Source organism: Hippoglossus stenolepis, chromosome 5 (assembly GCF_022539355.2).
Source record: "Hippoglossus stenolepis isolate QCI-W04-F060 chromosome 5, HSTE1.2, whole genome shotgun sequence".
NCBI lineage: Eukaryota > Metazoa > Chordata > Actinopteri > Pleuronectiformes > Pleuronectidae > Hippoglossus > Hippoglossus stenolepis.
In genome coordinates this window covers 25,255,302-25,540,579 of record NC_061487.1, presented here as the reverse complement: position 1 = coordinate 25,540,579, position 285,278 = coordinate 25,255,302, and the positions used below count along the sequence as shown (strand labels likewise).

Genomic DNA, 285,278 nt, shown 5'->3' with positions numbered 1-285,278 from the left:
TCTGCGTCTTTACCTCCACGTGCTTCCCAGGCTGGACGATGCCACACGGGGTGAGACAGCGAAACAAGCTGCCACCTGCGTCCTCACACTTCCAATTGTATGAGTAAAGTTTGTCGGTTGGGTTCAACAGCGCAAAAGACCTGCAGAATAAAAAAACAACAAGAACACCCAATGAAAGTAATGAAAGTGTTGGATGGAGATGAAAAGCTTTCCACTGCCTCTCTCTGTCGGTTACCGTGTTGATGGCACAGAGAGGCCGACGGCGTTGAACTCTAGGATCCTGATGTCGGGGTCCAGAGAGTCCCTGAACTCAGGGTTGCGGTGGTTCCCAGTGACGTAGTCCGAGTCCTCAAGGTCAAAGTGGCAGTGGGGCTGTAGACTGCGGCCGCACACTGGGATACAGGGAGCCTGATCCTCCTCCTGCAGGTTGGGAATACTGAAAGAAATGTACACATAAACATGTCCATGTAATTATGTTTTGATAAAATATCCTCTTTAAGTCATATTTAAGGGGATATGTTTGTGTATTTGTTGCCTATGTTGTATTTTTCACCTGTAAACACATGAATTTTCTTTCTTGATTTAGGTTGAAATTAACATAAAGCAGAAACTACAATCCTGTAAGTGTCAGACTGACAACAAAGTGTAAGAAGCCTTGTTAGTCGTTACTGCATCATCTCGACAGTGTATTCACCTGCAGAGCAGCCTGCCCTGAAACTGGTCGACCTCCAGAGGTGAGAAGCAAACGCTGAAGTTCTGCGTGGAGCCAGGACCTATGAACCCGATGCTGGGCTCCACACTGAAGGGAGGCAGCTCAGGGCTCTCCTTCAGAAGAGACGTCTCACTGGACACAGCGCTGTGGGGACGGGCTTCAGCCGACGCTGCTGCTGACGACACAATCGCACATTTAACTATTTCAGCATTTATTCAGTTTCATCTCCTGTTTTTAAAGCATTCAAATGTAAATGGTTAAAAGTCACTAAATGCTATGATCAAGGTTAAATCAAGGGTTTGACTTCATGATGTTGTTGTTATACCTTCTTGGTCGTTGCCCGTGTTGCTGATCAGATCCATGACAACCTGCCAGGAGTATTCCAGTTTGACATCACCCTGATTCTCCAACTGCAGCCTACACACACACACACACACACACACACACACACACACACACACACACACACACACACACACACACACACACACACACACACACACACACACACACACACACACACACATTGAAGAGGTGTCCACTGTTGTAGATTATCAGAACGGTATTGATGGATTGATACAACCATCTATTCCCGGTCCCCTTTGAGCCCATTTCATCATTTTGATTATTTCAGTTACATGTTGTTTAATGAAGCATACACTGCACACGATGCCTCACTTACTGGTGGCGTCTGCTTTGGTAGAGCATGGTGTCCTCGAAGTGGATGCTGGTGTCGTTGCAGGTGAACATCACATAGTCACAAACTGCGCTGAGCAGCAAATCCAACTCCCACTGCGAGCCCTCCACCACGGAGCAGCAGGGCTCAGGTTCTGTGTTCGTCACCTGCATAGATGGACATTATGGACATCGACGGTCAGCTATAATTGTGAACTGGTAACTCTGTCGTTAACATCACTGTGAACATGTGTACCTGATTCTTCCCAGGTTGCTCTGATTGTGTAGCAGCCTCCTCTTTTGAGCCACTCAGCCACTGGCCTGTCCTCTGTCGGTCGTCCCAGTCGGCCACCTGGTCCACTGGCTGCTCGAACTCCACCTGGCAAACCTTACATCTGATTAGCTTGCTTTTCAGGGTCACTGGCTGGTGGGAGCTAAAGGTGGCGGTCACCTCTTTAGAACAACCAGCATGAAGGTGTCCCACCTGTAACAAGCAGGTTGTTTGTTTGAAATCACAAATGGCGAAATAACATCCAAGAAAACAATAAAAGAGAGAGGACATAGTTTCTTCTATAATAGATAGTATGCGGTGCAGGGGCACAGCCACAGCGGTGCTTATTGTGTCATCGTCTTACTTTGGCTATAAGCTATGTGGAGTAACAAATAGCAACTACTTCATTTTAAATTGTTTGGCATTCATTTATTATATTTAATGAATAATGTAACTGTTAATGATGTTCAGTATATGTACCCTGCATGCCAGCAGAGACAAAATAAGCTGAGGTTTGCGTGTCTGAAGAGACCTGTATGCTTGTCATGTGACCGTGCACAATGAAAACGATATCTACTCAGTTTATGCTGAATTCTGTCTGCCTGCAGATGATGTTAAAAAATGTAATAGATGTTTTAGCCGGGCCATTGACGCAGGCAGGATGCTACATGTCTGACTGAAATCTCCAGGTCAATGTGATCAAGTGTTTCATCCATTTACACATTCATAAAGGATTCTATCCGACAGCGTATTCTCTATCACACACCACATTATTCAGGGGCTTAGAGCTCTTTTTCTCTACAGATACACCGTCTTTCCTCCAGTGCCGTACCTGTGGGGTAAAGACGACCTGAGGTCCAGTAGGAGGCCACTCAAACCTCACCGCCTGGCTGCTGCTGTGGTTCCTCATGGTGAAACTCTCTTGGTAGTGACAGTCTACATGGCAGTCACCAAAATTCAGTTTCTCATAACTATCTGTGAGGGAGAAATAATGCAGGATGAGAATCAAGATGTTACTAAATCACTACACGGGGAGTGAACTCAACACTTGTCTGTTTGTCTCTGCTCTCCCGCCCTCCTGTCTTCTCTCACCTCTCTCATCGTCCTGGTCCATTTCCTGTGATGACCAGTTGATGTTGTCGAGAGAGACGATTTGCTCGTAAGTCTCTCCGGTCACTTGTATAATGGTATTGCTGCACTGGTTGTCCTCCACCTGCAGTGTCAACTTGGCCTTGACACTCAAGGGCTCATCAGAGCAAAAACCGACCATTATCTCCACCTGTTCATTAACATTCAGCTTGAGAGCGGCTCTGTGCACCAGGTGATTCTCTGTGGGAGAATGACAAGAGGATGGGAGTGTTACTAACCATCTCTCTCCATGTAAATCAACAACTCTTGATCTGAAGTCTTGTGATTTCTCTTTGCCTGTAGACAGAGTTGTACCTGAGTCCGTGCAGCCCTCCAGCTGTGTGAAGTGGATGGAGCTGCAGGTGTTGCCTGGAGCAGCGTTGAAGCTGAACACACCATGTTTATCCAGCATGTCAACCTGAACCTACACGACAAAGACACACAAAACTTGGTTTACAAAGCTATCCTGTCAAATATATTATATTCATGTGAGTATTGTAAACGTAATGTTGCTAAAATTGCGTTTTTTGATGACCCAGATCAAAAATCTTATAGTTGTGTCTCACCTGAGCTGCAACAGTTCCATCATTCAGCAGCACCAGGGGCAGAGTGTTTCTTCTCCCGACTAATTCCCGTCTGAACTCTAACACTGGGCTTCCTTCGCTGGTCCTCAGAGCTGGACGCAGCACACACACACTGGGCAGATTGCCCTCCCCCACCAGGTCAAACTCCAGCACCTTGGTCTTGAATGTGGGTGTCGTTCTGGATCCAGCAGAGGAGAGAAGAAGTGCAAAGTGGTCAGCAAAGACAAAAGAAGAGGTTGTAGGGAATAGGAGACCAAGGTAGACGACACAGTCATGCACTCATACCTGCTGGTTCCCTCCACTGTGGCCTCGAACGCAGCACTGTACAGCTGCATTGACTGTGGCGTGAAGGTGACCACAGCGAATGCGTGCGACTGGCTGGGGATGTTCAGTGTTGTAGCAGGCAAATCGAAAGCCTCCACCTGACGGGACGACTGTGAGGAAACCCAGGTTCATTTTTACTAACTGTACCACAATCATTGATAATATTGATGCATGTGTAAAAGACATGTACACGTTCACAAAGCTTCACACGCCTTACCTTGCCACCACCATATTTGATGGACAGGCTGAGCACGCAGGGCACCTTGCTGCTGTTGGTGAGCTTGAAGCGAGCCTGAACAGTTCCCCTGACCAGGACTTTGTTGAAGATGAACTTGTTCTCATCCAGGACGTAAATCCCTTTAGCCTCGTTAAACTGCTCGGAGGAGAGCTGTCTGCTGTTGGGACACAGGTGATGCTCTTCAAAGATGGAGGCCATGTCTAACGCTATGTCTGGGAGACAAAAAACGTCAAATTATTTAAAGTAAAATCCCTTTGTGAAGAAAAAGTGTAGAAGGACATGATTCCCACTTTATTTCGGTGATGAAGACATTGCACATGTTTACATAGTCAGTGATTGTAGAAGAATCTATGCGTGTAACAGGTTTGGATCTGAGCCCTTTGGAAACAAGCCACAACCGTGTTAAACAATCAGATGAGACAGAATCAGATCAGCGGCTCCTACCGGGCTTGCAGACTTTAGCCAGCAGTCTGTATGGAATGCCCTCAGGCTGGTCTGAGGGGTCACGGTCACTGACGTCAATGAGCAAACCCTGGTTCCAGTTGCCCAGCTGGTCAGCTGCACAATCCACCGACACCACCTGGTGAGACTCTGGCTGCAGGATCCCTACGCAGGGAGACACCGAGAAGACCCCCAACGTGAGGCGATTCTGGAGGGGACGCATGAGGGCGTCAGAGGAAGGGAGGAAAGATGCATCAGACAAATGAGGAGAGGTTGTGGAAACACTCAAAACAATTATTTACTGAATTTACTTGATACAGTCATGTCAACAATTAACTAAGTTGTGTTAATTTGATATAATTTAATATTACTGTTAAGATGGCAATGAGTGACTTATGTGCAACCACCATAACTGTATTAGGCAATTCCAAAATGATCTGGTCAACTTGGATTCAGTTAATAAGTCAGTGTCAAACTAAGAGTTACTACATTTATCATTGCCACTGTAGAAATATTCCATTATACTGACTGTAACTTTATTGTTATTATTATTAGTTGGCAGCAATGAAGTGAGAAACAATACAAACAACCACAGACTTGACTTTCATCTGTTTTCACAGAGGTTATTTCTTCACTAAAAAAAACCCCTGCTTAAATTAGAACGGCTGACAGTAACTAAAGAGACTAACTTTATTTAATTTGTTTCCCATGTTTCTGTTCAGCCACCGAGTTCCACACTCAAAAGTCACAAACTGTCTCTCACCTGCACAGATGTCATGTCTTTCTGGGAGGACTCGTTTCTCACTTTGGGCCTCCCTGTAACGTTCTCCTTCTTCTCTGGGACCCTGAGGAAGAAGAGCAGGACACAAAACACAGTCTGGTTTGAACATCTTCATGGAAACTGGTTTTTAAATGATTGGACAAGGACATGGACGGTTTCATCACGAGTGAGACTTGAGTGGAATTTGTCAGTTTGGGGGTATTTTCATGCACAGTGAGGGAGAGACAGAAAACTGGGTGCGAGAGTAGGACTGGAATGACACACAGTTATAGGCCCTAATCAGTTGTTGGCCCTCACATTCTTAAACACATTTTGACAAGTTACCGTCCCATTCTGAGTGTTAGCCCTTGTGTGTCTGTGTATACTGTACATGTGTGTGTTCTCCTACCCCGGCCTCCCTGTTAGAGAAGAGACTGCGCCCGAACGGCAGATGCTGTAACGGGTATCAAAGATTCCGTTGTTCTCGATAGTAAAGCTCAGGGTTTTCTTGCAGCCGTAGGCCAGTGGACCGAAGTTGATGTCGCACACGGGTGTGATCTTGTACCTGAAGAAGAACAAAAGTAAATTCATCGCAATTTGTGCGAAGGCTGTGAATCAAATGAGGAATCTCGCAGATTGCTGATGTGAAATGGTGCAAAATGATAATTCATCAGAAAATGCTTTAAAGGGGTACAACACGATTTGAAATCAGAATCTATTGTGATATCATTTCTTAATTACTAAAACATATTATATTTAACATGACAGAATGAATCAAGCATTAACCTGGAGAAGACAGACTGGAATGAAACCTTGATGGTCAAGAATGCTATGGTTTCGCCTCCATTCCCACTGGTGGGTTCAATCAACTGCAGAAAAGAAGTCGGTTAGTCTCGTCTCTCAATCACATCATTCAGTTTCATCAGTGTTTCAACTTAATATGATGAAGATAATCCAGTCAAAGTTCACTTCAAGACAAAACTTTAAATCTCGAAAAATCTAAACGCGTCTGCTTCTGGGATGAAAACATTTTGGTCTAACTGGTGAAGTATGTTGTGCTGTCGCGACTTAGCTTCTGCCTTTTATGAACAAATAGGGAGGAATCGGACAAATCAAAAGTCCAATCAAAAAGATATGATCCCAAAAACGTGCTAATAAGGTTAGAAAATCATTTTCCATTCCACTTTGACTTCAGTTGAGCCCACAGCTTTGTGACGGGTAAGCCCGGTGTACGGCTCAGACCTGGCAAGACAGGATAGGTTGATCTCTGAGTTGGAGTTCACTTTTGGGTTTGAGGAGGATCTGAACTGCTGTGGCCTTCTCGTGGGGCATCAGACTGCCACACTGGGGGGACGCGGTGAAAATGGAGTCTAGGGCTGGCTGGTTCGGTTCCGTCTGCTGAAACATGAACCTAGAACAAAACAGTCACAAAGTTCACCTCATGTGGAACTGAACCACAAGGCATCACCTTGACATGTGGTTTTCACTCACCTGTAAGAGATCTCATATTTTCCTTGGTTTTTCATCTTAAGAGGGAGTTTATTCTCTTCAAAGGCTCGAACGATTCCATAGTCTAGACATCCATCTTTCACAGAAACAGGAGAATACAGTGTATGATTAATTTCCGTTACTATGACATCAGGGCTGCAGCTTGGTCGGTCAGTGTTGAACGCCGTCACCTTCCAACAGGACCACGAGGAGTAAAATGTACGTGTGCGCTGTGACAGTTTCTACCTGGTGAGATGTCCAGAGCTACATCATAGGCTTCAGCTGTGATCAGTATGTTTTCAGTGTGTAAGATGCCGACAACCTTCTCAACGTCCGACACCTGAAACAAAACACACAAGCTGTAAGCTACCGTATGTACGTACACACTGTGACATACATACGCTCAATGGATTTCCATGAAACTTGGTGGGAGGATGGGCAAGAGGCCAAGAAATAACAAATTTGACCTTGGATCTAGAACTTTTTTTTAACATCGTGACATAGGGCCTTTTGGGACAATTTCTCCAATATTCCAGGAAATAATTCATGGATCTTGATTAAAAGATCAATCATCGATTTTAAGTGATATTTTCACTTTGCATTCCTGAACTGTCGACCTCACCTCCAAACGCAAGGTCTTCTTGATGTGCAGTGGCTTCTTGGCCCTGAAGTGTAAGCTCAGGGGGAAAGAGGAGTTGGCTGAGATGATGCCCTGATCCTGTGGCACACTGAACTCATCCCCCAACTCCTCCACACCCTGCAGTCTCCAGGATACAGGCAGACATGTCTTATTACGTAGTGTCACGTTACGGCTGATTCGCCTGGAGGGAGGGACGGGAGAGGGGAGGTTAATCAGAGAAACACAAGAGGGACAGACAGTTTAATTTAAACGAGAATTTGAAAGTAATCACTGCTATCACAGTAATGGGCATACACTTTATCATGCCGCTTCTTACTCTGTAGGGCTTTGTGAAAATCACCTATCAAGTCATTGATGAAAAACACTCTTTTTTTCAATTTGCCTTTCCTGAATTAGTTTTACAAATGTCGGTACCTGTGCAGCAGAACTCTGTCAAAGTGCATATGTCTGCTCTCCAGCTCCAGCTCTGGTCGGACGCCGCGACACGAGAAGTTGATGATGAAAGGCTCTGGATTGTCCTTCATACAGCAGATGACGCTGTCATTCATCTGTGCCACCTTCGTCGGGTAGGCCCACACTGTCAACTCCTAACAGGTCAGCAGAATATTCACGTGTATTAGTGTTTTTACAGTCATCAGTATTCAGTCGATGGGCGATGGTAGACGGTGCCACGGTACCTGCGTCTGGTCTGGTTGGAGAGTCATGGTTGGAGGGTCCAGCAGAAACGTACTGGCATGTTTGTCTTGTTGGAACTGGAACTCGACCTCAACCTCCAGACCTGAGTTGTTATGAATCACCAACTTCTCCGTGTTCTCTGGGTACCTGTTTTCCTTGTATCTACACACACAAATGCCGAAACTGTAAATACGAAAGCAAAGAACCATACAAGCACACAAGGCCTTTGTTTGGCATCGCTCTGTCTCTCACCTGTCTCTAGTCTTGCTACAAAGCAGTGGCCCAAACTCAAAATATCCAGGTTTGACAACATAGCTCTTCTGGACGCCTTCTTCCATTTGTGGCACCTTATTACTGAGAGCAAACAGAGTCCTGGGGGAAACCACATATGATCATTTTAAGTCCTCCGTTTGTGCAGTCAAAGTTATGTCAGTGTTTGTCATTAAGTCTGGTTAGAGTGTGTCGACTGACGTGTAGTCTGTGCAGATGGAGGGAAACATGCCAATTCCTCTGCAGGGGAGCTGGTAGTGTCTCTGGGATCCCAGGAGCTCAAAGTTAAAGGTCTGCTCAAACCTCCCCAGGGACTCGGAGTAGAACCAGATCTTCAGAAGCACTTCCCCGTTGGCTGGTACGACCCAGCGAAACGTTGTCAGGCTGCAACACAAAGACGCAATTACTAACAATAAGCAAAAGCTAAAACCCAATGTGTCGCGGTGATGTGTGTGTTTCCTTACCTCTGACTGCGTTTCAGCTCTAAGATTTCTTGGTGATGGTCTGGTTCACTGCCCTCAGCCGTTGTGGTATTGAGCGTAGGCGAGCGGGTCGGTGGTTTTTTCTTGGTTGTAGTTCGGCTCTTGCTCCTCTGACTCTCTCTGCTTTTTTTATCCTTCTCCTTTGGTACTGCGATCTCCTTACCGCTGCCCTTGCGGCGAATTTTAGATACAGCTGCCTCTTCCTTTATTGGGCACAAACACACAAATACACAATTTTGACTTAAAAATCATGTTCAAATCTGTTTGTACTGTTGATTTTTTAATTGATATAATTCTTTGCTTGATTCCGTGTATGACATTGTCTTTACCTTTATAGAATCCTCCTCTGACTCTCTGGTCTCTTCACCATGTTTGTCCGGCATTGAAGGAAGCAGGAAGGTGAAATGCTCACAGGTGAGTGGACCGTTTGTTTGCTCCCTGTTTTCGGGGAAAGGAACAACCGAGAAGGTGACGGGAGGCGAGATGGGTGGGCCGCTGGGTCCCACCCCCATATTATCCAACACCTGAGGACACCAAAGGAGAGAAGGACACCGTTTAGGGAATGATGATACATTTACAAAAAAAGTCCAAGAGATAAAAATAAATGTTAAACCGACCTCATCCAGTGGAGGCAGGCTGCTGCCTCTGAGCAGCTCTGTGGCACTGGGATGGTCTTTCTCCGTTACGTTGAGCACAATGTGAGGGATGATGACCGGATGAGGCAACTTGTCTCCTTCCTTGTCTGCTTCTGCCGTCGTAGGCAGCGGAGACATCGTCTTGCTGCCGGCTTTCTTGCTCCTTTTGCCAAAAGGACTCTGTGGACACAGCGCGATGATCAATGAGGAATCCTGTACTAGCATTTTCCTCCCTATTAATTCTAGTTGAGTACAATTAATAGAAGTAGTACAATTTACACAGTTTGGTATGTAGGGACCGAGAAATAATTTGTGGCAGTTGTTTACCTCCAGATTCATGAGGTCACTGTGACCTTTAACCTTTGTCCACTGAAATCTAATCAGTTCATCTTTGAGTCCAAGTGACAACTGATCAAACTTTGAAGAAATTCCCAGAGGCAGACTCGAGCTCTTGATTTTGTTCAAGGGCTCACTGTGACCTTGACCTTCAAATTCGAATCAGGATACATCACGTTCACAAGAACATGAGCTCACAGCGACATTGACCTTTGACAATCAGTTCCTCTTTACGTCCAAGCGAAGGTTTGTACCAAATCTGAAGAAATTCCCTCAAGGTGTTCCTGAGATGTTGAGTTCAAAAGACGTGTTTTGTGAGGTCACAGGGAGCTTGACCTTTGACCCCCCCACGTTCTGATAAGTTCATCCGTGAGTCCAGGTGAACATTTAAATTTCTAAAAGTTACTAATCCTTTTTTTTTGGGCAGCTACAGATTAACTGACGACAACCACACCATCAGTGAAAAGCAACTTTCTTGGTGTTTTTTTGGGAATCACTGGACTAACCTGTTTGTCAGCCGGCGGATCCTCTGGCACTGGTAGAGGTTCACGGATGAGCGAGACCAGCAACAAGCCCCGGGCCTGGTCCCAGTGCTTCAGGATGTGCTCCACCTGCACTCGACTCTGCTCATACGCAATGAACTGAGACTGCAGCTCAGACACCACAGACTGGAGAGGGCAGCAAAGGTGGATTGGAAACAACACAAAGACGGTTATAGAGTCCGAGTGTAGGTGTGGTGATTGTATCACTGTGTATTTTTTATGCAGATTTAACTTTATTACATGTGACTTTATACATCAAAAATAATATTTTAATAATATTATTATCAAACCCACCACTTCTCCCTCCAGCTCGTCCCCAGGCTGAAGCGTCTCTCCAGGTAATCCCTTGGCTTCTTCTGTCTTCTTGGGTGATTGGTCCCCCTCTTTGCCTTGATAGGCTGAGTTAGAAGAAGAGTTTTAGTATTTGTTCATGAGAGTGTGTATTCGTATCGTGTGTCCTATTTTCTACGCATGTTCTGCATTAACGTGTTTCTTACGGGATTCTTTAGAGGCATCCTGTGCAGCTGTCGACTGGAGAAGAAAAATACAAAGGTTAATAAATATCACTGTTTGGCAAAGAGCTTTAGTGTGTTTACACATGAGAGACATCCCAGAGTCATGAATGCACAGACCTCCTTTCCACCAGGTGGACCCTTCCTCCCTGACCCTTCTTTGATATCTCTGTCTCCACTCTTTTTGCTTTTCGTCACATCTTTTTCTTCTCTCAGCGTCTTCATCTCTGCAGTTTCCACAGTCTGAGATCCAAACACAAGTTCCATTGTACACTACGTAGAATAACATATAAAGAAGTCGTTTAATGTGCCACTGTCTTCAAACCTACCTCTTCTCTCTCCGTCTTATCCGTGGTTTGATCTGCGTGTAACTGTTTGTTTTCTTCCGTCTGCTTTTGTGACTCATCGGCCTCTTTGTTTTGAGAACCTGAAGCCAAGAGAAACATGTGTCATCATCAACTAAGTAATCAGATTACAGTCTATACACTATCATTTACTTTATATGATTCAAAGTTTTCTCTTGCCAGGGTGTGAAAAACTATTCGGTTTCTATTTTCACACAAAAAAAACAGAAATGTCTCTTGTACCTTCATTTAATTTATGTTGCTGCTCTTTTGTGTCCACTAGGGATTCTTTAGAGTTGTTGGAGGTGGGTAAGCTCCGTTTATTCGATGAATCCATGGACTGGAGAGGAAATGAAACAAATCAATTCCATGGTCACTGATTGTGAGACTGACTTATTGTGTATTTGTGTGTGGTTATTTACCTGCTTTCCTTCCAGCACGCTCTTCCTCCTCGAACTTTCTTTAGTATCTTTCTTTCCACCCTTTTTACCCTTCTTCTTCAACTCTTCTTCTCTCAGCCTGTGCAGCTCCTCCTGCTGCATCTTTTCTTCCTCCTCTTTCGCAATTTGCTCAAACTCCCTTAGAAACAGACACACACACACATAAGAACACACAATTATTTTAATGGTTGAAAATATTCAGAATTAAATCAAATAAAATACTGTATATGCTGGGATCATTTTAGGATTAGAATAAGCAGTTGTCTGTGCATCTTCCAGTACCTGAGTGTCTGCTGTTGGACTTTCTCTTTATGTTGCTGTCTAAGAAATTCTTTCTGCTCCTCTGGCAGAGCGTCATACTCCTCCTCATCCAGCTCCAGCAACCACTGCTCCTCCCTCTCCGCTGTCTCCTTCTGCAGAGCCTCTGAAGGAGCCACACAGACAGTTGCACATATGGTATCATAAACCTTCTTGAATAGAAATAAGACTCTGACTAACTTGTGTTCTGGTGCATGTTTTTTTTGTTACCTTCAGCTTCTCTCTGCGCTCTGTCCCGTGCCGTCCTGGCATCAAAGGAGTCAAACAAATTGACCACGTAGATGTGTTTGCTGTTTTTCAGGGCCTTGAGGACGACTGGCAGCGTGCTCGCCGCAGATTGACAGTACACAGAATTCAGGTCGTCGATCACGACCCCGCGGTGACAGTCTTTTGACTGTTATCACAGCAACACACACAGCAAGGACCAGACGAGAGAGGAAACATGAGACACAGTGAAATCCCTGTAAAGTTGTACTGATGGATTTCAAGTGCTTTAGAGTGGGTCTTAGCTGTACTACACAACATGTAAGGTCCCGTGACACAAGGCCCCTGTCGCTTTATTTTGTAGCTTTTTTCTGATGTGTAACACAACGTTCTACAACAATATAATGTATAAACTTCTGCTGCCGTCTTTCTGACGTGTCTTACCTGAAGTCTCTCCACCAGGATATCAACCAGTAGATGATCAGGTAAGAGACTCCTGAGTGTGGTCACATCTCCTCCCTGAAGTAACATTACACCAAAGGAAATGGTTAATTACATTTCATTTTATTTATAATATTAGAGTATATTCAATTTATATATGTAACAAATCAATAAAGTAATAAACTGTACCAGGCAAAGGGAATCGTATGGTTTTTCAGTCTCCTGAGGTTTCTTGCTGCCGTTTCCACTGCAGCCTTCCTCATTTGCTTTTGGAACAAGTTGCAGTGAAGCTGGAGCTGAGTCTTGACCCGGGTCTGAGTCTTCATGATGTTCTCCAGGTCCTGGTTCTTGGGTTCCATCTGTTATCTGAGCTGGAAGGTGGATACATTTATTTTTACCTTCTGCAAAAGAGCCACTCATCTAACTTCTAGTCTTCAGCAACTCCCGGAATTTCACAGTACATTATACGTACCAGCCTCTTTCCTAGCGTACTCGGCAGCAGCGCTGTCATGGACTTGTCTTGCCATCAAGCTAACAGGTGAAGTGCCATGAGTCAGCACATCTGTAACCACTGCATCAACACTGACACATGCAGCTCCATAGTGATGAGCCAGAGCAGCCGCTGTGTTGCTCCCACCTGGAAAAACAGGATATACAGACAACTTCAATATGCAGACTCATACATAATCCACTTAACTGACTACAGCAGTTCGTGTTTTTATTTTTCCCAATGGGAAGTGTGTTGTTTTCACCTGTCTGTGGAGCTCCATACACAATAATCGCAATGCCTCTGCAGTCGCGTGCAGCCAGACCCTCCGGTGACATGTCATCACACTTGTGGCGGGCGATCGCTCTGGAGACGGGGTTCATTTCTAGCTCTCCCACTTTCCCACCACTTGCCTCCGTGGGCATCTCTGAAATGATTGAATGCACAAAATACAAATAATTAAAGACACCTGCCTTCAGGTAGATCAGGTTAGATTAGATCATGCACTGATTGAATATGCAAGTATATGATTTCAATGCTTGTCGATGAATCTACCATCTTCTTTCAGCTGGGAGCAATGCTCCTTGTAGTAGTCGAGCAGTTCTCTGGGAAGACTTTCTCCAGGGACTCTGGGCGGCAGCAGCAATGTGTTGTTCTCTTCGTAACCTTGCATCAGACGCAGGATCTGAGTTGGATGACGTAAGAGAGGGCAGGAGAGGGGAGAGACGCACCAGGAGGGCAGAACACAGAAAGAGAGAGTGAGAGAAAAGTAAAAGGTTGATGATTATACGAGGGGCCACGTGAGGAGAAAAGAAAAAGCAAGTGGAGTGTTCGGTAAATAGTGCAGCTCATCTTTTGTTTGTCTCCAAGAGGGAATGAAAAAGTGAAAGGTAAAAATTGTGGCTCATGTTTGAGTTGCAACTGGAAAGTTATATTAAACAGACTTTTTAATTTTTGCCCCTTTTCCCCCACGGTTACCTTCTCTTCCTCCAGATACTGTGTGTCGAAGTCCAGAGAGTAGAACTCAATGGGAAACGAGCAGGGGTTTCTGACGATGACCTCAGACTCTACGTCAGTGGTCGCAGGCAGACAAGGTCCCAGCTCCAGCACCGACGGGCAGAACTCAAGTTGTGGCTCCTCAGCCTGACCCTGGGCTGCGATGAACACCGGCTCCGTGTTCTCAGCCACGCGGACCACTAGCTGCCGGTGGTACGCATGCTGCACAGACATATACAGAAGGTCATTGCCTTTATTTTGTAAAACTACATTGAACAGAATTCTAAAGCCAACCAGGCTGCTTACCCTTTCAGTAGGCCTGAACTTTATCTGGACGTTGACTCGTTTACCAGGGGCCAGCACGCCGGAGGAGGGAATCATCTCAAACACCGGCGGAGGTGGTCGCTGCGCCTGCCAGACTTTCTTACGCACATGAAGAGGCAGGAACTTGTCAACCTGAGTGACAGAAAGAACAGAAGAACGAAGGTGTCACTCTGATGATTTTATATTTGTATTAGAGCCGGATTTATCAGGTGACTGATAAGAAAAAGCCAAAATGAGCCTTAAAAAGATAGATATTATTTAACTTTTATTTTACTTTACAGAAAAACAGAAAAAAAACGTTTATGTTATAGTTACTTGTTACTATACCTTTGGAAAAGGCTTCACGTGCTCAGCCACGCTCCAGTCGCAGGGCACAGACTCAGGATTAACCAGCTGTATTGTCTTGATCTGAAAGTTGTGAAACATTAGATTCAGGAGGTTTTTAACCACGGCCCCAGTTCCCTCTCATGTCTGTTTGGTTACAGCAAATAGTTTTTTACTTCATTTGTTTCAGGATACGAAACATGGCCTTCTTGCTACTTCAGCATGAAATCATTCATTATAGTTTGACCACATTATTTATAACCACAACAAAGTTGCAGCTCTTCCTGTGTTTGAGCTTTGTAAGAAAAGTCCTTGAAAATAATTAACTTAACCTGCTTTTGCAGGGAACAAGCGCAAGATGTCACCACAGCAGGCGGCATACTGGTCTCTCAGTAATGATCCTCATTAGTGAGCCGTGAACACACTCAGTACGTTTGAGCTCTACACAGGATTTGTACTCTTTCTACTGCACATTGGTAACACAATGAAAAATAAATGTGCATGTGTGTAGCTATACAAATTTAGCACGTTTTATGATTCTCTGTTACCTGACACATGCCACACTGTAAAGTGTCGAACTGGAGTGAATCCGTGGAAACAGTAACTCCCGGCACGTTCACCACTGCACTCAGCCGCACCTGCACCATCGGACCTCCTGCAACCTGTAGAACCCCAAATAACCACCTTAAGAACACAGTCACAATGATACTGACTATAAATGGAGTCAGGGTTATTTAAAAATACATGCACATGTAGTGAACATGTTTGTGTAATGTTGTCGTGTGTACCTGGATCGGCATGACAACCCTGATGTGTCCCAGCTGCTGTTTGGCTCCTCGAGGATCAAATTTAACTGTGAAGGTCTGAGTCTCAGCACAGGGCAGATTCTTCACCCGTTCAAACTCAGCACTGAAACCTGAGGGAACAACAACACAATCATAACTCGTTTTTTATCTGTTACGCATTGTAATAAAATATAATAATAAAAGATGCAATGTGGAAGAGTCAGAAGAAAAATACAACTGTGACTATACACAAGTTAACATGAAAGGAGTAAGAGACAGAAAACTTAAATAGAACTCATTTTTAAACTAGTGCTCAGCAGAAATGCAACATCTTTAAATACCAGTCTCACATTCTGCATAATTGTGATACACTAATACTCAGATATCACGTTCAATAACAAACAGAGACAGAGAACTGAAAACGCTACGAGACATTCGGACGTGTCTTGTGTTACCTGTGTCAGCGAGCGGTTTGTGATTGGCCTGGAACGACACAGGCACTGATCCAGCGTTGGTGACATTCACAATGTGACTGAGGACTTTCCTGGGAATCACGTGACCAAAATCCAGAAGGTACTCTGGCAGCAGGAACCTGGGGGAGCGGAGAGAAGCAGGAGTGGGGAGATAAATCAGGTTATGTTAAGTTATGTTGGTGGAATGGGGGTCAGTGAAAAACCCATTAACTTTTGGAGCAGATCCATGGATTTATTTTACTTTCTTTAAAATGTTGGGGGTTTTCTCAAGAAAAACTGCAAAGATCTTTTCAAGCATAATGATCTGGATTAAATAAAAGTATTTTAGGGGGGGGGGGTGATCTTTATTCAGTTACTGGATAGCAGCCAACCTTTGTGTTTTAGAGTTTTATTTTAATATTTGCAGTAATGTTCAAGTTAGTTTTTTTTAAATTTGGAGATAAATAAACTATGGTGTTAAAATTTATTGTTTGTTCCTTTAAATGATGGATTTTGTTCTTGTATGTGTATTTAAAAAAATAAAAAAAAGTTTCAGTTTCTCTGTTGTAGCCTTGAACTTCAACCTGACAACTTTACTGAATATGTCACAATTGGCAGTTTACGTCTGTGGAGCAGCGGATCACACATTGTGCTGTGAGTCACTCCAGGACTTCCACCAATCCACAAGCACCACAGAGTAAAAACAATCCAGATATCTCTCATTAACCAAGACCCTTTGAAATCGATAACACAGTTTCACACTGTTCTCACCCAGTCCACCAAATGGCCCATCTGTTAAACCTGTGTGTGTGTGTGTGTGTGTGTGTGTGTGTGTGTGTGTGTGTGTGTGTGTGTGTGTGTGTGTGTGTGTGTGTGTGTGTGTGTGTGTGTGTGTGTGTGTCTGTTCCTACTTGCTAAGTTTGTGACACTTCCTAAAGGAGCTCTCCGAGCACCTGAGCTCCAGGAAGCTGGCAGTCGCGGCGACAGCGTTTCCTTTGACCAGTGCTCTCTCGACCTCCAGGTGAAGCAGCTCTTCATACTGGACAAGAGTGAAGGAGGGAGACAGAAGAAGGGAAACATCGAAGTTACATAAGCAATAAACAGTCTGACAAGCATTGTCATATATATTTTTAACATAATGTAGTAAATGATAACTGTAATTCAGTTTTCTTTAACAGTGTTGTTATATTCAAGTATGATATTCAGATTTATTTCGACAGCTGCAACAGATTCTGCTCCTTTATAGACCTGGGAGTTTTGGGTGAGTTAACACAGTCTTCACTTGTCATATTGAGTATAGTTACCTTTTGTTGACCTCTTTTATTGGCCTAGTTATTCAATTCTTGGTTTATATATAGTTTTGTATTTCTGTGGGTAAATAAAAACCTAGTTTCCTCATTGCCTCACTGCTTGTTCCCTCACACACTAACTGGACTGTACATCACCACAAATGAGTTTGAAAGCTTTATATTAGAGAATATGCTTAAAAATCTAAATTCGAGATTAAAAATAAAACTTCTTAACCTCTGTGGCCGATCCTTCACCATTTGCCGAGACCCCATTCGCCTCCACAGTTGTTCGGGCCTGTTGCACCACGTCCCTGTAGCACTCGTCTGCTGCAAGAGAATCAAAGTGTCACACCGCAGACTGTAGATAAAGATGGATGACATGACAGTTCCACTAAAAATGAAGCCAAATCATCTGTACGGCCCCCTTGTGGCTGGCTGCAGTAAAAGTCATAGACCCTGCATCCTCCATGTTTGTGAATGAGATATTGTCTAAGGAAAAAAGTCGTGTTTTAATTAGTTAATTAATGCGATGAAAACAAAGTCAAATGTCATGATTGACGGCTGAGACTGGAGACAAATCGTCAATATTTGTTTGCAAGGAAATTTGATCATTGGTTATGTCTGTCCATCATCTGCAACATTTTGGGTGAAACATGGATTAGCTGCAGCACTTTGGGGCTAAAATCTGTTGTCGAAGAACAGCTCTGTTCAGGAGCTGATTCTTTTTCCTTATGTGAATCGATAACCTATTACACTGTGTGGTCGGCGCCTTGTGTTTACATCTATTAGCTTGACGAAGTTTGTCCATTCCCGTGCTCAGACAAGAACTCCTGACATTGTTCACAGGGTTTAACATCACCTGACATGATAATTGCACTTGGGCAAACAGAAGAAACTAATATACAATTTATCTTTTTGTTGGCTGTTGCAGATACACTTTAAGACTCTGACTAAAAGAAGTATATTGCTGTAAAATCGAATCCCCTTGGCTTGTTGGGTGAGGATTCAGTCATATCTGTGTGTAGGAGTGTGTGTCTCTGCGTACACAGGTTTCGAGGTAAGTCCAGGCTGATCCTTGGGAACACTCCCTCTCCAGTCACGGTGATGTCCTGAGCTGGAAGGAACGCCACGTTCAGCTGGAGCCGCTTCTCAAAAACCTCCGGGGCGCCGGGGAGGTAGAGCACACGCAGGCGCTGCTCGGCGCCAGCATCGACGTGACCCTGACACACACACACAGACACACACACACACACACACACAGGTCAAATCCCTCCATGCATAATGATTGAACCCTCCATAACTGAAATTAAGATTATCTGAAATTACCAAGGCTGGGACGACCATGGGCTGACCAGGTCTGACTTTCTGCAGCTCTTCATTTTCTCCATTGTCTTTTGCATCTTGTTGTTGCTCCTCCTCTCCTGGGGCCTTCCGCGGTCCTGCTGTCTCCTCCTCCTGCTCCTCCTCCTTTTGTGGGTGTGTGATGTTGAATTCGAAGCCCACCTTGCCAGTATTCCGAAGGGTCACCTCAGCTTCCCCTACGTGATCAAAAAGCTGGAAGGAAAAGAGGGAGACTGAGATGTGACAGACTTTAAATTCAAAAGTAAACTTTGGGGGAAACTACTTCACGCAGTGTTTTCAGGTGGAGTGAATGGCTTGTAAAGGTGACACACTTATAGTTTAGGGTAACTGTCAAGTATGAAAACAACCAAAAGAAAAAACGCACAATACACGTAGAAGGTAAACTATAAGGATGCTAGAACGCAGTAGTACTCGAAGTTACAAGATGAGCTGACAAACAGGATGTACACACAAGGCTAAAGGGAGGGGAGACAGGTGTGACACATCAGGCTGCAGGTAATCCAGGAAGCAGGAAATAGACGAGACCACGAGACCAGAAGAGTTTCAAAATAAAACTAGAAATGAGACAAAAAAACACGAGGAATGACAAAAAGGTAACAACCCGACTCAAGGAGGACACAAATCCCAAAGTCAATAAACACCAACAGCTTCAGGACATCAGAGAACAAGAGAAGGAGAAAGCAAGAGCAAAAAGAAAGCTGGAGAGAATAGAGCTGAACCGACAGGAAGGTCAGAGAAATCTTCTGCTGAATTGCTCATTTCAACCGAATAAAAAATCAATACGTCTTGTTTTGAATATCAATGATAAACTGGTGTGGATGGTCTGAATACATAAAGAGGGAAGTGCAGATCAAACTGTGGAAAAACTGCACAGTGACATTCAAAGTTAATGTGATTTGTCTCGTCAGTCTTTTTAGTGTGAAAACATTGAGGTTAAAAGTCTCAGCAGAGTTATTGTGTCTTTAAATGTGTATCTGCACGTCTCCTACAGTTTGTCGCTCAGCGTTCGATTTTCTGATAATAGAAAACAAAAAAGTGAAAGCAGGGAAGAGTGAGATTGTTTTCGTTGGTCAAAACAAAAAGGAAATTATCAGGAAACAATCGGCAGTGATGCTGCAAACGTGTCGTCATGCAAAGTCACAAACAAAACACTCTCCTCAGGCGTGTGAGTGTCAGTTTGAATATGGCAGTTTGCATCGTTCCCTGAGGTTTTGCACAAAAAAGAAATCTCATTAGTTTTGTTTGAGATATCATGTGTCACACATGGGTGAGCACACAGATGGCAAAGGAAGAAGGACAAGAAAAAAACAGGATAACAAGACGACGCAGAGGCAAATCAACACAAAAATAAGTATTTTAAAAAATAAAGTGTTTATAGAGTTTTTCCCTGACATGAGCAGCCTGAGACCTGAGAGGTGAACTCAGGCTAAAGGAGCCTGTGGACCTGAACCTGTGGATGGGACGTACCTGCACACCCAAGTTGACGTGGGTGAAGTCAAGGCTGTAGCTGATTACTGACGCTTCTCCTCTGAGTTTGATTTCATATGCCGGCCCCTCCTCCACGTGGCACAGGGCTGTCACCTCTCTGCTGATGTGTGTGTGGCCATAGAAAGACCATTCCACGAGCTGCTGGTCTCCAGGCTGCAGGCGACCGTGCACCGGCAAGACGTCAAAAACCTACGGAGACAACAAGAACAACATTAATAAAACATACACAGGATTGATTCTCTGTTTTTTTTATTTGTATATCTGTAACAACACCAGGGTCCTTGGACATCATATTGTATTCACTTCTTCTGTGAGTCCAACTGAACGTTTGTACCAAATTTGAAGAAATTCCTTGAAGGCGATATTGTGAAGAACTGTTTAATGTGAATGGATGCAGCATGAGCAGGATCAGCAGTGCAGCACACAGACAAGCCTGTTGTCTGACCCCTTCACCCACCAGACAAACTGGAAATCCTGAGATCTTCACATGTGCACAGTTGCCTACCTGTTCCACCAGCACAGGGCTGTGAGTCCTGTTCTGCTCATCCACACCAGTCCTGGGGTTCAGGGGAACTAAAGAGGGAGGAGGATGTGTTCCCCCATCTTCAGTCACATTCTCTTCTTCTGGCATCTCTCTAAGATAGTGAAAGAATGATGTTTTTACAATATTGTAAAAAGCAGTCCCCAAAATGTGAATTGTTCTGGCTTCATGAAAATGGGCAGATGAAAGCTTCAGAATGACGTATCTACACAGAAATCCTTGCAACCAAGTTATGCATTTATATTACAGTCTATTGTATATCCAATATATCATCAACACACACAGTATTATAATACCCAAGTGCCGAAGGAACTCTTTTACCCCACAGAACTCCGACTCTCATTTTCTCTGTCTGTTCTACTCTCGCCCTCCCTATGGGATCAGATTGGGTGTATCCATCAAGTTAATTAAACAGAGTGTTCTATAATTAAGAGGAATTTTAATAGGCAAGTAGCAGGAAACAGGTCAGGATAGATTGCAGCGAAGTGCTGAATAAACATGGAAGAGAATGAAAGAGATTTAGTGAGTGAAGCCATCTCAAAGCTGGACTGGTCAAGTTCTATATCAAATCACTGAATGCTGGCTACGCTTTGCTGCTAGTGTGTGTGTGTGTGTGTGTGTGTGTGTGTGTGTGTGTGTGTGTGCATACATATGAAGCAACATTCAAGTGCGTACACACAGTCGTCGGCCCAAGAATACTTCACTTTTGGTGTGTCAGCATGAGTGAATGGTGGTGACGCAGCCAGCAGGGGGCACTGTTGTATGGTCAAATCTGTGATGAATGTTATTATAAGGGATGAACTGGTCTGGCCTCTGGAATCATAAATTAGTAGGTGTTGCAGTGGGAGATGTGAGGGTGAATAAATTCTGTGGGTCAACGTCTTCCTTTGGGGGTTCGGAGTTTGTCCAAGCCCATGAAAAACATTTGGCCCCATGCGGGAAAAAAGGAGGCTTTTAAAAATGTGGGTCCTCTTAAGAAATTGTTTAAAACCCACTGGTGCGGACAGAGGAACAGATGGTGAGACAGCAGATGATGACTCTGTAAGAGCTCAGCGCAAAAACAGAAATAGCGTACACTGACATTCTCATCTCTCTCTCTCTCTCTCTCTCTCTCTCTCTCTCTCTCTCTCTCTCTCTCTCTCTCTCTCTCTCTCTCTCTCTCTCTCTCTGTCTTATCTGTTCTTTCCTTCGTGTGACTGTGGCTGTGTTTTCCAACGTTCAGCCCCAGTAAAACTCATCAAAGCCCACTGAGCCACAAACATCTCACTTGCAGCAGATTGTCAGGAAAAAAAGGAACAATGGGAAGCAAGGATGAGAGTTGATGATGATGTCTTCTTCTCCTCTCATTAGGACAGGAAGACAGGAAAGAGTTTGCTCTATTAAAATATCCCTCTGCTAAAAAGGCAGTGGTGTAATTACTGATAGGGATGTAATTAGCTTAACATGGCAAGATAGTGCAGGTTCTGTGAGCAAGAAAGAGAGACTTAAGAGAGGGAGAGTGTGCACAGTGAGGTCTCCATTTAATTAGCCAGATGGCCTGTGAGACAGATTGTTAGGAAAGGTCACAACGTAAGAGGAGAGGAGAGGAGAGAAGGATTAGTCAGAGAGCAGAAGAAGCAGGGGAGACGAGGGAGGAAAATAAAAAAATAAAGATAAATAGGTGATGTAAAATCCTGAGATTAAGAGAGGGAGAGGTGCAGAGCGGAAGAATGCCGATAGATGAAAGAGAGCGGGAGGAGGAAAAGGCGATGGAGGGCGATAAATCTTGTAGAGCTGTAGCAGGTAGTTGGTTCAAGGCCACGGACAAGCAGACTACTATAGTATTCACGGTCCGTTTCAAGGGCGGGGGGAGTCGAAGCAAAGGCTGCAGAGAGGCATACTGTAACGTTTGTAGAGAACACAATCAGGAGATTTGTCTTCCCCGGGCTTTCGATTCAGAGAGTTTAATGTGTAGCTACGGAACTAACTTCTCCCAAAAGACAGTTTAATATTAGTTGGGGATTCATTCTGCTCCTGTCTCTAAATCTTGTGTTTGTTCTGCTGTTTAACTAAAGAAGCCTTAATGTTTTACAGTGCATGCAAGTAATAAAAGAATCTAAATGTTCCATGGATAAAATGATTGTAAACAAAATCACATCACCTCAGGGAGAAACCTTAAAAGAAATACACATTTGTCCAGTTTTCTTATGCTACTTTGCTATTTAAACCTTATATTCACCAGTTCAAGTGAAAACTGGTACAATTCTGAACAAATTCCTGAAAGGCAGATGTAAGATATCATGTTCAAGAGGCCAAGAAACTCAATAAGTGAATCCACCCTGAGCTTGAACATTTGACCATAGAGAACATTTGTGCAAAATTAGAAAAGATTCTCTCTAAAGGAGTTCTTCAGACACATTCGTGGAAAAAACAAAGCTTTGTGTTCATGTGGCAAAGAAGAAATTCCTTTGAGGCGCTCTCGAGACACCGTGTTCACAAGAGACAGATGGACGGACACCCTGAAAACATAATGCCTGCAGCCACTAGCGGAGGCATGAAATGAATCTGTCCTGGTACATCACTTCTCCTGTGTGTTTAAGGCTGTTTAATGACCCAGATTTCACCTATTGCGCCAAATTTCGGTCAAATTAAATACCAAGTATTCCCTCTACTTGCCAGGTCATAACCAGCAGTATATACACGCTACTTTTAAGTCACTGTCTGTATTATCCTTTGATATCACTTTGATGTTTACCTCAATCTATTTTCATATTCCTTAGCCTCCCTATAGTGTGTTGACCCCGAGGAGGCTTTCTGACCCAGGAGCAGCTACGCACATCCACGGTGAAGATGTCATCTTTGCTAATCTAATATTGTATGTTATACGGCATGCAGCTATACACCACTTACTACTGTTGATAATGAATCAAATGAAAAAAGTACTTTTTCAGTCTACACACCTGAGGGTGCAGTGATTCTGGTTCTCCAGGAAGGCCCAGCGGTAGGACACAGGCAGCTTGGAGCAGTTGGTGATTGTGATTCTTCTTTGAGTCTCTGAGTGGTTGAGCACGCAGCCAAAGTCCACTGTGGTGGAGGAGAAGTGCAGGTTGGGGAAGTGGACTTCAGCGTGCAGCTCCACCAGGTCCTGCTGTGGGTGTCCCTCGTACTGCACCTCAAGGAACTGGGGGAAATGGGGAATTTGTGGAGTTTTTGAAGAATAGAAATAAAAAAATTTAACCCAGGTTGGGAACTACTGCCACATGCAATATGTCATTATGCTCTCAGGAGAATATAATAAGGCAGCAGATGAAAAAGCAAAGCATTACATGGATAATTTTTACAAGATGCATCACTGTTACCTCCTCCACGACTCGTGACACCCGATCTTGACAGCAATCTGGATGGAAGGACACCCACAGGTCAGCCTGTTTCCCGTCACCTAAGACCATGGACTGGACAAAGGCATGACACCAGTTAAAACCAGTGGGTTAACGAATCAACTGGATTTAAGACCAGTGTTCACACAATGCGGGTGTGGACTTGCTCGCTCGATTAAAAGAATCATTAAATCATGATTTTATCTGATGACTTCCAAGGGAAGAGTTCACGACCCTTTTAAAATCCCCCCCACTATTTAATTAGACGTTTAATGTAATCCTGCCACGGGACCTGGTCTTATCAAAATACCCTGCTCCTCTTTAGCTTCGTTCTGAGATCTGCCACAGGCTTTTTAATGTGAATTCCAATTGTGGATTCCAATAAAACTTTCATGCCTCAGATATCACATGACTTTAAAAGCAAGGGCATTTGAATGAGGTAGAAAATGAATATAACGTCGTGAAAGGAAAGAGAAGGAGATGGAGTTAAAAATAAAAATATACACAAGATCACTGCACCTAAATAAGCTGCTTCAATGTGCAATCTTTCTTTCTCTTTTTAAAGAAATGTATATTTACTCAATTACTTAGCTACAATAAAATAAATATAACTTTACATTAACATTAGCGAATTTTATAAAGTGCTTACTTACTATTTTTAAAGTAATCTGTTACAATCCCTCTGAAACTGATTGGTGGGTCTTTAAACATGTGATCTACACTGAGCAGCCAAATCTGGAGCTTTGTTCCTCAAACACAGAGAAGAGCAGTGTGTGTACCTTAGTGGAAGCTGAGCTATGTGCTCCGGGGGCGTCACACAGAGAGAATGGAGCCACAAGAGAGAGCTTCATGGACAGATTCAGAGACGACACGTTCTTCAAGACCAGTTTCTCATACAGGGGCCTTAGGTCGTTTCCTGGAACCTGTGAGACATAAACACACATTGCTTCTGTGTTTAATCCAGTTATATAAAGACACGACCCTACAGCACCTACACTTACCAGTCATTCGATTTCATATTAATTAAAAAGTGATCCTTGGACTCACCTTCTCGATGTAGAAGTTCAGCTGCTTGGAGGAGAAGCCGAGCACCGGAGCAACAAAGCGACAGGTGACATCTACAGACATGAGCAGCTCGTAAGAACCCTGCTGACCCACGATGGCTTTGCACAGCAGACGCTCCTGTACAACCTTGAAAGACATTAACACACGTGCTGTACATCCACTGCAACAACTTGAGTTTATTCAATTGAGCCTGCAAACTGCACACTGTGTTACCTTGTTTGAGTCTGAGGATCCCGTCAGCACCATATCAGCCGAGCAGCCTGGGAAAAGCTCCACCCGAGAAGGCATGAGGCTGAACACTGGCTTGTCTCTGTGACAGGAGAGTAGAGATCCACGCTTCTGGACATCCTTCTTCTTGGGGTCCGAGATGGGGGGCAGGACGGGTCGACCAGACAAGTTGTTCCACCTGCGGGTTTTCGTCTGGGGCGGGTTGCCATCAGTCCCCCAGTACATCCGGTGAACCCGTTGGCCTTGGTTGGTCAGCTTGAAGTGGTACTGGCATGGCTCATGGCTAATACAGAGGACACCAAGGACATGAAGCAAGTTGTGAGGTAAACACTTTCAATTCTAAATCATTACATCATTGATATTAAAGGAACACCATGTAACTTTTACTGAGCAACAGCGCCCTCTGCAGCCTGTTGGGCAGAATGTGGGCCATGTCTGAAAACATTCTCCATATTCACAGTCACTCAACCATCAAACTTATTTTGAAGCTGCTTTTTTAAGGTATAAAAGTTGCATAGTGTTGCTTTAAGTCATAATTAGACTCATGGTTGAAACCTCTTTTACCTGAAGCGTGTCCCTAAGTCAAGGATTGGGGCAAAAGGCCTGTCACTGACAATTGTGGTGCCGGTGCCTGTGGCAGACAGAGGGACCTTGAGCGTTTGACCGTGCTGGATGGACACTTCCATTCTGTCCTGGAACTCGATTGTGTCCCTCAGGTGTGCAACTACGCAAAGCTCCAGCTGGCTGTTAGGTGGTACTTCACCTTCGCTGGGCTCCACACGCCAGAAGGACTTCCCACGGCTCTGAGGAAACAAAAACAAAGAGGTGTTGCGACTATGGGATGTCTGCCGATGGGTGGATCTGCAGAATGGAGACATGGGCGTAGTAACACCTACAGCAGCCCCACTTCCAAGGCTGAAATGTGATGCATGAAAAGATCTCCCTTGTGGGGGCACTCTCCTCTAACTGTTCTCCACAGGCCACTGAGACCTATGCTACAGATGGAACCGGAAAGACAGATGTGTATATCATGTAGCTGCATAATCGCATCAACCTCTCAGTGCGGCACAAGCTCGTAGAGATAAGAGCAGAGCAGTGGCTCCCTGCCTGACTTACATAAGACTGAATATCTCCTTACTGTGATAATGATAATGGAAAGTATGATATATGTGCTGTAGTAAAGTACAAAAGCAGTAATACATGAACAGTTTAAAAATAATTGTTTCCCATCTACATTCTGACATAAGCATTAAAAGGGACTGCGGCAGGACAAGCTCCATATTCCCCAGCTCGGTGGACTGTTCGATTGCATTTATTTGAATAAAATCCAGTGTAATGAACAAACAGATTTAAATCTAATGTTCCTCTCCAGTCTTTCCGCAGAGCAGATGGCCTTTCACTGTGCTCGCTGTACTGTATCTGACCAATCGAGATCACAATCAATGTTCTGCACAGCATCTCTGTTGATGGATGGCGAGAACATAAACATTTAATTGGGATTTGGAGAATAAGCTTCCTACAGATGCAATGAAGCCGAGGCACTTTCACTGCCTGTAGGACAACACAATAGATTGCTGGTCAGCGGGCGAATATGTCGTCACTCAAACACTGCAATGGGCATTTGTGTTGTCGTACTGAAACTAATACTGGACGAGGGAAGTAGAAAGATTTTGATCCACATCTGTGTTGGAGGAAAGTCCAAGGAAACAAAGTATTTGTGTTAAAAAGCCTCAAACAAACAGGCAGAACGTGACCAGCAGTTGACTTTGAGAGTCACGGATCACTTTCTCAGCGTTTATGATCGGCTGGAGGAGGCAGTGGAAGCCAACCTGGGGTGGGTCGATACCAGGGTCAACCGTGCTAAAGGGGTGGGTAGAGTCTGAAGAGCCGTAAGAGCAGGAGGTCGACTCCCTGGAGAGCGGCGCAGGACGACTGGAATCTCAATAATCACATCAGATCGGCAGCATCCCACAGCTTTATTACAATCGATCGCTTTCGTGTGCAGCAAAAGTCAAGACGGGTTCTGGGCTTTGCTCTACAACTATCAACGAAACATCACACTGCATAAATCCTGCATTGATGCTGCAGCCAATGTGTCTGTCAAATATTATACAGCACGACTCGTTCAATATATTGTTATGTGAACAACACTCAGGCTCGTGTTTCTGGTTGATGGCAAAAACAGACAAAAATGATGTCTGAATTTCAAACGCATCCCTTTTTCATGGAAGTGCAGAAAACAGCTTCCACGTCATGTATGTATGTTCTGTTATAAATTCTATTTCTAACACTCTATCTCTCTTCATATCTGACAACTGACAATAACACTAAAGAGTCTGATTATGTGTTAGGTGAAGGGTTTTCTACTCAAACTGCAAACTGTGGTGCTGGAATATTGTCAAGATATTTGTGATGAGATAATTAATAAAAGCCTCATTCTGGGGATGGAGTCAAAGTTTTTCACAGAGATAACGAGGAAGTGTGGAAACCTTTCCGCAGCCCCCCTGCGATCTTCTGTCATCAAGTCTATTTGTGTGGCTCCCTGCCAGCCTATTGAGCTCGATGTAATGTAATTCCAGGAGAATCTGCATCGATTGATGCTTCAAAGTGCAGAGGAGAAACTCCCTCTCAACGCTGCCGCAGAGGAGAGGACAGGGTCACACCACTGCAGTTACACCAGGGCTGCCTGTGTATGTGTGTGTTTGTGTGAGTTTCTGTGCGCGCACGGTCATGTCTATGGCGGCGTAGGAAGTATTGAGGCATTGGTTGCAGTCACAAGTTTGTTCCCGATGGATATCAGGCATCGCTGATAAGGCGGTGAGGGAAGGGCTTTCAGGAGGCAAAGGGAAACACTCAATATGATGAATTGTAGATATCACGTTGCCGCAGAGTTTAGAGTTTCGTTTACACTGAGTCAGCATGATAAGTTAAAAACAGGTGGAACTCAGCTATTCAATCTTGCAACACGTTATAAGACTGTAACACTGTAAACAAGACAGTGTCAGGAGAAGTGAACGAGAGGAAAACGTGGAGCTGTGGTTGACATTGTGCTGTAAATATCAAACAACTATTTTGTGCATTAAATGTCCAAAACACCCGAAACTGCAGGACAGTTAAGAGTAAGAATTATTTGATTACTTTGCCAGATCCTGATCGTCTCTTACATTTATGTCAGTGCTAATTGATCAAATGTCGCCGTCTGACCGGTTTATAAGGAAAATCCTTTATGCTCCGGGGATAGAGCTGGAATTGATCAGGCAACTAATTATTTCAAGAGCTAACAAGGCATTGAACCCATTAACTGATTAATTACATATCCAGTTCCACTGAAAATGAATTAGTCACAGGAGCAGGGGAAGACAGACATAACGTTTATAAGAGAAATCCAGCTGGTGAATGGAAACACAAATCACCAGTAAAAGTAGGTAATGCTGCTCTTAGTTCATCACCATATGCTTTTAGACTCTGTAACACTCTGCTCCTCGATCTGAGGGCTGGGAAAGTTGCTTCTTTCATCTTCATTTCAGTAAAAAATGCTTTTTAGTGTGCGCCTGCCTGATGCTTCTCATTCAGTGTGTGAGGTGTGAGGTGAGTCGCTGTTGGCAGAAGTTTGTACCATGCGAGCCGTGAAGTTGGCTGGAGTAGGGGACTGGTTCGACAGGTGGAGGGTCCTGGTGACGTCCGTCAGAACTGGGATTTTGCCAAAGTCCAGCTGTGGGTTCTGAACATGAACAACTGGACCCTGTCCAATACTCGACAAGACCACCTCCTAGGGTAGAACACAACAGAGGCAGGTTAATAGAGTTTGATAGTGCTGCTGGTATTCATAAGTGAACACACTATTCAACCTTAGACTGAATATGAAGATGGACGATATGACAGCTACAGTGAAGCTGGCTGCAGTACAGATCAACTCTGCCTACTCCCTGTTAGCAGACGGGACATGGATCAAAATAAATATTCAGTATTTTTTCTCAAACATGGTTTCTGTCATCTTAGGTCGTTCTTCTGTAAGTGTTCATGTTAAGTTTGTTGTAATTATGAAAGATGAAACATCCAGATTGACAGCTGTGACAGCTCAATACTGCAGCTCCACACTATGATCACTACTGCAAAGACTCTGGCTCCAATTGATGCCAAAAGCACAAGATGGCAGCGTCCATATGTGGGATATCTTAACTTCACAGGAGGAAGTGGAAGTGCACCGATATAACCCGGGAGCACACACATAGAGACACACAGACGCACACACACACACACACACACACACACACTGACCAGGGGTGGATGAGCACTGCCATACACAGCTATAAGTAGACTGTGCTGCAGCCTTCCAACAGCCTTAGTCAGCAGGAACACGGGAACCGTCTCTGAGGTGTGAGGGAAAATCACTCCTCTGGGTCGAGAACTGCCAAAAAGCTGTGATGGATTCTCCTCATATTCCTGATAGAAGAAAATTCACAGGTAGAAATTAAGATCTATTGTTGTGCATACAGATTAAAAACTCTCCACTGGGGCCATAAATCAAATTAGACAGAAATACACCACCAAGTTGTGCTCTATGTATTTTATCTCAAATATGTTTTTAATTAGATTTATTTTTAAGAGGATTAGGTCTTAATTCGGTAATAAATACTAAAGAGATGACATCAATTTTAAAAATAAGATTGACGTATTAATAAACCATCGTGTTTGGTTTGTTTAGCTTTCCCTTCGATTACCAGTTCTTATGCTAAGCTAACGCGCTAGTGGCTGTAGTTTAGTTGTAAAAGACAGAAGAGTGATATCCATCTTTTCATCTGACTCTTGAGTTTCCCAAAATGTTGGACTTTTTATAAAATAAACATTATATTCAAACATACAATATGTAACTTTGGCCACTAGGGGTCTCTCGATCAAACCGATAACAAAAGAGCCAGTGTGATGATGCCAGAAAGCAGGTGGATTAATTGAGGGAGACATTTTGGATCAGTACACAGAAGTATATAACTCTGGTCTAGTTTTAATGAGGAACTGTAACGTATATTTAAAAAATGTTTAGATCAGGCGTTAAAGATCAGCATTTTTTATGTTGCAGCACTGAAATGCTGGAAATGAGCCACTGTATTAAATATGAATGACCTTGACGGATCTTGTTCTATTAATCTCCTCCTGTAAACACCACGTTATTACAACAGCGTCAGTGACCTCACCTGGTCGAGCAGCCCGTAGCAGACAGGCAGAGTGCTGGGGTTGCTGAGCCGCACTTGCTGTTCATAGGAGTAATTGAGGAAACATCTCTGAAAGTCCAACACCGGGGTCTCCAGCACAATCTCAGGCACAACACATCTATCATCGGGGAGAGAGAGACGGAGGAGGCGGCCGACAGAGGGGAGAAGAAAGGGCTTTATTTATGAATCACAACAGTAATTGCCCGGCGTCGTGCCAAAACGACAGACTATTAATTAGAACTGTTTCATAAATTTACAATGACGGTGATTGCCGTGAGGAAGTGAGATTACCGCCCCGTTCTGAGAGATGGTGCAGGTGACATTCAAATGTATTATCATGCAAATTAGGCTCTGAATATTTAACACAGACTTGGCTGATTTGTCGACACCTGTGAGCAGGTTCAATGGACTTTCATTCACAGCTTGTCAAAGCATCAGCGGCAGCACAACAGAGGTGACTGCCAGGGAAAACTTACTGTAGTTTCAAAGAAAGGCTGATAAGAGAGTTTGTAAGAATCAAGATAAAGCTCTGCTGCCTTATGGCACCTTGTGACACAACTGTAATGTCAGAACACATTTTCATATTTATCATTTGGGAGGAGATGATATGCGATCTAACGAGGACAGAGGGAGGGTGGTTCATTTTTATTCATTCATTTTTTCAGTAGATCAAGATCAAGCCGTTTTATGGCACTTCAGGAAAAAAAATCTGTGTTTATGATCTAAATGTGCAACTAACTTCAACGGGTGTGTGATTGTACATTAAATCATTTGTGCATTTGCACTTCAGACCTGGCATTGATGGGCAGAGTCATGATCTCCTCCCCGACACCTTCGACATCCACCACCAGCGCCAGCCTGTAGCTCCCGGCCGTGTTGGAGCACAGCGTCACCTGCAAATATAACACACACACACACACACACACACACACACACACACACACACACACACACACACACACACACACACACACACACACACACACACACACACACACACACACACACACTGTAAACACTGTAATCAAAAGCAGGTTTGTTGTTAAAGGTTAAGATAAACTGGAAATGACTTTAAATGTACTGAAAAATTGCATGTGTGTGTATTGTGTGCGATTGTTTTTTCAATCACATAAAATGCATGATCTCTCTTTCTCGGAATGACATGACTCGGCACAATCTTCCCCTCAAGTACCCAACAAAGAAGTTGTGTTACACATTGACAGCTATGGCGGCACAGGGGTTGGGTCGGGTACGTTTTAACCGCTGTGTAGTTTATCAAATTAACACAGAGAACAATGTATATACATTTATTTGGCTTATTCCTAAATTTTTTAACCTACCTTTATGGTCACATCGGACAAGGCACGGACAGAGCCGACAGCAGGGTTGACGGTGAACTCCACAGGCCGTGCATGAATGTCTCTGGCAGCGCTGCTTCGCCAATTGTTTCTGGACATCTCAGATACCTGTTGGGAACCATTAACACTCGGCGATCCCAGCCCATCTCCAAGGACACGGAGGGCAAAGGTCATCGGCACCAGAGAGGTATTGAAGAGGGTGCAAACCGCTGTAAGTGGGAAGCCTGCAGAGAGAGAAAGAGACGGGGTGAAAAACAGTAAATATGAGGAAACTAAATAAAGATTGCAATGGTAGGAAGAAAGTAATAAAAGGAGTATGAGGTGGAAAAAACTTCTTTCTGCATGTTGTGAAGAGTATAGTTTATCTCATAAAGCAAATTAATGAACACAGGGAAAAAGTTGTTACCCACCGAAGGCCACGTCTCCAAAATTGAGCTCTGAGACATTGAAGTGGAATGTGGGACCAACGACGCAGCCCCTGGAAGTGAGGACATAGACGTGCACATGAGAAACACCGACAGAGAGTTGAAGGATTCTTAAAGAGCATCGTGCATTTGGTGGAAAGTGACATTTCTATTAGTAACCCTGCCACAAAATGAGTTTAAATACACTTGTTTAGATAATTCAGAAAGTTCCTTTACAATCTGAGATACAACACTGGCTAACTTCACCTGAAGGTCAAGGTAAGTGGTTTGGGCTGCCCTGTGACAGCCAGCAGCAAGTCCTCAGAGAAGGTTCCCAGGATGCGACTGTGGAAGGTGACCTCCACAATCTGGCAGCCCCCAGAGGGAATGACACCTTCCTCGGGACTGAAGGAGAAACAGCGGCCCAAAGTGGTGTCGGGACACGACAGCTGGAAGGGGGCATCAATCAGCCCCTTGTTGGACACCAGTACCTGGACAAAAACAAGGATCGTTCAACTCTGGGATCGTGTTTATCTTGTTCGAGTCCCGCTCTAATCAAGTAAATACAATGTATGTGTAACATTTATTTTTAGTGCTAACCACTTTACCATGCAACTGTCGCGTTGCCTTAACTTTCTCACCTCAAAACTGTTTTTGCTGCTGATGAAAACATTTTTCATATCCAACAGGTTGTAGTTGAGGTGGAGTTTCGGTCCCATGCCCTCAGCCTGGATTATGAGAGGTAACCGAGATTCACGACCTGAGAGTAGATAAAGGACGGACATAGGAAATATGAATTATCAAGTCAGAGGCAGAGGAACAGAAAGACGGTGCGAGAGGAAAAGGAAACACGGAGGTGAGAAGTGTAATAACAAAATACACAGGCTGCAGGTTGCTTTTATGTTTTCGGTTAAAAGATTGGCCAAATACAAAAATGTCTAAACTCTTTGGTAAACATTTGATTTGCTGCTACGTCCGTCCACTTCTTTCACTGTAGACTCAGCCATGGGAGCTCTGTCCTTTTGTTTTGCTAATAAAGCTTTTTGCAAAGTGAGGAGTCAGGGTAGAGTCATCTAAAGTCCAGCTGCCATCGCCGTGGACTGATCAGGTCATCCCCCCCCACCTCAGAGAACATGGAAATTCATGTAAATCTGGCCTCCGGCTCAGAAGACACACGTGAAGGCCACATGCAAATTTGCCAACAACCTTTTTTCTACCACTGGGATGAGGTGAACATACTGGCGCCTGGTGACTGGATTGACTCATATGAAAATTAGATCAAGTAACAAAGAGTCCTCCAGGTCGGGGGGGGTTAATCTGTGGTGATTCAACTAAGTAGTTTGATTGTGGATATCATACACCAGAGGAGAGGAGACACCCCGAGAGGAGCAGTTGTCCTCTGACAGTAACTCAACAGACATGGTTTGCTACCCAGACGTGTCTGTCTGCACCGAGGCTCAACTCACTGAGGGACGGAGGATCCTTTATGAGGGAGACAAAGCTATAGATTCACAGTAAGGGGTGTACGGTCCTCTTGAAGCTGTTAAAACAATCAATTCACAGGTGCTGAGGAACAAACCAAAGAAAGTGGTTTTCCTCTGGTTCTCAGAGGGATTTGGTTTAAACAAAATAAAGAGAACTGTGGGGCCGACATACACAATTCGGAGCTTAGTCATAATTCAATCTGAAATCAGCCAAGATAAACCCAGATTACTCTTCACTGGAGCAGTGCCCTGTGATGACAGAATCAGTGGACAGCTTGCTGACATGCTAACATGGGGAGCTCATGAGTATATTTGTATTTATTAGGGGGAATATTCACGTTAAACCACCGTGCTGCTAGTGCGGCTACAGGCTAAGCAGTGATAACTGTTAGTGTATTGAAATGATGAACCCAACACTGTGCTTGTGTATTGTATTTGGACGCATGTTCCAGGTAGACACTGACCTGTGACATCACAGTATATGGTCTGTTGGTAGAGCTTGGACTCCTCCGGCTTGAAGACGATGTTGAACTGTGCAGTGACGTTGGGCCATATTTCACCTTCCTGAGCCACGTGGAGGTAAAAGGAAACAATGGTTATTTTACTGAAAGGATATAAAAAGCAGAAAAATGCACGTTTTCACGTAGAGAAAATCATTGGTTGATGCTGACAACCTGATTCAACTGCAAATAATGTCAGAGTAGGAAACAATGTGGAAGTTGATTGGTGCTTTCAGTCGGGCTGAACTCTAAACAAGCACTAACTGCATCTAAGACTTCCCAATAAGTGTGTGTGTGTGTGTGTGTGTGTGTGTGTGTGTGTGTGTGTGTGTGTGTGTGTGTGTGTGTGTGTGTGTGTGTGTGTGTGTGTGTGTGTGTACGGATGTGTGTGCATAGTACGTGTTTCCATTTCTCTCAAATGCCCTCTTGAAGTTTGTTTTGTGACTGGCCTGCAGACTGTTTACTCTCTCCTCCCCCCCTCCTTTTACTGTCCTGAGAGGGCAGGAGAATGAAATGTTTTTCATTCTCCTCCCCTTCCCTCTGTCCAGGGAACCTGGCTGAGCTGAGCCGAGGAGACACTGGCAGAAAAGGGAGGGGGCAGTGTCAGAACAGGTCAGACTACCTGAAGGTCCCTCGGTAGGAAGGGGGCTGGTCTGTGACCCTCCTGTCACTGTAGGAGTCAGACTGAATTTAAATACTGACAACAGTGACGTGTCCTAACTGTGTGTGGCAGAGCTAATTCTGATCTTCTCATCGTTTTAGGGGGAATCCACAGCAGATTCTCAGAGACCATTTACATATTTGCAGGCAGCAAGAGGGAGAGGCTATCGAGAGACAAGAAGAGGGGTCACATGAACACACACCATTGGATCCACGGTAATGCAGCTGTGTGACAGGGCCAGGAGGTGCTCCTTTGCATCCTGGCTCCTACATTCCTGCACAGCTCTGGCCAGCAGGGGGTGGATGGCCGTAGGGTCAGACTCACACTGAAGAAGCAACCGCTCCTTTTCCTCCTCCTCCTTCTGCTGGAGCACTGAGCTCTCCCTGGAGAGTGGGGGGGAGAGGGGATGGTGAAAGACAAAGCAAAGAGAGGAACAAGAAGGGTCAGAGAGAAAATGAAGCAGGTAAAGAACAAAGTGTTGCCGACAGAAAAGGAAGTGATGGACACCTGAGCTATTTCTGGCAACACATGCTCTGGTACAAAGGAGAATCAGCTCTGCAGCTAATTCTACTTTCTACATGAATGCAGCGAGAGACAGAGGTGTGGCTTACACAGATCACACTTTGAAATAAAATCCATTCAAAAGCACAGCTCGGTACTGGCTGTGTCCCATTACCTCAATAAGCACAGGTCCTCCTCTTCCTGGCTGGGCCACACTGACCAGCAGTAGCGAATGGGGATGTCACTGGTGTTGGTGAGAGACACGTTGTTTACGTTGGCCATGGAGATGTAAGTGTTGGTCAACACGATAGAGTCTGGATTTAGATTCAAGTTCATCTCCTCACAAGCTCCGTACAGGCTGATGCACACGTCCTCACCTGAGAAGAAGAAACACGTCAAACCACAGAGAATACAGGTGGATTGTAGAATTGATTTTAAGATATTATTTATTCTCTTGTCTGTTTAATCTGATGACGATTTTTAGTGCCATTGGATTTTTACACTTAATCAAGTCAATTACCAGACGAGGAAAACTACAAACTTTTGCAAAAACCTGATCTCTGAAGGAGAAAACCATGTTCACACAGCTTGATCGTTCACTGGGCCTTTCAAGAGCACAACCAATCATTTGAATAAACAATTTCCCTCTTGAGGCCGACACATGTAAGCCCATTAAACTGATGCCACATACTGAATTATCATTGGTGAAAATGTTGCAAAAGCATAAATAAGTCTCTTGCTAGTTTTCTGTTTTTGCTTATTTACGAAGTAACCTAATGGAATGGAGTTCGTGACCTGTGGTTGCGTGGAGGGGCATTTACACACTGATGCACACTATTGCACAAACAGGTTTAAACTGGGAGCAACAAAATCCAAACCACTGAGGAGCCCCTGCAGTCTCAGGCCTGATGCGAGCAGTGAATAGAGCAGACAGCCACAGTGGAGGACGAGGACACACCGCAGAGGTGAATGGTTTGAATCATAATGTAGCAGATTTAAGGGAAATAGGATTTCCCAGCACAACACATTACAAAATATGGATCTCTGGAGTAAAGTCTGGAAACCACAAGCCGCCAGAGAAAAAGTCCTTAATGGTTAGTAAGACATCTAATGAGTCTCTGTGGTAGCAGCACCGGGCCACCATCACAGTGTGCACACTTCCAACAGAGGGAGAAAGAGCAACAATAACAAGCAACAAAAATAAGATGCAAAACTAAGTTTTGTATGAAGCCACCAAGAACAAAGTTGTATGTAAATTCAGTGAGTGTTTGTTTACATTCAAATCAGGACGGGGGATTTAGCTCCTGGAAAAAAACTCTCCTTATCCTGAGATAATTTATATTTGTATACCTGCCGAGGTTTCTCCTTTCAAATCAGTCGGTCCAACCTGACTCACACAGGGAGCCCACTGGGTACAATACCAGGGAATGTCTGAATTCTGAACACTTGGCTCTGAGCTCCACAGGGTTCTCTGTCGCCCTGTTTTTGTCATTCATAATTAATTTGTCTTGTGCATTTTAAAAACACAGATACCTTGGTCAATAAAATTACTACAAATGAAAACTGGGATCAAAGTGACGTGGAGGGTTTTGTCATCTGAAAGCAGTTCTGGCTTTTTCTCATTTTCTGTGTGATTGTTGTGCTTTTCAATGTTTGTCTTTAGCCAGAAGCACCGTGGAGAGTTGCCATTGATTACTTCTTACTTACAACTTTATTCTCACATGTCCTCACTTTGATCTGAACACAATGAGCACCGGACTCACCGGGACTGAGAGACAACTGCTCTGAAATCCTGCTCTTTGCCAAGTAACAGAAACTGGACTCAGGTTTGACGGAGAATAAATAATAGCTGTGGACTGAAATGACACTAGTGTATTTCCACTGATGTAAAAACTAAGAGTGATGAAATAAACAAGGACACGATGCAAAGTTGCCAAAATAAAACCACACCCATACATCCAGGTGTACTGCTGCAGGTCAGCAGGTTCAGGCCTGCGTCTGCAGAATGAAACTGGGAAACAGATGCCACCAGCTACTGGGCAGTAAACACCCTTTAACAGCTACTGGTAAAGTTGCTTGGATTCATAAACTCTTCACAAGCTAAAAGTTGGTGTTTTACAGCCACAATGAATGTTATGTATATGTTAGCAATATATAAATAATGTAATCATACATTATTTGACTTTAGCTGAAGTTTTACAACTTAAAACACAAGTTTTTGGTTTTGTTTTATTTTCAGATGATTTACCCCTAACCCTAACCCATTACATTTTTTATATAATTTTCTACGCTGCCTAAGACATTACATTGACTTATATAGATTTCCTGAAGACTTACTCTAACTTTAACCATACTTACCTAAAACTAACCCTAAACCTACATTTTACCATTATCCTCTCTAACTCTAACATTAACCTAAACCTAACCCTTCATTTTAACCTAACCTTAAAACATGTCTTCACCTTAATATTTAATGATTTCCAATATGGAGACTTGCTTTAAGTCCCCATAATGTTACTGTGTAAACAGATTTGGTTCCCCACAACATAAGTAAAACACACACACACGGAGTGCAGCCAAAGATCTCCACCCTTGTTGATTGGTTACTATGATGACAACAAATTACACTTTATGTATCTTACTCAACATGCAACAATGATAATGACAGAAATTATGACAGTTAGTCAGAGTTAAACCCGAATGACTGACTCCAAACTGTAGAGCTGCACAAACACAACAACAGACAAGTCGAGACACCTATCAAATCAATTCAGCTCCATTTCCATCTTCAACCTCAGTTTATTTAAAGTGCACATCTGAGAGTCTGCACAAGTCTACAACAATAGGATAAGAGATTATGTAAATTATTAACGTATTTAAAGTAGAATCACTTCAATGACAACCCGCTCAGTGAAATTAGGACGGGTCAGGGCAAAGGGAAATAAGTAGGTTTCAAACCCAGACTTGAAAATCTCAATAGAGCCCACTTCCTGAATTTGCATAGCGTAGAGTCAAGAGAAGTGAAGCTCAGTAAGCAGAGGTGCTACCTTCTGAAGACTTTAATAAATCTGTGAAGTGTTAAGTCACCAGACTCAAGAGAATGTACAGTAAAGGGTGAAATTAATTAAATTGAGTAATAACACTGGAGATGTGGGACGGATCATTTAAAGCCCTGTAAGTCGGAGGCAGGAATTTGAAATCAAGCCTGAGTCTGCGTCCATTTTTATTTACAGTCTACGGTCATGGGAGGCAAAAGAACAGATGTCCATTGTGAATAAAAACATGGACAAAAATGTAAGTGTGTGAATTAGATAAAATGGGGTTTATATTGTTCATATTAAAGAGATGAACGTGTGTAGTTTTGTGACAAACTTGATATTTGGCTCATACTTAAAATGGTGTCATGGATTATTCTTGACTGTATGCCTCAGATATTTGTGTTACATATTAATCCATCAGGAATTTGTGTTTGCATGTATTTGACTGGTCAATGCAGTGTTTTTTTTTGGATAACGTTACTAAAGTTGAGTCTGGTTCAACTCTTTCAAAGAACGACCCTGTGTTGTGTTGCTACAACATGATCTAACAGGTATTTAATCTGTTTAGCAATGTTAATGTTGTGTTGTGTTGTTTTGTTTTGAAGATCTAAAATGTACAAGTACTGACGATCGTTGCAGCAGGAATTGAACACGACTTCCTCTGTTTACGCAAAAGTTCCTCTAAAGTTTAAATGAAAGTTTAAATGAAATTGACTTCAGCTAATCATTAATTATTTGCAAACCACCTTGAGCTGTGTGATATTTATTTGTTTTCTTCATTCCTTAATGAGGAGAGTTCAGCTGAGATCCTCATTTAAGTTTTCACTTTGTGATCAGAAACAATTGATAGGGCACTGAGATACCTTCTTTCTGAGTTGTATGAAAGCCTCAGTCGTGTTAGAACTGTCCCAGTGTGACTTATTTAGCTTTTAGATGCATCTACACTGACCAGCCTTCGTGGTGGAGGGGGGGGGTGGATGAAACCTGACCATGACAAATGTAGCCTGGTAAGATCTAAACACTCACTTTGCTTGCCCTCAAGAAAAAACACATTAGAATTCAAGGAGTGCTCATGTTAGCTTCCAACAGGCCAATTATCACTGAGATTTCCATCATGTACCAAGAGGCAGGAGGGGGGAACAAAACGCATGGTGAAGTTCCACAGGAGAGCCAGTCCTTTGCTTTCACTCTGTGGGAAAGAGAGACGATGGGGCCGTGAGATCTCGAGGAGAATAAAAAGAGAAGAGGAGAGAAAGGAGAACATAGCAGACAGAGGATGAGTGAAAGAAGGAAATGAGGGAGAGGAAAGAGACGGATTGGGTAATACAGAAAGAAAAGCAATTATCTCGCAGGTTCTGAGAGCGATGACAGCAGTTGACAGGCAGGGAGAGCTGCAGCTTATTGCCAAGCTTTCATCCTGGCGGTCCACCAACCCGTCTTCCCCCCTGCTCGCTTCCTCTTCCCATTATTTCTCTATCGCACAAGGAGAACTTTGCAACCCCCTCCAGCTACCTGTGATCGCAGCACAAACAAAGGCTCTGCAGTGTGCGTGTGGACAAACATGCTCGTTCTTACATTTGAGAATGTGTGTTTGTTTATGAGCTGCTCGCTGTGTGTGTGTGTGTGTGTGTGTGTGTGTGTGTGTGTGTGTGTGTGTGTGTGTGTGTGTGTGTGTGTGTGTGTGTGTGTGTGTGTGTGCGTGTGTTGCTTTCTCTAAAAGGCTGCTGTGCTGAAGTCCCCTCGGTGCGACAGCCCTGTCAAAGCAGATGCCTCAGCACTTCCTAAGAGCTGCCCGTCTTTTCATTTAAATCAGCGGAGTGAGAGAGGGGAAGGGTGTTGGTGGGGGGGGGTGTGTGTGCTACTGGAGCAGCACTGTCTTCACTCACTTTTAAGACTGATCAAGGATTGTCTAACACGCCAATGAAGGAAGGCTGGTGAGCTGAGCAGCCTCTATATGTAAAGCATCCGTGGCGTTTAGGAAAATAAAGACGTCGCCTGTACGAGTGTAAGAAGTGCGTTGTACTGCACATGCAAATTGCCACAACACACGTGTTCACACACACAAGCTGTGTCGGCTCATGCTGAGGTGGAGCCTCCACAGAGTAAGGCTTCTGCACCAGGCTTCTGACCTGAAACATACATGAGAGAGAGGGAGCCAGGGAAAGGTGCTAAATTAAAAATGATAGTCTCCTGATGGGCTGTAAGTGGTGTTCTGGACGCGGGCTCGCCCTCCCATTATAAAACCTTAATGCTGCAGCTGATCTGCTGATTTACGTAGATTTACGTAAGGTCACACACGCAGGCAAAAAACAAAAGCACTGGAGAGCTACAGTAAGTTTCACCCCCAAAACAATCCACATTAAAGAGCTCCACATGAATCTTTCATCACGTCTCTCTCCCTCTGCTCTGGGGAACGGCATCACAATAATTAAAAGATAAACTCAAATGGATAAATAAGAAGTCAGGACAGTTCGGCTTTCATCCACCATTATCATAAACTGGCTGGTTTTGCACAAGGTGACTTTGTCGTGGTGGAATTTAAGGACTAATGATAACTGATAACAGATAAAAAAAAACTGTGGTATCAGCACGATGCTGAATTTTCTCTCTCACACTCGCACATATGGTGAAAATGGAGCTGGTGCACTGTGATCAGCCCAGGAGATGCAAAGCTAACAAGTCTTTTTCTCCTCTGCGTCACATACAGCTGTTTTACTGTATTTGTTAAATATCCGGGGATTTTTCCACGACTTTAAGGCAGCTGTGCATCTGAAATCATCTTAAGAGGAGACTTTGATGTGGGCAGCTTGGATCTCTTCACTTTATCAACCTAGCCACTGCTGTTTGCTGTTGCTATTTTCAGCTGGCAGGGTTAAGCTGCAAGAACATATGAAATGAGAAATGTCTTCGTTCCCATCATAACAGCGTGCGGTATAGAACTGGCTCGGGTTTGCCAAGATGCCGTAAGCTGGTGTTCTGATGAAACTGCATTGAAACACTTTAAAATTAAATGTTTTCAACCCATAAGGAGAATTAAAAACCACTATTTTACGATGTCATTCTCTAACTGTGTGTGTAGGGTGTGAGCTTTTAGTCAAAGCCCCAGTTTGTGCAGTTTTTGCTGAACAGGATAAAAAGCCACGCACTGATGTTTTCAAGCAACTTTCTCCTTTTTACCTCTAATTGATCCCAGTGTGTGTGTTCAGGGAAAGTCAAAAGCTTTGCCTTCTTGCCTTTGATGTTAAGGAGTCTGGCTAATTGTGAAGGCAACCGAGGCTACGACTGACCACCGGGTGCAAACTTTCAGCTTCAGTGCGGTGAAAGAGAGGGTCGAGTCCCTCCACAAAGAATACGACTAACAAGGTTACGACAAATGAGCAGATCTGCTACAAGAAGTGACTTAGAAAGTTATTAAAATGAGAATTCACTAAGCAATACATGAAATTAATTATTATGGATAAATAAATAGATAAAGGATAAATGATAGAGTTGGGAAGATGTTTCTGAAATACACTTTTATCTTATCTGTTGAAATTCTCTTCACATCTCATTAGCCATCAATAGATAAATTTGTCTGAATTTCTTTCCAAAAAGCCAGTGACCCTTGTAGGACTGTGATAAACACAACCAATTATTTCATTCTGTTTGAATTCGTTAGCGTACTGCCCGCGCTCTCACTGCGCATGGCAGCAGGCTTCACAACCCGAGGAGACATAAACCACTGAAGCAGAGCTGATAGTCAGAAGTTAGCGAGCGGGTCAGACATAAGTTGGCTTCTAGCAGTGGTCAGGTTGTGCACGTACATGTGTGGTTCGTTCTGCCGGCTCTTGCTAGCTTTTCAAGGAAAAAATTATTAATATTCATACATTCATATTTAACCTGATGAAAGAGATTGAGAAATCTGTATCACAATATCACAATATCTACAGAAAACTCACAGTGGTGTACAAGCACTGGTAATCGTGTGTTTTTCTGTAGGCTTTGAGTAGCAGCGAGGCAATAAGAGATGGTGTATCTTTGTTGATGCATAGGGGAGGGAGGAGAGAGGAGGGAGGAGAGGAGAGGAGAGGAGAGGAGAGGAGAGGAGAGGAGAGGAGAGGAGAGGAGAGGAGAGGAGACGAGAGGAGAGGAGAGGAGAGGAGAGCTAACAGGCCCTTAGAGAAAGCTGAACTGAGCTATAGATACTATACAACCCGGTCGTCATGGGCTCAATCCCCACCACGCTCACAGCCCTGCTCCCTGAGGACGTTATAGATCCTCCTTTCATTACCATTACTTATTTCACCTTTGACTTCACGCTCCCGTCCAAACACACACACACGAGCCCGAAAGTAGCCTGTTAGTATCGGTTCATCTACTAAAGGTCAAAGGTTATTCCAGTTCAAAACAGTCTGTATTTAAACCTGCACACACACACAGGGTATTCGATTTAAATTAGGCAGCAAAAAAGACGACAATTAGAGAGGAGACAATGAGCAGTTAATTGGATCAGCTCAGGGAATCTAGCTGTGCCGGGCTGCTACAGGTATATACCTATGTGGATAGGAAACATTAAAAAATCCAAATATGCAACAATGACCGTGTGTGTACGTGTGTGTGTGTGCGTGTGCACGCGTCCCTTATCTCATTATGGTCTTTACCTCAGTGATAATTACAAACACATTCATACTTTTAGTTCCACACTATTCGACACTGCTGATTATGCAGATTATACAAACTGCTTTGATCGAATCTCTGCTTCGTGTGTGTGTGTGTGTGTGTGTGTGTGTGTGTGTGTGTGTGTGTGTGTGTGTGTGTGTGTGCGTGCGTGTGTGTGTGTGTGCGTGTGTGTGAGCGTGTGTGAGCGTGTGTGTGTGTGCCAACCCATCACCCCATAACCGATACAGTACAATGTATTTTGTTGTTGAGACACTTATTTCATAGTTTCAAGTCTCACTGTTTGGGTTTATATTTGTGTGTGTGTGTGTGTGTGTGTGTGTGTGTGTGTGTGTGTGTGTGTGTGTGTGTGTGTGTGTGTGTGTGTGTGTGAGTATCAAGTGTTCAGTAACCATATTAAGTGGAGTGGGGGGTGGAGCTTGACCGGGAGCTTGAGGATGCTACACGCCCACCTACAGGTTTCCATAGGAAAATGTGTACTGACGTTATAATATATATGTGTGTTATAAAAAATAAAGTAAGGTTAGAATATGGAATAATGAGAATTTGATGAACCCAAATTAAATCAGTTTCTGTGATGGTGTTTCACAAAAAGAGCAAGACTGAAAAAGCCCATTTTGATGGATGAGTAAATCTAAAAACTCACAACCTCCCATCCATGGAGGAGGTCGGAGTATTCTTACATTTAATGTTTCTGGATTCGAGGAAAGAATAACACAGCGGAGGAGAAACGCACTGTGACAAGGTCATTTGTAAGATAAAATATGTATAAGCTGATACGTCAGAAATGAATATTTTACAACTTTTAAATTTTTTACTCATACTCCTACTCTAGGAAATCAAGAAATGATGTCATCGTACAGTCGACAGAGGCTGCAGCTCCTTTTGAAGTTATTTGTGGCACAGTGTTTGTAGTTTTGTTTGTTTTCAGACGCCTGGGTTTTCTCTCACCAGTGTGGTAGTGCAGGTGCAGGTCCTGGCTGTGGTCTCCTGTGGTCACTGGGTGGAAATTCACCGTCACCTGCATGCTCTCGCCTATATCAAGAGTCCCAGAGGAGGGCGTCACCGAGAAAGGCCTGGAGTAAAATACAATGGTTTCACAGTGAGGAATGAAAACAGGCTCAGGGTTTTATATATTGAACATTCAGTTTATTATTATATATACTGTAGTAGAATGAACAACAAAAAAAGAAACCAAAATGTTTAATAAACCTTTTACTCATAATCAGTAGTAGTAGTAGTAGTAGTAGTAGTATTACTTTAAATGATACTTAAATATTAACCTAATTCAGATTGCAGTTACAGTTATAGCGTTCTTGAGGGTTAGCTAATAACGGCTTTATAGATTTAAACAGATGGTAAAATATCAAATCGCTCAAACACATCAGACATAAAGTGGGTGTGTTTCGACTCTAACCTTTGTGTGTGCAGCTTGAACTTAGCCATGCGGTTTCCTATGTTGCGGACTAGCTGAGTCCTCTCTGTGGAGGCTTTCACGGGACAGAGCGGTAGATGGAGCTCATCTCGGAAGTCAAGGATGGCCCGTGGCCCGATGGCACGGACTGGCACCTCGAACCGCTCCCTCTCGGTCACGAAAACCAGCCTGTGGTGGTAGTCCTGAACAGAAAAACAACGAACATACAGAGCAAACCTTTGTTTGATGTACTTTCTTTTAATTCAACATGGCTGCATACCACTTAGCAAAGCAGCCACAAACCTGTCGTTATGCTCTACTGCTATGCTAACAGACTGACATGTCCCTGAATCACAGCATCGTGTGTTGACCACGATGAAACAGCCATGACACACATAAGTGATTATGTTACCTTTTAACATTTGCTACATTTCATGTTGACCTTTGCTTCTCAGTTTTCACTTTCACCCAAAGTATCAGGACAAGAGACGACAAAAGGATGTGCCGGTGTAACTCGATGCCTGACTCTTGACCTTGTCAATCTGAACTTGCTGTTAAAAGAGATTTGTGCTTGAAATATCAATGCAAGATAATTGCATCCATTTAATTCATATCACATTCTTACCCACACCCTCTCCTCTGCTTCGCCGCAGGTCTGATTACAGCTTCATTCACTCATCTGATCTAAATTCCATATCAACATGTTACCATGATACTTTATTGTGCTCCCCCTGTCCTCCTGTGAATGATAACTCTGTAAAGCAGTCCACCCCCTCTCTGCTGTACCTTGTTCTCCTGCGGGGTGAAGCATACAGTGAAAGTCGTAGACATTCCTGGTGCAACCTTGCTAACTGAATCCTTTGAGCCGCCCACATGGAAATACTCTGAGATCTCCAGCTCCAGCTTCACTTGTCGAGAAACCTTGAAAGAAAATGACACACAGCGACAAATATAGACACACACACACACGTGATGATTTATTCATCATTACTTGATTGTGTCTAGTTCAAATTGCAGCGATAGATCTCCTCCAATCCCCCATAACTTTTTCCAATCATTCTGAAGTCTTTAAACACAACTCACACCCGGTGACACACACACAAAAACAAAAACACACACACACGTAAACCCCTTTTTCTGCTGCTAAGGTCAAAGCTGTTCAAAAAGTTGGACTGTTGGCGGTTGTTCCAATTCACAGCCCCTCTTGATTGCAGCATCGGCTCTGCAGCCATGTTGTTTGTGTGTATTTATTCATCACAGACCTTGTCCATGTTGAAGAGGATTAGCGGCAGCTTGTAGGTCTGTGCAGGAGAGAAGTTCTGGAAGCACAGCTCGGATGGGCAGGGCTGGAAAAGTGCCTGGTCTACGTCCACCAAGGACAACTGAAAACACACACACACACACACACACACACACACACACGCTATAAATAATGCAGATCGAAATGTGGCTTTCCTTAGAAATATTTAGTAAAATGTCAGAGTCACAGACAATTAAGGGACTCCAAATAGTTTGGGGGTGTGAGCCAAGAACTCTTTGGAGCCTCAAAATAACAAATGTAACACTGCCAACGTTGCACCTGAACAAACGAGCCCCTGATCTGATGGGTGCGAGCGCACGAGCCTTTAAACAACATATGTGCTGGACGGGAAAACTGCGTTGGTCTGAAACTTCAACCCGATTGATTCCATTGACTGACACTGTATGATATGTCTAATGAAATGCCTCTCAAAGTTAACCTGAATTCTTTTCTTCTATCTTCTAACATTGTATAGAATGTGCTTCCAGGATCCTGCTGGTCATTGCTCCTTCTTACCTCCTACAGTGGAGGTCAGTCCCATTACATTTGCATATTTAATAAACATTGAGAGAATGTGAACAGAGGGAGTTGCAAAATGTGTCCTAGTTATGATGAAGGGGGCATTATTCGTTTCATAGGCATTTCCCAAACTTTTAATAGCATGTTCCCCCCCCCCGAGCCCTCCATTAAATTCTGACTTAAAGGGTATAGAGAATCCAGTCACATTGGCTGCCCTCTGCCCATCAATTAGTGCTTGCTGACTAAGGGTGGGGGGGCAGCTTAGGTACAGTGTGAATGACCTCAGCAGACGGTACATGCTCTGTATGCAGAGGATTACTGATCAAATTATGAGAAGTTTGAACATTTAGTCTTTTTCTGTTCACATCCACCTTTCCAAAAAGTGTCATTGAGTTATTTTTATTTAAATACATGTATATTTATATCTCAAGAGTACGTATTTTTCTATACTTTATTATATAATGTCTGCAAGTCCTTTGTAGTGAGAGGACAGCTTGTCGAAACCAAATGTGGCTTTGATTACTTCATTTGTTTGAGACGCAAATGTCATATAGGAGTCTCCAGGGTTTTATTATCATTAGGATGAAAGTCTGAAGCTGAAGCTTGTCTGTAGACAGCTATTGTAATAGCAATTGCATGTCTAGCTTTTATCCAGCACATGCTTTAACTTCATATAACAGCCTGTCTGACTGGTTACATCATCACAGTCATCAGTTCCTACTGTAATCTTTCACCATCACTGAGCCATCCTCAGTCCTTTTTTCTGGCGGGTCTCTCCTAAATATTTTGTTTCATTTTTGTGCATCGTGTGGGACCCCAACATTAGCACGCAGTTACTTTGTGATGTGTCGTCTTGCTCATGTCGAGCAGCTCCAGGATCCGGGGCGGGTGCATCTCCTTGGTGTTTGCCAGGCGCTCCTCGGTGGACTGTAACATTTCCTGGGAGTAAACAGATGGAGTCACCTGCAAACACACAGCAGCACAGTTTATTAAGCTATCTGGACTGGATAGACTGTTTCCTGTCTCCTGAGCACCCCCCCCCCCACCACCATCCGCAGCATGATGTCTTAGTATCCTCTCCCCACAATTCTCTGGCACCTCTTTATCAGTGCACCAGAGGCAGAGAAACATCTGACTCCACTCAGTCTATTTCAAGGTCGGGTCAGAGACGGATTTTAGCTTAAAATATAAATCAATAATGTAGCAGAGGAGGTTATTGTATATGCAATATTCAATAGCTGCCAGTAAGGTGTGTATTCATAATACACTCTGTTCTATTATTCAGTCCACTAAAATAATTCTCTCTGAAAAGCAAGTTGTAAACTAGGGCTGCCCGAGGACTTGCAAACTTGGGACCTGATGCAAAGTTAAATAGTAAGTGTTGAAAGAGAAATATGTACAATACTAACCAGCTGTAAGCTAGCTAGCTTCTTTTCTGGCTAGCTAACCATAGCTAGATCAACAAAATAAAACTGGATATTTAACAGTATGTACTTAATAGACTGATTGATATGCATTTGAAAATATGCTTTTGATTTTCTTTATCCAGAGTGTTTGGCTAGTCGCAGTCATTTCAGACTTACGGCTGACATGGTGATAAAGATGCTGGATGAAGAACAGGATGAGGAAATTGAGAATGGAATTCTTAATTCTGAGTCTGAAATCTCTGATGCTGAGAACCTACTAACTATGTTCTACAGGATCAAGCCTATCCTGTTGTTAATGATCTTCCCTATCATTAAAGGTTCCTTTGATAACATAGAAGATACAATCAAAGGAGCCTTCTTCTTCTGAGCAATCTGGGGCTGATTGGACAATTTCCAGTGAAGTTACTTTTGACATATATGGAGCTGTTAAGGCCGTTATAATGTATCCTTCTTTTTTGGTGAATCATCAAACTCTGACGCCACCCCACGGCCAGACCGTGTGACGTACACTAAAACTTTAAATTAGTATTAATCTCCATGGGGTTGAGATGATGATCACCGAAATCAAAGTTGATCTCATGAAAGCTCTAGGAGGAGTTCGTTCAAATACAAAATGGTCAAAAATGGCCACCTAATTAAAAATGGCCGACTTCCTGTTTGGCCTAGCATAACGATCGAAGAGAGTTTTTTGTTCGTTATGAAAAGACACATGTCCCTACCTATTTTTTACATGTCAGTGAATCGCACTTTAGGTGGCGCTATTCAGCTATTTTGCCATGCCCATTCCTTACAACCATATGAATGTCTTTGGGGGGGGCACTAACTGACAAAAACTCACAGTTTCAATATGACTTCATCATCAATTTCTTGAGGCCCTTCTGACAAAGTTTGACATGGTTTTGGTCAATGAACAAGGAGGAATTAATTCAAATGTAAGATGTGCAAAAAACAAGACACGTCCTTTTGCCACCAGGGGGCGCTGTGGTTTTAAGTCATGATTTCTGTGCAGATGTGATCATGCAGAGACTCTTGTCATACATGTCCAGTTTGCAATAGGTTGGCCCATGTATCCTTGAGACTTTTTGGTTCGGCTGGTCATGATACATGTGTGTACTGATTTTCGTGAAGATCTGTGAAAGCAAACTCAGGGGCTGCGTTCTAGGTGGCGCTGTTCAGCCAATCACAGTCGGTGCTGGGGCCCTAATACAAAGTGTATCCCACTCCTGTTCCCTCCTCAGATACAAGCAGCCGAGGAGCAGAGGCATGAAGTTTGCTGAGCAGGAGACACTGCAACAAAGCACTGCAGTCACATATTGATTTTTAGTCCCTGTAAGAATCCAAGGTCATTATTAGGACAATCTGTCATTTCAAGCAGCTTTTTAAAAAAAAATGTGACCAAGTCTAAAACATATATTCCCCGGAAATTGCTCCTTGGTCTCTAATTCTTGAGATAAGCCCGGTTTTAATATCTCATATATTTCTAGATATGTGTGAAGTTACATGAGTTCACGGAGAAAAGAGGGAAGAACAAGATGATACTGTCCTCACCCTTCTTGACTTGTCCTCCGTCAGGACAAGTTTGTGGCTGTAAGGCAGAGACTCTCTGCTCTTTGACAGCTTTGTCTGCGTGGTCATCTGAATGGCTGCCATCTAGAGAGCAAATCATCTGCAAGAGGAGAGGAGAGGAGAGGAGAGGAGAGGAGAAGAGAGGAGAGGGGGAGAGGAGAGGAGAGAGGAGAGGAGAGGAGAGGAGAGGAGAGGAGAGGAGAGGAGAAGATGGGAAAAGATGTTTATCTAACAAACATTAACAGTTAACAGCCTCTTCACCAAATCCTTTCATCCTGACTTCAATCTGCGCACTTTCAGAACGACTTGTTACCGTTACTTCTTCCTGAAATCATTTCCCCCTCCTTCAGTTTCCCTGCTGACTCGCTGTGTGTTATAAGTTTTAACACGTTTCCTTCTGCCTGTGGGAGCTCGTCACTTCGTCTCCTGACGGCGGACACCACGTGTTAACTCGTTGAACCATTAGAAACCAAAGATCAAAGTCTTACCAGCAGAGAACAGGAGTTAAAACTCGCTCCTCTTCAGCCACAGGCGCTCAGCTCCACTGCGTTGTGGTCTGTTGCTGTGGCAACGCACTCAGCCCACCGCGCAGTAAGCTGTTCCCTGATTGGTCCAAACAGTGAATGGCTGGTACCTGCAATTTTTTTTACTATTTATTTGATTATTCAACATTTTATTAGTTTATACAGTAGTATAATCGACGCGTTTGGCATATTTTATACACAGCTTTTACTTTTAGATTAATTGCATTTTATAGGAAAGATTTTTTAACATGTGATTTGTAACTCTGGTGCTGCTGTGTTGTTTTAACTCCTTTTATTCCTTTTATCTTCCTTTTAGTGCAACTGTATTTTATGTGGTGACTTCCAAGGGACAGATTTGGACTCTGCTGCCTATGACAGTCGGTGTTTAGTTTAAAAAGGTGTAGAGGTAATGATGTCTGATCTGTTATTATTATTTTAATTATTACGATCATTATTGATGCTGTCGATGATACTAATACTAGATCTTATAAATTGAATGTGAATCTGCAAAAATATAGTAAAATGTTCAGTGAAGTAAAACTTGGATGCAGAAATAAATGGACATAACTGTTTTAAATTGTACTCTTGTTTCCAAACCAGGTTTAAATAAACAAATACTAATAAATCATAAGAGAGAAAGTCAGTCGCACACATTCTGACGATCTGCTACTGAAACATCAACATGATCCACAGACACAGATTAAGAAATAATGTCTCTACTTGCTCACATTTCAAACAAGTCTCACGTGTGTGTGTGTGTGTGTGTGTGTGTGTGTGTGTGTGTGTGTGTGTGTGTGTGTGTGTGTGTCCAGCAGGTTGTGATTATAAGGTCATTAAAAGTGCAAGTGGGTCTACAGAACTGGATTTGAAAGCCCAGTCAGCGTGAAAGCAGGAAGGAATGTTTTAACTTCAATCTATGACTTTTATTACATGTATTAATACATGTACTGATAAGTTACAGTGGTTAATCATCCTTTTTATTTCCCCCTAGTTTTCCCATGAGGCCCCACTCTCAGAATTTGTTTTTGTTCGATATTGTCAGTGACTGAAACGTTTTGTCCCATTGCCGAGTATAAACGAGTTTTCATTTCACTATCTCATTTAAAACATTTATTAGAACAGGTAAAATAAAGTCCCATGCTGCTTTTATACAAGTGGTAGGAAGGAGTTTGTAACAATACAAAGATGTAATATCATATAATAATAAGACAGGGAGCAAAAATCGTTTTAAACCTTTTTATTGACAGTAGAATAAGTCAAAGTGAAACTGACTCAGTCCTTAAAATATCCACTATGTGTTAGTTTTTTATTGTGGAAGTTAAACTGTGTTAAAACCAAATTCCAAGAGAAGAAAGTGAACACCTGATCTCCAGAGATAATAACTCAACCCAATAACTCAAAGAATTAGATAATAAAATAATAAAATCTTTAGAATATCATCTTATTGCAATTCATCCTGTTGTTAGACTATAAAGAGTTTAACATATTCTACAGACGAACGTATTGGTTGATAATTTTCTTTCTGTGGTTACAACCTGTAATTGCAGCTTTCAATGGGCCCGTACTCGTTTCTTTTCTTTTGTTCACTTTCATTCTCTCCATCCAACCCATGTGTCAGCATTTTGAATTGTTGCACAGCCTGTGTGCGTGCGTGAGTGTGTGAGAGAGAGAGAGAGAGAGACAGAGAGGAGAACCAGTTGGCATTATCTGTTTGCATTGAAGTGTTTTATAATGTTTATGTGACGTGTACAGTCATGTTGTCCTTTATTCTCTAATGTTGTGCAGAAGTTTCAGAGTTAATCTTGTCCTTCCTTCGTCTGTCTCTGTGTGTGTGTGTGTGTGTGTGTGTGTGTGTGTGTGTGTGTGTGTGTGTGTGTGTGTGTGCGTGTTTTTGTCCGTGCACGCCTCAGCGAGCAGCTCATTCTGCTGGAAAACTGGATTTAGTCTCCTCCTCTGTCCGGTGCGCGCTGACGTCAGTGTGCAGCGTGACCTCGGCAGTCTCCATCCTCCGTCACCTTCTCGGCAGAAGATCCCGTCAAGCAGCGACACGAACCCGGCTCTGATCCACGCACGGTCCCGCTCATCGTCTGGAGGCTATGGAGGCTCCGTCCTGCTCAAGCGGCAGGTGAGACCCGCAGGACCAGAACAGACCAGACACTGACACTGACACTGACAGAGTGCACGTTGTTCTATCTGATGAGAGGCGACGCTTTGTTACGAGGCTTTATTCTAAGGATTATTCTCGATTAGTCTTTATTCTCTGACGTCGTCGGGTGGGATTCACAGTTCTTCGCATTTCACGCACGTTGAATTCCTTCCTTTAACGAGAATGTCAGTCAACAGGTCGTTCCTGTGTTTCTGCTTCAGCTTAGCAACAGCTCGGGCTGCTCAGAAACGCGCGTGTGTGTGTGTGTGTTTTGTTTTTTTTTGTTCCCCCGGGACGTGCTGTCATGTGTATACCAAACTGAGAGGATCTGATCCGGGAGGAGGGAGGAGGGGAGGCCGGGTCCTGCCCCGCTCCTCGCTCCGGCTCCTGAATACCAAGTCCCGGCAGCACCGCGGACAGCTCCAGGCCTCAGAGAGCCGGGGGAAGGAGGGGATCACTTCCTGTTACATAACGACGCAGCCTGCGGAGTGTGTGACCTGCATCAGTATTAGTCCTATTGTTACTGTGGGGGGGAAATAGCGAAGCAGAATTCAACCAAATCAAGATTCTTTATTGTTGCACGGAGATAAAAATTAAACACAATATTAGAGATTGAACACAAAAAGATAAACGATGAGCACTAGCTTAAACTTAAAAATACATACAAATATAATTATCATATAGCTGTAAGTTTGTCTGTTCTCATTCTAACATCCACCTGCCTGGGACTGCAGACTCTGGTACATGTATCTCAACTATCGTGCTCATATGAATTAGTGTTAGTCGCTTATGCATAAATAAAAAGTAAAGTAAAGTGAAATATATATATATATATACATGTACATACTGTATGTATGTGGAGTCGTGAAGTGGCAGCCGGCTCTTAAGGTGAACATTATTGCAACAGGTCATAAATTGCATTGTGCTGTTGAGTGTGTGAAGATAAATAAAGTTTAAAAAACTCCAAATGCCAAGATATGATAAGTAGATGCTTGTAACAGATCAGTTTCCATCTGGTTTTCTTATTTGATTCAAGCTAAGAAAATACAATGGACATATTTCATGATGTAGGAATGTTTGTTTTGGTATGTTTTTAACTTCACACATGAGTTTATTTGTGCATAACTATAAAACTAAAATAACACTAGGTTGGGCGCTTACCTGCACCAGCGCCCATCAGCCCGAGTTGAGCCACATTTTACACAAAATCTTCCTACAAACAAACAAACAAACCAACAGAGAGGTTGGACCTGGGCCTGGCTGTTTCATCATTAGCTCTTTGATGCAAGGTTCCGATCACTCCTGTCTTGTGCTTCGGTGAATAGTGAGCAGTGACTGTATGTAAAGACAGAACAAGTATGAATATTCAGGAGGCAGATGATACAAAGAACGTTCACACACACTTCACCTAAAGATATTTGCTTGTAACTGCCTGATTCTCTCTCAAATAGCCTATTCTCTGTATACTGTTTTCAAATGAACCAGTCGGGGTAGTTACATAACTGTCTAACTACTTGACCAACCACACGATGTTCTGAATATTCTACACAAATGTTGGATTATACTGACTTTGAATGTTGGGTTTCTCCCATGTCATTAACAGGTTATAATAACTTTCAAGCTTTTTATGATAAAATCTCTACTCAAAGTTACATTCACTAATTTTATTGCACATTCCAGCAACAACTACAATGACAGAGCACAGTCTCCTTAAATCAAATCAAGCTGCACCAAGGTTCACAGAACCCAAAGATATCAGTTCACTTAATGTACCTCATGTTTTCATTAAGAAAATGAATCCTCAATCCGTCCACCTGATCCCAATCTGCACCAAGTGTGAATGGGTTCTTTCCTCATCCAAGTGGAAAGTCTGTGTGTGTGTGTGTGTGTGTGTGTGTGTGTTTGTGTGTAGCGCTGCCATGATCCCCTGTAGTAATTCTTCAGGTTGAAGAACAATGTCTGTAACTGACAGACTGGTAATGACAACCACCGTCTGTACTGCAGAATGAAATGAGCCTTTCGGATTTTATACAAAACAGAAATGCGCCTCCTGTTTATCACCTCTCTTGTTCCCTCCTGTCTGTTTGTGTGTTGCTTTGTATGTTTGTTAATCAACAAGATTACACAAACAACTACTGGACAGATAAACACAATAGTTGGTGGAGGAATGAGGTACCGGTCACAAAAGAACCCATTCAATGTTTGTGTGGATCACATTTTCCTTGATTTACCAGGAAATAATTCATGGAGCTTGATGAAAACAAACTATATGATATCTATAAGTGTGTGGAATTGATGCAACTTGGTTGCTGTTGGGTCTTGGTGGAGGTGTGTGCTTAACTGAGTGTCATTATAGTTTGTGTTTAATGAATCATTGTCATTCATGCAGTTTGTTGGCTGGAATATTATGCACAATTATGTCATTTTGACTCCACCCGGTCCGAAGGTAAAAACATACAAAACAAACATTCCTACTGTAATGAAATATTTACCTTGTATTTGATCTTGAGTTAAATAAGCAAACAAATGGAAAAACCCTCAGCGGATCTGTTATATTAGTAACTCATCATATCTTGTTCGGAGAGGAACTCCATTTGTCATCAGGATATTCCAGTAAAACCAGTTATGTATAAACTGTCAACTCATCTCCAGTGCAAAAACCAAACTCACTTTTCCTGTTGGCAGAAGCTCAACTATTTCCCAGTTGTTAAAACAACAGCTGAACCTGTGTGTTCTCTGCCCGTCAGTCTACTCTTCTTATTATTATCTGTTGTGAATGTAAATCTTCTTTATATTGCTGTTGATACTCATGTTGTTTTTCTTTTTTATAACTTCTACATACTTTATATTTATATAAATTCTAAACCGTCCTCTGCTGATGAACTCGCCCCAAACAAATATATAATGGAGACTTTCTGTCCCACACACATTGAATTCACACTGTGAAGTTTTCTGGGTAAAGACAAAGACGTCATCAGAGCTATAGTCTTGTAACATTTTGCTCTTTTCAGATATAGTTATGAGGAGTACAAAGAGACAGCGGACTGGCTGAGGGACCACACAGAGCAGCGTCCGAAAGTGGCCATCATCTGTGGCTCCGGCCTGGGCGGCTTGGCTGACCTGCTGCAAAACAAGACCGTCCTCAGTTATGAGGAAATCCCTAATTTCCCCACCAGCACCGGTAGGTCGTCTCTGTCCGTTGCATTTCATGAAAAAGGCGAATGATCAGTGTTTTGACAGAGCTTGCACCAGCTCATACTGTCGGTGTAATCTTGCAGTACCAGGTCATGCCGGGCAGCTGGTGTTCGGGAGTCTGCAGGGCCGCGAGTGCGTCTGTATGCAGGGGCGCTTCCACTTCTACGAGGGCTACAACATGCAAACGGTGAGCTGCAGCATGTAAAGTATAAAGTGTTCGACATCGCTGAGTACACCTCTGTGCTTTTAAACTGAAATGGTAAATGCCTTCCACCTGTGTCATCCGTCAAAAGAGAAAAAGCAATTTAGAGACTCCCTTTAACCCAACACCAATCTGCAGGGTTTTGGATTGTGTGGAGATCCCAGAGAAAACCCACACAAGCACAGGAAAAACATGCAAACTTATATAATTAAAACTAAACAAAGGTCAAGGAGACAATACAGGTTTACCTGTGATCACATCCACAGTGAGTATACTTTTAATTAGGTTTGTGAAATAACCTTCGAAACATGCAGCTTCTTCAACTTTTGCCAGGAAAGTGTTGAGGATGTACCTGAGCAGGAAACCAGCTTGTGAGGTTTATCAATCATCCACATGAGCTGCAGAACATTTACACAAGCTTTCATTTAGAAACAGATGAGTAAGTGTCTCTGGTTTGGTCCAAGGACTTTCTGTGGAAAGTGTCAGTGACTGATCAGAAGGAAGGTGCATGAAGTCAACTTCAGAGATGACACTGACTTTTGCTGATTAGCAATTGGCAAAAAACAAAACAAACAAAAGTACAAGACAAGTTGCTATTTTGATTTTGACGTCATGGAGTTGAACAGAATAAGTGAAATTCAGGGATGAAGTTAAGGAAACCGAGGGATGAATCTAACTGATCTGTACAAGTGAGTCAAGTCGGCAGCTTTACTCAAAAAGTGCTTGATGGATTGTAAATACATTATTTTTAGATGCCGGCCTTTGTTATTCATCACGTTGCCTTGTGAGCGTCTTTCTCCCTGAATTTCTGTCCCCAGCCAACGTCCCGCTGCGTTTCCAAACCTTGCTGATGTGGCTGATATTGTATCCAGGATAAGTGAAGTGCAGCTGGAAGTTTAAACTCTGACTTTGTCAATCACTTTGGGAAAAGTATTCACAGCGTCTGTGGGCGGAGGCCTAATCTTTAAACTGTGGAGGTGAACACAAACTCACTTGATTATTCTTGTCACAGCAGGAGCCTCTTTGCGAGACTCAATTGATTTTGTGCCTCATTACTTTTAGGAGCTTTCAGTTCCAGACTGGCTGTAGATACAGTTTTGGTAAATGCAACAAATTGTTGTTTAAATTCAACATTCTTCAAATCATTAGATAAAACTTTTCAGAGTAAACTTCTCCAAGAGACACATTAATCCTCAGGTTTGTCATTTTATCACATCAGGTTGTATAAAATGTGTCTTCCACTGTTCTTTGACCAGAGCTTGACAGACAGTGGTGTGTTGCACAACTCTGGCTAACAATTTACAAAGTGTGTTGAATGATCATGTGACAGTGAGGAAACCTCTCGGTGCGTCAGGATGGCCGACGGCCTTTGGTCCATGGAGACACGGCCTCCTGGTTTAATCACCAGCTACGATGTGCCACCTCCACTTAGATAATCCCTATAATTCCACTGAATCATAAAATACAGTTTTATACAAACAGTAATACGGAAGGACAGAAGCATTATGACTCTCTGGTTTCCAGTTAAGACTTTGGACACATGATATATTAAATATTTCCAGTTGAAACATCAACATAAACTAAGATGATCCCAAAGTGTCTCGACTCTGAAGTTGAAACAGACTTTGTCTTGTGTTATGATCAATGAGGTCTTTTGGAAAACGAAAACAAAATCAAACCCTGAACAGAGAAGTGACAAATAATGTTGGAGACAAATAATCTTTAAGGAGTAAAAATCATCTTTTTACAGGTGAAGTGCAAAATGTGTGGTCATGCTTTTTGGCAAATGTTAGTAACGTGTGAATCAATGTTTATATTTCACATAAAAAAATGTATTTCTTGATTCAAGTTGTATATATTTGGTTGTATTTATGTTTTCTTTTTATATCTTTATGTTTAAGCTGTAAACTATCAAGCCTCACTTACATTTGTTTGTCATAACGACATCTTAGGAATCACTGACAAATTGTTTTTTAATATATATAAAGTACATTAGAATTGTTTTACTGCCGAACATTGATATCACCATCGGCTCCCAAAGATCCATATCAATGGAACTCTAATTTAAATCAAACTATCCCACGTTTCAAAATGACGCCACTGACCTTCTCAAGAAAACTGGGTACTTGAAAACATTTCTGCTCCAACAAGCTAAAGACTTTTATACAGACGTGAAGTAGGAAAAAAAACTATTTTCAAATGTGACTGCGGTGTCAAGTAGTAACGTTCATTTACCAGCCATTTATAAAGGTTTGCATAGAAACACTTCAGACGTGTAAGAAACCTGCAGTCATCAAAATCCTGGAGTTTACTGACATCACCGCACGCAGACGCTGTCGCCTTTTGAAATCCTGATTTCTCCTGTGATACGTTTTATCAAGACGGTAAAAGAAGAACATTGTTTTTTCTCTGCAGGTGACGTTCCCAGTGCGAGTCTTCCACCTGCTGGGTGTGGAAACCCTGATTGTGACGAATGCGTGCGGTGGACTCAACACCGACTACAACGTGGGAGACATCATGCTCATCAAGGACCACATCAACATGCCGGGCTTTGCAGGCCAGAACCCGCTCTGTGGCCCCAATGATGAGAGGTGCAGCACAGACACAGAGGCAGGAACATGAGAGTGAAAGCTACACATTCCTGTATCATATTCCTTTCTGTCTTGTGACTCCAGGTTTGGAAATCGTTTCCCTTGCATGTCGGACGCATATGACCGAGACTTGATGGCTCTGGCCAAGCAAACAGCAGCGGAGCAGGGCTGCGACAGCTTCCTGCAGGAGGGAGTTTACTGCATGGTGGCTGGACCGTCATATGAGACCATTGCAGAGTGCAAAGCTCTGCGGCTGCTGGGGGCTGACACTGTGGGTTAGTACAGCTCCCTGCTGCTCACACAGAGGGATACTGATATGTTGTGGGAAAGCCTCTTAATGGTGCATCTGCAGAAGGAGACGAGCTGTGCAAACAAACATGAATATATTATTCAGATGAGAGCAGATAATGCATTCTGGAGGATTTGAGCATGTGGTTTTTATCTGCAGTATCGCCCTCTGAGATAGAAACTGAAAGTAGCCAAACCAGCATGACTCGACACGATGTGGATGTGCTACAAGTGTAAATCAATAGAGTTGCATGCTTTAAGAACACAGAGGTGTAGTCTAAGGACATTCAGGCTCATCCTCTATAGGGTCCATTTGAAGGTGCAGCTTTAATTCATGTTGCACAGGTGGCACCTTACGTGACACGACTGATGATGAGCTAAAGGTAAGGAGAGTCAAGTTAAATTGGCGAGAGAAAGTCTGAATGAAAGTATGAATACAGATATTTGTGTTACAGCTTACCGCCCATGATCTCAGTCTTATTCAGGTTCAGGCTGTTTACACGGAACTGAGAATCTATGAATAAAACAGAGACGACATCACTTTTCTGCAGATTAAACAGACAGAACAAACCCGGCAGAAACATGTGAAATGATGCAGCTGTCAGTCTCTCTCATGTTGTGGCTGTGGACGATGGAGAGAAATACATTTTTTAAAGAATAATCATTATAATACGTCAAGTTTAATGTTTAATGGAAGTGCAATAATAATAAATCACAGTTTTTTAAAGAGGTTTTAATATTTATCTCTTCTCCTCCAGGTATGAGCACAGCCCCCGAGGTGGTGGTGGCTCGTCATTGCGGCCTGCGTGTCCTGGGTCTGTCCCTCGTCACCAACATGGCGGTGACAGATTACGACAGCCATGAGAAGGCAAACCACAAGGAGGTGCTGGAGACCACCCGGTACCGAGCCAAGGACCTGGAGCGGCTCGTCAGCCACCTCATCACCAAGATCTAGGACTGTTGGTTCTTAACAAAAAGTGATTGGTGATAGGGGTAAATATAGCTTTCAATGTAAGATTTAAATGTGTGAAGATGGGGAGATGTGCACGTTGGGATGAATAGGTTGATATTTAATCATGGGACTGAGAGGTTAGTCGTGATGAAGGAGCCAGTTAGCCACTGTTCAAAATGTCTAAATAAAACGTAAAGATTGCTTTTATTTGTTTGGTCCAGTCGGTAAAAAATGTGGAAATCATCAGTAATTCAGACCATTTGAACACTTAAATAGTGAGTAAAGCCGACAAAGGGTGTTTCACTGACAGACCACAGCGAGCCTTGATTTTGCCTGTGGTTGCCATGGTGAGAAGCGCGCTCTGCCGCACCTTTAACCACACCTGACAATTACCCCGCATGTCTGCTGCACCTTCAATGATAAACGGTGCATCGTGTGACTCGTGTTGAAACCATATATATAGCCGAGGAAGAGCATAGGGCTTAGGAAGAGCTGTGGAGAGGGAGAAGGTCCGATAGGCTTGGGGGAGTCAGGGGATGGAGGGCGCCACGTATCCTTATTATACTGGGAGCCAGTTGACTGATGGTTGCATTTCCGCCATCGTATTTTTTTGAAACCAGAAGTAACCATATTTGGAGGAGCAGGGGGCGGAGCCTGACTGAGCGCTCGATGTCACTGCATGACGCTGTCAATCACATGGTATCCACACCCCAATGCGTAAGGTGCTTTATCATCTATTTGACTCTAAATGGACCAGTTACTTGAAATCAGTTACTTGAAATAAATGTCTGCTGTCGTTATGAATCAAGTGAGAAGTAGATTTCCCATAGATTTCTATAGAAACTGACTTTTTTTGCTACCAGTGGAGTCGCCCTCTGCTGGTCACCCGAGAGAATACAGGCTTCAAGCAGTTATGCATTGGCTTCACTTTTTTGGGCGAGTACAGAATGTTTTTCTTTTAGTTCAAGAATAAGATCATCGGGACTGACTGGCTCTTACTTTCTATTATTCTGCGAACACTTGTTATTAATGCTGCGTGACAAATACCTATTTTAGCTAAAAATCTAATTAGTTTTATTTACATTTTTCTATTGTATTTTTGGAGTATGGAAGGAAATACAAGTTTTAATCTAAATCAAGCCCTGTATCAATAATCTGATGATATATTTAGAAATCTAATCAATCACTAAATATATATATATATATATATACAAATATACATAGCCTATATAATCTGAAAGGTTTTTGGATCTGTTTTCTTTGCACAACAAAAGTCCATTACAGTGTAATATCAGGGAACCGGCCAGAGAACCTGCAGTTTTCAATCTTCTCTGTGCGGATCTGGAAGCTCCTGCCAGGTTCTCTTGACCGTCTCATTCATTAGAGCTGGAAAGGCCCGAGAAGCCCCAGATCAGCAATCCACCTCTTAGACCATTTGTATCAGGCTTCACATCCAGATGCTAATGGCAGCCTTGAAGGGGAATTCCACTCTGAATGAGTGTGTTGTTCACACACAGGGAATTCATTCGAACATACAGGATTGTTAAAGAAGTTTTGAAGATGTAATCAAAACTTGTTTTTTACAACCATTCTTTCTGTTTCCCTGTGTGCAGATAACAGCAGATGTTACATCTTGTTTCCTCGTTAGTCGTCCGTTGTCTGTGTCTCTATATTTAATCAGATTTACTGTATCCAGGTTAGAATCGAATGTTCCTGCAAGATGACTCATCGTCAGTTCATTCACATGCTGTCGAATAAAAAACTTTCAGGTGACATCTGGACTCTGTTGTTTTCTGGCATGGATTCACACACACACACACACACACACACACACACACACACACACACACACACACACACACACACACACACACACACACACACACACACACACAAACACTCACACACACACACACACACACACACACACACACACACACGCGCACGCACACACGCACACACTCACACACACTTGTCTCTCTATTGTTGGGGACTGTGGCTGACGGGGTAGAGCGGTCGTCCTTTAATCAGAAGGTTTAAATCACAGTCTTCCCCATCCCAAGTGCCCTTGGGCAAGATACTGAACCCTAAGATTGCCCCTCAGAGAAAGTCCTGCACATAGATGCACTGTATGAATGTGTGTGTGAATGGGTGAATGGCAAATAAAACTATAAAGTTCTTTGACTGGTCATCAAGACGAGGAAAGCTCATATAAATTCAGACCATTAATTATTTTTGAAGGCTATTCCCCATAATATCACTGAATAAACAGATTTGGGTCCCACACACACACACACACACACACACACACACACACACACACACACACACACACACACACACACACACACACACACACACACACAGAGAGAGAGACACACACCTCATCAACACATCCACTCTCTCTCTCAATCCTTCACCAAAACAAGCATCAAACAGATGAAGACGCAGTGACATTGAGACGAAGTGGAAATGACTGTTCCGTGCTCCGCTCCCCTTCTGTTACATAATTGATCTACATACAGCGTGTCGAGGTGCAGCCCGCTGTGGAACTGAAATATTAATACAAATGAAGCAGGCGGCCTGACGACACAAACACAGCATCCGTACTGTCTGGATCCTATTTACACACATTTACGCCTCAGCTTCACAACAAAAAGTGAGGCGTCTGCACAGATCTGCACGAGGGATGCAAGTGGAAGGATCTCTGCTTTGAAGGGAGGGAAGTGGACGGCAGGACGAGCAGATGAAGACAGACCGTAGCAGTGACTAAAGGGAATAGGAGAGGAGAATGAAGTGTGTTTGACTCGGCAGCTCCCCCGCAGGCTGGCGACAGGCCTCGTCTGTAATGCAATGTTGATCTATCTATTGTCGCCGTGCCAACCGAGCCCAGCTCCCGCTATTGATTATTACAGGGTGAAAAGAGGAGCTGAGGAAATAGTTCTGCTGAGTTCACACTCTTAGAAAAACTGTCACAAGCCATCACACACTCTCTGTGTCTCACACACACACACACACACACACACACACACACACACACACACACACACACACACACACACACACACACACACACACACACACACACACACACACACACAGCTGTTCCTGTGCACCGTCATGTACCGGAGCTCCTATGAGACGGCACTGCTCCTGTTAGTGAATGTGACTTTTACAAGCGTGAGACAAAAAGTGGTTGTGAGGGAACGTCTCTGCTGACTTTCACACGCTGCCTTGGCTGCCAGCAGCGTGTCAGTACTGTACCAGCGAGCTGCAAGGTGGATGTGGAAAATTGCGGTTGCACCTCAGAGGAGATGTGACGGGTCAGGGTTTAACTCTGCATCCAAAAGCACCATACTTGTTCCATCTGGATGATGTTAATGATTGTGTTTGCCTGCACCATCACAGCCTCAGATGAGGTAGACTTGACCTTTAGCACTGAAAGGACGAGATGTTAACATCCAGCACACGTGTCATTTAGTCTTGATGTGATGACAGAACGTTACTGTAACATCTCCAGTGCTGAAAGTGAAATGTAACGTACATGAAGAACATGTATTCAATACATTTTCCTCTCAACAAGCTCATTTTTTAAAGGCTCAGTACTTTACAATGCAGAGGAACCAGAGGACGACACTCAGAGCTGGGAGGTGATCGGCCAGGACGTCTGCAACGTTCAAGAATTCACCTCCTTGCACCTTTACTGTTGCTCACCGTGATACGAGTTTGCCATATGATCGTATTAAACCTTTTACATGTAGGTGTGACAGTGGTGCAGTGGTTAGCACCGTTGCCTCACAACAAATAGGTTCATGGTTTCCAACCTGCTGACTAACCAGGGCGTTGTGTGGTGTTTGCACGTCAATCAATCACATTTTATTTGTATATCCATAGTCACAAATTACAATTTGTCTAATCGGGCTTAACAAGGTGCAACATCCTCTGTTCGTTACCCTCAACACGAGTAAAACTACTACTAATTATAATTATTAATAACTTTGTTAGCAGCTGATTGCACCGGCTCCAAAACAAATCAATGCAGGTTGGAGGTTTTTAAATATGAAATCAAAAAGATGATCAAGCTGTTTTCACACTGCTGTACTGTCGCATTGTGTGAAATCTTCTTAACCTATTTTTCACATGTAATTTAATCTCGGATGTCCCGACAACATCTTGACAGCAGGAAAAGCACGGACGTAATTTAACGACATTAATTAATAACCATTTAGTTCATCCTGACCCGGGACCCTGGGTTTGTGCTTGCTTGCACACTGGCACGATTTACTGGACAAGCAAATGGAACAGAGCCATTCTTAATGCTGTTAATTACAACTGTGCTCCAAATGCCATGACAAATCAAAATGCCTGCTCAAGGGTCTGTGGAAATCAGCCTCTCCAGGACTTGTGAAAACCTCCTCAGACCCACACAGGTCAACTGAAAAGGGTCAGTGATATGTGATATGTGTCTTTTTGCTAATTCCATCCAGCAGCAGGAAAATGCTTCCAGGGAAACTTGCCCTCGTGCTCATTACAGCCTTATTACTTCATCCTCAACATTATCACCTCTTGCAGTAAATGAGTAGAAGAAATACACATGACTAGTTTATTTTCATGCTCATTCTCCTAATAGGATCTGTGGCTTCGGCTGCCTCTCTATGGCCATTATGAAAAAGTTTCTCCCTCTTTTTTTTTCTCCAGAATTTACATTTATTATGTGGGCTAATCACTGCTGGCTGCAGGCAGCGTGGGGAAGATGATTAGCCTGTGAGTTCTAATTAAGTCTGTGAAGCCTCACACACTGTAGACGGGCTCCGGGAGCTGCACGCTTAGATACACACACAGATGTAAGGGGAAGGAACGCACACACAAACACACACACACACACACACACACACACACACACACACACACACACATACAAACACACTATATACAGGGATGCATAATATGGAGAAGCATGCATCTTGCACTGGATCATACTTGGTACCTATGTTGATGCAGCATTGAAACAGTCTTCATGCTTACACACTTCCCCCCTACCCTAACCTTACCCATCACAACTCATTGCCTAACCGAGAATCTAATTCCAATCCTAAATCTAATTCTAATGTTTAAACCAAGTCCTAACCCTCAAACAGCCCATGGAAAAAGTGAGGACCGGCCAAAGTGTCCTCTGCTCTCTCACACGCACACACATGCACACACACACACACACAGACATGCATTGTATGAAGCATCTTGCAACTGGCATCATACAACTGACATGCATTTAGTGTAATGATGATGATGCATCAAGGCTACACACAGGCACACACATACAGGCACGCATGTCTGCACGTGCACATACAGCGATGCTCACTGCAGTGCAAGAGACGTCACATCACACAACTACATCCACACATGCTCTCTCTCTCTCTCTCTCTCTCTCTCTCTCTCTCTCTCTCTCTGACATCTCACACACACACACACACACACACACACACACACACACACACACACACACACACACACACACACACACACACACACACACACACACACACACAGCAGGACAGGGACGCTGACTCGGATAGATGGACTCTCTCTGGGGCAGTGCGCCCCCTCTGGCGGTGCAGGGTCGGTGCAGCTCGTGTGCGGGGTTAAAAGCGGCGGGCGGTGCGCCGGGGCTCCAGTGTGGGTGCGTTCGAATCAGGAGACACAGAAAAGTTATCAGCGGGATTGTGAACCTGCAGCAGCAGCAGCATCCGTCCTCAGCATCATGGCCAACAAAGCACAGCAGCCTCCTCACCTGCATCTGGCTGAGCTCACCGCGTCTCAGTTCCTGGACATCTGGAAACACTTCGACGCTGACGGTAGGACTTGTGTCTCTCTCTCTCTCTAAAGTTCATCCGCACTCAGAAACCATGAGATATGAAGAAGGTCAGTTATCAATGCAGCTGATAGATGGAGGGATGAGGAGGAGAATAATATCACAGCAAAAGTATGAATTTGACATATTGAAGTCACAATTTTGTCAATTTGAAAACAAGAATATATTTTTCTGGGAGTCTATAAAGTAAATTTGTAGTTTTAAAAGACCCTAGGTGCCTGACAGGGATATTTAAGTTAATTAAATTAAATATAGGGACTATTTTGTGTGTAACCTATGAAAATATTATTCTACTTGATTGATGAAAAAAATCCAAATAGGCACAATATCTTGGATATATTATTATTGATATTATTGAAATCATTTTTAATTTGTTAAATAGCCCACAAAAGCAGATGTATCATTACATTTTTTCTATTAAGTGATTAAAACATATAATACAGTGACATTTCATAGTATTAAAATCAGCCCTAAATGCTGTATAAACTGCATATGAATTTCTAATTGCAGCTTTGTTCCATATTAAAGCTAATGAGCACACAAAGAGGAGCCTGACATTTTCATTTCGTCAATAGTGAAGGGCTTTGATTTGAACTCTCGGCTGAAGTGTTAGTTTGCAGCAGTTAATCTCTGTTTTCTGAGGGTTAAAATCACCTATAATCACTGACAGTGATCATCAGTGAGAGAGTGATTCTGCTCACAGGAGCATTGATATGTGTTTCCAGTCAAAGAGCTGCTCCGTCGCGTCTCGGCTGCAGATAGCTCACTGCTTTATGGATTTACTATGTCATTAAAATGTCATAAAATCCTCAGCGTGTATTACTTTCTCCCCCTTTTTTTCTATATGGTCTCAATCTTGATCATCTTCTTGTATTGATCCATGCACGTTCATTGTTCATTGTTCATTGTTCATGTTCAATCTTCACATCTCACTCTACAAATATCTGTGCGTGTCTGTGTCACAGTGACAGGACGACAAGCTCCTCTTTTAAATCACAAATTCATCAGGCACGCTGCTGGCATGAAAGTCTCATGGAGGATTATAGACACTTCTGTGGACAATGGACAATTTGAAAAGAGGAAATCATCTTGTTTTATTTCCAGCATCTCGTTGTCCTTTGTTAAAATGTCAAATTGGTCACGATTGGCTCATGTTACAGCATCAGAGGACAAGCCCTGGTCCCTTCGGTGAGCCACTTAATTAGGAGATAAGATCAAACTGACACTGTTAACCAGCTCCCTGGTTTATTAGTTATCAGCTGCAGCCGGGCTAATTAAAATATCCATTAGTCATCAGCAGAAAAGTGAGTGAGTATGTGGGACATACTGGTCGTTATTAAACATCCTCAGTCCTGCTCGCTCACTCAACTTTCTCCAGATGTCGTACGAGGTGGATGTGTCGCAGTCATCTGTTTCAAACAGACACACACACACACACACACACACACACACACTTGGGAATTCATTGTTAACGGGAGCTGTTTTTGATGCACACATGCAGAAACACTCCTCAGGGAAATCAAGGTGGAATGAGGAGGTGGTAGGTGTGCAGAGGCTTCAGAGCCAAACAGATAAGTTGTCATTTCTGTTTTGAAACAATTTTCTCTTGGCCAGAGTGTGTGTGTGTGTGGACATCAGGGCGGTTCCAACCAGGTTTTCAAGCCCAAACCCGTGGAGGTGTTTTACATATCGTGCTTTGCAAATCAAATACAACCGCACTGTGCATCCACTGATTTGGCTGGAGTGTGTGATTCCTGCGCTCATTATACTGGGAGTGTCTCGTGGCTCGGGCAGCAGGAGTGGAGAACTAATTTGTTTGCTCAGAATGAGTAAACATCTCTGAGTTGCAGATAAAAATACACAAGAGGCGATGCACCCACACATGATGAAACCACATATTCCCCAGGATCAAATCTCATCTGGATTGCATCTCTCTCTCTCTCTCTCTCTCTCTCTCTCTCTCTCTCTCTCTCTCTCTCTCGCAGCTCCTCCACTCTCATCCTCCTCTGCCGTCACCGTCAAACCTTTTCAATTCAGTCACTTCAAAGCTGCAGAAGGAAACAACTGCAGCTCCATTCGCTAATTATAGAACAGTTGCTGTCAATTATTTTTATTTACCTGCATACGTGGGAATTTTGATGATTAACACACAATCCTCACCTCGAATCGACCAAACTTTGATCCCAGCCCAAGACATTTGAATACACAGGGCTGCACTCTGCTTTGAAAGGCAAATGCACTTTATATAGGCTTTGAAATATGAGTTGGCACAGCTGCCCGGTTTGAGAGGATTTCCTATGTTGGATTTTTAGAATCACAACCAGAAGCGTCTTTCACTGAATCTCCTGAGACCGACGCAGTATCCCAGAGAGTGTGCCAAAAGTGGGTCTGTGAGGCTTTTACTTTGGCAGCGGGTGCAAGATTTAAGAGGCTGAAGTATATGCAGGCAAGTTGAAATGAGCCATCTCATTAAGACGTATATCCATCCATCCATTATCTACTCAACTTATCCTTTTTGTTAAGCGTCGCTGGGGACTGCAGTCCGTATAAAAGTAGTTTAAAGTGAATGATTTAAATGTGAGTTGAGGTCTGCAGCCACTGGCAGTGATTTCCTACATTTGCACACTGATAGAACATCATTGATTCGCTGTAGATGATCAGCCACTGGATTGTGGACACTTTGGGGAAACAAGGACACACTAATCAGGCTGCAGCACAAACCTTCAGCATGAAGCTTTGATAGACAGAACTCATGCTGCATGTGAATAAACACAGATGCTCCCTCATGCACAAATCTACCGGCTGCACAGTCGCTGCATGTATTGAATGAACGACAGCGCTCCGGCCCTCTAATCTGTTCATAAATCTATTTTTATTGTCAGTTTATCTCATTCGCCGTGTAGTTAATCCCATTTTATTCTGTTTAATTATCAAGCAGGTCTTTACTCTCCGGAGAGCGAAATGTCAATAAAGCCCACAGGAGGGAGGGAGGCTCGATAGCAGCGAGGCATTGTGTCCCACTTACTGAAACAGCACAGCTCGTACTCATGAGTTTTGATCATATCACTGAGGAGCGTGCACGCATTCCAACACACACACACACATGTGAAAATTTCCATGGTTAGAACAAAGCCGCTGAGATGCTGCTCGGATAGAGAGAGGGACTCAGAGATGAGGCTGAGGCAGAGAGTTAGAGGGAGCGGAGAGGAAGTGGATGGTATTATAATCTTTGTTAGTGTTTAATGAGGCCGCTCTGCCTTCCAGGGTTTTATTGAAGCAGCGAGTTACATCGTTTGGAGCCATCTGTCCGGCCGCTCAAAACGCTTGTTGATAGAATATTGGCACCGGTTCACAGACTACCTGGGCGAAGCCGGCGCAGCTCATTCGTCCTCTGAATAGCTTCTGTCAGGGCGCCCGAACACCAGGAATAAAGATAAAATGAGACGAGGAGAAAAACTGCTATGTCGTCCCCAGGATGAATTTGTCATCACAGAATCCCAAAAAACTAAAATATGATGGACATGCATGCACCTAATGTGACAGGATGGTTGATAGCACACAGTGAAACAAGATAAGAGGAAGCTTAAGTTCTTCAAAAAATATAGTCACTCTCATACTTTATATAATCGTTAAAAACTTCATCTGAAAATCTACTTTTTATTTTAGGCCTCACACTTTTGTTTCTCCCAGACACTGTCATCCATATTGATTAGTCCCATTTGCCAAACTCCCCTCTGACTGTGTTATTGATCTCCTTGGAATAAAAGAAGCTGCTTGTGGATCATCACCTTCAGAATCCTAAAGAAGCAATTTTCCATATATAGCTTCTCCTCGTGTGCAACCCTGTGAACGCAGCGAGTCTTTGAGGAGTGATCAGTTTGCATCGTGTTAGTCAACAGTCTATAGAAGAAACAGAGTTACTGGTAATAGACTCATGTTTGAATCGATAACGGCAAAACCGCGATGTGTTTGACACTGCGACCACATCTGACTTAATGGGGGGTTTTCTGCGTGTCTGCAATACTGAGTAAAGCCCTTCGTGTTGGATGCTAGGATCAACATGGCATTACCTGTCTGTCTGTCTCCCAGGTAATGGCTACATCGAGGGGAAGGAGCTGGAAAACTTCTTCAGGGAGCTGGAGATGGCCCGGAGAGGAGCGGGGGTGGTAAGTCCAGGGACTATAACTTCACACACACACACACACACACACACACACACACACACACACACACACACACACTGACCAGTCGGGCTTCACTTGTATTGGCTGCAAATCTTTTTTTTCCAGGACCCTTCAAACCCCACATTCAGAGAAAAGATGAAGGAGTTCATGCAGAAGTTTGATAAGAACAAAGATGGACGGATTGAGATGTCAGAGGTGAGGATCTGGAGCTTTGTGTGTTATTATGCTTTAATCTTTTTTATATTTAAAGGTTCAGTGTGTAGAATTTAGTGACATCTAGTGGTGAAGTGTCATTTTGCAGCTGAACACCCCTCACCTCACCCTCCCCTTCCAAACATGAAAGAGAACCTGTGGTAGCTTCAGTTGTCACAAAAACTCAAAATATGTCTAGTTTGTCCAGTCTGGGCTACTGTAAAAAAAATGGCGGCCTCCGTAGAGAGGACCTGCTCCTGATGTGAATATAAAGTATTTAAATATAAACGGCTCATTCTAGTGTGAAGAAAACAACAATTCGTACAATTTAGATGAAACAAACATCACTAGGATTACCTCATATTCACTTTCTGCCTTTTACCTAAATCCTACACACTGAACCTTTTAAAAGAATAGTTTTTGCATGTATGCTTCCTTCCTTGCAGAGTTAGATGAGAGGATTAATTTCACTCTCTTCCATGGCCAGCAGCCAGAAGCATAAAGACTATAAATAAAGAAAACCACGATGCTCTTCCAAAATTGACAGTCACTTTGCAGCTGGCAGTAATATGATAAGATGTATATTACTCATATACATTTTCCAAACTTCAATCTGTGCAATTGCCTTGGGCCATTGCCATGCTCTAAAGGTTCTCTTTATGTGTAATTACTGTATGTTGTTAAATTCACTAAAATGTGGCTCAGACCCAAAAAACACACTTGAAGAAAATAGCTTTGTGTTTTCTGCTGGTGAGAAAAAGTTATAAAAAGAAAACTGTGAGATGATTCACAAAGCCAGAGGACTACAGCTCAAGTGAGAGGATTCAGAAACCCGATCAATACTCAGATCGGCGGGTATAAAAGCCGTCTTTATTATCGTCCCTGCAGAGCGTCAGTTCGGGATATTGCTTTCCCCTCGATTTTACCATTTTCAGAGTGAGATGTGAAAGAGATGCGAAGAGGAGGGCTTTTCTGCAATATCAATAATCCACCGCCAGCCGGGAAAATCTGCAAATGAGTTTTAGCTTCAATTATTGTCGTGAAGATCCAATATAAAGCATCCGAAAACATCGTTTTTTAAAAGAATTCCAATTTAGGCATAGCCCTGCCACTGAGGTTACGTCTCTCTATTATTAATGTCGGAGGTGCCCATTTGAAGCTTTGCAGACAAAAAGCTCCCCGGCCTCCATTTCTTCTGTCCCAGCTTTTCAACTCCACCATCTTGTGCTCTCACCACTTCCATTTCCCTGTCACTTGTCTCTTCAGCTGGCCCAGATTCTCCCCACTGAAGAGAACTTCTTGCTGTGCTTCAGAGAGTTTGTCAGCTCCAGTGCTGAATTCATGGTGGTAAGTGTGTTTCTGAGTGAGCGTGGACGGACCGGTATGTTTCTTCTAATGCAACAAACTCTGTTATTTGATCCGTTCTTAGCGATACTTTTCGACTTCTTGCACAAAAGCCTCTTGTTCGCTGTGAAACGTAGCAAGGACAGGTTGGCTTTAACGAGCTGTTGGTTAACGAGTCAGGAGTCAGTCGAGCATGCGAGGCCTCGACAGCTTGCATGTTCTCGTTTCTACCTACCAGCGAATTTCACGGATTAGTTCCCTGTCTGTGGTTGAAGGTCTGATTCTAATTAGTGAAATTAAGTGGAGAAAACCACACACTACTCAGTGCCTCCATTGCACAAGGTTGCCTGTGTCTGCTGTTGAGACGTAGCAGAAGGATTTGAAATCGAGCAACAACACCTGCTCCATCATGAACTGGAGAAGTGGCTGAGCAGAAGTCAACGCTCATGTTCGACAGGAAAAGGAAAGTTGAGGTTTAAATCCCTTCGGTAAATAACCCTCCTGATGTGTTTGCTGGTCTAGTTATAGTTATCGGTTGTTATGCAGAGAAGCTGACATTCAAAATCTCAACACACATTAAGCACTAAAGGAGATTTTTGTTCTCGTTGTCAGGTTCATAGTTTTACATTGTGTTATTAAAGGGTTATACGCTGTGATGTTAAAAACTGCCCTCAGACTGTCCATCGCTGCAGCTCCTCTTTTCAGCCTCTGTCCCAAACACTTGGTTTCAGCTCCTGTCTCTTTAAGACCCCTCTCTTGATAAAGCCCAGTCTTTTCTGATTGGCCAGCTGGCCCATTCCTTCGTGATTGGTCAACCACTACCACTTGGGGGCGTGTCAGACTAGCTGCTAGCCTTGCATTATGCAAATGTAGAGCATCATGATGTCAAGAACTGTACTGACAAGACATTTCAGGAGCTTCTGTGTTTTTAACTTTTACATCAACAAAAAAACTATATACAGTAAATGTGGTTACTTTGAGCTAGTAAATGTACTTTATATAATATTCATGTTTTACATCCATAAAGAATTAAAGAAAAGGCCTAATGAATATTTCCATGAGCCCCATTTGTTTATGTGTCATAATCGGTAGAATAACAATAGTTCAACACACAATTTCACACACTTTCTGTTTAGCAGAAGTAGAAACCTAATGAAGAGTTGAAGGGAAAACTAACCCAGTACAAATATTTTCTATACTAACATGTTGAAACATTTGAATGATAACATCTGTGTCAAAGTCAAATATTTAAACAAGACAGTGGCACTGAGATGGATTTTTATTGGACATATACTAAAACTGATATAAGGGAGTAAATAAAGAGAATATAAAGAGAAACATTGGCATATTTTACACATGTAAAACACATCATATCTATATCAATGTTTTCATATTGGTGCGGATCAGCAAACATAAATGCTCAAGGGCTCATATTGGTTGATTTTTATGGTTTCAACCGATAAATCACTGACTGTATTAATTCACCAAACAGAAAATAACAATGACCAATTCAGTCTCTTATGTAACAACAGAGTTGTTTGTTTAAGAAACGGTTTTATATGAAAACTTCCAGAGAAGCATAAACAAGTTCAGAGCTGCTCTGAATTATGAATAATGAATGAACGTCGGAGTAACAAAAAGCCCTTTGCAGAGCTGAAAGGGACCAGGAACGGGAAAATCATTTATTCCACAAAACCCCTTCAGAAGATAAGACAATGGCAGATTTCGTGTTAGATCTGCTGCAGTGAAAGGACGGAGTCAATTAGAAACCAATTACATGTGGGGAAGAGGCTGTCCTTGTCTCCTGTGTCAAATTGAGAGGGAATAATGAAACGAGAGAAGGAGGATGAAGGAAAAAGAAGGTGTGGAAAGAGAGAAGGATGCAAAGGGCAAACGGGGGAACGCGGCGAACACAGAGGACGTAAATGAAATGTCGATGGGAAGAAGAGAGCCGGAGTTTGAGAACATAAAACAAGAGGTGGGGGATTAATCAGTCTTTGCCGAAGGGTGCGGGGCGGAGGAGGTGGGCAGAGAGGGTTTTAAAGGGTTAGAATGAGGAAGCAGAACCTTCTATTTTCAGAGTCATATATAATGGATAACCACTGTACCACTGTAGCGCCTCTCTGCAGAGCCCAGAGGAGGAGCGGAGGAGAAGGGGGGAAGGCCATCCATCTTTGATAAGGAGCCCTTCTTTGGACAGGGACAGCTGCTAGATTAAAACATTCATTAAAATGACTTTCTCTCCCTCCCTCATTTCTCTCTCTGTCTCTCGCTGCCCTCTGCTCTGTATGTGGGGGCGGGACGGGATTGTATCGAAAACTGTGTGATTACAGCCGCGGTCCACGCTTCTGTGGTCGTCCCCCCCTCTGGAACGAGAGAAGAATCAAACTCTTAGCGCGGTTAAAGAGCGATGGAGGAAAGGGTGTTTGTGCATCAGAGAAAATTCAGTCCAGTGTTTGTTGATTTCTTTCAGGCGTGGCGGCGATATGACACAGATCGCAGTGGCTATATCGAAGCAAATGAATTGAAGGTACGTTATAAACATAAGTCATACATCACTTTAGAATGTGTTTGTAAAAATCTAATTCAAACTATTTACTCATCTGTTTTTTAAAGTCGTCATATACTTATGTTTATTTTGTTTTGTCTTTTTTCTTTCTTTCCCCCCCATGCACATTCACAGAGCACCTTCCCAAAACCCTAATCAAATAGTTACGCAGCCGCTGAGGCGGAGACTTAAACCGTATCACATGTTTTTTCCTATAATCCGTTACAGTTTATTTACATGTAATCAAAACTGTAAGTCTTGTTTTCCTTAAGTTGTAAATGCACTCGTGTGCATTTGTGCCGAGTCACCGACTAGATGTTTTGTGGTTTAGCACTAATAAAAAGAAAAGAACGAGTTACGCTGAGTCACTTCCTTACCGTGATATTAGTTCTGAATCTGTTTATATATTTAAAGGAAAACTTCAAGACTCTGGAAAATACTCGTGTTCACTTTCTAGCCAAATATCAGCGGAGAAGATTGATACCACTCCAATGCTTGTATGCAAAAAATTATCTGGATTCATGCAATTAGCTTTATTCAACCTCATCGTTAGACAAGAGAAGCAACCGAACATCTACTTACTCCGGGCTCAACCAATCACGAGTCGGTCTCAGCTGTCAATCATGGCGTTTCACCCTTTATTGATTGCATCAAATAACAAATTAAAACCAAACTTACCATAAAAATGAACAAACGTCAGTGTGATAAGAACGACCTAAAAATGACATAAACCATCCTTGAGAAAAATGTATTCAACGTGTGCTTTGACTTGAGTTTGGACTCTGTCCCGTCCACTAACATGGAGGAATCAGGGTTTATGACCTATTCTGCAGCAGGGGGCGATCAAGACAGTTTAGCTTCACTTTTGGGGCGCCGTCATGTCGTCCACATGTCTCCAATTCGTACATGTGAGTGTTTCGTCAGTGCTCAGACGTGGCAGTGGCGTCAACGTCCATAGCAAAGAAACCGAATAAGCGTTTTTTCCAGGAGTTTTGATTCTTTAAATGCGACTGCAACAAAAATATTTACGTTCTTATCTGACTTCAAAGATTCTTTAAGTAAGGATGAGAAACTGACTGAATCCAAGCTGCAGGATTTTCCCTGTCAGGGCCATCAAGTGACATCTGAGCTAAAAACGTCCAGTGTTGCCCTGAGAGGTTTCAGTGCGTCGCCGTGTTTTCTATGTGAGCGTGAGGGCGTGTTTAGAACCAGACTGCAGCTTTGACAGACGACAGTTAAGTGACTGCACCAACAGGAAATTCCCCAATGACCAATTCTGTTCAGGTGAGGATTCCGAGGCAAAAAGCTCCACAGTTCGCACAAATATTATTCACTTCAGCACCTCCTGGAAACGTTGTGTCAAATCACATAAAGGAAAAAGCTCCACACGGGAGTCGAGCGTTAATGGGGTCAGTGATTCTGCGTGTACGGATTAGGCTGCTCCGGTTGTTATGGGATCGCATCTCTTCCAGCTGACCAGGTGCAGATGAGCTACTCAGGTGTGGCTTTTAAAAAAGCTTTGGGAAAATGCAGATGGCAGACGTGTTTCTGACCAGACGACTGTGAGCAGACGTGGAAAATATGTAATAATACTGTAATAAAAGAGTATTATATAATATTTGAGTATTTTCACTTTATACTGCCTTACATTTACTCTATCTAATGACTGCAGTTAGTTTTTACATTCAAAACACAAAATAACTCATAAAATACCAATTCACTCATTTTCTTTTTTCCTTTTCTTATCTTTTGTCCTTGTTCTTTCGCTTTTTTACTTTCATCTGTCATTCATTATTTTAAACTTTCTAAATATTTAGAAGATACTAAACTGTGCTCTTATTTACTATCGTTATTTGTACTTTACTTCGAACTTAAAAAAACTTGTAACTTTACAGTATTTTATGTTTACGAGAGATTTTGCTGTGTATTGAAAGATGATATCAGAGAATCACTATATGTTACTAATGTGAATAACTGAGATCTGATGGTGCCATTGAATCTACAGCTTTGTATTTTATCTTGTAACGTTAATTAAAGCTCTTTCATAGTTTTTGTGTTTTTTGCGTTTGCCACATTTCTGCATGTTCTTGCTCATGTCTGTTTCTTTCTCCGTCCTCAGGGCTTCCTGTCAGACCTGCTGCAGAAGGCGAACAGACACTACGATGACCAGAAGCTGCAGGAGTACACACAGACCATAGTAAGACCCACACTCACACGTGGACTCGTACATACTCAGGAGAAGCCCACATTGCGCATAGATTTTAGTGTATTTTAGTGTCTTCCTCGCACCAGATTGTAACAAACTAGAACAGGTTGTATATTGTATTTCTTCTGCAGCTCAGAAAAGGGTTTCAATACGGTAACGTCAGGATAAAAGACCCAAATAAGATGCTTACTATGCATCTGTATCTCTCAAAGTAATTAAAAGTACAATAAATAACCAAATTGCTATTCACCTTGTGGCCCATTTGTTCCCCTTTGCACCCCAAATGCACTTTTATTCGTTTTTGCAGTTTTGCGTAGTTTGCTAGCAAAGGAATGAGCAAAGCAAACAATAAGAATTTTCCAAAAGCAGGAGCAGCAAGGTCAGACTCTGGTACTTCGGTAAGTTCGCCTCCAGAGGGTAGGAGGACTACTTGCTTTTGGAACAGCAGCTTTCCTGCTGACATCAGCAGTTTCAGCTCTGGTGATTCATCATGTATTCAGCTTCAACTTCTCAGATGAAATATCAGAAAAAAACAACATATATTACAATTCTGAGACCAAATTTCCCCTTCAACGAATTCCATCATATATAAAAACCCAACAGAACCAATACTGAATTGCTGATGAGATTACATTTCGAGGATGACGTTTAGGCCTATGTGTGGTTTTCTTCCTTGAGTAAAATGTACCATCTTGGTGGAAGGACTCCTATACACACTGTGAGCCATAAGTAGGTTTAATGAGAGGTGTACATATCTGGCCTGGAGGATCTTAGAGGCTTCTCCGTGCCGGTGGCAGCAGCGCTGTGCGTCTGAGTGGTCATGAACCGCTGTGTCCTGCAGGTCGTGTGTTTACAGCCCAGATGTGCTCACATCTGCCTCTTCCTGGAAGCCCCAGAGCTGACCTGATTTACCCAAGCAACATACCCACTGCTTCTTCACAGATGTGTTTCATGTCCAGTATGAAGGAAACACAATGATCAGAGGAATAAAGACACTTTTTTGATATCGCCAATTGTCCTAATTAAATGGACACTAATTCTGAAATGAATACCTCAGTTTAATTGCTTTGGCTTTTACAAGAAGCACAATATTTTATTCGACTTATACACTAAACGTTTATCCCGTTAACCACTAATAAAATGTTCATAAAACATGTCATTAAATTCTTATTTCTTCTTCCTTTTTTAAATGAAACTCTCACCTAAAACTTTTAGACCTCTGTTCTGTAAAGGTTCACCATCATTCATCGGCTGAAATGTCTGATGCAAGTTTTATAGACAGAACCTTAACTGGTCCTCTGTTTAAAAAAGTGCGGATGAATTATGGATGTCCATTCTATTTCCCAGTCGCTGACATTCATGGGACCACATCTGCCTTCGTCTTGACAGAATATACCTGTAAAAAAAACACAAAAAAACCCAGATGCTTTCAGTTTCTCTCGTCTGTCTGTTCCTATCTCTGTTCTGCTCCCACTTTGTAGCTCAGGATGTTTGATCTGAATGGAGATGGGAAGCTGGGCCTGTCAGAGATGGCCAGGTAATTTCACTGGCTTCTGCTCACTGTATAAATGTTGAAACACATCGCCTGCAGAAGGATTTGAATAATTTAACAGCTATTGTGTCCGCTAATGAAGTCCTTCTCTCCCGCAGGCTTCTTCCTGTTCAGGAGAATTTCTTACTCAAATTCCAGGTAGGGAACGAGCAGAAAATAGCTTGTTTGCATTGATAATTAATGTGACTGGTGACATTACGTGTACAATTAATGTGCTGCAGCCTCCAGTCTAAATATTAATGATTAACTTCAATTTAGTTTTATTGTGACCGAGCCCGATAATGAAAAGAAGATCTTGTTTTTACAGGGTGTCAAGTTGACCACTGAGCAGTTCAATGCCATCTTCACATTCTATGATAAGGTAGGTGACATTTTATTTAAGGTGATAATAACTAACAGATGCTTTCAATTTAAAAAACTACACTCTTGACAATTATGGCCAAAATATGCCTTTTTCTAATTGTTTAATTTCTATTCATTTTATCAGAGTTTTGAACATAATCTCACAAACCTCTCCCCTTGGTGTCTCACAAGCCCCCAGGGGGTCCTGACCACTAGTTTGAGAACCACTGGTGTATTGTAGGCTTGTCAGTTCTGTCTCTTACGTCTTAGGGTGCGGCTGTGGCCGAGGGGGTAGAGTGGTCGTCCCCTAACCAGAAGGTTCAATCCCATTCATCCCCATATGCATGTCCCTCATAGAAAACGTGCTGCCCATAGATGCCCTGTATGAATATGTGTGTAAATGGGTGAATGGCAATAAACTGTATAAAGAGCTTTGAGTGGTGATCAAGTCTAGAAAAGATCTTTATAAATACAGAAGTTTCTCCTGGTTTTCTCTCCGTTTCTATCCAAGTCCATTCATCAAACGATTTAACCCTAATATATATATATATACTAATATATGTTCTATTATATTGAACATATAAAATTCCGGCCACTGTCTCGGTCTCAGTCAGTATATGAGCCTTGGCATTGAAAGTCGGAGAGCGTGAAGTCAGAATAGAGCAATGCTTCACAGCAGTGGGGTGGGGGGGGCTTGCGTGAGCTCATGTCGTGGCTCGTTGGACTGAGGGCTTGCAGTCCCTCTTGCTCACTCGCGAGAGGACGGGGTTGAATATTCAATTATGGATGAGCCAGTGGTCCGGTCCATTCATGTAGACACTGTGAACAGCGCACCACCATTTGTGTGTGTAATTAGTTTCATCATTTTGTTATGAGCTCAGCCCTCGCAGCTGAAACGCAGGCAGCTGCCGTCACTGATGCTGAGACATCGTGCGCAGGCCGAACTGTGGCCGGTCAGCTGAACACTGACATGGCTCACAGTGCTTACTGTGCCACCGCCCCAAACTGTGCAAGGCCTTGAAAATGTCTGAAATGCAAGATGGCGTGCAACTTAGAGGGACTGGCCGATACCTGATGTCGCTGCGTTTTACCAAAACTCTGCGGAGTACGGGGTCTTTCATCCTTAAAGGGAAAATAAATAGATTTACACTTTATTCCCCAGATCTGGGACACTTCCGTCTAATCATCACAGAGCACCTACAGTGTTAAAAAATAAAGCTGGCAAGACACGAAGCTCTGAAGTCATCTTGAAACTGAGCCTAGATGAACAGAACATGGTTTTGTGCCACTTGCCAAAGGAGAATTTCCAACATTTTGTACTGAGACTGTCCAGAATGTGACACATAACTCATTAATTAGCGGAGTGGCTGCACTTTACAGCAAACCCTCTTTACAGAGTTGTGAATGGGAAGTCGTTTTTTAAATCATTATTCATGAATGGCCATTTGGCTGGTGCATTCATAACGGCAGCCATGAAATATTGAATGAAGTCAAGCAGCCGAGCAATGCACCAAAAACCAAGAAGCTCAGAATCCAAGCATAGCTGGTGCAGGCTGATGAGAAACTGTCTTCAGTCTTCTCACTGTCTCCAATGATCTTGTCTTTCTTTCCCGTCCTCACTGTGTGTTTCTGACTCTTTCAGGATGGGAACGGCTACATTGACGAGCTGGAGTTAGATGCTCTGCTACGAGACCTTTACCAGAAAAACAAGAAGGTGAGATGAGGGCTTTGGAAAAAGTTCACATGCATTTGTTCACTTTTTACACACAGTGAAATGTGAGAGCAAAAACTCAGATCGCACATTTTATTTATCCCAGCGAATGATTCAGGGTTATACATTTTTTTTTATTGTGTGTCTTAGTTTTGGTGCAACATCACAGGACGAGGAAGAAAAAGTTAGCAGGGATTAAAAATCTTAAACACAAACATTTCTGATCAGCAGATAATAAATCCCAATTAACTAAATCTTGAATTTCGAAAAAACATCCTGTTTAGTTTCATTTAGTTTTGAATTTGGTGGAACGGACATTAAATCATACAAACAATGTCAAGCATGACACAATAAGTTTAACTTATATTAAGAGTTCCTGTAAAATGAAGATGTTGTATATAAAATCAAAATCAGTTCCCATGAGACATACAGTAATTTAACTCCTGGTCTGGAAAGTGAAGCCAATACAGAATTGCGTGAAACCTGTATTCTCTCGAATGACCAGCAGAGGGCGACTCCACTTGTTGCAGCAAGAAGTCCGTTTTCTCGTCTATGAGAAAATTATTTTACTTTTACCTTGATTTATAACGTCAGTAAATATTTTCCTCAGGAGTTTATGTCTCAATCTCTAGTTTAAAGTCTTATTCAATACAGCTAATGTTCATTTTATAAATTATGGTCCCTTTAGAGTCAAATTGACCATAAAGCACCATGTGTATTGGGGCGTGACATCTAGTAATGACCAATGGGTGCAGGTTAATGTGTAGGTGGGCGTGGAGTCAGGCTCCACCCCCCACTACTCCAAATATGGTTACTTCTGGTTTCAAAAAACCAAGATGGACCTGAAAAAAAAGCTAAAACTTGAACTGTCAGCTCAACACAACCCTGATTTACTTCTTCTAAGAGATTTGTAGTTTGTCTGTATAGGCTCAAGTTATTTTTAGTTACATGTACCTGGATTAACATTGGTTTTTATTCAGATAAAGAATTAGTATTTCTTCCTGAGTAATCCGCTTTCCTGACTCCATGTTACCCCCCCGTGTTCAGGAGGTGGACCTGAAGAACCTGACGGGCTACAAGCAGAGCATCATGAACCTCTCTGATGGAGGGAAGCTGTACCGCGGCGAGCTGGAGATCGTCCTCTGCAGGGAGCCCATCCCGTGACTTTCTCCTCTCTTGTTGCATAACATCATTTTCTCTGCCTGCCCCGCCCTGCTCTCCTGAGACCACCCCTCCTCCACCTCCAGCTGCCTGGCAGTGTAAACCAGGTGCATGTGCCGGACACTCCCACATCTCCCCCATCATGTCCCCGCCAACCCGCCCTTAAGTTGCATCTTCAGAAAGAATGATAAGTGCACTGGCAGCACGCAACAGCTCTTCTCTCTTAAAACCCCCATTTTTCTGCAGCCTGATCCGCTCCCCCGACAATGACATCTCTGACAACCTCTAGCTTTTGGCCTTCTCGACTCTCCCGACCCTGTCCTCTACAGTTTCTGACCTCATCCCTGTCTCTGCCGCCCATGCTGTGCCTGACTTGCAACTCCTGACCAAAAGCCAAAACCCCTTATTCCACAGAAATTAACTTTTGAGATGACCGGTTGATAAACCCTGAACCTTGACCCAAGCTTCATTGACCCCTCCATCCCCTCGCTCTGTCAACTTTGCATTAGATATAAATATATATATATATATATATATATATATATATATATATATATAGTCTTACAAAACTGTAAGCAGACAGCTCTATTTGAATTTATAGTCTGTGATGGAACCGATATTGAATTTTCCACTTCTTATTGTCCCGATGTCCTCTTATTCCATTAAAACTCCTCTGTCCCATTGCCATGATATGATTTTTCATTTTCAATGATTGTTTTTGGCTGATACTGTCAATTGAAAATATTAATAAAATCTCTTAAAATAAAATAAATTTTGTTAATTTGATTCTGCAGACTTGATTCAGACTCGCGCAGTCAGCAACCATTCAGTGCTGTGTCATTCTCTCCAGTGTCACATCTCCTGATTACTTTCTGTTGCACTGACCTTCTGCACACAGGCTTGACTATTTAATCAAGGTCCCCCGGCTTTAAACTGCTCCCCTGCCTTCGAGGGAGCAGTTGGGAGGAAGCACCAGCGTAAAACTATAGCATAAAAAGGATTAACGAGGGATGCAGTGGAGAAAAAGAGCCACCTCATGTAGTAAATCTACAGTGAAGTAGAGAGACACAACCAGCAACTTCAATTTTTCGGTGTGTATTGAAATCAAGAAGATGATATGAATAATGTCCAATGAGCTTCATGACTTTATATGCATTGAGACGTCTTTGTCCCACGTGTGTAATGAAACCTCCGTGAGGCCGTGTTTTTCTTTCAGAGTGAATTACATGAAATCTAAGAAGCCGCATTTAAAGCACTTGCTGACATAGATGTAAAAGAAATTGTAGTCGGCTTTCCTGTCATTCATGAATCAACAGCATTTCAAGCTTAAAAAGTCTTAAAAGGTTAAAATCTGTTAAATAATGTAAAAATTGAATTTGAAAAGAGCTGATTTAATTTGCTCCAACTGTTATTACGGCGTCCCAGGAGCTTTAAATGTCAATAGAAACATGAGGACAAAGTCTATTACACAACGCCTGCAGTAAACTTAACTTTAACAATGATCCAAACTGACAACCCAAAAAACTTTGGGCTTTATTCCAGCAGGAAACCGGAAGTCTTTGTCTTTTCCAGCTGAATCCAGGCTGGGAGGTTTTTCCCTTCTCCTGAGCTGAGATGTTTCCTCTAAGACAGTAGGACAGGACATGATATTTCTAGTAAAACCCCAGTAATTGAGTTGACATGCTTTTAAAGCAATCTGAATTATACAGCAAGCGCACAAGCTCCCATCTCACTGTGGAGCGGGTGCAAACCCACATCAATTAATCAGAAGCATTTAAATCTTTATGTGTAATGCAGCTGCACGAGGAGAGTAGATATCACAGAGGCAGCAATATGTATTTAACAATATGAGTTGTATTTAACAATGTTGGTCAAAGTGAGACTGTTTGAAGAACGCAGTGAAACAAGTGAAAAATACAGATAAAATTAGGCTGAAATATTAAATGTGAACACGTAGAGAAGAGTTAGAGTTAATAAGCTGCACAGAAATACAAGATGTGTCCAGATTCAGGGGCTGCATCCTTCAGAGGACGCTGACGATGTGGGCTGAGGAGAACACGAATGCCAAACTGGTCCACAGAGGATGTTCCGCACAACTAGAAAGTTCCAATGCCTCCTCTTTTGCTTTTAACATGTACGTTCGATGCTCTCTTTGAAAAACAGTTCATCACCGAAGTGCAATGAATCCTGGGATAGGTTTCTCCCCCGAGAAGGATCCACCCGTCGGAGCCTTCGTCTCTCGGGGATAAAAGGACGCATAGGTCGTCAGCATTAGGAGGCGTGGTCTGCTATAACGTAAGCTGCGCCTCGAGGCCGCATCCTCGAAGGACCCGGTCTACGCAGCCGATGTTTAACTGTTGAAATTAGAAGCTCAGCCATCGCTCTCTCTCTCTCTTCAACAACATGAGATCTCTAATCACTGTTCGTTTAGGAAGTGGACCGATGACTCAGCCGCTTGCTGCACAGTTTCAAACAGGGGAGAGCACTTTGAAATAACGCATAATGAAGTGGGTGAATAATTTCTTACGACTCCACATCATTAAAAAAAAAGGAGCCGCTGATAGGTTTTGGAAAGGAGGCACATCTAATTAAACGTTTTGCTGAGGATGCAGTCGTTAACCAGATCGGACAAGTGTAGATACTTCAGCGCTCCTCGCTCTTTAACAACATTACGTCAGAAAAAAGTCTCCACGTGTTCTGTACGAGCAAAGAAAAAGTTAAACATACTTCCACAGATCCTTCAGAGAATTCTCACTTGCTGCAGTTTCCTCAACGAACCATCAGCAGTGGGTTTGAGCCCGCGTGGCCCTGCAGGAAGAGTCTGAATTAAAGGAAACGCAGACGGCAGGAATCATCGACAGTCCCTGAAAGCAGCTTTGCTCAGCACTGCCTGCTGCAACCATCTGGGAGACGAATTTACATTTAAAATCCGACTTCTCAAACAGATGCAGGCTGAACTTTGTCTTTTCGCTATATTTAGTTCGGCACAAAAGGGAGCGACAAACTAAAACTACACACTCCACTGAGGTTTACTGCACTTAAGATAAATGTGGTCCAGAATATTTGTATATTTTGTGTGAGATTATTCTTTCCTATGCTGCCAAAGGTTTATGTCCCATAGTGTGCGTTAGAGTTTTACCATATTATACAGTACATATAGGGACAAAATAAAACATATAATTATAAGAAGAAGAAGAAGAAGAAGATATTATGTTGCATTACACAATACGACTATTTTGACATGTGTTTCATACAATGAAATGGTTCATGTCAAGTCAATTCAGGTAAATATTATTTCTAAAGCATATTTCAATCAGGAGAGACTTCATTTGTACAATGATATAAATGTATGGCCATGCACAGTAAGACATGAAAGTGATAAGATATGAATGAGAGTCTGTTTAGACCCCTATGATGTCATCAAGGTTGAAAAGTGGCTTGAGAGAGAGAAGCAACAAAATGATTGGCTGATTGAGATCATGGAAACCTCTGATTGGATTACTTAGAGTAAAAGAGAACTGTGAATGAACGAGACGTAGAAATTCTTCCTGAATGAACTAAACTTAATTTAACACAACTAGACATGTTATAATAAAAAACATGAAGAGATGTACATGATTGCCGCTCAGTCAGTGGATCCACCAGACTGAAATACTTCATATTGTATTTAATCTAAGGATTCAGTACACAGAGGATGCATCAGAGTGACTCTGACCTTTTCTCTAGCGCCACCATCAGGTTGATATTTGTGATCTTATTTAACTGAAATGTTGTAATAACTATTGGATGGGACAGCTTTTAATTTGGCTTCACCCATAGGATGAATTGAAAATAGGAGGCTACAGCATGTTAGCATTTGTCATTGTGAAGCAATTAGCATGCTGACGCTGACATTCTGCTCAGCACATTGTACTGTGTGTTAAGAGAGTGCTGAGTCATTCATTCGCAGGGGATTTGTTAGTGTTGATGAATGTCCTCCATCCAAACTCAACTGTAACAACAGATATGCACTTGAACATGAACTTGGAAAATTATCAACAAGGACATTTCAGTTTATTTTTATGTGACCAGACCGAAAACAAAGGTCATATTCAAGAAAAAGAAAAGGTGAATGACACTTATTACTGAGACTGATGTTTTATTCTTGATCTTAGTAATATTTAAATTGACAAACCTTTGTTGAATCAAACATATCACACAAATTCAAGAGTTCCTTTCCTCCTCCTCCTTCTCTCAGTCGCACGGTTTGCACAACATGACGCTTTCTGCTTCAGTGTTGGAGGGGAGGTCCTTTGGGATACGTTTTTTCTATTTTTGTCCAGATATCGTGTTTCTGTTCTGCATGCAAACAAAATCAACCTGATAAAAATTGGAGGCGGTTTTGGAACTACACACCCAACGGCTGCACAGGGGCGAGAGAGGGAGGAGAATATAACGGCCATGATTTATTCATCCATGAAAGGAACCCTGGTGTTTTATTTATGATTTTTTTTTAAATATAGCTCATGTGAATTAAATAAGTGATTGAAAATGGATGTTCCAACCTAGATTCATGTGTGTGCCACACACCTGGGCACATGCACACATACAGGCGTGTGCACAAACACAGCTCTTTGTTAAATACATGCACATCTTCACATACAGACACTTTCAAGGTTTTTTTCCTACTTTCATTGTATTTCGTGTACGTGTGCAAATACATTTTGATGGTTGTGATGTTATTGTTTGATTCCGAATGTTGTCTTAATGCTGTTAAAGTTAACCTGGGTCCGTGCATGAAGTTCATCTGCAGTTCATGTTGAAAAATGCCTCATTTCATTGTTTTTCATGCAGAGATGCAAATTAATGTTTATGGTTGTGATGTTATTGTCATTAAATGAAGACCCACAATGCAATTCAGCGCAACACAGACACAACTTGACCATGAAACAAAAACCATGAGGCTCAAAATTATCCAAATAGCAAATTATTCCTTAAAAAAAAAAAATCTTAATTAAAATCCTTCCTCATGTCAGGGCTGCAAAATCAATTAAACCAAACAAGGCCTGTGTTTAATATTGACTTTTACTTATCTTTTCATAAAGCACAGTGGCCCATAGTAATATTATTAAGCCTGCTTGGGCCCTCATGTCTTCAGCTCTGAAATAGATGGAGAAATAAATACAGTTTTTCCGCAGCAGCGAAGTTGCTAGTGATCTTTATCAGGCTTTACTCTTTCCCAGAGTCCCAGAGGCACGCTAGTGTTTATTTCTTACCACTACGCCAATATAGGATTATTCAGGAAGAACATATGAAAGAGAATCCTTGAGGGATACGGCTAAAGGAAGTACTATAAAATGATCAATACTTCCATTTTTAGGTGCAGAAAACCCTCCCGCAGTGACTCAAGCTGTCTGTCGTCTTTGTTGTGTGAGTGTGTAATATTTAATAAGTCATAGCTTCATTCTGCGGATTTTACTTGACCTCGGTTATCGCTCAAGCAGAAAGAAACACACTCAAGAGGAAAGGATGGACAGCTGCCTGGAAAATATATAGTAGATTAAATTACTCAGTAAATTATGAAATTTCACAGGGATTCCCGATATTCTTTAATCTAGAGGAGTAATAAAGAGAACACAAATGTTCGGCTGTACCGATGTCCGAGGGTCTACACCAGTACGTTCACTACACTCTGCCGTCTTTCCTCTCACGTTTCACTCTGCAATGAAGTTCAGGAGCGTTTCAAGGGATTTTAGGGGCCCAGGCAAAGGGGATCTTGGGGAGCCTATGTTGAACCAAACCCCCAATCTGTTATACTATTATTTTATTATCAAAATTATATAGAAAGTACACAAAAATAAATGATTTAGACAGTTTAAGTGAAAAAAAGAATGCAGCTTTAGGCAGAAAGTTAGTCTTCTGTAAAGACTCATAGAATCCAGAGGTTCTCGTGCGTCTCTCAACCTGGGGGCAATTTCCTCCTTTCCCCACCATGAGGGATCTGAAACCCTAACTAACCTTTCACTCACTTTATTTTATATCATATCACATCTACTGAGTTGGCAGTCGGCATGAGTAAGATGCAGGATCATGGCAAATAATAAGCTTCATCTATCCACCTACAAACGCACTGGGGAGTCCTGAGAGAGTCCAGGACAGAAAAGGTTACAGAGGGAGAGCACTGGGCCTCAGGTGCTTCCACCTTCATTCATCTGTCCTCCAGATACCGAACCCACATTGCTAAACAGTTTTGGCTCAGATTTGGCCGACATACCGCGTAGAACTATGGCACCTTGGGTGGTCCGCTCCTGTTTGCCAGATCTGGGCCACAAGTAAGCCATAGCAATACCGCATATTCACCATTTACCTACAGGGAGGCCAGAAGTGCCACAACGTTGCCTGAAGTGGCCCACGACCAAAGGATATCTGGTTTTGACCCAAACATAAGGATGAGCTGCTTGGAAACAGAAAACACAGGCCAAGGGATCGTCAAAGAAACGTACGTCACTAAAGCCTCAGTACAGGAAGAAAACGTTGAAATATTTTGAGCAACATTTGATCATCATTCACAAAAAGCTACAAAAAGTACTACAAGTGTTAAAAGAAGTCCAATGAAAAGGAACTATAGTCTTTATTATTTATGAGTGATTTTGTTAAATAGGTAAATGTTAAACTAAAAACTCTCAGACCACTTAGATCCTACTGGTGCGAAGGAGAGGGACGAGTAGATCAGAAGTTGTGAAAGAGCACCTGCACACTTTGGAACTTGCAATTAGAAATTTACATCACATAATACATTTCTGATTGACAGCGTGCGGGAGCTCTTTCACAAATAGGTAAATGTTAAAAGTAGCAGCAGAAATGTAAAAATAGAAACATCATCTCCTGCGCTGTGATTACTGGGCAGACCAACTGCAATCTACAGTGTGCAATTAACTGATTGTTGAATTCTGTGTTGAGACAATACCTCGTCTCTGCCTCTGCTCAGGGACGCCAGTGAACACCCCCCAGCTCCAGCAGCACAGCTCTGCACCACATATTGTACCACCACCAACTCATCATTGGCACCGTGAGCTGTGTGCCAAAGTCATATGTCTGTAAATGGAGGAAGAGAAGCCAAATTCCAAATGAAGTGACCCCAGAGGAGACCGTGATATCTGCTGCTCCCAAGCACCAGGAGCTTTAAGAGAGTCTGGACTCAGGAGGCTGCCAGAGGAACCATCTGTGTGCTGTGACTGCATAAGCTCCGTCGGCTGTGCTGTCAGCTTTATCTCGGCACCTACATCTTAGCCTCGGTATTTGCAAACTAACTCAATGCGAAAACAAACAATGGAGGCCAGTGTATTCACGAAAGCCAGATTGTTTAATCATAAATATTGAATGGATGAGGAAAACCAATCTCTTTTAATAATGTCAACATTTGCCTCTTGGATCGTGCCTCTTTTATTTTTTCAAGTCTCCTAATAAAAGGTGAAAATAAACACTTTATGCAAACCAGGAGAAAATATCTGCTTCTGATTTTACTTTTATAAGAAGCACTGTTGTGTTAAAGCAAACACTCAAGATTCAATAACTATTATCTATACAACAGCAAGGGAAGGTATTCGGGTGCAATATATATATACAGCTGTATTTATCTTGTCTTATCAACAACTCAAAGTACTTTACAATACAAGCCACATTCACACAGAACCATAAGATTGTTTCTCCTATCACACACCATTCATCACAGCCGCGTGGTTCAGTAGCAAGTTCACGTTGGGATACAGACTGCAGGAGCCAGGCATTAAACCACCAACCCTCAGTGGACGACCCTCTCTCACCCCTGAGCCACATGTTAAGGATGTTACTTGTGTTACAATCAATGTGATAAAGTTTCTAAACCGAAGGTCATAAGAAAAACATTTAAAAATAATAAATGGTTTAGGTGGTAATTTACCATCTTGCATATTTTTGTGTAGTGGATTAATAATTTATGTAAATACATTTTTGTAAAGATTCTTTTCATAATGTTGCTTTATTATTGAGATCAGTTCACAATCATAGGAAATGGCCTGTATGACATAGCAAATAACAAAGCAAAATTATGGGAATTATCAGTGAATTAAAATAAAAATTGAAATCAATGTATGGGGAGCAATTTTGCTGGGTTTTAAGCGATACTTTTGGAAACCCATTACCACTACTACTACTAATAATAATAATAATAATAATAATAATACTAGTACTAGTACTACTAGAAGAAGAAGAAGAAGAAGATGAAGATGGTTACACCTTAGCTGAAGAAGAAGAAGAAGAAGAAGAAGAAGAAGAAGAAGAAGAAACTGGGAAGTAGAAGTAGAGGTAGTAGTAGTAGAAATAGTAATAGTAATAGTAATAGTAATAGTATCCCTCTGTTCCCTCTGTTGAACCGTCTCCGTCGTGTCGAGGCCCTGGCCCGGTTCGGTGAAGCGGGACAATGCTCCCCTCTGCCGGAGGAGTCGCGCCAGACACGCGGGTCTATCCAGGGCCAGGTCACGGTTAATATCTGGGAGAAGAGAGGATCCGCCACATCGGCTCCAGCACTTAGTCAGAGCCCGAGTCAGCGATGAGCGGGGCCACGAGGTTCAGGCAGTGCGGCTCGGTGCTGGTGACCGGAGCCAGCCGCGGCATCGGCCTGCAGATGGTCGAGAGCCTGGCCGGAGGAGGCTTCTCCCCGGGGAAGATTATAGCCACGACCCGAAACCCCGGTGGCGCCCAGGTAAACACCCTCCAAGCTAACTGATTATCCCCGGATCTACACGCCGTGTGTGGGGCTGTGACACCGGGTCAAACGCGGGTCTGCACCGGGCTGAGGGTGCATCAGGTACCGGGATGAAGTCACAGCAACCACCTGATATTATTCCCTGTAAATGAAAGAAACAGGATTTGTTCTTGATCCACAGAAACTTCAGGATCTGGCTCTGAAACATCCCAACATCCACATCACCACTCTGGGTAAGAGAGAGAGAGCTATGGCTGGGGTGTGATGTGTCCATGAGTTCAGTGAAAAGACCCAAATACATAAACTGTGTTATTATGACAAGTAATACACACACACACACACACACACACACAGAGACATATAAAACTACAATAAATGTGTGTTTGTATGTAGAAATATAACAAAAGGACCTGAAACAAACCAACACAACATAGATGTGAATGAATGTCCTTTCTCTAACGTTAATATAACTCGTGGGATTATTTAGATGAAATCAGCTAAATATGAAGGATAATGAAGATTATTCATATTTTCATTTTAACAACCAGTCAGACAGAGCTTAAATATGATGGTTGCACAACTGTTCCTAGTCTCTTACTCTCTCTCCTCTTTTCCACCCCCCTCTCCTGTGGGAAAGGTCTTGACCTTATTATGTTATGATTTGGTGCATAAAATTGAACTGAATTGACCTTTTATTCCAGTTTATTTATTTTTTGCCATATATTTTGAGTGCAATACAAATAAAGTTATAATATAGAAATAGTACATGCGTTTCAAGCGACATAAACCATTACTTGTTTGAAGTATTAATGAATTTTCCACATGATATTTTCCACTTCTCTTAATATTTCGTCCTTGTTTTTGCTAATGTGCAGCGTTGATGTCTCTCTTTCCAGATGTGCTGAGCCAGGAGAGCATAGATAAATGTGCAGAGGAGGTGAGCCGGCTGGTGCAAGACCAGGGTCTGAACTGCCTGATCAACAATGCAGGGATTAATGTGGTGGCCGACTTTCACTCTGTTACTGCCGACAAGATGATAGAAAACTTCCACACCAACGCTGTGGCTCCTCTAATGATCACCAAGGTAATGTTTATTATTAGGCTTTGTGCCCCAGCACAAAACGGGTGGAGCTGTGGATCAGCTGTATAGTGACAAAGGTTGTTTGGAAGGTTTCAGATAAAAACAAATAAAAAGAAGGATGACTTTTTTTCTGCGCAGTCACCGGCAGGAGGCAAACTCAAATAACAAGATGACCTTGATGTACAGAAGACACAAAAACCCCTCGGCTCAGGACGGACTGCATTTCATAAATATTAATTTAAAGTCTAGTTTCCGTCGGCCTCAGAGCACAGGGGCAAACAACAGAGCGACACCCTGAGCTGGTAGAAACGCTGGCTCTGATCAAAAAGCCTGCTGACACTCAGTTTGTTCCAATGGAAGGACAGTGTCTGTAAATACAAGGCCGCACTGCAGCACAGAACTCTGACTCAAACAACTGAGCACAAGTGGAGGTCAGTGAACAATCACGTGGAACAGAAACCTGCCAATACAAACATGTTCATATATTTCAACACATTCACATTGGGTGATTGAACTGTTTTGACAAATCAGTTTGAAGACGTCACCTTGAGTCATGCAACATTTTGACGGACAGTCGGGACTATATGGTTGTTTGGGGGTTGAAGCAGTTATCAACTTTAGGGAGTAAAGCATTTCAAATACTAACTTATTTGTAGAAATATATATTTTAAAAACCAAATAGACAAATTGTCAAGGATTCCTGAGATGATGTTATCAAATCCTTATGGCAAAACATTTTACTGAGACTTTCCAGTTCAACCATCAAATTTAATTCATATACAAACAAATACATAGAACACAGATATATTATATAAATACACATCTTTTCTGCATTGTTTATTTTGTAAAATATTTTTTCTTTGAAAGGCTAATATCGACCAATTTTTCAGTTATTATATTTGAATTGGTCGGGTGCTACTTTTTTAAATATTCAATTTAATATTAATATTATTGTTAATGTCTTAACATCTCTTCACCATACTGATATTGTATATTTTCAGCTCGGTGATATAATATAGTGTTAGAACATGATGAATTTTGGATTAAATTGTATTTGTATCAAGGTTATTGATCATATCATTGATAAGATGCTGCATCTGCTGAAAGACGATCAATAATAATCAATAAAAGTTAAATCTGCAAGTCATTGCAACCTTTAAGGCTTCATTGTAAAACTAACGTGGCCTGAAATAGTTTGTGTGGAGAGTTCAGCCCTTCTCTCTGAAAGTATATAATTCTGCCTCCAGAGGGCGACACTGACCGTCTGTTTCCACACAGTGTAATGCATCTGACTCCGGCAGTGAACGCTCCAGTCGGTGTCTCCTAATAACTTTATATTTATACATGTGTTGTGTTTCATTTTTTAAATAAAATATGTCACATATCTATTGTCTCCTCCCTCTGATCCCAGGCCTTCCTCCCTCTGCTAAAAGCAGCTGCGTCCAGAGGAGGAGCAGGCGGCTCGGGGAGCATGAGCATCCAGAGGGCAGCAGTCATCAATATGTCCTCTGTGCTGGGATCTGTGGAGTGCAACTGGGGGGAGAGTGCAAACATCAAATGGTTCCCCTACAGGACCTCCAAGGTGTTGTGTCACAATTTTTCGAAAAACGTGTGTTTAATTGGTTAAATATAGGGTTTTGCATGTAAACTAGGTTAACCCTGGTTTGATGTGGAGAGAAAGGCATCTCTGACTGTTACAGACGACTGGTTATCGTAAAACGGACTTTCAAAGATGAGTTCAGCATTATGCTTCATGGTAGTGTGATGTGTTTGCCTCCTCAGAGTGCCCTGAACATGGTGAGTCGCTGTATGGCTGCAGACCTGGAGCCGGATGGGATTCTCTGTATGGCCATACACCCAGGCTGGGTCCGCACTGACATGGGGGGGTCCCAGGTAAGAGCCAGTCAGACAGTCACAGTCTTTCTGAACACAAACTGGGTTTAAATCATATCATCCTCTGTAATAGAAATAGTCTGTCACTGCCTGCATTGATGTTTTTCCTACTGTGATGTCATTTTTTGGAGATCTGTAAAATCTGTAAAACTTTATTAACCATAATAAATATGAATCCCTAGACTGTGATGTAAATAGAAATTATACAATAGTTATTCAATCAACTTTTGCTTAAATGAACAAAAATGGCATGTTGATCCAAACAATTTCTAAATATAGTAACATGAACAGAATGTTTCTTAACCCTCCTTAAGTTATTTGAACTATGTACATTTCTCAATTAGTGAGAATTAAAATCATCATCATGTTCCAGCTGTTACAACATAATTTGAAGTAAAAATTGTCTTTAACATTCCAAATATTCCAGAGCTTTCTCACAGTCAGTGTCCTGGGTGATGTACGTGTTTACACACACATTGTTTTCCTGTGTATTCCTGTGTTCCCAGGCTCCATTGAGTCCAGAGGAGAGCACCTCCTCCATGTTGTCTGTGATTGGAGGCCTGAGTGAAGAGCATCATGGGTCGTTTCTGAGCTTTACTGGGGAGGTGCTGCCCTGGTAAACCCGCACATCACCAGTAATGAGTATGGTGATTATTAGCACTATTAACTTTTGGCTGATAAGTTAGTTAAGATCATCTTCAACTATGCAAAGATAAATCTGTTACCGGCTCAGAGTTTTTCTTTCATCCAGCTCCATCTGCTGGAGGAAATCTTTCATGGTTCATTATATGAGAGGGTTAGTGTCCATTAGGCCTGTGACGATTCTCGAACCAATACAGACCAATACAATGTCCAGTAATAAATTGTTATATCCCTTGATGTGAAAACTGGATGAAAGCGTCAGCTAAATGAAATGTAATGTAATGTAAAAACTGCTACAAAATTAACATGCTTAATAAAAGTTTGTAGCTCTAAATAAACTCTTGTTGTCATGTGCTCTTATTTTATTGTAAGTATTTTTATTAACTAGTCCATGACTTGTTTCCTTGGAAATCAGTGAAAATGTCAAAAACCTTCTTGGTCCATGTCGCGTCCTTCCAAGTTTCATGGAGTTTGTATAGTTTTGCACAATCCTGAGTAGTAACAAAAGAACCAGTAAACAAACGAGGAGACGGGAGCAAATATACTGTCTGAGGTTTTGAAAAACAAAGCTGAACATTAGAAATTTCATAACATAATTCAAGGTGATTGTTTAAATCTTTCAATTTCTCCTTGGTCAAAATCTAAAAAACAACATTTACTAGCATTTTAGAAGAATCTTTAAACACATTTACTTGATCTGGACATTTACTGTTTTAAATTCTGTATATTTTATGTGGATCTTTATTATAATTTTCTTATTCTTACAGTCTTAGTTTTTTTTTTTTAATCACGTGAAGCCCTTTGTGTTTTAAAAATGTGAAATACAAAACAAATCTGATTATTCTTCTTTGTCTAAAAGGGGAAACTAAGCAGTTTCTTTTCAAAATGTTTCACTTCCTTATTCTCGGAGTGGAAAGTTGAGTTCACGTCATAACTTTGTCTTTCAGCAAGGTGCATTGTCATGATGTGATCCGGTGAAGGCAGCTCCTCAGGTACATTTCCTCCGTCTCATTGTGACACAAGTCAGTAAAACAATATGTGACGAGTCTGAAAGATAAAGATGACAATGACGAGCTTTTAGCACAAATGACCTTTAGAGTCGTGATCCCGTCTTAGTGACGCTGAAGCAGCCGCAGGTGGAAGATAACTGAGTGTGTGTTAATATCGCTTTACAACACCTGCTGCTTTGGTTATAGTGAGATGAGAGAGCAGAGCTGCCATTCAACAGGCAACTTGGAAAATACGTTTGTAGCAGAGAAACAACACAATTATAGCAATACTGTAACTTTTACTGAGCAACAGCGCCCCCTGCAGCCGCACATGGTGGCATTCAGTTGGCTCAGCGATTAACTGGTTTTCATGTAAAGAAAAAACAAAGTCTATCAATGTTTTGAGTGGAGTCGACTGAGCCAGAGCTAGTTCCACTGGTTTCAGTCCCATCGGACTGAAACCTAACTGGAACGCTTTTGATATTACCATGATCCTCTCCTTCCTGAACCAGAGCTGCTCAGCTGTAACCAATCCACCAAATTCTGTTTAGAATTCTTCATATTTTATTGGTTTCCCTGCCGAATATTGGAGATAAACTCTGGTTTTAATAACTTCTAAGTCTTTTTTTAATTGATTGATCATAATTCAGCTTACCCTTTATCTTGCTGCTGGACTTGCTTTGGACTCACCAAAGTTACATAGAACACACATTCAGGGAGTGAAGGAGGAAACATTCTCCAACCTTCCAAATCTATTTACCTTCAAATTAATTTGGAAGCTGCTGCTTTAAGGTAAAACAGTTGCATAGTGTTGCTTTCAGGCTGGATTCAGTGCAGGCTAAGCAGTGCCTGTAGCAATGGTAACTATGGTTTATCATACACACCCATTAGTCCAATAATGTGAAATGAGTTTAGGATAAATGGAGAAAAGTCTTACAGAGGAGGAGAGCCGGGGACCAGGTCATGTGAATATTCAAATCTAATCAAACCAGTTTGTCCAGAATGGTGTGCAGGAAGTCTTGTGCTGGGAGAGTGTGTGTAGAGAGGAGAGAGGGAACAGTTAGACATGTTTCTCTTGCTGAATAGTTCCATAGTGCTTGTTAGAGATTAAGTGCACGCAGCATGGATTCATAGCACAGGAAAATATGTGCGTGCCTGAAGAGGAAGATTGCTGATTGCTTTTATTATGCACCTCAGGTAAATGTTCATCTGTTTTCTTAATGCCATCATGTGTTCGTTCCTGATTCAAGCAGAAACAGAGGACCTGCACACTAATGAAAAATGTCTCAGTTTACCAGCTTTATCTTTAAATGAGTTTGAGCTCCTTCACGCTTTAGTTTTAGCTACTTCAGATTTCTTCTCATGTGCTCGATCATATCTGTGTGAAGTGTGAGCAATAATTTGACTCGACAGGTTCTGATAGGAGATATAAATGACTTTACCAGGATTGAAGGTGGAAAACATTCTCCATATTCACACCTCATTCAACCACAACTCACTTTAATGAAGCTGTTGTTTCAGGTAATGTTGCATGGTGTTGCTAAAGTGCTGGCTAACAGCTGATATTAGTCCTGATGGGACGGCCTTTACAGGTTGTATGATGGTCTCGCCCAGAAGAATTCCAATGTAAGGCAGAGGTTGAACTGCTCACTAATTCAAATACTGTCACTCCTACTCACCTTGATTTCTTGTAGTGAATAATTATTGGTTACTACTAGTCATCATCCGTTGGTTTTACTTTTAGCCAACAAGCAGAAATCATGCAATGCCGTTGCTGTTGTCTGATCTTTGTCGTCCACTGGGTTGCCATCAGAAGGTCCATACTCCTCACCTGTGTTCCTGAATTGCAGATGTGTGTATTGACCATGGAAGCAGAGAGTCCGCCACTCTGATGGACCATCCAGCCGTCGGCAGCTTCGTTGCTGCAGAGCTGTAGATGCTGGGTTTTGACACGGCCAAGTACCTCATCCTGGGCGTCTCAAGTGGACTTACTCCTGCTGGCCCCAGCATCCTGGCTCTGGCAGACCTTCAGATGCTGCACCAACACACACACTACATACACTCAGCAAGACACGGGTGAGGAGAAATACAGAACCAGACTGAACAGCACAGGTTGATGAAGCCTATAGTGTCTGACCAGTTAATAATGAACATGTCTGATTTTCACTCTAGTGAACAGTGATGTGCTGGATTCAGATGAAAAGTCAACAACAGCAGGGAAGTTCTCCGGAGCTCCAAGTATGAAGGTGAGCGAAGGAGATGGAGATCAAATCTAAACTTGGTTGTGCTGAGTCCATACAGCGTGGCCCAAAAGGAGGTGTGGGTAAATGAAAAGGGTCAGAACAGTCAAGCAGCAGATTCAGGAAATTATTTTCACGTTCTTTAACATTGTGAGATAATGCATTTTTTGCCATATTCACTGACTTCCAATAACTCATTGATTTTGATGGGAAAAGAGGGTATATATATATATATATATATATATATATAACATATTACACATAAGAAGGTTTGTAATTCATTGTGGATCCAAATGAAATTCTCAATCTTGGGAATTTAAATGTGGTTTCATAAAGGGACTGGATTTCATAAAGTTTCCACCAATCAAAAGAACCAAAGGGTTTTTGTTATATTCTCAGATATTTGCAGACTGTCTTTTAACTTCAACTTTCTTTCTTTCTTTCTTTCAACATTCAAACTTTTTTTGTTTTATAAGTTTTGGCTCCCAGGTTTTGGGTATGTTCGTTTTCATTAGTTTGCTGCCTACAAATTTGAAGTGTCCCCACAATGCTCTGTAAAGTTTATGTTTTTATTAAGAAACAGACGTGATGTCGTGGTTAATTGTGTTTTGATTGTAAAATGTTGCATTATATTGTTTGGTGTTCTTGTTAGAGCCTGACCAAGGTTTTTTGACAATGAAAATTATGATTTAATCATTTAGTAGGCAATATGAAATTTCCAATATAGATATAATAGTCAATATATACAATCATAATATAGTAAGAAATAAAAACTATATTATAGAATATTAAAAATATAATATGAATATCATTTAAAAAATACTAAAATGTCATTTCTAAACCCATATGACAAGGAAATGTAATTAAGCCTTGACATTTTACAGTTGAACCATAAACTTTATTATAAATAACTATAGATCAAAAGAAAACACAAATAAACCCAAATATATAGAATTTAAATTCAGAGAATAAGGACATTTCTTATGTAAAAAGTTTCTGCATTGTTCATTCTGTAAAATCGGCGCTCTGTGTAGATGCCTCAAGTAGGAAACCGTGTTTATGTGCATAGAGATTAATGAGCAGACTTGTTCAAACACAGGAGAGATGTGACTTGTGAAGTCAGATTACAGCTGGAGGCTTGCAGTGGATAATAACACCAATGATGATGCATGTGTGCGCTCTATCCAGAGATGGAGGACGCCAGCACTGAGGTTCAAAGGCAGAGTCGTTGTTTGGCCCCAGGCCCTCGGATCCAGCGAGGCCGGGAGGGAGACGTGGCGAGCAGCCTAACGTTAAACAGGTAATGACATTTCCAGATAATCCTGATGTGATGTGTCGATTCTCCTCTAATCTGAAGCCCTCACTTACCAATTGAGGATGAAGCCGGTCGTTAAATGGTTTAGTGCATCCTAAATAGTATTTCAACCTATTTCCTCTCACTGTGTTTGAAGGGACTTTTTGCAGGTTTGCAGAGTCACGCTTGCTTTAAGTTGGGCTTCATATCTAATCAGACAACAATGATCTTCTAGAAAACTTGAATATTTGGAAGGTAAATTTCATGGCAATCCACCAACAACTTCAAGTATAAATATATCTTTATTATCCTGTGCAGCCAGCAGTGATCACATATGTGGTCGTAAATCACTTTGCAACAATAAATACATCAACAATACATCACAGTGACATTTAAACAGCAGGGATAAATGTTTATATCTGCATCTTTGGCTGAAGCCAGCAGCCGATCGAAGCAACAACACTCATAATAATAATAGTAATATTTTACCTAAACACACTGCCAACCTCATGGTGGCGCTAGAAGACTAGGGAATCTTTTCTACACATTCCTTATAGAAACATGCAGATATCCATTCAGCAAAATACTGATAAACAGGTCACTTCTTGCCCTCGTCTGCATCCCATCTATCATTCACCATTAGGATTCATCCTCTGGAAACTAGAAATGTCAGGACAAAGTTTCATGCAAATCAATCCAATATTTGTCTGGGAACTATTCAGAATTTGTGTTTGAGAACCTCCCTTTAATCCATTTCTATTAAGATTAACAAAGATGAATCCCTGAGGAAACAGTAGATGTTAAACGGTATCAACACAAGGTTCTGGATGTATATTCCCTAACACAAGTTCTTTAAAAATTGCGTGGATGGATCTCACGGGTTCTCCCTGTACTACGAATTCAGTCAGCTGTCCCTGGCTCCGTGGTCACCATCCTGCAGGTGGAGGGGCTTCAGGAGCTCAGCCAGACCTGCTGCCTCCAGCCATTTGTTAAACTACGACTCATGTGGGCAGGATCAGAGGGAGTGGACGTGGAGGTGGTTATCACATACCGCAGTGACATTATTATCAACTACCAGGCATATATAGCTTCCCTTCTTTTTCTGCAGTTTTTTAAACTAATAAATGACTGATTTTTGCATTGAATCTCAGAACATAGGGATCGAATGCCACAGTATTTGATACTGGGCTCAAGAATCTTCTTTTTTTTAACCATGTTAATTGTTCAAAAATGTGTCAGATTGTCTTTCAGTCCTCGGCGGCTCTGTACCAAATAAAGCTTATGGTTACTGTTGTGCTCCTCTTAGGGTGGAGGGACGTCTCCTGCTCTGTGGACAGTGCTGCAAGAGTGGCAGACTCGCATTGTGAAAGACAGCTGTAACCCTTTATATGGAGATCAGTTCAGCTGCATTCTGCAACAGGATAAAGACGCACTTCATCACGTCAGCCTCAGGATGGAGGTCCTGCAGTAAACCCCTCTCACTCTCAGTAACTCTAAAATCCTATTCTATCATAGACGTAAAGATGTACTATTTACTTTATACCTGCACTGACAATACATTTTTTAATTTAAAATGAATAAAACTATCAGCAGATGACACCGCCAACATATTGCAACGCCACAGGATTTTAAGCTTGCCACTACAGTCGATTGCAGAATTGACAGGTAGTCATGTGAGGAAAGGAATGCGTTTTCAATGTGTCCGTGTATCCGTGTTTCAGGTGCGGGACTTTGATAAATTCAGACACACGCTTTGGCTGGGAGGGGTGAGGGTTCCTCCTCGGCTTCAACGCCTCTGACCTCCGGAGCTGCACGAGGATCTGCAGCTACCCCAGAAGGTACAGCAGCTTACGTTCTGTGACACTGCACAAACACAATTGTTTATAGCTGTCATGGGTAAGTTGTTTCACCTTTCAGTCGAAGAAATGCTATTCTTACACTTCCCAATTTTAATGAGTAACGAGACAATGTTAAACAAAATAAAGTCATTTCCAAAACTTAGAATGAGGATGTGTTGTATATACAATTTCCCTCATTAGAGGATTATCGTTGTTTAACTCAACGAACTAACTTAATTTAACTGCAACACTAAAAGTCAAAATTTGTATCATGGGGGAAAGGAAAGAAGGGAAAGGGCAAATCCTTAACTGAAGCTGAAACCAGAGAATGGTTTGAATTCCAACTACAAAGAGGCAGAATCTGTCTTTTTAATCACATACAAGGTTTATGAAGTGTTTATCCTCTCACTCTGGACAGGATCGTGTCGGAGAGGTGCTGCTGTCACTGAAGTTTCTTCCCACTTCAGAGGCTTGAGGTTGGTCTCAAAGGTCAGGAACAGTCCCCATTGAGATATGCTCTAGATGCTGTAAATAATGAAACTCTTGACAACAGGAAACCATGAGGAACCATACCACCACATTACAAAGTAACGATAGAGTTATTGATTTGCTGTTCTTGTGTTGTACAGCCGTGGTACGTCAGACTGTGTGTCCAGTGTAATCATTAGTAAGCTCAGGTCGCAGAAGACTCGTGGTGGCTCCGTGCCGGTGAACGTCTCAACGAGGTGCTCAGGTGTTCTCGCTTCTGTCTTGTGCTCTCTGTGGAGCGTGTAAAATCATAATCTCTGTGTATGAGACTCACACGATAAGGAAATCACCCAAACATCTGATAGACAGTTGACTGTGGGGAAGTTGAGAGGAGCACGGAAGATTCAGCACTGGAACTGGATGATGCGCCAGTCCGTCTGCCTGCAGCAAAAGGGCACGCCCGCTGATCTGAGCTGCAGTTCAAAACCTACTTCTAAAATCTCCTACTTCGTTTGTGTTTAAAGCTGTTGTCTTTCTGCGCTCAGTTGCTGAGAGATGGGCAGCCAACTGAAGGACAAACACGGACTTTACTCTAGACTCCAAAGTGATTTGAATGTTGTTCCTTCCTGTTTCCAACTGCAAAGATATCACCACTCAGTTGAAACTTCAGGTTTCACAATCTTACTCATTCACTTACATCATTTCTTCTCTCTTCTCTATTTCAACCCATTTTACTGAAAAGGCTCTAATTATCTGACTTTTTCAAATTCTTTCATCAAGATTACATGAGTGTTGTAATTTACTGTACTGATCAGTGAATAAGTGTTGTTTGTGTTGTTGTGGTCATTTATCTTTGCTGTGTTGTACTATTGTTTACCTGCTCTTACTGTAAGATCATTAAATCTTTATATTCCAGTTTTAACACAATATAATATAAATCTTTATGCTTATAGTCAACAATTTATATTATATTATTTATTGTCTGATTTTACATGATGTTGTATTATTCTGTTTGTCTTGGGTTTTCTTCATTTGTCCTTGGTGAAGCATTTTGTAATGGTTACATTTTAAATGACCGATATAAATAAAGTTATTATTAATACGATTTTTATTATTTAATCAGTATGAATATACGCACCCATTATGGACTGCTATTTAAATCAGGTTCAGTTTTCAACTGTGCAATATTAATTCTGTCTGTACTATACGATGGTTCATGTGCAATCCATTCACCGTACATATTCTCACACTGTACATATATTATCTTGTTTTTACACTGTATATAAAATATTCCATTCATATGTTTCTATATTTTTTATATTTCCTTACACTTAAGTTTTTCATTTGACTTATTACTTACTTTGTCAAAGCAGAAAACCTGAGGACAAACACAAACAGACCTGTGAGTTACCAATAACCTAAATTAGGACTAGAGTTTGTACTTTCATTATTTTCAATATTAAAATTAATCAGATTAATTGTATTAATTACAAACACTGAAAACAAAAAATGAAACAAAACAAGTTTAGTTTTATGAGATAAATTCCATCGGGAATTCCATGATCCATAAACTTCTGTGTTGATCAACAGCAATTATTGGATTGTTCTTATAATGTGTCTTTAACAGTGGCTGCCACAAATAGATGGAGATGTAGTCAAGGGAAGTAAAAGCTCTATTAGGTTCGTGTAAACACTAGAGGGCGCTATAGGACTAATGCAAGGTTGTGTTCTCTGGGTCGAGCTGCATCACAATTTGAGCTCAAGGAGCCAACTGACCAAACAACGCCCAGACTTTGGTGTAGTATCGTAAGCCAAACGCATATTTGATATATTTTTATTAATGTCAGTAGGTTTTCCTCATACTTTTGAATAATTTCTAACTATGACTAAGCTTAGTGCCGCATAAATGCAGTTATCCATTATTTAGATTTAATAGTTAGTTAGCTTAGCCAGGGTTCAGCTGCTTTAGTCATCCAGCAGCTAGCTAGCTAGCAGATCCTGCTTAACATTGAAGGGCAATTGTTATTTTAACAAAGCCTGTCGATGTTTAAATATATCATGGAGACAGTTGTTTTGCTGGAGGCGCAGCTGGGATTTCAGCTCATCTTGGGGTGAGGGCGATCTAGACACTGCTGATTTTACATTGGAAACTATGGTGTGGCTGTTTTCAATCGCAAGGCCTGATGCTGCTGGTGTTCAATTTCATCATAATCATCATCCACCATCTTCCTCACCTCATCCAGAAAAGGTTTGACATCTTACTATATTTTAAACCGTTTTGTAATATGTGATCAAATAACATTATTGGTATTATGAATGAATTATGAGCTTTTATTCTCATAAATACAGATATGGTTGGGATTTGTTAATCTTGGTGGAATAGGACGCAGACATCAAGATTTTGCATTGGAAACCATGGTGTTGTTTTCTCTAAAGTAAGGTCCGATGCTGCTGGTGTTTGATTTCATCATAATCATCATACATACACACATCGCGGCCATGTAATATATCATGGAGACAGTTGTTTTAAGGAGGCGTTAGCTGGGATTTGTCATCTTGGGGTGGAAACGACGAGACACTGCTGATTTTGCATTGAAACTATGGTGTGGCTGTTTTTTAACGCCGCAACCGATGCTGCCAGGTTAATTTCATCATAATCATCATCCACCATCTTCCTCACCTCATCCAGAAAAGGTTTGACATCTTAATATATTCTAAACTGTTTTGTAATGTGATCAAATAACATTATTGGTATTATGAATGAATTATGAACTCTTCAAAAAAATGTTTACCTCATCCAGAAAAGGCTTGACAGACAAGATAAGGTATCTAAATATTTTCAATACAGTGATGTTATATGTGATTAAATAAACTTTTGGATTATTAAAGATAAGTTATTCATATGTACAGCATAGTTAGCCAGGTTGCCACGGGTAACAGAATCCGTAGCTACCGTGAGTTCAAACAGTTTCACTGCTAGCGAGGTAAAACCTGATAACACTGCGACATGCAGGCAAAAAGCTGACTCTGGAAATTATTGGTGAGTAAATCTTGCTCATATGCATCTAAATAACTACAGCTTATTATGCCCATATTTTTTAAGTATTGGACAGTGAAAGAGGGACATTAAACGGGCTAAAAGAGCAGGGGAATGACTGAATGATAAAGGTAAAGAAAAACTACCTGAAAAACTTTATCTTATCTGATGGAGATGGTAAAACCCAGGAAGAGACTTTAAAAGAGGGGACGGACAAATTGTTTCTCAGAAGAAACAGGCAGATGAAAATAAAATTAGAGACATCAATTTCAGAGCAATAAATACGATTTATTTTAACAGCATATTTCACCTCATATTATATGATTTGAAACAGGCGATCAGGCACAGATGAGCTTATTCAGCTGCTCACCCTAAACACACCAACAAAAACAAAAAGCATTGACTGTGTTCATTTCAGCACCTTAACTTTGCAGTGATTTTCAAGCCACAATAATTTTCAATTTGTATTTGTTTACTATACAGAATTGTATATTTACCTTTCCAGAGTCACGGGTCTTGGCTCTCATCTGTTGACCTGACCTGCAATGTCAGCACGCCTCGCCTCCTCCAGCTCATGCTGACCTTCCTGCACTTGGACAGGTGGACATTGGCCTGCTCCTGGAAGACAGTACAGGGCAAATGGTTAAATGACCAGCAGATATATCAGCTGCACATGTAGATATGATGTCGTTATTGAGTTGTCATTGTTTAAAAATTAATGTTTTGCCCCTTTACCGCTTCCCCTCAGCATCTTCTTTGTACGCCTTCACCTTGAGCTGCAACTTGTCAACCAGATTCTGCAGCCTGGAAACGTTTTTCTTGTCCTCCTCAGTCTGCAGTTGAAAATACATAGATTTGCATGTTTTAGCGTTATATTATTACATTTGCTTGATTTGCACAATACACATTAAATGTCAGCGACTTACCTGGTAGGTGAGCTCCTTCTACTTCTCCTCTCGCATTTATGTGGACACCCTTAACACAGCATCTGCTCCACGCTCCCTGCTCAGCTGGCCAATCTCTGACTCAAGCTCAGTGACCTTTGAAAAAAGACAAATGCATGCACAGTTTAAGTTAAAGTGTTTTGATGTTTTTTTTTAAAACTTTGCTTTATATGCGCATAATCTAACATGATTCTCTTACCCTAGACTCCAGTTTCTGGAGCTGCTTCTGCTGCTCCTTCATGGCCAGGTTCTCAGCCTCATCCAGGCGGTGCTGCAGGTCCTTAACAGCAACCTCCAGGTTCTTCATCCTCTCCAGGTGAGAGCTATATCCTGCTCCTTCTTTCTCAGCTCCTCAGCCACTATCAGCCTGGAAATACAATATTTGGTTTAGAAATGTCAAAAACGGTAAGTAGAAAGTATTGATAATAAGTAAAAACTTAAGCGCACATCATGATGGCTTTCTTAGCCTTATCTCATTCCTTGCTTCTGAACAGTGTCATCAATCTCACCTGACCTGAACCAGGTCGCCTTCAAGCTTCTTTCTTGGTGTTCAGTTTGTAATTTAAAAGGATGAAAAAATTAATTGACTTGAGTAATCAACATTTCATGTTGTTTAACGTTTCATTGCCTATATAATGAAGCATTGTATATTTCCGTTCACCTGAGAGTGCAGAAGTCCAACACGCCACTGGCATCCACCAGCTCCTGTTCAGCGATTTCATACCTCTCTCTCTGTTCTGTTCCAGAGCAGCTCTGCCTCCTCACCAGCTACCACTCAGACCGTTCCTGCCATCCACCATACAAGCTTGTTCTTAAGGTCCTCCCTGGGCTCTAACAGCACTCATCAAGGTGCAGTTGAGCATCCTAGTGAAATGATAGCAGGAAAATATACGAATGAAACTCAAATGTACTGTGGTGCACTCACCATACTGTGGCTTGTACAACAGCAGTATGTCTGATAATACCTTCAGCTGTGACTGCACATTCTCAGCTGCTTCTGGGACTCGGTGTATCTACATTGGCACATCTAGCCAGAATCTCCATCTCATTCAGGTCTCCTCCATCTTCTTCTGATTCTCAGGGCATCGCTCCTGCTCCTGACCTCAGAATCCAGAGTGCCTACAGAGTCAGTCACTCCTCTGGCTGTTTCTCTCGGATCTGCTCCATCTCCTCATCTTTTCTGCCAGCTTCAAAGTCCACCTCACCCTTGATCTGGGAGCTCCAGCTGAACACGCAGGATCTTGTGACTCCTTCATGTTCCAGAGTTCCCTGATGACATCATAGAGTAAGATTTGTGTCTCATCAGGGCTTAGCCTTAATATATTGCATTGTCCTAGATTTGTAAAATTTTCACCACAGAAAATCTCCTGATAAAACAAACATACCTCAGCCTCCTCAAGAGCTGTCTGGATCTCAGGATTTCTGTCTCCACTCTGCTTCTGGACTTCTCCAGCTCATGGATGCTCTTTGCCAGTCTCACTAATCTGTTCAGTCAGATCAGAGATCTCCTGCAGAAAGAAAATATATTATATCGTCAAGCTCGAAATGTAAATTATGAACACTAACACAAAAATGCTGAATGTAATCAAAGACAATCAGGTAGGAACTAAAACACAAAAAATATTAATACATTATTCCCGTTGTCAGTGGGAACTCACGTTGCAGGTTCTTGCTTTCGCCGCCTCATGGCTCCCAGCTGATCCAGAGATTCCTCATAAGAGTTCTTCATCTTGAACAGCTCATGTCGTGAGAGGAACAGCCTTCAGAGATCCCCTGCTTCCCACTGACCTCTCCTCATACTTCTGCTTCCAGTCTGCCACCTAAATAACACAATTTATTGTCTAGATAGATATTCAGCCATACAAAGACAAGTAAAAAAACAGTTGTATGAATTGGCCACCTTGTCGAAGTTCCTCTGTTTTCTGTCCAGGTTAGCAGCTGCCTATTGGCCTCTCCACACTAATCATGGTGTCCTCCACCTCACTTGCAGCCTCTGTTTGGTTTTCTCCAGAGAAGCACACTTGGAGTTCACAGCCCTCAATCTGCCTCAGCCTCCCAAAGACGCTGGGAGCTAGCTTTTCCTTTGAAACATTTGAAACTTTCTCTCAATAAAAATTTCAATATCTTGTAACCTTACAGATATTCTTACATATATCAAATTAAATAAAGACACTAAAGTGATGTTGCACATTAAATGTACAAAATATATGCAAAGAGAAAATCTGGTAATTTAATTGTTTGAATGTTACTCACTTGGACTCCTCAAGCTCCTCAGTGCGCTGAATAGCATCAGTTTCATACTTGCTTCTCCACTGAGTCACCTCACTGTTGGCCTTGGATATCTACACGCTGCAGCTCAGCCTTGGCCTCCTGCTCTCTTCCTCAAACTGTTCCCTCAGCAGGTCACAGCCACATGGCTGATTGCAGTCCATGGGCAAGAGCATTCTTGGCCTAGGATAAGAAATATGATTGAATGTGTAGAATATTTGGGTCTTATTCACCCAGGCAAGGGACACACTGAGAGTTTTCTTCACTTTAACCTCCTTCAATCTGTTCTTCAGCTCTTCAATCTGTTGTGTGTAGGGCCTGTTTGCCTCTGGTCAGCTGGGAGACAAGAGCCTCTTTTCTTCTTCAATTTGACGGCCGAACTCACCCTTGTGTGAAATTAAGATCAGACATTAGTTTTTCAGTTTCTGTTTGATCTGTCTAACTGAAGATCACTGTCATTTGCATACCATTTTCTGTCAGGAGACGGGCTTTCTGTCCACCCAAGTCATTCGCTTGACGAACATTTTCATCATTCTGGTCTTCAGTTCACTAAATTGTCCTCAAGAGCATGCACATCTTTTCAAGATTTCCCTTGAGAAAAAAGGAACAGAAAAGAAACATTTTATTTTTAACACAATTATGCCATTTTTTTTTTTTTATGTATAAAAATGCATTTAATACTCTACTATTTCATTTATTTTGTACCTTTGCTTGGCAACAGCCTCCATGTTGCGAGAGCCACCATTTTGTATTCACTTTTCCTTTTCAAGTTTCTGCTTGACACGCTGAGGTTGTCGATCTGCTCTCCCAGCTCAGCAACGCTGTCAGCCTGCTTCTGCGAAGAGCCGAAGCAGTGGCTTCATGCTGCAGAGTGACTCCTCAAGGTCACGACGGAGCTTCTGAACTCAGCTTCCCGCTTCTTGCTCATCTCAATCTGAGCAGCTGGCACCCCAGCCTCCTCTAGCCTCTCACTGATCTCCCTCAAGTTCCTGGAGAGGTCAGCCCTGCTTCTCAACCTTGGCACCCAGCAGCACGCTCAGCCTCAATCTCCTCCCTCCAGTTCCTCACGGGCCTGTTTCAAGTATATGTTTTATTGCTTAATAAACATTCAATGGTAATACAAAACCTGAAAGCTTGCTTTTCGTGTTGTATTTAAAGCAATATGTTGATTACCTGAAGCTCCTTTATCTTCCAGCTGAGATCCTACAGGATCGCTCATCCTCAATCTTGCTAAGGATGGCCGATTTCAAAGTCTTCCGTGAGACGGACAAAGTTCATAGTAAGAGTTCATTCCATATTGAACATGACTAGAAACATGATGCAATTTGTAAATAGGGAGGGAAACAAAGTTTGACATTTTTCCCTTTCTCAGACTGCTGCTTGGTCAGCTCTCAAGATCCATGACGGATTCCTGGGCCAGTTTCAGATCTCCTCGAGCTTCCTTCTTGGCTCTCTCGTCCATACGCAGTTTCTTCTCTTGTTCCAGAGAACCCTCAAGCTGAAATACTGAGACATTGAGATTGTGAATATTATGCTAAAGAATCTTGTTTTGTCAACCTAAGGACGTAAACTTACATCATCGACTTGGTTGCTCAAGCTTTGTCTTGGCCTTGACAGGAGCAAGACTTCTGTCTTCCTCAGCCTGCAGGTCATCAAGAGTCTGTTGGATGAGCCTCCTGAAGGGCTTTCTCCTAACAGTTTAGCAATGCTTCCATCTTGAGAGGCCATCTCCTCTGTCAGTTCTTAACTATTTTTAAAGGTAAAATGTTATTAAACACATAGTAACCATGAATTTACTTGATATGCTACATTTTTAATTCTATAAAACTTTGTTCTCAGTGGCATGTTTCTCCTTCTCCACCTTGGCCAATGTAAGCTCCAATCGTCAATATCCTTCTTGAGCTCAGAACATTCATCTTCCAGCTTTCTTCTTAGCAGTAAGCTCAGCATTGATTTCCTCTTCATCCTCAAGTCTTCAGCCGTTTCTTTTGAGTTTGGTCTCCATCTGAATCTTGCTCTTGATAAGTCCTCACATCTTTCTCAGCATCTGACAGATTATCTCCTTCCTGTGTCATTGCATGAACACATCAAGTAAGTTATGCCCATCATTATTTCACCTACAAACCTGAACATTTGCAGGTACTGCCTGCGATTTACTTACGGATGTGACTTGGAGCTGCAGATCGTTTCTTCTTTGCAGAAGAGACACCATCTTCTCCTCTAGATCCTTCTTCTTGGCCACACAGGGCAGCTGTCAGTTGTCATCTTATCATAGTTTTCCTTCATCTGAGACAGTTCTTCAGTTTCAGCACTCTTCAGCAGAGGCTTGATCTTGTAGTAAACTCATCCATGGCCAGTGTTTGATATTCATGAATGAGCGCACGTTGTACTGGGATGGTAGATGGCTTCCCTGTGAAGGAGAAATTGTTGTCGAGAATTTTTGCTGATTTTTCACCCCATGTCTTTGTGTGTCCAGAATTTATTGTTTCTCTGCCACACCCTCTGGCCATTCACAAACCTCTTTCTCATGAGGTAAGCACGGCAGAGAGCCTGAGTCATTGTGACCAGAGATGGCTTTTCATCTCTCATCTCTCAAGGGTACCCAGCAGACCAGCCTTGAAGAACACCTGAATAAACAGAAAATATAAATGAACTAGAGACTTCACCAGCTAAAGACTGGGCACAAAAGATGCTTCATAAATGTACACATAAGATACATGCTTTGAAACTATACCATTGATGAGTAATTTCTCCAGGTACATGGTCTAATTTTACACCAAATTACTTCAAACATTTAATAAACTTTGAGGTACAATGCTGATTATCAGACAAACAAACAAAATGAATAAGAAAAATCAACTTCATTTGTAATTTTACCAACAATAAAAAAAGGAAACATGGTGCTTACCTTTGTGTGTCCAAATCTGTACTGGTCATGATCAATATCAATCGATCCGAGCAGCTTTTCAGCTTCCTCTTGTTGTCAATGAACTGGCCTCTCAGGAATGACACTGGCATTCCTAACAATTTTTGTACCTTTTAATACAAAAGTTATTTTGACTCTGTAAGTATTTTTCTAGTTTTGATAACATTTTTAAATGTCAAAATATATCCATTGGTACTTCTGCTTGAAGTCACCATATTGGATTCCTGCTGGGGAAACCTTTCTGCAGATTCTGATACCCTCCAGCACACCGGCTACACCCTCAGCTGGTGGATGACCAGGAAGTTCTCCATCAGTCCCCATTTTATAAGAGATTTCAAAATTACTTTTGTGAATAGTTATACTCCTCATTGAACCAGCACTGAACTGAAACCATACTTACAAAAAAATAAGCCATTCCCAAAGAGTTAAAATCTTACCTGGAACCTTTGTCTCATTGGGAATCAGACAGCGCACAAAGTGAGGATGAGTGCTCCTGCTAGCTCATCAGCTTGCCCAAGTTTTCTGTAGATAAAAGAGTTGCTGGTTAGTTTGTATAACATAATGTGATGTTATTTGGTTTACAATGCAAGTTACTCCTAAACTGTGAAGACACAGTCTGCATAGAGCCACCCTTCTTGCCTCCTTCTTTCCTATCTCTGCTGATCATTTCCCAAGTAGAATTATTTTTGTGAGAAACTGAATACATACAGAGACAAATTGCTACATTTAATAAAGAGCAATAAAACATTAAAATATGTTTTAATTGACCAGTTAATTGTAAAAGTCATACCTCAACAACAGGGGGATACAGGCCACAGCAGTTTCACCCTGAGGACTCTGGTACAGCTGCAGAACAGAGTCATTCAGGGTCCTTGTTCTTGTCCAGCCAGCCACCGAAGTATTGTAGTCCACTGTACCAGCATAGTGCACTAGGAGAAGTGGGCTTCAGCCTTGCCTTTTGCAGGTTTTGGGCTTCTCAAATGCCTCTGTTTTTTTGAAGTAAGATGCCAGATCATAGAGTTTGCCCTTGAAGGATGTGTCTGTAGCTCAGGGAACATGCACTCCTCTTCAAGGATGGAGAAGATTCATGGGCCAGATGAAAGCGCAGAGAGATAAAGTATCATGAAGTGACTGTGTTTTTAGAGAATTACATACAATAGAATCACTAAATCGATGTTTACCCTTTTCAATCAGCTCAATGCAGGCGGCCAAGTCTTATACCAAGTCAATGAACTCCCTAGATAATACCTCCCTTCTTGTACTCCTCTTTGCTCCAGGACTAACATGGTGTGTTGAAGAACTGTTGCAGTTTCTCATTGGTGAGGTTGAGGACAGTTGCCCAAGGTGTTGAACTGTGAGGGGGACAAATAATCAGCCTGATTGCTCATAGACAACAGGAAAGGCTTGTCACATTTTTTAATAATGATGTATGGGGTATGATTACATCAAAGATTTTGTTTGCAATATCCAGGACACCAATATAGTAGTTCCTCTGCTGCTTAGTGTCCAACATCTGGTTGATACGGATGACCATCCACAAGAACATCATCCTCTCATAGATGGACTTGGACAGGGCAGTCACTGAGTTACTCACCTGAAGAAGAATGAAAACATTTTTTTTTCTGCACTCTTCTCTATAGTTGTTTTGTAAAATGCTGTGCTACTGTATACCCTATATAGGTATAAAACTTGATTTTTGTGATTAATAGTCAATACAAAACATAACACACCCAGTACATCTCATAATCTCCTGTTTTCCTATGCAATTGTATGATCCCAGACAATACATTCATTTCAAACTCCTCCTTCACCCATAAATCCTCCACGCCCTAGCCCCACTATATTTAACGCCTCTCCTCCACCCATACACCTCGCCTCAGAAGGCTGCGGTCCTCGAACTCCGGATTGCTCTCCATCCCAACACTAAACTGCAGATTCTTGCAGACAGAGCTATCTGTGTCGCAGCTATCCTGTTTTGTACAAATTACTTATTTCTTTTTATATATATATGTGTGTGTCATTATAAGAAAAAAAAATTCACCTAGATATTAGAAATGTATACTTTTTATGTTTATTTGAGGTACATGTCTGTCCCTTGGTGACAAACTCATCTTACCTTCACTCTGGGATAGCACAGAGCCTTCAGCATGTCAGCGGAGTTCAGACTCCAACAGGTAAGCAAACCTTGTCACATCTGAAATGGTTTCATTATTTATTATGTAGTATTGTATATATGTGTGTTCATGACAGAACAAAACCATGTGATTGAGAACTTCTGTTGTTCACTGATATGATATCAACAGTCACCTTCTGTGCCATCGGTTCAGCCTGCTCCTCACGCTGCTTCTGCTTGAACTTCATGTTACCGTGTGGATCACAGCACCAGTAAACTTGTAGATGCCTATCTTCTCCTCAGCAGAGTGGCCTAGATATCAATAGCATTCTGTGTTCAGAAGATTTCTTTTTACAAAGTATCTCCACTTTGGAAAATATCTAAGATCACTTTTTAGACATCACAATAATATCAGGATGTATGCAGTAATGTTAAATATTAAAACTCGATCACTCACACCAGTGGCTTGCATAGCTCAATCTTTGTCATCAATGTTGGCCACAAGATCCGACCCATGCTGATCAAGGTCGAGGGTTGCCGTGATGAGTGACGCTTCTGAAGATTAAAAACGTAATGAAGATTAAATATAATTTTTCAACAAAAAACAATCAGCATATGTTTAAAATCATGCAATCTGTTTACCAACTAGCTCCGGCTTGTGGTTTGTCATCATCTGGTAGAAGATGTGGTAGCCTCTCTCAGCAGGAAGCTGGTATGTCACTCTTGACTTCTCCAGCAGATCTACAAATGTTGATCATCAGTCACAACCTGGTCAGTCCTGAATTTCGTCATCTACATTTGGTTATGATGATTTTACTACATGTTCCCAATGTCAGCACTGGCCAGTTTGCCAGTTGTGTCAAATGGATTCTGATGAATTTACCCTCGTTTAGAAGATAGAAATTGTTGTGACCTCCCCATTACAACCAAATGTCTAACAAGAAATTTGTCTTGTAAAAATAACCCCATACTTACAAAGCGAGAAGAGTTGTCATTCCTCACAGTTTTGGCACTGGTGAGGGCCTCCAGCAGGGGATCACGTACAATCTGATCCTCCAGTGACCCCTATGATCCAAGCTTCAAATAAAATCAGAAAATAACCTTCTTTCTATACATACTTACTTTACTTGACTCACGGTGTCATCATAACATACCTGATATTTTTTACTTCCTTCTTTCTTGGTCTGCCCTCCTGCTACTGCGATTGTGGCAGTACTGATGACACGCTGTTCACAGTCTTCTTCCAGCACCAGATTCTCCACTGGGTATGAACACAGACTTATAAGAATTTGCTCAACATATTTGACTCTCAAAAAAGTCAACAGATATGAACTTGCCGTGGATCAAGACAGACTGGTTCTCCTATCTGTGAACATACAAACCAAATGAATTAAACACATTTTTCAGAAACATCATTCTGTATACTCACAAATTTTACAACAAGGACATACCAGTGAGCATGTTCTGATAAGCGTTGTCAGAGACGGAGAAGATGTGGGGTGGAGCTTCCATACGCTTTCTTGCTCTCTATAGGCATTTCATAACTTAATCGTACACCGGGAGCCATTTGTAAGGGTTAACAGTGGCACAGAACAACCCAGAGAGAGTCTGAGAATATAGAGATAAACAGTTAACTCCATGTTTAATTTTTTGATTTCAACATAACTTACTGCACTTAAAGAAAAGTCTTACATAGATCATCCATGCTGCATAACGCTCTTGAGGCTATACAGGACAGAGGCTTCATTGAGATGGGTCATCATGGCCATGTCCTCAATTTTGTCGACGGGGAGGGTCTATTGAGAGACGCTATCTTCTTTAACTGTCCTCTCCTGCAACAGGACATTGGTTACAATTAGCAACTGAGAACACATACTTTATTTTCAGCTGAGTCTTACTTATGATACAAACCTCCTGAGTGTCCAGGACTTTGAGGGTGACTTGCCACCATCTCTTGATGATTGTTCCTTCAAGTACAGCCTTTGACACTGAAATACAGCAGGCGGCCTTGGCATCAAAAGGTGCGCTTTGAGCCTCAATTTTCCCTCTCTGGCTTACGCAGGGTAATGGCAGCCTTGCCATGAATGGCCATCTCCGTCTGCATTTCATGGTGACAGGTTTACTTCTGTGAGGCAATAACAAATAAGAGTAATGTTATTTATCTGTGTGAAACCTAATATCTTCAGCTGATGTAACTGAACTGAATAAAAACTGTATTGAACTGCTTAATTAACTATCATATTTAATCGATGTCTGTCCATCACCACAAGTGACTTGACCTGTGTTTAGTTAATACTGATCTGAATAACTATAACCTGTACAACCGTATGAACAAAAACTGGAAAACTTGAAGAAATCTTTGCATGAAATAAGGTAAAAGTTCATTAAAAAACGTTGCCTTTACTCGACCCTTCCTTTCAAAATCGGTTTTATTCCACAATCCTGTTGAAATCATAGAACATATTTTCAGTTAATGATGATAGTGTTAAAACTACATTTGTTAAACAACCACTGCTGATTAGTTAGTATTTTAAAGACATTGTCCATAAATATTTAAATGCTGTCAAACTGACAGAAGATATGTCTACCTCAAGCTGGAGTCTTCGGGGGTCTGCTACCACACTGGTGTGTCCTGTTGGACGCTTTATATTTGAACTGGCTTGCTATACAGCTGAAGTTATATGGGACTTGTGCCAAATAGGGTGTGGATAAGAGCTCAGGATATATTGAAAACAGTCCTAAAACAGTTCTTGTGCATACATACCAGCCCATGACCCCAATTTCTTTATTTGTTTATTTAACATTTTTAGAAAATTTAACAATTTTGAAATCTTCTCTTGTCAATCCAAGGATTTTCTTTTTAGCACAACACATAAGAAATACATAGGGGCATAGGTGCACAAGATGCAGTGGTATCTTTAATCATATGAGTTACAGTTGTATCACATATTTTATTTATAGAAAGTATCCTGTTCCCTCTGATCATGTCCCAGTGGCTGCCTTGGATGTTATTACCACTGAGTCAACAGTGAATGTCACAGCCTGTAAGATCTGTTTTCCATTTACCCTCTTACGCACAAATGAAGGAGCAGATATTCTTTCATTTCAATCAATACAGCTTTCTTCACAGGCTCTCATTTCAATCAGGTTTACAAGCGTGACAACCTTGAGCTATGGGCTTCATGTCTATTTTCTGCCTTTTTACGAGTTCCAGGTTCCAGCAGTCCTGAGTGTTACCCTTTTGGTTGGAAGGAAGCCAAGTATTAATAAATGTCGATATCGTAGTTTGATCCTAATGTGTAATTGGTATATTTAAAAGCATAACTACAATGGCTGGTGTGTGATGTGTCCATGAGTTCAGTGAAAAGACCCAAACACATAAACTGTGTTATTATGACAAGTAACACACACACACACACACACACACACGTCCTTATTAGACCTTGCATTGGCTCTAATCCCCAAAGGAGAAAGAAGACTAGACCTCATGGGGCGAGTGGGGAAATACTTATTTTATGTGTGTACCACATCATATAAAACTACAATAAATGTGTGTTTGTATGTAGAAATATAACAAAAGGACCTGAAATAAACCAACACAACATAAAAGAACACAGACATTAGACAGAGGAAGATTGGAAAAAAGTGTTATGGACAGACAAATCAAAGTTTGAGGTGTTTGGATCACACAGAAGAACATTTGTGAGACGCAGAACAGGTGAAAAGATGCTGGAAGAGTGCCTGACGCCATCTGTCAAGCATGGTGGAGGTAATGTGATGGTCTGGGGCTGCTTTGGTGCTGGTAAAGTGGGAGATTTGTACAAGGTAAAAGGGATTTTAAATAAGGAAGGCTATCACTCCATTTTGCAACGCCATGCCATACCCTGTGGACAGCGCTTGATTGGAGCCAATTTCCTCCTACAACAGGACAATGATCCAAAGCCCACCTCCAAATTATGCAAGAACTATTTAGGGAAGAAGCAGGCAGCTGGTATGCTGTCTGTAATGGAGTGGCCAGCGCAGTCACCAGATCTCAACCCCATTGGGCTGTTGTGGGAGCAGCTTGACTGTATGGTACGCAAGAAGGTGCTTCAGGAAGCGTGGGGTGAAATTTCTACAGATTACCTCAACACATTAACAGCTAGAATGCCAAAGGTCTGCAATGCTGTAATTGCTGCAAATGGAGCATTCTTTGACGAAAGCAAAGTTTTAAGAACAAAATTAATATTTCAAATAAAAATCATTATTTCTAACCTTGTCAATGTCTTGACTATATTTTCTATTCATTTTGCAACTCATTTGATAAATAAAAGTGTGAGTTTTCATGGAAAACACGAAATTGTCTGGGTGATCCCAAACTTTTGAACGGTAGTGTACATTTCTCAATTAGTGAGAATTAAAATCATCATCATGTTCCAGCTGTTACAACATAATTTGAAGTAAAAATTGTCTTTAACATTCCAAATATTCCAGAGCTTTCTCACAGTCAGTGTCCTGGGTGATGTACGTGTTTACACACACATTGTTTTCCTGTGTATTCCTGTGTTCCCAGGCTCCATTGAGTCCAGAGGAGAGCACCTCCTCCATGTTGTCTGTGATTGGAGGCCTGAGTGAAGAGCATCATGGGTCGTTTCTGAACTTTACTGGAGAGGTGCTGCCCTGGTAAACCCGCACATCACCAGTAATGAGTATGGTGATTATTAGCACTATTAACTTTTGGCTGATAAGTTAGTTAAGATCATCTTCAACTATGCAAAGATAAATCTGTTACCGGCTCAGAGTTTTTCTTTCATCCAGCTCCATCTGCTGGAGGAAATCTTTCATGGTTCATTATATGAGAGGGTTACGCCGGGTTCACACAGGACGCGGAAGCGCAGCGCCACGGCGCGCCGCGCCAAGGAAAGCCAGGCGCCTCCTTTCCGCCCCCCTGTTACTCAATTGTGCCGATCACATAGGCTGCGACATAAATTATCAAATATGCATTCCCATACTTTGTATTCCCCTTCTGTTGTCCTGGAGTTTTAATTTTCCCAATTTTCACAATCACATAATTAAATGTCCCCCTCTGCCCATCCACTACAGTCATATAAATAGAAAGAGAGAGGGGGTGGGGTGGGGGTGGCTATAGGGTTGTAGGGTTGCGTAGTCACTTGTGACCACCTCATTTACCCCGACACTCGACATTGCACGAGCAAACAGCGGAGAAATTCTTGAAGATGGATGACATAAAGTTGATAATTGAAGTGGAGAAGTATGATCCTCAGAACATGTTGTATAAAGACAACAAAGATAAGTGTTGGGATGCTGTTGCAGCTAATGTTGGAGCCACAGTAGAGCATGCTGTTTTACTACTGGGTCAATGGGTCTCCTAAGTGCAGTGCGTTAGGGATCGCAGGATGACTGGCGCGGAGAAATGCGCGTCCTGTGTGAACCCAGCGTAACGCCGGGTTCACACAGGACGCGTGATCCTGCGATCCCTAACGCACTGCACTTAGGAGACCCGTTGACCCAGTAGTAAAACAGCATATACTTACTTGTGGCTCCAACATTAACTGAAATGGCGTCCCAACACTTATCTTTTTTGGCGTTGTCTTTATACAACATGTTCTGAGGATCATACAACTCCCTGTACTTCTCCACTTCAATTATCAACTTTATGTCATCCATCTTCAAGAATTTCTCCGCTGTTTGCTCCGTGCAATGTCGGGTGTCGGGGGTAAATGAGGTAGTCACAAGTGACTACGCAACCCTATAGCCACCCCCACCCCACCCCCTCTCTCTGTCTCTCTCTCTGTCTCTCTCTTTCTATCTATATGACTGTAGTGGATGGGCAGAGGGGGACATTTAATTATGTGATTGTGAACATTGGGAAAAATAAAACTCCAGGACAACAGAAGTGGAATACAAAGTATGGGAATGCATATTTGATAATTTATGTCATACAAAATATGTCATTTATATCGTTTAAAATCATTTTTCAGTGTGTTTCCTGGCGCGATACGCTCACGGCAAGCGGAAAAAATAGACTCGGCGCCGAAACCATCGGTGCAGGGCGCGAGGCACCCTTGGCGCTGCGCGGCGCATCGCAGCCTATGTGAACGGCACAATTGAGTAACAGGGGGGCGGAAAGGAGGCGCCTGGCTTTCCTTGGTGCGGCGCGCCGTGGCGCTGCGCTTCCGCGCCCTGTGTGAACCCGGCGTTAGTGTCCATTAGGCCTGTGACGATTCTCGAACCAATACAGACCAATACAATGTCCAGTAATAAATTGTTATGCCTCCTTGATGTGAAAACTGGATGAAAGCGTCAGCTAAATGAAATGTAATGTAATGTAATGTAAAAACTGCCACAAAATTAGCATGTAATAAAAGTTTGTAGCTCTAAATAAACTCTTGTTGTCATGTGCTCTTCTTTTATTGTAAATTATTTTTATTAACTAGTCCATGACTTGTTTCCTTGGAAATCAGTGAAAATGTCAAAACCTTCTGTAGTCCATGTAAGCATTATTAAATTTGTGGAGTTGTATAGTTTTGCACAATCCTGAGTAGTAACAAAACAACCAGTAAACAAACGAGGAGACGGGAGCAAATATACTGTCTGAGGTTTTGAAAAACAAAGCTGAACATTAGACATTTCATAAAATAATTCAAGGTGATTGTTTAAATCTTTCAATTTCTCCTTGGTCAAAATCTAAAAAACAACATTTACTAGCATTTTAGAAGCATAAACACATTTACTAAATTACTTTATTAAACACATTTACTTGATCTGGACATTTACTGTTTTAAATTCTGTATATTTTATGTGGATCTTTATTATAATTTTCTTATTCTTACAGTCTTAGTTTTTTTTTTTTTTTAATCATGTGAAGCCCTTTGTGTTTTAAAAATGTGAAATACAAAAAAAATCTAATTATTCTTCTTTGTCTAAAAGGGGAAACTAGCAGCTTCTTTTTCAAAATGTTTCACTTCCCTTGTTCTCAAGGTGATGGAGTTCACGTCATAACTTTGTCTTTCAATAAGGTGCATTGTCATGATGTGATCCGGTGAAGGCAGCTCCTCAGGTACATTTCCTCCTTCTCATTTGTGACACAAGTCAGTAAAACAATATGTGGCAGGTCTGAAGATAAAGATGACAATGTGGCGAGCTTTTAGCACAAAATGACAGCTGAAGTGGGAGTCACAGTCTTAGCAGCCTTCCAAAGCCATGGTGAAGATAACTGGTGTGTGTTAAATATATAAGCTTCCTAACCACCTGCTGCTTTGGTTATAGTGAGATGAGAGAGCAGAGCTGCCATTCAACAGGCAACTTGGAAAATACTGAATTTATCAAACCTCAATGCAAAGAACCTAGTGTCAAACTTACTGGATTGTACCACAGAAACAACACAATTATAGCAATACTGTAACTTGTACTGAGCAACAGCGCCCCCTGCAGCCGCACATGGTGGCATTCAGTTGGCTGAGCGATTAACTGGTTTTCATGTAAAGAAAAAACAAAGTCTATCAATGTTTTGAGTGGAGCTCTGACTGAGTCGTCCCACTGGACTGAAACCCCACTGGACTGAAACCCAACTGGCTGGATATTACCCATGATCCTCTCCTTCCTGAACCAATAGAGCTGCTGCTGTAACCAATCCACCAAATTCTGTTTAGAATTCTTCATATTTCATTGGTTTCCTGCTGAATATTGGAGATAAACTCTGGTTTTTAATAACTTCTAAGTCTTTTTAACTGATTGACTGTTCAGCTTTACCCTTTATCTTGCTGCTGGACTTGCTTTGGACTCACCAAAGTTACATAGAACACACATTCAGGGAGTGAAGGAGGAAACATTCTCCAACCTTCCAAATCTATTTACCTTCAAATTAATTTGGAAGCTGCTGCTTTAAGGTAAAACAGTTGCATAGTGTTGCTTTCAGGCTGGATTCAGTGCAGGAAGCAGCAGTGCCTGTGGTAATGGTGAATTCATGGCTTATCATACACACCCATTAGTCCAATAATGTGAAATGAGTTTAGGATAAATGGAGAAAAGTCTTACAGAGGAGGAGAGCCGGGGACCAGGTCATGTGAATATTCAAATCTAATCAAACCAGTTTGTCCAGAATGGTGTGCAGGAAGTCTTGTGCTGGGAGAGTGTGTGTAGAGAGGAGAGAGGGAACAGTTAGACATGTTTCTCTTGCTGAATAGTTCCATAGTGCTTGTTAGAGATTAAGTGCACGCAGCATGGATTCATAGCACAGGAAAATATGTGCGTGCCTGAAGAGGAAGATTGCTGATTGCTTTTATTATGCACCTCAGGTAAATGTTCATCTGTTTTCTTAATGCCATCATGTGTTCGTTCCTGATTCAAGCAGAAACAGAGGACCTGCACACTAATGAAAAATGTCTCAGTTTACCAGCTTTATCTTTAAATGAGTTTTGAGCTCCTTCACGTTTCTTTAGTTTTAGCTACTTCTCTGTAGATTTCCCTTCGCGGTGTCGATCATATCTTGTGTGAAGTGTGAGCACAATTTGACTCGACAGGTTCTGATAGGAGATATAAATGACTTTACCAGGGATTGAAGGTGGAAACATTCTCCATATTCACACTCATTCAACCGTCAAACTCACTTTAATGAAGCTGCTGTTTCAGGGTAATGTTGCATGGTGTTGCTGTAAGTGTCATTAACAGTTGATATTAGTCCTGATGGGACGGTCTTTACAGGTTGTATGATGGTCCTTGCCCAGGGTTAGAATTCCAATGTAAGGCAGAGGTTGAACTGCTCACTAATTCAAATACTGTCACTCCTACTCACTCCTACTTCTCGTAGTGAACAATTATTGGTTACTACCAGTCATCATCCATTGGTTTTACTTTAGCCAACAAGCAGAAATCATGTAATGCTGCTATTGCTGTTGTCTGATCTTTGTCGCTCCACTGTTGCCATCAGAAGGTCCATACTCCCTCACCTGTGTTCCTGAATTGCAGATGTGTGTATTGACCACATGGAAGCAGAGAGTCCCGCTCACTCTGATGGACCATCCAGCTCCTGTCGAGCAGCTTTCGGCTGCTGCAGAGCTGCAGATGCCGTTCTCAGACACGGTCAAGTACCTCATCCTGGGCGTCTCCGTGACTCTACTCCTGCTGGCCCTGGGCATCCTGGCCTGGCAGACCTTCAGATGCTGCACCAACACACACACCACATACACCCAGCAAGACACGGGTGAGTGGGGATAGGGTCACAGAACCAGACTGAACAGCACAGGTTGATGAAGCCTATAGTGTCTGACCAGTTAATAATGAACATGTCTGATTTTCACTCTAGTGAACAGTGATGTGCTGGATTCAGATGAAAAGTCAACAACAGCAGGGAAGTACTCCGGAGCTCCAAGTATGAAGGTGAGCGAAGGAGATGGAGATCAAATCTAAACTTGGTTGTGCTGAGTCCATACAGCGTGGCCCAAAAGGAGGTGTGGGTAAATGAAAAGGGTCAGAACAGTCTTTTTTGCCATATTCACTGACTTCCAATAACTCATTGATTTTGATGGGAAAAGAGGGTATATATATATATATATATATATATATATATATATATATATATATATATATATATATATATATATATATAACATATTACACATAAGAAGGTTTGTAATTTATTGTGGATCCAAATGAAATTCTCAATCTTGGGAATTTAAATGTGGTTTCATAAAGGGACTGGATTTCATAAAGTTTCCACCGATCAAAAGAACCAAAGGGTTTTTGTTATATTCTCAGATATTTGCAGACTGTCTTTTAACTTCAACTTTCTTTCTTTCAACATTCAAACTTTTTTTGTTTTATAAGTTTTGGCTCCCAGGTTTTGGGTATGTTCGTTTTCATTAGTTTGCTGCCTACAAATTTGAAGTGTCCCCACAATGCTCTGTAAAGTTTATGTTTTTATTAAGAAACAGACGTGATGTTGGGCCATGGTTTTTTGTGAAACCACACTTCGGCCTACATGTGCCATCAAAGCCTGAAGCCGCATGTTCCCCCAGGACTCAGTCTCCCAGGGGCCATCAAAAACCAGAGCAAGGAACTCAGTCTCCCAGAGGGCATCAACTTCACACAGAGGTGTGAAAACCCCCCCAGGGACACAGGTTTCCAACTCCCATTGGTCACTCTGGACCCCATGACCTGTGAGGTCACCGGGCCAATATAAAGCCTGTTCTCCCCCTACGATCCTCTCTTTCTACAATCCTCTCTTTCTACACTCCCTCAACGGAGAGAAGGCTGTCGAGCCTCTTCTCCAGCTCACATCTTCTCTTCCATCCAGCTCTTCGAGAGGGAGCACAAGGGTGCAGCTTCAGCTCCCATCCCTCACCCGGGAAACCTCCTCTCCTCCAAGCTCTGCAACGTCCCTGCAGCGATCGTCTCCTGGGAAAACTTCAGCCAACAACTGAGCTACGCAGCTCAGCAGAACCAGCAGACGACACAAAACCGAACTGCACAGCAACTTCCTTTTCCCCTTTTCCTACGGACGGAGTAACACAACTGGGCTTAATAATTATACTAGGCTAAGCAAGACTGTTTATTCGATTCTGTATGATGTTTATAGAAGTTTTGATTTGTGTTGTGATAAGCCCGTGGTTACAAGTTGTTGAGAAAGTTAATACTAGTTATGCTCTTCAGTCCTTCCTTGCATACATCTAGCAACCTTCTCTAATTGCTTTTACCTGAATACCACGCATATCTTCACCTCATTATCTCTACAGGTCGTAAACATTCAATAGGGGGAGGGTGTTATCTCTTTGGCCAGCCACCATTTTGAAAGCACGCTGACTCACACAGACACACATACCTATCTTTGTTTAGCAATTAGACCGTTAGTAATTTGTGTTTTATACTTTATTATATTCATAATAAATGTTTTCTTTCACAAATGTTTTTCATTAATGTTGCATAAGTGAATTTTGCCAACCTCTACACTGTCAAGAACTCCATATCCTTCAACAGCTAACTATCTATATAGTAATTTTGGTTATAGTTATTAATTTGGTATTAATCAGAGTTCCAAATTTGTAGTTATTACTTTTATGAGACTTATTCAATAAATTGGCTATCTTTTCCCTTCCTTTGAAGGGTGGTGCCCTGAGGTAACTTTAATCAATTAAAGTTATTATTTAATATTAATATTAATAATAAAATATTAATATTTAATATTTTATTTTGATAACCAAATTTATTGAATGCCGAAAGGCACACCATTTTATGGTATCACGTTTGATGCATCATGGCACAACAGTGATGTTGTGGTTAATTGTGTTTTGATTGTAAAATGTTGCATTATATTGTTTGGTGTTCTTGTTAGAGCTTGACCAAGGTTTTTTGACAATGAAAATGATGATTTAATCATTTAGTAGGCAATATGAAATTTCCAATATAGATATATTAGTCAATATATACAATCATAATATAGTAAGAAATAAAAACTATATTATAGAATATTAAAAATATAATATGAATATCATTTTAAAAATACTAAAATGTCATTTCTAAACCCATATGACAAGGAAATGAAATTAAGCCTTGACATTTTACAGTTAAACCATGAACTTTATTATAAGTAACTATAGATCAAAAGAAAACACAAATACACCCAAATATATAGAATTTAAATTCAGAGAATAAGGATATTTCTTATGTAAAAAGTTTCTGCATTGTTCATTCTGTAAAATCGGCGCTCTGTGTAGATGCCTCAAGTAGGAAACCGTGTTTATGTGCATAGAGATTAATGAGCAGACTTGTTCAAACACAGGAGAGATGTGACTTGTGAAGTCAGATTACAGCTGGAGGCGCTGCAGTGGATAATAACACCAATGATGATGTGCATGTGTGCGCCCTATCCAGATGGAGGACGTCAGCACTGAGGTTCAAAGGCAGAGTCGTTGTTTGCCTCAGGCCTCCGGATCCAGCGAGGCGGAGGGAGACGAGGGCGAGCAGCTCAACGTTAAACAGGTAACAGACATTTCCGTATAATCCTGATGTGATGTGTCGATTCTCCTCTTAATCTGAAGCCTCATACACTTATCTTAAGTTTACCAATTGAGGATGAAGCCGGTCGTTAAATGGTTTGTGTGTATCCTAAATAGTATTTCAACCTATTTCCTCCTCACTGTGTTTGAAGGGACTCTTTTATAGTTTGTAGAGTCAAGCTGTTTAAATTGGGCTCTATAATTCCAATCAGACAACAATGATCTTCTAGAAAACTTGAATATTTGAAGCAAATTTCATGGCAATCCACCAAATAACTTCAAGTATAAATATGTCTTTTATTATCCTGTGCAGCCAGCAGTGATCACATATGGTCAAATCACTTTTGTAACAATAAATACATCAACAATACATCACAGTGAGAAATTTAAAACAGCAGGGATAAATATTTACATCTGCATCTTGGCTGAAGCTACAGCCGGATGGAAGCAACAAACACTCATTACAAATTGTGGCTAGATTCGTCAAGGACTAATAATAATAATAGTAATATTTTACTCTTAAACATTAATGTCAACCTCATGGTGGCGCTAGAAGATTCAGGGGAATCTTTTCTACACATTCCTTATAGAAACATGCAGATATCCATTCAGCAAAATACTGATAAACAGGTCACTTCTTGCCCTCGTCTGCATCCCATCTATCATTCACCATTAGGATTCATCCTCTGGAAACTAGAAATGTCAGGACAAAGTTTCATGCAAATCAATCCAATATTTGTCTGGGAACTATTCAGAATTTGTGTTTAAGGGCATCAATCCATTTTATTAAGATTAGCAGATGAATCTGAGAGCAGTAGATGTTCATGGTATCAACACAAGGTTCTGGATGTATATTCCCTAACACGAGTTCTTGCACCAGGTGGATGGATCTCTACGGTTCTCCCTGTACTACGACCAGCCGCTGTCCCGTCTGGTGGTCACCGTCCTGCAGGTGGAGGGGCTTCAGGAGCTCAGCCAGACCTGCTGCCTCCAGCCATTTGTTAAACTACGACTCATGTGGGCAGGATCAGAGGGAGTGGACGTGGAGGTGGTTATCACATACCGCAGTGACATTATTATCAACTACCAGGCATATATAGCTTTTTTCCCCCTTCTTTTCGTGCTTTTTTAAACCAATAAAATGACTGGATTTTTGCATTGAATCTCAGAAACATAGATCGAATGCCACAGTATTTGATACTGGGCTCAAGAATCTTCTTTTTTTTAACCATGTTAATTGTTCAAAAATGTGTCAGATTGTCTTTCAGTCCTCGGCGGCTCTGTACCAAATAAAGCTTATGGTTACTGTTGTGCTCCTCTTAGGGTGGAGGGACGTCTCCTGCTCTGTGGACAGTGCTGCAGAAGTATGAACCGCATTGTAGAAAACAGCTGTAACCACTATATGGAGATCAGTTCAGTTGCATTCTGCAACAGGATAAAGACGCACTTCATCACGTCAGCCTCAGGATGGAGGTCCTGCAGTAAACCCCTCTCACTCTCAGTAACTCTAAAATCCTATTCTATCATAGACGTAAAGATGTACTATTTACTTTATACCTGCACTGACAATACATTTTTTAATTTAAAATGAATAAAACTACTCGCAGATGACATCTTCGCTGTCACATTGCAACGTCACAGGGATTTTAAGCTCTAAGCACTACAGTCGTATTGCAGAATTGACAGTGTAGTCATGTGAGGAAAGGGAATGTGTTTTCTTACTGTGTCCGTCATGTATCCGTGTGTTTCTCAGGTGTGGGACTTTGATAAATTCTCTAGACACACGTTGTTGGGAGGGGTGAGGGTTCCTCTCGGGAAGCTCAACGTCTCTTACCCTCTGGAGCTGCACGAGGATCTGCAGCTACCCCAGAAGGTACAGCAGCCATGTTCTGTGACACTGCACAAACACAATCGTTTATAATGTCATGGGTAAGTTGTTCTCACCTTTCAGTCGAGAAGAAAGGCTATTCTTACACTTTAATGAGTAACGTAGACAATGTTAAACAAAATAAAGTCATTTCCAAAACTTAGAATGAGGATGTGTTGTATATACAATTTCCCTCATTAGAGGATTATCGTTGTTTAACTCAACGAACTAACTTAATTTAACTGCAACACTAAAAGTCAAAATTTGTATCATGGGGGAAAGGAAAGAAGGGAAAGGGCAAATCCTTAACTGAAGCTGAAACCAGAGAATGGTTTGAATTCCAACTACAAAGAGGCAGAATCTGTCTTTTTAATCACATACAAGGTTTATGAAGTGTTTATCCTCTCACTCTGGACAGGATCGTGTCGGAGAGGTGCTGCTGTCACTGAAGTTTCTTCCCACTTCTCAGAGGCTTGAGGTTGGTCTGCTAAAGGTCAGAACAGTCCCCACTGAGATATGCTCAGATGCCGGTAAATAACAAACCTCTTGACAAATAGAAAACCATGAGAAACCATACACACACACACACACAGTGTAACGTATAGAGTTATTGATTTGCTGTTCTTGTGTTGTACAGCCGTGTACGTCAGGATCAGTGTCCAGTGTAATCATTGCAAGCTCAGGTCGCAGAAGACCTCGGTGGTGGCCCGGTGCCGGGTGAACGTCTTCAACGAGGTGCTCATGTTCTCGCTGCCCGAGTTTCCTGTGGAGCGGTGTAAAATCATAATCTCTGTGTATGAGACTCAGACGACATGGAAATCACCCAAACATCTGATAGGACAGTTGACTGTGGGGAAGGAGAGGAGTACGGAAGACGAGCACTGGAACTGGATGATGCGCTCAGTCCGTCTACCTGTAGCAAAGTGGCACGGCCTGCTGATCTGAGCTGCAGTTCAAAACCCACTTCTAAAATCTCCCCGCCTGCTTGTGTTTAAAGCTGTTGTTCTTCTGCGTTCAGCTGTTGAGAGATGGGCAGCTGTTAAACTGAAGGACAAACACGGACTCCTTTACTCTAGACTCCAAAGTGATTTAACAAAGAGTTCTTCCTGTTTCAATCAGGAAAGAGGAGTCACTACTCAGCTGAAACTTCAGGTTTCACAATCTACTCATTCACTTACATCGCTTCTTTCTTTCTTTTTATTTTCAAATCACATTTTATTGAAAAGGCTCTAATTATCTGACTTTTTCACTCCTTTCATCAAGATTACTTGAGTGTTGTACTTACTGTACTCGATCAGTGAATAAGTGTTGTTTGTGTTGTTGTAATATTTATCTTTAAGCTGTGTTGTACTATTGTAACTGCTCTACTGTAAGATCATTAAATCTTTATATTCCAGCTCAACACAATATAATATAAATCTTTATGCTTATAGTCAACAATTTATATTATATTATTTATTGTCTGATTTTACGTGATGTTGTATTATTCTGTTTGTCTTGGGTTTTCTTCATTTGTCCTTGGTGAAGCATTTTGTAATGGTTACATTTTAAATGACCGATATAAATAAAGTTATTATTAATACGATTTTTATTATTTAATCAGTATGAATACACGCACCCATTATGGACTGCTATTTAAATCAGGTTCAGTTTTCAACTGTTCAATATTAATTCTGTCTGTACTATACGATGGTTCATGTGCAATCCATTCACCGTACATATTCTCACACTGTACATATATTATCTTGTTTTTACACTGTATATAAAATATTCCATTCATATGTTTCTATATTTTTTATATTTCCTTACACTTAAGTTTTTCATTTGACTTATTACTTACTTTGTCAAAGCAGAAAACCTGAGGACAAACACAAACAGACCTGTGAGTTACCAATAACCTAAATTAGGACTAGAGTTTGTACTTTCATTATTTTCAATATTAAAATTAATCATTAGAATTAATTGTATTAATTACAAACACTGAAAACAAAAAATGAAACAAAACAAGTTTAGTTTTGCGAGATAAATTCCATCGGAATTCCATGATCCATAAACTTCTGTGTTGATCAACAGCAATTATTGGATTGTTCTTATAATGTTTTAATAGTGGCGTCACAAATAGATGGAGATGTAGCTTCGATGTGGAAGTAAAAGCTTCATATTAGGTTCGTGTGTAAACACTAGAGGGCGCTATATAGGACCACGTGCTGTTGTGTTTCCTGTCGAGCTGCATCACAATTTGAGCTCGAAGGAGCCAACTGACCAACAACGCTCCAGACTTTGGTGTAGTATCGTAAGCTAAACGTGCTATTTGATATATTTTTATTAATGTCAGTAGGCTTCATACTTTGAATAATTTCTAACTATGACTAAGCTTAGTGCCGTATAAATGCAGTTATCCATTATTTAGATTTAAGCTAGTTAGCTAGCTAGCTAGGTTCAGCTGCTTCTTTAGCCATCCAGCAGCTAGCTAGCTAGCAGATCCTGCTTAACATTGAAGGGTAAATTGTTAGTTTTAACAAAGCCTGTCGATGTTTAAATATATCATGGAGACAGTTGTTTTAAGGAGGCGTTAGTTGGGATTTGCTCATCTTGGGGGTGGAAAAGGACGAGACACTGCTGATTTTACATTGGAAACTATGGTGTGGCTGTTTTCAACGTGCGTCTGATGCTGCTGGTGTTCAATTTCATCATAATCATCATCCACCATCTTCCTCACCTCATCCAGAAAAGGTTTGACATCTTACTATACTTTAAACCGTTTTGTAATATGTGATCAAATAACATTATTGGTATTATGAATGAATTATGAGCTTTTATTCTCATAAATACAGATGCGTTAGTTGGGATTTGTTAATCTTGGGGGTGGAATAGGACGAGACACTGCTGATTTTGCATTGGAAACTATGGTGTTGCTGTTTTCAACGTGCGTCCGATGCTGCTGGTGTTATGTTGTTTTTACCTCGTCCAGGAAAGGTCTGACCGACAAGGTGAGACATCTGAATATATTACAGTATCGTAATGTGTGATAAGTTAACCGTGGTACTACAAATTAATATTATTCTTGAAAATACTCGTTTAATTTTATATTTAACATGCGGTAGTTGGGATTTGCTAATCTTAGGGGATGGAATGGGACGAGACACTGCTGATTTTGCATTGGAAACTATGGTGTGGCTGTTTTCAACGTGCGTCCGATGCTGCTGGTGTTTAATTTCATCATAATCATCATCCACCATCTTCCTCACCTCATCCAGAAAAGGTTTGACATCTTAATATATTCTAAACTGTTTTGTAATATGTGATCAAATAACATTATTGGTATTATGAATAAATTATGAGCTTTTATTCTCATAAATACAAATGCGTTAGTTGAGATTTGTTAATCTAGGGGGATGTAATGGGACGAGACACTGCTGATTTTATATTGGAAACTATGGTGTGGCTGTTTTCAAAGTGCGTCCGATGCTGCTGGTGTTTGATTTCATCATAATCATCATATATATAATATATCATGCTATGTAATATATCATGGAGACAGTTGTTTTAAGGAGGCGTTAGTTGGGATTTGCTCATCTTGGGGGTGGAAAACGACGAGACACTGCTGATTTTGCATTGGAAACTATGGTGTGGCTGTTTTCAACGTGCGTCCGATGCTGCTGGTGTTTAATTTCATCATAATCATCATCCACCATCTTCCTCACCTCATCCAGAAAAGGTTTGACATCTTAATATATTCTAAACTGTTTTGTAATATGTGATCAAATAACATTATTGGTATTATGAATGAATTATGAACTCTTCAAAAAAATGTTTACCTCATCCAGAAAAGGCTTGACAGACAAGATAAGGTATCTAAATATTTTCAATACAGTGATGTTATATGTGATTAAATAAACTTTTGTATTATTAAAGATAAGTTATTCATATGTACAGCATAGTTAGCCAGGTTGCCACGGGTAACAGAATCCGTAGCTACCGTGAGTTCAAACAGTTTCACTGCTAGCGAGGTAAAACCTGATAACACTGCGACATGCAGGCAAAAGTTGACTTGGAAAATTATTGGTGAGTAAATCTTGCTCATATGCATCTAAATAACTACAGCTTATTATGCCCATATTTTTTAAGTATTGGACAGTGAAAGAGGGACATTAAACGGGCTAAAAGAGCAGGGGAATGACTGAATGATAAAGGTAAAGAAAAACTACCTGAAAAACTTTATCTTATCTGATGGAGATGGTAAAACCCAGGAAGAGACTTTAAAAGAGGGGACGGACAAATTGTTTCTCAGAAGAAACAGGCAGATGAAAATAAAATTAGAGACATCAATTTCAGAGCAATAAATACGATTTATTTTAACAGCATATTTCACCTCATATTATATGATTTGAAACAGGCGATCAGCCGATGAGCTTTATTCAGCTGCCTCTTTACCCTAAAACACACCAACAAACAAAAAGTATTGATCAGGTTCATTTCAAACACCTTTAACTTGCAGTGATTTTCTGCCACAATAATTTTCAATTTGTATTTGTTTACCATACAGAATTGTATATTTACCTTTCCAGAGTCACGGGTCTTGGCTCTCATCTTGTTGACCTGGGACTCTGCAATGTCAGCACGCTCCTCAGCCTCCTCCAGCTCATGCTGGACCTTCCTGCACTTGGACAGGTGGACATTGGCCTGCTCCTCCTGGAAGACAGTACAGGGCAAATGGTTAAATGACCAGCAGATATACTGCACATGAGATATGATGTCATATTGAGTTGTCATTGTTTAAAAATTAATGTTTTGCCCTTACCGCTTCCTCAGCATTCCTCTTGTACGCCTTCACCTTGAGCTGCAACTTGTCAACCAGATCCTGCAGCCTGGAAACGTTTTCTTAACCTTTGTCCTCCTCAGTCTGTAGTTGAAAATACATAGATTTGCATGTTTTAAGGGAAGTATATTATTACATTTTTGCTTGATTTGTACAATGCACAGCAAATGTCAAAGGGCCTGACTCTACCTGGTAGGTGGGCTCCTTCACTCTCCTCTGAAGCCCTTTGCGGACACCCTTAGCATCTGCTCCACGTCTCTGCTCAGCGTCAATCTCACAACTCAAGCCTCGCGCACCTTTTGAAAAAGACAAATGCATGCACAGTTTAAGTTAAAAGTGTTTTGATGTTTTAAAAAACTTTGTTCTATGTGTATAATTCTAACATGATTCTCTTACCTAGACTCCAGTTTCTGGAGCATGCTTCTTGCCACCCTTCTTGGCCAGGTTCTCAGCCTCATCCAGGCGGTGCTGCAGGTCATAACAGCAGCCTCCAGGTTCTTCATCCTCTCCAGGTGGGGAAGCTAGTATCCTGCTCCTTCTTTGGCTCATAGCCATCATCGCAGCCTGGAAAACACAATGTTTGGTTAGAAATGTCCAAAAAAGCAGTGAAAGTAGAAAGTATTGATAATAAGTAAAAACTTAAAGCGTACATCAGTGATGGCTTTCTTAGCCTATCCTCTGCATTCCTTGCTTCCTGAACAGTGTCATCAACTTCACTCTGGACCTGAACCAGGTCAGTTTCAAACTTCTTCTTGGTGTTCAGAAGGCTTGTGTTCAAGGATGAAAAAATTAATTGACTTGAGTAATCAACATTTCATGTTGTTTAACGTTTCATTGGTTTTATATATTGAAGTACTGTATTTGTTCACCTGAGGTGCAAGAAGTCCAACACGCTCACTGGCATCCTGCCAGCTCCTGTTCAGCACGACTTTGCGACCTCTCTCTGTCTGTTCCAGAGCAGCTCTAAGTTCCTCAATTTCAGCTACCATCAACAGACCGTTCCTGCGATCCACCATACAAACTTGTTCCTTAAGGTCCTCCTGGGCTCTAACAGCATCGTCAAGGTGCAGTTGAGCATCCTAGTGAAATGATAGCAGGAAAATATACAGATGAAACTCAAAATGTACTGTAGGTGCACTCACTATACTATAGTTGTACAACAACCAGTATATACAAACAATACCTTCAGCTGTAACCACATTCCTCAGCTGCTTCTGGGACTCAAGCCTGGCGGTGGCATAGCTCAGCTGAATCTCCATCTCATTCAGGTCTCCCTCCATCTTCTTCTTGATTCTCTCAGGGCATCGTTCCTGCTCTGACCTCAGAATCCAGAGTGCTCTGCATAGAGTCAGTCACCCTCTGGCTGTTTCTCTTGATCTGCTCCATCTCCTCATCTTTTCTGCCAGCTTCTGTCCACCTCACCCTTGATCTGGTTGAGCTCCAGCTGAACACGCAGGATCTTAGACTCTTCATGTTCAGAGTTCCCTGACATCATAGAGTAAGATTTGTGTCCTTACCATCAGGGCTTTTGGCCCAATATGCATTGTCCTAGATTTGTAAATTTTCACCTCAGAAAATCTCCCTGGATAAAACAAACATACCTCAGCCTCCTCAAGAGCTGTCTGGATCTCAGATTTCTCTGTCTCCACCTGCTTCTTGGACTTCTCCAGCTCATGGATGTCTTGCAGTCTCACCGATCTGTTCAGTCAGATCAGAGATCTCACCTCTGCAGAAAGAAACATATTATATCGTCAAATGTAAATGTAAATTATGAACACTAACACAAAATGTGTTGAATGTAATCAAGAAGACAATCAGGTAGGAACTAAAACACCATGAAATATTAATACACATTATTCCGTTATCAGGTGGAACTCACGTTGCAGGTTCTTGTTTTCACGCTTCATGGTCTCAGCTGATCCAGAGATTCCTCATAAGAGTTCTTCATCTTGAACAACTCAGTGCCGGGAAAACGAGCCTCCTTCAGAGATCCCTCAAGCTCTGACTGACCCTCCTCATACTTCTGCTTCAGTCTGCCAACTAAATAACACAATTTATTGTGTTCAGATAGATATTCAACTATACAAAGACAAGTAAAAAAACAGTTGTAGATTGGCCACCTTGTCGAAGTTCCCTCTGCTTCTTGTCCAGGTTAGCAGCCAGCCCATTAGCCCTCTCACATCAATCATGAGTCCTCCACCTCACTCTGCAGCCTCTATTGGGTTCTTTTCTCAGAGAAGCACACTTGGAGTTCACAGCCTCAATCTGCTCCTCAGCCTCCTGAAGACGCTGAGCCAGCTTTCCTTTGGAAACATTTGCAAATTTTCTCTCAATAAAAATTTCAATATCTTGTAACCTTTACAGATATTCTACATATCCAAATTAAATAAAGACACTAAAGTGATATATTTTACTTTAGCTAAATGTGTAAAATATATGCAAAGAGAGAAAATCTAGTAATTTAATTGTTTGAATGTTACTCTTGGACTCCTCAAATCTCCTCAGTGCGCGGAATAGCATCAGTTTCATGCCCAGCTACTCCCACTGGGCCACACTCACTGTTGGCCTTGGACATTTCACGCTGCAGCTCAGCCTTGGCCTCCTGCTCCTCCTCAAACTGTTTCCTCGGCAGGTCACAGTCATGGCGGGCTGATTGCAGTCCATGGGCAAGAGCATTCTTGGCCTAGGATAAATATGATTGAATGTATTAGAACATTTAAATCTTATTCAACAGACAGGGGACACTGAGAGTTTTCTTACCTTAACCTCCTCTTCAATCTGTCTCTTCAGCTCTTCAATCTGTTGTGTAGGCCTGTTTGCCTCTGGTCAGCTGGGAGACAGAGCCTCTTCTCTTCAATTTGACTGAACTCACCTTGTGAGAAAGAAAATTAAAGATCAAACATTAGTTTCTTTTCAGTTTCTGTTTGATCTGTCTTAAACTGAAGATCACTGTCAATTGCATACCATTTTCTGTCAGGGAGACGGGCTTTCTGTCCACCCAAGTCATTGCTTGTGAACATTTCCCTGTCATTCTTAGTCTTCAGTTCACTGGAGTGGTCCTCAAGTACGGCACATCTTTTCAAGATTTCCCTTGAGAAAAAGGAACAGAAAAACATTTTATTTTTAACACAATTTATGCCATTTTTTTTTTTTTTTTTTGTATGTATAAAAGTGCATTTAATATCTCTATTTCATTTATTTTGTACCTTTGCTTTAGCCGCACAGCCTCCATGTTGCTGGAGGGTCATCAATCTCCATTTTGTATTCACTCTTTTCCTTTTCAAGCTTCTGCTTGACAAGCTGGAGGTTGTCGATCTGCTCTCCCCAGCTCAGCAACGCTGTCAGCCTGCTTCTTGCGAAGGCGGAGCAGTGGCTTCATGCTGCAGGTGGACTCCTCAAGGTCACGGCAGACTTCTGGAACTCAGCTTCCCGCTTCTTGCTCATCTCATTACTTTCTTCACCTCTTTCTTCTTTACAGGCCTTGATGGCACCTCAGCCTCCTCTAGCCTCTCACCAGTCTCCTCAAGTTCCCTGGAAAGTCAGCCCTCTGCTTCTCAACCTTGCTTACAGGCAGCACGCTCCCAGCTCAATCTCCTCCTCCCAGTTCCTCAATGAGCCTGTTTCAAGTATATGTTTTATTGTTTAATAAACATTCAATGTGAAACACGAAACCTGAAAGCTTATTGTTGTATTTAAAAGCATCCATGTTGATTACCTGAAGCTGTGATCTTCTGAAGCTGAGATCCCATAGACTGCTCATCCTCAATCTTGCTAAGAGGTTGGCTGATTTCAAAGTCTTTCCTGTGAGGAAGCGACAAGTTCATAGTAAGAGTTCATTCTTACTATTGAACATGACTAGAAACATGATGGTAATTTGTAATAGGGAGGGAAACAAAGTTTGGATACTTTTTCCCTTTCTCCTCAGACTGCTGCTTGTCATTCTCAAGATCCATATTGATTCTGGGCCAGTTTCAGATCTCCCTCTCGAGCCCCTCTTGGCTCTCTCAAGTCCTCACGCAGTTTCTTCTCTTGTTCAGAGGGAACCCTCAAGCTGAACATTGAGACATTGAGATTGTAGATATTATGCTAAAGAATCTTGTTTTGTCAACCTAAGTGACTTTGTAAACTTATCATCGACTTGCTGCTCAAGCTTTGTCTTGGCCTTGGACAGAGTGTTGACTTTGTCTTCCTCAGCCTGCAGAGTCATCAAGTCTGTTGATGAGCCTCCTGAAGAGGCTTTCTTCTCCTTAGTCCGGCTTGTAATGCTCTCATCTTGAGAGGCCATCTCCTCTATCGGAGTTCTTAAACTATTTTTGAAGGTAGATATTATTAAAACACATAGTAACCATGAATTTACTTGATATATACACATTTTTAATTTACAAACCTTGTTCTCAGTGGCATGTTCTCCTTCTCCACCTTGGCCAATGTAAGCTCCAAATCGTCAATATCCTTCTTGAGCTCAGAACATTCATCTTACAACTTTCTCTTCTTAGTAAGCTCAGCATTGATTTCCTCTTCATCCTCAAGTCTCTCAGTTGTTTCTTTGAGTTTGGCCTCCATCTGAATCTTGCTCTTGATAAGTCCCTCATCTTTCCTCCAGCATCTGACAGATTATCTCCTTCCTGTGTCATTGTATGAACACATCAAGTATTAGCCCATCATTTATTTCACCTACAAAGCACTTGAACATTTTGCAGGTACCGTCTCGTTTACTTACGGATGTGACTTGGAGCTGCAGATCGTTCTTCTCTTGCAGAAGAGACACCATCTTCTCCTCTAGATCCTTCTTCTTGGCCAGGGCAGTAGCCAAGTCAGTTGTCATCTTATCATAGTTTTCCCCTTCTCTGAGACAGCTCTTCTCAGTTTACAGCACTCTTCAGCAGAGGCTTGATCTTGTAGTAAACCTTCATCCATGGCCAGTGTTTGACATTCATGAATGGCGCACGTTGTGCTGGATGGTGTAGATGCTTCCCTGTGAAGGGAGAATTGTTGTCATGAGAATTTTACTGATTTTCACCCCATGTCTTTGTGTCCAGAATTTATTGTTTTCAACATACCTCCTCTCCAAATCATCTTCACAAACTCCTTTCCTCATGAGGTAAGCACGGCAGAAGCCTGATCATGTGACCAGAGATGCAAACTTTTCATCTCTCATCTCCTCAAAAATTTACCCAGCAGACCAACCTTGAAGAACACCTGAATAAACAGAAAATATAAATGAACTTTCAGGTATCCTAAATTTATTAAAGACTCGCAAACCAAAGATAACTATAAATGTACACATAAGATACATGCTTTAGTATACCATTGTTGAGTAATTTCTCCAGGTATGGTCTAATTTTTACACCAAATTACTTCAAACATTTAATAAACTTTGAGGGTACAATGCTGATTATCAGACAAACAAACAAAATGAATAAGAAAAATCAACTTCATTTGTAATTTTACCAACAATAAAAAAAGGAAACATGGTGCTTACCTTTGTGTGTCCAAATCTGTACTGGTCATGATCAACATCAATCGATCCGAGCAGCTTTTCTGAAGCCTTCTTGTTGTCAATGAACTGGCCCTCAGGAATGACACTGGCATTCAATACCTTGTACCTTTAATACAAAAGTTATTTGACTCTGTAAGTATTTTTCTAGTTTTTGACAACATTTTTAAATGTCAAAAATATATCCATTGGTACCTCTGCTTGAAGTCACCATATTGGATTCTGCTGGGGAAACCTTTTCTGCAGATTCTGATACCCTCCAGCACACCGTTACACCTCAGCTGGTGGATGACCAGGAAGTTCTCCATCAGTCCTATTTTATAAGAGATTTCAAAATTACTTTTGTGAATAGTTATACTCCTCATTGAACCAGCACTGAACTGAAACCATACTTACAAAAATAAGCCATTCCCCAAAGGTTAAAATCTTACCTGGAACCTTTGTCTCATTGGGAATCAGACAGCGCACAAAGTGAGGATGAGTGCTCCTCCAAGTTGAGTCATCAAGCTTGCCCAAGTTTTCCTGTAGATACAAAAGAGTTAGTTAGTTAGTTTGTGTATAACATAATGTGTGATGTTATTTCTTGGTTTACAATGCCAAAGCTTACCCTAAACTGTGAAGACACAGTCTGCATAGAGCCACCCTTCTTCTTGCCTCCCTTCTTTCCTATCTCTGTTGATCATTTCAAGTAGAATTATTTTTGTGAGAAACTGAATACATACAGAGACAAATTGCTACATTTAATAAAGAGTAATAAAATATTAAAATATGTTTTAATTGACCAGTTAATTGTGTCATACCCTCAACAACAGGGGATACAGGCCAGCCAACCGTTTCCACTGAGGACTTCTGGTACAGCTGCAGAACAAGAGGAGAGTCATTCAATGGGTCCTTGTTCTTGTCCAGCCAGCCACCGATGTTGTAGTCCACTGTACCAGCATAGTGCACCAGGAGAAGTGGGCCTCAGCCTTCGCCTTTGCAGGTTTGGCTTCTCAAATGCTTTATTTTTGCCAAGATGCTGATCATAGAGCTTATTCTTGAAGGATGTCTGTAGCCCAACCAGGAACATGCACTCCTCTTCAAGGATGGAGAAGATGCCATGGGCTAAGATGAAAGTGCAGAGAGATAAAGTATATCATGAAGTGACTGGTGTTTTTTAGAAGATTACATACAATAGAATCACTAAATCGATGTTTACCCTTTCAATCAGCTCAATACCCAGGCGGCCAGAGTCATACCAAAGTCAATGAACTCCCAGATATTACCCTCCTTCTTGTACTCCTCTTGCTCCAGGACGAACATGGTGTGGTTGAAGAACTGTTGCAGTTTCTCATTGGTGGGGATTGATGCACAGTTGCTCCAGGTGTTGAACTGTGAGGGGACAAATAATCCAGCCTGATTGCTCATAGACAACAGGAAAGGCTTTGTCATATTTTAATAATGAGTTGCAGTGTATAGCGCTTACATCAAAGATTTCAAGCCCGGTATTATCCGGAACACCAATATAGTAGTTCCTCTGCTGTAGTGTCCAACATCTGGTTGATACGGATGACCATCCACAAGAACATCCTCTCATAGATGGACTTGGACAGGGCAGTCACTGAGTTACTCACCTGAAGAAGAATGAAAACATTTTTTTTTCTGCACTCTTCTCTATAGTTGTTTTGTAAAATGCTGTGCTACTGTATACCCTATATAGGTATAAAACTTGATTTTTGTGATTAATAGTCAATAAAAACATAACACACCCAGTACATCTCAATCTCTCCCTGTTTTCCGATGCACCAGGCGCATCCTGTGACAAATACATTCATTACAAACTCCTCCTTCTCACCCATAAATCCCTCCACGCCCTAGCCCCACTATATTTAACGCTCTCTCCTCCACCCATACACTCCGCTCAGAAGGCTGCGGTCCTCGAACTCCGGATTGCTCTCCATCCCCAACACTAAACTGCAGACTTTTTGCAGACAGAGCTATCTGTGTCGCAGCCCCCACTCTCTGGAACTCTCTCCCTGCCGAAATCCGCAACGTTACATCTCTGGACAGCTTAAAAAAACTACTCAAACACCCCCTGTTCACTAAGGCCTTTGGCCTCAGTTAATGCTCCACCGTGCCATTAGTGCTGTTTATTTCTATCCTGTTTTGTACAAATTACTTATTTCTTTTTATATATATATGTGTGTGTCATTATAAGAAAAAAAAAATTCACTAGGATATTAGAAATGTATACTTTATGTTTACCTGAGGTACAGTCTGTCCCTTGGTGACAAACTCATTTCCGACCTTCACTCTGGGATAGCACAGAGCCTTCAGCATGTCAGCGGAGTTCAGACCCAACAGGTAAGCAACCTTGTCAGCATCTGAAAATGGTTTCATTATTTATTATGTAGTATTGTATATATGTGTGTTCATGACAGAACAAAACCAGTGTGATTGAGAACTTCTGTTGTTCACTTTGATATGATATCAAATAGTCACCTTCTGTGCCATCGGGTTCAGCCTGCTCCTCACGCTGCTTCTGCTTGAACTTCATGTTACCGTGGTGGATCACAGCACCAGTAAACTTGTAGATGCCTATCTTCTCCTCAGCAGTGAAGCCCAGGATATCAATAGCATTCTGTGTTCAGAAGATTTATTTTTTACAAAGTATCTCCACTTTGGAAAATACATTCATAAGATCACTTTAGATATCATACACATCAGATGTATGCAGTATGTTAAATATTAAAACCTCGATCACTCACATCAGTGGCTTCCAGCTCAACTTTGTCATCAATGCTGGCCACAGTGATCTGACCCATGCTGATCAAGGGGAAGTCGTAGGGGTTGGTTGTGATGAGTGACGCCTCTGAAGATTAAAAACGTAATGAAGATTAAATACAATTTTTCAACAAAAAACAATCAGCATATGTTTAAAATCATGCAATCTGTTTACCAACTAGCTCCGGCTTGTGGTTTGTCATCATCTGGTAGAAGATGTGGTAGCCTCTCTCAGCAGGAAGCTGGTATGTCACTCTTGACTTCTCCAGCAGATCTACAAATGTTGATCATCAGTCACAACCTGGTCAGTCCTGAATTTCAGTCATCTACACTTGCTATGATGATTTTTACTTACATGTCTCAATGTCAGCACTGGCCAGTTTGCCAGTTGTGCGAAATGGATTCTGATGAATTTACCCTGTTTAGAAGATAGAAATTGTTATAATCCCCACATGACAATGTCTAACAAGAAATTTGTCTTGTAAAATAACCCCCATACTTACAAAGCCCGAGAAGAGTTGTCATTCCTCACAGTTTTGGCATTACCGTAGGCCTCCAGCAGGGGATTGGCTAATAATCGATCCTCCAGTGACCCCTATGATCCAAGGATTTCGAAATAAAATCAGAAAATAACCTTCTTTCTCGACATATACTCTACTTTACTTGGACCTCAATGGTGTCATCATAACATACCTGATATTTTTTACTTCCTTCTTCTTGTCTGCTCCTCCTGCCACTGCGGTGTGGCAAAGTACTGGATGACAACGTTTCGTGATCACAGTCTTTCAGCTTCAGATTCTCCACTGGGTATGAACACAGACTTATAAGAATTTGCTCCAACATATTTGACTCTCAAAAAAGTCAACAGATGTGAACTTACGTGATCAAGACAGACTGGTTCTCCCTATCTGTGAACATACAAACCAAATGAATTAAACACATTTCTTTCAGTGAAACATCATTCTGTATACTCACAAATTCTACAATAAGGACATACCAGTGAGCACATGTTCTGATAAGCGTTGTCAGAGACGGAGAAGATGTGGGGTGGAGCCTCCATACGCTTCTTATGCTCTATAGGCATTTACAACTTCAGAATCGTACACTGGGAGCCATTTTGTAAGGGTTAACAGTGGCACAGAGACAACAGAGTAGGTCTGAGAAAGTGAACATAGAGATAAACAGTTAACTCCATGTTTAATTTTTGATTTCCAATATAACTTATTGCACTTTAAAGAAAGTCTTACATAGATCATCCATGCTGCATAACGCTCTTTGAGGTTATACAGGACCAGAGGCTTCATTGAGATGGAGTCATCATGGCCATGTCCTCAATTTTGTCGTGCCAGGAGGGTTCGTGGAGGCGTCATCTTCTTTAACTGTCCTCTCCTGCAACAGGACATTGGTTACAATTACAACTGAGAACACATACTTTACTTTCAGTTGAGTCTTACTTTATGATACAAACCTCCTGAGTGTCCAGGACTTTGAGGGTGACTTTGCCACCATCTCTCTTGATGATTGTTCCCTTCAAGTACAGCTCTTTGACATCAGCCACATAGCAGGCGGCCTTGGCATCAAAAGGTGCGTTTTGAGCCTCAATTCTCTCCCTCTCTGGCTTACGCAGGTAAATGGCAGCCTTGCCATAAATGGCCATCTCCGCGTCCGTACTCATGGTGACAGTTTACTTCTGTGAGGCAATAACAAATAAGAGTAATGTTATTTATCTGTGTGAAACCTACTATCTTCAGCTGATGTAACTGAACTGAATAAAAAACTGCATTGAACTGCTTAATTAACCTATCTATATTTAATCGATGTCTGTCCATCACCACAAGTGACTTGACCTGTGTTTAGTTAATATTGATCTGAATAACTATAACCTGTACAACTGTATGAACAAAAACTGGAAAACTTGAAGAAATCTTTTGCATGAAATAAGTTAAAAGTTCATTAAAAAAACGGTTGCCTTTACCTGACCCTCTCTCTTTCAAAATCGGTTTTATTCCACAATCCTGTTGAAATCATAGAACATATTTTCAGTTAATGATGATAGTGTTAAAACTACATTTGTTAAACAACCACTGCTGATTAGTTAGTATTTTAAAGACATTGTCCATAAATATTTAAATGCTGTCAAACTGACAGAAGATATGTCTACCTCAAGCTGGAGTCTTCGGGGGTCTGCTACCACACTGGTGTGTCCTGTTGGACGCTTTATATTTGAACTGGCTTTGCTTACACAGCTGAAGTTATATATGGGACTTGTGCCAAATAGGGTGTGGATAAGAGTTTCAGTGGACATATATTGAAACAGTCCTAAAACAGTTCTTGTGCATACATACCAGCCCATGACCCCAATTTCTTTATTTGTTTATTTAACATTTTTAGAAAATTTAACAATTTTGAAATCTTCTCTTGTCAATCCAAGGATTTTCTTTTTAGCACAACACATAAGAAATACATAGGGGCATAGGTGCACAAGATGCAGTGGTATCTTTAATCATATGAGTTACAGTTGTATCACATATTTTATTTATAGAAAGTATCCTGTTCCCTCTGATCATGTCCCAGTGGCTGCCTTGGATGTTATTACCACTGAGTCAACAGTGAATGTCACAGCCTGTAAGATCTGTTTTCCATTTACCCTCTTACGCACAAATGAAGGAGCAGATATTCTTTAATTTCAATCAATACAGCTTTCTTCACAGGCTCTCATTTCAATCAGGTTTACAAGCGTGACAACCTTGAGCATCTTTATGGGCTTCATATCTATTTTCTGCCTTTTTACGAGTTCCAGGTTCCAGCAGTCCTTTTGGTTGGAAGGAAGCCAAGTATTATTAAATGTCGATATCGTAGTTTGATCCTAATGTGTAATTGCTATATTTAAAAGCATAACTACAATGTGGATGCTTGTCAAACATTGATGGGAAAAAAAATCCCATCAATGTTTTATTGGTATATTAATGACAGTAACCACAAGCGAAATGTCTGTTTCTGCATTTTTACAAGTTCAAGTTCTACCACTATAATAGTATATCAAATAAAAAGCTATAATCAACACACATTTGAGTAGCTCAAACTGCAGTAACTCAAGGTCACTTTTGGAATCTATATTTGCTGCAATGAATTGAAGTTGACAACAGCTGTTGCTGTTGCCCACAGGTGGTGGGTTTAGCATTCGGTAGTGCAGTGATACAGGTCAGACCAGGCTGTGATGCAGGATTATTCTCAGTAATTAGTAGAAGAAGACTTTTATTCTTTAATGGCAGCTTGAAATGAAACTACTATTTTAGATGATTTATGAACTTGAAGTTACAGCCAATTTTTATTCTGAAGAATGCAAAGTTTTGTGTTAAACAGGATTTTCTGAGTTTCAAGTTTTCTCATTCAAGTGTTAAAATTCCTTTCTCAGCAGGTATTAATCTTCCAGTTTATCATTTAAAACCATTAAAAGTTACCTACTTTTTCTGTCAAGTTTATAAAATTATATTGAGCAGGATAATTCCTTGGACAATCCAAATGAACTGTGTACTGACTTAAGGGTAAAACAATTTTTTTTATCCTTCATGCATTTAAACCATTTATTTTGAAGATGACCTACTGTAGAAGTATTTGGTTGGCATTAGATCAATTTTAAGGGCTTCATGTGTATTTTCTGCCTGTTTACAAGGTCAAGTTCCACCAGTCCAGAATGTTACTCCTTTGGTTGGAATTCAATTTAATTGGGAGTCCAATTAGAAGTAATTCATTATTAATCATTGTTATTATATTTTGATGGTATCTGTCATTTTCTTTGGACATATCGTCCTTTGTATTATTGTAATGATTCTATTCCAACAAGTCCAAAATATCTTCTCCTGATATGCCAAATAGAGCAGGAATGTAAAGTAATATTTTCAATGTATGATTCGAAAACTTAAACAGTAGAAGTTTGGGAATATAGTTTCCTTGAGCAGCTCAGTTTTGCCAAAAAAAGTATTTTGCTCGCTGCCAAGTTCACAGTTAAATGTATGTGCCCATGAAAGTACGTGAGTAAAACAGTATAGTAGATAATAATGCTACCCCACAGAAAAAGCATCATGAATTATTTGAAACTGTTTTTTTAGATCGGTCATGGCTAAATGCTCATACCATATAAAGACAGTAAAGATGAATTCACAGTATATTTTGACAGCTGTTGATTTCTTTCAGGGTTTATTCAAATCCCAATTGACACATTTGTTGCAGCATTTGTAAGATTCGGTAATATATAGACACAATTAAATAAATGCTAAATTGTTATTGATAGCCTAAACGTCAAAGGTTTAAGAAATGATAACATTGGATTCATATTTTTGGTCATTGGTGACTTCAAGACAGTACCCAGAAGGCAATTTATAGTGTATAAAGTGTAGAAGGTTGTCTAACTGTGTCACAAATCATCCATATCTCATTTGCTCTCACAACACACAATGACTTGTAAATAACACAGAGTAATTTAAGAAGAAGGTATTTTATTGTAGTATATTTCACATCATATTATATGACTGAAAACATCTCAATAGTCCTTTACTCAGCGACCTCCTTTCCCTGTAACAAAAGAAAAAGAAATACTGAGGTTACATATGTGCACAGAAACAACCTGCTTTGTGCAGATATAGAATTTTTGTCTGTTCTGGATTTTATGAATTACTGTGTTTACTCTAAAATTCAGCATAACCATAAATGTATAACCATAAATGTGTACCTTGCCAGAGCTTTGATCATGTTCCTTTCAAACACCTTTAACTTGCAATTTTAAAATTTGATTTGTTTACGACAAAGAATTGTATATTTACCTTTCCAGAGTCACGGGTCTTAGCTCTCAGCTTGTTGACCTGGGACTCTGCAATGTCAGCACGCTCCTCAGCCTCCTCCAGCTCATGCTGGACCTTCCTGCACTTGGACAGGTGGACATTGGCCTGCTCCTCCTGGATTACAATGCATAGTAAAATGTTCAAATGACCAGCAGATATACTGCACATGCAATATGATGTATCTCTCATCATTTTTAAATAAAGATTTTGCTTACCGCTTCCTCAGAATGTCTCTTGTACGCCTTCACCTTGAGCTGCAACTTGTCAACCAGATCCTGCAGCCTGGAAACGTTTTTCTTGTCCTCCTCAGTCTGTAGTTGAAAATACATAGATTATAGATTTAAATATAGATTGTTTACATGGCAAATGAGATTGATTTGTACACATTAAATGTAATAAAGTGACTATACCTGGTAGGTGAGCTCCTTCACTCTCCTCTCGTACTTGCGGACACCCTTAACAGCATCTACTCCACGTCTCTGCTCAGCCTCAATCTCTGACTCAAGCTCACGCACCTTCAGAAAAATGTTTAGAATACAAGTGTTTTGTATGTTTTCATACCCTTCATCATCCATATAACTATCTTTAATAATCTTACCCTAGACTCCAGTTTCTGGAGCTGCTTCTTGCCACCCTTCATGGCCAGGTTCTCAGCCTCATCCAGGCGGTGCTGCAGGTCCTTAACAGCAACCTCCAGGTTCTTTTTCATCCTCTCCAGGTGAGAGCTAGTATCCTGCTCCTTCTTCAGCTCCTCAGCCATCATTGCAGCCTGGAAAACACAATATTTGATTTAGAATGTCAAAAACGGGTAAGTAGAAAGTATTGATAATAAGTAAAAACTTAAGCGTACATCAGTGATGGCTTTCTTAGCCTTATCCTCTGCATTCCTTGCTTCCTGGAACAGTGTCATCAACTTCACTCTGACCTGGAACTAGGTCAGACTCAAGCTTCTTCTTGGTGTTCAGAAGGTTTGTGTTCTAAAGGATGAAAAAAATTAATTGATTTGAGTAATCAACATTTCATGTTGTTTAATTGGTTTTCATTGGTTTTATATATTGAAGTACTGTATATTTGTTCACCTGAGAGTGCAGAAGTCCAACACGCTCACTGGCACCACCAGCCTGTTCAGCGACTTTGCGAGACTTCTCTCTGTCTGTTCCAGAGCAGCTCTAAGTTCCTCAATTTCAGCCACCATCAGACCGCCTCCCCAAGCATCCACCATAGCAGCTTGTTCCTTGGGTTGTCCTCCTGGGCTCTAACAGCATCATCAAGGTGCAGTTGAGCATCCTAGTGAAATGATAGCAGGAAAATATATGAATGAAACTCAAAATGTACTGTAGGTGCACTCACTATACTGTAGTTTGTACAACAGCAGTATGTCTGACACCTTCAGCTGTGACTGCACATCTCTGCTAGCTGCTTCTGACTCAGAAGCCTGGCGATTGGCATGGCTCAGCTGAATCTCCATCTCATTCAGGTCTCCCTCCATCTTCTTCTTGATTCTCAGGGCATCGCTCCTGCTCCTGACCTCAGAATCCAGAGTGGTCTGTATAGAGCTAGTCACCCTCTGGCTGTTTCTCTGATCTGCTCCATCTCCTCATCCTTTTCTGCCAGCTTCCTGTCCACCTCACCCTTGATCTGGTTGAGCTCCAGCTGAACACGCAGGATCTGCACTCCTCATGTTCCAGAGTTCCTGATGACATCATAGAGTAAGATTTGTGTCCTTATCAATAGGGTTTTAGCCCAATATACTGCATTGTCCTAGATTTGTAAAATTTTCACCACAGAAAATCTCCCGATAAAATAAACATACCTCAGCCTCCCAAGAGCTGTCTGATCTCAGATTTCTCTGTCTCCACCTGCTTCTGGACTTCTCCAGCCTGCCATGGATGCCTTGCCAGTCTCACCAATCTGTTCAGTCAGATCAGAGATCTCCTCTGCAGAAAGAAACATATTATATATCGTCAAACCTTGAAATGTAAATTATGAACACTAACACAAAATGTGTTGAATGTAATCAAAGACAATCAGGTAGGAACTAAAACACAAAAATATTAATACATTATTCCCGTTGTCAGGTGGGAACTCACGTTGCAGGTTCTTGTTTTCACGCTTCATGGTCTCCAGCTGATCCAGAGATTCCTCATAAGAGTTCTTCATCTTGAACAGCTCAGTGCCGAGAGAACGAGCCTCCTTCAGAGATCCCTCAAGCTCTGACTGACCCTCCTCATACTTCTGCTTCCAGTCTGCCAACACCTAAATAACACAATTTATTGTGTTCAGACAGATATTCAGCAATACAAAGACAAGTAAAAACAGTTGTATGAATTCACAATTGTCGAAGTTCCTCTGCTTCTTGTCCAGGTTAGCAGCCAGCCCATTAGCCCTCTCCACATCAATCATGAGGTCTCACCTCACTGCAGCTCTGTTTGGTTTTCCAGAGAAGCACACTTGGAGTTCACAGTTCAACTGGTTCTCAGTCTTCCTGAAGACGCTGAGCCAGCTTTTTCCTTGAAACATTTGCAAATTTTCAATAAAAATTTCAATATCTTGTAACCTTGATAGATATTCTTACATATATCAAATTAAATAAAGATTGTATGACATGTTGCAAGAGCTAAATGTACAACATATATGCAAAGAGAAAATCTGGTAATTTAATTGTTTGAATGTTACTCACTTGGACTCCTCAAGCTCCTCAGTGCTTGGAATAGCATCAGTTTCATACTCTGCTTCTCCACTGAGCCACCTCACTGTTGGCCTTGGCACGCTGTAGCTCAGCCTTGGCCTCCGTTCTCCTCAAACTGTTCCCCAGCAGGTCACAGCCATGGCGGGCTGATTGCAGTCCATGGGCGATACTGCCTAGGGATAAGAAATATGATTGAATGTGTAGGAACTTTTAAATCCACTCCAACGAGGCAAGACAGTACTGAGAGTTTTCTTACCTTAACCTCCTCTTCAATCTGTCTCCTTCAGCTCTTCACCGTTGTGTGTAGGCCTGTTTGCCTCTGGGTCAGCTGGGAGACAATAGCCTCTTTTTTCTTCAATTTGACGGCTGAACTCACCTGTGAGAAAATTAAGATCAACATTAGTTTCCTTTTCAGTTTCTGTTTGATCTGTCTTAAACTGAAGATCACTGTCATTTGCATACCATTTTCTGTCAGGAGTCGGGCGCTTTCTGTCCACCCAAGTCATTCGCTTGACGAACATTTTCATCATTCTTGGTCTTCAGTTCACTAAATTGGTCCTCAAGAGTACGGCACATCTTTTTCAAGATTTCCTTGAGAAAAAAGGAACAGAAAAGTAAAACATTTTATTTTTAACACAATTATGCCATTTATTGTTTTTTTTTAATGTATGTGCATTTGAATACTTACTATTTCAGCTTTATTTTGTACCTTTGCTTTGGCAACAGCTCCATGTTGCTGGAGAGGTCATCAATCTACATTGTATCACTCTTTCCTTTTCAAGCTTCTTGCTTTGACACGCTTGGGAGGTTGCTCGATCTGATCTCCCAGCTCAGCAACGTTGTCAGCCTGCTTCTTGCGAAGAGCTTGAAGCAGGGTTTCATGCTGCAGAGTGGACTCCTCAAGGTCACGACGGAGCTTCTGGAACTCAGCTTCCCGCTTCTGCTCATCTCAATCTGGAGCAGCAGTGGCACCTCCAGCCTCCTCTAGCCTCTCACTGATCTCCTGCTCCTGAGGTCAGCCCTCTGCTTCTCAACCTTGGCACGAGCAGCACGCCCAGCCTCAATCTCCTCCTCCAGTTCCTCAATACGGGCCTGTTTCAAGTATAATGCTTTATTGTTTAATAAACATTCAATGTGAAACACAAAAACCTGGAAAGCTTGCTGTGTTGTATTTAAAGCAATAAGTTGATTACCTGAAGCTCCTTGATCTCTCTTCTGAAGCTGAGATCCCAGAGACTGCTCATCCTCAATCTGCTAAGGAGCTGGCTGATTTCAAAGTCTTTCCTGTGAGAGCGACAAAGTTCATAGTAAGAGTTCATTCATGCTATTGAACATGACTAGAAACATGATGGTAATTTGTAATAGGGAGGAAACAGTTTGATACTTTTCCTTTCTCATCAGGACTGCTGCTTGTCATTCTCAAGATCCATGACGGATTCCTGGGCCAGTTTCAGATCTCCCTCGAGCTTCCTCTTCTTGGCTTTCAAGGTCCATACGCAGTTTCTTCTCTTGTTCCAGAGAACCCTCAAGCTGAACATTGAGACATTGAGATTGTGAATATTATGCTAAAGAATCTTGTTTTGTCAACTTAAGTGACTTTGTAAACTTACATCATCGACTTGCTGCTCAAGCTTTGTCTTGGCCTTGGTCAGAGTGTTGACTTTGTCTTCCTCAGCCTGCAGGTCATCAAGAGTCTGTTGATGAGCCTCCTGAAGGCTTCTTTCCTTGGTCAGCTTAGTAATGCTCTCATCTTGAGAGGCCATCTCCCCTCTGTCAGGTTCTTAACTCCATGTTTGCAAGTAAAATGTTATTAAACACATAGTAATCATTAATTTAATTTTATATGCTGGGCTACATTTTCATATTTACAAACCTTGTTCTCAGTGGCATGTTTCTCCTTCTCCACCTTGGCCAAGGCAAGCTCCAATTGCTTAATATCCTTCTTGAGCTCAGAACATCTAATTTCCAGCTTTCTTCTAGTAAGCTCAGCATTGATTTCCTCTTCATCCTCAAGTCTCTCAGTTGTTTCTTTGAGTTTGGCCTCCATCTGAATTTTGCTCTTGATAAGTCCCCACATCTTTCCTCAGCATCTGACAGATTATCTCCCTTCCTGTGTTGCATGAACACATCATGTTAGCCCATCATTATTTCACCCCATAAACATGAACATTTGCAGGTACCGTCTGCGATTACTACGATGACTCTGAGCTGCAGATCTGCTCTTCCTCTGCAGAAGAGACACCACTTCTCCTCTCTAGATCCTTCTTTCTGGCTGTGCAGTAGCCAAGTCAGTTGTCATCTTATCATAGTTTTCTCTTCATCTGAGATAGCTCTTTCTCAGTTTCCCAGCACTCTTCTGTGCAGAGGCTTGATCTAGTAAACCTTCATCCATAACAGTGTTTGACATTCATGGAAAATGAGCTTACTGTACTGGATGGTGTAGATGGCTTCCCTGGGTGAAGGAGAAATTGTTGTCATGAGAGAACGTTGCTGATTTTTCACCTGCATGTCTTTTTGTGTCCAGAATTTATTGTTTGGTAACATGCCTCCCCCCGTCATCTTCACAAACCTTTCATGACGTAAGCACGGCAGAGAGCCTGAGTCATTGTGACCAGATTTGCAAGCTTTTCATCTCTCATCTCCCTCAAGGGTACCCAGCAGACCAGCCTGAAGAACACTCAATAAACAGAAAATATAAATGAATTTCAGTATCCTAATAAACAAAGACTTCATAAAGATGTTGCGTAATACATAAGACAGTATGCTAAAATATAATTAGGAAATCTCAAAGAATATGATCTATTTTGTTCATAAATTTCACCTAACATTTCAGAACGTTTTGAGGCACAATGCTGATTACGACAAACAAACAAAATGAATAAAGCGAACAAAAAAAGGAAACATGGTGCTTACCTTTGTGTGTCCAAATCTGTACTGGTCATGATCAACATCAATCGATCCAAGTAGCTTTCTGGAAGCCTTCTGTTGTCAATGAACTGGCCTTTGCATGACACTGCATCGAACATCTTGTACCTTGATAAAGAAGTATTAGGTTGCCTGTGTTATTTTTTTAGTTTGTAATAACATTTTTAAATAAAAATATATCCATTGGTACTTCTGCTTGAAGTCACTATATTGGATTCTGCTGGGGAAACCTTTTCTTGATTCTGATACCCTCCAGCACACCGTTACACCTCAGCTGGTGGATGACCAGGAAGTTCTCCATCAGTCCTATTTCATAAGAGATTTCATAATTACTTTTTGTGGTTGAATAGTTATACTCCTCATTGAACCAGCACTGAACTGAAACCATACCAAAAAAACATTCTCTGGGAAGAGAGTTCAAATCTTACCTGAACCTTGTCTCATTGGGAATCAGATGAGCTGACAAAGTGAGGATGAGTGCTCCCTGCTAGTCAGCTTGCCCAAGTTTTCCTGTAGATACAAAAGAGTTAAAGGTTAGTTCGTAGAACAGAATGTGATGTTATTTCTTGGTTTACAATGCCAAAGCTTACCCTAAACTAGAAGACACAGTCTGCATAGAGCCACCCTTCTTCTTGCCTCCCTTCTTTCCTATCTCTGTTGATCATTTCAAGTAGAATTATTTTTGTGAGAAACTGAATACATACAGAGACAAATTGCTACATTTAATAAAGAGTAATACAATATTAAAATATGTTTTAATTGACCAGTTAATTGTGTATCATACCCTCAACAACAGGGGGATACAGGCCAACCAGCAGTTTCACTGAGGACTTCTGGTACAGCTGCACAACAGAGTCATTCAGTGGGTCCTTGTTCTTGTCCAGCCAGCCACCGATATTGTAGTCCACTGTACCAGCATAGTGCACCAGGAGAAGTGGGCCTCAGCCTTGCTCCTTTGCAGGTTTTGGCTTCTCAAATGCTTTGTTTTTGCCAAGATGCTGATCATAGAGCTTATTCTTGAAGGATGTGTCTGGTAGCCTTAGGGGAACATGCACTTTCTCTTCAAGGATGGGAGAAGATGCCCATGGGCTAGATGATGCAGAGAGATAAAGTATATCATGAAGTGACTGGTGTTTTAGGAGAATTACATACAATAGAATCACTAAATCGATGTTTACCCTTTCAATCAGCTCAATGCAGGTGGCCAAGTCCATACCGAAGTCAATGAACTCTCATGATAATACCCTCCTTCTTGTACTCCTTTGCTCCAGGACGAACATGGTGTGGTTGAAGAACTGTTGCAGTTTCCTTCATTGGTGAAGTGCTGATGCACAGTTGCTCCAAGGTGTTGAAACTGTGAGGGGACAAATAATCAGCCTGATTACCATAGACAACAGGGAAAGGCTTTGTCATATTTTAATAATGAGTTGCAGTGTATGACGCTTACATCAAAGATTTCAAAGCCGGCAATATCCAGGACACCAATATAGTAGTTCCTCTGCTGCTTAGTGTCCAACATCTGGTTGATACGGATGACCATCCACAAGAACATCCTCTCATAGATGGACTTGGACAGGGCAGTCACTGAGTTACTCACCTGAAGAAGAATGAAAACATTTTTTTTTCTGCACTCTTCTCTATAGTTGTTTTGTAAAATGCTGTGCTACTGTATACCCTATATAGGTATAAAACTTGATTTTTGTGATTAATAGTCAATAAAAACATAACACACTCTAGTAATATCCAATCTCTCCCTGTTTTCCGATGCACCAGGCGCATCCTGTGACAAATACATTCATTACAAACTCCTCCTTCTCACCCATAAATCCCTCCACGCCCTAGCCCCACTATATTTAACGCTCTCTCCTCCACCCATACACTCCGCTCAGAAGGCTGCGGTCCTCGAACTCCGGATTGCTCTCCATCCCCAACACTAAACTGCAGACTTTTGCAGACAGAGCTATCTGTGTCGCAGCCCCCACTCTCTGGAACTCTCTCCCTGCCGAAATCCGCAACGTTACATCTCTGGACAGCTTAAAAAAACTACTCAAACACCCCCTGTTCACTAAGGCCTTTGGCCTCAGTTAATGCTCCACCGTGCCATTAGTGCTGTTTATTTCTATCCTGTTTTGTGCTAATTACTTTTTCTTTATATATATATATATAGATGTGTCATTATAAAAAAAATAGATATTCACTAGGATATTAGAAATGTATACTTTATGTTTACCTGAGGTACAGTCTGTCCCTTGGTGACAAACTCATTTCCGACCTTCACTCTGGGATAGCACAGAGCCTTCAGCATCTCAGCGGAGTTCAGACCCAACAGGTAAGCAACCTTGTCAGCATCTGAAAATGGTTTCATTATTTATTATGTAGTATTGTATATGTGTGTTCATGACAGAACAAACCAGTGTGATTGAGAACTTCTGTTGTTCACTTTGATATGATATCAAATAGTCACCTCTGTGCCATCGGGTTCAGCCTGCTCCTCACGCTGCTTCTGCTTGAACTTCATGTTACCGTGGTGGATCACAGCACCAGTAAACTTGTAGATGCCTATCTTCTCCTCAGCAGTGAAGCCCAGGATATCAATAGCATTCTGTGTTCAGAAGATTAATTTTTTACAAAGTATTTCCACTTTGGAAAATATATCATACACATCAGATGTATGCAATATGTTAAATATTAAAACCTCGATCACTCACATCAGTGGCTTCCAGCTCAACTTTGTCATCAATGCTGGCCACAGTGATCTGACCCATGCTGATCAAGGGGAAGTCGTAGGGGTTGGTTGTGATGAGTGACGCCTCTGAAGATTAAAAACGTAATGAAGATTAAATACAGATTTTCACAAAGAACAATCAGCATATGTTTAAAATCATGCAATCTGTTTACCAACTAGCTCCGGCTTGTGGTTTGTCATCATCTGGTAGAAGATGTGGTAGCCTCTCTCAGCAGGAAGCTGGTATGTCACTCTTGACTTCTCCAGCAGATTCTACAAATGTTGATCATCAGTCACAACCTGGTCAGTCTTGAATTTCAGTCATCTACAATTGCTATGAGGATTTTACTACATGTCTCAATGTCAGCACTGGCCATTGGGGTTTGCTGAAGTTGTGCCTAAATGGATTCTGATGAATTTACCCTGTTTAGAGATAGAAATTGTTGTAATCTCCCACATAACCAATGTCTAACAATACATTTGTCTTGTAAAAAATAACCCCATACTTACAAAGCGAGAAGAGTTGTCATTCCTCACAGTTTTGGCATTACCGTAGGCCCCAGCAGGGATTGCTGCAATAATTCGATCCTCCAGTGACCCCTAGTGATCCAAGTTTTGAAATAAAATTAGAAAATAACCTTCTTCTCGACATATACCTACTCTTACTTGACTCAATGGTGTCATCATAATATACCTTTGATATTTTACTTCCTTCTTCTTGTCTGCTCCTCCTGCCACTGCGATTGTGGCAAAGTACTGATGACACAAGCTTCGTTCACAGTCTCTTCCAGCACCAGATTCCTCCACTGTATGAACACAGACTTATAAGAATTTGCTCAACATATTTGACTCTCAAAAAAGTCAACAGGATATGAACTTACGTGATCAAGACAGACTGGTTCTCCTATCTGTGAACATACAAACCAAAATGAATTAAACACATTTCTTTCAGTGAAACATCATTCTGTATACTCAAATTCTACAATAAGGACATAACAGTGAGCATGTTCTGATAAGCGTTGTCAGAGACGGAGAAGATGTGGGTGGAGCCCATACGCTTCTGCTCCTATAGGTACATTTACAACTTCAGAACGTGACACTGGGAGCCATTTGTGGCAAGCACAGTGGCACAGAACAACCCAGAGTAGGTCTGAAAGTGAACATAGAGATAAACAGTTAATCCCTTGTTTAGTTTTTGATTTCAATATAACTTATTGCACTTTAAAGAAAGTCTTACGTAGATCATCCATGCTGCATAACGCTTTTGAGGAGGTTGTACAGGACAGAGGCTTCATTGCTGAGATGGGTCATCATGGCCATGTCCTCAATTTTGTCGTACTTGGGAGGGTTCATTGAGAATGCCATCTTCTTTTAACCTGCCTTCTCCTGGCAAACAGGACATTGGTTACAATTACAACTGAGAACACATACTTTACTTTCAGTTGAGTCTTACTTTATGATACAAACCTCCTGAGTGTCTAAGACTTTGACGGTGACTTTGGCACCATCTTTCTTGATGATTGTTCCTCTGCCACAGCTTTGACATCGGCCACATAGCAGGCGGCCTTGGCATCAAAAGGTGCGGTTTGAGCCTCAAGTCTCTCCCTCTCTGGCTTACGCAGGTAAATAGCAGCCTTGCCATAAATGGCCATTTCTGCGTCCGTACTCATGGTGGCGGCTTATGTCTGTGTAGAATGTCAAAAAACAAAAATCTTAAACTGATGCCTGACTCTTAATGTGATTTAACACTGACTAAGTGCATCCATACTCATTGAAGATTGTACTTTCATCATTACAAATGGCCTTGGCAGCCTCTCTGTTAGAGCTGCTACCTTAAGTTCATGTAACTGACCAAAAAACTGAGTTAAACTATTTAATTTACTTCAGGACCTGCAAGTGAACATAGGCAACTGGACTTGCTTGAGGTTCTTGAAGGGTTAGTTTCACCTCTCACCAACATTCTTATTAAGTTTAGAAATGAAGAAGCCTCTTGAATGAGAGGTGAAACTTCTTCAAACAACTCAAGCATGTCCAGTTGCCTATGGACACTTGTGTGCGACTTTTGAAGATACCATGACTGAGAGTCTTCACAGACACTTAATAACATATCTCTATTTGATTTTGTCCATTACAAGTGACATGACTTGAAGTAGTTGTGATTAGAGTCAAATTAATCCTAGTTTTGACAAAACTATACAGTTAAATTCAATGTTTCAGACAAAATGGACAACAATAAAAAAGTGGTTCATACCTGACCCTTTCTATGTCAAACGTCTTTTATATTTCACAATCCTGTGGAAATCATAAAACATATTTTTAGTCCTCTATGAAAGTTCATGAATGTTTATCTAAGATTTGTTGATATTGTTGTTTGACTAGTATCAAAGAAATTTCTCATATCTTTATAATATACAATAAATGCTCTAAAGCAGATTGACGATAAACCTACCTCAAGCAGGAGTCTTCAGGGGTCCTCTACCACACACTGCTAGGTTTGATTCCACTCCTTATATTGGTTTCATATTGCGAATGATGCCAAAGTTATAAGGGGGAGATTTCCAAATGTGGTGTTAATAACAGGTACAGCTGTAGTCCTAATTAATACATCTAATATTTTATATGTCAGGGAGGCCAATTCATCTTTTATGAGGCATCTACAGCTTGCCCATATCAGTGTTGCTGCCTTGGCCATGAGTTACATTGTATCAACATTAAAATGCCCTTCAGTACCATTTGTCAGTTGTCATACAGATATGCTTTGGTTTTAATATGCACATGGGCTTCATAGTGGCTTGTTTTTCAGTCATGCTTGACGCTACACTACAAATAATGAAACTTTCAATTAATCTCCAATGAACATTTTGATGTATTTGTGTTTTTTTCATCACTCCTCTTATACATCCTGGTTTACAACAGCTGTTGTTGTCCTCTGCGAATTAATACACAATGTTTTGTGCACAGGATCATCTACTTCACTCAAGCTTTTTATATTTGATTTGTTAAAGTGAAAAAAGGTTTGATTCAGAAGTCCATCATAGTCATTGTCATCAGCAGCTGTTCAAACATGTTGCACCCCGTACCAGACTATTTGTGTGTGACTTTAATTTAATTTGATTCCCTTTAAACGGGTTATGGACAAAATAATGTATTTTCCTTATTATAGTTGGATTTTAGTGGAATGTTTTTTTCAGACTCAACAAGTAATGACCTAAAAACACATATACCTTATAGTAACAACTTTTCAATTCATCTTTTAATGATTTATTATTTGGAAAATTTGTTGAAGTTGAAATAAATACTTATTTTTTGTCATTGTGGATTAAATATATTTAGATGCAAAAATATTGAATTAATTAAAAATAATATTTTCCTTATAAACATGCGATATATCAGTCCTCTATGTTTGGAATATTGTGGTCTGATGCATTAGACTAGATCATTTCATTTCACAAAACATGAGCTCAATAAGTCATCTACCACTCTCACAGACCTGGATTGGAATGCTTGCATCGAATGTGTTATGCTTACAAAGCAGAAGTTAAAAAGGGACACATGCCAAATATGGTAACGGCGACAGCTGATGGTTACATGAGTTTCACATTTGTTGCTGGTGCAGCCATCCTACGTCTCAGGTTCCCATCAGTAAAGGAAGATGTTGAGTTTGCAACCGTACTCAAAATAGTTTGTTAAGTTTTTGGTATTCTGACGACATTTAACAGTTTGGCTCTTTTGTTTATTTTTTCATTAAATAGTTATTTCAATAATGAATAAATGAGTTTGAATAGAATAATTCTAAATAAAAGTTATATGAAATAACTGTGGTTAACAAAATAAATAAAACAAATTTAAGATAGTATTAATATCAACAATAAATTTGAAACATCTTCACAATGAATAAATAATTAAAATTATATTTCTAGTACTTTTGATTAAGTGTAAAAGATATGTTTGTGATATTCACACTCATATGTCAAGCTATTAACACCTTAACTGACTCTGCAGACATAGCAGAGTTCATTTTTGGCTCATGCACATAAGTGGACAGTGAAGGTCACTTCACTGCACTGCTCTGCAGTTGCAAAACACTCGTCTATCATCCAATAAAGTCACATAAAGCTGTAATTTGGAATGTGAAGTCTTCTGTGACAAATTGTTCTATGTTATTGTTTTAAAGGCTGGTCAAGGCACTTTATAACAGCTGTTAAGAGCGGTTGAGGCAGTGTCATATATCATTAGCTCCTTTATCAGGAGAGACTGTTCAGATGATAGATCATGTTTGGCTTTATATGAAGGTTGTTATATTATATGAACTGACAAGTTTGCCTTCTGCCTATGTATTTCATATTAATACAACTTGATTGAATATATTGTTATTAGTTGTATTGTGATTTAGTCTTGCAGCTGAATGCTTTTCGATCAGAGCCAAATATGTTTCCAACGTGTGATTCTGAGATACTAGAGTTTGTTTTGTTGTTAACCCTAGTTTGTTTCCATAAACCTCTTCTGGCCATTCGGTGCTATGAAAAACATTTTGGCTACCCATAACACCTTCACCTCAAATGTTAAACATTGTTTTATAGTTTTTAGTTCCCGTTTAAAATTTGAATTTAACATTTCATAACAGTATTATCTAATTGTGTTATGAAACAATTGAATTGATGTTTCACTTACCAAAATAGTCTAGATCAATTAAGGATTGGAAAAAAATTTCATTTGTTTCCATTTCGACATTACAAACAATTCAAATCTCAAATGAGCTATTTTTTTTTAAGCAAAGACATGAAAGACAGCAAGTTTAGGAGAAACAGTTTATTCTTTATTGTGTCAGCATTTTATCATATTATATGATTCAACAAAGCAAAATCCTCAGTGTGCTTTACTCAGCGGCTTCTTTTCCCTGTAAAACAGATAAATGGTTGGTGTTAGGTAGAGTTTTAATGAATATAATACAAAATAAACATAATTTATAATCTAATCTATCTGCGATTATAAATTAACATATAAAGTAAAGGAATGATGACAGAATTTTTGTTCTTTTGTTACACCAGACCGACAGATATGTACCTTTCCAGAGTCACGGGTCTTGGCTCTCATCTTGTTGACCTGGGACTCTGCAATGTCAGCACGCTCCTCAGCCTCCTCCAGCTCATGCTGGACCTTCCTGCACTTGGACAGGTGGACATTGGCCTGCTCCTCCTGGAAGACAGTACAGGGCAAATGGTTAAATGACCAGCAGATATACTGCACATGAGATATGATGTCATATTGAGTTGTCATTGTTTAAAAATTAATGTTTTGCCCTTACCGCTTCCTCAGCATTCCTCTTGTACGCCTTCACCTTGAGCTGCAACTTGTCAACCAGATCCTGCAGCCTGGAAACGTTTTTCTTGTCCTCCTCAGTCTGTAGTTGAAAATACATAGATTTGCATGTTTTAAAGGGAAGTATATTATTACATTTGCTTGATTTGTACAATACACATTAAATGTCAAAGTGACTCTACCTGGTAGGTGAGCTCCTTCACTCTCCTTTCGTACTTGCGGACACCCTTAACAGCATCTGCTCCACGTCTCTGCTCAGCGTCAATCTCTGACTCAAGCTCGCACACCTTTTGAAAAAAAGACAAATGCATGCACAGTTTAAGTAAAAAGTGTTTTGATGTTTTTTTTTAAAACTTTGTTTATATGTGTATAATTCTAACATGATTCTCTTACCCTAGACTCCAGTTTCTGGAGCTGCTTCTTGCCACCCTTCATGGCCAGGTTCTCAGCCTCATCCAGGCGGTGCTGCAGGTCCTTAACAGCAACCTCCAGGTTCTTCTTCATCCTCTCCAGGTGAGAGCTAGTATCCTGCTCCTTCTTCAGCTCCTCAGCCATCATCGCAGCCTGGAAAACACAATATTTGGTTTAGAAATGTCAAAAAAAACGGTAAGTAGAAAGTATTGATAATAAGTAAAAACTTAAGCGTACATCAGTGATGGCTTTCTTAGCCTTATCCTCTGCATTCCTTGCTTCCTGAACAGTGTCATCAACTTCACTCTGGACCTGAACCAGGTCAGTTTCAAGCTTCTTCTTGGTGTTCAGAAGGCTTGTGTTCTAAAGGATGAAAAAATTAATTGACTTGAGTAATCAACATTTCATGTTGTTTAACGTTTCATTGGTTTTATATATTGAAGTACTGTATATTTGTTCACCTGAGAGTGCAGAAGTCCAACACGCTCACTGGCATCCACCAGCTCCTGTTCAGCGACTTTGCGACCTCTCTCTGTCTGTTCCAGAGCAGCTCTAAGTTCCTCAATTTCAGCCACCATCAGACCGTTCCTGCGATCCACCATACAAGCTTGTTCCTTAAGGTCCTCCTGGGCTCTAACAGCATCATCAAGGTGCAGTTGAGCATCCTAGTGAAATGATAGCAGGAAAATATACGAATGAAACTCAAAATGTACTGTAGGTGCACTCACTATACTGTAGTTTGTACAACAGCAGTATGTCTGACAATACCTTCAGCTGTGACTGCACATTCCTCAGCTGCTTCTGGGACTCAGAAGCCTGGCGATTGGCATGGCTCAGCTGAATCTCCATCTCATTCAGGTCTCCCTCCATCTTCTTCTTGATTCTCAGGGCATCGTTCCTGCTCCTGACCTCAGAATCCAGAGTGGTCTGCATAGAGTCAGTCACCCTCTGGCTGTTTCTCTTGATCTGCTCCATCTCCTCATCTTTTTCTGCCAGCTTCCTGTCCACCTCACCCTTGATCTGGTTGAGCTCCAGCTGAACACGCAGGATCTTAGACTCTTCGTGTTCCAGAGTTCCCTGATGACATCATAGAGTAAGATTTGCGTCCTTACCGTCAGGGCTTTTAGCCCAATATACTGCATTGTCCTAGATTTGTAATATTTTCTCCTCAGAAAATCTCCCTGGATAAAACAAACATACCTCAGCCTCCTCAAGAGCTGTCTGGATCTCAGATTTCTCTGTCTCCACCTGCTTCTTGGACTTCTCCAGCTCATGGATGCTCTTGCCAGTCTCACCAATCTGTTCAGTCAGATCAGAGATCTCCTCTGCAGAAAGAAACATATTATATATCGTCAAGCCTTGAAATGTAAATTATGAACACTAACACAAAATGTGTTGAATATAATCAAAGACAATCAGGTAGGAACTAAAACACAAAAATATTAAGGGGACATAGCATGCAATTCTTTGTTGCTCAAGTTAATGTGGTATTGGCATGTCTACCAACCCAAAACTCTGGAAAAACATGCGTTTGTTATAGTTCCTCTAAGTCAGAAACGTCATCGTCGAGCGCCTGGATTGTGAACAATAGAGTCTCCTGGTCTTGGCCCCCCCTCCCGTCGCCCCTTATTCGGTTTACGGAGCGGAGCAGCTCCACACAGCGCTGCCGGCGCATTCTCTGGTCAGCCCCGATTCACTCAGGCATTGGATCGTTGGGACCGGGAGGCCGCTGCTCGGGGCGACCGGCCCGTGAGCTGATTGGTCGCGCCACAGCAACAGTGTGGACTGCAGTGTTCACACGAGACATTCAAGGTACAACAAAGCGGAGCAGAACGCTGACTTATTGTACAGTCTATGGGGCTGACCAGCGGAATGCCGTCGTGAACAGCCAGCTGTGCCTGGTCTTCCACACTGCCAGCGTGGAAGACTTCAGTGTTCAGCTCTCTATGCGGGTACAGTAGTTCCGCGTTACAGTAGTTCGCGGTTACAGTAGTTACGCGGGTACACGGAGCGGGCTGCAGCGGCGCGCCGTCCAGGGCTGTCAGGCGAGCATTTTCTGGTCAGCCCTAGACTGTATAATCAGCTTCTCTTTTTGTACCGTTGATGTTTGAATGTCACCCCCTCCTTCTTTCTGTCTGTTTGTCTTGAGTGGATGGGCAGGACATTATATGTGATTGGAAAATTAAAACTCCAGGACAACAAGGGGAATACAAGTATGGATGTATTGATAATTTATATCATATAAAATATGTAATTTATATGTTAAAATCATGGGAGGAGGGCTGGCTCATTAGCATTTAAAGGAACAGGCAGTCAAACAGGTCGCTCGGAGGCTGTTTATACAGGAAGTGCTGTTTTATATGATCCTTGTGGTATTTGACCAAGTATGTACAGACATTTCATTAGACCCAGAACCATATCAACTGTGGTAAAATGGATTATGCCCTTTAATACATTATTCCCGTTGTCAGGTGGGAACTCACGTTGCAGGTTCTTGTTTTCACGCTTCATGGTCTCCAGGTGATCCAGAGATTCCTCGTAAGAGTTCTTCATCTTGAACAGCTCAGTGCCGAGAGAACGAGCCTCCTTCAGAGATCCCTCAAGCTCTGACTGACCCTCCTCATACTTCTGCTTCCAGTCTGCCAACACCTAAATAACACAATTTATTGTGTTCAGATAGATATTCAGCAATACAAAGACAAGTAAAAAAACAGTTGTATGAATTGGCCACCTTGTCGAAGTTCCTCTGCTTCTTGTCCAGGTTAGCAGCCAGCCCATTAGCCCTCTCCACATCAATCATGAGGTCCTCCACCTCACTCTGCAGCCTCTGTTTGGTTTTCTCCAGAGAAGCACACTTGGAGTTCACAGCCTCAATCTGCTCCTCAGCCTCCTGAAGACGCTGAGCCAGCTTTTTCCTTTGAAACATTTGCAAATTTTCTCTCAATAAAAATTTCAATATCTTGTAACCTTTTACAGATATTCTTACATATATCAAATTAAATAAAGACACTAAAGTGATGTTGCACAGCTAAATGTACAAAATATATGCAAAGAGAAAATCTGGTAATTTAATTGTTTGAATGTTACTCACTTGGACTCCTCAAGCTCCTCAGTGCGCTGAATAGCATCAGTTTCATACTTGCTTCTCCACTGAGCCACCTCACTGTTGGCCTTGGACATTCCACGCTGCAGCTCAGCCTTGGCCTCCTGCTCCTCCTCAAACTGTTCCCTCAGCAGGTCACAGTCATGGCGGGCTGATTGCAGTCCATGGGCAAGAGCATTCTTGGCCTAGGATAAGAAATATGATTGAATGTGTAGAACATTTAAATCTTATTCAACGAGGCAAGGACACACTGAGAGTTTTCTTACCTTAACCTCCTCTTCAATCTGTCTCTTCAGCTCTTCAATCTGTTGTGTGTAGGCCTGTTTGCCTCTGGTCAGCTGGGAGACAAGAGCCTCTTTCTCTTCAATTTGACGGCTGAACTCACCTTGTGAGAAAATTAAGATCAAACATTAGTTTCTTTTCAGTTTCTGTTTGATCTGTCTTAAACTGAAGATCACTGTCATTTGCATACCATTTTCTGTCAGGAGACGGGCTTTCTGTCCACCCAAGTCATTCGTTTGACGAACATTTTCATCATTCTTGGTCTTCAGTTCACTAAATTGGTCCTCAAGAGTACGGCACATCTTTTCAAGATTTCCCTTGAGAAAAAAGGAACAGAAAAGAAACATTTTATATTTAACACAATTATGCCATTTATTGTTTTTTTAATGTATAAAAAATGCATTTAATACTCTACTATTTCATTTATTTTGTACCTTTGCTTTGGCAACAGCCTCCATGTTGCTGGAGAGGTCATCAATCTCCATTTTGTATTCACTCTTTTCCTTTTCAAGCTTCTGCTTGACACGCTGGAGGTTGTCGATCTGCTCTCCCAGCTCAGCAACGCTGTCAGCCTGCTTCTTGCGAAGAGCGGAAGCAGTGGCTTCATGCTGCAGAGTGGACTCCTCAAGGTCACGACGGAGCTTCTGGAACTCAGCTTCCCGCTTCTTGCTCATCTCAATCTGAGCAGCAGTGGCACCTCCAGCCTCCTCTAGCCTCTCACTGATCTCCTCAAGTTCCCTGGAGAGGTCAGCCCTCTGCTTCTCAACCTTGGCACGAGCAGCACGCTCAGCCTCAATCTCCTCCTCCAGTTCCTCAATACGGGCCTGTTTCAAGTATACGTTTTATTGTTTAATAAACATTCAATGTGAAACACAAAAACCTGAAAGCTTGTTGTGTTGTATTTAAAGCAATATGTTGATTACCTGAAGCTCCTTGATCTTCTTCTGAAGCTGAGATCCCATAGACTGCTCATCCTCAATCTTGCTAAGGAGTTGGCTGATTTCAAAGTCTTTCCTGTGAGAGCGACAAAGTTCATAGTAAGAGTTCATTCATGCTATTGAACATGACTAGAAACATGATGGTTATTTTATAATAGGGAGGGAAACAAAGTTTGGATACTTTTTCCCTTTCTCATCAGACTGCTGCTTGTCATTCTCAAGATCCATGACGGATTCCTGGGCCAGTTTCAGATCTCCCTCGAGCTTCCTCTTGGCTCTCTCAAGGTCCATACGCAGTTTCTTCTCTTGTTCCAGAGAACCCTCAAGCTGAACATTGAGACATTGAGATTGTGAATATTATGCTAAAGAATCTTGTTTTGTCAACCTAAGTGAAAACTTTGTAAACTTACATCATCGACTTGCTGCTCAAGCTTTGTCTTGGCCTTGGACAGAGTGTTGACTTTGTCTTCCTCAGCCTGCAGGTCATCAAGAGTCTGTTGATGAGCCTCCTGAAGGGCTTTCTTCTCCTTGGTCAGCTTAGCAATGCTCTCATCTTGAGAGGCCATCTCCTCTGTCAGGTTCTTAACCTATTTTTGAAGGTAAAATGTTATTAAACACATAGTAACCATGAATTTACTTGATATGCTACACATTTTTTAATTTACAAACCTTGTTCTCAGTGGCATGTTTCTCCTTCTCCACCTTGGCCAATGTAAGCTCCAAATCGTCAATATCCTTCTTGAGCTCAGAACATTCATCTTCCAGCTTTCTCTTCTTAGCAGTAAGCTCAGCATTGATTTCCTCTTCATCCTCAAGTCTCTCAGTTGTTTCTTTGAGTTTGGCCTCCATCTGAATCTTGCTCTTGATAAGTCCCTCACATCTTTCCTCAGCATCTGACAGATTATCTCCTTCCTGTGTCATTGTATGAACACATCAAGTGTGAGCCCATCATTATTTCACCTACAAAACATGAACATTTGCAGGTACCGTCTGAGATTTACTTACGGATGCCACTTGGAGCTGCAGATCGTTCTTCTCTTGCAGAAGAGACACCATCTTCTCCTCTAGTTCCTTCTTCTTGGCCAGGGCAGTAGCCAAGTCAGTTGTCATCTTATCATAGTTTTCCTTCATCTGAGACAGCTCCTTCTCAGTTTCAGCACTCTTCAGCAGAGGCTTGATCTTGTAGTAAACCTTCATCCATGGCCAGTGTTTGACATTCATGAATGAGCGCACGTTGTACTGGATGGTGTAGATGGCTTCCCTGTGAAGGAGAAATTGTTGTCATGAGAATTTTTGCACATTTTTCACCCCATGTCTTTGTGTCCAGAATTTATTGTTTTCAACATACCTCCTCTCCGTCATCTTCACAAACTCCTTTCTCATGAGGTAAGCACGGCAGAGAGCCTGAGTCATTGTGACCAGAGCTGCAAGCTTGTCATCTCTCATCTCCTCAAGGGTACCCAGCAGACCAGCCTTGAAGAACACCTGAATAAACAGAAAATATAAATGAACTTTCAGGTATCCTAAATTGTTAAAGACTCGCAAGGCAAAGATGCTTCATAAATGTACACATAAGATACATGCTTTGAAACTATACCATTGATGAGTAATTTCTCCAGGTACATGGTCCAATTTTGTTCCAAATTACTTCAAACATTTAATAAACATTGAGGTACAATGCTGATTATCAGACAAACAAACAAAATGAATGAGAAAAATCAACTTCATTTGTAATTATACCAACAATAAAAAAAGGAAACATGGTGCTTACCTTTGTGTGTCCAAATCTGTACTGGTCATGATCAACATCAATCGATCCGAGCAGCTTTTCTGAAGCCTTCTTGTTGTCAATGAACTGGCCCTCAGGAATGACACTGGCATTCAATACCTTGTACCTTTGATAAAGAAGTTATTGGTCTCTGTAAGTATTTTTTGTAGTTTGTGACAACATTTTTAAACGTCAAAAATATATCCATTGGTACCTCTGCTTGAAGTCACCATATTGGAGTCTGCTAGGGAAACCTTTTCTGCAGATTCTGATACCCTCCAGCACACCGTTACACCTCAGCTGGTGGATGACCAGGAAGTTCTCCATCAGTCCTATTTTATAAGAGATTTCATAATTACTTTTGTGAATAGTTATACTCCTCATTGAACCAGCACTGAACTGAAACCATACTAACAAAAAAGTAAGCCATTCCCCAAAGAGTTAAAATCTTACCTGGAACCTTTGTCTCATTGGGAATCAGACAGCGCACAAAGTGAGGATGAGTGCTCCTCAAGTTAGTCATCAGCTTGCCCAAGTTTTCCTGTAGATACAAAAGAGTTAGTTAGTTAGTTTGTGTATAATGTAATGTGTGATGTTATTTCTTGGTTTACAATGCCAAAGCTTACCCTAAACTGTGAAGACACAGTCTGCATAGAGCCACCCTTCTTCTTGCCTCCCTTCTTTGTAGCCTCTGTTGATCATTTCAAGTAGAATTATTTTCGTGAGAAACTGAATACATACATACATTTAATAAAGAGTAATACAATATTAAAATATGTTTTAATTGACCAGTTAATTGTGTGTCATACCCTCAACAACAGGGGGATACAGGAGAGCCAGCAGTTTCACTGAGGACTTCTGGTACAGCTGCAGAACAGACTCATTCAGTGGGTCCTTGTTCTTGTCCAGCCAGCCACCGATATTGTAGTCCACTGTACCAGCATAGTGCACCAGGGAGAAGTGGGCCTCAGCCTTGCCCTTTGCAGGTTTTGGCTTCTCAAATGCTTTGTTTTTGCCAAGATGCTGATCATAGAGCTTATTCTTGAAGGATGTGTCTGTAGCCTTAGGGAACATGCACTCCTCTTCAAGGATGGAGAAGATGCCCATGGGCTAGATGAAAGTGCAGAGAGATAAAGTATATCATGAAGTGACTGGTGTTTTTTAGGAGAATTACATACAATAGAATCACTAAATCGATGTTTACCCTTTCAATCAGCTCAATGCAGGCGGCCAAGTCCATACCGAAGTCAATGAACTCCCAGATAATACCCTCCTTCTTGTACTCCTCTTGCTCCAGGACGAACATGGTGTGGTTGAAGAACTGTTGCAGTTTCTCATTGGTGAAGTTGATGCACAGTTGCTCCAAGGTGTTGAACTGTGAGGGGACAAATAATCAGCCTGATTGCTCATAGACAACAGGAAAGGCTTTGTCATATTTTAATAATGAGTTGCAGTGTATGACGCTTACATCAAAGATTTCAAAGCCGGCAATATCCAGGACACCAATATAGTAGTTCCTCTGCTGCTTAGTGTCCAACATCTGGTTGATACGGATGACCATCCACAAGAACATCCTCTCATAGATGGACTTGGACAGGGCAGTCACTGAGTTACTCGCCTAACAGAAAAGAAGATGATATTTGTTTTGACTGAAGCTGCATTGATTGTAAGTTTTTTGGACACTTCCCATAACAATCTTTAAATCATTAATATTACCTCACTATTTATCTGTCTTGGCAAATTAATTCGCAAGCGGTTGCCTGTTACATAAATTTTGGATATTTCCCTTCCCTTATTAACCTTTCACATTATTTATACTTATTTTATCCATAATTAATGCATCTTGAAATTCAGACCACCAATCAAATTAAAATAACGCCTATCTGTATCATGTTTAATGAGATAAATGAGATTAACTAAATTTGAGTTTGAATTAATTTCGTGAAAAAAAATGTATGCGATATTCATTCACTTAATAATACACAGCACATATGTGCATAATTGTTAAATGCATAATTACATCTTTTTTGAATAAGTCCAAATATAACAAATTTGAAAACACAATTATAAAAGTTAATTTCAAAATGCAACCCAATGAAACCAGTGTGACTCCTTTACCTGAGGTACAGTCTGTCCCTTGGTGACAAACTCATTTCCGACCTTCACTCTGGGATAGCACAGAGCCTTCAGCATGTCAGCGGAGTTCAGACCCAACAGGTAAGCAACCTTGTCAGCATCTGAAAATGGTTTCATTATTTATTATGTAGTATTGTATATATGTGTGTTCATGACAGAACAAAACCAGTGTGATTGAGAACTTCTGTTGTTCACTTTGATATGATATCAAATAGTCACCTTCTGTGCCATCGGGTTCAGCCTGCTCCTCACGCTGCTTCTGCTTGAACTTCATGTTACCGTGGTGGAGCACAGCACCAGTCATCTTGTAGATGCTCATCTTCTCCTCACCAGTGAAGCCCAGGATATCAATAGCATTCTGTGTTCAGAAGATTTCTTTTTTACAAAGTATCTCCACTTTGGAAAATACATTCATAAGATCACTTTAGATATCATACACATCAGATGTATGCAGTATGTTAAATATTAAAACCTCGATCACTCACATCAGTGGCTTCCAGCTCAACTTTGTCATCAATGCTGGCCACAGTGATCTGACCCATGCTGATCAAGGGGAAGTCGTAGGGGTTGGTTGTGATGAGTGACGCCTCTGAAAATCAAAAAAAGTTTAGTTGGAGTTTTTCACAGTATAACTCTTTTGTACATTTACAATTGTGCAGGTCTCAATCTGCTTACCAATCACCCCCGGCTTGTGGTTTGTCATCATCTGGTAGAAGATGTGGTAGCCTCTCTCAGCAGGAAGCTGGTATGTCACTCTTGACTTCTCCAGCAGATCTACAAATGTTGATCATCAGTCACAACCTGGTCAGTCCTGAATTTCAGTCATCTACACTTGCTATGATGATTTTTACTTACATGTCTCAATGTCAGCACTGGCCAGTTTGCCAGTTGTGCCGAAATGGATTCTGATGAATTTACCCTGTTTAGAAGATAGAAATTGTTGTAATCTCCCCACATAACCAATGTCTAACAATACATTTGTCTTGTAAAAATAACCCCATACTTACAAAGCGAGAAGAGTTGTCATTCCTCACAGTTTTGGCATTACCGTAGGCCTCCAGCAGGGGATTGGCTGCAATAATCTGATCCTCCAGTGACCCCTATGATCCAAGTTTCGAAATTAAATCAGAAAATAACCTTCTTTCTCGACATATACTCTACTTTACTTGGACTCAATGGTGTCATCATAACATACCTGATACTGTTTTACTTCCTTCTTCTTGTCTCCTCCTCCTGCCACTGCGATTGTGGCGAAGTACTGGATGACACGTTTCGTGTTCACAGTCTTTCCAGCACCAGATTCTCCACTGGGTATGAACACAGACTTATAAGAATTTGCTCAACATATTTGACTAAAAAAAAAAGTCAACAGATATGAACTTACGTGATCAAGACAGACTGGTTCTCCCTATCTGTGAACATAGAAACCAAATGAATTAAACACATTTCTTTCAGTGAAACATCATTCTGTATACTCACAAATTCTACAATAAGGACATACCAGTGAGCATGTTCTGATAAGCGTTGTCAGAGACGGAGAAGATGTGGGGTGGAGCCTCCATACGCTTCTTGCCTCTATAGGCACTTACAACTTCAGAATCGTACACTGGGAGCCATTTGTAAGGGTTAACAGTGGCACAGAACAACCCAGAGTAGGTCTGAAAGTGAACATAGAGATAAACAGTTAACTCCATGTTTAATTTTTTGATTTCAATATAACTTATTGCACTTTAAAGAAAGTCTTACATAGATCATCCATGCTGCATAACGCTCTTTGAGGTTATACAGGACAGAGGCTTCATTGAGATGGGTCATCATGGCCATGTCCTCAATTTTGTCGTACTTGGGAGGGTTCATTGGAGTGACGTCATCTTCTTTAACTGTCCTCTCCTGCAACAGGACATTGGTTACAATTACAACTGAGAACACATACTTTACTTTCAGTTGAGTCTTACTTTATGATACAAACCTCCTGAGTGCCCAGGACTTTGACGGTGACATTGCCACCATCTTTCTTCATGATTGTTCCCTTCAAGTACAGCTCTTTGGCATCGACCACATAGCAGGCGGTCTTGGCATCAAAAGGTGCGGTTTGAGCCTCAAGTCTCTCCCTCTCTGGCTTACGCAGGTAAATGGAAGCCTTGCCATAAATGGCCATCTCCGCGTCCGTACTCATGGTGGCGGCTTATGTCTGTGTAGAATGTCAAAAAACAAAAATCTTAAACTACACCATTGGCAAAGTGCATTGTTTATTTTTTTTACTGAACTGTTTACTTTTCTATTGCAAATAATGTATTTTCATAACTACAGATTGCCCTCGGCTTGGTACAGGTTTTTAAACTTGTTAACACTAACCATTACATTGGTTTTATCCAAACTGGATGAATAACATCTGGGGCCATTGACAAACTGACTAATACACACCTTCCCTGTACATATGTAAAAAAAGTCAATCAATCAATTGTAAAAATTCATACATACCTTCCCCTTTCCCTTTGAGAAAATAGTGCTATATTCCAGAATCCTGTCAAAAAGGTAGTATTTTAGAGCAGGACATGAAGAAAACTGAACAGTACAAAATACAATATAATCAAATATAATCAAATATTAACAAAGTTAAAAGGAAGAAACAGCCAAAAGCACAGTGTGCACTGGATAATAACTTAATACATCTTTGCACTTTTACATGACATATATTGTAAACTAATTTATAATATGAGGATTACATGTGAATGTTACAACACTCAATAGTAGATGTCTTCACCAGAGATAGGAGCTTCACCAGTCCACAAACTCCTAAGGTATCTGCAGGGCCCCTTATATACAGTCCCGTTTGCTTGCAAAGCAAAGGTCTAAGCTTGCCCCCCCTCCAAATACGGTTAGACTGACAGATGAGTCTTGAGACATTTGAATTATTTTGGGGTCACTAAATTTGGGAGAATCACTTTCTAATGTGACTTTTGAATTATTTTCAAACACTCAAACATATATACTGTATTCATACATTGATAGTAATGGATTAATGGTTTCATATAAATACCTTAACCTTAAGGTATGAACAGCTGTAAGATTTGTGTGTAATATAGCCCAATAAAATGTTCTGGGTTCACTAGGGATATTTTAAAAGTTATGTTGTTCACTTTGAAGTTTCAAAACATGACACATAAATATTTTTGCATTATTTGATACTGTGATGAAACCTTGGAAACCAATTAAGCTTTTAAATGGTTAATTATCATGTCCTTTGCTTTAAGGTTTGAGTTATGTGGTGAGTTTATAAGACGTTAGGAGAAATGCAAACATGTTGTTAAATTTAATAGCTGCTGTTCGTAAAGAAAAACACATGGTGGAGGGGGGTGACAGGTTTGTGGGTGTTGCTGTCTGATGAGCGGATGCAGCTGATGTTTCTCTGCTTGTACTTGTTTGATCATTTCTTGTTCTGTTGAGGTCGGGAACAGATTATTTCCTTTTCATAGATTAGAGGTAAAGTTTGGTTTGTACTTGTTTTGACATAATGCTGCATTTCATCGACAAAGTAAATGTCCAGTAAAAGCAGGGATTTTTAGAAAGCAATCAATGCTCCATTGAAGTTTAAACCAGTATTTTTCTCTAAGAAAAATCTTAATCATTTCCTCTGAATAGTATGAATACTATGAATTGAATTTTAATCAAATTGTTATTGGGATCTTTACTGTTCACATGAACCCAGTATGTATTATGTGACATTTGTCAGATTACTTGGGGTCCAGCACATGCTATGTTTCTTTGAGCTACATTTTTCAGGGGCCCTCTGTCATAATCCATCATGTAACTTGAGCAGTTGCAAAGTATGGGGTTTAATGAAGTTGTCTTGTCATGAAAGAGTAAGAGGGTGCTGGGCTTACTCTGAATTGGTTGAATGCAGTTTTAAGCAATATCTAAAGTTTAGTGAGGACAATGATTGTTTTCACTTGGGTGCCAACAAGTAAATGAATTAAATATATCTGTATTAATATTTAATTTTAATGAATTATTTGAAAACATGTAGGTAATAATCCAAACGCAAATAGATGAATACTTAGAAAATAAATGTCAGTTGCGAGGTTAATACTACAAGTTGTAGAGAGTCTGACACAATTAGTACAGGGATGCTAGGTCGAAAAGCATGTGTACTAAGATGTTTTACTAGCTGCTCTTCAGTCAGCCCAGAAAACCCAGTTGTCACTGAAAAAATCAGTGTCATCAGTCGATGACGGTTTTAAAATTGGGTAAGTTAGTTTTAGGATATTTTTTGTGATGTTCCACAAGGAAGACAAATCATAAGGATGGGTATCGCCTGTTTGTAAAAGTGTGTCTGGGATGAGTCAAAATCCATTTGAAACAATTGTTATTGTAATAAACATTACATCTCTTCGTTTAGGATCACCTAAGATTGAGCATGCTGCATCTATCCAAATACGCCTGTTCAATGTAATGAGATAGGTGTCAGGACACTAAGAATAAAGGTGGGAACTGGGAGGTCAGAGGTTAGGTGGTGTTGTGCCACTGTGTGAGGTGGGAGTTTTGAGGCACAAGGCAGTTGCTAAGGTTTTTGTAAAACAACAGGCACCAGCTCTTTTCTGGGTCATGGTCCCGTACTGGCACATGACAGACAACCAGTCTCCTTGCTCTCTCCCTCCTTCTCTGATAGATATTCCTGTTTTACAGTAAGAGCTGTTTATTTAAACCACACTAATTCAATTATTTAATACTTACAGCTCAATTATATGAATCCATGTCCAGAATGTACCTCACACACTTGTACAGGCTTCAGTAAGAATCATTGTCTGAGCCATGCAGGTTCATTGGTTTCCATGTACACACAATCAAGCGCTGAGCTCATCATTAGCGAAGGGGCCTTACCAAACGTTAATCTTGTTTGCACAAGTTATTATCAAGTTACTATAGCACAAGATATTTATTGAAGAAGATGTTTGTGTTTTATTGTTGCACCTGCATGTCACACAATGAAATCGTTGTTGCTCAGCTGGAAGGACTGTTTCAATCATAAAACTTGAGAAATTTCCTCTTAAAAGCTAAAAACGTGTTTATTAACTCACAATTAGTGCACAATGTATTTATCTTGTGCACACAAGACAATGAAGTTGTGCACACGAGATCTAGTTTTTACTAGATCGTTGTCTTTTGCGCACAAGATAAATAAATTGTGCACTAATTGTGAGTTATTAAAGACATGACGGCTCCGGCAGAACTAATGGCAGTTTTGTTTACGCAAAAGCGAAACCAAAAGTCCTCTGACTTGGTTTCGTTTCACAATAATAGACCGTGGCTGCAGAGAGATGCGGTGAACGACACCAGCTGTCGGTAAGTGTCGATTTTACGATAACTTAACTACTGTGAATTTAACCCAATAAACACAAATGCGTCGTTGTGTTCACCACGAAATGTGTTTGTGCGGATTTACGGTGTGAAGACTCCGCAGACTCCGTGTCCTTAAATGACCTCGGTTCGCTGAGGCTTTGGGGACACGATGGAGGAAATGCACAGGAAACATAAACGCCCTCTCTCTTTGAGTTTTAACATAAAAAACATTTATACCGAAGAAACGAGAAGTTTAATGATGATTACAGCGGTGAAATACAACATGTGCGCAACATATAATAAAAACTCAGGAAACATGCGTTCAAAACAAATGCACATGCACCTTATTCTATGTCAGAAATAAACTCTTTAAACACTGAGAATACACACACACATAATATGATTAAGTACACGATGATAAATATATACTGTGTGATAATATATTGTCATTTAGGCAGATTTAACGTATTATTATCTCCTATTTATATGTATGGATAATATAATGCGTAAAACTATCATTAGTGTAATATGAGTCTATTTCTTTATAATTACTCTTTCACTTTCACATTTTAATTCAATATTGTGGCTGAAAAAACACAACGTGATATCTAAGCCAATGGAAACATTTGGCAATTTGATGTCAATGAAAAAGGAGAAACGTTTTAACTGTTATTAATGAAAGCAAATATGTGCTGCAAGTCATTGAAGGAGGCAAATTATATGCGACTGAACATGAGGGTCTTCAAGAAGTAAATAACTCAGATTTAATAATTGTCGACGTCTACAGATGAATGATTCATACCCATGAATCCAGTGTGCAAACTGTGAAGTGTGTGTGTGTGTTTTATTGACTTATAGGGACTATATGAAGTCCAGGTAGATCTCCGGTCAGTTTAGACAGGTGTTTATTCTTCCACCCACTCAAGAAGATGTTGACTTTATATATTTGAATTAGATGTTAAAGTTCAATGTAATGGGTCCCTTTTAAGGAAGTGTTTTCTATCATGTTGAGTTAGTGTGAATGAATCAAGAAACGTCACAGTGATTTGATTAAATATTTTGTGTGTTTAATGCATGAGTTTAACTTTATTTGAACATTAAACTTATGCAATAAAGTTACGTGGAACTTAAATATGTAATTGAAATACATAAAGTCAGTATTTTAGGCAGAAAAACGTTTGAGGCGAATTGTGTGTCAATTTGTTTTGTGCTTGTGTCCATGTGTCCTTGTTTTGTGCCTCAGCTGATGGAGTCTGACCATGGATGAGAACCTTGACCCTGGCGATGAAAATGTAAACGTCGTCTTGGCTCAGGAATCCTCCGAACTGTTCCACATCCTCAGCAGTCAGTCGCCCGACATCATAAAGAAGTTGTGCCAAATGATGCCTGGTGGTGCGACGTGGAGCGTTGGTGCTCAGCTCGAAGCCCCCCCTCGCTCCTCTGCAGCAGGTATCAAAGATGCGTTGGACTATTTCAGCACGGCCAAGGCCGCGGATTGCCGCAACTTCCTCCAAATCATGTGCATCCTGTGTGAGAATATCCCCATGCGCCTGGAATCTAGGCTAATGTCAGCGGCTGGATATGCAAATAGTGAGTATGAAATGAAGATTCAAATGTTGAAAGGTTAGACTGTTGTGAGAGCATCAGTCTGTGTTAAGGTGGCCTTTACATGCAGGACTGTATCACACAGCCAATTCAGCTTTCAAAATAAAATGTAGTTTACCTGGTAGATGACACAAATTTAATACACTGTAATTAGATATAAGAAATTCCTGATTAGCATTCACCCATTAATTTTCCTTGTATGTTTGAAAAACAACAAATAATCTCTGAATGCTAATTGCAAAATATTTGTCTCTACTGTAACTGAGCCCCAGTACAATGAAGACAGTTTCTATTTAATTATTGTTTTAATATTTAAAATTCTTCTATGCTCTTTATTCGATAGCCAGTAAATGCTCAACAGCAGATGTAGTCAGACAGAAATGCTAAAGTGGAAAAGTGAAAGTGAAAAGGTAGCTGTCTTATAACTTTTTTTGTTCTTTCACTTTGGGAATCCCCAATATTTCCATTTTTTTTTTTTTTATTTATAGACAATTTAGAATCTGAAATTGAGAGTGTAAGAGTACAAAACATGTCAAACTCTTGCAGTGCTGTAGTCTTTTTGTATTTATTTTCTAGTATTGCTCTGTATTTTATGTACTGTGTGTCTTCTATGTGTTTTTTTGCACTATAGACGTTTGTGAAAATTCCAGCCCCAGTGTAACAAATGAGGAGTCGTCCTCGTCGCATTCAGAGCCGCAGCTTATCAAACGCCCACGGATCGGTAGAACATTCACACCGCACCTCAACCATGTTTCATTACAGCCACATTCACAAGCTAACCTGGCAAAATGTCACTGACTGATTTAAATCCATGGAATTTTAAAGAGGATTGAATATGGTGTAGAGGAACCAGCTGTGTTATCACTTTGTCAGAGTGGAAATTATAGTAATGTAATTAAAAATGTCAGCAGAGCACAATGAACACAACACTTACTAACGTTTGTTTGTGAATTGTCAAACTTGTGAAAAGATGTTTTCTTAAAATAAAGTCTGAGTGATGAGTTAGCAGAGTGAGAGACGGAGACACAGAATTGTGTCCTGAGCTGCCACCAACATCGGGACATAACCGTAAAACTGCAACCTGAGTTTGTTCAAATAGTAAAAACCGCAAGAGAAAGTTGCCTGTAAAAAAAGGCGTGTTAACTATGTTTCTTTTACTGGGTATTAAATTACTAGGGTTAACCAGATCTCTTGTTAAAATGCGTAACCAGAACCTGATGAAGTGTTTTGTTGGTGTTTAGAAGTTACTTCATTCCTCAAGCACACACGCCGACATTTCCAAATTAAACAATAACAATGAAGAATTCTTCTCAAAGAAATTGCCCTCTGCAAATAATGTGTATTTTTAATGTACTACAGACTACTGGGAGCAGTACATTGCTGCAGTGATGATTTTACTGCTGAGGAGGTGGGAGCGACTGAGTGAGGCCCTTGTGAAGGACGTCCAGCTGGAAAACGTGTGGGTCAACCTCAGGACGGCAACCAGAGGCAGGGACAGACCTGATCAAACCCCGGGACCGACAGACAGAGGGAGCAGAACACCAGGTCCGCACGACTTCCTCTCAAGTGTCTGATTCATTTATTTGATTATTATCTAGTTTGAATTAAATTTTCATTTAAAAATATAGCTACATGTATCTCATTGAACTGAATACAAAAATTAAGAGCGTGAATGAGAAAAAAGTAGTGGTGCACCGATGTATCGGCCATATATCGGTAGCGGCCGATATTTGCCTCGTTTACTGCTATCGGCGTATCGGTAATAAACTTGACTTTCACCGATAACATTGGCCGATGTTCATTGGTATGTTTTCTGCAGCCTGCCAATCTGGCATCCAGATTATGGTACACTGACGCGGGTTTACACCGGGCGCTGAAGCGCCGCGCAGCGCAGCGCCAAGAAAACCAGGCGCCTCCCATCCACCCCCTGTTAAACCTTTGTGCGGTTCACATGGGCTGCGATGCGCCGCGCCAGCGCCTTCACCGATGGTTTCGGCATGCGACGGCGTATCCGCCAGGAAACAGACTGAAAAATGATTTTAAACGATATAAATGACATATTTTATATGATATAAATGATCAAATATGCATCCCATACTTTGTATTCCCCTTCTGTTGTCCTGGAGTTTTAATTTTCCCAATTTTCCCAATCACATAATTAAATGTCCCCCTCTGCCCATCCACTACAGCCACACAAGCAGTCATATAGATAAAAAGAGAGAGAGGGCTAAAGGCTTGCTTGGAGAATGCGTCATTTACCCCCGACACCCGACATTGAACAGGTTACATACAACCACAAGCGGAGAATCGCGGGCTGACCGGCGCGGAGAAATGCGGGTCCGGTGTGCACATGCGCAACAGGTACTACATACAAACAGCAGAGACAATGTCGGCAGCGTCGGCTGTGTGGGATTTCTTCACTGTCTCAGAGATTTGCAAGACATGTTCAGCCGACATTTCAAGAGGGGGTAATACCACCAAGGATTTCAACACCACAAATCTGAAGGCTCATTTGAAAAGCAGACACATTCAAGTAATAAACAAATATCGGTATCGGCTATCGGCTAGATTGTTGTTTTAAATATCGGTATCGGCCAAGAATTTCCATATCGGTGCATCCCTAGAAAAAAGCATTTTCTATGTTAACTTTCCTAATCATTTATAATAAAATGTTGTTGTCCACTAACTAAACACATTTCCTTCACTGAACTCAGAGCCTGATGGAGATTTTGGGTCTTTGGAGTCCAGAGTGACACTGGAGACCTTCCTCCAGGGATGTGCAGGAAAAGTGACGGTCCTCGTTGGCCCGGCTGGATCAGGAAAGACTCTGCTGACGTCTTGTTTAGGTCGGCAGTGGGCACTCGGTCTTGTAAGTTAAAATACTTCCCCACTATTTAATAGAGTTATTTTTTGTAGATATTTGCATTATGACGGATAATCTGTGGTTTGGGGCTGGGGCAGATTAAATTATTATTGTTAAGAGGGAGAACAATTGATCGATCGATACTTAATTGTCAGATACGTGTGAAACATGTCATCAGCAGCAGCTCCATTCCCCAGAGGAGAGCATAGAGGCGAGAGCTTGTGCTGGGTGAAGAGTGGTGGGGTGTATTGACCAGCCGCCCCTTTGACAGTATTCTATCCTCTCGCTGACCTCCTGCCTTACCTGTGTTTCTGTCCTCTCTTTCATCATCCAGGGCCCAATCCCTTCATCCCGCCTGTTTGTCCTGTTAGAGTTTCGTCTGCTCAACCTCTTGTCCAGCCCTCTCTCCCTGTCTGAGCTGCTGTTCCAACACTACCTCCCTCCAAAAGGGGGCGACGAGGAAAAGGTATGGGTTCAGCCATACCAGAACAATACCTTCATAAATCAGGACTTTTCTGGCGTTAAATGCTAAATTTATTTTCATTTGGTAATTTTCCTTTATTTGACAGTTAGTGTAGAGAGACCGGAATATGGGGAGATAAGGGACTATGACATTGGACTAAGCACCTCCGGCTGAGAGCAAATAATATATGCTGATGAAACTGTTGTCATGAGAATCCATCACTTGTTAGAACAATGTCTTCTCTCTGGAGGACGTCTGTGAAGAGCTGCATCAGCAGATATCACTCAAAGCTTTGCTTTGTGAGGCATTTTTCTGCTTTACTAGTAAACCACACTGATTTAAACAACTGTTACTAATGAATAACAGACACTAACACTTGTCATTGAGGTGAGCTAATGCTTTTTTTCTAACCGTCTGCATATATTCTCTGTTTGGGCAGAGAGCCGTTGTGGATTACCTCCTTTCCAATCCAGAGCAAAGCTGTTGGGTGCTCGATGGCTACGATGAGTTTTACAGCAAACTCACCAGACACGAGGTGCCGGGAGAATGGTTGGACCCAGAAAGCCCTTTGCCTGTCGCCAACCTCATCTCAGCATTATTATATCGTCAGCTTCTCCCAGGATGCACTGTGCTGGTCACCTGTCGCGTACGTGATGTCATGGATTTGAACGACGTATCGGATAAATTGGGGCAGCTGATGGGATGGGACTGCCATCAGATCAAGGAGTATGTGGACAACTTCTTTGGAGTGAAAGGTAAAGAATGTTCATGCTTTTACATTGATGAAGTTATATTTGTTATTCTGTATAATTCATACAGAGACAGATTCATGTAGGTTAATTATACCTATTATTATAATATATAATTTAAACTGTCTGTCCTGTAGAGATGTGTTCTTGCAATCTCACATACACAGGCTTCCTCTTTATCACACACACACACTCACAGCTCTATTACTGGTTTTATTTCCGTCTCTCTCAACTGTGACTGCTCCACATCTCTTTATAATGAGAGTCTGTTGCAGCTGCTGTAAGTGGCATAATGTTTTCAGTTTGTCCGTCCGTCCCTTTCTTGTAAACACAATATCTCAGAAGCAAGTTGTTCCCTCGGACTCGAGGATGAACTGATTCGAATTTGATGGTTAAAAGTAAATTTACCTGGAACCTAATAAAACACATTTTTGGCCATTACTCAACAAAATTTCACACAAATGTCTAATAAGATAAAATTATGAAGTGATGACATTTAATGCAGTTTATTCAATACCTTCAAAATCTTAATTACGTTAATAGACTATTATTTTAAACTGCAAACAAACACTTTATAAATGGTGTCCGGTTACATAAGGTTTTTAAAAGTTAACCTCACACCTTGCAAACAATCAGAGAACAGATATTTCTGTGACCTCAGTATAATACAGTATATTCATGCATAATGACTAACAATTGTGTAAATAGTAGGCATCAACATTTTTAGGGGGGATGGCAAAACAGACAGTTTAAATTTAGTGTGGCTGACCTCAGCTTAAAATCAGACGGGACATGAGATACCCGAACAAAAAGAAGAGGAGGCTCAGGCAGATCTCTGTTTAAAATCTATCTTGAGTTTCTCTGAGTTGAAACTAATTTCTCGCTCATCTCCAAAGGTGACTCCACAGACAGAGTCCTTGGATTGCAGGCTGCAGACCTCCTCCTTTCCAGCCAACACCTCCTGTCCCTGTCATACCTCCCAGCCCTCTGCAACATCTGCTGCATCTGTCTGAAGCATCTGCTGCTGGAAGGTAAAGAGTCAGGAACAACAACAATACATTCCAGAGAAGAAGAGGGAGGAAACGAGACAAGAAGAAAAGGTACAGGACTGGAACCAAGAGGAAGAGGAGGAAGAGAAGACTTCGCCACCGATGGGACAGATGACAGAGACCAGCCACCCCCCACACAAGTCCTGATACCCGCCACTCTCACCCAGGTCTACCTCAATGTTCTGTGTGCATTTCTGAGCCGTGACCCTGATGAAAGAGGAAAAACTGTCAAAGCAAAGACCACGAAATCCTCAAAATCTCCACAGAGGTGCAGACCAAGTAGAGTATTTATACTGTTTCACACCAACAACATGTAACACATAATATTAATTTCCCCTTAGTCTTAAAACAAAAAGGGTAAAGAACAAAGTTGTAAAGAAGTATCACATTATCTTTGAGTTTAAATCCAGTTCTCACTTTCATATAATTACATGATTTATTAAAGTGCTGTAATAGGTTAAGTTGAATTTGTTTGCTGTGTCTTTGTGCAGAACTGTCCGTCGGCTATCCGCTCTGGGTCAGTATCGATCAGAGTTATGTGAGCTAAGTCGATTGGCCTGGAGAGGTTTAGAGGAGAGCAAGATCCTCTTCTTGAAAGAAGATGTTCCTCACAATGTTTTGGATTTTGCCATCAGGACCGGGCTCCTCTCACAGGTCAGACTCATAATCTTCATTCATTTTGTGCTTGTGCTGCAGAGTTTCCTGCGAAATGAGAGGCTGATCGTTCTTGTTGAAGGACGAACTGAAGTGTGTTTGGCTTATAGTGTACCGTGTTTGTTTTATGACTTGGTTTGTGTCAAAACAAGGAATTTCGAACACTTTGTTTTGTTTAACATTCAAAGAGTTTAATTACTCTACCATGGCCAAATAGTTTAGTAGCAATGTGGAATATCTGCATGAGGCTGTAGCATTAATATCGAAGCCTGTGGACACATCTTATAACACTTAAATACGCAAAAGATCTGTATTAACCCAAAGAACTTTACTTTCAGCCTGTGGCCAGTTCTACATTTACTTTAACGTGACTGATGAACAATAAAGACAAAGATTAGATCGTAACTTTCTTCAAGTCCATCTTCACAGAGCACACATCACAATAAATAACTGGGTGGTCGCTGTCTTCCTGGAAGGTGGAGCTCGGACTTGACAACGGGACGCCTGCCTACTGTTTCATTCATCTGACAATACAGGAATTTTTGGCTGCACTCAGGATCATGACCAGTAACGATGTCAGTGACAAGCAGCTCATGAAAAGGTGAGGAAATGAATTCAAGGAAGACAAATGGAGAAAGACCCTGTGAGTCTTCCTCCAAGGAGCTTTCAAGCCGTCCCTCTTGTAGTGAAGGTCTGGGCTCTATTTTAGTGACCAATGACCTGCACTGTGCCTGATGTGTGTTCAGTCAGTTACAACTCCGCCTCCCTCCATGTGAACGAAAGGGGAAAAAGATTCCCGGATCCACGCGTTTATTCAGATCCCATATTCCTCCAAAAACCTAATAAACAAACAAACAAACCACAATAAAAAGTCCTTTGGGAATTATTGGGAATACATGTAAATTTACACAATCAGTAAAACATTATTATATAATTTATGTCCATTTCCGTTCAAACAGACCTGGTTCAAACTGATTTTGAATTACATGTATGACTCATTTTTCCTTTCCCTCCCCTGAATGAGGTCTGTTTGCACTTGTGTTACATCTTTGTGCTGTTCGATCTTTGCTGGTCACAAAGCCTCAAATGGACAAGGAATTCAAATCAGGTCAGGTAATTAACACCGTGTCGCTGCGCTGCTTACATGAGCCTTTTCTCCGATAATAAAAATAGACCCTCGTAGCTTAAACTTGAAATATGACCCTATCAATAACAAGTGAATAGTAAAAAAAAACACAAAACCATTTCAAGAGTGTCTTAACCAAATTTCAAAATGGCAACTCAATCTGCGTGTGTGCTGTGACATTTTTGGACGATCAGGGCATTAACACCAGCAGAGGGGGTGTAATAGATTTTGACCATATAAAGTCACGCTGTATTCCAGGAATACATTTCACATGGAAGCAATGTAAGATGTGTAAGTTGAGTACACTGAGACGTGAATTACCCTTCTCCCTTAAAGGAGATCAGCAGGGGATTTCCTGTAGGGGAGGGGGGGCTTTGGAAGTATGGGAGGTTGTAGTGAAATTGAGATGTGAGTGTGATGCAGCACGAGGTATCCAGTGTCAACCAGTAAAAGCCGTCCTGTCGGCCTCCAGTATAAATACCAGTCTCCCTTCTTCTCTCTGTCTAATATTGCTTAGAATACTGTGGGGCTCCCTAGAAAGACTTTAGCGTGTGTTGTGTTCCAGAGACTGTTAGAACTAGGGATGCACCGATATGGAAATTCTTGGCCGATACCGATATTTAAAACAACAATCTAGCCGATAGCCGATGCCGATACCGATATTTGTTTATTACTTGAATAATATGAAAAACAGAAAAAGTGACAAGTGTAACTTTAGATGCCATGTTGAAATCCTTGGTGGTATTACCCCCTCTTGAAATGTCGGCTGAACATGTCTTGCAAATTGCTAAACGGCGATCTTTCTCTGAGACAGTGAAGAAATCCCACACAGCCGACGCTGCCGACATTGTCTCTGCTGTTTGTATGTAGTACCTGTTGCGCATGTGCACACCGGACCCGCATTTCTCCGCGCCGGTCAGCCCGCGATTCTCCGCTTGTTGTTGTATGTAACCCGTTCAATGTCGGGTGTCGGGGGTAAATGACGCATTCTCCAAGCAAGCCTTTAGCCCCCCCCCTCTCTCTTTTTATCTATATGACTGCTTGTGTGGCTGTAGTGGATGGGCAGAGGGGGACATTTAATTATGTGATTGGGAAAATTAAAACTCCAGGACAACAGAAGGGGAATACAAAGTATGGGATGCATATTTGATCATTTATATCCTTTAAAATCATTTTTCAGTCTGTTTCCTGGCGCGATACGCTCGCTCGCACTTCGAAACCATCGGTGAAGGGCACCACTAGTTAGAACCCTTCCCAAGTCACATGTTGAATTAAATGAATTAAAAATCTTAACGCTAAACACAAAATTCCCTCAGTCTAAACCACCAACTTTGACTCATTCACAATATCCAACAAAGCCCAAAACCCCTTATAATGTGTAAAAAGTGTCACTGGTTTGATTCTTTAGGCCAAACTCATCAACGCATCATGTGGATTATTTTCATATGGCTGGAGAAGCTAGAAACGGTCTTTTCCACAGTAATATCATGTAGGTGTAAACCTTAATCTTAAACTGATGAAAACATTGACTTTATGCCTCATTGCTCTCTCAGATTCAGTCTGAAAACTCGTTGGACGACCCGGTCAGAGCAGAGGACAGTCTTCACTGACTCTCTGCACCTATACGTGTGTGGCCTGGCTTCCCGACACTGCACTCAGGCCTTAGTTCAGTTAGCCAGGGCTTCTGATCCAGCAGGAGCACAAAGTTGGGTCCAAACACGACAAGCCCTTGTTCTGAAACTCCTGAAGAACCTGTGCCTCAGCAACACCCTGACTGGACCCAAGGTAGCATCATCATATTAGTGTTCTGGCAATTTCAGGCTACCCTTTCCTCTTTCTGCCCATTTTGACAGCGATCATTTCATTTGACATATTCCCAGATACTGGAGCTATGCCAGTGCGTCCAGGAGAGCCAGGAACACAAACTGGCCAAAGAGGTTGTGGGTACAAGATTCACTCTGGAGCTGCGCAACATCCAGCTGTTACCGAAGGATATTGATGCTCTGGCATTTGTAGTTAACTCAGTAGGTGATAGAGGTATTGGTCTGGACTTTGGATCGTGCTCAATGGAGCCGGAGTGTTTAGATGTCCTGCCAAGGTGTCAGTTCATTCACCACCTCAGGTAGGTGGGCCCTAACGACTGACTTTCTGAATCAAAATCAAATAGAATTTCTTTATGACTGTGTCTGTTATTTGAAATGAACTCAGGATCCCTTTCTATGATATTCATCATTGGTGGAGATATACGTGCGTCAGTCAGTCAGTCCTTTAAAGTGCAAGGGCAAAATACCAAGATGAGTGTACAGTTAAAATACTCAGTGGATGTGAGGGAGGGGAACTATTCTATTTTTATGTTCAAAGGTTTAGTGCAATTAAAGAAGCATTTGAAGTGGATGGTGTTAGGCTGTCAAGAATCTGAAAACCTGCGTTTAGACTTTGCTGAGGGAACACTTGCACAGAGGCTCGGGAAAGATCTGCTTCTTTGCCCCCGACATTCCACAGCTGATTTGCCACCTGTCCTGCAAACTGTCAAACTATCCGGTGCTGCTGTGACACTGAGGTCGGCCGAGCCTCCACACGACAAATAGACCGACAGCGAGACCAGAAAGACAGCAGCTGGGTCCTTTAAGTTATGTTTTATCAGACCAACTCCAAAGAGAATCAACACATAAAGCAATAAATGCAGGAGGCAGCTGAAGTGAAACTGGCCGGAGCACACACTACACTGCCAAAATACATAAACAGATTCTAAGTGTAAAATACACAAGACGGTGGTCACATTAAACAGCAACATGCAAAGCTATGTGCTGGACGTGGGACTCTGTCCACAGGAAGGCGATCGGTGAATAGGACACTATTAGCTCAGCAGCTGCCAGCTCTCAGGGTCTTTGTGCAAGTGGTCTCAGTGTCGGTGTCACGTGGGTCAGGGGTGAGACGTTACTGTCCTACTGAGTCCTGTGCAGGGCCCTGTCTTAACCAACAAGCACACAACACATGTATCTGGTGATATATCAGGTGATCTTCAACAGACAGTGTTGCTTACAAATCAACATATCATGCTTCCAGTCCCATGTGAAGACCTGTGTCATTCTGTGTCATGCGTGCTATTTTTAACTTCTTGTGCAACTTCAGTTTTCGCAGGCGCAAATATGGCGATAGGTTTGCAGAGAAGTTGTCGTCCATTCTGCCTGAATTCACAACCCTGAGGAAACTAGAGTAAGATCTGTTCCTGTTTTGTCGCAACCTTAGCTCAACTGTAAGGATTATTTACACACACACTAATATTTAGCTTTTCAATATCGTAATAGTATTCCATGATATAGGATATTTCTTTAAATTAATTCATTTTAATATTTACAGTCTGTCGTTTAAGTAGTTTAAATTCAGGGTAAATTGTGGTGTTTTAGAAGAACAAGTTACAGTGGAAGCAGACAATTTGCAGAGTATTAATTGTTATTAATTGCTCATTTCCCATATATGATAAATATTTAGGGGGATTACAACCAAGTAGATGAATAAAGTAAAGGCAGCCCCCGAACTCCTCCCACTTACCACACTGTTTTATTCCCAGCATGTCGTATTACTATTAATTGCTTCTTATGTTATTATTGGGTGTCTTTTAACATGTTACCTTTGTAATTAATTGTAGTCCTGAAATATTTTTAAATCTTGTTCAACCATGTGAAGTAGTTTAGTTAAAAGTTCTGTATGAATAAAACATTTTTCATCAGTTTATTAGTTTTATTATTAGTAGTAATTGACCGATATCTCGTCAAGGTTTTGTGGTTCCAGTCTGACTTCCACAGGAGCAGCTCGTTTGGCTTCTGCTCTGCAGAAGTGTCCAGACATCTCTGAAATCAAGTATATTTTCTATCTTTCATGTAAAACATTAATTTCACCACTAAAGTAAATAACAGATTTAAACACACACCATTGATACAAAGCTTTTGTTGTTTTTTGGTAAAAGTTTCAGTGACAACAACCTGAAAGACGAAGGGATCAAACACGTGGCTGACATCTTTACCAAACTACCAAAACTGGTGTCTGTCACGTAAGTCCCTACTTCTGATGAGCTACTTTTAACCACTATAATGCAGTATCTCAAAGATCGTTGTCTTTCAGGGCAGCTGTATTGTGTTGAGGTTAACGTGTGGATTTGTGCAACTTACAGGCTGAGTCGTAACAAAAGCTCCCTGAAAACTGTGGACTATCTCGTTGGGAAAATGTCTTCGTGTTTGAACATCCAGCAGGTTCACGCAGAGTATGACTACACACACACACACACACACACACACACACACACACACACACACACACAGCTACAGGTATCTTTATAAGTTTGTATGATGTATCACTGAGGCTGTAACTTACATCCTTTACCTATACAACGTTTTTTTTTGCCCTTTTGCAGTGCGAAGAAAGAAGTGAAAGTAACTTTCTCACAAACCTCAGATATGGAGGGGTGAGTTTTTATGGTCTGATAAAACTAATAAATCTATAAAACAAATGCTGACCTCACTGAAATTCGTCTTATGCATTTCCTTCATTCACTTACAGCCATAAAAAGACTGAAGCAACAGTCCGGTAAGATACAATAACACTCGTATCACATTTTGACTACTTTCCAAAACTTTGGTGTGGATCCAGTTTCCTTGGAGAACTTTACTCCCTCTTTGAACTTTGATTATGTTTGTTGGCAAAGTGCATGTACCCTTGACACCTCAGTACTACTGCTGTATTACTACTATTTTATTTGATCAAATTAAATGGTTTAGTTTCTGTGCAGATAGTTGATGACATTATTATTATTATCATTATTATTATTTATTTTTTTGTTTTTTCCAGCTTGTTGAACCAGAAATGGAACAAGCCTGAGATGCAGAAAGTTGCCAATTCATTGGCTTGTTGTCCTGCTCTGTCTGTCCTGGAGTAAGTAACTGTAAATACATCTTTCCAGATTTATGAAACCCTCGCTATCAATGATCCAACAGAATGAGACAAAGTAATGCATAAATAAATACAATAAAAGTAGCCAGTTAGCAATTTACAGTTTTATTTTTGATCTTCACAAATTAGTACGACACAGTTTCTTATCATATGTATTTTGAATTTTTACGAAAATCAAATGCCATTTAAATTCTGTGTTTGTGTCATAGTTTGTCTGGAGGCCAGTGGAATGTGGAAATTCTAAAGATACTGGCTAAGTGTTTGCCAAAGTTTAATGTCGCCAACGAGATCATGTAAGATATGATATGATACTGACATAAAGCTGCATATAGCGTTTGTTATGGTGTTTCTTATGCAATATAACACTTTGCTAAATTTGATTATACATCCAAAATGATCCCAAATGCTTTCAATACACTTACGTTCTTTGTGGTTGAGGAAAGGCAAATACACAAAACAGTGCTCAGCAGTTTGTTGATGATGGTTTGTTGTTTCTCAGTCTCAACGGCAGCTGCTCTTCGGTGGTGGACTTGGTGGTTCTGACTGCTCTGCTGTCTCACTGGCCTGCTGTGGTCGAGCTTCACATCAGGTACAAACACTCACCTCAAAGCATGAAGGTTGTGGTTTCTAAAGTACACAGAGTTCCCACAAGAGAACAACTTCACGATGTCATTCTGTTGCAACACTCGTGACTTCTGTGCAGAAGCAACCAGCACATTGTCTGTTTAAATTGCTGAAGGTGGAAACACAGAAACACAAATTAACCCTGATGTTTCTTCATTTTTAAGACTTCAGTCTGATCCAGATCCTGTTCCGGTGTCTATAGTTTTCTCTGGAGGGAGCAAAAAGCCTGCAAACACTAAAACACTCTGGTATGTATGAAGTTATTTTCATTTATTCTTTGAAATGCTAGAACATTATTACAGTATTTCCTGTCTTTTTGTTGCCTCTGTCAGCCTCAGCTGCTGTGGTCTGCTTCCCACGGATCTGACCAGAGTGTGGAGGAGTTTGGGGAAGTCCTGTGATCTCACTGAGCTGGAGTAAGACACATAAAAAAAGACATAGAAGTTCTCACACGGACACATGTGTGTGCAAATCTTAGACCTCAGATAGTCGATACCTCTCATGTTCTGTGGCAACATTAAACATTCCTCCATCAACACAGAAGGAACAGAACCACTAGAATTTACGTGGTAGACTTGTTGAAAACTGAAGACGTTGTGTACACATCTGTATTTGCTTTATTCTGCCTTGACGTTTATTTAGGGCTTGTATGAATTTAAATATATATCATGATGTGTATATCAGATTGTTCTTGACAAACCTGCATTCACACACACTTCACACTTCAAAACTCCACAACACAGGAAGCTCATCATTTCCCCATTGATTTTAAACCAGCATCACTGTTGTCATTCAGTTTACACTTCACTCAACTACCTCTTTTTCTTTATCTGTAAATTAGCTGTAATCAATGTGTCTCTACGGCCAATTTTATACATGTCTGTAAATTATAATGACAGAGTGTCTTTATATATTGAGTTTATACTTTCTGCATCACCAGGTTATTTTCGTGTTTCTCTTGTTTTGTTGTGTATTTCGTTCTTATCTCTCTCTTCTGACATTAACTCCCCATTTTGCATTTTTCAGTTTGTCCAGTAACTGTTTGGGAAACACAGGTCTGAGGAAGCTGCTGGATGTCCTGCCTCGTCTTAGCAACATCCAGGAAATCAAGTAAGGCTTGCGCACAAATATATAACAAGATTTCCAAACCAAAATGCTACAAACAATTATTGAAGATGAGTTGATCTAGTCTTCGTATGCTGGAGGAGGCTGGACTCTTATTTTCTCATCAAATAGATTCCAAGAAAATGTGCTAGATTTAACCCGGGGGCATTATTCAGTATAAATCTCTCATGTTGACATAAAACTGTCCTTTCACCTGGCTCATCGTGTTCGTGTGTGTTTTTCAGTGCCAGTAACAACAGCGTCAGCATGGAGGGTGTGGTGATGTTGGCTGATGCTTTGTGCTCCAGGAACAACTTAACAGAAATCCACATCAGGTACTTATTGTTTTACACTTCAGGTATTTAAAGTTTCTATTAGAGCAGCAGCAGAGTGAGCACCTGTCAACACCATTTAAACATATATGTCTGTTTATGAATAATAATAAATACAGATGTGCATATATTTGTACAGAGGTCAATGGTGTTATGGTGCAGAGTGATGTTGTCCTGTTGGTTTTACAGCGATGGGGGGAGGGAGCAGTTGATCCTGAAGTTCTGCTCTGACCAAAGGTAGAAAAGCTTCATTCATGAAAACCCACACAATTCTGAATATAGTTGTATTTGTGTGTTTATAGTCGGTTTCTGTGCTTGTCTTATTTTTCAGTGATGACGAACAGCAGCTCAAGATGTTCAGGTAAAGTCAGCTGATAAAGAGTTGGTGTAAAAAACACAAATTTAGCTAAGGTCATTATTTATCTAGGTATTCGTGGATTAGTCCATCAACATTAAATTAATTGGCAATCATTTTTTAATATAGAAAACCACAAAATTTGCTGGTATAGGCTCTCAGATGTAAGATTTGTTGAACTTCTTGGTCTGTGAAATTATTTTTTTATTAATAATAATGAATTATTTAATAATTTGTTTGAGCTTTTGTAAAATTAGTTGAACAAAAAGAAAACGTTTGAAGACACCTGTGGATTCCTGGATGCTGTTATGTGTGTTTCCCATTATGTCATATTTTATTGATCAATTCATTGATCATGAAAATAATCAGCAGATTAAATGATAATACAATTAATTGTTAATTGCAGCCCTATATTCTTCAGTAGTCATTACTTAGGAGTCAAAATACAGAAAAGTGATCGTCTTTTATTGTGAAGTATAAGGAACAGCAGCCTCCGGCCCTCTGATGTGACCACACTGTGCAGGAGACTGATCCAGTGTGGCTCCTCCCTCAAGTTAGAGTGAGTGTAATACTTGTTTATTCACGTGTTATTATGTCTTTGTCGTTACCTGACATGTCGACGTTAACATCTCTGTCGTGTCAGTTTGTGTCACTGTTCGCTGAACGACGGGGCGATCAAGAATCTGCTCAAGGTTCTACCAAAGATGGCGTCGCTGCAGAGACTCAAGTGAGACACACACACAAAGAAGATGCTCTAACTAGGGTGGATGGTTTTGTGTGTGAGAGTAAATATCTATTAGTTTGTCCAGTTTATTTTGTTATCATGATAAACCTAAAATCCCCAACAGATATTGAATAAAGATATTACATCCTCTCATCAGTTACGTGATCACCTTAATTTTTATCAACCCCATCCTCTCTTCACCCAGTGTCAGCTACAGCATCACCTCAGCAGCCGGGGCGGTGATCATGGTCCGTTGTTTGATGGACATTCCACGCGTCACAGCTTTAGAGCTCAGGTGTGACCCTAATGTGAACATAACACATTTGAAAGTCAAAGTGTTCGTTCCCTGCAGTTGTGGGTACAATCATGAGGAGGATTTATTATAATTAGGTTCCTGCTGTGACTCTTCCTCAGGCCTCAGAGTGAAAGCTTCGTCCATTTTGACAGAGTGAAGGCAGAGCAAGTCAGCTGCAGGTCTGTAAACACCAACATGTTTTTGTCTACTGATAATTTAAAAAGCTTAGTGAGTGTTTGTTTTTCAGACCTCGCAGTTATATCATATTTAGCTTCTCACATTCTCCCCCTGTGTATTTATTTAGAAAAGTATGTGCTGCTAACTTTTTTTGTGTTAAACTGGAAGAATATACAGTGTTTAAGAGCTGTCAACCACTGAGAGTCATAGAAAATGATTTTATTGCACATAATTATCAGTAATTGATTATCAGGTTATGATTTGTCAATTTGAAGAACACCTGGTTCCCTAAGAGCTTTTTACTCTTCGCTGTGTGACAAAAGAAACAAGATTTCACATCTGGCTGTGACTTACTGAGACATTAATCTGTCTGTCTGATTCACTGATTTCCACAGGTTAACTAATTTTAACCTGTCCAGCGACAACGTGGAGCAGCTGTTTAAGATCCTGCAGCGGGTTCCTCAGCTGTCGGACCTGGAGTATGACCCTCACACACTCTTACATACATGAAACCAGCCTTCACTGAACTGTCGGTTTGAACGATAACAACCTTTTTCTTCTCACTGCAGTTTATCGAGTAACCAACTGAGGGATGAAGGAGTGAGGTGTTTCGTTGATTCTCTCCCGAAGCTTAAAATCAACAGCTTTGTCAAGTAAGATACAAAATATTTAAGTTTTTAACATTTCACAGTCAGAAGTACGGCATTAGTGAACGGTTTGTTTGAAGTATTGAAGTTCAAATAATCCCTGTTACCAATAATTTACTTTATTTCACACCACACGAAGGTCGGTCAAGTGGAATACTAAAAAATAATACCACATAATGGACTATTTAATGGAGCATGCATCTTTTAAACAGATGTGAGATGTCAGAAGAAAAAGTGTTTTCATTTTTAAGTATTTACATCTGTGCCTTTATACCGTGACGTGAGAAAATGTCTTCTATTTTTTCATATTAATCACTTTTTAAATATATTGTTATTCTTTATCCTTTACTCTTTAACCACAGTATTGGAATTAACAGCAAACTTCAGCTTCAGTATCTGGTTTATAGTGGAAAAGTCTTTGGCAGTAAATGTAACTGGTTCATCCACAGTCTGAGCAACAACAGCCTGACCCAGCAGGGACTGCTGGATGTGGCCGGGTCACTTTGTACCTGTGGTGACGTCGCTGCTGTGGAAGTCAGGTGAGCATGTGCAGCGTAGAAATAAATGAACCAAGAAGGAAAAATCAACTGTTGCATGTGTGAAGAAAAGAGTAAAATATATGCTAATTCTCATCCCTGTGTGTGTGTGTGAAATCCCTGTGATGTCCACTGGAAGTCTGGGGGCAGAGGAGAGGTGTCTTATCTGGTTCAGACAATACGGAGGTTGTGAAAAAACTCTGAGGTAAGACCAGAATATACAGTGAGTGAGAATTCAGTTCAGATACTGTTTTAATGCTCAGTTAGGAAACCTTCTGTTTCTTAACCAACAGCAATAGTTCTCCTTCCTCTGTCGTCTTAGAAGTGCTTTTAAATTCACTGGACAGTTCATACTTTCTCTGTTTGTTCCCTCCGTCTTCTCTGCTTCTCCACCAGTGTCAGGGACGGCGGTTTGGAACGTGAACATCTGCACAGATTAGCAGAGATTGTGTCTCAATGTCCTCGTCTGACCAAACTGGAGTACGTAACATTTCCATGTTTAGATTATTTCTGTAGCTCCCGTCGTACGAAAGATTTTATCTGTAACTAGAGCTTTTCACGAAGTTCGGAAAACAGATATAGATCATATTTTTTTATAAACATTTTAGTTGCTTTTTTTGCTTTTTATACTACAAATGGCATAATCTTCTTTTTCATTGTTCGATTTATGTTGAAGCATAACTTGATATACAGATTGTTATAAGAAAATTCAGTGAAAAGTAAAGACACTACATGATCTTATGAAACTCACTCAATACCCAGTGGGTGAATAAAAAAAGGGTTAAAGTGATATTACTTCTGAGGAATTAGCATTTTAAACAAGGTTTTAATCTGAAAGTCAAGACCGTCTTTATTTTTTCTCGAAAATACAAAAAGTTTATAATTTTTATGTGAGTACTGAGCTCATAGAAGATTTATCACCAGACATGTCAGAGAAGATCCTCTAACAGTTAGTAATGATTCGTCTGTGGCTGATCTGCAGGTTCAAGAACAATTCACTGCAGCCTGAGGGGATTGAAGACTTTGTGAGAGAGTTGAACGTCGGTCAGAGAGGATGCAGCATCAGGTGAGACAGAGAACTATCACATTTAAAGTCACAACTAAGTATTATACCTTAAATATATACTGAATAAGTATAGTACACACTGACAACTAGTGTTTTTTGACAGTGTAATCTCAAACATAAGTATAAATGCTCAGAGCGCTGCAGGTCTCTTGTTTCGGCTACAGCATAAACTCTGTCAAATATCACACTCAAGCACTTTGTCCTGTTTTAGAAGTTTTCAAAATTAGTCCCAAATTGTTCCTGATCAAACAGCTGAATTAATTGTTGTTCAACTGCTGAGTTATATTTATATTTATATTTGTATACATTTTCTCTTTTCTTGTCAGTTTTGACGAGTGTTGGATCAGAGCTGAAAAAGCCGTTAGTTTGGTTTGTCGCTGTCTGGAGCTCAAAAAACACATTCAGACAATCAGGTGAGAAACGCTCGTCCAGAGACTAAACACTCTCGACTAATATTCAAAGTCACTGTGGAATTTTCCAAATCAGTGTGTAGAATATGTGTGTTTGTGATTAATAACTAAATTTTTCTTCAGGGTGCACCAGACCACACTGCACCTGTTTCTGATGAAATCCACAGGACCGACTTCAGTCAGGTAACACGTTATAAATAACACATTATAAAGCTGTAACTGAAATACACATTAACTATAAACTTATAAATAAAGTGTGAAATATGAATCTGCTGTCACTTTGTAGTCCAGCTGCTTTTTTCGCGACTTCACTGGTTTAACTCCATCAGTGGCTGAAGAGAAAATATGATCCTTTTATAAAACGTGACATTTATATCTTAAATTGATTAAAGTAATCTATAATAAAGTTAACTTGCCTCGTTGAAATAAACATTAAGTTGATGTTCTTCAGACTGTGTCCTCTTTACAACAAACATTACATGGAGGCTCATGTCTTCACTTTAAAACCCTGGAAATTACTTTCAGGAATAAAAAAAAAGAAGCCACACATTATTATTCTACACAGCAGATGACAGCAGGAAAAAGACCAACAGCTCATATGTTGTTGTCACATCAGTTGTGAGGATGTTAAGATCAGGTGTTCCTCTCTCTTCTCCCCCTCAGCCTTGCAGACTGTGCAGTTGAGGGACATCAGCTGTCTCCTCTGAGGAGCATCATCCAGAGGTGCCCTTTACTCACAGAGCTGGAGTTAGTTCACTGTTTTGTGTGTTTGAATTATGCACATGGCCGAATGCAAAATGGAGACGTGCTCATGGAAGAAACGATTTTTTTGTTGTGTTCTTGTTATTTTCAGTTTTTCCCACAACAGCCTGGATGCAGAGGGAGTGGAGTCTCTCTGCTCTGTTCTGCCCTCGCTGCCGAAACTCACCTCCCTCAGGTTCGAAGGTTTTCTGTCGCAGTGGACTATATTTTACAAATTCCTAGTTTTAAAGTCCTGACGTTTGAAGCATCTGCTCTCGTCTTTAACAGTGTTGTTTCCAAGGAGACGTGTAAGACTGTGGTTGAGAATCTCTCGGAGGCTTTGCTGCACGCTACAACTGTTCAGTGCCTCAAGTGAGCAACACGCACACAATCATATATTATAACGTGTCTGGTGTATTGGACAGAGTCTAATTCAGTAGCGCTGCTCTGTTCATATTACACATTATTATTATTTTCCACAGAGTGCATCATGGGTAGTATAGAGGAGCTCAGAGTATTCACTACAAAAACAGATTTAAAAAGACTCAGCTCTGTTTGAGGTAATGGAGAAAGAAATGTAATAAACGTTTTAAGACATACGTTATTTTGAAGGTAGTCAGGGAATTATTTGTTTAAAGTCATTTCTCAAACCATCTAACAGGCACAAAGACATGTATCCAAATCTATTTCTAAATGCACAGAGAAATGTGTTCCTGGGAAAGTGTTATGAAATCTATATTTGTCTTTACCTCTCTCTGCTTTTTACTGAATATATCAACTGAAAGAATTATTAATATAAAACACTAAGTTTCTCTTCTATTTAAGTGTGAAGCCTTTGTTTTGTACTTCACTGACTTATTGTCAACTATTGTTCATATTCACATAATTGCAATATTTAATATTTCTTTATATTGACACAAATTAATTTTTTTATTCATTATTTATTTATTCACATTTTACTATTTATGGTTCCTTATTTTTCTGCATCACTTCCTGTGCAACATGATCATTGTCCTCCTCTGTGTTTCTCTCAGTCTGTCAGGTCATGTGATTAGTGACACAGCAGCTCAGACGATGACCAGGATACTCCCCCGTTTACGATTGCTCAAGTAAGCATTGAAATCCAGACAGTGTTGTAAACTGTTTGTAACTTTAGTTCATGGTCAACATGGAAAAAGATCATCTTCTGTTTACTGTACAAACTGTGTTTTAGTTATCTCACACATTGCTCGAGCACGTGATAACGTCACCGTTTGACTTGTCGTCTCTAGTCTGTCTGATTGCTCGTGGTCCGCGGCTGCGGGGCTGCAGCTCGTCAAAGCACTGGGGCAGTGTGTCAGTCTGGAAGGTCTTTGGTAAGACACTCGTACATATCAAGGATCATGTAGAAAATGTCTGAGGTTACTTTCTATAATGTTCTCTCTGTGTTTAACTGAAGTCTGGACTCGGTGCGCCTGGATGAAAACAGCAGGGCGTGTCTGGCACAAGTACTAAAGAAGATCCACTCTATACGCAGTCTCAAGTAAGAACAACTTGATATATACAAAACTTTAAACATGGACGTTGACTCTGGTTCCAGAAAGTGAAGCCAATGTGGAAGTGCCTCAAACCTGTATTCTCTCGAATGACCAGCAGAGGGCGACACCACTGAACGCAAAAATAAGTCAGTTCCCTTAGAAGTCTATGAGAAAATTACTCTACTTCTCACTTGATGTATAACGTCAGTAAACATTTTCCTATGGAGTTTATGTCTCGATCACTAGTTTTAAGTCTCCTTCTTATACATTAAAGTCCCATTTAGTGTCAAATAGACCATAAAACAGTGTATGTATTGGGGCGTGGATACCATGTGATTGACAGCTAGTACCAACCAATGGGTGCAGGTCGCAGGTGTAGGTGGGTGTACAGTGTCCTTGAGCTCTCAGTTAGGCTCCACCCCCTTCTCCTCCAAATATATGGTTACTTGGTATGGTTTCAAAAAATCAAGATGGCGCTGGACAAACCTCCGAAAAGCTGTCAGCATTACTACAGTTGTATATAAAGATTTAACTGTGGACAATTCATTTTTATAAAAATAGATTCATAATCCCAAAGTCATTTTGGAGACCCAGTAAGATGTTGCCACTTACTTACTTAGTTGTTGGTATTTATTTAATCCAGTGATGTGAGCCTGTTATCTCAGGCCTTTCATTTTCAGCCATCACTTAACTGCTGACACATCATATTCAAACTACTTGGATAATCTGGTCTATTTATGAAATGAGTTTCCTCACAGGGTCCCTGCCAAAGCTGTGGCTTCATCGTCCACATTGTCATACCAGCGTGGCGTGAGCGCCGCCTGCTCCTCTTAGTAAATTTATAGGATCTGACATTGTGATTCACTCCCCCCCACGAAATCTAACATCCCCTGGGTGCTCGTAGTGTTTGGCTGCAAAGTCACGTTGGCTGATGACCTGTAAGATCACAGGACAAAATGCCCGGGTGGTTTGGACGGGGCTTTATTAGAGATCATGTTTGCATGGATGTAAGTTTAAATCCTCCTCACATGTTGGCTATGCAGAAACAAACAGTTTGACTGAGCCCCTGACTGCTTGTCCCCCCCTCCCTCTCTCCCCTCTTTTCCTCCCATCTCTCCCATCTCTCCTCTCTCCCCCGTTAATCACCAGCCGGTCGAGACAGATGTCTCCCACTGGAGGTTTCTTCCAGTAGATGAGGACTTTTTTTCTCAACCACAGTCGCTCATAGGGGGAACTGTTGTTTCTCTATAATTTTAAAGTCTTGACCTTCTATGTTAAGATCCTTGAGATAATGTCTATATGGATTTTGCTCTATACAAATAGAATTAAATAGAATTGTTTGCAGAATCAAACAATCGTAGTTTTGAAATTTTCTTTAGTTCTTGATTTTCGTTTAGTTTTAGTAAGTTTTGCAAGTAGATAAGTTGTATTTTTATATTTGAGGAATTGATTAGATTTTGTTTAGTTTTAAATTTGTCCTTGTTCATTGTGGATTTTATTTAATTTTGCTTTTATTTGTTTCTATTTTTTGTCTGTGTACGTGTGTGTGTGTGTGTGTGTGTGTGTGTGTGTGTGTGTGTGTGTGTGTGTGTGTGTGTGTGTGTGTGTGTGTGTGTGTGACAGGCTCAATAAGGTTGCTGCAGTGGGGGAACCATCAGAACAGAACAGTGTGTTGGATCTTCTAGCTGCTCTGGAAGAACTGACACTAATGGAGGAGATAGAGTGAGATTTTCAATGTGATGAACCAGTTTGAAGTTTGTCAGAAAACTGTTCCTCAGCGATGTGTGATCTCTGGTGGTTTCAGGTTGGACGGCTGGAGGATGTCTGATAGAGTCGAACAGCTGATCAGACTCCTTCCTCTCTGGACGCAGCTCAGGAGGATCAGGTGGGAAATAAAGTCACATGTATTTATTTCCTCCCAAGACCCAGCTCTTCATTTAGTCATATACAATTCATACATATTTAAGCCTTCCTGTTCTGTTTAGACGACATCCTGGGCTCTAGTGATGCCTCGAGAGGGTGTGGCTAACAGAGCACAAATACTGTATTTTCAAACTACTGGGCAATCACAGCTGCCACATGTTCATGAACTATAAAGACATAAATACAAATACAAGGAGGTGAATGACCTGCTCCTGTGTGCACATATACACGTCACTATTATAAATCTGCAGATCGTTATTTTAATTTCCTCAACGACCAACAGAGCCTTGGTCCAGTTGTAGTTTCTTAGATCTTTAACAAACTGTCTTGTGTCTGATGTGAACTCTTCATGAAGTGGAGACAAAACCTGATATTATATCCCCCCCCCTATGAAACCAATCAATCACCATATCCTTCAGTGTGTAAAGCATTAGAGAAGAGTTTTGCTGCACCTATAAATCATAGCTCGGGGACCAGCTGTTCCCCTTCGTCAGCAGGTTCTTCCTGTTAGACTGGAGCATTCCAGAAGGTCTCGTGGCTCAGTCAGTGTATTCAAAACAATGATTTACTTCACGTGTTATCTGCAGACATTTTACATAGTGAGGTCAGGACCTTACAACAGTTCCCCCACTGGGCAACAGTGCAGAGGAGAAACTCCCCTTTAACAGTTAGAAACCACCAGCAGAGCCAGACTGTGGGTGGGGGAGGGGCCTCGACCGGCCGGGGCGATGGGAGACAAATGTGGGGGCGAGATGGAAGGAAATCATAGACTGTATTTAAAAATATACTCCGGGTGCAGAAAGTGAAGCCAATGCAGAAGTGCCTGACACCTGTATTCTCTCGTATGAGCAGCAGAGGGAGACTCGGCTGTGAATTGATCCATGGCTTAAAGTTATTGGGCGAACATTTTTGACTTTGGCACCACCCAGTGGTGTCAAAGAATACAGCAGCATGCCCAAATGTCCCATCAAATTCCCTCTTAGTGGGAACTACCAAGACTTTCAGAGAAAAACCTCAAACTACATGTTTCATTTTTAATTAATTTTAATTGTGTGTCCATCCTTCAGTCTGTCAAAGAACCTCATCAGCGACCAATCAGGAGACAAGCTGCTGGAGGCTCTGAGCAGCTGTTGTCATCTGGAGGAGCTCTAGTAAGAACATGAAGTGACACGTCTCACATATCAAACCACTTTTATTCTAATATTTTATTTTATTATACTCTTATCAATTTTCTCAGATGTGTTTTGGTTGAAGAGAAGAAAACCCATGAAAAATCTTTCAAGCGTTAAAGAATTAAAACGTGTCTCTGTGCTGTCGTCCAGTCTGAGTAGCAACCACCTTGGTGACCTCACTGCTGCCAGAATGGCTATTGTTCTACCATCGCTGACGCACATCACAGTGCTGGAGTAAGTCACACACATTTAAATTCTTTCTAATTGATATTTATCATATTAGTCATAGTTGTCCTGACGTTCCTCTTCTCTCTGCCCGTACGTGTCTTTTCTAGTATTTCAGAAAACTGTATTGGAAATGAAGGGTTGGTGAATCTGTCTGAAGCGATGAAGAGCATGAAGAACCTCACCAGGATTCAGTAAGACTCATCAGCTCCTCACAACATTAATGATGGAATAGATTCGCTGATTGTTTCTCTCTTGTTTCTCAGTTTGACTTCTGTTGGGACGTCTGAGCTTTGTGCTGTAGCTGCAGGTCTGGCTCACTGTCCACTCATACAGGATGTTGGGTAAGATTAAAGTTATACTATAAATTAAATCTTCAAAACTCACAGATAGCTCATGTTCTAAAACGTGTGGGAGCAGAAGTACACATTTTCAAATCCATAATCTCTTGCTAATTAAAAACTTTAAGTGTCATGTTAAAGCAGAATTTTGCACCAATTTCAATGAACTTTGATGTGAATACAATTTTCTCTCGTCTGTGGCTTCACACATGACAGAAAAGTGCTTATGGAAGTGTTTATGCTCCTCGGCGCGGCTGAGCCTGAAAACATTTCACCTACATGTCAGCAGATTGAGTTATTCAACATGTTAAACATTACATTTGTCAGACCTGATCCAAAGGTAAACAGGAAGTCTTTTTACTTTTTGTGACTCTTTTATTGGGTTTTTTTAAGTATTGAGCTGATTATTCAAAATAAGAAAAGGACAATTAAGAGAAGGTTTTATCCAAGATGCAAAGAGGAATATGAGTAAATTGAGGAAAGTATTCAAACAAGATCAAATTTTAAAAGGGGGGGTAGATGAATATGAAAGTTTTTTTTAAAGTATGAAAAAATAGATGGATGTTAGATGAGTCCCATGTATGTCCATGATTCACCTTCATGGTTATTCTGTGTGAACAGTGAGTCTCGTGTTATTAAAGTCGTCTACAAAGGGCCGATTAAAAAATTCTACTAACTTTCTCCCTCTCTGTTTAGTCTGGGATGGAATAAATGTGGTGATGACGTGGTGCTGGAGCTCGCCAGAGTTTTACCCTCCTGTCAGAATCTGACCAGAATAGAGTGAGTTTACAAAGACACACCAACAATGCTGGTTTTTGCAAAAATATCTAGTTTCAAGTCTTTCATTTTTCACTATTTCTCTATTTCTCTCACTGTGAGGAAGATTTCATGTGGGTGTATTCAGCCTGTTTACAACATGTTTAGGTTTCTGTTGCAATTAATGAAATGTGTTAGAGCTAGTTCAGATATAGTTGAGGTCCTTGGCCCTCACACTAATACATGGAAGTAACAAAATATGCATGTTCATGTTTGTGTCTCAGTCTGGAGTCCAACCGTGTGAGTGTTGTTGGAGTGGAGTCTTTGGTTAAAGCCTTGCAGTCGTGTCCGGCTCTGCAGCTCATCAGGTAAATGTCCTCTCATGAGATGTGTTAGACATGAACTCTGGAAAATGTGAATCTGGTCCCTGTTATTTACTTCCAATCAGTTATATAGAGAATTTAGAAATAAATATCAAATGTTCTGTTGTCTCGTTCAGGCTGTGGAGGAACGACGTGTCCTCCGGAGAAGCTCAGAGGCTGATTGTGAAGGACAAGAGGCTGAATTTCTCTTCCACCTAACTTGAAGGAAGTGGTTCTCAGGAGGAGCTTTAAAAAGTAGTGTTACTGCAACAAATGTAGTTAAAATGTGTTTTCCCTGCAGAGTATTCCTAAGAAAACACAAACTATGCTCATACAGAAAATCGTTCAGGTCTCCGTGTCCAATTTCAAAGCGTACTGAGCCCGGGTCAGTTCTGTATCCAATGACGGCAGCTACTGGTGTTGTACCAGCGTGAATGTTTAAAACACCACTATGTGGTTTATGCACTAGAGTACATGAAATGATTCCCTTTTAGTTTTTCTCTGAGCTGTACATTTTTTCTTGAGAGTTGATCTGGGGAATATTCCACTGAATGTCTTTGAGAAAGAGTTGAAATTTAAAATGTTTGCCGATGCACTAACCAGCCTCTAGTTCCACAGCAGTGAAATCACATCGTCAGTTATAGGGCACTTTTAAACAAGACAACAACTTCTTAAGGAAGTACGTAAATAATAACGGTTATAATAATAATAATAATAGAGATGAAAGACCAAAGGCACTTCAAGTTAGGAATACGCTTTCAGAAAAAAAGTATGTTTTTAGCTCAGATTTAAAAGAAGACTCCTCATTTCCTCAGGCAGTTCATTCCAGAGCCTCGAGGTCCTGATGCCAAACACTCTGCCCCCTAGTGTCAGAATAGGGAGTTCAAACATACAAACTCGGGGAGCGTTTGTGTCACACTGCTGTGAAGCTAGATTCCTTGATTTCTAACACTGCTGTGAGAAAATACAGATGAAATAATGAGTGTATATAATGTGTATTTATGGCGGCAGACTCTGGGACTCTGAGTCACTTTGCACTGTGATGCTGTTTACTATGACTCGGAGGCCACATTGGTGAAAAAACACAATAACTCACAGTGACGACGATGGAGGATCCCCTCTCTGATCCTCCTTTTAGGTTGTGGTCTCTGGACAACGTACATATTTATATTGCATATTTCTGCCTATCTGTTCCATGGAAATTAATTGTTTCTTTTTATTTATTCAATTGTAGATTATGTGATTGAATCAGGAGAACTATGTTTAAACAACAGTAAGATTCGGTCTCACTTCTGATCTCTTAAGTGGAAACTGCTGAACCTTATTTAATTTCCCATTCCTGTGTGTTGTTGTCCAGCTTCTTCGCTTCATTCGGGTCAATTATCGTCTCTGGATTTAAACTAATACAGACGAGATGTCGTGAAGTAGCTGATCTGTTTAAAGTTGTTTTGCTGTAAATGTTTCTGCTCAGGTTGAGTTTTTAATTTCTCATGTGAAAAAATTGCCTCTTTTCTTGACCATTCATTCATTCTGACTTGCACTGACTTGAAAATAAACAAAAGGACGACTATGGGTTTTCGTCTTTATTTAAATAGTCTGTTTATTTGTCTTTTTCATTTCCGTATGGTTTCCTCTCTGTGTGCGTGGAGAGCAGCTCACGTGACAGCTGGTGATGAACACTGGCCAAACGGGACTCTCATTCATTTATGTTGGCCTGGCGCCCCCTCGTGGTGAAGACTGGTGGTACAGATATAGTGAAGTTGTTTCTGCTAAATGAACAAGACAAAACACACAAACCCAAAATAATCCTGATGTTTCAGAATTTAATCTTAATTCCTTTTAATATTTTAGTGAATAATATTCACAGCCATTATATAATTATATAGAATCTGAATTATATAATTTTTTTTAAATGAAACACCCTGAACCTGAGGCACTTCATGACATGTTACACGTGCATGAACATTATTACAATGAGCTAATTGTTCAAATTAAATATTCTTGTTTGACATTGGTTATAACTGTGGCTGTTAAATAATTAGTAGAATAAATATAATAAATATTTGAATCTTTAAGTTGAGAATTAGAGTGGTGTAGAAGTTACACACACACACAGAGATATGTATATGTAGTAGCAAAAAAATAAAAATAACCAAGTGAGTAACTGAATAATTAATATTTAAATAAATAAAGAAGAAATATATTAAATATTAGAATAATGATGTGTTATATATTATATTATATTTAGAATACCCAAAAAAATGAATACCCAAATAAAGTGCAAGTAAAAAACTCACAGAATAAATATAACAGAGAATTTTGTAGGAAAAACATTAAATTACCAAAGAAAGTACACTGTAGTAAATGTACTTGGTGTGTTTCCAGCTGTGTTAATGTTAGTGCAATGTGCTAAAAAGTGATAAAGACAGTTCAGTACAAAGAGCAGAAGTATACAAAATATACTGTTCATAATTAAAAAGAAAAACCATTACACCCTTGATGGTAATAATATAATAATAACTTCATTTATAGAGCACAAGAAAACAAATGGTGAAGAGTAATAAAAAACACCAGACTGTGAATTAAAAATACAAACACTGTGAGACAGATGTTGGAATAAACGTACCAAGGCGGAACTGGTTTGCTGCCGACGCTTTTATTTTGCAGGCCCGCTCACGGTACTTCCGGTGCGGGGCCAGCACCGTTAGCTTGTCTGCTGTCGGAGCTGCAGCGGCTCTGAGGCACAGTGTGAATCCGGGCTGAGGAGGAATCACACCCGCGACACTGTGTCTCCCTCCGGCGAACATGGCTGCTGCACTTTTCACTCCCTCATAGAAGAAGACAGAAGAAAGAGATTTTCATTCCCAGTTGTTCATCCTTTGAAACTGAAGAGAGAAGTTGCTTTGATATCAGAGGTGAGTTTTCACACCTTCAGCGTGTTCAACGTGGATCTGTGCAGATGAAACTGGGAGATACTGATTAATGGAGATTTGTTAACCACTGATCTGTGTGTGAGTTTGATGTTTGTGACACAGAGAAGATGCTCAAACATCTGGCAACAGCTGTTTGCTCCATTCAATTCAACTTTATTGCAGAAACAAATGATCCGCATCTGTATGAAATTAGATAAAATACAATCAAACATGTAAATACAACCATTAGCAGCCCAGTGAAGGAACGTGTATCTGTACAGCTCCATTCAAGCCTTGAATTAAAACAGTATAAGAGAGTAAAATGTATTTCAGAGACAGAAAAATGGTGAAAAAAGACAATAAATTGTTACAAATTAAAAGCTATAAATCTATTGAATACAACTTTATTGCAGAAACAAATATCCACATCTGTATAAAAAAACATGTAAATACAATCATACAAGATAATTCAATAGACTAATCAAATTAAAATGGCAGCAAAGCCTTGAATTGAAACAGTACAAGAGAGTAAAATGCATCAAAATACTATAAATTGATTTTTATTGTTAAATGTGGACTCGATTCAATTAAACTTCTTTGCAAACACAAAGGTCCACGTCTGTGTAAATGAATTAAAAACACAAACAACATGTAAATACAATCAGCCCACTCGAGGCACGTGTGTCTGTGTGGCACCGTTCATGCACAGGGTTATTCAACAGACAGATACAGCAGCCGAGCAGTGAATTGAAACAGGTAAAGGCAGTAAAATGCATCAAAGAAGTAGGAAAATGGTCAAAAAGAGACAATCGATAGTTAAGTTAGTGATTTTAATGCGACAGCTGCAGCAAACCACCTTGTTTCCAGTCCTGATTTGAATGATCTGACAGTTTCAGCCGACCTCAGGTAGTTCGATCCACAGGTGGGAGCAGATCCTGATCCTGGGGTCTGGGAGGACGTGCTGAGTTAGCTCCTTGTTTCCCTCGTGAACATCGTGTTTGTGTGTCGAACATTGAGTTTGATCATTTTTTTTTATCAGTGTCACGTTGAATTGAAGTCGTGTGATTGATTGCTGTTTACAGTCTGTCTGGGCACCAGTGTGGCACCAGGACGTGTAATTACACTTAATGACTGTCTGCATTGAGTTCACACACACACACACACACACACACACACACACACACACACACACACACACACACACACACACACACACACACACACACACTCAGGACTCAGGTGTGGATGTGCAGCAGCAGCGGTCAGTACCATCACACACTCTTGCGACTGTTTAAAGCAGCTGATGGTGTCAACAGCGTTAACATTAACACTGGAATATCATCACTTTGTTTTTCTACGTTCATCGGCTCTGATTTGGCGAAGGAGCCTGTAAATAAGTGAAGGTTCTTCCAGTCGATGACGATAATTATCACAGTAAATTGTTGTTCTTTGAGTGATTGTTGTGGTTTTAAACTCTTCATGGACAAAATAACATTTCACAAATCAGATCAATCATGTGTTTTACCACACAATTCATTATTAATCTATCAATATACTGTATATTGAACCTTTGTGCTTTTGCTATTGATGAAAATGATATCGTGATAATTATTGATATTGCTTTGTGCCCGGCCCTGGTATAACAATCATTGTTTGTGTTGTAAGTCCTGTAACAGTTCCCCAATGCATCGCGACATCATGTCTGATTCTTGTCTGTTAATGTTTTGTTTCTTTTCATTTTCATTGGCTCATCTTATATATATATATATATATATATATCATTTCATTTTTTCTCTGCACTGCCTCTTCATGTCCAGGATCCTCCATCATGTCTTTTCCTGATCATTCAGACCTCTGCTGAATCCTCTGTCTGTTGTTTGTCTAATCTGTTAAACACAGTGAGTCAATGAGTCCAGTGAGCGGATGAATGAGTGAGCGATTAAGAAGATTTCAGTCAGTCAAAACAGGCTGTCCAGTGAATGGCTGGGTAATTGAATGAAAATATTGCACTGGTATTTTCAGTGCACCACCGAACTACCAGCGTGACATCACAGGAGCAGGGCGGGGGGGGAGCACGCTGGTTAGGACACATTAGTATCTTAGCAACAGACAGCATCGTTTTAGCATGAGAACAAAACCTTTATTTGTCCTTAACGCTCGTTGAAAATTGTTTCAAATGTGATGTACAGAGAAGCAAATGTTACAAATTACAGACGCACAAAGAAACAATTTGTGTGTTTTCTCTTCACGTCTTGCACTCAATGATTGAGGTGTCATGATTTTGGAGGTTCTGTCATCGCTTTGATCTGTGTGTGTGTGTGTGTGTGTGTGTGTGTGTGTGTGTGTGTGTGTGTGTGTGTGTGTGTGTGTGTGTGTGTGTGTGTGTGTGTGTGTGTGTGTTTTCTACTTGTGTGTCTCATTGGTTATTTCCTTCATCTGCTGAGGGCTGTAAATCCACATGTGCTGTATTGTAATTCTGATTTATTGATTATTATTTATTTGTTGTTACTTATATTTTTTATCCTTCAAAAAATGTAATTGAGGATTCATATTTTACAGTTTAACCAAAAACCTTATTACAAAGAATTAAGAAAAAAACACAAATACAACCAAATATGTTAAACTTTAATCTAGAATTTATGTTTTTTCAATGTAAAATATATATACAAATCTTTTCTGCCTCGTCTGTGAAAGACAAGATAAGATATGATAAGATAATATAATCTTCTTGTAGTTCCGCTCCAGTGAAATTTGTGCAGCTTAATTAAATTAAGGGGCCTGTCACTGGGCTCTAGTTTTAACACTGTACTTTCAACCACCACCATTGATCAACAGTCCAACTGTTCATCATGTTTATCATTGGAAGCTTTCAGGAGCTCGTGTTCAGCCAAGAAAGAGTCAGTGTGGGATGTGAGTGGGTGTGTTTAACACTTAGTTCTACTTATTTCTACTTCAGTTATTCTTCTGTTTGTATTTTTCTTTCAGGGTGATTAGTTGTGAGTTCCGATCATGGCCTACACTCTCGGCTCGGCCACCGAGGGCCAGACGCTCAGTGTCGGGCCCCAGCGCTGCGTCACCCGGGTGGAGCTGTCCGTCACCGCCGCCAGCCTGCTGGACCGAGATGTAGCCTCCAAGTCCGACCCCTTCTGTGTTCTCTTCCACGAGGTGGATGGAAACTGGGTGGAGGTAAGGATGGAGGGATGGTGGGTTAGAGGGAGAACTGATGGATGGAGGTGGAGAGGCAGGGGACAGGAAGTGAAGAAGAGGCGTGTTTTGTCTTCATCGAAAAAAATGGAGAAGTGAAGGATGAAGAGAGGGATGATAGATTAACGTTTGGATAATAAGGAGTAAAAACCAATTTCTGGTGCTTCTCCGTGCTGGGTGTCGACTCCAGGGAGGTGGAGGGATGATGATAAAAGGGAGGAGGAGATAAAGAGGAGACAGAAGGGAAGATGGAAGATATGAACAAGTGTTAGAAGTGCTTTCAAGGTCACATTCTCCGTGGTGGGTGTCCCAGCCAAGGAGGAGATAAGAGGATTTTGTTTGTTGTCTATGTTTGCAGGCAGCGTATGTTCTAAACTCACGATGTTCTGACCATCTGGCTCGAGGCCGGCCGCACTGAGCCCAGTGGGATGTTTGAGTCTGGTACTGAAGACCTGATTATTAGTGCTGTAAAGTTAAGAATATGAAGTTCCACCTTCTTTTACTGGTGACAGTGTAGAACATGTGTAAATAGAAGTATTGATTGCAATTGAATTTTTAGTCAGGTGTAATTTCTGGCATCAGATTGTGGGCTAAGCATGTGACAACAATTTCTGACTCTGGCCGAAATCTAAGATCAAAACCTGCATGTGTTAAGAGCGAAACCTGGAAAATAAAATCATGGTCATAATTGTTTACACTTTTAAATCAAACTTGAGAATAGATTCTGTACGTGGAGCCTTTCATTGTTCATGTCTTCTGTGTCTTCTCTGAGCCTTGTCGCTGTCATTCCATAAACACCACATAATGGGATGTGATTGACATTTTCTCGTGGCGTCGGGAGAGAAAGACATTAGCTTCAACTTGAAGACGCTGAAGAGGAACGTGGTGATGAAGACTTGTTGTGTGTAGGCTGCTGCCTCAAGGCTTTTCTACAGCGAACGGCTGGTCAACAGGGCAAAGCTGGCTTTTGTGTACGAGTGTGCATGCGTGTCTGTGTGTGTGTAGGCGAGAGCCTCGGGTTGTAGCTCGCTGTCGGTCAGCAGGGCATGTGGCTCTGATGTGAAATTGCCAACGGTTGCTGTGGCAACGGGTAGCGAAACAAAAGCTCAGTGCTCCTGGAGTGAGGGAACGACGGAGGAGGCGAAATGAGGCCCGAACCTTTTCTTGGATATCGTCCACAGCTCCACAGTTTCTTCTCACACACACTCGCAGTGTTCTCGCTTTCTGCGATCGCCTCCTGTTAGCTTTGTTTTCTCTCTCTCCGATTGTTCCTCTCGTTCCTGGCGCCCGTCGTCCCCTCTCTTCATCTCACTTCCTGTCTATCTTCGTCTGTCTTGTGAGATAGAGGTGTGAGAAGCAGCTGGGTCCATCAGTGGGGAAAGAGAGCGAGAGCGAGAGTGGATAAGAGTGTGAGAGCGAGGAGGTGTGAGAGAGGGAGATGAGAAAAGAGTGAGGGGGGAAATTAGCAAGAGAGAGGGAAGGAGAAACTCAAGAAGGAAGGAAAGAATGAAGAGAACCAGTAAGATGTGATAGTTAAATCTGGCTGTAAGGAAATGATTATAGATTATAACCGGCTGATAGAAATATTGATCTCAGATTTGCTTGTTACTCTGCACCAAGTTATCACACCACGTGAGCTGTTTGCTAAATCCTCTGTTTGTTTGTTTTCTCGAATGCTAATCTCAACACGTGTTATGGACACAAATAAACACCTGGAACACGGCGAGGGAGAACTCACCTGTGATGTCATAAACTGTAGGGAGGCTTAAAGAATCACATCTTCAGCAGTGGTCTACTGTAAAGTTTGTAGTTAGTTTCTATATAGATAATGAACCGTGTTTGAAAACCCAACAAATTTGTATTATGCTAATTATAAATATATATATATATATTGCCAAAAACAATATTAGGGCATATTATTGTATGAATCTTGGTAATGATTCTTCAGATTTCATCATCCAAACCTTATGATAAAGAAAGGTAACTAAGGCGAAAACACAAATACAACCAGTTATGTAGAACTTGAAAATAAAATAGAAATTAAACATAAATGCACAACTTTTCAGTTTGATTTTACCAACATGTTGACAATGCTAATATCAGTTGATTTGTATCAGCATAATTACATATTGGTCAGACTCTCACTCTCACACATGATTGTATGTCTTATCAGATTATTTTTTTATTCTGTTGTTCTCAAAAATCCACTGTGATTAAAAAACAGCAACATGTGAACCCTGGATGTTTAAAGCATATCAATATATAAAAAAATATATTGAAGCTATTAAATCAATATTTTAATATTAACGATGGGTCAAATCACTGTGTTAAGTGGGACTGGGTCCAAACTGCAGTTCTCTTTGGGTGAACACAGCGTTTTAGCATCTTTGAGCTCATTATTTTTGTTTTTACGTGGCTTTTATCAGTGTCATGTTCAGGTCAGGTAACCAAGCAGTGAAACAGACACATGTTATTGAAGCTTATGTGATATTTGGTCTTTCTGTTTGACTAAAGGCATCAAGACAGATACCAGTCTTTTTTTTTCATTGTCTGTTTTGTTGGTTTCTTTTTTCGTGTCATTTATCTGAAAGTGAACACGGGCAGATAAAAATAGAGGAAGGCAGAGAGGGGATGAAGCACCACAAGGGTCTGATTCATATCCACAGCCCGGTGAGCCAGGTTCAAATCCACAGTGACACAAATGTGAGACGTGCACGTCTGCCTGCCAGAGCTCCATGATGCCCCAGTCATTTCTGTTGTTAAGCCACAAAGTGCAGCCGTTCTCCTGCGCTCCGCTCTCATCCGTCAGATAAATGGATAAGTGCTGTGAGCCCCGTTAGCAGGTGGAAGTTAGAGCCTTCACTTCTCTGAAGTCAGTCCACAACATCTCCCTTCTCAGTTCTTTAATGAGAACAATAGCTACAGAGAAATGTAAGATATTTGAATAAACACTTTCATAATCACATGAAAAAACTACACTTTAGAAATGTAAATTACATTTATACAGTTACTAGATAGGGCAGAGTGATACACAAAAAATATTATTACATATTGTAATTATTTAGACATTATTTTAGTGGGAATGATCATTTTTTGAATCATTAAACATCACAGTTTCATAGAATAACCAACATTTACTAATTAGCATTAAATACAAAAAATATTCAAATGCAGCTATTAAAAAATAATCTGATGCTGATGGGAATATCATCACATTTGCCCAAATTAAAATTTATTTTAAGAGAATTTGAACATTTTAAACGTGGAATCTGATCAACCTGATTCACCTTGACCTCATTTTTTTTTATTTATTCCATTTGGACATTTTGACGTTCCAGATTTTAAGGATTACAGACGAGAAGATGAACTCTGATTGACTATCACAAGGTCAAAGTGATTCGTGTTTTGTTTAACGTGTCTATCTCTCTCCCTGTGTCTTGTCGTTTAGCTCGGCCGCACTGAAACCGCTGTGAACAACTTGAATCCAGTATTCGGAGTGAAGTTTCAGGTGGACTACCACTTCGAGGAGATCCAGAAGCTTCGCTTTGCCTTGTTCGACGAAGACAAGTGCGCCACTCAGCTCTACGAACACGACTTCCTCGGAGAATTCATTTGTACACTCGGACTGGTATGACTTGATTTCTCCTTTCCAGTCCAAAGTTGGTTCTGTTTTAAACAGGACGACTGAGTAAAAGTTTCTAAGAAATATTTGATTCAGGGAATTGGAATCAAACCAAGACTTTCCATAAAGTTCAAACCCTCATTTTTTTTCATTCTTCAATCTCTTTGATTTTCCTCTAGATTGTGTCCAATAAAAAACTCCACAGACCATTGATCTTAGCCAATGGGAAGCCAGCTGGCAAGGGATCCATTACCGTAAGCATCAGTACTGTTTCCTTTATATCCTGGTTTTCTTTCTGTTTCTCCGGTTGACGGACACATGTTGTACCGTATCATCACATGTTGCTCTTGTCACTGTTGTTTCTTATTATGGCATCAAGGAGTAAGGATGTTATTGAGGCTGCTGCTGTGATTGTTGCTGCAGATGTTGATGTAAGTGTAAATAGTGAAGAACCAGTATTTTTGCTGGATCTAATATCGAGCTGTAACTCCTTCTTCAGATCACAGCCCAGGAGCTGTCTGACAACAGAATCATCACTCTGACCCTGAGTGGGCGTAAACTGGATAAGAAGGTAGGAAGCCTGCCTCGGTTGACCCCTTCCAGTCCTCACCTCTGGTCAGATGGTGACACCCTGGTGGAGCATTTTGGCTGAGAAAAGCATGAATGAGGATAGAACATGAAAAAGACTTCACAACAATGTGTCTCTGTTTCATTCAGGACTTCTTCGGGAAGTCCGACCCTTACTTGGAGTTTCACAAACAAGGAGAAGATGGTAAATGGATGCTGGTGCACAGGACGGAGGTGAGTCACGGGGCCACCTGCATGTGTCATGAGCTGTGATTTTACACAAGGTCAGACACTGTAACAGTAAGTGTGTGAGTGCTGATGCTGAGGTAATTCTACTGTGGCTGCATCATGAACTGTATATGCTGCAGAGTAATCTCATGATAACTTGACTCTTTCTGTGTCTGGGACTTCAGGTCATAAAGAACACTTTAGACCCGTCGTGGAAACCGTTTACTGTGCCGCTCATCTCTCTCTGCAATGGAGATGTGGACAGAAACATCAAGGTTGGTGATTACAACACTGCTCTGCTATGGATCTTCTTCTTTTATTAGATGTTACACATTGACAAGAGGAGAGAATGACAGACACTGTTTAGTTTTGATGCATTTTGTCATGTTAAATGATTAAACACCAAAACTAAAATACTAAAAGAAAAACAGAAAGACGTACACATTGGCCAAATCATGGAAAACAAACAAGATAAGAGATAAGATAAAAATAAAATATGATGTGTTCTACTCATCAACAGGTTCTGTGTTATGACTACGACAACGATGGAGGCCATGACTTCATAGGAGAGTTTCAAGCTACGGTTTCCAAGATGACTGAAGCCCAGAACTCAGTGGAGGTAAAACGTGTTTAGCATAATTCATATTTCAGTCCAAGAAAACAAATCCCTGCTGTTACTGTTGTTCCTCCTTGTAATTAAGCAACTGCAGTGTAGACAATCTCCTTCCTGTTTACAGCGACATGCACGTGACCAGTGTACGTGAATGATGTAATATGCATTTTCAGGTGTATTCGTATTTCTTTAACATTAGACAGTCAAGTAGAGACTTTAATTTGAGAAACATTTCAGGGTTTCCCCGCCGGCCAAATCCCATTTTAACGCTTAAACATAAACCACCATCAGGTCAAATGTTGAAATTGTCCCCACTTGTGGTGATAATCTGTGACTATCCAAGCTGTGTTTTTCCTCTGGTGTATAATGAACATTACTGTCCCACTGTGCTGATAATTTACACCAAAGCTGCTGAATCCCTTTGCAGCAGAAGGTAACAGTGTGATTTTAAATGTCTCAAATTTCTTTTAAAGATCCAAAACAACAGGAATCTGATGTTGCACAAAATAAACAGAACCGTGCTCATCAGCTTCATTCTGTCTGATTTAGATTTACTGAATTGGCCTCTGGCTAATTTGCAGTTTAAATACATTCAAATACAATGAAGATGGAATAACAATGCACAGATTAGCAGTTTTTCCCACGTTGTGTCCTGTGCTGACCGACTGAGCCTGAAGTCTGTGCTGCCAGTGACTAAACACTGATGAGATTCATTCTTTTCTGCTAAAAATATAAAGATGCACGGATCAGAACACAGTTTATTCATTAGCTGCTCTGTGTGTGTGCGCTGGCATGTGCATCTGCGCGTATGTTCATTTGTGAAACTGCACGTGTGCGTGTGCAGAGGCCGCCTCTCCACTCGCTCTCCAGAGTCTCTTCATGTGTGGTAATGATGTTCGGGGTGACACAAAAATAACAAGCGAAAAATAAAAGGGCAGATGCAGGATGGAGAGATGGGGGAAGATGGAGGGCGACAGGCAGTGTGAAAAGGGGGATGAGGGAAATGAGAGGTGCTTTTGAGATGTAAAACAGCCTTTAGCTGAGCCCCGGGAACACTGCGAGGCATTTAGAGTTACCTGTCATCTGAATCAGCGACTGACTTAAGACATGTGAGTCTGTGCAGCGTGTGTGTGTGTGTGTGTGTGTGTGTGTGTCTCAAATATCTGTATTGATGAAACGCAATGTTGTAAAAGTGTGTATTTGTTGGACAAACAGCATCAAATAGAATAAATTCAGTGTTTTTCATAAACAATAGTGTTGCACCACTGTGATTTGTTTTGGTTTATGATACATCACCAAGTATCTAAGTTGCTGTGGGCGGCGTGAGGAAAACATGCAGATCAGAGTCAGGTCTGTTCATGTCCTCCCTGCTCCTCTTTCCCCCTCTTTCCCTCCCTCCATCTAACACTCCTCATCTGTCTCCTCCCTCCCACTGTCGCTGTGTCTCTGCAGGTGGAGTTTGACTGCATCAACCCCAAGAAACAGAAGAAGAAGAAGAATTACAAAAACTCTGGAACTATCATTGTCAAGTCATGTAAGGTGAGGGGAGATTGATGGATGGAGACATTTATAGACATATAACACTTGGACATGTCCTGGAATATTTCTGGGAAAAGGGAAAAGGTTTATTTCCTTTGTTGAATTGACTCCTCTGTAATATAATTCTTAAGCTGACAGGAGACAAACAACTGACCTGAAGAAATCACAGACCTTTCGGGAAAATGCTTTGAAAAACAGATGATTTAAAGACACATTTTGTCATCAACTGCTCTACTGGCCTCCATTCAGCCCAAATCAAGAATCCTCACATCTCAAAGTATAATACCTGAGTAAATATTTTAGTTTATTGTCTCAATCTCGAGCTTCAAGTCCTCTTCAATACAGAGTTAAATATACGTCAAAGCACCGTAGGCACTGGGGTGTGGACACCGTGTGATTGACAGCTTGTACCGTACAATGGGTGCAGGTTGCAGGTGTGGGAGGGTGTGCATCAGGCTCCACCCCCCTGCTCTTCCGAATATGGTTACTTCAGGGTTTTTTTTTAAAACAAGATGGCGCTGGAGAAAATGCCGAACTCGAGGCTTCAAAGCGACAGCTCACAAATCAATTAGTGGAAAAAACAAGCTAAACGAGACTTAAAGCTGCACAAACACTAACTAACCCACTCAGGTCAGTTTCCCATCTCACACTCGACACAATGAAACATTTGATTATACCAGTTTGGATTTGATCAGCTGACACACTTCTGACTGAGCGTTCATAACTTCTGCTGAATAACTAATTAGTGTGGCAGCTTTCAGCCCAACAGACGACTCATTGAGCTGGAATACTGAGTCTTTAGATGCCGGTTGGAACGACATTAAAGCTGCGTGTGTGTGTGTGATGACAAGCTTTCATAATTAATTATTTTCCTCCATCCTTATTTATACTTATACACACACACACACACACACACACACACACACACACAGTACATGCACAAAAGTGCTAATGCAGTAATTATATTTGTTGGCTGCCGGCTGGGATTAGACTAATGACAGTAAAATCTGTGCTAAATATTCATTGTAATTCGAATGGAGATTGTGTTCAAACATTTATTTTTACAATTTGTAGTGTTTAGGTGCTGTTATAGTTTGTTATAGGCTGAGCTGCTGTAATCAGTGCGTACCAAAAAGCTTTGAAATGACAAACTGGATCAGAATAATAGTAAAGTGTGTGTTTATTTGTTTTATTTAAACACCGTGTGATGCAGTGAGATTCATTCATTTCTGGTTCCAGGTCATTTTAACACTGTTTTATTTACCTTTATCCACCTTTTCTCAAAAGATCATTGACTATTGTTATTTTCCTTGTTTCTTACTTTGACTCTTGTGTCTTCCAGGTTACCAGAAACTACACCTTCCTGGATTACATACTGGGAGGATGTCAGCTCATGTTTACTGTGAGTAGCATATGAGCATTCCTGTGGTTTTATCCTGCCTGAAATGACATGATAATGAGACACGTGCTTCCACGTACTTTGCTCCTGAAAATGAATGGAAAACATCCACAGTTTCTATTTTCATCTCCCGGGGGGGGGGGGTTACAGCGGGATGATCATTTACATTCAGGAGAGAGAAAGTGCGAGAGACAAGGAGATGTTATTGTGAATTGTGAAAACAGGAGGGCCGAGAGAAAACTGGGGGGAAAAGAGGCGAATACAAGAAAATTACTTTTGAAATGATGAAAATAGGAAGTGAGTGTGATGGTGAGATATGTGAGGAGGAGGTAAAGAAAGAGAGAGAGAGAGAGAGAGCTTCTGGTGGAAAGAGCAGCGTCTCAGTCCATTTTGTAATCTTGTTAGGAGAAACTCATATGTCCCTGGTGATGTCACACCTATTGTGTGTGAGTAAACTTGTTTATAATAGCCACAAGCGCACACACACACACACACACACACACACACACACACACACACACACACACACACACACACACACACACACACACACACACACACACAGTCATTGAGAAATCGTACTATTATCCAGGGGGTATTTGTGTCAAATACTGCTGCCCCGCTGCTAAATTCCACAACCATTCAGACCAACTCACTGTTACTGTAAAACTCACACTACACAAACTCTAAAGCCACAGACACACAAAGATAAGACTCACACACACACATTTACACCACATTACAATTCAACAAGAGCCTGTACACACAAACATTCAGTCCCTCAAAAAGTCTCTTTTACTTTCCCCATTGTCAGGAACACTTTTTGGGAATCTCTTTAAATTCCACTCGCACTCAAGTATGAACTGGTAATAATTTGGTGGTCAAAGGTCTTTTGTCGTAACTGGGGGGGAAAAAAAGAAAAGGTTTATATAATTTATATTTGTTTGGAATTTTTCTGGCTCAAGGTCACAGTCAAGTACAAAGGAGCTGTTGTGGGGAGGTGACCTGATTTCTTTTGTTTTACAGAGATGCTGTAGGTGTCAGGGGATGTGTTTTATTCGTCTACTGGGGACAGAAATCTGACAGATTGTGTTAAAATCAGGGCACACACACACACACACAGGCAGTGACAACCTTCAGTGTCAGCCTGTTATTTTTTTTACCTTGTCTTATTGTTTGAAATTACGCTTTAATGCAAAGTGCATAGTTATTGTTGCCATAGTGACGCTTTGTGCTGTTCAAGACAAAGTTGGCACCATGATGAACGAGAGAGAAAGGGAACATAAGAGCAGAACAGTGGGATGTGTCTAATTTAATTTGTCAGTTAAGACGATGGTGTTTATCCTCATAATGTAAATAGGTTTGCTTTCATTAAGACCAAATACTGCTCTTCATTTACTAAATATTTTCAGGTGATTTTAAAAAGTAACAGCGTTTGATTGCCAGATTTTTGGATTTACAGGTTTTTATTTCAGCCGACAACATCAACGAGCACTGTTTTAAAATGAGACGCCTCTTTTTCTTATCTACCCTAACTACTGAAAATGTTCATGGTAGATCTGTCACCTTTTATAGCTGCAATCTGCATCGAGTGCTCGCTGGAAATAGAGCTTGAAACTTAATAGGATGATGCTTATGCATGAATTAGTCGAGAGATAGATATGAAATCAAAAAGCTTCAGCCTCTACACGCTGTAATGTCGCTCTCACTTAGCAGCAGAATATGCAATGATCCTGATTATACGATAAAACTCTCACATTAGCTCTAGTTCCTGTCGTATGTGCTCTTGATGACCAGTTCAAACCGGAGCGGTGAGTTCGGACTTGACCAGCAGTGATGAGTTTTCAGTCATGAGGACTCTCTACTTCCAGTCGGCTCTCCTTCTCACTGACTGAGGTGAAGGAGAAACTCTCACATCTGTGGAAGTATTTCACTGACTGAGCGTGTGCATGTAAAGACGTCGGTTACAATACAAACAACCAACTTAATGTGTTACAATAGAAACATCACCAGTAGTAGAATTTGTAAATGGCTGCTTGTAGTTTTTGATGAGAAACAGATGTGAACATTTGAATCATTTCCTCCTCCAGACCTGGATTATTCGTAATGAGCCGAATTTCAGTGCGTTGGGAACATTTGTCTGTTCTCGTGGTGACGAGATGAGAAAATTTAAGTCGGAATGGGAACTCTTAAATCCTCACTGCTCCCTCCTAATCTTTTGCCTTTGTCAAAGACCTGCAGCTTTTTCACTGACACACACACACGCACGCACACACACACACACACACACACACACACACACACACACACACACACACACACACACACACACACACACCTAATACAGTAATAACACAGATACCTCCTCTTATTCTTACTATTTACATACACACACGTGAGCACAAACACAATGTCCTCCTACACACTCTCTTTCTCTCTCCTGCTTACACACTACGACTGATTTACGCACAATCTCCTGAAACATGACACAAACCCAAATGCAGCATCTCCTCCATACAAACATTTTACCACACACACACACACACACTTTGGCACTGTGAACAAGCGGCGCTCTCTGTGTGCACACACGTGCAGAATCTTCAAACATGCACCTTCCCTGCTCGTGCAGGCGGACTGATTTAGACATGCTGAAGCACACATAATCTCACAAAGATGCTTGATCGTCGAGGACTTTCGTCTTCTCACATGCACATTGCCACTAATATGCATAGATTTTACACACAGACACACACAGACACACACACACACGCATGCAGAAAGAGCTGCTCCGCGGTGTTCAATCAGACTTAGTTTGGCTCTAATCCTAATCTCCAGGAAGAGAAAGTCTTGAGGCTGTGGAAGCTGGAAGAGAGAGAGAGAGAGGAACATCTCTGTGTTACACACTCCAACACAAAGACACAGCCTCACACTGCTGCTTGTGAAAGACTCAGTTCATCGGAATCTCTTGTGTTTGATATCATTCAGCATCGCTGGTTGTAAGGGAGCTTGGTGAGTGGAGAACAGGGTGTACGAGATGTACAGTGTGTACAGTAAACATGTCTCATGTAGTAAAAGTCGCCCTCTCTGTGTTTTTATGGATACCTTCAGAAGAGGGGGATGATCTCCCTCATATGTTTGTATGGAAAAGACACAAACTGATCACATGGAGGTTTGTAAGTGTAAATAGTGAGACAGGCTGACCTCGGTCCCGAAAGTCTTTGCTCATGTTCCATCCTTTCACCAAGTTTCATGGGAATCTGTTGTGTAAATGTTGTGTAATCCTGCTGACAAGCAAACAAACAAAAGGACAGGGCGTGAAAATATAACTGCTTTTGCAAAGGATAAAAAGTAAAACGGTATTGATAAGTAAACATAAGGAAAAATAAATTAGCATTATGTATTGGGATGACACATGAAATTGAAATTTGAAGGTTTAATTGACACCTGATTATTGGGCAACGTGGGTCTGTCTTCACACGTATGTTCCAGGAAGTAACACACACACACACACACACACGCATGCCAACACATTTACAAAGTACACAGCAGCACCCTAATTCTGTCACCCTACATCTGTGTGTCCGTCACTCCTGCTGCCCCTGGTGCTCTTCATTCTCCCCCATCTCTCCTTCCTCCCATTCTTCACCTCATTTTCCCAATTTTCTCTCTTGTACTCATCCACCACTTCTCCATTTTGTCCTTCTTCTGTTGTTGTCCGTGCTGAAGCAGGACATTGTTGTTTTTATCACACTCATAGTGGCTCCAGATGTTAAATTACAAAAAGAGGGAGATGGTTGAGAAAATATTTAAGCTGATAGAAGGGGGGTTCTGGGTCGGGTTCTTGTCACCACAGAAACTGCTGCTCGACGCCTGAGGAAAAGCTTGTCACTTTTAATCTCATATTATGTTAGGCTGTGTATCTGTGCGTGTGTGTGTGTGTGTGTGTGTGTGTGTGTGTGTGTGTGTGTGTGTGTGTGTGTGTGTGTGTTTGTGTATGTTCTCACAGTGTCACCCTGTGGTCATCTGTGTTAAAAATATGCCTTTGTGTGATTTCAGGGACATTTTCTTTCTTTCTTTCAATTTTCAGACACGGCTGCAATACAGTATTTTTTTATCAGTCCTCAGATGAAAACCTTTTTTGTCCTAAATTCAAGAAAACCAGACGATGTGTTTAATGAATCAGGGAAACTGCTGAGATCAACAATTTTTCTATAAAGGATGTAACCACAATAACAATGTTGAAGTGCAACAGGTCTTTTTTTGTAATTGTACAGTTGAAGTTCTTACTCTGAGATAACGAGACGTTCCAGCAACTGCAACTCCATTTTCTCTATTGTTTCCCTCAGACCTTCACTTTACATTCTGTATTTAATGGAACAAATAGGGAATCATCTTGTGTCATTGTTTGTTTTCAGTCAGTTTATTGAAAATATCGACATGTTATTGTCTTCTGAGTTATGAAGGTGTTTTAGAAAATGAAAGTATGTCATTTCTGCACTTTTAATTGAGAAACAACTCTGCTCGTGTCTGTAATCGGGGAAATCGACTTTATATTAACAGCATCAAGCTCAGGTCGGGTTCAGATACAAAAAAACAGACATTCTGTTCATATTTCTGGGACAAACATCCCGTTTTACTGGGGAGAAGAGGAGCTCGCTCAGACTTTCAGCTTTTTAACTTTACAGAACTGTTAAATCCACAAAAAAACTGTATAACAGACCTAAAAACCCAAAACCTATGTCGATGGCAGAAAAATCATTGTACTATCTGGATATTTCCTGTCACAGTTATTCAGAGGAAAAACTATAAAACTGGATTTGTACAATTTCATTTATGTCAGAAGAACCACCGTCACAGTATGTTGAGACCATGAAACTCATCACTGCACTGCAGGTTTTTGAGAGGATGACCTCTACTGAATCGTCATTTCTCTATGTCCATAGGTGGGTATTGACTTCACAGCATCCAATGGGAACCCTCGAGAGCCGTCCTCCCTCCATTACATCAACCCGCTGGGCAGCAACGAGTACCTCGCTGCCATTTTAGCTGTGGGACAAATCATACAGGACTATGATACGTGAGTATGATGAGAAAGACTTGGATCTGTTGTCTCTACAAACAAAGTGACAGCTCAGGTTTATCGGTGCTGGAGTTTTCCAAATGTAACAGTGAAATAGAAATGATTTCCCTGCCACGTCACACTGGGGTTCACAGAAAGCTTTTAACAGGTTTATCGGTTCCTTAATATCCATCTTAATCCCATCGCCTACCTGAGCACCACTGTGCAGTGCTTTGGCATGAAAGTCACAATACACGGAACACACAACCGTCTGTTTGCTCTGTTTATCTGCGTATTTATACCTAGAAAATATGAAAAACATGTTATTAAAACAATGAACTTTTCATATCCTGACACTGATCCGTTTTGTTTTTTCTGGCATGGCAGCAAAACTCTTCCATGCATTTGTACACAAAACAATTACTTCCTTCCTACTTACCTAAAAAAAGCTAATATCAATATCTGTGTATCCTGCCCTTCAGATAAACCTCTTTCCTCACTGACAGTTTTACAGTTTTACCTTTTTTTTCTGCCACCTCTGCTTGTTTCTCTGCAAATGTCTGTGAACGTGTGTCTTTGTGTGAATGAGGTAATGGGATTTTCTTCTGCTGTCGAAATCCAGCTTGTTGAATGTGGTCGAAAAATAAGAAAAAAGGTTTAACTTGTGTTCCAATCTGTTGTCATGGTTTCCTCCTCAGCGACAAAATGTTTCCTGCTCTGGGATTTGGAGCTCAACTCCCACCAGACTGGAAGGTAAACGTGTGTGTGTGTGTGTGTGTGTGTGTGCGTGCGTGCGTGCGTGCGTGTGTGTGTGTATGTGTCACAGAGAGAGTGAAAGAAAGGCGGGGGTGTCACATGCAAACTTCCAGTTGAAACAAGCCTGTATTGTACACACATTTCTATAAACATGGAACAAACACACGTACAAAAAAGCAGCTTTATACATATTCACATGATTATGCAACTGTCAACCCATCTGTGTTGCCATGGCGCTGAGCTGATGAAAAGGACAAAGGAGAGAGAGAGAGAGAGAGAGAGAGAGAGGGTGGGAGGGAGAAGGTGTGGGAGAAATGGACTGTATTTCTCATCAGTATTTTTACTGCGGACTGAAGGACGAACATCACTATCTCTATTCTCTGTTTGTCGTCTCCTCAGGTGTCGCACGAATTCGCCATCAACTTCAACCCCACTAACCCCTTCTGTTCAGGTGAGACCCCCCCCATTGGAATACTGATTATAGTTTCCCAGTTTCATATCTGGCTCTTTTTTTTATTGTACTAATCTCTATCTTTGGTTCTCTGGATTCTCTTGGGTCTTTGAGACAAATATGAATATAGAGATATTGTTTCAACATAAACTCCATGAAGGACATTATAACTAGAGATATTCATTTAGATATTTTTCTCATTCATAGCCAGCGCTCATAATGAACCATTAACAGTTAACTGACAAGAATTAAATGTTCTTGACACATAAACAAGTAACAAGAAGCCTAATAGAAGCACAAACAGTAGAACATGACTCATTCTCAAACACTTTCTCACATCATACTCTCACAGGAGACACAAAAAAAAATTTTAGGCCTTGAAAAATCTAAAATATGTTAAAGCATTGCCAACAAGGTCTTAAATATATGCCGGAAGGTCTTAATTGCTCGTTTAATGCCACTTCCATTGTGATTTTTAAGAGAAATGTGTTGGCAACATTCATAATGTGTAGTGTTAAACTGTTTCTATTAATCCGTGTTTAACCGTTCATTTTAAACATCCCTGTGATATTCAAACAAACAAATGTGACTTTTCCATTAACAAGAACTCGCTCACACACACATGCTGACTCATTGTTTACAACTGTTCATTCATCACCAGCTGTCGCTCATCTCGGCTCAAAGGTTGTCGTCTTCTTTCTGGCTTGAACCCACATGTTCAGCCTGCAAGCAGCATGAACAGATAGGATTGGCTGAGACGTGTCTCGCCCTGTAAAGATGTAAAACACATGTTTATAATAGTATAATATATATAAAAACATTGACAGACCCATGTTACAGTGGAGGATTCTTCAGTTTGAAAACCCTGTCGGACACACAGTTGAATAAAAAGACAACTTCAGATCTTGTGACAGCAGCAGGAGTTTCACTTCTCTGAATATCTTGTTGCATCTGAGTAAATAACACATTCACACTTCACCTCCACTTTCTGCTGAAGATCGCACAAATAATTTCCCCTGATCATTCAGACCAGTGCAAGTTTATTCATATTTATTTATTAGAGCACAACTCTCGAGAGGTTGAAAGCCTGGCTCTGGTTTGATTTAATGTATAATTACAACCCCTCAAATAGTAATAATGAACAATATTTCTTAAAAATATGAAAAATGTACATTGAAAGTAAAATAAAAATGTAATCTGTAGTAAAAAAATGAAAACAAAACATGTGAAATAAAAAGTATAAACTGTGCATGAAAATATATAATGTATTTTCATGAATTTCAGTTAAAGTTTCCCCTATTCTTTGCATTTCTTACTATGAAGGTGTATATTTTTTATAAAGTTAATATGCATTAAAAAAGCACAACTTTTAAGTCAAATAAGCAGGTTAGGGGTTATATTTAAGTCACAGTATGGATTAATCTTATTTGAGTCAGAGAAATGCTGAAGAGAAACCGAACCTGTTTTCCCTTCCTCTGGTCTCTCTTCTTAAAATTGAAGTTGTCTCTACATTTAAATTCTCTGTCCCTCTCTAGGTGTGGAGGGCATTGCAGAGGCCTACTCCACCTGTCTCCCTCACATCCGGTTCTATGGCCCGACAAACTTTTCTCCAATCATCAGCCATGTAGCGCGTTTCGCTGCCCAGGCCCTTCAACAGGAGAAAGCAGCGGTAGGTGACAATAATTAACCTGGTTATCTGCCTTTCCACATTTTAATTATTCCTCATTTGAACTGGTATAATTAAAAGCAGAAAGATGAGACAGAGCGCCGTCATGTATTACCAACACACAGCCAGCTATTTACTGCTATCTGTCTGAACACCCTCCTTTGTTGACACACTTGGCAGGAACGGTCCACGTCTTCCAGGGAGAGACTGTGGAAATGTAGCCACAGGTCTCTCAAGAGAATTTTTTTTCATGCTGCAGAATCACGCTGCAGAATCCCAAACTGAAATCAATTTTAATATTGAATTAGATATCGACTGGAGGTGAGAGAGCAAAGGTCGAGTCCTGGTTAAACTGGGGCAGGCACCGTTTTCTGTTAACAGCTCAGGCAGGAAGGATCAGAGACTTTCTAAAGACGGACAACATGACTGCTCCCTAGAAATCATCTTGATTGCCCCCCCCCCCTGTTGGCATAAACCCCACCTCCTCCATGTTAGAGGATTGGACATGCGCCAAACTAGAACATTTTATTATTATTGGATAGTATATAAGCTAAAACCTGTCAGGGTGTTTGTACTCACATTTCAGCAGCTTCATGGTCGACAGTTTGTGCGTCTGTTGGCTCAGACTGCAGCCATGTTGACCACAGGGCGACAGACTGGAGTGACACCTCCTGTGGGACATCTTCTGTCCTTACACCACTTTGCAGCTGAGACACTGACAGGGAAGTTCACACGTTTTCGAGTAACCTCCAATCTGAGTTTCTCATTTTAAAGCTAGAGGCGTAGCTTTGACTTAAACTACTCGCACTACTTTTCCATATATACATTCCCTCTTTACGTCACCACCGTAGACATGTTAATCTTCATACATGACAAATACGATTAACAGCACACATACTGTCATCTCCCTTTTAGTCAGAGAACCAATCCCAGCTGAGCTTGTTTGATCTCAACCAATGAATTGCAGCTTAGTTTACTTCCAACTGGTGAAACCACTGGATTATGTATTTTAAGCAGTAACACCTCAAATCCAAATTAAGGGGCGAGCCTGGGGGTCTGTCTCACACCCAGGGAGAGATTTTCTATTTAGTAACATTTCTTGGGAGGAATTCTTGTAGTACTCCTGGAGCTGTGGCACAGTCTGGTTCAAGTGAGAACATAACACACAGTATGTCATAGTGTAGGGTGATATGAGATTATAATACTACTGAAGCCCACAATAGTTTCACTTTGTGGGAATTATACATATACACACAGTTTCTTAATGCAACAGGAAGGTGCCCAGGACATTATTTGATTCATAACCACTGAATAAAATACAAAATACAGCTAAAGGTGCATGAAACGCTGCATCTACTCTGCCTGAATGAAAAGAAAAAACAGATACATAAGCAATTAAAACAGAGACACAGGGTTAAACCTGGGAAAATGCCCTTTAAAAAAATGTTTTTCTATACAAATACCAATACATTTTTTTAACTCACCAGCGTCACACACACTGTTTTTAAAATAATCAGCCTTCTCACACCCAAAATCTCGGGCACGTGGACAGAGCCTTCACAGGCCAAACACTCATGATTGCTCATGACTCCGACACCCTTTTGCTATTTGCTCCTGAGTAAGATTGTTTTTTTTTACGTTCGGCTAAGCAGAAGTTTCAAACAAGCATTGTTGAGCTTTGCTGTTTGGAGTCTGTTCTAATCACAACTAAATGTTCAGTCACTGCTGCTGCTCCAGCTTCTAAATTTGCCTCTCGGGGGCCAAAAATAAGAGTTCGTGTCTGTCAGCCACGGACTTAATTACCGTGAGGCAGCAGTGGTTCGCTCTGGCGAAGGCTCAAACCCCTGTGAGCACCCCGAGGGGCAGGAGCAGGATCATGTCAAGCACATGTGTCTGTTTTAATGTCCAGAATAACAAGAGAGAAGAGTTTAAAATGAATATAAGTAGTAATTTGGTCTTTTATTACTGTGAAGCTGGAGCGTGTTTCAGTTTGTGATGTTTATGTCCTCGAGCTCATGTTTGTGACTGCGGAGAAAACAACAGTGGGCACAAACCGGGGTCCTGCACACACTGGGGTCCTGCACAAACTGGGTTCCTGCACAAACCAGGGTCCTGAACACACTGGGGTCCTGCACAAACTGGTGTCCTGAACAAACTGGGGTCCTGCACAAACTGGGGTCCTGAACAAACTGGGGTCCTGAACCAACTGGGGTCCTGAACAAACTGGGGTCCTGCACAACTGGGGTCCTGAACCAACTGGGGTCCTGAACAAACTGGGGTACCGGCCTGACACTGGGGTCCTGAACAAACTGGGGTCCTGAACAAACTGGGGTCCTGCACACACTGGGGTCCTGCACAGCGTAACTGAACCAACTGGGGTCCTGCTAACTGGGGTCCTGAACCAACTGGGGTCCTGAACAAACTGGGGTCCTGCACCAACTGGGGTCCTTAACAAAGTGGGGTCCTGAACACACTGGTGTCCTGAACAAACTGGGGTCCTGCACCAACTGGGGTCCTGCACACACTGGGGTCCTGCACCAACTGGGGTCCTGCACCAACTGGGGTCCTGAACTACCACACACTGGTCCTACTCCTACCGGTCCTGAACAAACTGGTGTCCTGAACAAACTGGGGTCCTGCACACACTGGGGTCCTGCTCACACTGGGGTCCTGAACCAACTGGGGTCCTGAACCAACTGGGGTCCTGCACCAACTGGGGTCCTGAACAAACTGGGGCTGGGGTCCTAACAAACTGGCTGGGGTCCGGGCACAACTGGGTCCGCACTGGGGTCCTGAACCAACTGGGGTCCTGAACAAACTGGGGTCCTGAACCAACTGGGGTCCTGCACCAACTGGGGTCCTGCACCAACTGGGGTCCTGAACAAACTGGGGTCCTGCACCAACTGGGGTCCTGCACCAACTGGGGTCCTAACAGATGGGTCCTGCACACACTGGGGTCCTGAACAAACTGGGGTCCTGCACAAACTGGAGTCCTGAACCAACTGGGGTCTTGAACAAACTGGGGTCCTGCACCAACTGGGGTCCTGCACCAACTGGGGTCCTGAACACACTGGTGTCCTGAACAAACTGGGGTCCTGCACCAACTGGGGTCCTGCACACACTGGGGTCCTGCACACACTGGGGTCCTGAACCAACTGGGGTCCTGAACAAACTGGGGTCCTGAACAAACTGGGGTCCTGAACCAACTGGGGTCCTGCACCAACTGGGGTCCTGAACAAACTGGGGTCCTGCACCAACTGGGGTCCTGCACCAACTGGGGTCCTGCACCAACTGGGGTCCTACAAACTGGGGTCCTGCACACACTGGGGTCCTGAACAAACTGGGGTCCTGAACCAACTGGGGTCCTGCACAAACTGGGGTCCTGAACCAACTGGGGTCCTGAACAAACTGGGGTCCTGCACCAACTGGGGTCCTGAACAAACTGGGGTCCTGCACAACTGGGGTCCTGCACCAACTGGGGTCCTGAACAAACTGGGGTCCTGCACCAACTGGGGTCCTGCACCAACTGGGGTCCTTAACAAACTGGGGTCCTGCACACTGGGGTCCTGAACACACTGGGGTCCTGCACACACTGGGGTCCTGCACACACTGGGGTCCTGAACAAACTGGGGTCCTGCACAAACTGGAGTCCTGACCAACTGGGGTCTTGAACAAACTGGGGTCCTGCACCAACTGGGGTCCTGCACCAACTGGGGTCCTGAACACACCGGTGTCCTGAACAAACTGGGGTCCTGCACCAACTGGGGTCCTGCACCAACTGGGGTCCTGCACACACTGGGTCCTGCTCACACTGGGGTCCTGAACCAACTGGGGTCCTGAACAAACTGGGGTCCTGAACAAACTGGGGTCCTGAACCAACTGGGGTCCTGCACCAACTGGGGTCCTGAACCAACTGGGGTCCTGCACAAACTGGGGTCCTGAACCAACTGGGGTCCTGAACAAACTGGGGTCCTGCACCAACTGGGGTCCTGCACCAACTGGGGTCCTGAACCAACTGGGGTCCTGCACCAACTGGGGTCCTGAACCAACTGGGGTCCTGCACCAACTGGGGTCCTGCACCAACTGGGGTCCTGCACCAACTGGGGTCCTGAACAAACTGGGGTCCTGCACACACTGGGGTCCTGAACAAACTGGGGTCCTGAACCAACTGGGGTCCTGCACAAACTGGGGTCCTGAACCAACTGGGGTCCTGAACAAACTGGGGTCCTGCAGGGGTCCTGAACAAACTGGGGTCCTGCACACACTGGGGTCCTGAACAAACTGGGGTCCTGCACAAACTGGGGTCCTGCACAAACTGGGGTCCTGAACCAACTGGGGTCCTGCACAAACTGGGGTCCTGAACCAACTGGGGTCCTGAACCAACTGGGGTCCTGCACAAACTGGGGTCCTGCACAAACTGGGGTCCTGAACCAACTGGGGTCCTGAACAAACTGGGGTCCTGCACAAACTGGGGTCCTGCACCAACTGGGGTCCTGAACCAACTGGGGTCCTGCACAAACTGGGGTCCTGAACAAACTGGGGTCCTGCACAAACTGGGGTCCTGCACAAACTGGGGTCCTGCACAAACTGGGGTCCTGCACAAACTGGGGTCCTGCACAAACTGGGGTCCTGAACCAACTGGGGTCCTGAACAAACTGGGGTCCTGCACCAACTGGGGTCCTGAACAAACTGGGGTCCTGCACACACTGGGGTCCTGAACAAACTGGGGTCCTGCACACACTGGGGTCCTGAACCAACTGGGGTCCTGCACACACTGGGGTCCTGAACAAACTGGGGTCCTGCACACACTGGGGTCCTGAACAAACTGGGTCACAGACATTTTCAACCTGTCACTGCTCCAGTCTGTAGTCCCCACATGTAGTCCCCACGTTTCAAGGAGACCATCATTGTCCCTGTTCCCAAGAAAACAAAAACCGATGACCTGACCTGGACCCACCACACAGACTCCATCAGGAAAACGGCCAGACAGCGGCTCTTCTTCCTCCGCAGGCTGTGGAGGCTCAACATGGATTCCAGGATTCTCTGCAATTTCTACAGGTGCACCATAGACAGTATCCTGACTGGCTGCATCACCGCCTGGTACGGCAGCTGCACCGCCCTGAACCGTAAGGCTCTAAAGAGGGTGGTGAAGTCTGGACTGGGGTCCTGAACACACTGGGGTCCTGCACAAACTGGGGTCCTGCACAAACTGGGGTCCTGCACCACTGGGGTCCTGCACACAATGGGGTCCTGAACAAACTGGGGTCCTACACACGCTGGGGTCCTGAACAAACTGGGGTCCTGCACACAATGGGGTCCTGAACAAACTGGGGTCCTGAACAAACTGGGGTCCTGCACACAATGGGGTCCTGAACAAACTGGGGTCCTGCACACAATGGGGTCCTGAACAAACTGGGGTCCTGCACACAATGGGGTCCTGAACAAACTGGGGTCCTGAACAATCTGGGGTCCTGAGCACACTGGGGTCCTCCACACGCTGGGGACCTGCACATTCTGCTGACATCAGAGTCGACAAAGAGCCATGGGAGTCTCGAGTTAGGAATAACTCAGCACGATGTTCCCACTGGGGTCAGTCATAAAAAGAAAAGCAGCCATGTGACTCTCGCAGGAGGTTTGGATCTACAAGGTTCCAACAAACTGTTCATGTCCCTCTTGTGCACACATCCAGTGGCACATCTCCTGCCTGAATGTGGAGAGAGCTGGGTAGCTGGGTATCATTATGCTCCCACAGGGCTTTTTGTCCATAATTGTACCCTGTCACCCTGTGGAGAACAAATACACGAGCCAAATGCACAAAGGCTCGAACTCGTCTGTGTGTCGTGTTCTGAAAATCCTATTGTTTCAGTAAGGAAATGATTACAGACCCTTTTCTTGTTTCAGATTATTGTGAGTTCAAACAGGGGTGGACCGTGGCAAGGAGTTAACGCACAATAAGATGTGACAGGCACAGCAGAGGAGTGTGTGGACCACATGCTGGCACAGGGGCTGGTGACGTGTGTGTGTGTGTGTGTGTGTGTGTGTGTGTGTGTGTGTGTGTGTGTGTGTGTGTGTGTGTGTTGTAAGTGGGTGGGTGTGTAACAGGCCGCACACACAAATCGGCTGCTGCTCTTCCTCAGTGATCCTGTCCCTGCTCCTGATAATGAGAGAACCTACAACTGCAAACTGTGTGACCATGTAGGAACACACTCCTGCTGCTTACACACACCACACACACACACACAGACACACACAGGCACACACACACAGGCTGTGGCCGGTGCAGTCTACGCGCGTCCCAGTGTGCGAGCGACCCTGTCTGTGTGATAATGATTCTCTAATGAGCGCTGCTGTTAGCACATTAAAGAGACAGGCTTCAGAGCCCTCCCTGCGTGTGTGTCTGTGTGTGTGTGTGTGTGTCTGTGTGTGCATCATGGAAGTGGAATTTTGAAGAAAGTTTTAGAAGTGAAGTCAGTGTGTGTCTTCATCTGGTCGTTTCATAGGAAAACCATCGACGCTCTAGTTTGCAGAACTGATCATTGTTTGTGTTTGTTGTGTTTTCACTGGTGTCTGTTTGTGGATTTGTTTGTTTGTCAGCAGGATTATGCAAAAAGTGCTGAACCAATTTACACCAAACCGAGAAGAACTCATTAAATTTAGTTGTGGATGCGTTTAAAGGGGCAAATCAACACTCTCATTAACATATTTATGGTGCGGACATGAGTTTGCACAGTTTGGAGCAGATTATCAAACTACCTCCTTCTCTATTAGAGCAACAGAGACGTGTAGGTTTGTTTTCCTCTGCATATTCTTGCATTTTCAAACGTTTTAACCCCTTTCTGTCTTTTCTCGTTCTCTCTTCTTCTCCTCCCTCCCTCATCCATCTTCCCCACTGCAGCAGTACTTCACTCTCCTCATAATCACAGATGGTGTCATCAGCGACATGGACGAGACGCGTCACGCCATCGTGCAGGCGTCTAAGTTACCCATGTCCATTATCATAATCGGCGTGGGCAACGCAGACTTTGCTGCCATGGAGTTTCTGGATGGAGACGCCAGCGTGTTGAGGTCCAACTCAGGAGAGGAGGCTGTTCGGGACATCGTGCAGTTCGTCCCCTTCAGGGATTTCCGTAATGTGAGTATCAGCCTGTTAAACACAGAAAACTATGGGATGGATGGTTTACTGGTTGTTAGAATAGCTAAGCTAAGAGATAGGCAGTGTGAAACCAATCTCAGACCCTGAAAACATTATCTGGGGTTATTGTGAATTCTGTCACGATAATTTTGACCAGTACTGTAACAACATGATGTCATGAGTGTGTGTGTTTATCGAATGGTCTGCTGGATTACAGCTGCACACACACACACACACACACACACACACACACACACACACACACACACACACACACACGGTAGATGAGGGTAGCTGCCTGCATGTGTTCTGTTGATGAGCATAAACTTACACTGGTTGTGTTCATGTTAATGAGTTTTCATACATGTGTGATGTAGAATAGCACACAGGTTAATTAGTGTGTGCGCTTTTGTTGTGTGTGTGTGTGTGTGTGTGTGTGTGGGCTGGTAGTGGGCGAGCTCACTTCCTTTGTTGTGGGCGGAACAGACAGTGTTTTCTGGCTTCAGTCCAGTTTGTTGGTTTGTTGGTGGGAGGGCGAGAGACACCAGAACAGAGAGGGAGAGAGAGAGAGAGAAGCTCAGACTGAGGAAACGTATTAATGAGACAAACATGAAAGTGTTGGCAGCTCAACTTTTACTACATATCGTCAGTGCAGTCGGTGCTGATTAGATTAATTAGTTTGTTTTCACTCCTGTCTGTTGATTTGTTTATTTATTTGTTAGTTGTATGTTAGATTACACAGAAAGAACTGCACGGATTGAGGGTTAGGGTTAGAGACTTGGTGGAATGACGCATTGTGGGTCGGGAAGAACTCAGTACATTTTGGTGCGGGTCCGGATCAGAGAGTGGATCCAGGATTATTTATTTTTCTCTCTTTTTAACATAGCGAGAAATGCCGTATTTCAACATTATCAGTTTTCTCAGGGAAGAAATAATTGATGTTGAAAAAAAAATCAGGCACGTTTAGGGAACTGATGTCTATGAGTGTGAGAAATTTGTTGTAGCTTAATTGGATTTAAGGGAACTAAAGTGGATGTATGTCTGACGAACACAAAACAAACCCAATATTTCGAGACAAACACGTAGAAGACATCGACAAAGAGCTCAACTTGGAACAATGACAAGATCTGAGAGCTTTTTGTGATCAGGCCCGAAGCTGTAAACATGAACTCTTGATCTCACAGTGAAATGAATAGTTCTGTTGTGTCTCGTTTTCGTGTGTGCGTGTGAAAATGTTGTGTTTCTCTCCCAGGCTCCCAAGGAGACTCTGGCCAAGTCGGTTCTGGCCGAGCTGCCTCAGCAGGTCACTCAGTATTTCAAGCAGCGGAATCTCCCGCCCATCAACCCGGCACCGGAGTGAGACGCCGTGAAGACGAGGGCCCCGCACGCTGTACCATAGCTCAACTAAACCTGTCCTCTCCTTAATGACAAACCAGAAAGAAAACCTCCCTGCCTCTGTGTTAAAATAAGAAGATAGCTCAGCCAGTGTGAATCCATCAGACGTGACTTTCTGTGTGTTAAAGCTTCGCAGCACAGATCTTTGATGAGTGCGTAAACGGACACGTGTGAAGTGAAGGCAGGCGGCAACAAGCAGGAAAGACACAATGTGAAGGGAAAAATATCTTGATTAATCAGGACGTAGGTAGTTTGTTGTTTTTTTTTGCTTTTTGCATGTGTGTGTCTTGTGCCTGAGACCATGTGATACATCCTTGGTGTGACGTCCTCTCTGAGCTGAAGTGCATCTGTGGTTGAATCCTCTCCTGTCGTTGTTTGGATGGTTTTTCCGGCAGCAGATCAGACGAACTGAACCGAGCAGAGTTCCTTCACCTCCTCCGCCCGGGGGAAGCTTTTGATCCCCTTGTCGTGCTGGAGGCAGGTTTAAGGCTCCGCTGTGTTAATGTGCTGGGCCGACTGAGGTGGGAGCTGTAGCAGCGACACAGGTTAGATGTGAGATACTGAGTCAAATCCTCCGGCTCTTAAAAACACGGGGCCCCATTTTGATCGCTTTTGCAAAAATCCTTGTATTTCTAATGACTTCGGTTCATCCTGCATGTCGTCGATATCTACTCACTGTTTACAACGTTACGATGCTGATGATCACTAACGCATGGTTTTCTTTTTTCCAGATTCTGTATTTAATAGAGTTTGTACATATTTTAATTGTGTGGGAACAAATAGAGGAAGTGTGTCATGTCAGAGTTTTAACTAGCGGAAGCAGACAGGAAGTTTCTGATATGCATGTACAGGATATCGAATGTATATTTCTATGATGCTGTTCATGTTCTGATAAGCCGATGTTTTTAATGTACTTTTTATGCAGTGCTGAATTGTGTAATGAAAACTGCTACTACGTGTGTTACTGTGCATCTTTGTAATAAATGTGATATTCGTTTTATAAAGTTGTGTCCATGTCCACGCTCAGGTTAATAAACTCAAGAAAATATCACGTGTTCTGTGTGATTCTGTGGATGTTTTACATAAACATTTAGTCCCTCTCACACAACAAGCTTCAGTTTAACACCAGAACTTGTTTATTTCAGGAATCTAATAAAAAAAACATCAACCTGGACGAGTAAAAATAACCAACTTATTTCTGATTTCCATTTTTTATTTAGACTCATTCATGCAAAGTTACAGCAGCTTCACATTCTGACCTCAGCTTCACGACTCACTGCTGATTTGATCGGGACAAATTAAAAACTTTAACTCCTAGAATCCACTCAAGGTTTTTAAATGAAGTAATGGAAGAATGAAGGCAAAAATTACCGTAAATTCTAAATTATGTCCAATGGATTTTAAGCCACATTAGAAATTCTCCAGCAATGCAAATTCAGCCCGAGACATTGTTCCAGTCTTTTGATACAATAATTATAACTAAATACATCCAACCCATGAAATTCCCATCAGCCTCTGGTGGCAACATTTTAGCTTTCTACTTTTCTCACATAGGAAAACATCAAACCTGATAAAACTCAACACCGCCATTGAATCAGGTGTAAACACACAGGAAAGTGGATCCAGGAATTAATCTGAACACTTTCCATAACATTGCAAGACGGAGCGTTTTTGACATTATCACCAATTACCCAAGAATGATTCTTGGATCTTTATAAAGTAAAAATAGATATTTAGGGAACTGATATCTATGAGTGTGAATTCAAGGAGACTGTGGAGGTTTGAGTTCTGTTAAGTGTCTCTGCAGTTGTCTCTGTCTCACACATTCATCGACACAGTAAACACACAGAACAAGGGAAAGCTTTATTTATTTCTCTCTGCTCAGACTTTGGCCAACAACACAAAGCCGAGACGACAGAAAACATTCCAGCATCTTTCCAACGAGACTGACGGGAAAAACACGTCACATCACACGAACACACACGAACATTTGTCAAACTTTGCATTGAACCCGAAGAGAGAAAGAAGCGCGTCCTTCCTTCTCTCCTCTGAGTCATGTGTCACAGTCTCTTCCTCGCTCCACAGCTGTCAATCACTGTTCCCTCAGCCAATAGCACAACTTGCAGTCGCTGTGGCTTGGGACGGGAGGGGGGGGTGGGGTGGGGCAGGATGTCGTCAGAGTGCGGGATTGGTTGCTCGGCTTAAACTGCGTGAGACGTGATTAAGGGAAAGGAAGGGCGGCGGTGTCACGTTTGAGAGCCACAATAGGAAAGAAACACAAATAGATATTAGTTTAGTTAAATTAAAATTAAAAAACGGTTTTGAATGTTACTGGATTTTATTTAATGGGCTGAACTTTGTCTGGAGACAAAGAGACAGTTGAACTCACAGCTGTGAAAACAACAGGAATACTGAACATGTGTGTGTGTGTGTTGCCAGTGTTTGACTCTAACATGATATGAAGTTGTGTTGCCTCTGTTTTGTGTGTTCCTCTGTAACAATGTGTGTGTGCATGACCTTTACTCTGTGTGTGTGTGTGTGTACATTTCTTATGTGAGGTTACCTTTTCTGACTGTTAAACATCCTACAGGCAGGTAAACAAGCTTCAGTGGCTGTTTGTGTGTCTGTGTGTGTGTCTATCTGTAAGCCCTGTTGAGCCGGGGGTACGGCAACATGATTGGGTCCACGCTACCTTCGCTGTCCGAGCTGCTGTCAGAGTCGCTGCTGCCAGAGTACACCCACATTCCCGGTAAAACGCCGACGCACACAGCTGCGGACGGCAGGTGTAAGACGCCTTGGCCGGAGCCCTGGGGAGCCGAGGGCGTCGTGGACGTCAGGTCGGGGACGGTTTGTTGGTCTTCAGCTCCCCCTGCTCCTCCTGCCTCCTGTTCTGAACAACACAACACACTGTCAGCGCAACGCACACATGCACACAGGCTCGTCTGTAAAAAGGTCAAGGATGGAAATTTGGAGAGTGAAGAATATGGGGAAACTATGTGGAGAGTGAATATTACCTCAGCCAAGGAGGTTATGTTTTTTGCCTCTGTCCGTTTGTGGGTTGGTTTGTTTATCAGCAGGATTACGTAAAAACAACGGGATGGATTTCAACGAAAACTTCTTGAGCGAAGAAAGAACCAATTACATTGAAGTAGCTCTAAAGCGGCAGATCCAGACTTAGAAGGGAATGATTCAAGGATCTGGCTGAAAGAAATCAGGCAGATTTAGGGCACTGACGTCTACGAGTGTGAGCAGTTTGGTGCAGAGCGAAATACAAATGTGGCTCTAGCAGATTTAAATGTTGTTTCATAAGGGGACTGTTGAGTAAATGCTAATGTTGCTCTGTGACTGTAAAGTGTGTAAAGTAACTGGGGTTCCAGGGTCAGTTTCCAGTGTTAAAGTCAGTTCGTGACAGAAAGCCCTCGCTCCATCTACGCATCCCTCAGCTGAACAGTGAGTTGTTGTGTGAGTTTGTGTGACTTTTCCGTTTGTGTCAGCCTGAGACAGACCCTTGTCCTGTTGGTCCTCAGGCTGCTGCCCACCTGTGTGTCTGTCTCCGTTTCCTGTCGTTGCCGCTGTGATTTCCACCTTCTGTCTCTTACTGGTGTCTGACGACTGGGAGGAACTGGGTGAGAGAAAAACAAAGAGATTTGGAGGAAAATTTAAAACATGTCATTGTTTTAGCCCCATTGAGTTCATGGTACTGTTTGAAGTTTAATACTGGGTTTAGCGACTCTCAGCAGTTGCTGGAGACCATAGACTGTAAATAAAGAAGGACGATGCTTCTGCTTTTCCTCCTGCTGCACAAAAAATGTAACATGTACTTTGATTAACATGGAGGAGGCAGAGTTTATGTGCTATACTGCAACCAGACAGCAGGGGGGGAGGGGGTTCCAGATGTTTCTGGATTATACAGTCTACTAAAAAAGTATAGTGAAATATGAATTTCATCAGGTGAAAGAAAAACAATAATCTCAATGTGTGTGTGTGTGTGTGTGTGTGTGTACCTGCGTCTCTTTACAGCTCCAGCCAATAAATGGGCTTGAGACAGGTGACTGGTCCTTTGCTCTGATCCTGAATGTTTAGGCGCTGCCTTCTTTTCAGGTTCTTTGCGGGTTTCAGTCGATGCCTTCTTCACTAGAGCGCTGTGACGGTGCAGAGTTAAGATGAATAAACCATAATGGAGAGGGAACAGCACAGCGGGAAACATACGACCCATTCAGCCGCAGTCAATTCAGCAAGTAACAGTTTGGCCTCCCTTCAGGAGGAACCATTTAATCTGCTCATCGGTGCTCTGGGAGAAAAAGTGACACAGTTCTGAGAGGCTAAGAAAAGCAGCGAGGCACAGAAACCGAGTGAGAGAAGGAGGGATGAGAGAGCGACACAGATAAAGAGGCTAAAACAAGACCAGGAGATGGACAGAGCTCAGGAGACGTGAAACAGGGTCGAGATGCAGAGACGTAGACAGAGAGACACAGAAAAAGAAGAAGAAGAAGAAGAATCACACAGGTGGAAGACGAAGCCGGGGATTCGGTACATGTGAGCTACAGATGTTTTCATGCTTTAACTCAGGTCCCCACCTGAAAGGACTTTGTGTTCACAGCAGCAAGTGACTGCTTTAAATCATCACCGTAGTTACCAGCCCATGATACAGTTTCCACGACAACCCATTTCCTTCATCCATAGACAAACTGTCAGAAACGTGTCTGTCTGCAAACACAGAGGCAGAGTGACAGAGGGGGAACAGATGAAACCCACGAAGAGCGAAAAGCAACATGGACGAAGAGCGAAATACGAACAACGTAAAGCAAGAATTTCTTTTTGTTTTGTTTGTTAGAATTATCAAATATCGACGTCAGAATCAACCTAGTTTCCTGTTTCGTCACAAGCTCCTGGACACAGTTCGATAACCTCCTCTTAAAAGAGAAGCAGGTGACATGAACAAAAGGTCAATCTGCATAAACAAAATCAAGTTGCAATCTGATCACATGCTACAACAAAAGAATATTCCTAAATCATAGACATGTCTTGTAAAAGCTCTTTCCTTCAGATGAGGCTGTAACACAAAGAAATGCCTTCACTGTTTCCTGTTCACACATGAGCCCAGATTATACATAGGAGGTGTGTGTGTGTGTGTGTGTGTAATGTATGCATGATGCAGTCCCAGAAGGGGCTCGTCTGTGCTGTAAACGAGCCTGACTGTGCCAACACTTAGAAAGCTACTTATCATGCATGAAGAGACTCACATATAAGCATCATGCATGTGCTTCAACTGGGGGGGAAAGCATGAAGTGCAGAGAATTACCTGAAACCAGCTGGAAAGTGGTGCTACTGTCAGACCTGCACTGGAATCAGGACATTTGCCTGACATTTTCTAGAGGGGCTGTATGTGAGAACGTAAACGTCCCTGTCAGCTGCTCAAGAAATGAAATCTTCCTGCCAGCCCCCCCCCCCCCAATATCTGGAAAATGTCCAAGTGAGCCGATGTGAGAAAACAGCAGGCAAATGTCCCGTAAAATGCACAGCGAGCAAGTGGGCGTGTTGATGACGATTCTAACACACGATGGAAGCCAAACTGGAAGAATAAATAAATATCTCAGGATTATAAAGAGGAGCGATAAACGTACAAGAAACTGCTGAGATCTCAACTTGGTAAAACAACAAGATTCGAGAGCCAGCGTCAACGCCCTTTGAACAAAAACACGGTGGCTTCCGCAGCAGTATATATATATACGTCATGTCCGGCCTCTTGCAGGATCTACAAAAGTGCCACTTCTCGCCGGACCAACATTTTTTGTATCTGTTCGATTGATCGGTTCTAGAGGCAGTGAAGTCCATGCACACTGGTCACACAGAGGATTTCTAAAGAGGTTGACGTGTGGACACTGCCTCAAAGTGTTAAAGCTCTGAAGCTGCAGCTGTATTCCAACATGTTGAGATGTCCGAGCTGAATTCCTACACTGGTCTCCAGACAAATGTCATTTCATGAACTAAATAAATCAAGACAAATTCCGCTGCTGTGACTTCACCTACATCTGATCTATCGAAACTAAAAATGGAGAATGAAAGATGAATATATTGAGACAAACACCTGAAGGATATTCTGTATTCCAACAGCTCCTTCTTCTCCTCGTCCCTGCGTTGCTTCTCCACCAGGCTCTGTTGCCGGGAGACCTCGTCCAGGAAGCTGCTCTCATCGTCATCCAATCCTCTCACCATGTTCCCTGTCACCATGGAAACAAACATGCTCTCAACACATGGCAGGAGAGTGGATTTTTTCAGACATCAAACCATAATAGTATGTTTCAAATCAATACTCGAGTAACCTTCGCGTGAAAAGAAAATCTTGAACACCAGCTGAACATTTGTCAGACGTGTGACATTTACTGTTCATGTTTAATAACGTTTTCAGACAAGCGAGAGATATTTGAACGCTTTAACTGAGCGAGAGCTTGTTTTTATCCCAATTATATAAAGGAATGATGGGATGTGGATTTACACAGCTGCAGATCTGCCAGCTGGAAGTGAAATACAGGAAAAGAATCACTACATACAATTCTTCATGAATTGTATTATAATTCAGCTGTAGCAGTCATTAATATAACAAAACGAAACAAATAATGTGTCTGGATTTATAGACACTGAGAACTGGGGCCGAGGACCAGACCACCTCCCACAGTGATTTGAGTGATCAGGTACAGTTGGTTTTTAAAAACACACAGCCTCTGGGTCTTTGTCTTGGTGAAGTAGATGTTGTGTGAAACCTGGATGACAACTAGGAGATAAAAGCAGCAGAAGAAACAGATCAACAAAGACCCACTGAATTTGAACTGCTCCTCATATTCCTCCTGCTTCTTGTCTTTCTGCTCCTGCAGCCGCTCGAAGAGGGTACGAGAGTCGTACTCCTCCTCCGGAGCCTCTGAAGAAGACACGAACACATGTGAGGATGTTAATTTGGAGCTTTGGTCAGTTTTGAATGCGTGTGTAAATGGATGTGTCCTCACCCTCTGGATCGTCGGGTTTCCTCACTTTGTCCCACTCTTCCTGTCTTTTCTTTCTTTTCTCATCAAGCTCAGATTCCGACACAAACTTCCTGCTCAGGTCGACACCCGGTGCCCCTCCCCCTTCCATTTCAACCTGCAAACACAAACAGACAAACATTCAAAGCTAGAACTACGTCTGTTTGCCCTCGTAGACGAAGAGGTCACGTCAATAGCAGTGTTTGTCAATGGTTATTCCTCTGGGAACCACAGATGAAAATGTGTGGATTCAGTTGAATCGATGTAGTTCAGCTGATCAATCTGATCCATTAAAACTCAGCTTTTGTCCCAGGAGCGAAACCCTGGAAACGCACAGCTATTGGCTAATAATAGAACATTTAAAACCTCAACATCTCGTTATTGAAACAACGAATTGACATCCAAAATCCTTTTGTCACCAAATTTATGGACGTTTACAATGTTTGAATGTTGATCAGACAACAATCTAATAAATATCAAAAGTAGTTTAATGATTTTTTTCTCATTTTACTGCAAAACAAATCCATGATTAATGCAGCAGCCTTTAATTTCTTCATATCACTTCTTGAATTCCTTTTTGCTTGCTCATCACATTTTGCTCGCTGCAGAAATCTGTTATTAAACAAGGCACATGAGTCAAGCACGGCTTCAACAATTCATCAATCAATCAGTAATAACATGTTTCTTATTATTACTTACTGATGCATATTTTTGACTCTTGCTGCTGTGATACTGCAAATGTCCCCATTGTGGGACTAATGAAGGATTATCTTATTTTATCTTATAATAGTATAATAATAATACACTCTAATTTTATAGCACTTTTTTAAAAACAGAGTTTACAAAAGGGCTTTGACAGCAAAGCGAGAAAAGTAAACATAAGGAGGAATAACAATCAGCAGGATGTGACAAGGAAACCACGTTTAGGTCAAATTAATAAATATAGAGCAACTGTGTCACGTGAAAACGTGGAACAAATAAAAGCAGTAATATGACAATAAAAAAGTAAAAGGTGAAAAGAAAACGAGTTTTTAAGAAGTGATTTAAGCAGCTGCAGCTTATCTTAAATATCGTATCTTATTTATGGATGTTATAACGATGTTGTAGGACTCCGGGGCGGTGAGGCTTTGGCGCCCTCTCCCGGCCACGTGTCACCATCGCAGGTGACTGGAGGCGACACGAGTTTAATGAAGGAACAACACAAAGAACCGAGACGCGACGTGACGACCGAGTTGCACGTGTGAAGTTTGCGGCTGTTCCGTTCAATCGTGGACGTTGATCTCCGGGGCTAGCCACAGCCGGTTAGCATGTGGAGCCACACGGCTTAACGACACAACAATGACACAACAACACGTGTGTTACTGCGTTGTAGTGCAGCCCCGGTCGGTGTGCGTGTGTGTGTGTGTGTGTGTGGTTGTGGTTGTTGTGGGTTTTCGGGGCTGTTGAGCTAATACGAGAACGCGAAGGAGCCCGATGGAGCTGCGGCCAACGTTTGGCTAGCCGTTAGCTCCACTAGCATCGGAGCTAACGGCCACCGCCGCCGCCGCCGTGCGGGATGTGATCCGGACGTTTTGCGGACGCGCAGACTTGCGGGTTCGTGTCGGGACGGGTGGATTTCGTGCGTGTTTCTCGTGTGTGACACTCACCAGCCTGTGTGATGTTACGGCTCCTGATCAATGGCGTTGTGAGTCACCGCGAAAACGGCCCGACGCGGGTTTTTTGGCGATGCGACACTTTTGGTTCCGACTCGGTTTTATTTTAGGTTTTTGCTGCATCGTGGGAATTTGATCCGTTATAAAAAAAAAGACACGTGCGTGTTCGTGTGTAAATAAAACATACAGGAAGTGAGAAACTGACTGAAGGCTCAGTTCGGTGATGGGTCGTTTTGCTGCAGATCATTTATGAAGGTTTTAAATAAATTCTATTCTTGTCAAATTTACTCTTAACACATTATATAACCTTTATTATTCACTGATGAATCTCTGCTCTACTCTGCTGCCTGTTTTATTTACACTTTATTCTTAAATGTACACTTAAAACCAAACCTGCACTGGACACTTTGCTCAATTTTAAAAACATGTGGGTGCAGAGATAGTGTGTTTATAACAGTTATATTTATTATTTATTATAGTTACACTTACCTCTGGGAAACAGTCTGGTGAAATGACAATAAAGTTGTTGAATTTTGAGATGTGACAGTAAATATACCGAGCACATTATCTCCATAAACAGTTTATGGTGTAACAGTATTGAAGCAGAGCTCCATAACAAAGCATTAGGTTGTTTCTTTTTATTCATTACACAGAAAAAGCGCCTGATGTCATTTATTTCTTTACTTTTGGAAAATGTTTGGATATTGAGGCAGAAGTTACAGACATCCAAAAATGTGTCCACTGTATATTTGAACCAGACCTTCTCCAGTACAGGATTAAATATGTGACCATAGTTTGGCAGCTCTGGCTGAGGGAGTGGAGCGGTTGTCCTCTAACCAGAAGGTCGGCGGTTTGATCCCAGTCCCCATCTGCATGCCGAAGTGTCCTGAAGATACTGAACCCTGAATTGCCCCTCAGCGTTAGCCCCTGGGCCAGACTCAATCTGACCCCTATAGAACCAAGATGCCTTGATTTACTTTATTTCATACTGTGATGTTTGTGTTAAAGAGCTTGGAGCTTCTTTTATGACTCCAAATCTGTTCAGAAGACAGTTCTTCAGTCTCTTGGACCTCTACTTAACCTGTTTTGGCTGAAGAAAGCGTTAAAATGGCTAAATCCGAGGTGCGGTCTGTCGTACAGCTTCAGGACAAAGCACCATTGTTTCAGAGGCTAGCTTCTAATAAGTTTAAACACATATTAAACTTTAACCTTCAGCAAAGCTAATGGCAGAGTAACAGCTCCATGTATTATGAATGTTTATGAAATCTTTGAATTTGCAAAAGAATGTGTTTATTTTCTTGTTGTTTTTTCACTTAGTATTTTTACATCATGACAAAACATTCAGAAAATATCCCACAAGGTCAATCTAATTTTCAAATGTGTGCTCCAGCAGTAAATATCAAAAACTATGAACCAAGCAGTTGATGGATAATGAGTCTCTCAGCTCTCTGATGGTGGGGGGGCAGCCCTGCGTACAGCCTTGGCCAGAGCCTTTTGGATGACCGGGTACAGTTTGTAACATCCCTCGATGCAGGTCCGAACTCCTGCCGTCAGAGTCTCTTCAGTCATTTCTCCATCCGACTGCAACCCAGAAATCTGGTTCAGGCTCGGGAGGAAAGCAACAGTCAGATTTCCCTGATTCTCGCTGTTGACCGAGCTGCAGCTGTTCTGCTCCGTGTAAGACGGGTCGACCACATAAGAGTCGCCGTCCTGCCGGATGGAACAGCCGAGCACCAGATCGTACATTTCAATCCCTGCGTCTGCGAGAGCGAGGGAAGCGCACGTGACCGCATGGGCCAGAACTGAGCCGCTGTTCTCGAGAACCATCACGTTGACGTCGATCTGAGAGCGGGGGTATTTCTGGAGGCACACCGCCGGCTGCAGACTCTCATGCAACATCTGGGATAAGTCTTTATCCTGGCTCCCCTGAATCCAAGAGCCCCTCTCTGGGCAGGAAAACGGAGCGAAACGCATGTCAGTTGTTAATCTGGAAACACAGAGAAACACAGAGGTTGATACAGTGGATATCACAGACAACACACATTGTGGTGATGTGAATGAATGAGGGTGAACCCAGCTGAACACAGGTGACTGTCAAAACAGTAAAAGTTCAATTAAAAAAGGCACAATATGACATTTACTGCCACTTGTGGTCTCTCAATTAAAACAATGACATTGTGAGGTAACATGAAATCATGGGAGCGGTGCACAGAGCTCTCAGGATCTGCTCAGCTGACAACTTTAACGCAGACGTGTGCAAGAAAGGTGATATGACGTCAATTACAGGTGAACAAATGAAACTGGCCTTTTTTCAATCTGAGATGGACCTTTGATTTCTCTAAGTTTGAACACTGCTGGGAAAAAATTGGGATAATGTAAGTAGATTAATCCACAATATGTAAATAGCAGAGGTCAAGTTGTTTTTAGACATTTGAATATACTGTTATACATAGATTTGTTTTTACAGTACAGCTGCTTACGATACTTTTACTACTATTACTTCAGCAACCACTACACTAATGGCTTCTTATCATTACTGTGCACGTTTATAAAAGCGTTTAAATATTAAAACAATACAAACACGACTATAACTTTGAATCATTTAGGAATATTGATATTTGTTTTGGGTCTTTAAGTTGTGGCTACATGTTTAAATGTCTTCTTCAGATCTTGGGACAAAGTTGTTCTCACTTTAATGAAACTTAATGACCACACAGGACCACGTTAGGCTGCAGGTCACTGGACTTAACGCCTTTTAAAACGTGTGTAACTGTCTGTTGAACAAATGGATACGTGGCTCCAGACCTTCCACACTTCATGTCGGTCTCGTCCTTCCTCTCGGTCTCTTTGGGGCCGTACACGCAGCACAGCAGCTTGGTGCTTCCAGCCTCCATGTACGCGGAGCCCTTGGCCTGGCTCACCAGCCCGCACCGCACGAACACGGGCCGGACGTCCACCTGATCCCAGCGCCGGCCGTCCGCTCGGGGGCCGAGGGCCGGAGAGGCAGCAGCCGCGGGCTTGCTCACGAACAGAGACGGGCTCTGGGACGCCTCCGGGCCGCGAACACGTTTGGTGTCGGTCGGCATGATGCGGAGCAGGGAGACGAACACACTTCACGGTAACAACAGCGTGTGCGCGGGTCCGGCACGAAAACCCGTCCCATCAGAAACACCGCACGCAGAGTTAGTTCCGCCAGATCGTGGAGGCGGTTGCTGAATGAAATTACATCAGCCGTGGAAATAAATTAAACCTGCGTGTTTTATAATAATTATTATTCATCATCATTAATAATTCACAATTTATGACCAATAAATGATGTGATATTTCTTATAAAGACTCGGCTGTAAACGTAAACACGAATACATTTAAAACTATACATAATTACTGACAAAAAACATAATTCAACTCTTTAATATTTAACGAAAATACACTTTTATATCACATTTCTTAATTAAATACAACATTGTATTGACACTCAAGTCTTTTCCATTGCATCAGCCGAACGGGGGGAAGTGACTCCTGCAGCAGGGGCGGGCCTGGCCCTGATTGACAGCCCGCTCGTCCAATAGGAATAGGAGTATTCCCGACGTGTAGGCGTGCTAGACCAATAGGACGTGAGCCTGGGCGTGTCCTGGGTCAGTGTGCCGTGTCCTCCTGGTCGTGCAGCGTGGAGCTAACCGGTGCTAACAGCGACTCGTCCTGACACAAGAAGCGACGTCTGTGAGTATCACCCTCCTCTGACCCGCCGCTGGGATCCATAACCTCCTCGTTGAGGGTTAATAATGTGTGTTTCTGTCACGAGCCGAGCGGACACGTCTCCTCCGGGTGGCAGCTGCAGCCGGGCTGGCTAACTTTGAGCTGGCTAACGTCAGCTTGTCAAGCTAGTTGCCTCAGTTCACAGTCAGCTGGTGATTTTAATGAGTCAATGTGCTGGTTTTCAGAAGCACACTCAGATTAATGATGTTTTCTAACATTTTATATTTGTATTGTGATTATTTACACCTGAGCTGCTGATACTGCAGGAGAGAAATGACAGTTTGGTGCTTATTACCTGTGTTAGTCTGTTTCTGCTGCTTCCATCAAGTTCATGTTTTCTTTTAAACAAAACCAAGGAATGCTCAGCTGATTAATCTGGATTTTGACTCATATAATAATGAGTAGTTTCATCATTTGTCAGAGCAGTGATTGTTGTTGTCTTCATTTTTATTTGCATCCTTTAAAACCTGAATAACTCTCAGCTAATCTCCTGTTGGATCCTGTTCTGTCTTTACTTCCAATAGTCATTTTATTTGTGTAGCGTTTTTTAACACGTTTGACACTTTACAGATTTGAAAAGACAGATATCAGTCAACTTTATTGTCACTTCTGAAGTTCAGGACATAGACAGGATTGAAATGCAGTTTCTCTCTACGAAATATAATATACAATACTCATCATAATCACACTCTGAATTGAGTTGAGTTTCACCTTTACGACACAGTCTGTTCATTGCAGAGGCAGAAGTTTCCATCCCATCACCCCAATGTCTCGACTTCCTCTGGTTGCCATCAGGGTGGTTTGGTAGTCAGGATGGGGACGGCGCCTGTTTACCATCCGTGTGCCGGCCCCGGAGAGCCCAATGTATCAGCTGGGTGGTTTCCTTCGCCAGCTAGTTCATAAACCAGTGCGCTGATGGGAATTTAATTCTGCTGCCATTAATAATTATAGGGTAGCATTCTGTTCTTGGTGACGCTGTGGTTGTAGTGGTTTGTTCCAAGACAACAAATATGAAGTGATTTGAATCATTCAGGAGTGTTTGGGGTTAAATTTGTGACAAATGAGGTTTAAAAATCTATCACATGCAATGTCTCAGTGAGCTTTTCACTCAGACTTCAATCTCTGAATTAGAAAAATAAAACCACGGCACACAGGGGAATTGGGGGAAAAACCCAGGAGACACAAATAAAACACATTTTAATGTCTTGACAGAATTTTACTAAAGATATTATTTGAAGAGCTAAAAGATGTCACTTGTGGAGCTAGCGACTGTATTTCAGCTCTTTTAATAAACATTATTTATTAAAAGTTTGTTAATTTTACAGTAAGATAAAGAGGAAAGCCTTCATTCTTCAGAATGGGAACAGCAACGCTTGTCATTTTACCTGATGAATAAGTTCAGGTATTGATTGATTATCGTAATTGTTTTTGATTGCCCTCGACTGCAAGTTGCACTTTTCCTGCTGTTCTTCACAGCTGTTCATTCAGGCCTGTCTCTACTGGCAGCTCTTAGGGGCTCGGCACTAAAGCTCCATGTCACCAAACAACTGGTATCATGCAGCATTCAAGCCTCCAGGTCGTTTTTCTCCATTTAAGATTCAAAAGCTTGGAGATCAACCGTAAGCTGAATGATTCACTGATGCAATACTGCAGTGATATTACAAAGCTGTGTTGTCAGTCAGGACCAAAACTGACTGTCAGTTTGATTGTAGTGCATCGCTGCAAGAAAAGCCCCAGAGGCCTCACAGGATTCCTGAGCTGCTGCCGGTTTATGAGAGGAGCCAGAGGCCAGTTTGTTAGGAGGGAAATCACAGAGTAGAATATCTCTGCTCAGACGGCTTGTCAGAACACGTGCACTTGACAATAGGGCAGTGGTCAGCAGAGGAAGTCGATTGACAGGAAAGTAATTGACAGAATTTCAGATTTGAGGTCCAAATCGTTTATTCAGGAAAAAGTTTTTCTTTGTCTGTTTGGGTTTCGGACAAAATAAGACGCATGGAGATCTTACCTTGTGCTTTTGGATAAATGCCATGGGATTTTAAAAAATTATATTTGACGAATACATATTTTAGTTTTAATAGAATAATTGTGTTCAGCACTTTAGTATGTAAACATTCATTAAATGATCTACACATTAAATACACAAGACACTGAAACACAATTTAGATTTTCAACATTTCAAACACTTAAGGATTTGTCTTTCTTTGTTACTGATTTGAGTTTTTTGTTCTTTCAAATCAGAAAGCTGATTCAGAATGGATTCCTCTTTGAGTGCAGCCGAGATCCGTGAGAAGTTCATTGACTTCTTCCGTGGCTATGAGCACCAGTACGTCCACTCGTCGGCCACCATCCCACTGGACGACCCCACGCTGCTGTTCGCCAACGCCGGCATGAACCAGGTATCCATGGGTCTCCATGTCTTTCTCAAATGTCTCTGCCTCTCTCCTACATGTTAACTGTTTTGACCATGTCTTGACAAATCACAAATGAGCATTTTCTTCCTCTCCCTTCTCTCAGTTCAAGCCCATCTTCCTCAACACCATCGATCCCTCCCACCCTATGGCCAGGCTGCGTCGTGCCGCCAACACCCAGAAGTGTATCCGTGCAGGAGGCAAACACAATGACCTGGACGATGTGGGTAAAGACGTCTACCACCACACCTTCTTCGAGATGCTGGGGTCCTGGTCCTTTGGGGACTACTTCAAGGTATCGTGTTGTCATCCTTTCCAGCTTTGTCACTTCTGTGTCACCTTTTACAAAATTGTAATCCAACTGATACTTGTTGAGATTAATATTGATTGTAATAAACTTAATTTGGTCACATCGTCCGATCCTCTAACTTTATCCCCTCACCTGCCTCTGCAGCACCTCGCCTGTAAAATGGCCTTGGAGCTGCTGACCGAGACGTTTGGTATTTCCATAGACCGACTCTACGTCACCTACTTTGGGGGCGACGAAGAAGCCGGCCTGGATCCCGACCTGGAGTGCAAACAGATCTGGATCGATTTGGGGTGAGACCAGCTTGAGGATGAGATGTATTTTTATTTCGGGGAATTTCCTTTCTTCTCCTACCAAAGTCCCACCGAGACACCAGACTTCATCCAGCAACAGCCTAGAAGATGATCTTTTTATCTCCACTTGTCTTCATCTCATACCTCATCTCATACCTCATCTCAGACCTCATCTCATCAGTTTTAACTCTACATGAACCCTTTTTTCTTGGTGATTCAATGATGATTTTGTAATAACAAGAAGAAACCTCGTGCTTATGCCTCTGGGATTAGATTTTAGAGCATTTTACTTCTGTATATTCATCCTATAACTAGTTGAAACTCCTTAACACTTAAAACTAACAAGTTGTTAGGTGTCAGGTTCAGAGATATAACAATTTAATTACTGAAGCACACATGATCTAACTTGTGTTTTTATCTTTTAAATAGAACAGATATAATGAAGTTTTCTCTCTCTGTGCTTGTGTTTCTCTCAGGATGGACGAGGCTCGCATCCTGCCCGGCAGTATGAAGGACAACTTCTGGGAGATGGGAGACACTGGTCCCTGCGGCCCCTGCAGCGAGATGCACTTTGACCGCATCGGAGGCAGGGACGCCTCCCACCTGGTGAACATGGATGATCCCAACGTCCTGGAGATCTGGAACCTGGTGTTCATCCAGTTCAACAGGTAACAGACTCACAGAGAGAGAGAGAGAGACGCTGATGAGAATAAATAATCCAAACCAAATTTTAAACTGATAAATGTTAAGTCTTTATTCTGGGAAATAATTTGTGTTGTAATTCTTAAGATGCAGTGAAACGTTTCTAGTATTTCTAGTCTCCATACAGCTGATTGTGTTTTCAGCTCATAATTAGCACCTGCTCTGCTTGTTCTCCAGGCTTGTAACCAGTTCAGTCAGTTTCACAGCAGCAAACCTAAATATACACCCAACCAGTTATAAGATCAGGAGAAGCTGGAATTTGGACTCACCTTTTCTATCTGTTTTGTACAATACGCAGAGCAGCCACTAAGTAAAATGTCCACACCCTCCAAACATTTTTACAGTTCCTTTAATTGTGTCTGAGGAGATGTTTGTTTTTGTGTTGTTTACAATCTGTGTCTGTGACTCGTGTCTTCGCTGTTCAGAGAGTCAGAGACGGAGCTGAAGCCGCTGCCTAAGAAGAGCATCGACACGGGGATGGGTCTGGAGCGACTGGTGTCTGTCCTGCAGAACAAAATGTCCAACTACGACACTGACCTCTTCATCCCTTACTTTGAAGCCATTCAGCAGGTGTGGACATTACCGAGAATCATGTAACTGAATGGAAGTATAAATAAGTGAATGCAGAATTTCACAGGACACAGTAAAACCCTTAACTCAGCTCTTTCCTCAGCACTGGAACTTGGCAGCTTCAAAAAGAAAATTGTGATTAAAGTGCAATTTGTTTTTTAAATATTAAAGTTGTAATAAATAAATAAATAAATGAGTTCACATGGCAGATGGACATTAAATATTTTTTGGTGTTCATATTTAGGATGACAATAAAATTAAAAGTATGTTTAGTACGTTTAAAAAAACAGAGACCAAGCATAAACATTAACAAAACAAATATCAAGATGTCTGGTATACAAATATAACAATTTCCACTTAAATAACATCCAGCAATGTGACTGAAAGGCTGTAGGTGCCTACAAGGGGGAAAAAAACATGGTTCCAACACAATTTGTGCTTTTTATTCTTCCAGGGAACTGGTGCTCGACCTTACACTGGTAAAGTAGGAGCTGAAGATTCTGACGGTATCGACATGGCCTACCGTGTGCTGGCTGACCACGCCCGCACCATCACCATCGCCTTGTCCGACGGCGGTCGGCCTGACAACACGGGAAGAGGGTGAGACACGGACAGTTCAGAGCAGGACGTTGAAGAATATAAATCTATACAGCATCTGTAGAAAGTGGAAAACGAGTGTGTTTTGTAGTTTACTTTTAACGCTGTGTTCTAATTGACTGTTTCCATCATGTGTAGCTACGTGTTGAGGAGGATCCTGCGTCGTGCAGTCCGTTACTCCCACGAGAAGCTCGGAGCTAAGCAAGGCTTCTTCTCCTCCTTGGTGGATGTGGTGGTCACGTCCCTGGTGAGAATATATTTCTTCTTGACTTTATGTCGGTGTATCTATGCTCGTTAAAGTGTCAACAGGCCTCATCTTACATTTATATATAAATCTCACTTACCGACAGCATTTAACGTTGCGTTTTAAACCGGATGTTTCTCGGTCTCGATGGAGTCAGATGTTGTTCTTATTAAACTGTGCGGTCGGCTGCTCTGTGCAGGACGCTACCTTCTCTACGCTCTCTGAAGACAACGGGGGAGCAAACAAATCATTTACCAGTGGTGCTTCACACTCAGGGGACGCAAATACTTGTTATTGGTTTTTGACAGTAGTTTAGAATCTGGCTCTCAGAGCTAAAAGAATAGATTATGGAAAATCTGCCATAGTTGATGATAATAATGGTACAGTATGTTGCACTGAATCCAGAGTTTCACCACTTATCTCTTTAATAACTTTTGTATAACGATGTGAGGATTCAGTGGCTGTGCGTGAACGACCCCTAGCTGTGGATAGTAGCAGTTTCTATTATTTAACTATCCATTTTGCTCTCCTCTTTTCTTCAGGGCAATGCTTTCCCAGAGTTGAAGAAAGACCCAGAGATGGTGAAGGACGTTATCAATGAGGAGGAGGAGCAGTTTCTCAAAACCCTCAGCAGGGGGCGCCGTATCCTCGATAGGAAGATCATGAGTCTGGGAGAAAGCAAAACCATCCCAGGTGAAATGAGAGAAATGTTATCACTCATATTAGTTCACAATAACATGTCCCACCGGATTGGGAGAGCTCAGATCAATGTTGTGTTTAGAAACTGTTGAGGGGTCGTTGGATAAATATCATTTCTCCACTGATTCAACACCAATTATGTATTTATTTTTCTCACCACCTACATCACTTTCTCTCTCTCTCGCTCTGTGCTCCTCTGTCTGATCGATTTGAAACTATCGACAATTCGTGTTATATATATATATATATATATTTGCAGATATGTTGGTATTGAAAATCCTTTACTCCTTAATATCGGTATCTGTGTCGTCTCCTAAAATCGATCAGACTCTTACCTCCTATTGTTCTCGTCTCTTAATCAAATTTGAATGTTTTTGTTGACACGATGGATCAATCTCTTCCTTCATTCATCTGATGGTCACGTATAATGTCTCAAATCGTTCGTATTCAGGCTTAAAAATTACTCCAGTTATGATAAGAAAAGGCTAAAATCCTAATGACTGATCTTTCACACCATGAATTCAAATTCAAATTAATGCACGTCCAGCATTCCTTGGAAACGACCTCCAGGGCTGTTCGTCGACACCGTATTGAATTTCATCTACCTCTGAATTTTTGTCTCTGTCCCGAGGGTTAGACCGCATCATTTGTGCGCTCAGCCGAAATGAGACGCTTCAAATACGAGCCTAACAGACGGTGTCCTTGCAGAGAGCGCGACAGAACCGATGACTGCATCGCTTTGTATCAATAACGTGTTCACTGTTTGACTGGAGGACACGAGTCTTCAAGCACTGTTGCTTCAGACCGACACCTGTCCTGAATATCAAGCAGCATCTTCTCTCTGTGTGTGCGTCCAGGCGACACTGCGTGGCTGTTGTACGACACGTACGGCTTCCCCCTGGACCTGACCTCCCTCATCGCAGAGGAGAAAGGCATGGCCGTGGACCGGGCTGCGTTTGAGGAGGTGAAGAAGGCAGCACAGGTGAGGAGACGGTGACGAAGGACTCCTTCTGACATCCGCTGATTGTTTGAATTTGGCCCTGACTGCTCTGTGAGGGGAAACTCCACCGAGCCGTGTTATGTGTCTGCTCCTGTGGGAACACGGTTTTGCCTTGTGTCAGCGTTCTCCAGTATTGCACTGTAAGTTAGAAGCAGCAGCCGTGCACCTGCTGCTTGGATAAATCCTCATTTACTTTACAGCCCCATTCTGATCCATTGTTGTTGGATTCAGCAGGAAGATGAATTTCTCTTCTGTAGCACTGCAGCCTCGTACAACACCTCACAGTTAACTTCTGCCTGTATGTGCTCACCAAGCACTTTATTAAGAACCTGACTAATACTTGGTAGGGCCTCCCTCTGCTTTAGAATCAGCCTCAGTGCTTTGTGGTATGGATTCCACAAGACGTCCATACAGGGATGAACATGGTCATCAACATTACTCAGAAGGGGATGTGGAATTCAAACGTTAATTCATTTTCACAACTATTAAATCCAGTTCATCTGCCACAACAACTATTGTGCAGTCAAAGACTAATTTTCTTCTCGATTGTGATGTTTGACTCGAACATTAACAAAGTGCGTGGTGAGCGCACATGCTAGCACTGCAATTCTGCTCCGATACTTTGCTTTTGCTGTGCATAGTTTCCTCCTCCTGCCATTTAGACTGAGTTACCAGTTTGTTAAATACACTTGTAGAATCTGAGGTCATTTAACACACAACCTGCAGTAAATCTCAACTTTATGAAGTTTATTTTTAATATTTAACTGTAAATTCAGTGTAATCACTCTAGTTTCTAGTTTCCACTCTAGTTGGTAAGTTTGATGACGTTGAGTTTTTCGTGAGTAACAACACATGTTTGTGTGTGTAGTTGAAGTCCCAGGGTAAGGGAGCAGGAGACCAGGACCACATCATGTTGGACATCTACGCCATCGATGAGCTGAGAAACAAGAACGTTCCTGCTACAGACGACTCTCTCAAATACAAATACACCTCTGACGACAGCGGCAGCTATGGTGAGTGGGATTCACTTTCACTGGCAGACTTTAGGTCTGTGTTTTCAGGACGATAACATTCTGACCTTTATTCTGTTTGTCAGTGTTTCAGCAGGCCTCTGCTACAGTGCTGGCCCTGCGCCGTGACCGCGCCTTCTGCGATGAGGTGACCACAGGTCAGGAGTGCGGCGTGCTGCTGGACCAGACGTCCTTCTATGCCGAGCAGGGCGGACAGACATTTGATCAGGGCTTCATGCTTCGGGAGGACGACAACGTAGAGGACGTAAGTGCAGACTCGGTGGCGGAGGTGTGATATTCCCAAACTGCACTGCGGTCACATTGCAAGTACAAATATCCAAGTTCCTGCCAAAGCTGGAACAAAAACCCCTCTTTGTTGACTTTTAACTGGGGAGAGAAGATAATTATAATATCTTATCTTATATATATATATATATATAATATCTTATCTTCAAAGCAGACACTCGGTTGGAGTTTAGCAGTTGTTTAAATGGGACTGCAGCGTCTGATAGCTCGTGGAGAATCGTGCCTGCAGGCAAACAGACTCCATTCTGTTCGACAAAGGCTGAAAAATAAAATACCTAATTTCTGACTGAAGAAGAGTGAAAAGATAATAAATTGTTCTCGTCTTTGTCCCGTGAGCTCGTATGACATGAAGACACATTCATATCACAGTTTCCAGAACGCTGTCTGTCAAAAAGGAACTGAGGAAGTAAATGTTTCTTTTCTGTCTTGATTTGTTCTTCCTCCCAGTTCTGCTGAGGATGTGAAGATTTGCTGAACCTTATCTGGCTTGATAAACCTTTTGTTCTCCCACTCACGATCTTCTAGCAATTCAAAAACTCTGCCTTTAGTTTTAAGAAAAGTACATTTTATCTTCAAGTACTAGAACAAAAGGCACAAAGCATCAGCCCAGCTTTCTAACTACACTGACAGCGTTTATCTTCTGTTTGCAGAGGATGGAGTTCACGGTGAAGAACACACAGGTTCGAGGAGGTTACGTCCTCCATGTGGGGACCGTCTATGGAACGCTGAAGGTCGGAGACAGCGTCGTCTTACAAGTAGATGAGGTGAGGTATTACTTCTCATTTTCAGGATCTGTTTTGTTGCCCGAGTTGTTTCTCTGACAAACATCCATCTACGTTCTCTCTCTCCAGGCTCGACGCAAACCCATCATGAGCAACCACACCGCCACACACATCCTAAACTTTGCCCTGAGAGGAGTTCTGGGAGAGGCCGACCAGAGGGGTTCCCTGGTCGCTGCTGACCGCCTGCGCTTTGACTTCACTGCTAAAGGGGCCCTCAGCACAGGGGAGGTCCGCCGGACGGAGGAGATCGCTTGTGCCATGATAAGAGATGCTAAGGTCTGTTTGGGGAAAATACACAAAATAATCACTCACCAGCGAATAGAAGTCAACCCTGACCTTTCACATGGTTTTACCTTTTGCCAAATCAACCATCCAGCCGGTGTACACCATGGACACCCCCCTCGCTGAAGCCAAGGCCATTCAGGGTCTGCGTGCCGTGTTCGACGAGACGTACCCCGACCCCGTCCGAGTCGTGTCCATCGGCATCCCCGTCCAGGACCTACTGGACGAGCCCACCAGTGCTGCTGGCTCCCTCACCTCCATCGAGTTTTGTGGTGGAACGTGAGTACGATGCTTTATTTCTTTTCTCGTGTGTTTCTGCTGGTGATAGGGGATGAAAACCAGCTCAGTCAGCATTTCTGTTCACTTTAATTCAGTGTTTCAGTGAACTGGAAAGAGCTGAAAGCAAATATCCAGGGTGAGATGGTGTTTACAACTTGATCTCAAGTTCTCCTGGTTCATAAATGGAGGATTTTCGCAAAAAACAAATGCTAAAGCTGAGATATCTAGGACACTAGTTTAATAATATATTTCAATATATAAGTTGTTTTTACTCTATAATATTTACTTTTGGGTAAATTCATTTTATACATTTTGTAACTTTATGCCTGAAAACCTCAAACTTTCTCTTGTGTTTCTGTAGTTTCAGGCATTTGTGTTTAAAGTTTTCAGTGAAGTTTACAACATTTTAACACTGAGCTTCCACCTGAAGTGCTGCTGGTTGCTCCTGTGAACGTTCTTAATGTCCAACAACACAGAACATGACAAATAAAGAGTCCGCTCCTGTCTGAAGAAAACAGATTTCACACCTGCCCAGTTCTGGAGTGTGAAGTTGAACCCATGAATTGGATGAGCTGGTCTTTACAGCTGTGCAGACGAGACCTTGAACATGTTCTCGATTAGCTGAGCTCCACTGACTTTTACAGTGTCGGCTCCCGGCTGTGAAATTCACCTGAATGCCAGGACGTCTCTGCTCCGACACCGATTACAGCCAAACTTTTCATCTAATCTGATTACTGGGAAAAGTCCAAACCATTTTCAAGCTGTGTTTAGAAATTGAAAACTCTGAGAAACACACAAAGTTGTTTTAATTGCAAGTTTTATAAACCTGTTGTCGTGCTTCTAGATGTTTTTGTGTTTTTTAAATGTGCAGCCACTTCAAACGATCCCTGTTCCTGCTGCTGTAGCTTTGTAATCTTTCCTCGCTGAGCTGCCTTTCATCTGCCGCCCACTCTTGTGAAACGCTGTTGGTAATGTGTTGTTGGTGTCTGCTATCTACAGCCATCTGCAGAACTCGGGTCACGCTGCGCCATTTGTCATCGTCTCAGAGGAGGCCATCGCTAAGGGCATCCGCCGCATTGTTGCTGTGACAGGAGCAGAGGCACAGAAGGTGGAGAAACACACATCCAGCATTATGCTCGTATACACACATCCACCCACACTAGTAGACAAGAGTTTAGCCTAAAAAAAAAAAAGACATAATTTTCCCACAATGCATGTGTCGAGTTGTGTTAACCTGCCTAATTAAATTGAAAATGTCTCTCAGACTGAGGGACGACATGTTATTTTTGTCCCTGGTGACAAAACGCACTCCGGTAATGAAACTTTAATTAAGCTTGTTTTTGACTTTAGGTTAACTGGGAGACAGAAAGAAGCATTTTTCTCTTCAGGCCTGAGGACAAATTAATCTTTACTATTTTTAGACAATCGCTGTTTGATCCTCTGCTTTATCTTTTTGCCTTTGCCTCACTCCCACCTCTCTTCTTTCTCTTTTTTGTCCTCACCTCTCCCTGAGGTTTTTGCTCTCTTCCCCTCATCCCTCTCTCACACTTCTGTGTCTCTGTCCATCCCTCAGGCCCAGAGAAAAGCCGATGCTCTGCTGCAGTCTCTGTCCGCACTGGGAGACAAGGTGAAGCAGCAGACGTCCCCGAACAAGGACGTTCAGAAAGAGATCGCAGACATGACCGAGGTAAGAGACATTGTTTCTTTTGTGCCAGGACAAACTTCAGAGGAGAGAAAAGCTTGACTGTGGCGTCACGTCCATCTTCTCTGCAGTCGATAGGCACAGCAGTGATCTCCCAGTGGCAGAAGGACGAGATGAGGGAAACCCTGAAGGGCCTGAAGAAGACCATGGACGACCTGGACCGCAACTACAAAGCTGACATCCAGAAGAGGGTCCTGGAGAAGACGAAGGAGGTGATCGAAGGCAGCCCCAACCAGCCGCTGCTCGTAATGGAGATGGAGGCTGGAGCCTCAGCTAAGGTGAGAGTCGGGGCCGAGTCTAATCTATCGACGGTGCTGAAAACCAGACTGAAAATCAAACAGGTCCTCGTAAGAGAAGACCCTACACAGAGTAAATCCATAATTCAAACTCTAAGACTTCATCAGCATCCTGAAGAAAAACAAATGAAAAGTGCAAACACTATTAAAATTCACTTAATGTCTGCAGCATCGCACATTTTCTCCGGCGGCCTCATAGCTTATCTCCTTGTGTTGTTGCCACAGGACCAAACGAGCGCTGTGGCCCATTAGTTCTGTCCTTGAGACATCAATAGTGCTGATTAGGAGACTTGTTATTCTTTCTACCTTCTGTGTTTCTCCTCGTTCCCCCCTCCTCCTTCTTTCCTTTACATTTATTCTCTCTCCTCCTCTTCCTCCCTCTCCCCCCCCTCTCTCTCAGGCTCTGAATGAGTCACTGAAGCTGCTGAAGTCGAACTCCCCTCAGACCGCTGCCATGCTGTTCACCGTCGACCCTGAAGCTGGACGGATCACCTGCTTGTGTCAAGTTCCTCAGGTAAGACATCCACTCGTTCATTCAGACCATGAATTGTAAATAAAGATGGACGACGCGTCTCCCTCCATCCAGAAATGAAGCCAAAATATCCCTAATACGAAACTGCCATGTTGTGGCAATGACGTTATTTGGCACCAAAGTCTGTGTAGATGGAGCCGCTCTATCAGGTCCCGTCACGACTGAGCTGTCAATCATATCATGACGTTTTACCCTGTTTCCATAGCATCAAATAACGAATTAAAACCAAATGTGCACTTTGACTTTTTGAGACTAGGTGACCCCCTGTCGCCGTGAGTCGAGCAGTGTGAACTCACCACAAGTGCATGTTCCATCTGCTAACATGGAGGAGGCGTGGTTTAGGATATATGCAGCAGCCATCCACCAGGGGATTTTGGGGAGCCGTCATGTCGTCTGTCTTTACCTACAGTCAATGATTCAGTGTAGTGAACAGGCTCCTCTCTGATTAACCTTCATCACCTCCTCTCCCTCAGGATGTGGCCAAGCGTGGTCTGAAGGCCAGTGAGTGGGTTCAGGAGGTGTGCCCCCTGCTGGAGGGCAAAGGAGGCGGCAAGGACATGTCGGCACAGGCCACGGGCAGGAACATGCAGGGCCTGCAGGAGGCGCTACAGATGGCCAACGAGTTTGCACGGCTCAAACTGGGAGAAAACTGAGGAGAGAGGAGATGTCGTGGAAACAAGGTGACAGTTGAAGAGTCTTAACTGAGTTAGAATTAATCAAAATCAAATTGCTTGAATATAAAAGATCCTCACAGATAACAGATGATCTAAGAAATGTGTTTGTGTCATCATTGAATGCTCGAGGGAAAGAAAAGAACTTGATTTCGCCTCCTGCAGCTTCTGCACAGCTCGGCTGAAGAAACAGAAACTCCTCAGACTCTCAGTCGGCTCCTGATTCACTGAAACCTTCATCTCACCCTCTTCATTTAGAAACAAACTCAGTCTGTCCTTTGCCGGCCTCTGATCTCTGAACAGTGGCTCCGTCCACCTGTGTGAGTTCTCTCCTGTGATTGGTTGAAGTCGTACAGTAGCTGTATGATAGTCGTGCTTCTCGAATAAAAAGCCATTATCTGACATGTGTACTAACAGGTTTAATTGAGTAAATTCATTCACTGTATAAAATGATCACAAACGTGTCCCAACGATGTAAAACTTCATTTAATATTGATTCAGTGCAGAATGTTGTCTGTTTTCATTGTAGCTGTTCCAGGTCAGAGAAATGTCACGTGATGGAATAAATGCAATGATAAATTCAACGTGTCTCTTTTGTCTCTCTCACACACACACACACACACACACACTCATAACCCTTGCACTAACCTTAACTATAACAACTACAATTATTTACCTGTTTTAAAATCATTGCTTAAAACATATTTTTTGAGGAAAGTCTTTAAATTCCATATTTTTAACTGGTTTTATTTGACGTTGTTTATTTTTTATATTTTCTTTCTTATTTTTGTTTAGTTCTCCATTGTTTTATTCCCATGTGTTTTGTAAGGCACCTTGTTGTATTGTTTAGTTAAGTGCTGTAGAATTAAAGTTTCATTATCATACATAACTCACCTTATCTTAACCTAGACTTTACTCCAAATGGTCCTCACAAAAATACAAGTACACACATATACACACAGTTTACACTGAAGGTGGAGTACTGGATTAATCCTGTTCACCTGCGAGTTAATCAGACGTTCAAGCTGAAAACATGGTTCAGTTCTCAAGTGGAGCAAAGCTGTAAAGTCGAGGCCATAAAAACCAGGAAACATGTCTCAGAGCTGAGGTGGAGACAGATGTTGTTTCTCAAGCGGTTCAGTCACAAAAGTCTAATGTTAATTTAGAAAATATGAAGCAGCTTTAAATGTTTGTTTTGCAGTGGAACGTATTAAATCAGTGATTATTTCCGAGCCTTGTTCATTTCTTAAGCTTCATCCTTCTTTCGATTTTCTCTCAAGCGAAAAGCAAATCTACAGCAGTGGATTAAAGTAAATGAACCAATGGGTTTAATCAAACAGGAGAAAAACTCCCATTCAGATGTTAGTTTGAGTAAAAATACAATAATCTGAATGAAGTACTCAAAAGTAGACATTACGCAAAGCTCGCCTATTTGAACACGTTATACTTATTATATTTTAATATATGTTTGGAATATTAGTGATAATTTCCTGCTGTTTTTATAAAATTACATTTTGTGTATGAAGTGTTGATCTGAAAATCAAAGTATTGGAGTGAAATGTTTCCTGCAAGGTAAATACTGTGTTAGTCGTTGGAAAGATGTGGCTCATGAAGGTCAGGGAAGAAACTATAAAATAAAAAATGAAACATGCCATTTTCAAGATTATTTATGAAACAAACCAGAAATCTGTCTTATATTATTGTCATTTTTATTATGTTGAATAGATTTTGTCTATAAGTTTCACACCAAACTGCTTCTGTATAAACTCACAAACACAACATCACGTTTCATGAAGCTTTTATTTACAGAAGCATTAGATACAAAGAGTCTGATCTCGTCATACAGATGTTACGATGTGGTCAATACACACGCGTCCGTCCCACTGGAGAACGAGACGTTAACGCCGGGATGAGACAGATTCAGACATCAGGACACGATGGAGACATTTCAAACAAACTGAGACAACAAACTCTCTAAACTCCACGAATTCATTTCCCCCGACAGGATCCGTTTCATGAGTGAAACCAAAACAGCTTCTGAACATCTCGTTGGTTTTCATCCTGGTGATGATGGAGCAGCTCATCAAGTGACGGACGTGATCTCCATCATCAAAACAAACCATCATCACACCTCAAATGACATAGTTTGATATTTTGGGAAATTTACTTATTCACTTTCTTTTAGTTTAAGCTTGAAACCAGTCTGTGCCCCAAAATATGAAGCCAAAAGAAGGTTAGCTTAGCTTAGCTTAGCTTCACTCAGTCCAAAGCTAACAATCTATTTATTAGTACCTCTCACTAATTAACACAATCTTTTGACGCCTTTTTATTGTACATTTTTATAATTAATACTAGATTTCATGACTGTCAAAGCTAACTAGCAGTGGCCTTGCACAATATGACCTCCATGTGTATAAAGATGGATGACGAGAAAAGTGAAGCCAAATCATCTCCATCATCAACATTATAGTTAAAATGATAAAGATTCACATTTAGGGGAAATTTGCTTGTTCACTTTCTTTTAGCGTTAGTTTGAAACTCTTACGTCTGTGCAGGAAATATGAAGCTACAGCCAGGAGAAGGTTAGCTTAGCTTAGCTTAGCTTAACTCTGTCCAAAGCTAACAAGAGTACATTTACTGGCACCTTTACTTCTTCCTAGCAAAAACATCTTGATCACCCCCTGGTGGTTGGCTGCAGTACAGGTCATAAACCCCGACTCCTCCATGTTAACAGAGGGTGAACAGTCAACTTGACTTTACGAATGGTTAAGTGCGTGTTTTCGCAGGATCACTCCAGCGCCACCTCTGGTTCCAAACAATGTAGGAGGTGAAGATGCGTCGTCCATCTTTATAGATATTATAGCGGTATCAGTCTTCCACTTACTGGAATGTATTTCCTCAAATGTGAAACTATATTCCCATAAAAGCACATTCTCCCTCTGAGCAGGTGTGGATTCAGATTGTTCCTCGTTCTGTTTAATTGACCCATAAAAAATACATTGAATGAGTTTAATAGTCGTCTTTTATTCCAGGAAAACTGAAATTGTGGTTTTATATATATATGAGTCATTTCCATCTGCTGCTGTGCAGCTGTGCAAAGCTCTGAAGCATATTTCAGGCGAACAGTAAGTGGCCGACGTTTGTGGCTCTGCTGACAAAACGGTGGAACCTGGATCCCACCGATCGTCAAGAAGAACAGGGAGGACTTTTAGTGCGGGGGTGCTTTTACAGATTCAGGCCCAAAAGGGAAAATCAGTCCAGTTTCAGCTTTAAGGGAAACACGCATCTATCACCACGATCAGAGGATTGAACCACACATTCAAACTTCCCCCGAGAAAACCTGCTGCTACCAGGACACGTGAGAAAAACAAACCAAGATTCATGTTTCCCAAAATGCTCTCAACCTGTGCAGCTCTTTATTTCACAAATTAATTTGATGGTAAATAGATTTGGAATATGGAGAATGTCTTCCTCTTTCATTCCCACTCAACATTCCCACATGAAAATCACGATATCATTACATGTGGCTGCAGGGGGCGCTGTTGTCACATAGTGTTGCATTAAGCATCAACTCTGGTGGAGGAGAAAAAAGAAAAATCCGTGTGTTGGATCAGCGACAGGAGAAAAGAGCAGTTTTAGGTTATAAATGCTCCAGAGGACTCTGATATCTGTGTCATGTGCTGGAGGTGGAGAAGCCGTCCAGTCTAATTTCGGCTCAGCAGAGGGATCACCTCCTCTGTATCTGATGTTCAGCTGCGAGACAGGAAGCTGATAACAGCTGGAAGGTGTCGCCTGTGTGTGTGTGTGTTGTGTGTGTGGGGGGGTCAGTGGACCGTTAACAGTTTCCCACCAACTGCAGGAATGTGTGGTTCTGGCCCAGTGTCCCCATGAAACCACGTTATCTCCACAACAAGGTCCACATTCATTCTGAGGCTGGAGGGAGCATCATGGGAAACACACATCTGTAAAACTCTACACTGTCCAAACCACAGTCTGTTTATAACATCTCCCCATAAGTCAGATGATTGCCCCCTGACGACAGTGTAGGACATCAACCTGTCCTCCTCCAAGTTAGTGGATGGGACACAAACTAGAAAGTTAAAGTACACGTCAAATACATTTTTCTCAAAGATTTTTTTAGTTAGTTCACATCACACTGATGTATGTTTGAGTTCTAATTAGATTTCCTATGCTAACGGGTGATTTGTAATGATTGAGACTGACTGGCAGCTTTTAAAATCTGGGATATTTAGGATTCATTTCAGCAAAGTGGGAGGTCGTCCATCTTTATTTACAGTGTTTGACCTTTAGATGCTTTGTCACCTTGTTGTTCACTTGATGGAAACAGATGTAGAAGGTTAGGACGTTTATCATGAGCTTTGATTTTTTAGCAGTTTTAGTAGATGATCCTGTGTGAATGTCGTCGTTATTCTCCTCCATCACCGTCTGGAAAAACAGAAAGTGCCTCAAAAGCATCGACCGTATGTTGAGAAACGTATCAACAGTACGAACTGATATGAATTCACAGCACATCCTCTCCTTTAGCCCACAGCCGTCTTTAAAAAAACAGTGTCAGTGTACAAAGCAGTAAGAATTGAAGAGCGAGGCGAGAGGCGCCTGTAGCCTTCCCCAAGCAGAAGGCAAAGTGTGTGTCTTCATGTAGACTGTGTGTGTGTGTGTGTGTGTGTGTGTGTGTGTGTGCAGCTCACAAGGCACAGCTCTCAGCCAGAAAACATGTGTATGTTTGCGTGTGTGTTTAAAAGAAATGCGATGGTAGCAGCGATGGAGCAGCTGCAGCTGTGTGACGTCCAGCAGCAGGACAAGGCACGAAAGCATGAATGATGTGTGTGTGTGTGTGTGTGCTGCTGGTGTATGTGTGGCAGTGTGTGTGTGTGTGTGTGTGTGTGACAGAGAGAAAACACAAACATGTCCGCAGCCACACTGACTCTTAAAATGAGCCCAACTCAACACCAAAGCATCAAATCTGTTATGTGCAAAGTCGGATCAAAACACTGGAAGCAGAAAGTACAACGGTGAAACATGAGTCATGTGTGGTTACACAACATCATTAACAGGTAACACAATAAAAACAGCAACACAACTGAAAGTAGCATCGGAGGCACATTTCTACCCATGACCTGCTGGGGGCGCTGTAACGCCCCAACCCTCCTCACTATATGTATGTGAACAGAAGTGATTAAAACTTAAAACATTAATAAGGACGAGCGTCACAATGTCACGTGGTTTTATCCCTAAACTTCTGACGTCTGCTGTGTTTTCACATCTGCTGCAGCTGTTGACTCTCGAGCTTCCGACAAAGTCTCTATTCATAACTTACACTATCTCCCTATTCCTTGTTACACATTATGAGTCACTAGAGCAATAAAGTGACTCTGTGGAGAATCTGTTTGTGAACAGCGTTTTCCAAAAAGGACTTAATAGATTTGTTTTAAAGTTAGTGGGGGGGGGGGAGATGACCCAAGGAAGACGCCATTAAATTGCGGATCTGGATCAGGAAGTGGTTACTTTCTTTCTGTGATAAAGGGCATTGAACTCAAACAGAGAAATAAGTGACGATGTTTCTCTTTCCAAACTTAAAGGTCCCTTGTGGAGTTTTTGTTAGATTTTGTTCGATAAATCATATTATATCCTGAATTGTTAGTATTCATGTGTAACATCTTCTTCTTCTCTACCTTTGGTGCATCGCTGCGTTCCTGCCACTTGCAGGTATGTGATATTAAATGCACATATACAAGAATAAATAAAACAGGCACCCACATAAAAAAAAAAAGATCACTCCATAGCACTAATATTCATCGAAAACTCCACAGGACACGTTTAACTTTGAATGTCTTAAATGTTTGAATTCAGGTTTCCAGGCGATTTCAGTCAACTAAGACTTTTACCTTTTCTACAGTTTTCTGCTGAGCACATGAAATAATATGAAGAAAGTGTTGATTCATTCAAAAAGATAAATTTAGCGTAAATACTCAGGAAAGATATTAGTCATTGCACTTTGAAAACCACACGTACGTAGAACTTTGAACTGTTGAAACGCTGCTCTTCTCCTCTGCAGCCTGCGGCTCTGTCTTTACAAACACATCTGTCACATCGCGTTAACACGGATTTACAGTTTCAGCTCAAAACAAACACTTCTATTTTCCTGCTTCTCTACGGAACCGTCTCTTGGATATTTGTTTTCCGAGCCTGTCTAGCAGCACTTCCTTCACAAATATTTGTTCAGGCGTTCCAAGATTTAAATGACCAACAATGGAGGATACAAATTTGTAAATGGATATCGTTTGCTGGTGGAACCGTTAATGTGCCACCTGGATGGAAAACTGAGCCAATAGTATGAATCCGGCCAAAGTGCAAACTTAACACTAAACAGTAGAAAACCAACAGCTGAAATCTGCAGTCTGCAGGAGGATGTGCCTTCATCGGGAGGACCAGAACAGGTAGTGCAGTTTATGCAGAACGGGGGGGTGAAGTCTAAGGCGTCTGGCGGCTACACCCCCTTCCAGACATAGCTGGCGTTCTAATTGGCTGAGCAGGGACCATAGGGCTGGTGGTTAATGACGCTGAGCTGCTGACTGAAGTTAAATAGGTCCCAGATCCAGTGGGAGTTTCTTTCACCTTAATCTGGGGCGAAAGCACTTCGCTGGGACACAGGAGGTTAGAGTGGGAGATGTGTGACAGGGACAAGAAGCAGTGGTTTCTTTTTGTCTCAGTCCTTTAAGAAACCAAAGTGGTGAACCCAGCACAGTCTGTGTAGGAGTGTGAAGAGGATAAACAACACCGGGGAAACTTTTTAGTTTCATCCTATAAAACACTGGAGCAAGTGATGTGTTTCTAATGCTGGCTTTGTCAGACTGGCTCTTCATGCCCCAGCTCCCCAGTCCTCCTCCCAAATTAGACCCTCACAGACCACATGGGGATTTAACTCAGGTCCAGAAACCAGCGTGCCTCCATTCAAACATGAAATCCCAGGAGATGGACTTTTGGCCTCATTAGAGTCTCACGGAGTCAAACCAACGCTCTCCCAGTGAGTCAGGAGTCTGCTGCTGGACCTGTGGTTTCTGTGGCGTTGGAAATCAGGCCAGAGAAGCTGATGCTCGTGCTGCAGCCAACGTTTTTGAGTCAGAACAGACCAAAAGCAAAAGTCTTGAATAGATCTGCAAGGTACCGAAGCCTTGCTAATGCTTGTTTGGACCTCGGGGGGGGTTTAAAGGACACTCGCTACAAACCCACAGCAACCACCTGTCATCTCATAACCAATCGTTTTACAGCCCATCAGAGAAAGTCCTTGAGACGCTGTCTTCTGACATAAAGTGGAGTTAAGAGGCGAGAGATGTTTTACCTCGTATGTGATTTGAGAAGAACAATTCTCTCTCAAGTGACAGCAAATCAAAACAGGCCCTGGGGTCCTGGCAGAGCTGCAGCAGTCGTCCCGGTGCCCTCGAAATGTTTGACAGTACAATAACGTCTGAAAGCGCTACAGTTTTCCACAGTGTCCACAGTGTCCATAACCTCAATCTGGTCTGATCCTGGTGTTTGTTAATATCCACAGGTTAGAATGTGATCTGTCAGTTCCCTGTCAGACACCATGTGGCCCCCTGGATGCTAATGGTGCAGTTAGGGTGGTATTTGCAGTATGTTGCATGGATTAAATACTAATTCCACTGGTTTGAGTCCAGAGGTGGGACATTTATCAGTGAGATCCATCCCTCTCCGGCTGTCTCGGCACTGTACACAGTCAAAGTCGGTGTTTGTGGTGAAGCTGCCCTGGGAAAGAGATCAGTGGTCTTTGTCTGTCACTCCTCACGCTGAGCCAGTTACCTCACAGTCAAACTTAAGGCTCAACACTCCCTTTAATGTCAGTTTAAAGTGAGCACAACTACTTATGGATCTACATGAATCTTAGGATCCCTGTTCCTTGATCCTACACCACGTTCTCCAATCAGAACCAAGACTGTTGAGCTATTTCCCAAACGTGAGGGAAAGAGAATTGGTACCAGTTCCCTTTTGACATTTCATCTTGCCTTCAGTTTGGATTTGATTGACATCGTCTGCAAACCAGAACTGAAAGAGCTAAGTGAAAGTGAGAATATCTAACACATTCTAAGTGTCTGTTTCCTAACATGAACCCTTGGATTCATGCTGCGTGACTTGCTGGTTATTTCCCAGGGAATACAGTGATTTTTTCGGCCTTGGCCAGCTGCTGGATTATCTGGGCTTCGTAGTCGGCATCGTGGACGCCCGTCTTCCTGAACTCTCCGGAGTAGCGGTTCTGCTCCCAGTAGTGGTGCCAGTTCCCCCGGCTGTCGGCCCCGAAACCGAACACATTCACCTGGAGGAGATGGACAGGTGAGTGTCAGAAGCCTGTGTGTGTTTACACGTGCATGTACAGAATCTGAGCTACGGTTTCAGCATTTTACAGCATGTTGGTGACACTGTGGAGGCAAAGTGAGAAAGTGAAGCACTGACCTCATCACAGACGTGAAGGGCAAAGAAAAGCACGAGCATGCCCGTGGAGGGGTAGCGTCCATGATGCCGGGTCCAGTGGTCGTGGATGTATTTAAAGAACGCTGGGTTGAAGACCTGGACCTGGACGGTGGACAAACAGAAAAAAGAGAATACGATTAAATTGCTGCAAACAAACCAACCAAACAAGACAGAAGTGGCTTCTGTCTGCAATGGCAATGGATTTTAATCTGCATTCACTCCCGGGTCAAATGACTCTGCAGTAGACTCAAGTTTTAATCTGCTCCGATCAGCCATGATGGAAACGTGACACCCTGTCAAACACACTAATTTGACAAGGCAGCGAGGTGAGAGCGCGCCCCAGTTGTCAGTGCTCTGAGATATCGTACATGAGGCTCCAGGGAGAAAACATAACTCCTCTACTGGCAATTGAAAAGGAGTCAATCTTCTTTTTAGTGGGTTTAAAAAAAACTTGTATAGAAGCTGCTTTTGTTGTAAAACAGGTATAAGAATCAAACTGAAAGTGAAGATGTTTTTCACTTTTACAGCATCGTCCCACGGTGTCATATTTATAAAGATATAGATTTCATATCCACGTCGTTCAGAAGAGTCCAACAGAAACACAATTAAAATAATCTCAAGGCTTTATGCTGCTCGGAGCGTCGCACCGGAGGAGGAAATCTTTTTAATCTATAGTTTAGACACTGTAAAAAACGGATTCTACGACCAGGTGACGATGTTCCCGAAGACGTCACAGGACGGGGATTTATTTGAGTGAATTTATATTTTCATGGATTAAAGAACGAGCGGGAAACGAAGGGAAGGTTTATAATCTAACTGTAATCCTTCATCAACCATGAGGAGGGGGTGGGTTTAATTGCAGACGGGGGGTCAAAGTGTGTGTGTGTCTGCTTACATGTATGTGTTTGCACATAACTGTGAGAATGACCAAAAGTAATAAGTAAAATTCATACCTTGTCTTTATCTACACGGAGGAACTGCTTCACTGGAGCGTAGGTACTGAGAGAGAGAGGGGGGGGGAGAGAGAGAGAGAGAGAGAGAGAGAGACATTGATTAAACACATCCAATCAGCACTTTAAGTGATTGCTGCAGCTATGAATTCTGGATGATTGACAGCTGACAGATTGTTCCAACCCAGTGACTCTCTGGCTTCTCATAACTTTGCTGAGTGTGTGGGTGTATACGTGTGTGTGTGTGTGTGTGTGTGTGTGTGTGTGTGTGTGTGTGTGTGTGTGTGTGTGTGTGTATCTACAAAGTGAAATGTGTGCATGCCCTCCCACTCCACTCTACTCACTGAGCATGTGTGTCTCGGCACTCTGAAGTTAAATTTGCGTATTCCAACATTTTAGCGCCTCGTGTTTTTTTGTGCACATGCATGTGCGTCCACAAAATGTGTTAATCCATGCTTATGCATCTCTGTGTCTTATGTGGCTTATGCGTGTGCGTGTGTGCCTTCTTACAATCGAATCTGGCCGGTGGACAGAGCGCTGGTGATCCACACAAGATCCAGTGTTTTGAAGGGAACCAGCACGAAGCTGATGTTGGCAGCCAGGTTTTTGGCGCTCTCCGGGTACATGAAGTGATGAGTGGTGTGGCTGCCTGCGTCTTCCTCGTAGCCCACTGTGGGGGCCAGGTTTATCCTGGGAGCAAGAGGGAGAGATAAAACAGCATGAGAGAGGGATGTCTTCAGGTCGCGCATCATCTGTTGAGGCTGGGCAACGGAAGCTTTGGTTCAAACCCCAGCAGCAGTCGCTCATCATTATTATTTATGAGTATTATGCGGCTGCCAGTCCCAGTGTGAAATAGTAAATATGTGCAGCAGAACATACTGAACAGGACGATGGAACACAAAACTAACATCATCTTAAGAAGCTGATATGAAGAAAATCTGTTCTTACCGTAAGTACACAATGGTTCAGCATTAACATTTATTTAAATGAATGTTTTTTAGTTTAAACTCTATAAAAAAATAGCTCGTCTGACTTTGACAACATCTTTAAAACTCACTAATACGTATGTTTGTTTGGTCTTTAGGTTTAAATTCAAAACTGTTGCCTTCATCATATAAGAAAAACATGAAATAGTTTCAGTTTCCTTGAGTTTCTTCCTCTTGTGCTGTGTCGACTTTGTGCTGCTGAGGATCATCTGCCTCTTGGACAAGTTGTTTGTACATTCACAGCATTATTCTTCATCCTTTGTTGACTTGTTTACAGCTGAGCCTCTCAGCTCAGTGAGCTGCAGACGTCTGCTGTATTTACTGAGTGCGTTGTTTAAGACAACAGGAAGCTGCACCTGAACATAATGGCCACCGTGCACATCTACCCATCTGTGAACAAAGCAGATGCTGGTGAGACGGCAGACAGACAGGAGGTGGGCGGCAGGGGTGAGTGGGACCGTTGTGGGCCAAGTTGATTTTAAAATCAAATGAGGATCAAACTGCAGCGATGAGACGGCGTAACAGGAGATGGAAGCTGGAGGCGGCCCACGCATGTCTCCTGACGCTGCCACGCTAATGGAGGCTAATGTCTCAAGCACAAAGAAATACTCTGCACTCCTGCATCGTAACCAGCACGGGGCCTCGACTCAGACACTGCACGGACCAACATATAGCTGGTGTGTGTGTGTGTGTGTGTGTGTGTGTGTGTGTGTGTGTGTGTGTGTGTGTGTGTGTGTGTGTGTGTGTGTGCCAACTGACAACAATCACGCTCTGTGATCCAGGGGGAGGAGTCTGCCACACAGGGATTTATGTTCCTCAGTGTAAGTCCAAGACCCGATCTATACATTTGAGCCTCTGACCTCACCAGAGACCTCTCTGTCGACCAATAGGAGAGCAGGGTAGTGGGCAGCATTACACACGGAGATTAAATATAGTATCAGAGGAACACGTCAGCTGATCTGCATCTTGATTCTGTAATTTCCCTTTCGGATTAATAAAGCACTCAATCTATCATCTATCTTTAAAGTACATCTCCCCCTCGTGCACACGCACACACAAACTTGATGATGATGATGTAACTTTAATGACATACTGTGCACGGTATAGTTCTCTCCTCACATGAACTCTCTCCCCTCTCCTCTCCAGATGTCTCCCTCCCTCCTCCTCCTCCTCCTCCTCCTCCCTGTTTCAGCCTTCATCTTGGCATCTATCTCATCTATCTTTTGGGATTGCTCTGTCTAATGCAGCCCTGTATCCCCTCTGGTTTCTATCACTTCGCTCCTCTGTCCAAAGCCTCTATCCCCCTCACCTCATGATGTAGTTGTGTCCGTCTATAGTGGCGCCATACCCGGCCCCGCGGAGGTTTCCGGAGTTTCCCACCACCGCGCAGCGTAGGCAGCGTCCCGGATCCCACGAGCCGTACGGAGACCTTCCGGGAATCACCTGCAATAATAGATGGAATATGAATAAAGCCGAACTGGATTGATGCTACACGTGAAAGTAAATAGGTCATTATTAGTACTGGAAGAGCAAGAGACAAAAAATAACCGAACCTACAGCTCAGACCAGATCGTAAACATACATCCTGGTCTCTACTGGGGTGAATTCTTCATGAGGCCCTTCATTAAAAATAAATAAGCCCCTTCCACCCTCAGGGAGCCAGACTGAGATAGTCAAAGACACATCCTTATGTGAACGCTCAGTCCTGTGCTTGGAGTCAGAATAGATAAAAAAGATATAGAGATACATTAAACGGGAATGAGCCGGGTCATTGATAAACCTAATGTCCAATAAAAGTAAATCTGCTCCCCTCTGCCTTTGCCCAAGAGTGTGAGGTAATGACTGGGCGGATTTGAAAGCACCACAGCAATGGAAAGATGAATTAATGATATAAAATACCTGGAACAGCCTCAGCAGCACCTGCTGGATGCTGTGTGGTTTAAACTGGGGCTGTAACATCTAGAGAGAGAGGGAGAGAGAGGGAGGGAGAGAGAGAGAGAGGGAGAGAGAGAGAGGAGGGAGAGAGAGAGAGAGAGAGGGAGGGAGAGGGAGGAAGAGAGGGAAGAGAGGGAGGGAGAAATAAAGTACGGTTAGGATGCGTAGTTTCTCCTCTGCAGACAAATTGGATCTGACAACAGACTTTAAGCATGTACGTGTGTATGCATCTGCCTGCATTCATGTGCAAATAAGCAGGTGCTTGTGCAGAGCTAGTGTGTGTGTGTGTGTGTGTGTGTGTGTGTGTGTGTGTGTGTGTGTGTGTGTGTGTGTGTGTGTGTAACAGCCATGTGTCAGACTGATGGGATGCAGTCAGACTGGCTGAGCTCTGGTCAGAGGAGCAGAGACGTTTCTGTCCACATGTCAAAAAAGAGCTGAATTTAAAAGGAAAAACAAATAACACAGTGAAGGAAAGAAAATACAGAAACTGTCAAATGATAAAAAGAAGAGGTGCTTGTTTTTATCATTTTATCAACACGTCATTTTATCAACATGTCATGCGCCTGGTTGTCTACAAGTAAACTCTTCAAATTACAGCTAAATAGACGAGACTGTTAAAGTTTCTTTCCAGGGTTTCTCTCTGAAACGTCCCTGAGACCTTCTGTTCATGAGGGTTTTCATCTCGTGAAGGTCGTCAGGTTGTAGGTTGGGCGTTTGTCCCATTCTTGTAAATGTGATATCTCAAAAATGACTCAAGGGAATTTCACAAGATTTGGCACAAATGTTCATCGAGACTTAAAGAGGAAGTGATAACAGTTTGGTGGATTAAGGACAAAGGTCGAGGTCACGGTGACCTCACGAATCACAAAAATCAACAAACTAATGAAAAATTGTTGGAGGTGAACAAGTATTCGGCGTTAATTCTAATTCTTAATTCCTTCTGATCATGGATTTGAACGTAAAGAGAACAATGACACAAACTAACAGATGCTCACAAAACAGAAGTTGTTCAATTTAGAAGGAAAATAAAAAATCTTGTTCCAATTCCAGGATCTGCCAAACCAAACAGGAAAATGGGCAGTCGTGCATGTAGAGACAGAAAGCAACTGCACGCACACACACACACACACACACACACACACACACACACACACACACACACACACACACACACACACACACACACACACCTTTTCACCCACCATCGGCCTTAATTCACTTTTCCCAAAACAGATCTCCTCCACTTGTGTTTTCATTCTTAAATCCTCTCCAGCAGTTTCCGTTGCCCTCACGTCTAATTCCCTCTCTTTAATTTCCCTTGCTCCCCTCTTCGTTTCTCCTCCTCCTCCTCCTCCTCCTCCTCCGGTCTCTCTTCATCTCTCTGGTCTCTCTGGGACGCCCGTTCACCTCGCAGCTCATCAGTGCTTATTTGAAACCACAAAGTCTTAAACTTCCCATTGCTCTCTCTCTCTCTCTCTCTCACTTCGCCTCTCCTGTTGTTAGCTCTCTGCATTTCACTCTCGTACATCCCTCCATCCTTTGACTCCCTGCATGACACCAGAGGCAGCTTGGCACGCTGCACCGCTGCACCGCTGCACTTCAGGGGCTGCTAATGATGTTTTTTGGCAGCCATGACACTGTTGTCTCGCTTCCTTCCTTCCTCTCTGGTGTTCTCTACCTCCTGAAGTATTACCTTCCTGACGTCTACTTTCATTTAAAACAGTATTTCACACACAAACATCCTGATTCAGGAGTCGTCTTGACCTTTAATTGGTTGTGTATCACTGGCGTAATAGTCCCACTCCAAAACTACATATATTTAAAATGGCTAAATTATAACTCTACACCTTCCTTCCACGTGTTGGGACTGGGATAAAGGAATATGCTAATATGCCCCCCCCACCCCACCCTCACAGCGCCACCTGCAGCTGAGGAGCCTTTTCCAGCTCCTAAGCTCCACCCACAAGATGACAGGATTGGTTTCTTAGGTTTAAACAAAGTACAATAAGTGTAAATTAAGAGATTCTTGCAAATTAAAAAGCATTGAACCACACATTTCTAGAGTAGAGATTTATTGTCATTAAATATTTAAACCCAGTAGCTGCCAGATGTAACCACAGATTGTATTAATGGAGGACGAGTCTCCACTTCTTCCCATTGTATGAGAATGAATCCGTAATATCCTGGATACAGGTGCTGCAAATTATTTTATTGGTTTATTTCTTTAATTCTCTATTCAACTCTTATTTCTTTCTTTCTAAATGCTTCTGCTTATGTTGTTGTTACTATTACTCATGATGCCTTTGATTATTTCGCTGTTGAAACGCGATGTTCAAATAAACTTGCCTTTTAAATTTAGACATCTGTGGAAGTAAATGTTTTTTTCTTTTCAGTCTCAATATCATGCAAACTACATGCATGCAAATGTTCTGCTGAAAATCCTCTACAGTTAATCATAATAAACCAATGAAGAGTTGTCTGAGTGTTGGAAATCCTGAGTGTGTTTAATATCTTCGCTAAAAAATAATTTGGACAGAAAATCATTGTTTTAAGTATTTATTTAATTTAATACTTGATGCTTTCTTTTCCTCAGGCAGGAATCCACAATAACACATTAATTTGGATTGAAGAGCGTGAACTTAATCATGCATGAGATCATTTATCTTCTGCTTTCTTACAGACACTGGCTGATTGGACTTGGTACTAAAAGCAACTCAAAGAAATGTGGAGAAAACAGACAAGGCCAAGACGTTATTTCACCCTTTCAGTCTATAAGTGACTGTGGAGCAGCCTTACACAGCCTCCTTCTCCCTGTCAGTCAGGAAACAACCACTTTCTTACTTTTATATTATGTTGTCCAATAAGCAAACATTGGTTTGAATCTCTCTCTAATCTTATTTGACTGCAGAGACTGGTATGTTACATTAGTTTGATACGGTCCTGTACGTTTCTTCTCTTTGCTCTAGTTTCATTTATTGTTTTCCTCACACATTGAATATTCTTCATTTCTTCTCTGTTCTTTTTCTGTCCTCCTTCTTCCCTATTTACCCACTTTATTAGTCAATCTGTCTCATCCCTCACTCGCCTCGTTTGAAACTGCAAGGTCATTCCCGCCTCTCTCCACCAGGAGGCACCCCGCGGAGGCCAGGACAAGGACTTTCTCCTCTTTGTTTCCAGACGACTTTGCATTGATTGTCTGTCTGTGTCTGTAAAGTGACCTTCAATGTGAGTTGCAGTTTTCTTCTATTGATTGAGATTATGTTTCTGAAGAATTGTTATGAAGGTTATTGGAAAATCTGTGGTCTCACTTGTTATTTAATATTAGGATGAAGTTAGCATTTGGCTGATTGCTATTGGAAACATTTGTGGAACTTAAAAGTGGAATTATTCAACATGATTTAAAGACAGATTAGGGATTTGTGTGGTCGAGATATTTTGTTAAAGATGTGTTCCTCTCTTTGTTTAGAATTATGAAAATCAGCATTCACATCTGGACAAATGCTTGCAACTCTCATTTCCTGGAGATTTGTGGCTCTAGTTAAAATCCTAAATCCAAAACATCCGTCCTTTTGTCATTTCATCACTCCTATTTTCCTATCTTCCATTTTTCCACTTTCTCAGCTTTATCCAATATTTGATCTTGCCTGTTCCCTCCCCACCCATTTCTCGTCTCTTAATGTTTCCCCCCCCCCTCTCTGTGTTTATCACCTCACTGTTGCTGTGTGACCTAATGACTTGGCAGCTGTTGGCCTGTGTTTGCAGTTTTCAGTCATTTCAGAGCGGGGACTGAGGCTGCTGCTCTGAAACAGGACTCTGAACCAGCCGCTGAAGGGCATCCCATAATACTGGAAACGCACAGACCCACACAAACCCATCTCAAGTTGACTAACACACCCAAATGAATACACACCCATGAAGACAAACGCCAACACAAGTCCAACCGTAGGATTCTTTGATTAAGGCCTTGTCTCCACAATTTTTTATGGATATTTTCCCCTCCAATTAAACCCCAAAAAATCTGTCTATGAAATGAATTCTACAAAATATCTCAAACAAGCCTGATGGGCCAGTAGGTGGCGATAAGGTCAACATCAACAACCCGTCAAATACCAGAGAAGAACACAGTGAGCACCCTCATTGAGCTTGTTCTCCTTTGCCGGTGGAAACTTCAAAACCAAGATCATGGCACAAATGATCAGGTGCGACAGACCCCTGTGAATGTTGGTAATGTGGTGCAGTGATGCTAAATGTAGCTGTAATAGGACAGTGCTAACCAAATGTAGTGAATCTGGTAGTACGCTGTGATGAGAGAGTTTTTGAAAACCTGCACTTTTGAAAGCGTTTGTAAAAGTCTTTGTTCCAGTGACTTAAAACGTTCTTTGAGTGTCGAAGATATTCACATTAGTGTGGACTCGGCACAAGAGCGTCCCGTCCCTCTCACTCTCTCTCTTGGAGGATGGAGTCCTTTCAGTTTCTTAGTCATTGCTGAGTTGTGCTTTAAGAGCCAACATAGAGAGCAGCCAACCCTGCGATGTTCCACTTCCTCACTAACACCCTGACATGTGACTGGCAAGGGGGGTTCATGAGGGGCATGTAGTTCTTGTGTGAAGGGATTGGTTGGCTCAGCGATGAGGAGTAGGGAGGAGAGATGTGCGATTATGATCTGTTACTTCCCCTGCATGATCAAGATGAACGCAACCGGTTCTTGCCTGGCTGATGCTTGCACTGCGTCAGAGGATATCGGAGCCTTTCACAACTTTCCCCTGTAGTGTAGCTGGGCTTTGCAGCTCAGTTGAGGGGGGGGCTGCACTGAACAGCCAGGTCTAATTCACAATAAATAGCAGCTGTTGCTGTCTCAGCATTTTGGGTCCCAGTGTGCGATTGGCCCGAGAGGCCCGGCCAATTCACATGTGGAATCTTGTTTGTTTAGTCCAAAGTGGTTTGAAGGAGGATTATGTGTCACGACTTATCCAGAGGCAAACAAACAAGATGGACACGTAGTGGTTAGTGAGCGTGAGAGGTGCTGGTAAACAGGTTCCGTTATCTTTAGACAGAGCCATGCTGGTACTTTGTTTTTAGTCTTTATGCTAAGCTAAGATAAACTAAGCTAAGCTAAGATAAGCTACCTGGCAGCTGGCGTTCCGATATATAAATCTCAGCTAGAAGACAAACAAGAGTTCCTCCTAAAATACTGTTATTATTGACTTGCAAAGTAGGGAGAGTTTATTTTGTCGCTTTTCCCAATGTATTGCCTCAAAGACAATGTTACATGATTCCCAGTTGGAGAACGTCTACGGTTCTAAATCAACAGTGTGTTAAAAAGTCTCTGCAGCGATTCCCAAGGTGCATTTCTGTAAGAAACCACCAGGCTTAAAACCCTGTGGTGGGCAGCCAACGGTGAACCGGAGGCAAAAAATTATGATGTTGAGAAAACACCATCTGCAGCTTCAGAATCAGCTCATAACAATTCTGGATGAATTCGGCGTCTCTGGTGCAATGTTTAATTTTCAAAATGCTTTGTTCACTCCAGCTCTGATTATTGCCTCTAACTGGCTCCTTCTCTAAAGCAACGACGACTGAGGCTCATGGGAGCAGATGATGAACAAAACATTTCTCAGACAAACAATCAAGTCTGGTGTTGGTAACATTAACCTGTGGGAGAGTCGTGTCTTTCTATGTAACAGTGAGAAGATTTCAAAATGGAAAAACACTTGTGGCACCAGCTTCACAACTTTATCAGACATTAGTAGGTAAAGTGATTACTTACCACCCACCAGTAGTAGACATCAGACAGCAGCTGGATGTTGTCTCTGGTCCAAACAGGTGAGATATCCGGGTCAAAGTTCTCATCGAACCAATCAGAAACGCCAGGGTCTCCGACACAGCGTGGGCAGGCACATGTCTTCTGCTGCGGGGCGTCAGGTGCTGACAGGCGGTGTGCGCCCGCGTAGCTGGGCACGAGCTTCACTCGCCTCGACTCCTCCCACCCGGGCGGCTCCAGGTAGTTGAAGCTGACGCCCCCGCGGAGGGAGACGGAGAAGAAGAGCGAGGTGAGGAAGACGAGAGCCAGCGAGCCGAAGAGAACACAGATCCTGCGGGAGCATCTCATCCTGCCTCCTTTCTCTGCTCCGCCTCCTCCTCCTCCGGGGCTACCTGCACCTCCTGCTGCCCCGGCCACCCCTCCACTCAGCCACGGCCTGAGCTCGGAGAGTCGGGGCCCTCCCCGGGATAGACCCCCGCTCCAGGCCCCCCAGCCCCAGCGCCTGTCCCGCTGCAGAGTGGAGGACGGGATGCGGCCCCCCCATGGCCATGTCCCCACCCCCGGGCCTGCCACCGTCCCCAGCCCACTACCTCCTCTGCCTCTTTGCAACGACCACCAGTGGCTGGTCACCCTGGTTGGGACGACCTCCTGCCTGTGACTCTGGGCCACGGGATCACCCACGATATCAGACGCGTGAAACACACTCACACACTGATGGAGGACAAGGTGTCAGAGTCGATTTGTCTCACAGTCAAGCTGTGCAGTCAGCGATGCTCCGACGCCTTCTCCCCGTCTCCTGGTGGAGTCTCTCTCTCCCTCTCCTCCACAGCTATGTGCTCGTCTCACACACACACACACGAGTCGCAGCTGACTCACATTCACTGCTTCAGAAGTCCTCTGCTTACAGTGTGAGGTGATCTCTCCTTCGCCTTTGAGCACAGACTCAGATTTCCTTGCACCTTTCTATCATTTGTTCTTCCTCTCCTTTTTTTCAACTTTCTAACTGTCCCCTCTCTGGCTTACACTGTCCTTATGTCCACCTGTCTGTCTTTCTTTCTCAGTAACAGCAGTGTCCATCTTCAGTGAAATCCCGTGGCTGAATTGCAGCAGACGCCTCTCGCCTCCTCTGCCATCCGTGTGAACGGAAAGCGTGGCGCTCCGTGCTCTCCCTCTTTTTCTGTCTCTCTCGTTTGCACTGAGGCGACGTAACCACAGAAAGCTGGCAGACTAGTTGAGAACAGCGGAAAGGGGGAGGGCAGAAGGGAGGAGGAGAGGGAGGAGGAGCAGTAAAAGGGAGGAGGTTTGGCCTGAAGGGTGTTCCATCACATCTCTAGCCATCCTCAACAAACAAAAAATACCTCTCTTCCCCTCTTTGCTTTCCTTTTCTCTGCTTGGTTCCTCTGTTGTCTGCCGTACTCGCAGTATTCGTTTTTCTCTCTCGAGGTTCCCGTCACCAAGTACTTCTCCGTCTGAACGTCTCTCCTTTCCCCTTTTTACTGCTTCCAGTTCATTGTGTGTTTTCCGCCTGTTTCTGAGCCGTTTGGTGTGTGGAGTTTAAAGCAGTCTTCTGTTGCCGTTCCTCTCCACACTCTCTTCAAAACACAAAGTTTTTAAAAGTCGGGATAAAAAGTTTCAGCTCCTTGTGGTGAATGATGAAATCTTAATGAAAAAAGGGGCTTCCTGACGCTCATTCAACGGAAGAACAGCAGTTCCCACTATCGTCTCCTTGATGCCTGCGCTGCATTTGAGGGGATCTGCACAATTCAGAAAACATCCAACGACTAATCAACAAGTCCTTTCACTGCTCAGATGCGTCTCCATTGAGGTGGGGGGGAAAAAGAGACGTAGAAAGAATCAAAGCGTCACAAGCGGATTGATCCACGTTCCTCTGATGGAGAGATTTTTGTGGAGATGGTTCATCTGGGGTAGAGGCTGCAGGGAAAGTGGTGGATGGAGTGATGTGCAGAGGGTGTGATGGGGAAAAACAGACAAAACCAATCAGCCCCAAATCTCATCTTCTCTCCAGCTGGCTTTGAGAGGACGGGGGGCGGAAGGGTTGGGGGGGCAGCATCTGTCCCGCTGCCCTGTGTGTGTGTGCGTGTGTGTGTTTTGATGTAATGTATGAAGTTAGGCACGGGTTGCACACTGTCTGCCAGTTGCACTAATCTAATTGTGTTCTACAGCTGTGCGAGTGTGTGTCTGTGTGTGTGAACAACCTATTGGCTGGCGATACAGGTTTGTGGTGAGCTGGAGGTGCCTGCTGCTAATCTGCTGAACGGTAATCCTACGACAGAACCCCTGCAGCGCCCACTTTCTGCCGGCTGCCTGCCATTCATCTCGTGCCCTATAAACACCTTAACTCACTGACACAAGTTATACTGCTGTCTCTCTCTACTTAAATAACTTTTTAATGTGTTCCTCCAGCCCCTGAAGCTCGAACGACTGCTCCCATTAAAGCTATAAAATGGATTATTTCCTTATCAAACGTCCACGTGTGTGTTTTTGTGTCCGTCAGCTATCTTCTCTCCTCGTGTTGCCTGAAGTCGGGCTTCCTGTTCCGTAGAAAACCTGAGGAGAAAGAGAGAGAGAACGAGATACGAGACTCATTAGCCTCATAGACCAGTTTGACTACTTTAATATTCCTCTTTTTCCATGTTGATCCCGTTTTAATTCTTCTCTTGCCTCAGTCTAACCCAGTTCACCACCAGGTTTAAGTTCTGGCTTCACATTTGAAATTTTTCAGTCTTGAACCATTTGACAAGTTGGTATAGTCCAATTTTAGTCATTTACTCTCTTAAGAAAAAACGTTTTAATCCATTTTTTGCCTACTTTTCCTCTCTTTGTTCTCCACCTCATTCTGACTCGTCTGCTGCTGTAACGAGTGAATTTCCCCAGTGTGGGATCAATAAAGTTTTATCTTATCTTATTGGATGATATCAGACAGTGAAATTTAGTTATCCAATGTCTTGGGGGAGATTTTATGTGGATATCAGCAACATTAATCCTGTGTTGCTCTCAATTCCTGTTTGTTAGCAACAGTCACATCGCTGACTGAAGGTAATGAAACACACGCACAGGCCCTGATAGTTTCAGGAGTTTAACACTTTATCTCAGCTGTTTTGTTGCTACTTCGAATGCTCAGTGGGTTGTAGGTGAGTTTCCACAGAACAACACATTCACACACCCCCCTCTGCCTGTTTTGGGGTCAGGAGGTAAACCACACAGAGACACTTAAATATGACACTTCACATTTCATCTCACTTGCAACCTCCACCTTGCCGGTGGGATCCTTTCTGCAGCGAGCTTTTTACGAATAAATTTACAAAGACAACTTGTCTCAGAACCTCGTTCGTTGACCAACATTTCCCACAACACTGTAAAGATGCCCCATCATAAAACTCCTATACTCTTCAGGTGTAAGAAAACATGCTAGGTTGGTACAGACGCCAGCAGAAATCACATCATCATCCACCATCATAGGTATTAAACTATTTCAACTAAAATCATGACTCATATTGAAATCACAAGCATATTGTTCAGCCTTGTTTGCAAAAATGTGAAGTGCAACAGGTGAATCGTCTACTGATCAGGAGAGATTTTGGATGTCGTCGTTATTCTCGTTTTTACATTTGATTCAGTCATAGTTCTCATTTTCAAAGGTTTTCAGGGGACATTCATTTATTTCATCATGAAAGAAAATTGGTTGCCACCAAATACATTTTGTCCTAGTTTTCATTGACACGATTAACACTTTTCCCCACAAACTTTCTCTTGTCCTGTTTTTATTGGTCCTGCAGCAACCTGTTTCTTTTTCGCTCCTCCACCTGCATCGCTTCTTTTTACACGTTTCCCATCCTCTTGCCCGTCTTGTCTTTCAGTCTGTTCATTACGAGGAACGGGACGGGCTCGGAGCACGCTCCTGCTCTGCCCTGTTGTGTGTCTGTTGATTAAATTTTAAAATGTCACTATCCCTGAATTGGAAATGCTGAAGTAGACTAACAGGATACAGATTGAACGAGTCAGGCAGAATACTAAAAAGAGAAAGGAACACACCTCCCATGCAAACTCCTCTCAGATCTGTTGTTTCTATTGTCTCTGTACAAAATAAATTCTGGAACTACGAGAGAATATTGATGTCAACACTATTTTCTTACTTTTAATAGACTAAGCAATTTGTCGGTTCAATAAAATTAAACAAACAGCAGAATTATCGATAACTGAAATAATAGTTAGATGCAGCCCTACCATTGTTTCACCATCACCCCCTATCTTCATTTTAACTGTGCAAAATTTGCCCGTGAACAAACCATCATTGTGTTTTATTCAGGAATATCTTGTCTCACAAGAGGATGAAATATTAATTACACAGTGAAGACAGCCTGTCTCTGTTTCTTGCTATGAACCTTCCGAACCGTCCAGAAATGACTGATTCCATTTCTCTATTTTTGATGATTGCCATGGCAGCCAGCAAGTGATGCAGGGTTGTTACGGCAACACAGACCACAGAGTCCCCAACCTTGACCCATCTAGTCGGTGCTCGAGAACTGGGACGGACTTCGCTTTCCCCTGGTCGACACATTTCTTTCTTTTAATGTTCTGTTTCCATATCTGCTGCTTATGGGAAGACGTCCACGACAACACACAGCCCGACACATGTACACCTCCAAACGCAGCCCTATCTTTCCTGCTGGTTTTTCATAACTCAACAGATGTTAGTGGACGTTAGTCAAACTCCCTGATGCACACAAATACACACAGCAGTGTATCCAGACCCCGACATTACCACTACTGTATCCAGAGCCCGGTAATAAGCTGGTTGGTTTTTACACCAGTTACTTAAAATAGATCATGTACAATGGCTTGTTAGCATTCCTTGCATTTGTTATCGAAGCCAATGCATAAAATTAATTTTAAGCATGAAGCTCACCGCTGCCCCGTCGGTTAAATAACAAATCCTCCCAACGCAACTGAGAGCAGTCTTCATTGTGTTCATTACTCATTATTGCCGTTAATGGAGCCGACTGTTGGTACTTTGCACTGTATTTCCCACTGTAATCCATAATGTCCCTCACAGCTGTCAATGAAAACCTCTGTTAAATGATCCATCTCCACAGGTTGCCACTGAACAAATGCTCGTATCTGTGCAGCGATCGATGCAACGCAAGAGAACACATTTAATCTGTAATAAAAAATAGTATGAATATCATTTGTCATCATCGCAGTATCGTGTTGCTAGATAGACACAACCTGCTCTTAAAACAGTAACAGGCTTATACCTGCAGCCTGCAGCTGGTGAGTCAGCCGATCAGAGACGTCACCATTCAGGGGGAAATGTGTGAGCTTGACTTCTGCATTTTTATGAACTCTTTCCTGTTTTTTTTTAAAAGATGCATGCCTTTAGACATGTGGTGTGTGTGTGCGTGAGGATGTTACACAACTTCAGCGAGTATCTGTTGAGCCACACAGCAGCCGACTAAGCTGAGGGCAACAAAATGTGAACTGATGATTGTTCGGGACTTGAACAGTGTGAGAGTGTGAGAGATTGTGTATCCACGGTTCTGTCAGTTAGCCCTGAAACGTAGTTTTACCTGTGCTGTGTTTTCCTGCCTTCCTCTCGGTACATGGGACAAACTCCTCTGTGACCCCAGAATATAAGCAGGTGTTAAATACTACATGTTGTAGTATTAGCTGTAAGATCCTCTGGAAAAACACTGAGAAATAAAGAAAGAAAGAAAAGACAAGTAGCACTGACGTGACATTCACTAAGTCACTGGATCTCGAACGAGGCTAATAGATGCCACAGCCGGCCTGTAGATTCGCGTGCATATACGCTCTACTAATGCATTAGGGAGACTTTGCTTCCAGGTTTAATTACAATCTTTAATTACTTTAATCACTCGCTTTAAACTGCTGCTGTCCCCGAACGCGTTGCCGCCAAACCCTGTCAGGAAGAGTCGAATCTCGTCAGTCGACCAGCATCTTCTTCTTCTTCTCTCCCTCTCGTTCCCTGTTTTTCTTCCTCTCATCACATTATCATCATCATCACCGTTTAAAACACCAGCAAAATCCTGCTCCAGGAACATCTGTTAATAGCAGCTGTTAGCGTAGCACTGACCATTTTCAATTACTCCCCCCAATCACCCTGGCGTAAACCATTCTTTCTCCCTCTCTCTCCTCTGCTACTGTTTATTATTATGTATTTATGCTACCTGATTATTTCCCACTCCCCTCATTCACCTCCTCTGATCGTTAGAGAAAGAGTTGTGAGGATCGCTATGTGACACGTCCCCCCCACCACCACCACCACCACCACCACCTCGTTCCCTGTCTGGTGTCATTAACAGCTGAGGCCTTTATCAGCAGCAGTTCATCATTTTAAAAGTTCAAGCAGCTTCCAGTAGTTTTCTATCACTTCTCTCCTCGCTTCCCTTCTTTTAGATTTATATTCTCTCGACCTGTCTCGCTGTGTAATTTGTCACTGGTTTTTCACCCCGGCTATTTCGGCTGTTACAGGTGCCTAATGTACAACCCCCCGCCCCTCCTCCTCCTCCTCCTCCTCCTCCTCCTCCTCCTCCTCTCTCTCCCTCTCCGTCCTCTTTGTATCCCGGCTGTGTATGTCTAGCATTTGGCAACCCGCAATGCTTCACTTCAATTTCATACAAGAGAGGCCACGATCTCCATCAGCATAAATTATAGATGCAGGTTTCAATGGACGATCTTTGTTTAATGTGATCCGTGGTCCATATTTGTTATGCCGTCCTCTCTCCTTCACCCTGTCTGCACTTCTCTCTTTAAGTCGCCCTGTTATCTACAAGTTCTGTCTTGTTGGTCAGTTTGCACTTCACCTGACCCCCCTCTCTCTCTCTCTCTCTCTCTCTCTCTCTCTCTCTCTCTCTCTCTCTCTCTCTCTCTCTCTCTCTCCCTCTCCCTCTCCCCATCCTTCTTTATCAGTGAGTGTTCGTCAGATAACACCGGCCGCAGCTGCACGAATCATTTACGATCACGGCGAACACAGATGCTCTGCAATGAGTGGAATTAAACGGCGATAAATGATCCCGTTCTCTGGACTTTAGTTGCTAATTTAGTTGCAAAATTTATGGCAAAACATTAAAATAGACTAAAATATTCTTGTATTTGACTTCGAGTAAGATCTGAAGTAGCGTTATTTTAAATGGAGGGTGAATCCATCCGATGAGTTTTATTCGCTGCCTTCAAATTTTCAAAATGTCTCAGATGTAAAAAAAAAAAAAACTACTTCCAGAACAACGGAGATTTTATGTCATATTTATGATCATCAATTTAAAGCTTTTCTGTTGCAGCAGAGTAACACAAGCAGTTTGGTTGTTTCATGGGGAAAATACAGAATGTCCGCTGCTCTATCCTTTAAATTAGATGGAAATATCAAATGCCATTATTACCCAATCATCTCTCATTACCTCCACCAACGCCATTGTGTTTTCACCCCTTTCCTTTGGCTTGGATTTGGACAAAGGGGTGGATCAAGGATTGTTTTTGACTTTCTTTACATTGTATTTCTTGACATTTCACCAATTTCCCAGGGAATAATCAGGCACATTAAGGGGACTGATAGTTTTGAGTGTGACCAATTTGGTGTGGATCTAGTGGATTCAACGTACTGAGAGTAGGTATCCCCCCCCCCCCTACTTACTATAGTTATATATATGGTATATGCCTTTAGACATGAGGTGCATGAGGATGTTACACAACAAATACCATCAGCAAAATGCTTTAAAGTATTTGCTGAGCCATACAAGAGGCAAATAAGCTGTGGGCAAGAAAATGTTGAAATGAAACGGTGTGAAAAGAGTGTGAGTGATTCTACACATGCTGATGATTAAAGGTGTTTTGGAGACATTTTAAATGTAGGGTGAACAGCTAATGAGCTCCGAGACCAGTTAGAGAAACTTTTAAAACGACGTGGATCTTATCTTCGTGCTTCGACATATTTGAGATAAACATCCTTTTAATTTAATGGCACTCGCCATCTTTGAAACACAAAGACAAAGCCGTGACCAGGCTTCAGCGACACAGGAGAGGGAGAAAGTGAAGACATGAAATGAAATATAGCAAGACGAGAAAATAATCCCAGACACAAAGAGCGGCCAGTTTGAAAAGAAAAAGGAAAGATAATGGGTTATTCATCATCAAATTTTATAAACTGCAAGCAGAAAGCCTCACTCTGCAACTGGGCTGTAGTCATGGAAACACACTATCTATATCCTATGGAAGGAGATTATTCTTTCATTCCAGCCTTCAGTTAATTGTGTCGTACAGCCACTCTGATTACACTAAATTAATGTAAAAATATAGCCGTTAAAAATGTAATCAGCTGTCCTCATGAAGTGTTTTGTCAAGGAAGTGTTTTTAGATTCAAGAGCAATTATTTATCTTCCTCTGTGTTTTAGTTGCGAATTACCAATCGGAAATCAAGTCCATGAATTTCCAAGGATGGATTGTACCTGTTACAAGGAAACCGTTGGATTGCCCATTAAAAAAAAAAATCATATATCCTAGAAAATCCTCTCGTAACACAATGTAAAGGTGAATCTGAAGAACCAAAAAAAAAGCCAGTGTCTTAATACCTAAAACAGCGAAGCTCTTACAGCTTTTACATTTAGTTTGAAATCACAGCCTGCCTGAAACCTCTGAACAAACTGATCCATTCAGATCTTATCGGATAGTTCAAAGGGCTGTCACATAAATTGCAGCGGACAAAAGGATCTGGTGTAGTAACAGCTTTTTGTGGGCTCTTCTTTCCGTCTTTGGGCAGAAGCGTTTTGAATAATTCCAAACTCTGCGAGGTCCTGGTTTAGTCCTGTCAGCGTGATTATAATTAAGAAGAGACTGGGTCTTATGGCGAGAGATCACTTGAACACAGTGCTGCTGGATGGAGGATACTTTGAATGATAGTTTTCTAAATCTCACTTGTTTGCAGACATCTACACTCGAATGCCATCCAGTACAACAGCTGAACCTTTAAGGACCCTTTTTTAATGTTCAGTTTTTTCAGACCCTGTCTTTGTACTGTTCAGCATCGAGGTCATATCTTTGCTGCACTGAGCTGCATTATATTGAGAGTTGTCTTTAATATTCTGCCCGTGGTTTGTAAATAGTAAATTCAATAATCAGTAAATCCAGACGCTTCCCGGAACAACTGCCACCCTGTTTAGTTTCATAGGCGTCAGTTTTTCTTTGTGCAGCAGAGATGTCCAGAAACTGGATTAGGCTTTCGAGTTATCTCCTCCCTCTGCTGCTCTCCCTCCTCGGCCTGTCCTCCTCCATGCTCCCTTTGTCACTTTTATTTTACCCTCGCTGCCGGTTCACTAGTGTGTCTGATTGATCTCTTCCCCCACCCCTTTTATATCCATGTAGAAAAGGGACATTCTGTACATTTTCTCATCCCCTTCTGCAACAGGGCGGACAAAAAATTAGGAACACCTGCTTATCTAATGTGGTCCATCCACCTGTTAAATATGACCTTAAAAATAATGAAAAGCACTGAAGGGGCACGTGCACTGTACAAACCCCAATCTGGCAATGCCAACTTTTAATAGTGTAATAATACCATTTCATAATTATCTAATTCACACCATATGATAAACTAAATATAATTCTCTATTCAGCTCTCTAATCTTGTAGTTTGTAAAGGTGAATGCATTACCACACTGTATGGTGTCATTTTCAAAATTTCTACCATATGGTCATTATTATATATGGGTCTGTGCATTGTTTTATGCACATTTCCTAAAACACTTTTGGGGATATTTTCTATTATCCTAATTTTAAAAGTTTTGCTTCAAACTATGCATTTTTAATAAGGACACTCAGGTTATTGGATGTTAATAAGGTAGGTGGAAACTTTTCTTTGCATTGGAGATGAAAGCACTGTCACTAGTTGCCCCCGAGGTCTCACAAACTGACAGAGTCACAGATAATCACACCAGATGGGAATTTGCATACTGAGGAGCAACTAAGACACTTTACAGGAACAGCATGTTCCCAAGCATAAATAGAAATTCATAAGTGGTGAGGACATACTGTAACACCTCGAACACTTTGAACAGGGGTCAAGGGGAAATTCACCATGGTAAGATTAAGTTCTCCGAGATTAAAGCTAAAATAGTAAATTAGCATCACGAACCGGGCACGTCACACCCACAGGCAGGGAAGTGGTTCACTGTGTGGACATCACTGAGAAAAGCAGTGAAGCCCTTTAAAGAAACATAAGAGTTATAAGAAAATATAAATTTACCTCCTCCAACACAAAATCTTATCATACGTCAAATGATGTCAGATCTAAGCCGAGGACTGCAAAACTCATTTGTAGATAAAATAATCCAAAAGTTCCAAAATTTTTACGAGTGACATATTTAAATAGTAAAGTCCAAGAGAAAATCCCCCTGGAAAATCATTTGAGATGAAAAGCTATTTTGAATAGAGTGCAACTCGTTTCTTCCTGCCCAGAGTATTTTCTCTGGTGAGTGTGAAAGAAGAATCTTGTTATTTTCAGTCAGTCTAGACTTTAATCAGCGGTGGAGCAGAGGGAGGCTGACAGAGCGCTGGTTGTGAGCAGGGCTTTCCACATGATATAGAGCAGCAGCTAGAGGAGGTTCAGGCCTCCGCCCTATAAATATAAATACCCTCTCATTCCGCTAAAATAAAGTTATTCACTTCCTTCCTGTTACCATCTTTCCTCTCACTCTTCTTCTCTGTGGATTTCCTCAGGTTTTAATTTAAAATTTTACTTTTACTTAGAATCAAACTGGGGGGAAATTACTCAATGACAGGGAAACCAAAATGTAGACCTTAATGGACCAATCTACAGCCGGAGTACACAGAGGAAACGTGTGAACTCCACACAGAAAGACACCGGGCGAACCGGGATATGAACCAAGAACCTTCTTGCACCTTACAGAGTGAGGTTTAGCTATAGTTTCCTCGTATGGCTGAGGCCTGATTCTTAAATAACCTGTTTTAGTGCGTATGAAGATCACAATATAATTAAAGATTTATCGTTCCACTCATATACGTTAAACCCTGTGTAGTGTGTATAGAAAATGCTCGTCTTTAAAGCCTTCTCTGTGTGAAAGCTTTAGGAAATGTTTGATTGGCGTCCATTTATATTATTTTATTAGTTTTATTTAGTTTTACTGCTTTATCTCTTGTGTGGCCAATGTTCTTTTAGTCAACTGTCTGGTTTATTGTAATTAATTAATCCCTTTGTAAAACTGTTAAGAAAAGTTTGTTATTATTAATTAGTCCACTTTTTTATTTTTTACTGTGCAATCTAACCCAAGCAGCACCTCGGATGAAGATGTCGCCTCTCAGTTTGATCAGTACACCGTTTTTTATCAGCAGTTATTTTGCTAATATTTGTCAAACCCTGAAGACAGCGCTCCGCTCTCGACTTGGCGAGACACAACATGAGGGGGCGAGATAGATACAAGCAAACGGGCGTATTACTCCATGCCTCCATTGTTTTGAAGTGTGTGGCCGTGGAAAGTACAAGCAATCACGATGTAGTTAATCTCATTTGACCAAAAACTAAAATAACAGAGTAGCAGGCGAGACTTGAATGAGCAGTCGGCTGTTTCACCTGCAGCTGCTGCAAATGGAAAGCTCTGATGTGAGGAGAGAGAGGAAACGTACAGAACAAAGATAGACAGAGAGACAGAGAGAGAAGAGAGACCCCTCCAATAGCTCCCCAGTGGCCAATTAAAAACATCAGACATCTTTCTGTTGGAAGAATTCAAATGAGTAATGCCTGACTGTTAGTGTGCATCATGAATCTCTAATATTGTGTGAGGGTGTTTGTGTGTCACAGAAGCAGTTTCGTCTGTAATTTTTTGCCAGAGTGAGACAGACAGAGAGACGGACGGAGAAGGACCACTGAGAATAAGTGTGTGATCCAACTATTGAAGAGACTAAAAGGCCCTGACGAACACTCAGTCCCCTAAGTGCTGCTCAGAGAGGCCACAGAGGTCACACAGCGTTTTTATTATGGCGACAGATTCCTGAATCAAGCCATGAACTGTTCCGAGCCTCTTTATGGCAACAAGACTCAACTTTCTTCTGTTATTATTATTCATTAGGAATCTGTAACAGTAAAGCCTCTGGAAATCAAGAAAAACATATATAACAGCAAAGTAGCGTGTCTGATTTAATTACCCACAACAATCTGAGTGAAAATAAATGTTCATACCTAGAAAAGCTAGTTTAAAAACTCATATCTCATACATGTGGTAGATCGGGTTTTGTTTTACATCTCTTTTGCTTTGAGAGATCAAAGTAAGCGCTCCACAGATATTTAGCTAACACTTGTCTTTTCTTAACAGATCTGTAACAAATGTCATTGTTCCACATCGTGACATCCAAAAACTAAACGATCAAATTAATTAACTTTTAACGCACTTAAAACATTGTTTGAGCCATGAAATACGTTGTGCAGAAATTAACTGCCGGCTGCCTGAAGCCAGCTCAAGCAGACACACACACACACACACACACACACACACACACACACACACACACACACACACACACACACACACACACACACACACACACACACACACACACACACACACACACACACACACACACACCCATTAAAAGACTGAAAAACACAAGCCATTAACTGGCAAAGCTTTAATTTTGGCCACAATAATACCTCATGCTGACTGGGAGATGTTTCGTCTGAGGCTACGTCTCGTTTACCGAACATAATTCCCCCCTTTGATGCCAGAACAGTGCTGTAAGAGGAGTTATCATCACAGGACGGCACATTAGAATAAATATACACAATTATTCATAAAGTGTTAACCCTTTGCTTTCGGGCCTGATCTATTTGTCTCTAATCTCACCACCGCATCACACTGCACCACTGCACTTTGATTAGTGTGATGAGATCCTGACAAACTCTGTGTTTCAGCCGAACCCGACCATCTCCAACACGACCGCTCTTCTCTGTGAACAGACGCGGCACCGAGAGGTTCGTGGCCATTAACGGCGACATCGATATTCTGTGTTCTACACATTCCCGGGACATTTGCAACTTTTACTTATTAAAATAGGTTTGGTCACAAAGTCTCTGATTAAACGTAATATAATACTAATGCGTTACAAAGTGGGGCCTTGCTTTGTGATGGTGATTAGTTTGCATCACAACTCATTAAACGTTACAACACTTATCAAACAATAAATTAACCTAACGAGAACCAAACCAGCCACTAATGGCTTTTTCTGTGTTTTTGCAGTTCATCGGTTTTTATTACTATGCAATATTACACAGTTGAGTCGAGCTATGATTAAAACTAGAAATCACAAAACTCTGCTGTTGCATGAAGTCTTAAATATTCAGTATGAGCTACACTGTTAAAATGTTTGAAACACAGGTGAATTTCACATTTATATGAGAAAGGCCATGCAGGAATAAATAAAATACCTGATTAGCACAATATATGTATTTTGTTGGTAAATGTGTCCTGTAGCTAAAATGATCAGTGTTGTAAAACTGCAAATATTTATACATCTAGCTGACCCGTTTCTTCTTGGTTGTCTGAACAGTCTGGTTCCATTCCACAGTGCAAAGACATGTAGATCAGGGTTAAGTTAATGGAAGACTTTGAATTTTCTGTAGGTGTGAAAAGATGTTTTGCTTCTATATCTAAGGTCTGCGATACACTGGCGACCCTAAAAGAGCTATAGAACTAAATTAAACCCCACTGTATATGTTTGCATGTATATTCATGTACAGGACATGTGCTTTCAATGTATTTCCCATGCATTAGTATTAGGCTTAAACTGTTGTCCCGTGCTGTGACCTTCACCTTTGACTTTCTAAGTTAAATCCAAATTGGATTAAAAGTGTCGGAGTTATGTGACAGACAGACAAACGCTGGTGATTACAACAAACCCTCTAACCCTTATGATGGTGAGAAAAGAGCTTAAAGCAACAGAACTAATGAGGCATCTCAACGCAGGAAAGAAACAGAGTAGGTAGGTACGGCTGCACACCTCCTCCTCATCTCTCATATGGAGATGCAGTTTGGGAACATGGAAGAATTTCCATAAAACACTTCTTTTTATAATTCCTTGATTTATTATTTGACATATGACACATGGTGCTTGTGCAGTATATTTAAAGGCTCGTAGCACTGGGAGGATTAGCAGCATAAACAGGTTTAACCATCTCTTTGTATTTCATAACAGTCTTGTTTATATAGTAATTTTGCCCGAACCCGGTGGGCATTTTCCTGCTGATTAGCTGGTGAACGGCTTTTTAAAAAACGGTTTCTTTTCTGGTGTCAAAGCAGGACTGTGTAGGACTGTTGTGTCAACAGCAGTAATAAATGTAATCAGACAGTTGACAAGCGTTTGCTTTGAAGCAACGCTCACTTCAAACGATGAGGGGAAGAGGCAGAGTCAAACTGAAAGAAAACAGGAAACCTCAAACCACAACAAAATGCAGAAGAATCACTGGATGTCAACACGACAGGAGGAAAATGTTAATTTCAACAAGAGGAACATTACAAAAGAACAAAGAACAAGTACTTTTACCTCATTAATATGGAAATATAAACATCATCACATCACAGTCTAATCAAACCATCTCCTCCATATGTACTTGAGGTGTAT

The 285,278-nt window shown here is 41.8% G+C and overlaps 13 protein-coding genes, 1 long non-coding RNA gene and 2 pseudogenes across 19 annotated transcripts in view; 7 read left to right on the top strand and 9 right to left on the bottom strand.

The window, feature by feature from the left end:
- The window catches only part of hydin (HYDIN axonemal central pair apparatus protein), a 57,247-nt gene extending 7,509 nt beyond the window's left edge, over window positions 1–49,738 (bottom strand). Inside the window, exons 1-77 of the mRNA XM_047339794.1 lie at window positions 49,684–49,738; window positions 49,178–49,295; window positions 47,040–47,165; window positions 45,646–45,765; window positions 45,170–45,304; window positions 44,387–44,586; window positions 43,921–44,045; window positions 35,451–35,652; window positions 34,977–35,157; window positions 34,078–34,177; window positions 32,771–32,889; window positions 32,397–32,620; window positions 32,136–32,203; window positions 31,708–31,949; window positions 31,160–31,260; window positions 30,350–30,485; window positions 29,436–29,600; window positions 28,774–28,926; window positions 25,722–25,960; window positions 25,143–25,440; window positions 24,912–25,055; window positions 24,644–24,787; window positions 23,847–23,939; window positions 23,448–23,668; window positions 20,473–20,602; window positions 19,947–20,156; window positions 18,444–18,671; window positions 18,163–18,337; window positions 17,358–17,444; window positions 16,740–16,917; window positions 15,832–15,968; window positions 15,380–15,507; window positions 15,140–15,253; window positions 14,595–14,675; window positions 14,250–14,399; window positions 13,926–14,165; window positions 13,503–13,632; window positions 13,213–13,374; window positions 12,933–13,097; window positions 12,650–12,831; window positions 12,464–12,538; window positions 12,026–12,209; window positions 11,780–11,921; window positions 11,480–11,636; window positions 11,301–11,397; window positions 11,043–11,140; window positions 10,834–10,956; window positions 10,699–10,732; window positions 10,496–10,599; window positions 10,166–10,327; window positions 9,306–9,503; window positions 9,018–9,212; window positions 8,671–8,891; window positions 8,408–8,590; window positions 8,189–8,308; window positions 7,939–8,098; window positions 7,676–7,848; window positions 7,244–7,442; window positions 6,868–6,961; window positions 6,625–6,718; window positions 6,376–6,544; window positions 5,920–6,002; window positions 5,543–5,698; window positions 5,137–5,218; window positions 4,377–4,581; window positions 3,912–4,144; window positions 3,656–3,804; window positions 3,353–3,548; window positions 3,102–3,210; window positions 2,751–2,987; window positions 2,491–2,633; window positions 1,644–1,871; window positions 1,395–1,555; window positions 1,038–1,129; window positions 695–911; window positions 236–436; window positions 14–140 (exon numbers count right to left, since the gene is read on the bottom strand). Of these exons, the coding sequence (XP_047195750.1) occupies window positions 14–140; window positions 236–436; window positions 695–911; window positions 1,038–1,129; window positions 1,395–1,555; window positions 1,644–1,871; window positions 2,491–2,633; window positions 2,751–2,987; window positions 3,102–3,210; window positions 3,353–3,548; window positions 3,656–3,804; window positions 3,912–4,144; window positions 4,377–4,581; window positions 5,137–5,218; window positions 5,543–5,698; window positions 5,920–6,002; window positions 6,376–6,544; window positions 6,625–6,718; window positions 6,868–6,961; window positions 7,244–7,442; window positions 7,676–7,848; window positions 7,939–8,098; window positions 8,189–8,308; window positions 8,408–8,590; window positions 8,671–8,891; window positions 9,018–9,212; window positions 9,306–9,503; window positions 10,166–10,327; window positions 10,496–10,599; window positions 10,699–10,732; window positions 10,834–10,956; window positions 11,043–11,140; window positions 11,301–11,397; window positions 11,480–11,636; window positions 11,780–11,921; window positions 12,026–12,209; window positions 12,464–12,538; window positions 12,650–12,831; window positions 12,933–13,097; window positions 13,213–13,374; window positions 13,503–13,632; window positions 13,926–14,165; window positions 14,250–14,399; window positions 14,595–14,675; window positions 15,140–15,253; window positions 15,380–15,507; window positions 15,832–15,968; window positions 16,740–16,917; window positions 17,358–17,444; window positions 18,163–18,337; window positions 18,444–18,671; window positions 19,947–20,156; window positions 20,473–20,602; window positions 23,448–23,668; window positions 23,847–23,939; window positions 24,644–24,787; window positions 24,912–25,055; window positions 25,143–25,440; window positions 25,722–25,960; window positions 28,774–28,926; window positions 29,436–29,600; window positions 30,350–30,485; window positions 31,160–31,260; window positions 31,708–31,949; window positions 32,136–32,203; window positions 32,397–32,620; window positions 32,771–32,889; window positions 34,078–34,177; window positions 34,977–35,157; window positions 35,451–35,652; window positions 43,921–44,045; window positions 44,387–44,586; window positions 45,170–45,304; window positions 45,646–45,765; window positions 47,040–47,165; window positions 49,178–49,279 (11,736 nt within the window). The 5' untranslated portion in view covers window positions 49,280–49,295; window positions 49,684–49,738. The remainder of the gene's footprint in view (window positions 1–13; window positions 141–235; window positions 437–694; window positions 912–1,037; window positions 1,130–1,394; window positions 1,556–1,643; window positions 1,872–2,490; window positions 2,634–2,750; window positions 2,988–3,101; window positions 3,211–3,352; window positions 3,549–3,655; window positions 3,805–3,911; window positions 4,145–4,376; window positions 4,582–5,136; window positions 5,219–5,542; window positions 5,699–5,919; window positions 6,003–6,375; window positions 6,545–6,624; window positions 6,719–6,867; window positions 6,962–7,243; window positions 7,443–7,675; window positions 7,849–7,938; window positions 8,099–8,188; window positions 8,309–8,407; window positions 8,591–8,670; window positions 8,892–9,017; window positions 9,213–9,305; window positions 9,504–10,165; window positions 10,328–10,495; window positions 10,600–10,698; window positions 10,733–10,833; window positions 10,957–11,042; window positions 11,141–11,300; window positions 11,398–11,479; window positions 11,637–11,779; window positions 11,922–12,025; window positions 12,210–12,463; window positions 12,539–12,649; window positions 12,832–12,932; window positions 13,098–13,212; window positions 13,375–13,502; window positions 13,633–13,925; window positions 14,166–14,249; window positions 14,400–14,594; window positions 14,676–15,139; window positions 15,254–15,379; window positions 15,508–15,831; window positions 15,969–16,739; window positions 16,918–17,357; window positions 17,445–18,162; window positions 18,338–18,443; window positions 18,672–19,946; window positions 20,157–20,472; window positions 20,603–23,447; window positions 23,669–23,846; window positions 23,940–24,643; window positions 24,788–24,911; window positions 25,056–25,142; window positions 25,441–25,721; window positions 25,961–28,773; window positions 28,927–29,435; window positions 29,601–30,349; window positions 30,486–31,159; window positions 31,261–31,707; window positions 31,950–32,135; window positions 32,204–32,396; window positions 32,621–32,770; window positions 32,890–34,077; window positions 34,178–34,976; window positions 35,158–35,450; window positions 35,653–43,920; window positions 44,046–44,386; window positions 44,587–45,169; window positions 45,305–45,645; window positions 45,766–47,039; window positions 47,166–49,177; window positions 49,296–49,683) is intronic.
- Window positions 49,739–51,674: 1,936 nt separating this feature from the next.
- Window positions 51,675–59,294, top strand: pnp6 (purine nucleoside phosphorylase 6). The gene is made up of 6 exons (XM_035155769.2): window positions 51,675–51,844; window positions 54,877–55,046; window positions 55,144–55,247; window positions 57,678–57,853; window positions 57,938–58,128; window positions 58,900–59,294. Exons 1-6 carry the CDS (start codon window positions 51,816–51,818, stop codon window positions 59,094–59,096), a joined length of 867 nt encoding a protein of 288 aa, XP_035011660.1. The 5' UTR covers window positions 51,675–51,815; the 3' UTR covers window positions 59,097–59,294.
- Window positions 59,295–64,755: 5,461 nt separating this feature from the next.
- Window positions 64,756–80,450, top strand: calb2a (calbindin 2a). The gene is made up of 11 exons (XM_035155879.2): window positions 64,756–64,945; window positions 69,052–69,128; window positions 69,252–69,341; window positions 70,605–70,685; window positions 73,156–73,212; window positions 75,350–75,427; window positions 76,918–76,973; window positions 77,087–77,126; window positions 77,296–77,349; window positions 78,973–79,044; window positions 80,089–80,450. Exons 1-11 carry the CDS (start codon window positions 64,852–64,854, stop codon window positions 80,203–80,205), a joined length of 816 nt encoding a protein of 271 aa, XP_035011770.1. The 5' UTR covers window positions 64,756–64,851; the 3' UTR covers window positions 80,206–80,450.
- An 8,182-nt stretch (window positions 80,451–88,632) lies between these two features.
- Window positions 88,633–92,878, top strand: LOC118109170 (C-factor). Of its 2 annotated transcripts, none has more exons than XM_047340070.1 (6): window positions 88,633–88,921; window positions 89,106–89,157; window positions 89,821–89,861; window positions 91,417–91,587; window positions 91,788–91,898; window positions 92,405–92,878. In XM_047340070.1, exons 1-6 carry the CDS (start codon window positions 88,769–88,771, stop codon window positions 92,516–92,518), a joined length of 642 nt encoding a protein of 213 aa, XP_047196026.1. In that variant the 5' UTR covers window positions 88,633–88,768; the 3' UTR covers window positions 92,519–92,878. The 2 variants fall into 2 exon arrangements, with proteins under 2 accessions (XP_047196026.1, XP_035011931.1); XM_035156040.2 differs by having other exon boundaries at window positions 88,647–88,921; window positions 89,821–90,008.
- Window positions 92,879–102,744: 9,866 nt separating this feature from the next.
- Window positions 102,745–112,761, bottom strand: LOC124851866 (annotated as a pseudogene).
- A 6,826-nt stretch (window positions 112,762–119,587) lies between these two features.
- syt19 (synaptotagmin XIX) lies at window positions 119,588–125,976 on the top strand. Its single transcript, XM_047339938.1, is given in 8 exon segments — window positions 119,588–119,859; window positions 119,962–120,035; window positions 122,526–122,648; window positions 123,531–123,698; window positions 123,974–124,123; window positions 124,404–124,523; window positions 124,936–125,047; window positions 125,155–125,976. Coding segments are annotated over 8 exon segments (1,290 nt in total). The 5' UTR covers window positions 119,588–119,624; the 3' UTR covers window positions 125,463–125,976.
- A 2,870-nt stretch (window positions 125,977–128,846) lies between these two features.
- Window positions 128,847–139,878, bottom strand: LOC118109166 (myosin heavy chain, fast skeletal muscle). The gene is given in 71 exon segments (XM_047339793.1): window positions 128,847–128,952; window positions 129,078–129,209; window positions 129,319–129,420; window positions 129,526–129,632; window positions 129,720–129,815; window positions 129,818–129,854; window positions 129,857–129,885; window positions 129,888–129,900; window positions 129,987–130,009; window positions 130,012–130,112; window positions 130,207–130,415; window positions 130,515–130,631; window positions 130,634–130,650; window positions 130,653–130,741; window positions 130,743–130,821; window positions 130,934–131,016; window positions 131,018–131,060; window positions 131,216–131,251; window positions 131,254–131,376; window positions 131,454–131,639; window positions 131,817–131,829; window positions 131,831–132,019; window positions 132,097–132,145; window positions 132,147–132,176; window positions 132,178–132,208; window positions 132,301–132,313; window positions 132,315–132,426; window positions 132,543–132,579; window positions 132,582–132,660; window positions 132,662–132,744; window positions 132,747–132,803; window positions 133,052–133,137; window positions 133,243–133,290; window positions 133,292–133,387; window positions 133,464–133,643; window positions 133,724–133,937; window positions 133,940–133,961; window positions 134,057–134,203; window positions 134,205–134,278; window positions 134,281–134,306; window positions 134,393–134,427; window positions 134,429–134,506; window positions 134,509–134,535; window positions 134,819–134,942; window positions 135,029–135,146; window positions 135,265–135,355; window positions 135,441–135,505; window positions 135,634–135,786; window positions 135,789–135,818; window positions 135,821–135,957; window positions 136,053–136,204; window positions 136,299–136,356; window positions 136,358–136,446; window positions 137,078–137,196; window positions 137,315–137,453; window positions 137,581–137,684; window positions 137,772–137,870; window positions 137,952–137,990; window positions 137,993–138,014; window positions 138,096–138,191; window positions 138,290–138,335; window positions 138,337–138,399; window positions 138,477–138,517; window positions 138,609–138,665; window positions 138,667–138,753; window positions 138,844–138,897; window positions 138,900–138,943; window positions 138,946–138,985; window positions 139,065–139,286; window positions 139,572–139,611; window positions 139,758–139,878. Coding segments are annotated over 69 exon segments (5,643 nt in total). The 5' UTR covers window positions 139,272–139,286; window positions 139,572–139,611; window positions 139,758–139,878; the 3' UTR covers window positions 128,847–128,931.
- Window positions 139,879–142,072: 2,194 nt separating this feature from the next.
- LOC124851880 lies at window positions 142,073–151,052 on the bottom strand (annotated as a pseudogene).
- On the bottom strand, window positions 147,322–166,921 carry LOC124851879 (myosin heavy chain, fast skeletal muscle-like). 2 transcript variants are annotated; one of them, XM_047339937.1, is made up of 39 exons: window positions 166,700–166,921; window positions 166,477–166,620; window positions 166,232–166,388; window positions 166,115–166,142; window positions 165,926–166,037; window positions 165,738–165,830; window positions 165,586–165,649; window positions 165,406–165,504; window positions 165,216–165,319; window positions 164,950–165,088; window positions 164,713–164,831; window positions 164,063–164,212; window positions 163,799–163,969; window positions 163,404–163,704; window positions 163,221–163,285; window positions 163,048–163,135; window positions 162,809–162,926; window positions 162,598–162,721; window positions 162,175–162,311; window positions 161,832–162,087; window positions 161,496–161,738; window positions 161,237–161,413; window positions 161,008–161,153; window positions 160,812–160,902; window positions 160,323–160,712; window positions 160,079–160,205; window positions 159,873–159,991; window positions 159,595–159,791; window positions 159,235–159,418; window positions 158,987–159,152; window positions 157,704–157,828; window positions 157,272–157,580; window positions 156,965–157,168; window positions 156,741–156,866; window positions 156,486–156,656; window positions 156,275–156,379; window positions 156,079–156,174; window positions 150,070–150,073; window positions 147,322–147,350 (listed from the first exon to the last, which is right to left on the bottom strand). In XM_047339937.1, coding segments are annotated over exons 1-39 (5,658 nt in total). In that variant the 5' UTR covers window positions 166,907–166,921; the 3' UTR covers window positions 147,322–147,348. The 2 variants fall into 2 exon arrangements, with proteins under 2 accessions (XP_047195893.1, XP_047195892.1); XM_047339936.1 differs by lacking the exons at window positions 147,322–147,350; window positions 150,070–150,073 and adding exons at window positions 155,635–155,670; window positions 155,838–155,969.
- LOC124851881 lies at window positions 152,365–153,341 on the bottom strand. The gene is made up of 3 exons (XR_007032716.1): window positions 153,223–153,341; window positions 153,025–153,065; window positions 152,365–152,458 (listed from the first exon to the last, which is right to left on the bottom strand). It is a non-coding gene; the product is annotated as an uncharacterized LOC124851881 (long non-coding RNA).
- Window positions 166,922–169,983: 3,062 nt separating the features above from the next.
- nlrc5 (NLR family, CARD domain containing 5) lies at window positions 169,984–198,427 on the top strand. The gene is made up of 54 exons (XM_035156038.2): window positions 169,984–170,073; window positions 171,314–171,660; window positions 172,307–172,396; window positions 173,035–173,220; window positions 174,390–174,544; window positions 174,873–175,004; window positions 175,441–175,756; window positions 176,647–177,067; window positions 177,291–177,453; window positions 177,930–178,054; window positions 180,133–180,364; window positions 180,460–180,701; window positions 181,712–181,795; window positions 182,357–182,440; window positions 182,547–182,630; window positions 182,751–182,840; window positions 182,991–183,041; window positions 183,137–183,163; window positions 183,425–183,508; window positions 183,736–183,819; window positions 184,026–184,115; window positions 184,315–184,398; window positions 184,483–184,566; window positions 185,177–185,260; window positions 185,500–185,589; window positions 185,776–185,823; window positions 185,918–185,947; window positions 186,417–186,500; window positions 186,585–186,668; window positions 186,871–186,960; window positions 187,080–187,139; window positions 187,533–187,616; window positions 187,707–187,790; window positions 188,234–188,323; window positions 188,460–188,525; window positions 188,717–188,800; window positions 189,303–189,386; window positions 189,713–189,799; window positions 189,920–189,979; window positions 190,460–190,543; window positions 190,650–190,733; window positions 190,826–190,909; window positions 191,572–191,646; window positions 191,809–191,892; window positions 191,976–192,059; window positions 193,678–193,776; window positions 193,859–193,939; window positions 195,045–195,128; window positions 195,300–195,383; window positions 195,485–195,568; window positions 195,641–195,718; window positions 196,412–196,495; window positions 196,756–196,839; window positions 196,971–198,427. The coding sequence occupies exons 2-54, from the start codon at window positions 171,330–171,332 to the stop codon at window positions 197,050–197,052; spliced, it is 5,703 nt and encodes a 1,900-aa protein (XP_035011929.1). The 5' UTR covers window positions 169,984–170,073; window positions 171,314–171,329; the 3' UTR covers window positions 197,053–198,427.
- Window positions 198,428–199,559: 1,132 nt separating this feature from the next.
- On the top strand, window positions 199,560–228,424 carry cpne2 (copine II). The gene is made up of 16 exons (XM_035157671.2): window positions 199,560–199,748; window positions 202,731–202,931; window positions 206,398–206,577; window positions 206,751–206,825; window positions 207,071–207,142; window positions 207,289–207,372; window positions 207,552–207,641; window positions 207,887–207,985; window positions 209,432–209,518; window positions 210,861–210,920; window positions 215,861–215,994; window positions 216,675–216,729; window positions 217,132–217,183; window positions 218,719–218,852; window positions 225,745–225,981; window positions 227,234–228,424. Exons 2-16 carry the CDS (start codon window positions 202,755–202,757, stop codon window positions 227,339–227,341), a joined length of 1,644 nt encoding a protein of 547 aa, XP_035013562.1. The 5' UTR covers window positions 199,560–199,748; window positions 202,731–202,754; the 3' UTR covers window positions 227,342–228,424.
- Window positions 228,425–228,571: 147 nt separating this feature from the next.
- On the bottom strand, window positions 228,572–236,195 carry psme3ip1 (proteasome activator subunit 3 interacting protein 1). Of its 4 annotated transcripts, none has more exons than XM_035157675.2 (8): window positions 236,039–236,195; window positions 234,378–234,510; window positions 234,194–234,292; window positions 233,476–233,597; window positions 231,381–231,520; window positions 230,916–230,998; window positions 230,069–230,266; window positions 228,572–229,638 (listed from the first exon to the last, which is right to left on the bottom strand). In XM_035157675.2, exons 2-8 carry the CDS (start codon window positions 234,502–234,504, stop codon window positions 229,598–229,600), a joined length of 810 nt encoding a protein of 269 aa, XP_035013566.1. In that variant the 5' UTR covers window positions 234,505–234,510; window positions 236,039–236,195; the 3' UTR covers window positions 228,572–229,597. The 4 variants fall into 4 exon arrangements, with proteins under 4 accessions (XP_035013566.1, XP_035013567.1, XP_035013568.1 ...); XM_035157676.2 differs by having other exon boundaries at window positions 228,572–229,635; XM_035157677.2 differs by having other exon boundaries at window positions 228,572–229,582.
- Window positions 236,196–237,311: 1,116 nt separating this feature from the next.
- exosc6 (exosome component 6) lies at window positions 237,312–239,241 on the bottom strand. The gene is made up of 2 exons (XM_035157673.2): window positions 238,850–239,241; window positions 237,312–238,031 (listed from the first exon to the last, which is right to left on the bottom strand). Exons 1-2 carry the CDS (start codon window positions 239,128–239,130, stop codon window positions 237,485–237,487), a joined length of 828 nt encoding a protein of 275 aa, XP_035013564.2. The 5' UTR covers window positions 239,131–239,241; the 3' UTR covers window positions 237,312–237,484.
- A 337-nt stretch (window positions 239,242–239,578) lies between these two features.
- Window positions 239,579–253,067, top strand: aars1 (alanyl-tRNA synthetase 1). The gene is made up of 20 exons (XM_035157670.2): window positions 239,579–239,764; window positions 242,042–242,199; window positions 242,318–242,506; window positions 242,666–242,811; window positions 243,288–243,479; window positions 243,939–244,083; window positions 244,538–244,683; window positions 244,819–244,927; window positions 245,467–245,617; window positions 246,481–246,605; window positions 247,492–247,636; window positions 247,720–247,898; window positions 248,590–248,703; window positions 248,791–248,997; window positions 249,098–249,282; window positions 250,282–250,390; window positions 250,856–250,969; window positions 251,056–251,262; window positions 251,681–251,794; window positions 252,286–253,067. The coding sequence occupies exons 2-20, from the start codon at window positions 242,056–242,058 to the stop codon at window positions 252,463–252,465; spliced, it is 2,901 nt and encodes a 966-aa protein (XP_035013561.2). The 5' UTR covers window positions 239,579–239,764; window positions 242,042–242,055; the 3' UTR covers window positions 252,466–253,067.
- Window positions 253,068–254,264: 1,197 nt separating this feature from the next.
- On the bottom strand, window positions 254,265–271,340 carry st3gal2 (ST3 beta-galactoside alpha-2,3-sialyltransferase 2). Its single transcript, XM_035157672.2, has 7 exons — window positions 270,627–271,340; window positions 264,824–264,883; window positions 264,234–264,367; window positions 262,449–262,628; window positions 261,942–261,987; window positions 260,971–261,090; window positions 254,265–260,833 (listed from the first exon to the last, which is right to left on the bottom strand). The coding sequence occupies exons 1-7, from the start codon at window positions 270,966–270,968 to the stop codon at window positions 260,660–260,662; spliced, it is 1,056 nt and encodes a 351-aa protein (XP_035013563.2). The 5' UTR covers window positions 270,969–271,340; the 3' UTR covers window positions 254,265–260,659.
- Window positions 271,341–285,278: the final 13,938 nt, after the last annotated feature.

Excerpts from the sequence above, each read along its gene's own strand:
- pnp6 (XM_035155769.2), top strand. The coding sequence starts at position 51,816 with ATGGAGGCTCCGTCCTGCTCAAGCGGCAG. Across the intron at positions 55,248-57,677 it reads AGGGCTACAACATGCAAACG|GTGACGTTCCCAGTGCGAGT; the intron begins GTGAGCTGCAGC and ends TTTTCTCTGCAG. Across the intron at positions 58,129-58,899 it reads GCTGGGGGCTGACACTGTGG|GTATGAGCACAGCCCCCGAG; the intron begins GTTAGTACAGCT and ends CTTCTCCTCCAG.
- LOC124851879 (XM_047339936.1), bottom strand. The coding sequence starts at position 166,906 with ATGAGTACGGACGCGGAGATGGCCATTTATGGCAAGGCTTCCATTTAC. Across the intron at positions 166,038-166,114 it reads AACCAGTCTGTCTTGATCAC|TGGAGAATCTGGTGCTGGAA; the intron begins GTAAGTTCATAT and ends GTTCATACCCAG. Across the intron at positions 157,169-157,271 it reads ATGTGCAGTCACAGCTGAAG|GATGCTCAACTGCACCTTGA; the intron begins GTATTGTCAGAC and ends TCATTTCACTAG.
- nlrc5 (XM_035156038.2), top strand. The coding sequence starts at position 171,330 with ATGGATGAGAACCTTGACCCTGGCGATGAAAATGTAAACGTCGTCTTG. Across the intron at positions 181,796-182,356 it reads ACAACCCTGAGGAAACTAGA|GTTTTGTGGTTCCAGTCTGA; the intron begins GTAAGATCTGTT and ends TATCTCGTCAAG. Across the intron at positions 196,840-196,970 it reads CCGGCTCTGCAGCTCATCAG|GCTGTGGAGGAACGACGTGT; the intron begins GTAAATGTCCTC and ends TGTCTCGTTCAG.
- st3gal2 (XM_035157672.2), bottom strand. The coding sequence starts at position 270,968 with ATGAGATGCTCCCGCAGGATCTGTGTTCTCTTCGGCTCGCTGGCTCTC. Across the intron at positions 264,884-270,626 it reads ATGTCTACTACTGGTGGGTG|ATGTTACAGCCCCAGTTTAA; the intron begins GTAAGTAATCAC and ends CTCTCTCTCTAG. Across the intron at positions 260,834-260,970 it reads CCCTTCACGTCTGTGATGAG|GTGAATGTGTTCGGTTTCGG; the intron begins GTCAGTGCTTCA and ends CATCTCCTCCAG.
- exosc6 (XM_035157673.2), bottom strand. The coding sequence starts at position 239,130 with ATGCCGACCGACACCAAACGTGTTCGCGGCCCGGAGGCGTCCCAGAGC. Across the intron at positions 238,032-238,849 it reads ACCGACATGAAGTGTGGAAG|ATTAACAACTGACATGCGTT; the intron begins GTCTGGAGCCAC and ends CTGTGTTTCCAG.
- calb2a (XM_035155879.2), top strand. The coding sequence starts at position 64,852 with ATGGCCAACAAAGCACAGCAGCCTCCTCACCTGCATCTGGCTGAGCTC. Across the intron at positions 75,428-76,917 it reads AGGAGTACACACAGACCATA|CTCAGGATGTTTGATCTGAA; the intron begins GTAAGACCCACA and ends CCCACTTTGTAG. Across the intron at positions 77,127-77,295 it reads ATTTCTTACTCAAATTCCAG|GGTGTCAAGTTGACCACTGA; the intron begins GTAGGGAACGAG and ends TTGTTTTTACAG.
- aars1 (XM_035157670.2), top strand. The coding sequence starts at position 242,056 with ATGGATTCCTCTTTGAGTGCAGCCGAGATCCGTGAGAAGTTCATTGAC. Across the intron at positions 242,200-242,317 it reads CCAACGCCGGCATGAACCAG|TTCAAGCCCATCTTCCTCAA; the intron begins GTATCCATGGGT and ends CCCTTCTCTCAG. Across the intron at positions 244,928-245,466 it reads ATGTGGTGGTCACGTCCCTG|GGCAATGCTTTCCCAGAGTT; the intron begins GTGAGAATATAT and ends TCTTTTCTTCAG.
- psme3ip1 (XM_035157674.2), bottom strand. The coding sequence starts at position 234,504 with ATGGAAGGGGGAGGGGCACCGGGTGTCGACCTGAGCAGGAAGTTTGTG. Across the intron at positions 230,999-231,380 it reads GGAGCTGTAAAGAGACGCAG|TTCCTCCCAGTCGTCAGACA; the intron begins GTACACACACAC and ends TCTCTCACCCAG. Across the intron at positions 230,267-230,915 it reads AAACGGAGACAGACACACAG|AACAGGAGGCAGGAGGAGCA; the intron begins GTGGGCAGCAGC and ends TGTGTTGTTCAG.
- LOC118109170 (XM_035156040.2), top strand. The coding sequence starts at position 88,769 with ATGAGCGGGGCCACGAGGTTCAGGCAGTGCGGCTCGGTGCTGGTGACC. Across the intron at positions 89,158-89,820 it reads CATCCACATCACCACTCTGG|ATGTGCTGAGCCAGGAGAGC; the intron begins GTAAGAGAGAGA and ends CTCTCTTTCCAG. Across the intron at positions 91,588-91,787 it reads TCCCCTACAGGACCTCCAAG|AGTGCCCTGAACATGGTGAG; the intron begins GTGTTGTGTCAC and ends TTGCCTCCTCAG.
- cpne2 (XM_035157671.2), top strand. The coding sequence starts at position 202,755 with ATGGCCTACACTCTCGGCTCGGCCACCGAGGGCCAGACGCTCAGTGTC. Across the intron at positions 207,143-207,288 it reads GGCGTAAACTGGATAAGAAG|GACTTCTTCGGGAAGTCCGA; the intron begins GTAGGAAGCCTG and ends TGTTTCATTCAG. Across the intron at positions 218,853-225,744 it reads TTCAACAGGAGAAAGCAGCG|CAGTACTTCACTCTCCTCAT; the intron begins GTAGGTGACAAT and ends TCCCCACTGCAG.